General features: G+C 45.0%; 5 protein-coding genes and 3 pseudogenes across 23 annotated transcripts; 4 read left to right on the top strand and 4 right to left on the bottom strand.

The window, feature by feature from the left end:
• Positions 1 to 21,556: 21,556 nt before the first annotated feature.
• LOC309976292 (non-histone chromosomal protein HMG-14-like) lies at positions 21,557 to 22,087 on the top strand (annotated as a pseudogene). The gene has a single exon. The product of its transcript is annotated as a non-histone chromosomal protein HMG-14-like (transcript).
• A 29,920-nt stretch (positions 22,088 to 52,007) lies between these two features.
• NDRG4 (NDRG family member 4) lies at positions 52,008 to 91,487 on the top strand (the record flags this gene model as incomplete). 9 transcript variants are annotated; one of them, XM_082862911.1, is made up of 17 exons in its annotated part: positions 52,008 to 52,044; positions 70,248 to 70,342; positions 76,179 to 76,223; positions 83,846 to 83,951; positions 84,204 to 84,324; positions 84,412 to 84,474; positions 84,637 to 84,697; positions 85,831 to 85,917; positions 86,021 to 86,077; positions 86,518 to 86,621; positions 87,506 to 87,562; positions 87,653 to 87,704; positions 88,694 to 88,741; positions 88,924 to 88,959; positions 89,074 to 89,125; positions 90,502 to 90,540; positions 91,333 to 91,487. In XM_082862911.1, the coding sequence occupies 17 exons, from the start codon at positions 52,008 to 52,010 to the stop codon at positions 91,485 to 91,487; spliced, it is 1,215 nt and encodes a 404-aa protein (XP_082719037.1). The 9 variants fall into 9 exon arrangements, with proteins under 9 accessions (XP_082719037.1, XP_082719038.1, XP_082719040.1 ...); XM_082862912.1 differs by lacking the exon at positions 90,502 to 90,540; XM_082862914.1 differs by lacking the exons at positions 52,008 to 52,044; positions 70,248 to 70,342; positions 76,179 to 76,223 and adding an exon at positions 80,506 to 80,526 and having other exon boundaries at positions 86,521 to 86,621.
• Positions 91,488 to 94,424: 2,937 nt separating this feature from the next.
• On the top strand, positions 94,425 to 99,253 carry SETD6 (SET domain containing 6, protein lysine methyltransferase). Of its 2 annotated transcripts, XM_082862901.1 has the most exons (10): positions 94,425 to 94,485; positions 94,713 to 94,802; positions 94,884 to 95,028; positions 95,108 to 95,249; positions 95,376 to 95,570; positions 95,701 to 95,821; positions 97,458 to 97,638; positions 97,784 to 97,926; positions 98,073 to 98,324; positions 98,400 to 99,253. In XM_082862901.1, exons 1-10 carry the CDS (start codon positions 94,459 to 94,461, stop codon positions 98,448 to 98,450), a joined length of 1,347 nt encoding a protein of 448 aa, XP_082719027.1. In that variant the 5' UTR covers positions 94,425 to 94,458; the 3' UTR covers positions 98,451 to 99,253. The 2 variants fall into 2 exon arrangements, with proteins under 2 accessions (XP_082719027.1, XP_082719026.1); XM_082862900.1 differs by having other exon boundaries at positions 98,073 to 99,253.
• A 133-nt stretch (positions 99,254 to 99,386) lies between these two features.
• CNOT1 (CCR4-NOT transcription complex subunit 1) lies at positions 99,387 to 200,384 on the bottom strand. 7 transcript variants are annotated; one of them, XM_082862892.1, is made up of 49 exons: positions 200,277 to 200,384; positions 173,138 to 173,410; positions 158,488 to 158,595; positions 157,823 to 157,921; positions 157,398 to 157,466; positions 157,255 to 157,309; positions 156,548 to 156,751; positions 155,451 to 155,619; positions 153,499 to 153,625; positions 153,240 to 153,350; positions 149,265 to 149,435; positions 148,713 to 148,840; positions 146,625 to 146,865; positions 143,667 to 143,786; positions 142,783 to 142,905; positions 142,463 to 142,614; positions 135,384 to 135,534; positions 133,958 to 134,159; positions 132,864 to 133,010; positions 131,557 to 131,681; positions 131,030 to 131,316; positions 130,032 to 130,110; positions 127,008 to 127,238; positions 126,541 to 126,681; positions 124,954 to 125,133; positions 123,107 to 123,223; positions 122,678 to 122,788; positions 122,259 to 122,336; positions 121,908 to 122,085; positions 120,951 to 121,081; positions 118,145 to 118,441; positions 117,269 to 117,409; positions 117,071 to 117,175; positions 116,354 to 116,473; positions 114,180 to 114,371; positions 113,478 to 113,620; positions 112,919 to 113,027; positions 112,650 to 112,819; positions 111,742 to 111,994; positions 109,534 to 109,782; positions 108,390 to 108,553; positions 108,056 to 108,173; positions 106,807 to 106,908; positions 105,500 to 105,673; positions 104,406 to 104,555; positions 103,555 to 103,735; positions 101,883 to 102,015; positions 100,608 to 100,742; positions 99,387 to 100,429 (listed from the first exon to the last, which is right to left on the bottom strand). In XM_082862892.1, exons 2-49 carry the CDS (start codon positions 173,237 to 173,239, stop codon positions 100,351 to 100,353), a joined length of 7,152 nt encoding a protein of 2,383 aa, XP_082719018.1. In that variant the 5' UTR covers positions 173,240 to 173,410; positions 200,277 to 200,384; the 3' UTR covers positions 99,387 to 100,350. The 7 variants fall into 7 exon arrangements, with proteins under 7 accessions (XP_082719018.1, XP_082719020.1, XP_082719023.1 ...); XM_082862894.1 differs by having other exon boundaries at positions 132,879 to 133,010; XM_082862897.1 differs by having other exon boundaries at positions 111,763 to 111,994; positions 132,879 to 133,010.
• LOC309977015 (cytochrome c oxidase subunit 6C-like) lies at positions 137,531 to 138,645 on the top strand (annotated as a pseudogene). Its single transcript has one exon. The product of its transcript is annotated as a cytochrome c oxidase subunit 6C-like (transcript).
• An 8,170-nt stretch (positions 200,385 to 208,554) lies between the features above and the next one.
• Positions 208,555 to 219,367, bottom strand: LOC309976291 (lysosomal protective protein-like; annotated as a pseudogene). The gene is made up of 8 exons: positions 219,303 to 219,367; positions 219,074 to 219,196; positions 216,503 to 216,664; positions 215,158 to 215,274; positions 213,073 to 213,103; positions 211,849 to 211,999; positions 209,584 to 209,633; positions 208,555 to 208,636 (listed from the first exon to the last, which is right to left on the bottom strand). The product of its transcript is annotated as a lysosomal protective protein-like (transcript).
• Positions 219,368 to 234,936: 15,569 nt separating this feature from the next.
• Positions 234,937 to 246,072, bottom strand: SLC38A7 (solute carrier family 38 member 7). The gene is made up of 11 exons (XM_082862829.1): positions 245,767 to 246,072; positions 244,245 to 244,666; positions 243,398 to 243,596; positions 243,032 to 243,176; positions 242,042 to 242,140; positions 241,333 to 241,390; positions 241,041 to 241,155; positions 239,561 to 239,708; positions 238,819 to 239,018; positions 237,922 to 237,976; positions 234,937 to 235,713 (listed from the first exon to the last, which is right to left on the bottom strand). Exons 2-11 carry the CDS (start codon positions 244,512 to 244,514, stop codon positions 235,611 to 235,613), a joined length of 1,392 nt encoding a protein of 463 aa, XP_082718955.1. The 5' UTR covers positions 244,515 to 244,666; positions 245,767 to 246,072; the 3' UTR covers positions 234,937 to 235,610.
• Positions 246,073 to 251,147: 5,075 nt separating this feature from the next.
• On the bottom strand, positions 251,148 to 269,557 carry GOT2 (glutamic-oxaloacetic transaminase 2). Its single transcript, XM_082863284.1, has 10 exons — positions 269,334 to 269,557; positions 263,457 to 263,613; positions 261,209 to 261,337; positions 259,027 to 259,086; positions 258,327 to 258,488; positions 257,849 to 257,953; positions 256,580 to 256,730; positions 255,934 to 256,099; positions 253,102 to 253,252; positions 251,148 to 252,520 (listed from the first exon to the last, which is right to left on the bottom strand). The coding sequence occupies exons 1-10, from the start codon at positions 269,420 to 269,422 to the stop codon at positions 252,398 to 252,400; spliced, it is 1,293 nt and encodes a 430-aa protein (XP_082719410.1). The 5' UTR covers positions 269,423 to 269,557; the 3' UTR covers positions 251,148 to 252,397.
• Positions 269,558 to 288,358: the final 18,801 nt, after the last annotated feature.

Here is a 288,358-nt window from a genome sequence, read left to right as displayed (position 1 = left end):
CCCCTTAAAGGCTCTGTTCCCAGGTAACTCTGGTCTTAATTACATACAAAAGACCTCACTGTCTTCAGGCTTTTTCCCTGTGGTACAAGTTGGGCTGCCGAGAGGAAGGGCCAAGGCTTTGCTTTCCCAGGTCATTTCCTCCCGCTCTCCTGACCTCTGCGTTTTGGATGGCTCCATGGTCAGTCCTCGGGTCTCTTCTAGGCATTCTGACTCCCTCCAGTGTCAAGTTTTAAATACCACCATCTATACGTTGATGACTCCCAAATTCCATCTCCAGCCAGACCTCCCTTCAACTCCAGACTTGCAGCCAGCCACCTGCTTGACATTCCACTTCAACATCTGACCCCACAGGGCTGAAACTGAGGCCCTAATCTTACTCTCACAGTCTCCTCCTATCATCTTTCTCATCTCTGTTTTTGACAACTACATCCTTCCCTACTGCTCAGGACAGAAACGTAGGAGTCCTCCTTGGCCGTCTTTCTCATATCTTTTGGGTCAACCTTCAAGTCATTGGCAGAACCTGCCTGCCTCTTGCCCACCTCCACTCCTGTCCGGGATGGTTGAGGTCACCTCCCAACTCCTTCCCTGCATTCATTCACCCTTCCCCGCCTTTAGACTCTTCTCACCAGAGCGGCCACAGTGGTCTTGTTCAAAAATAAATCAGATCTTATTACTTCTTTGCTTAAAACCCTCCCTTGTCAGAAAAAGGCCCCTCTGCCATACCAGCACCATTTGTTAAAAAGTCCATCCTTACTCCAGTGATTTGGCACTGAATTTTCTTACTGCTTCCACAGCAGAAGTAATTTGTTCCTTATTTTAAGCAAAAATTTCACCTTCTGCCTAAGAGATTTCTGAACATTTTATAGAGCTTGTTAATCTCTGAGCACCACTGGACCTGAGAAGTTTCTGGACTACTGTGTCTGAGGTAGTGAAATTGGAATGCAGAATTATTGAGCAGCTCACTCAAGTTCATACAGAAGTCAAGTCCTGTTCTGAGTCTTTCTGTTCCACCAGCCTTCAAGAAATTCCAGGAGAGCTTTTCATCTTTACACCATCTGGGACAATGGTGTTTAAGTGAAAATATAATATTTTACACTGATCTTGGCAAAAGAAAATAATTGCAGAGGCCGTACATACATTTCTGAAAGTAGGTATCTTTGTGTTCAAGAGAAAAATCTATACTTGAAGTAACTTGTGGCACAAAATATAGGATAGATGCTTAAACTGTAAGAATTACTCCAAGAACCTTAATTTCAACAGTCCTTATCTAATATAGGTAAAATGAAAATCTTAATATTGATTACACATAGAAACAGTTATTTATTTATTTATTTTTACATCTTTATTGGAGTATAATTGCTTTACAATGGTGTGTTAGTTTCTGCTTTATAACAAAGTGAATCAGTTATACATATACATATGTTCCCATATCCCGTCCCTCTTGCGTCTCCCTCCCTCCCACCCTCCCTATCCCACCCTTCCAGGTGGTCACAAAGCACCGAGCTGCCCTCCCTGTGCTATGCGGCTGCCTCCCACTAGCTATCTGTCTTACGCTTGGTAGTGTATATATGTCCATGCCACTCTCTCGCCTCGTCACAGCTTACCCTTCCCCCTCCCCATATCCTCAAGTCCATTCTCTAGTAGGTCTGTGTCTTTATTTCTGTCTTACCGTAGAAACAATTTTTAAAAGACAACTAAATGCCCTGAACCTAAAGAAAAGTGCCTAAAATTTGGAATTCTCTTGCTAACTCTTGATAGTGGCATTTTGAATGAACAATAAATCTCCCGTCATTAATGAATAGTGAATAAAATGTATAGTGAATCAAGGGCAAGTCTGAGAAAATACAAAGTTACCCTCCTCCGAGAGCAAATGATTAACACATGTGACAGGCCCAGCGTGCTTTTGTTTGAGATCGTTTTGTTGATTTTTCCAGGCTTCTGCCTTTCTGCCTCGCTAATCAAAGGAGACACAGTACAAGACAGACATGCAGTCAGTACAGTACACAGTCAGACGCGGCTTGCTTTCCAAGCAGCCTTCCTCTAGGACACGAGACAAGCATTCTCCTTCCTGGGTGTGCTCTCCTGTTGCCTGCGTTGTGGTCTAAAGCAGCGGTCCCCAACCTTTTTGGCACCAGGGACCGGTTTCACGGAAGACCATTTTTCCACAGACGGGGTGGGGGTAGGGTTGCAGGCGGTAATGCGAGCGATGGGTAGCAGCTGTAAATACAGATGAAGCTTCGCTCTCTTGCCCGCCGCTCACCTCCTGCTGTGCGGCCCGCTTCCTAACAGGACCAGTACCGGTCTGCCCAGGGGTTGGGGACCCCTGGTCTAAAGCGAGGAGGCCACGCCCAGAAGCCAGAGGCCTCCTATCTGTCAGAGATCAGAGTGAAGTCCACTGAAGGGGCATCATTTCATTAAACTTTTTTATTTGGAAATAATTTCAGATTTATAGAATAGTTGTAAAGATAGTACAGAGTTCCCCTATATCCTTCACCCAGCTTTCCCTGATGTCTTACATAATCATGGTACGTTTATCAAGTATTACTAACTAAGCCACAGGCTTTAGTCAGATTTCACCAGATTTTCCACTAATGTCCTTTTATTGTTCCAGAATCCAATCCAAAGTTCTACGTTGCATTTAGGGAGCAGTAATTTTTTAGAGCAATTTGGGGAAGCAAAACAGTATTAGATTCTTCCCTATATTCATTTCAGAAGGTAGGCTTATTGGAAAGGCGTCGTTGCATTGGGCTGCATAACTGGGGCCAATTAGGGGCCTAGTAGGGCTTGCACAGGAGCAAGCTGCTAGTGAGCTAGTTAAGAAGGGACAGAGTATTTGCTTTTCACCTGAAATTTTCACTTTTTCCCCAGTACTTGCATCTGATGGGAAAAGGCCTCTTTCATTTTACTTAAAACTTCTCCTTTCTCTCCCTGAGGGCGGTAACTTGATATTCTCCCCTTTCACTTCTGGCACATACTAGCTAATTTTCTCTGTATCTAAATGAGTTTAAAATGAGCAGGGCTTTCTACCCTAACATTATGAACAAATGTCAGCGCAGCTCTGAAAATAGTGCCTGGGAACTGCTACTGTTTCAGAATCCTTAAAGGGAGCACAGAGAACCAGCTAATCTTTGCAAACATCTCCCACCTATGGCCAATTAAAAAAAAAGAAAAAAGCCCAGAGGTTTGTATCTTTATGACATTCTCTGCTCCTGTATCACCCTTGAGAGAGAAGTTTCTTGGATTCTCACATGATTTGCGTGGCTCCCTTTTGGCAACTAAAATTCTTCCCTGAAGACAGTTTCTTTGGATGCAGGAAAGCAGATGAGGAGCTAAAAAGTATAGATTCAGGGGCAATGAATAGATTCACGTGTGGTGAGGAGGCATTTTGATGCTTGAAGAAAGACAGAAACCAGTGTTAAAAGCCACCATTGGCGGGGTCACTGGAGGGAGAGATGACAAAGGGTGTTCCCGGAGAGTGGCTTTATCTTAATGGGAACAAGAGGCCTTGGCGCTTGGCTATCTCTTAGGTTCAAGAGGAAAACATTTAAAAAACTTTGCAAAAGACACTGTCATTTTCTAATTTAGCATTTTATGTTCACGCATTTCTTCATCCAAGAGACCAGATAAGAATTAAGTAAAGTACTTCTCTTCCTGTCACTGAGCAGTCCAGGAGGTGTTTTCTCAGGTTTTGAGGCAGCTCAGCCCTTGATCAACATTTCAGAGGATTCTACTGGCTGAATTTCTAGATCATTTTAAAGATTTTTAGGGAGAGCTCACCATATAACATGATACATCATGTTCGTGTGTAGTCAGCAGTGATAATCAAGCTCTCTACTTTTTAAGGCATTTTTAAAAGAAATCAATAAAATTTGAAAAACCTCACTCCATTTCGAAAGACTGTTATATCCATAGACCATTGTGATTTAAAAAGGCTTTTCTGCTGCTGCAAGTAAAACAAAGAAACCATAGGAAAAAAATGTCTTGGCTTATTGTAGATGCACCTGTCGAGAGAATAGCGTTTGCTTAGCTGAGTTACACGGAGGTGGACGGATTGCCTTGCTTAATTACGGCTCAAGCATACCCACCTCCTTCGATGTCATCCACACCATGTGGCAAGTTCCCTTGGGGACCCACACTGTGAAATAAATCTCTCAGGAAAGAGCTTATGTCTTCAGGCCCCCAAGATGGCCTTTAACCCAGGGAAGCCAGACAGAGAAATAGTGTAGGGGTGACTTCTTAGTAATATTCTCTGTGGGACCCCTTTGTTCAGTGATTCCACACCTGTTCCCTTCTAGAAGTGTAATGGACGGTAGGTGTCTGCCTGATGGCCCACTCATTCCCTGTCAGATTTGGGCCACAGTGTCGGAAGGTGGAAGCCAAACAGTTTTCCCAGTTTGAGGATGGCCTGGGAGCCGGGTCAGCCACAGTTCACCCAGCTCGCTCCCTCCTGTCCACAGGATCATTCTTTGTGCCTCTTCTCACAAACCTCCAGCCTCTACTCTGGGTTTTGTGCCCAGAATTTGTTTTGGAGGCCTCAAAGGCAGTGCCACGCCTGCCCCTTCCAAATTCTTCCCAAAATAAACAGATGGTAGAGGAGTGGAGAGTTTCTTATCAAATCTCCCTCAATTGGTAGCTGCTACCCAGTAGCTTAGAGCTGAAAGGGCCCGTAAGAATTAACTGTTTTCCAGGCTGGTAAAATAACTCTTTATCATGTTACATTTAATACATGTAAAAGAATGCCAGTAACATATCTTTAGATTATGAAGTGTTATAATAACAAGAATACCCGGGGAGTTCCACTCACTTCAGTTCTAGAAAATAATCAATACTTCTGGTTCCTTTTGCATGGTTTCCTGCTGCCCCTGCCCCCAGAGTTACCACAGTCCTGGGTTTTATGTTTATTATGCCTTGTTTTATATATCTAATGAATATTATTTTGATTTGGTTTTGAACTCTGTCAAAATAATACCCTGCCACCCACATGCTTCTTTCACTCAATTTTACATTTTAACTTTCAACCATGTTTTTGCAGTTCATTTTTACTGCTGAATGTTACTCGATTCTGGGAACATGCCACGATTTCTATAAGCATCCTCTTATTACTGGACATTTGGTTCGTTTCCAGTCCTTTCTTCTATTACAAACATTGTCACTGTGCACATTCATCCTCACATCTGAATCATTTATTTAAGAGTTGCTCTCGGGTAAGATTCACCTAAAAGTTAAATTGCTGGCTTGTAGGGTCTGTGAGTGCTCAACTGCACAAGATGCTGCCACAATGTACCAATTTACTCTCCCACCTGCTCGGTATGAGTCCTCATTATTAGATTTCTTAATTTTTGCCCAGTTAATGGGTATAAAATAATACCTCATGGTGATGCAGATTTGCATTTTCCTGAGCACTAATGAGGCTGAATATTTTATTATATGTTCACAGGCCATTCATGCTTCCTCTTCTGTGAAATTCCTTTTTGTGTCTTGCTCATTTTTCTCTGAGGACATTTGTCTTTTTCTTACTGACCTATAGGAGTATTCTGGATACTAATCCTTTTTCAGTTATCTGTGTTGTAAAAAATCTCCCAGTTTGTGGCTTGTCTTTTAATTTTCTTTGTAGTATCTTTTGATGAATAGAAAAGTTCTTAACCTACCTTTTTTTTTTTCTTTAAATATTTATTTATTTATTTGGCTGCACCGGGTCTTAGTTGTGGCACATGGGATCTAGTTCCCTGACCAGGGATCGAACCCTGGCCCCCTTCATTGGGAGTGCGGAGCCTTAGCCACTGGACCACCAGGGAAGACCCTACCGTTTTTCAATAAAAGAGAAAATAGGCACAAATAGGTAAGAGGAATTTTCAATATAAAAGTATTACTATAGAAGAATGAAGTTGGACCCTTGCCTAACACCATATACAAAAATTAACTCAAAATGGGTTAAAAACCTAGATGTAAGAGTTTCAGTTTTGTAAGATGAGAAAGTTCTAGAGATCTGTTGCACAACAATGTGACTGTATATAACATTGTTGAACTGTACATTAAAAGTGGTTAAGATGGTAAGTTTTAGGTTATTTTTTTATCACAATTAAAATTTTTTAAGTGTTGTAGCTAATGACATCTATTATTTATTGAGTGTTTACTCTGTGCCAGGCACTACGATACCCACCTTATACACATTATCCTTTTATTTCATTTATTTTTTTTTTTTTTTGGTTTATTCTTTACAACCCTGAGAGAGAAATTACTGTTCCCCTCATTTTCCAGAGACAGAGACAGGCTCAGTGAGGTTAAGCAAATGCCCAAGGTCACACAGCAACAAGCGCTGAGCCCAGGGTTGGAACCCTGATCCAGCTGATCCTGAAGGGAGATCTTAGCTGCTCCACTGTACTGTCCAGTAAGCAGCAGAGCCCGGCCAGGAACCATGGACATCCTCTTCCCACCACACCACTAGGTGTTTTTCTCTTCAGCTTTGGTCCTTCCAACACAGCTTCTCCAGGCATCACCACGCCATCACTCCTAAACATCTCCTTTGGGAAAATTGGCCCAAGTTATGCCTATATCACGTAACCGTTATCTGCAATATAAATAGGACTCCTCTTTCTGTTTCAAAACACTGCTCATGTCATTGACAATTCGTGCTCATTCCTGAGATACAAGTTGCTATTTTTGAAAAGTTATTTTGCATGGCATCTTGCCCCAGGGGCCCTTGGCCTGCTTAATCTGGTATCTCAATTGGCAGAACACAGTGCAGCCCTCTGGATTTGATTATGTGTCTAAGCTGTAACTTTGGCTGTTCCCAAACCTCCGCTGCCTCCCTCCATCCCCACCCCACCCCCTCGCTCAAAACAAAGTGCGAGAGGCTGATTGACCTAATGGCAGGGAGGTCTGCAGAAAGAAGAGCCCACAGGGCAAGCCTGGCAGGTTTTCTGGCCTCTTCCAAAGTGGATTTCACTGAGAGCAGAAACTTATCCCATTCCTTCACTTCTCCAGTGATGCTCTAGCCTGTGCAAGCGCTGGGCACCGGGTCTACAGTGGGGAGTGGAATGGTCACTCCTCCCTGCCCTTGTGGAGTTTACATTCTCAAGGGGGGTTAGATCTGATTAACACAAGATCTGTGATATGAATTAAAGGGCGTGTGAAGGGGAACAGCTCAGGGGACCTTCTTTAAACTGGGTTCATAGGAGGCCTCTCTAAGTTAGGATATGCAGTCGGCCAGGTGAAGAGCCCAGAGAAGAACATTCCAGGCAGTGAGGGTAGCAAGTGCCAAGGTCCTGGGGCAGGAAGAAGTGGGGTGTGTGGCTTGGCCTATTCTGAGGAAGGGAAAGCAGGCCTGGGTGGCAGGAGCATGGAGGGCAAGGATGAGAGTGACAGATAGTGAAGTGGGGGAAGGAAGCAGGGGCCAGGCCATCACAAGCAAGAAGCCATACAAATTGCCTGAGAGCCTATGGCTGAAGCACCATCCCAAGGTTGGCGGAGGGGCTGGAAGGGAGGGCCTCCAGGGGAGTGACATTTAAGCAAAATCTTATAGCAGTGATTCTCAAAGTGTGGTCCCCAGATCAACAGCATAAGCATCACTTGTGAATTTGTTAGAAATGCAGGTTCTCAGGCCCCACCCCAGACCTACTGCATCCCCCAGAGCACAAAGGACCAAGCCTGTACCCAGTAGATGCTCCATGTATTGCATGGTGAGTTGCAAGCTGCCCAGCTCCATAATGTGCCCCAGTGTTAAAATGCAGAGTCCTGTGATGGGGGCACACCGCGGCCAGCGGGTCGCACCCACCCGGGCACGGAAGAAGGACAGGGCCCGGCTCACGTGGGTTTGGCTGATTTCAAGGTGCAAAAGTAGAGACAGAAAGTGAGAGAGCGGCATGGACATACACTACCAAGTGTAAAATAGATAGCTAGTGGGAAGCAGCCACATAGCACAGGGAGATCAGCTCAGTGCTTTGTGACCACCTAGAGGGGTGGGATAGGGAGGGTAGGAGGGAGACGCAAGAGGGAGGGGATATGGGGATATATGTATATGTATAGCTGATTCACTTTGCTATAAAGCAGAAACTAACACACCATTGTGAAGCAATTATACTCCAATAAAGATGTTAAAGAAAAAATAGAGACGGAAATGCATCTCTACAGCTCTGCCAAGTGAAACTTCACACCTGGCCTCCGTGTGCCCTGGGGCAGTGCTTAGACTTTTACAAGGTGTGGAAGGAATGAACATTCATTGGAAGACTTTAAACTGGTTTTGAGTTACAAAAATCAGGCCAAAAACAAACAAAAAAAAACAAAGGAAAAAACACGAAGTAGATGAGAAATTACCTAATCTTCAACCTCAGCTAACTCAAGACCAGCTGCAGAGGATGTTACCATATTATCTGTTAAGAAAACCCACCTTGGGGCTGGGAACCAGCCTGAGACGTCAACCCCCGGGGGTCCTTTTGAAAAGAAAGTTTTCCGCCTGCGATCAGAACAGAACAAACAGAACGCTCACTTTTAAAAAGCCACCTCCTACAGCACTGCAGAGCCTCAGTCCTGGACACTTTAATCGCCCTGAGAGAGCAGGTTAATGGGGTTTTAACGAAAATAGAACCCAAATGGGCACTGAGCCCTATTTTTTTGCAGCCAGGGGCGCTGCCAGAGTTGCATTTCCACAGGTGTTAGGGCTGGCCCCCTTTATGCAGTGAGACCCTGCTGAGAATTACCTAAGGGAAGTGGGCTCATGGAGTCAATAATTTGAAAGTCCACAAAAAGCAGTTGGCGAACTGTCATCTATGGCCTGTTCTATCCAGGAAAAGACAGGTCAAATCATGTCCTCAAATCACCACAGGCGTTAAAAGCTTGGGCCTGGCATGTCCGGTACCGGTGTGGCCAGTGAAGTTCATTGGCTGCTCCTCCAGCCAGTTCCAATCTTCAAAAAGTAAATAGGGTGCCGGTTTTCATCTCATTAGTGGTTTTAGGCAGGATCATTTAGTAATGAAGGACTCAGGTCCTGGGCTGAAGCCACCTGGGTTCGAAGCCCACATTGGCCACTTTAGAGTTGCCCAGCTTGGGGGCAAGTGGGGTACCTCTGCGCCTCACTTTGCTCATCTGTAAAATGGGTGTCATGATTGTACTGGTGTTGTAGGGTCTTGAAAGAACTGGCTGGGTGGTCTGTAAAGTGCTTAGAGCCGTGCCACACCCACGGTAATCCCTAGAATAGTGCCGGCTAGTGGGGGAGATTGGGAATCAAGTAGACATGACGATTTCAGACAAGCATAGGCCCAGGAAGCAGGTACGCAGACTAATGTGATGGAGAAACTGCGAGAGGGCTGGGGGTATAAGGAGTAGCCAGGCTCACAGAGGCAGCGAGAGCAGAGGCCCCGGGCAGGAAAGGCCAGGGCGGCTGGAACACAGTGGAAGGGAAGGAAGCGACAAGTGTTTGTAGCTGCTGGTGAGGGCCAGACCCTACAGGCGCTTGGAGATCAGGGCGAAGGTATTACAAAAGCGACGAGGAAACAGAGAAGCAACTGAGCCCAGTTATCTTTTTAAAAGCTCGGAGACCATTCTGGCTGTTGTGCAGGAACAGACCAGGAACAGACAGGTCCGGGAGGGATGGCCTTTGGGAACAGGGAGACCTCTTGGGAGGCTGCTGCGATCATGCAGGGACAGACGGAGCTGCCTGGACCAGCGAGGGGATGAAAGAAGTGAAGGGAGCAGAGGACACGGTGACGACAGAATGTGGGGGAGGGAGAGAAGTGCAGGTCCAGACGACGTGCAGGTTTGTGGCCTCGGAGCCGTGATGAGAAAGCCCCAGGGAGAAACAGGTTTGGCCAAGATGATAAAATCCCACCTGGCCAACAATGTGGCCCCTCCGCCTTTACCCTGGGCGCGCTGCGTGTAGTTTCCCACTGGGCTTTTGTCACTTAATTTCCAAACTGCTCCAAGATCCTCACGATCGCTGCTCATGCTTAGGGCATAAGAAATGTGCAGTAGGTCTGCGCTCCCGTTTACATAACCACCTGCCCCTGCCCGGTGACTGAGCCTGTTTCCAATCCTGACGGTAACCAGGATCGTGGTCCTTCCTGAGACTTCCTGGCATCTTGGACGTGGAGCCCCTGAGCAGCCCCATGGTGGGGGGAAAGCACTTCGGAGTTTGGAGGCTTTTTTAATCTTAGAACTCTTTCATAGTTTAACTGTGTGTGTTGTATTTGGTTACATAAATAATATGTAAAAGATTCAGACAATCCAGAACAGAACATGAAGTCCCTTCACCATTACCTCCCCTGCCCAGCTCCCAGCGCCTCCCTGCAAGTAACCATCATCAACCAACAGGCGGCTTCCTTCCAGACCCCTTTCAAGGCCTTTACACTCTTACGCTCGTCCTTTGTTTTTACCAAATAATACATCTTGTGGGAGAGTCAGAGATCTAGCTACCGTGTTTTCTTTTTTTAACAGCTGCACAGTTTTTCTAATATGGTGGTATTATATTTTATTGAATATTTTATTTTGTTTATTTTATTTACTCACCTTCTCTGAGGGTTTGGGCCGTTTACTAATTTTCACAACGCTTTCATGAATGTCGCTGGACTTATATTCGGGCTCACAGGCAAGAATTTCTGTCCAGCAGATTCCTGGAAATGGAATTGCTGGATCAAAGGGCAGGTACACTTAAAATTTTCATAGCTTCTTCCAAATTATCCTTCCCAAATGTGCCATTTTCTTAAAAAAAAAAATTCCTTTGGTTACAAAAAGTAATTCATGTTCTTGCAAAACGTGTACAGAATACAAATAAGACCAGAAAAGAAATTTTAACACACTCATAATTCCATCACCCAGGAATAACAGCTATTAACATATAATTTAGTTATTTGAGCTTTTTACTGTATCTCACAAAGATCTTTTCAAGTCATTAAAGCGTCTTCTCTGGTGACTTTCTAGGTTGTTAATGTGGTTTAGGGACAAGACGAGGAAATCTTGTGTGGAAGGAGGGAAACTAAAAAGAAATTTTTTTTTTTTTTTTTTTTTTTTTGCAGTACGCGGGCCTCTCACTGTTGTGGCCTCTCCCGTTGCGGAGCACAGGCTCCGGACGCGCAGGCTCAGCGGCCATGGCTCACGGGCCCAGCCGCTCCGCGGCATGTGGGATCTTCCCGGACCGGGGCACGAACCCGTGTCCTCTGCATTGGCAGGCAGACTCTCAACCACTGCGCCACCAGGGAAGCCCTAAAAAGAAATTTTTTAAAGACTGTGCTAAACAGTTGATAACCCATGTGCAGGATACGTTCACCTGAACTACGTATGTAGAAGAATTATTCTACAACGCTGGTCCTTGGATGTCTCTGAGAATCTGATAAAGCTGCCTCCTTCCCAGCAATGTGTATGATCACACAATTTACATATAATTTCAGGGGTTCATGTCCCTTGTCCCCCACCAGAAAAAATTCATTGTCTACAGCATCATTTTAAATGGTTGCATTGAATGCCTCAGGGTGGCTGAAGTACAGCTCATGTAACCCATAGGGCGTTAAGAATATGGACTCGAGGCAGACACACCCCATCAAATCCTGGCTCGACTGCGTGCTCTTCAGTCCCTCTGCCTGTTCCCTCACTTGTAAAATCCAGACAATAATAGGTGGGTTATAGGGTGGTCGGGAGTTTAAAGCTTTCATGTGCGTAACATGTTTAAAACAGGGTCTGGCACATGGTAAGTGCTCATTAAATGTCAGCTCTTATTATTTCCAGTGTTTGGCTTTTATAACATTTCTAACTCTATTTTTGCACACTTCTGTGATGACTTCCCGGGGATAAATTCCTAGATGTCGAATAGCTGCGTGTAAGCATTAGCGTATTTATAAGATTTTGGATACATAACGCAAAACTCCTCTATAAAGATTCAGATTCAATCATTATCTAGGACTGAGTTTCCAGTGGTGAACAGATGGATGAAAATCCATGCCTTGGTGGAGTTTACATCAGAAAAGGGGTAGACCGTGAACAAAATAACAACGTGACCTATTAGAAGGTGACAAGTGCTGTGGAGAGAAATGAAGCAGGGCTGGGGTGGGAGGGCTGGGATGGGGTGGCGGTTGAGGTTCTGAAGGGACCTGAAGGAGGCAGGGAAACGGGAGGACCATGTTCCAGGCCGAGGGGACAGGTATGAGGGCTTGGGGGCAGGGACGTGCAGGGTGTGCCTGAGGGGAATCCAGGAGGAGAGGAGGACAGAGCCGGGAGGCGGCAGGGACACTTCACGGAGGGCCCGCAGGCTGAATCAAACTACACTTTGGGAGCAGTTTTAATTCTGTCCAACGATCAGTCTAGGAAGGATGAAGTAGGTGTTCAAGGGGACAATTGGAATGAACTGAAATTATGTCTTCCTTGTTTCAGTCTATGCTTAAGGGCACTAAAAGGAAAAGACAGCTCTCAACGTTTCTCCAAGAAAATCAGAGGTTCCTTGTTTTCTGAGTAAAGCATGTGAATGTCTCGCCTACTCAAGTCCAGTCTTTTTTCTTTTTTTTCTTCCTAGAACAGTAAGAACCAAGAACAAAATGAAAGACACAAGCTTGTTTTGTTTGTTCCTGGGCCGTGTTCCCGGGACAGCCTGTTTGCCAGGTGTGTGATTCTCAGATGATGTTTATCAAGGGAACTTAGGTCTACAAGTGTGAGATGACATTGCCCAGGGTCGAGGGTCCCTGGGCCCCAAGCCTCACCCCCTCCTGTCTTCCCTGCACCCCGCAGCCACGAAGCATCAGCCCCAGAGACACATGCAGGGGGCAGAAAGGCCAGCTCAGAGGTTGCAGTTCAGGGCAAAGAAGTAGCAAACCACATGTTCATCTTGGGGACACCATGGCGGAGATAAGTGACCTGGAATTTCTACCCACTTCCTCCAACCGCAGAACCTCTGCTTCAAATAAACCAGGAAGTTCTGGGGGCTTGGGAAGGACCAGACTTTGATCTGAAATGGTTAGAAATGAGGGGAGACGAATGGGTGTGGAAGTGAGGCTGGTGGGTGTGGGTGTTGCCATATGGGGTCAAAGCTGAGCCCTGACAGGACGCTTGCCCCTCCTGTTTGGGTGTCATCTACACCTTTACAGGCGCTCCCATTGGTGACTCGGCTGGTCGACAATATGTCATTGATCGCCTACTGCGTACACTAGGCACAGGGCCGGTGCCACAGGAGAGGTTATAAAGAATCGTACCCGGAGGAGCTGCCAGTTCCCGCCGGGGAGGGAGGGACACTTTGCTCCACTTGTTGGCTAAGTGCCCCGCAAGCCTTGCCTGCTCCAAGTTAACACCAATCAGCTGATGTTTCTTTGTCTCCCCTCTCTCCCTTCCTTCCCTCCCTTCTTTCTGTTTTGCAGGTGGTACAGTTTTGTCATTATGAGATGGGGTTAGACATAAGAGATAACTTCTCCTAATAACGGTACCTCAGTTTAATTTTTTAGCCAACTTCAAGCAAGTTTAAATGCTCATTGAAAAGGTAAAACTATATAAAAACAACCAAAGAAGAAGGGCAAACCTTCACCGCTTTTACTTCCTGCTCTTCCTCTCCCGAGATACCCACTGTTAACATATCAGTATTTATTTTCCAGCTTAGACCCTTTTTTCCCTGTACACACCTATTTCTGCATACAGTTTTTATACAGAAAGAGAGTATAAACTCTTGTTTAATTCACTTCTGTACTTCCAGCTTCAGGAACATGATAGACACTGAAAATATTTGTTAAACAAATGAATTAAGAATTTCCGAAATTTGACCTTCTCATTTAAAAATGCACCATGGACGGCCTTCCATGTCATCCAGTTCATTCTTTCTATGGCTGCGTAGTATTCTATAGAACGTCTGCACGGTTGTTCAACCACAACCCTATTGTCAGACATGGGCTTACCCCTGCTTTCAGTATTGAAGCCCTTGCGCCTACCCCCTCCCACACTCACGTATTTCTCTAGGCAACTGCAGTAAACAGAGTAATGGCTTCCCAAAGATGCCGGCGTCCTAGTCCTCAGAGCCTGTGAATTTGTTTCCTTCCATGGCAAAAGGACTTGCAGGTGTGATTAAGCTGAGGCTCTTGAGACAGAGAAAGCCTTCTGGATTATCAGCTGTGTCCAATATAAGGCACCTTATAAAAAAGGAGGCAGGAGACTCACGGTCGGGTGTGGTGATGTACGGAGGAAGCAGGGGGAAAGCAGGAGCTGTGCTGACAGAGCAGAGTTTGGGGTGACGCCATTGCTGGAAGGCGTCATAAGCCAAAGAACGCGGACAGCCTCCAGGAGCTGGAAAAGGCAAAGAAATGGACTCTCCTCTAGAGCCTCCAGAAGGAATGCAGCCCTGCCGGCCCATTTTGGACTTCTGACCTCCAGAACTGTGAGATAATCAATTTTGGGGGTTTTTTTTCTAATTTTTTTTTATAGTGATAAAAATTTTATAGTGATAAAATTTACTGTCTTAACCATTTTTAAGTATACCGTTCAGTGGCATTAAATATATGCATAATGTTTCATCAACACCATCTATCTCCATAACTTTTCATCTTGTAAAAGAGAAATTCTGTACCTATTAAACAATAACTCGCCATTGCCCCCTCCCCTCTGCCCCGGCAACCAACCTTCTACTTTCTGTCTCTGATTTGGACCACTCTAAATGTCTCATATAGTGGAATCATATGGTATTTGTCTTTTTGTGGCTGGCACATTTCACTTAGTATAATGTTCTTAAGATTCATGCATATTGTAGCATATGTCAGAATTTCCTTCTTTTTAAAGGCTGAATAATACTCCATTTTATGGTGGTGGATTTCTAGGCAGAACTGAGACAGGCATTCTTAGCTGAGACGCCAAGAGGTGGTTAAAACAGTATGAGAACATCAAGGTAGCTGATTCCAAGCAGAAAAAACAGCTGACAGTGTAGCGATGTATTTGAATCTGCTGTAATTCAGATTTTCCACAGGCCGTGGGCTGGGTGAGAGACCTCGTTGACAATTTTATCAAACTTGTGATGTTTAAATTCAACAAAACGTTTACCTAACAGATTTCAGAAGGAAATTAAATCTGTTTTTGTTTCACTTTTCTATTTTTAAAAAATATAAATGGGCTAAATGAAAGCTGATTTGATGTAGAATACTAAAGTGTGTAAATATGTTGGGGTCTAAAGCCCGTGGAGACACAAACAGGTGTGAGAAGTTCCATGCTCTTAATGATCAAAAATGGGTGTGTAAAATCCTAGAGAAGCTTTAATTAAACAGTTCAAAAAAGGTAGCTCCTTTCTACAGGTGTTTTGCAGATTTTGATAGTTGTAGATTCTTTTTTGCTGTGTTGTAAAACAAAAAAGTTAACTTTTAAACCAGAAAATTTTGTTTACCCATTCATTTGTCAGTGACCACTTCGGTTACTTCTACGTTTTAGCCATTGTCAGTAACGCTGCTATAAGCATTGGAGTACTAATACCTCTTTAAGATCCTCCTCTCAGCTCTTTTGGGTATATATCTAGAAGTGGAATTCCTGGATCATATGGTAATTCTATCTTAAATTTTTTGAGGAACCTTTATACTGTTTTCAACAGCAGCTGTATCAGTTTGGTTTTTTTTAATTTATTTTATTTTTGGCTGCGTTGGGTCTTCATTGCTGCACTCAGGCTTTCTCTAGTTGCGGTGAGCGGGGCTATTCTTCCTTGCAGCGCATGGGCTTCTCATTGCGGTGGCTTCTGTTCTGGAGCACGGGCACTAGGCTTCAGTAGTTGTGGCATGCTGGTTCAGCAGTTGTGGCTCGTGGGCTCTAGAGCGCAGGCTCAGTAGTTGTGGCGCACGGGCTTAGTTGCTCCGCGGCATGTGGGATCTTCCCAGACCAGGGCTCGAACCCTTGTCTCCTGCACTGGCAGGCTGATTCTTAACCACTGTGCCACCAGGGAAGTCCCTGTACCAGTTTTTAGTATTCGCATCAGCAGTGCTCAAGGGTTCCAATTTCTCCACATCCTCACCAACACTTGTTTTCTGGGGTTTTTTTGTTGTATGTTTGTTTGTTTTTAGTAGTAGCCATTCTAATGTGTGTGAGGTGATATATCATTGTAGTTTTGATTAGCATTTCCCTAATGATTAGTGATACTGAGCATCTTTTCATGTGCTTATTGGCCATGCGTATATCCTCTTTGGAGAAATACCTATTCAAGTTCCTTTGCCCATTTTTTTTTAATTTTTAAAATTTTTATACAATTTTAAAAGTTACACTAGATTTATTGTTATTATAAAATATTGGCTATATTCCCTGCGTTGTACAATACATCCCTGTAGCCTATCTTACACCCAATAGTTTGTACCTCCCACTCGCCCACCCCTATATTGCCACTTCCCTCTTCTCTCTCCCCACTGGTAAACCACTGGTTTGTTGTATTTTTTAAGATTCCACATATAAGTGATATCATACAGTGTTTGTCTTTCTAACTTATTTCACTTATCATAATGCCCTCCAACTCCATCCATGTTGCTGCAAATGGCAAAATTTCGTTCTTTTTTATGGTTGAGCAGTATTCCATTGTGTGTGTGTGTGTGTATCACATCTTCTTTATCTATTCATCTGTTGATGGACACTTAGGTTGCTTCCATATCTTGCAATTGTAAATAATGCTGCTGTGAACATTGGGGTGCACGTATCTTTCTGAATTAGTGTTTTTGGGTTTTTTTTAATATATATATACCGGGAGTGGAATTGCTGGGTCATATGGTAGTTCTGTTTTTAGTTTTGTGAGAAACAGCCATACTGTCTTCCATAGTGGCTGCACCAATTTACATTCCCCCCAACAGTGTACAGGGGTTCCCTTTTCTCCACACCCTTGCCAACATTTATAGTTCATGTTCTTTTTAATGATAGCCAACCTGACAGGTGTGAGGTGATAACTCATTGTGGTTTTGATTTGCATTTCCCTGATTAGTGATGTTGAGCATCTTTTCATGGGCCTGTTGGTCATATGCATTCCCTCTTTGGAAATATGTCTCTTCAGTTCTTCTGTGCATTTTTAAATTGGGTTGTTTGTTTTATCAATGTTGAGTTGTATGAGCTGTTTATATATATGATGGATATTAATCCTTTATCAGTCATATAACTTGCAAATATTTTCTCCCATTCAGTAGGTTGTCTTGTGGGGTTTTTTGTTGTTGTTGTTGTTGTCTTTGCGGTACGAGGGCCTCTCACTGTTGTGGCCTCTCCTGTTGCAGAGCACAGGCTCCGGATGCGCAGGCTCAGCGGCCATGGCTCACAGGCCCAGCCGCTCCGCGTCATGTGGGATCTTCCCAGACCGGGGCACGAACCCGTGTCCCCTGCATCGGCAGGCAGACTCTCAACCACTGCGCCACCAGGGAGGCCCCAGATTGTCTTGTATTGTTGATGGTTTCCTTTGCTGTGCAAGAGCTTTTAAGTTGAATTAGGTCCCATTTGTTTATTTTTGCTTTTTACTTTAAACCCTTATATATATGATTAGCAAATATTTTCTTCCATTCTGCAGGTTACCTTTTTACCCTGTTGATATTATCTTTTGATGCACGAAATTTTTAATATTCATGAAGTCCAGTCTATCTTTTTTGTTTTGTTGCCTATACCTTTGGTGTCATATTCAAGAAATCATTGCCAAATTCAGTGTCATGAAGCTTTTTTTCCTGTGTTCTTCTACGGGTTGTATAGTTTTGGGTCTTACATTTAGGTCCTGATCCATTTTGAGTTAAGTTTTATACTTGGCACTAGGTAAGGGTCCAGCTTCATTCTTTTCTGTGTGGATATCCAGTTTTCCCAGCACTATTTTTTTTTTTCCCCCCCGGGTACGCGGGCCTCTCACTGTTGTGGCCTCTCCCATTGCGGAGCACAGGCTCCGGACGCGCAGGCTCAGCGGCCATGGGCTCACGGGCGCAGCCGCTCCGCAGTCAGATTCTTAACCACTGCGCCACCAGGGAAGTCCCCTATTCTTTAATCTTTATTTCCTTCCTTCTGCTAGCTTTGGGTTTAGTTTGTTCTTTTTCAAGTTCCTTAACTTGTAAAGTTCTTAATTTGAGATCTGTTTTTTTTAATGTGTTTATAGCTGTGCATTTTCCCCTTAGGACTGCTTTTGCTACATTATAGTTTTGGTATGTTGCATTTTTGTTTTCATTAAAACTAAGGAGTTTCTAATTCACCTTGTGATTTCTTCTTTGATCCATTGGTTGTTTAAGAGTGTGTTGTTCAATTTCAATATATCTGTGGATTTTCCAGTTTGCCTTCTGTCACTGATTGCCCACCTTATCTCATTGTGGTCAGAGAAAATATGATAGTTATCTTTTTAAATCTGTCGACACTTAATTTTTTGGCCTCACATATGGTCTAACCTGGAAAATACCCGTGTGCACATAAGAATGCGTATGCTTTTGGTGGTGGGTAGAGTGTGCCGTGTCTGTTACATATAGTTGGTTTGTTGTATCTATTTCCTTACTTCTGTCTGCTTGCTCTATCCATTATTTCTCTCTTCAATTCTGTCAATTTTTGCTTTATTTATTCAGTTGTGTGTCATTAGAAATGTGTTTATAATATTACAGCAAGAGGATGTATCAAATTTCTATTAATACATAATGTCCTACTTTGTCTCTTGTAAACTTTTTGATTTAAAATCTGTTTTGTCCAGTGTTAGTACAGCCACCCCTGCTCTCTTTCGGTTACTGTTTGCATGGAATATCTTTTTCCATTCTTTCACTTTTGATCTATTTGTGCCTTTTGATCTAAAGTGAGTCTCTTGTGGATAGCATATAGTTGGACTGTGTTTTTTAAACCATTTTGCCAGTCTTTCTTCTGGGGAGTTTAATCCATTTACAGTTAAGAGTAGTTACTGGGAAGGAGAGACTTCTGTCATCTTGTTTTCTATACATTTTACGGCTTTGTTTCTCACTCCTGCCTTACAGTACTGTCTTCCTTAGTGTTTAGTTGACTTTTTTTGTTTTGGTAGTGAAATGTTTAAATTCCTTTCTCATTCCTTTTTGTTTATATTCTATAGCTATTTTCTTTGTGGGTACCATGGGGATTACAGTTAACATACTAAAGTTATAGCACTCTTATTTGAATTTATACCAGCTTAACTTCAGTAATATACAAGAACTCTGCTCCTTTACAGCTCCATCCCCACCCCTTGCTGCTGTTATCACAGAATTACACCTTTATACATTGTGTGCCCCAGAATAATGTAAACTAATAATGATTTTTAATGCATTAGTCTCAAGTCATTTAGAAAACAAAGTGGAATTATAAGGCATTGTTACAATAATGTTAGCTTTTATAATTGCTTGTTTATGTCCCTTTATTGGGGTCTTTGTTTCTTCATACGGCTTTTTCAGTTGAATCTTTTTCTTTCTGTTTCTCAGTCTTGATTATTTCCATTGTCCTATCTTCAAGTTCACTGATTCTTATGCCTGTTCAAATTTGCCTTTGAATCCCTCTAGTTAATTTTTCATTTCAGTTATTATACTTTTCAGCTCCAGAATTTCTCTTTGGCTTCTTTTTAGGTTTTATGTCTCATGATTGATGTTTCCATTTTTGTTCATACATTTTCCTGACTTCTTCCAAATCTTCCTTAAGTTCTTTGAGCGTCTTTAAGACAGTTGTTTTAAAAGTTGTTTTGTCTGCTGTATTTGCCATCAAGTCTTTTTCAGGGATAGTTCCTGTTGGTTTTATTTATTTTTTTCTTTGAATGGGCCATACTTTTCTGTTTATTTGTATGCCTTATGATTTTTTTGGAAAAAATTTGAATATATGGATTAAATAATGTGGTAATTATGGAGACCAGATTCTCCCTCTTACCCAGAGTTTGCTGGGTTTTGTTACTGCTTTGTTTAATAGCGTTTTTTTGTTTGTTTGCTTCCCATTGCTGTAGGCTATCTATGTGACAAGGATCAGCTGAGGTATAGTTTAAAGTCTTGGGTCTTTTCAGAGCCTTTCCTTGGGCATGCACGATCACTTGCTAACTTCCCCCATATATGCAGTTGTTTTGCATGTCTGATGGTTAATTTTGTGTCAGTTTGCCTGGGCTAAGGAATGCCCAGATAGCTGGTAAAAAATTATTTCTGGGTATGTTTGTGAGGGTGTTTTCAGAAGAGATTAGCAAAGAGATTAGAAGACAATCAGTACACTGAGTGAAAAAGATCTGCCTTCACCAATGTGGGCAGGCCTCATCCCATGCATCAAGGGTCTGAATAGAACAAAAAGGCGGAGGAAGGGCAAATTATCTCCCTCTTTTCAAGCTGGGAGGTCCATCTTCTGCTGCCCTCAGAGATATCAGAGCTCCTGTTTCTTGCACTAGCAGCCCCTCACCCCCTGGTTCACAGGCCTTCAGCATTTTACTGAATTATGCCCATGGCCTTCCTGATTCTCCAGACTGCAGATCATGTGACTTCTCAGCCTCTGTAACATGAGCTGACTCCTATAATAAATTTCATATAGATATACATAGAGAGGGAGATATCTATATAGAGATATCAATCTACATATATCATATTGGTTCCCTTTCTCTGGAGAACCCTAATACAGTATCCTTGTCTTTAATGTTTGGCTCTAAAAAGGAGGAAAAAGAGAAAAATGAAGAGGGCAGTAAAGGGCACCCACCCTTTAAATCCCCTGGAAGTCACTTCAGCTGGAGGTGGAGGGGCAGCAACAATCTAATCAGAAGCAGCAATGGGCAGTCAGAGCATAGATCGCCAACATTTGCAGCACAGGGTCCTCTTTTGCCCAACCGGGCTCCCACAAGCTGTATGCAAACAGCTGCCCACCATGGGAATGGGGGGATGGGTAACTGCTATGCTCAGAGCTGAAACTGACCAAAATGAAGCACAGTTTACCTGTCCAAGCCTTCCCCTGGAAGTTGCAATCCTTCAATAGACTCCAGAGTTCCAAAATACTTACATGAGACAGATTCTGCCAGTACAATTGTTGTCTCGGGGGCGGGGGGAGATAGATTGCTGATGCTTCCCATCCAACTATCTTTCCAGAATCCTTTCAATCTGTGTTTTTTGAAACCACCTAGTTCATAGTAATTTGTTATAGCAGCAGTAGAAAATTAATTCAGCAAGAGACCTAGAAATTTCTAGTTCAAAGTATAAACTCATTTTCTCAATTCATTTATTGTCTCTCATATAGACATGGTTGCCATCCTGGTCACTGCCCTCCTGACAATTCCCAATGTGCCCATGTTACTCTCAAAATGTCAATCCCACAATGACCCACTGCTCTAGACCCTGCCCACTGGTACAGAGTAAGCATTTTGTTCGATTTGATCAGCGTGTCTGGGAATCTCGCATTAAGCTGTGCTCATTAAGCTAGAAATGAACCGAACACCTAAATCTACCTCAGTCCCATCTCTTCTGTCCTGTTCTTGTGTCATTGGTTTGTTTTGACCTTGGGGCAGGACTTTATCCTTTCTAAACTTAATGTTGTCTAAACAGTGAAATAATAGCATCTCCAGCATCAAGCTCGACTAGTTGTTGCCATTTCAATTCCTTGTGCTTTCGGAGAATAGAAAGAGCAGGTAGATTTGGCCCCTTAACCTGGGAGGAAGCTAATAGAGACATTATAAATAGAGTAGGTAAAAGCCACCATGTCAAAACTGGCTCAGCTTCAGGGCTTTACATGCCTAAGGTGTTGGGGGTGGGCTCCCAATCCGGTTCCATCCGGTTCTCCCCCCCGCCGCGGGTCCCCCCAGCTCGGGCGGCGAGAGGAGCGGCAGCGGCCAGGCAGCTCGGCTTCGAGAAGGCTCTCGGTGCGCCGCGGCCCGCAGGCACCGGGCACGCGCCCGCCCCGCCGCCGCGATGCCAAGAGGAAGGTCAGCTCCGCCGAGGGGGCGGCGAAAGAGGAGCCCAAGAGGAGATGGGCGAGGTTGTCCGGGCGAGGTTGTCCGCTAAACCGCCTCCTGCAAAAGTGGAAACGAAGCCAAAAAAAGGCGGCAGGAAAGGATAAATCTTCAGACAAAAAAGTGCAAACAAAAGGAGAAAGGGGAGCAAAGGGAAAACAGGCTGAAGTGACTAACCAAGAGACTAAAGAAGACTTAGCTGCAGAAGATGGAGAAACTAAAAACGAGAAGAGCCCAGCTTCTGATGAAGCAGGAGAGAAAGAAGCCAAATCTGATTAATATCACACACCTGGTCCTATCAGTGGTCCCTGTCTCCTTTCTTGTACAATCCAGAGGAATATCAACTATTTCGTAAATGCAAGTTTTTTAGTAGCTCTAGAAACATAAAAAGGAGGGAATCCCACCTCATCCCAGTTTTTAAGTGTAAATGCTTTTTTTAAGAGGTGAAATCATTTGGTGGTTGTTTATTTTTTGGTACAACCAGAAAATAGTGGGATATTGAATATGCGAGGCTTTGTCTTGTGTGTCAGCTTAACATTCCACAGATGGAGGGTAGCTTTTATAGCCTATAATACAAAGCGTACTAAATGGCAGTTTGGAGTCAGTTGTGCATTTAATGTCTTAAACCCTTTACATTACTTCTCTTCCCATGTTACTTTTGGTAGAATTGTTTCCTAAAGCAAACCACTCACCCCTTGATCTTGGCTCTCCTGGGCAGAGTTTTGTGCACTCTGTAACATCTTTGGTCGTGGTAGTCCAGTTCTCGTAACTGTTAATGTGCTGTGAACGACTGACAATTTGAGTATGTAGTGTATATGATATTGTGAATTAGTGGGACTTACGATGTAACAGCCTATCAATATTTGAAGATATTGGTACTTGATATCCTGTGAAGGAAATTTTGCCTTCAAATTTTAAGCTGGAAAGTCCCTGGAATAACTGTTCAGAAAAGAATCACAGCTACGTGACTTTTTAGATTTTTGGAATGTATGTTGAGAATTGTGTACAAATTGAAATGTGTGTGTACTGATCCTCAAAACAATCAGTAAAATCTCAATTATGAAAAAAAATACCTAAGATATGATTTATAGGGGAAAACTTCACCAAAGAGCCCAGCTCAAAGCAGGGACTGAATTTTTTTTTTTTTGGTCGTATATGGCCTTTATTATGTTGAAGTAGGTTCCCTCTGTGCCCACTTTCTGGAGAGTTTTTATCATAAATGGTGTTGAATTTTGTCAAAAGCTTTTTCTGCATCTATTGAGGTGATCATACGGTTTTTATTCTTCGATCTGTTAATATGGTGTATCACATTGATTGATTTGTGTATATTGAAGAATCCTTGCATTCCTGGGATAAACCCCACTTGATCATGGTGTATGATCCTTTTAATGTGCTGTTGGATTCTGTTTGCTAGTATTTTGTTGAGGATTTTTGCATCTATATTCATCAGTGATATTGGTCTGTAATTTTCTCCTTTTGTAGTATCTTTGTCTGGTTTTGGTATCAGGGTGATGGTGGCCTCGTATAATGAGTTTGGGAGTGTTCCTTCCTCTGCAATATTTTGGAAGAGTTTGAGAAGGATGGGTGTTAGCTCTTCTCTAAATGTTTGATAGAATTCACCTGTGAGGCCATCTGGTCCTGGACTTTTGTTTGTTGGAAGATTTTTAATCACAGTTTCAATTTCAGTGCTTGTGATTGGCCTGTTCATATTTTCTATTTCTTCCTGGTTCAGTCTTGGAAGGTTATACCTTTCTAAGAATTTGTCCATTTCTTCCAGGTTGTCCATTTTATTGGCATAGAGTTGGCTTGTAGTAAGTAGTCTCTTAGGATGCTTTGTGTTTCTGCAGTGTCTGTTGTAACTTCTCCTTTTTCATTTCTAATTTTATTGAATTGAGTCCTCTCCCTCTTTTTCTTGATGAGTCTGGCTAATGGTTTATCAATTTTGTTTATCTTCTCAAAGAACCAGCTCTTAGTTTTATTGATCTTTGCTATTGTTTTCTTTGTTTCTATTCCATTTATTTCTGCTCTGATCTTTATGATTTCTTTCCTTCTGCTAACTTTGGGTTTTGTTTGTTTTTCTTTCTCTAGTTCCTTTAGGTGTACGGTTAGATTGTTTATTTGAGATTTTTCTTGTTTCTTGAGGTAGGCTCGTATAGCTATAAACTTCCCTCTTAGAACTGCTTTGGTGCATCCCATAGGTTTTGGATCGTCATGTTTTCATTGTCATTTGTCTCTAGGTATTTTTTGATTTCCTCTTTGATTTCTTCAGTGATCTCTTGGTTATTTAGTAACGTATTGTTTAGCCTCCATGTGTTTGTGTTTTTTATATTTTTTTCCCTGTAATTGATTTCTAATCTCATAGTATTGTGGTCAGAAAAGATGCTTGATATGATTTCAATTTTCTTAAATTTACTGAGGCTTGATTTGTGACCCAAGATGTGATCTCTCCTGGAGAATGTTCCGTGCGCACTTGAGAAGAAAGTGTAATCTATCTGGTTTTGGATGGAATGTCCTATAAATATCAATTAAATCTATCTGGTCTATTGTGTCATTTAAAGCTTCTGTTTCTTTATTTATTTTCATTTTGGATGATCTGTCCATTGGTGTAAGTGAGGTGTTAAAGTCCCCCACTATTATTGTGTTACTGTCGATTTCCTCTTTTAGAGCTGTTAGCAGTTGCCTTATGTATTGAGGTTCTCCTATGTTGGGTGCATATATATTTATAATTGTTATATCTTATTCTCGGATTGATCCCTTGATCATTATGTAGTGTCCTTCCTTGTCTCTTGTAACATTCTTTATTTTAAAGTCTATTTTATCTGATATGAATATTGCTACTCCAGCTTTCTTTTGATTTCATTTGCATGGAATATCTTTTTCCATCCCCTCACTTTCAGTCTGTATGTGTCCCTAGGTCTGAAGTGGGTCTCCTGTAGACAGCATATATATAGGTGTTGTTTTTGTATCCATTCAGCCAGCCTTTGTCTTTTGGTTGGAGCATTTAATCCATTCACGTTTAAGGTAATTATCAATAATGTATGTTCCTATGACCATTTTCTTAATTGTTTTGGGTTTCTTTTTGTAGGTCCTTTTCTTCTCTTGTGTCTTCCACTTAGAGAAGTTCCTTTAGCATTTGTTGTAGAGCTGGTTTGGTGGTGCTGAATTCTCTTAGCTTTTGCTTGTCTGTAAAGCTTTTGTTTTCTCCATCGAATCTGAAGGAGATCCTTGCTGGGTAGAGTAATCTTGGTTGTAGGTTCTTCCCTTTCATCACTTTAAGTATATCACGCCACTCCCTTCTGGCTTGTAGCGTTTCTGTTGAGAAATCAGCTGTTAACCTCATGGGAGTTCCCTTGTATGTTATTTGTCATTTTTCCCTTGCTACTTTCAATAACTTTTCTTTGTCTTTAATTTTTGCCAATTTGATTACTGTGTGTCTCGGCGTGTTTCTCCTTGGGTTTATCCTGTATGGGACTCTCTGTGCTTCCTGGACTTGGGTGGCTATTTCCTTTCCCATGTTAGGGAAGTTTTTGACTGTAGTCTCTTCAAATATTTTCTCGGGTCCTTTCTCTCTTCTCCTTCTGGGACCCCTATAATGTGAATGTTGTTGCGTTTAATGTTGTCCCAGAGGTCTCTTAGGCTGTCTTCATTTCTTTTCATTCTTTTCTCTTTATTCTGTTCCGCAGCAGTGAATCCCACCATTCTGTCTTCCAGGTCACTTTTCCGTTCTTTTGCCTCAGTTATTCTGCTATTGATTCCTTCTAGTGTATTTTTCATTTCAGTTACTGTATTGTTCATCTCTGTTTGTTTGTTCTTTAATTCTTCTAGGTCTTTGTTAAACATTTCTTGCATCTTCTCAATCTTTGCCTCCATTCTTTTTCTGAGGTCCTGGATCATCTTCACTATCATTATTCTGAATTCTTTTACTGGAAGGTTGCCTATCTCCACTTCATTTAGTTGTTTTTTGGGGTGTTATCTTGTTCCTTCATCTGGTACATAGTCCTCTGCCTTTTCATCTTGTCTATCTTTCTGTGAATCCAGGGACTGAATTTATGTTGGGAATTTATTTTGTCATTAGTGCCAGAGTGGCCAGGCCATCCAAATGTTGGCCCCAGATGCTACAGGCCTCCTCCAATGCCAGAAGAGAGGAGATACCCTGGGAGCCCCCAGGCTTCACACCTGTGTGACAGGCACCTCCCTTCAGCCCCCTGGGGCCCCACCCAGCACTTGGCAGAGCGAACTCTCAAGGAGTGATAATTCTTTGGCACTTTGTTGTCTGATGGAGCTGGGTGGTTTTACAAATGCAAAGCAAGTTAGAGTTTGGAGAGAGCCAATTCCATCCTGGTTCCTCTTTTACAGAGAAAGCCAAGGCTAGTTTGTGTAGACTTCAGAGTTCTCTAAGTTATGCTTTGTGGAATAGCCTCATGGGAAGTCTCTGTGGGGGCTTCCCTGGTGGTGCAGTGGTTAAGAATCTGCCTGCCAGTGCAGGGGACACGGGTTCGAGCCCTGGTCTGGGAAGATCCCACATGCCACGGAGCAACTAAGCCCGTGCGTCACAACTACTGAGCCTGCGCTCTAGAGCCCGCGAGCCACAACTGCTGAAGCCCATGTGCCTAGAGCCTGTGCTCTGCAACAAGAGAAGCCCCCACAATGAGAAGCCTGCACACCGCAACAAAGAGTAGCCCCCGCTCGTGGCAACTAGAGGAAGCCTGGGCACAGCAACGAAGATGCAGTGCAGCCAAAAATAAATAACTAAAATAAATAAATTTAAAAAAGGAAGTCTCTGGGCATTTTTCACTCCAGCCAATGGTGGGTGTGCTGGGCCAAACCAGGAAAAATGCCTCCACACAGGGCTCACACATACTTGTATCGGAAGCACTAGATTCGTTTCCTAGGGCTGCTGTAACATAGTACCACAAACTGGGTGGCTTAAAACAATGGAAGTTCTTGTCTCTCAGTTCTGGAGGCAGGTGGTCTGAAGTCAAGGTATCAGCAGGGCCGAGTTCTCTCTGCAAGCTTCAGCGAAGATCCTTCCCTGCCCCTTCCGGCATCCGGTGGCTCCCGGCGACCCCTGGCATTCCCTGGCTTGCAGGTGCATCACTCCAGTCTCTGCCTCTGTCATCACACAGCGTTCTTTCTGTGTCTCTGCATCATCTTCCCTTTGCGTATGTCCATCTCGGTGCCCAAATTTCCCCTCTTGTAAGAGCACCAGTCCTATTGCATCAGAGCCCACTCTACTGGGGGCCCTCTTCTTAACTTGATTACCTCTGCAAAGACCCTGTTGCAAAACAAAGTCACATCCACAGGTACCAAGGGTTAGGACTTCAACATCTCTTCTAGGGACACAATTCAACTATAATAGGAGCCTTCTACCGGGAGACAGAATGAAGCAGGTAAAAAAGGCCTAGGGATGCTGGTTCCGTTAGCCATGTCCTAACTGAGATATGAGGGCACCTGGACAGGCAGCCCTGCAAACTAGTATTCCTGGCTGACCCTGATTATGAATCGTCGAAGGAAGGGCTGATACGGGGCCCAGTCTCTGCACTCTTTTTTTAACTTAAAAAAATTTTTTTTGGCCACACCACAGTGGCATGCGGTACTTCCCCAACCAGGGATTGAACCCAGTGGAAGTGCGGAGTCTTAACCACTGGACCACCAGGGAAGTCCTCTGTACTGTTTTAAGAGCCTTCCTCAGACCCAAACTTGCTTCCCTGACCTGGCAAAGCAAGCCCCGGAGTCCCTTCGTCACCTGCCTCAGGATCCAGTTAGCAGTTGTTATCACTTGTGTCAGTATTACTTATTCCATCCTCACTCCTTCCCAAAGTACTCCTTCTACCCCACACACAGCTTCCCCTGAGAAGAGCTCTGGTTAATTAACACAACCTTCCCTCCGCTTCCTGCATTTCCAATGTGCCATGATGGCCTGTACGCACCGGCATCCCAGGCAGCCCCCCGGCACACCAGCCCCTCAGCCTCACTCTCCTCGCAGCTCTCGACCGTGGAGGGTGAGGCTACCCCATTCCCGGGCCTCCCTTCCAGGGGAGCCTGTGTGCTTGGGTATTTTCTGGTTCCAAAACATTGCCAGTGACCTGCTCTCTCTGATCCTTGATGAGACTTCTCACTTCAGTAAAGATTTGCAGATGCATCTAAATCCACCACCTGGAAGATACCAAAAACCGTCGTGTCCCGTTTGAGTGGAGCCACTCGGGCTAATCGTTTCCGCAGGGGCAGTGGAGGGCCTGCATTGCTTCATCCCAGTGTCTTACATCCTTGACTGGAAGCATTCTCCAAGCCCACTGCAGCCTAGATAGAAAACTGCAGCGAGACTTTCCATTAGGTGGTTCTAGAAATGCCACCTTAGAGAACCATGAACTTGCCCATGAGTGACAGGACTGCAGGTATTAAACTGTGTGTGCCCTGCTGTCCCAGGCCTGCAGGCGAGGGCCCTGGCATCACCCACTCCATTTCCCTCCATACCGTCCCCGGAGGGCACTGCCATTGCCCAACAGGTTCTGGGAGATAGAAAGGAGAAGAACCATCCCGAGGGAACTGAGGTCAGGGGCAGCACATCTGCAGCAAGGGGTACAGGGCTGCTGTGCCAACTCGTCCATTCAATACACTGTGAGCAGTGCCTTCTGGAATTGGGCTCTGGCAGCAGTGCAGAGGCCTGGCAAGTGGAGGGCAGACATCCGTGAGTGAAGGAGAAGTTTTCTGGAAAGGAAAGTGAACATCTCATGGGAGCTGTATGATATCACGGAGAATGGTCACTAGACTGGAAGTGCCTGTGCCGTCCGTACCTGGACCCCCTTTGTGCTCAAAAAGATGGGAACACTTTTTGGAACTTCAGTGGGCTGTGTTTCTTTGAGACGCTGCGCCAGGATTGGATCACATGGGTGTTAGAGCCTCAGTGGGGTTCCATGTGCTTTGCCCTCTATAATCCTCACAACCACCCTGAGATGATGGCGGTGGCATTATTATCCCCATTTTACAGATGAGAAAACCTAGAACCAGGCAGATTAAGTGACTGGTTGAAGATCTCCCATGACTGGTTTGTGCAGAGCTGGGATTTAGAACCCTGGCCTGGACACCTCACCTCTTCCCATCTCCTTGGTGCCGTGTTCCTTGGGTCAGAATGGCCCAGCCCAGACTTGGGAATCCGGTGCTCCAGGGCCTGGAATTGGCCAGAGCTCTCAGAGCCATAAATAGACCCCATTCCCAGTGGGATGTGCTGTGTGGAGACACCGAGTCTCCTTGCAGCCCAGGAAAAGCATCAGCAATGCCCACAGGGAGAGTCTGCAGGGCTGCTCCCCCCCGCCGCTCCCCACCCCCGGGGAGAGCGTGGAGCTGCAGGTCCCACAGGGAAGGAAAGCCGGCCCAGCCTGGCTTTGTGCCTTTCTCCATTTGGCCTAAGAACGGAGGACACCCTTTGGATACCCCAGGACTTCACGGGCCGTGAGGGCCACAGTGGCCAAGGGGAGATAAATCTGAGTGCGTCCTTCTCAGTGGGCTGTCAGCGTGAGATTACAAATAAGTGACAGTTTCCATAATTACTGTGCTGTCTATTCTGAAGCGAGGGTGGATGCGGGTCAGGGCTCTAGAATCAGCGCCGGGTTCAAGTCCTGGTTCTTCTGTGGTGTTGGCCTCATGACCTCAGGCAGGTGAGCCAGCTGGCAAGACGGACCTTGGACTCGGCTCACCCTCACGGCTGCTTTCCCTCCAGACCAGCACCCACCCAACCCCACCCAGCACCCATCCCCACAACCAGCACACGAGTGGTGCCAAGACTCGTAAGTGGTGTGAACCAGACTACCTAGCACCTCCCATGAAGACATGCCCAGAGTTTGGAGCTCAAGCAACCTAAACAGGAAGGGGAGGAAGACATCCTCCAGATCAAGGGAGCCCAGAGCCTTCTCCGGGGTGGCTGGAGAAGGGCCTACACCAACCCACAGGACCCCCCCTGCCATTCCAGTGACCTCTTAGTCACACACTGCCACATCCACTGAACATCCATCACGTGCTAATAGGGAGCCCCCCAGTCTTATGGCATTTTGTTACGTCCTCCTGAGCTAAGACGGTGCAGCTCCAGGCGCAGAGTGTGTTTCTGAAGCCTCTGGTTCATTTCCATCATTAGGTTCAGGGCTGGGCACCAGTCAGCCAGGGAGCTGCACCCACCACCGTCAGGTTCTCCAGGGCTGATGACTGACACCGCATTGCCTGATTGCTTCCAAGGAACTGAGCCCCCCCTTATCAGCCACTTGGTACCACACTCCCCGTGCGCAGCCCTGAGCTGGCAAGGGTTTGTGCCAGGTCACTGTTCCCACATACCTTGCTCCAAGGGAAATCTCTGCATGGCTCCCAGCTCCCCAGAATCTAACATTTTAAAGCCTCCAGCCCCTCCCCAAACCCAGGTTGAAGGGATGCATCAGGAACTCACTGGGTATGCAAATGTATACGTGTGTGTTCATAACACAATAGGCTGGATTCTTTCCTGATGTTTCACTTCAGACTGGAGGTCTGCTGCAAAAGAAGACACTGGGAGGGGCTCACACGTGAGAATAGGATTCAATTTCTGGAGGGTGAGAGGCCAGGCAATGGATGCCTGTCCAGAGAAACAAGGTGTCCCAACAGGCAGGTGTGCAAGTGCAGCAACAAGAAATTCACTCAATGCACAGGAATTAAGTTCCTGTGTTTGCCAGGCTCTGTGAGGGGCTCTGGGATACAGGCAGGACACAGGCCAGGGAGGCTTAGAAGTCAAGCTCTAGAATCAACCACCCCTGGTCCAACCCTGGCTCCATTTAGCATCTCTGTGAAGCCAAGAACATCTTTTTTCTACCAACATCCATTCTCAACCCCTCTGGTAACTATACCCCTATTGTTGTCTGGGGAACCATCCCTGTGGTTCACGTTGTCCCAGAGAAGCTGACGTCAGGCCCAGTTCCTGGGGAAGAGTGAGGGATCCCCTCACCCTGAGCCAATCACTGGCTCCCAGGAGCAGGCAGGCACGTGACCAAGCCGGGGGCCCTGGTCACAACCCTAGACGCCCCTGAGCTCCTGCCAGACCTGAAACCAGAGAGGAGGTAGGGACCACTTCCTGTCTCCATCTGGCCACTAGACAGAGCCCCAAACTGAAGCAAACACAAGGGAAGCAAGAACCAGAGACGGGGGGAAACCGAGGCCTGACAGCATGTGAGTCTTGGGTTAGCCATGCCTGAAATAGCTGCATCCCCACACCTCTCAGTTCAATAAGTAAATTAATTACCTCTTTTCTTTTAAATTGTCTTGTATAAGCCAGATTAAATTAGGTTTCTGCCATGTACAGCTCTTCCAATACACATACGTACCCAAAGCAATTGCAGATTTATGAAAATGGAGAATGAACCAAGACAACAGTGTCTCCAGGTTGTACTTGGTTACACACGGTTGGTGAGGGGTAACTGATAAGGTACCGATTTGTGGTTAGCGTTGGCGAATGTCAGATGTAGGCAGAAGGGCTTCTCATCTAAGTGGCTTTGTGGATACCAGATAAAGTCTGACCTTTCCCCTTCTTTTTTTTTAGGAGTTTATTTATTTATTTATTTATTTTTGCTGTGTTGCGTCTTCGTTTCTGTGCGAGGGCTTTCTCTAGTTGTGGCAAGCGGGGGCCACTCTTCATCGCGGTGCGTGGGCCTCTCACTATGGCGGCCTGTCTTGTTGCAGAGCACAGGCTCCAGACGCGCAGGCTCAGTAGTTGTGGCTCATGGGCCTAGTTGCTCCGCGGCATGTGGGATCCTCCCAGACCAGGGCTCGAACCCGTGTCCCCTGTGTTAGCAGGCAGACTCTCAACCACTGTGCCACCAGGGAAGCCCTCCCCTTCTTTTCTGAGAGTGCCTCACAGGCAGACTGGTTACTCCTTGGGTACCCCAAGGGGCAAGAGCCTCACCTATCACTCTAGGGACCCTGAGGTTAGAGGTTTTCAACTCCCCACCCTGACAGCCTGCAATGGCCATAGCTCCATGCAGATTCACTGACCCCTGAGTGAGCACTTTCAACTCATCCAGGAACGGGATTCTTAGATTAAAAGAGGGGCAGGGAAAGGCACATTTCTGGAGAGAAGGCGACCTGAGCAGGAGATGGAATTCTGCGTGCATGTGGGGAGGGGCAGGGTCTGGCACCCAGAGGTGCTTAATAAACTGGTTCTTCCATAGACATGAATGAGTTAATGAGCAGACCTCACAGAGGGGCGGAGTATAGAGATGGTTATTATATAGGGAATTTACTAAGATCTCAAAAGGCCTTGGGACATCAGTTGGCAAAATGTGCCTCAAATTCGTCAGATTTCTGCCATATTTGCATGCCACCTGACTGTTATCTACTTAACAGTTTTCTTTAAAGTACCCCCCTTTTTTAACTTAAGTATACCACTATGGCAAATACATGTACAATGCAGATGCAGTGATTCTAAGCCTGAGGCTGGGCTCTTTGTTCAAAAGGATTAGCCAGAGCTAGAGAGGCATTAAAGACAGCCAGCACCGAGCAGAGACTTCCTCTTTGCGTACTCAGCACTGAAAGGAAAGACTTGATATTTACTGCTATTTAATTATATGTTAGTTTATTCACTCAAAATCATCATGTATATCTTCTGTATCCCAGGAAATACCGGCATAGCTCGAGGATGTTATGAATTCAGTTCCAAACCACTGCAATGAAGTGAATATCGCAATAAAGCGAGTCACAAGACTTCTTTTGTTTCCTAGTGCATGTAAAAGTTATGTTTACACTATACAGTGGTGTGCTATTTATCGTAATGTTTAATTTAAATGTTTAAATTATTTAATGTTACAATATTGCAAGAATTACTGAAACATGACAGAAGCATGAGGCGAGCAAATGCTGTTAGAAAAATGGAACCTATAGACTTGCTCAATGCAGGGTTGCCACAAACCTTCAATCTGTATAAAATGCGATGTCTGCAAAGTGCAGTAAAACAACACACAATACAACCAGGTATGCCTGTATGTCCTGAGCTGCCGGGACACTCAGTACAAAACTGCAGGACACTGCCAATCAGTGGCCTGTGGTCTCAAGGCTGTGCCTTTGGCTGGTCTAGTGAACCATCCTGCCACCCCTCTGGATTACCTGTGGGGCTGCTCACTTTCTTTAGGTTGAGGTCCTGGGTTTTTCTCCTTGATTCACAGGAGGCCAGCTGGTGCTTGGATCCTAGACTGGGTTGCTCAGGACCCTCCTGTTGAGCTCCCCATCCTGCTACAGGCTTATTAACTATCATAATTTCAAAGTAGTGACGAACAAAAACAGTGTTTCAAGTTATCTGTAACACTTATTGTGATATGAAAATATCTGTGAGGGACTTCCTGGTGGCGCAGTGGTTAAGAATCTGCCTGCCAATGCAGAGGACACGGGTTCAAGCCTTGGTCCGAGAGGATCCTACGTGCTGCGGAGCAGCTAAGCCCGTGCGCCACAATTACAGAGCCTGCACTCCAGAGCCCGCGAGCCATAACTACTGAAGCCCGTGAGCCACAACTACTGAGCCCGTGAGCCAGAACTACTGAAGCCGGCGTGCCTAGAGTCCGTGCTCCACAACAAGAGAAGCCACCGCAATGAGAAGCCCGCGCACAGCAATGAAGAGTAGCCCCCGCTCACCACAACTAGAGAAAGCCCGTGCGCAGCCAAAAATTTAAAAAATAAATAAATTTATAAAAAAATCTGTGATTTCTCGTGCAGCAAAGACACTAATACTGCTGAGATGACTATGGTTTGTTGCCTACAGCTATAATTAAGGGAAATGCTGAGTTGAGTTAGAGGTTAGTGAAAAGAAAGATAGAATCTTTTTTGCTCATTGTTTTAAAATGTAGATTTTATTATCATTCAGATATGGTAAGGCCAACAGATCAAGAGATGATTGCCATTGAAAAGATAATTTGTGACTCCCAGATCCCAAGAGAAGGGGTCACACTGTGCCATGCCACACGGGGCCACACGGGGAAGCACCAGGGAGGGAGAAGGAGCGGGAGGAAAGCGTGGGGAAGAGCCTTTACCGTGGTTTCTATGGGAAAGAGGCAGTGATGCAAGGTAAGCAGGCTTAGGATTGGCTAGTTTGAATCATTTCAACGCGCTCTGGGGTGTAGAGGCTATTCTGGTTGGTACCTGCCCTGGGGAGATTGATGTACAATGGTTCAAACCCACTTAGGAAGAGGGAAGAGTGTTATCTGATAGATCTAGTTATACACCTACCCAATGACCCAGAAAGTCCTCTTAGCTCTTTAGCTAGGAGAAATGAAAGCATAATGCTCACCAAAAAAAAAAAAAAAAAAAAAATTGCAAAAAATGTTCATAGCGGCTTTTTTTCATAATAACCAAAAACTAGAAATGGCCCCAATGTCCATCAACAGGAGAATGGATAAACAAACTGTGGTTTATAATGGAATACTACTTGCCAATAAAAAAGGAACAACTACTTGGCAATAAAAGGAACAAACAACGATACACAAGATAACATGGATGAAAAAAAAGAGTGGATATATGTATATGTATAACTGATTCACTTTGCTGTACACCTGAAGCTAACAAAACATTGTAAGTCAACTATACTCCAATAAAAATAAAAATTAAAAAAAGATCATCGTAAGCCTCAAAAAAAAAGTTAACATGGATGAATCTCATAAACATGTTAAGCAGGAAAAGCCAAACAAAAAAGAGTATATTCCATTTATATGAAATTCTAGGACAGGCTAAGTAATGCACAGGACCGCCCCCAAGAACAAAGAATTATTTGGACCAAAATGTCAATGATGCTGAAAATGGTGGGAAAAAAATCAGAACAGTGGTTGTCTCTTGGAGGATGGAGGCAAGGATTGCCTGAGGATGGCCATGAAGGAATTTTCTAGGGTAATGGTAAGGTCTCATATTTTGATTGTAGTTTGGGTTACACAGGTGTATTCATTTGTCAAAATTCAGCAAATGTGTACTTAGGATTTTTACATTTCTTTGTATATAAATTTGATTAAAAACAAAAAAATTGAACATTAATGAATGACATGTATGCTGAAGTATTTAGGGGAGTGCAGTGATGCCTGTAATTTGCTTTGAAATACATTAAAAAATAAGGTGGATTGATGGATGGATAGAGGGATGGATAGATGGATAAATATATCTAGGTAATTATTTTTTCTTTTTAAAAATTTTATTCATTAAACTGTAGTTGATTTACAGTATTGTATTAGTTTTCAGGTGTGTGGCTTTAGATTCTTTTCCATTATAGGTTATTACAAGATATTGACTATAGTTCCATGTGCTATGCAGTTGTCCTTGTTGTTTATCTGTTTTATATATAGTGGTGTGTATCTATTACTCCTAATTTATCCCTCCCCTTTCCCCTTTGGTAACCATATATATGTTTTCTATGTCTGTGACTCTGTTTCTGTTTTGTAAGTGAGTTGATTTGTATTTTTTTAGATCCACATCTAAATGATATCATATTTGTCTTTCTCTGTCTGACTTACTTCACTTTGTATGATATTCTCTAGGCCCATCCATGTTGCTGCAAATGGCAATATTTCATTCTTTTTAATGGCTGAGTAGTATTCCATTGTGTGTGTGTGTGTGTGTGTGTGTGTGTGTATATATATATATATATATATATATATATATATATATATATATATACACACACACCACATCTTCTTTATCCATTCATCTGTCAATGGACATTTAGGTTGTTTCTATGTCTTGGAGATTGTGAATAGTGCTGCTTTGAACATTGGTGTACGTGAATCTTTTTGAATTAGAGTTTTCATCTTTTCCAGATATATGCCCAGGAGTGGGATTGCTGGATCATATGGTAACTCTATTTTTAGTTTTTTTGAGGAACCTCCATACTGTTCTCCATAGTGGTGGCACCGATGTACATTCCTACCCGCAGTGTAGGAGGGTCCCCTTTTCTCCACACCCTCTCCAGCATTTATTGTGTGTGGACTTTCTGATGATGGCCATTCTGACCTAGGTAATTATTTACATTAAATTTTCTCCATTAATATGGTTAACATGGCTTCTGTTGCCCACGTGGACCTTCCTGGATACATCCGTTGAGCAGCCATTCTAAAAGGCAAATGTGATCATGCCACTTCCCTGTTTAAGACTTTTTAATAACTCCCCATCGCCAACCAGATAAACTGCTTAGCCTATCATTCAAGGCTCTTCAACATACAACAAACACACACATTATATACTCTAAGTTGTAGTCACAGCCAGCAACTTGCTATTTCATGAACACAATTCTAGCCTTTCTACAACCACTACCCCCAGGAGAGTTTGTACCTCCTCTTCTCTTTGCCTGGAGTGTCTTCCTTCTCCTCCTGGAATGTCACCTGCTCCTCCTGGTAAACGTCTATGTGTCAGTTACCTCCTCTGAGAAGCCTTCCTTGATTTTTCTCAGGGAGAGAAAAGAATTGCCTCTTCTGGGCTTCCCTAGTGTCCTCCCAGAGCACTTATCCAGCTGTGTGAGTGCTGGCACCACTGCCTTCTCCCAGAGCAGTGGCTGCTCAAGGCTGGGGATCCATCCCTGCCCCTTACTGAAGCCTGTGAACCTAGAACTGCCTGGCACTGGGCAAAACTCAATTCGTGTCTGTTAAGTGAAAACCTATAGAAACAGATCTACCCTTCAGTCGATTTGCAAATTTAAGTCAAATCATGCCCAAGGGTAAAGAAGAGCAGTATCTAAGATTTAACAAACAATAAAGTTAACGTTTTAAAAACTCAGGTTCCATCCCATTTTTTAAAAATTTATTTATTTATTTACTTATTTTTGGCTGCGTTGGGTCTCCATTGCCACACGTGGGCTTTCTTTAGTTGCGGCGAATGGGGGCTTCCCTTCGTTACGGTGCACAGGCCTATCATTGTGGTGGCTTCTTTTGTTGTGGAGCACGGGCTCTAGGTGCGTGGGCTTCAGCAGTTGTGGCACATGGGCTCAGTAGTTGTGGCTGGCGGGGGCTTCCCTTCGTTGCAGTGCACAGGCCTCTCATTGTGGTGGCTTCTTTTGTTGTGGAGCACGGGCTCTAGGTGTGTGGGCTTCAGCAGTTGTGGCACGTGGGCTCAGTAGTTGTGGCTCATGGGCTCCAGAGCACAGGCTCAGTAGTTGTGGCGCACAGGCCCCGTCGCTCAGTGGCATGTGGGATCCTCCCAGGCCAGGGGTTGAACCCGTGTCCCCTGCATTGGCAGGCGGAAACACAAAAATTATTTTACAAACATAATTGTTAGCCTGGGTCTTGTTTTCCCTCTTTGCACAGAGTTCTACTCATTTTCAGAGAGAGGTCTGCTTCTTGGAGTGGCTTTAATAAATTCATAAAAGGTCATTTGACAAGTTTATAAAAGTTCATTTAACAAATTCATAAAAGCCAGACTTGCCTTGACACTTTGCCAGAAGGGTCAGTTTCCTCTTATTGCATGCATATTATTTTTAATTATATTTTATTATTAGAATTGTACATGCTTTTGTAAATTAAAAACAATGAAAAGTAAAACAGATAAGAGATGGGTAAAGAAGAAACTAGAAACTCCCTTAAAATCCACTACCCAGAAATAACCATTTTAGCATTTGGTGAACAGAATGCGCCAGTAAGAACCCAAGCTGACTCTTTTAAAAATGATCCAGTACTTTAGATTTTTCATGATTTCAGACTGTCTTTCTGCCTGATTGCTGAGCCTGGGCACACAGACAGTCAAGGCCTTACCTGTGGGAAGCAGACACCCCAGTCACAAAACACAGGTCTCGGCTCTGAGATCCACAGGGCTGGTGTGAGCATGGGTTCAAAGAAAAAAACAACAATGGGAAGATATCTCTGGAGGGTAATGAAATGACAGTCCAGTGAACATGTTTCAAAAGCACACTCATTTTTGAAAGAACTATTAAATTAGCAAAAAGGAACACATTAGACCCCACAGAGCTGAGTTTCCAAATGTCTTTTTGAAATAATTAACTCCAGGCATCAGGGATCAAGTATATTCACTGCAAGTGGGAAGTGGCTGCGGGACCTGAAGCTGGAAGGTGGCCCTGGAGAAGGGTGTGTGGAAGAGGGCTTGGGGAGGGGGCTGTGTCAGGAAAATAGGCATTTCCACCAACATGAGGAAGCTCTTGGGAAGAGGCGTGAAGAGGCACAGGCTTGGAGATCTGGGCTAGAGTCTTTGTCCACCACTTACCAGCGGTAAGATTGCTAGTGAATTTCCCCAAGCTTTGATCTTCTCATCTATAAAATGGGGATAATCTCAGTTACTAGTTCACAGGATTATGGTGACAAATATATAGAACATTTCAGATGGATTAGCAGTCTGTGGTCAGCAGTTAATGCTTGCAGGTGATTACTATGGTTGCTTCTAGGATGAATGAGATGGAAGAGGTTCATAGCCAGTTCTGGAGTAGGAGGGGACAAAGCACCACCAGCGTCACCAAAATGACTTGGAACCTTAGAACCAGACTTGCTGATTCACTATAGCAAGGAATCATACAGCAAGATTAAAGCAGGCAAAGTTAGCCTCAAGAGCCTCTGAAAAAAAATAGATTGATCCTGGTGAACTAGTCAGCTATGGCTGCAATAATGCTGTGTAACAAACCATCCGCAAATTCAGGGGCTTACCACCACAAGTGTTTGCTTTCCTTGCTCAGGGGTCTGCATGCTGGCTGGGGCAGTTCTGCTCTAGTCCACAGGGCATTGTCAGGCCTGCTCCCTGCATCTCATTCTGTGGCCCAAGGTCTGTACGTGGCAGCTACCCAGTGTGTGTCCTTTTCAATTCAATAGGCAGGAGTTCAAGGGCAGGCTCTTCAAGTTGGGCTCCCAAGTCTGGGGAAGACTTTGCTGGGATCCAGCTTTGCTCACTCCCCTGTGCTTCCAGGGAGGGGCATCCACAGAACAAACATCAGTTGTCCTGGGTCCAAGAATAGTTATGGTGATTAATTAAGCTACAGAATTAATTAATTAATCAAGCTACAGATACCAACAGTGCTAAACTGGAGGAAGTGGGAGGTGGTGAGGTTTGGGGAAGCCCACTCGTTCCATTCTCAGGGTCCTAGGATGGAGGACAAGGAGACAGGACTCTGAAAGGACTCCTTCCAGGGGCATCTGGAAAAATCCCCAGCCGGTGGATTGGTCTCTAATTTCTCACAGTGGGCCCCTGCTTTGGAATCATTGAGGAAGATTATTAAAGACACAGATTCGTTGGTGCCTCTGGTCCCTCCTAACCAGGGTCCCGGAGTCAAGGCTTAGGGGCTGTGTGGGTCACAGGGTCTCCAGATGATTCTGAGAAACTTCAGCTAATCACTCAGGACCTGGGAGTTTTGAGTTTAAAGTCGAGGAGGAGAAACAAATGCCTGCCCTCTGGTTTTATGTGCTAACATGTACCAAAAGCCTTAAATTCTGAGGAAAAGGGAAACCGTACAAGAAGTAATTTCCTGGGGTTTTCATTCTCATCTTCCAGAATTCCATGGTGCCAGCCATGATGTTAAGCAACTATTAACTTCAGCTATTGAGCATTTTACAGACATGGAAACTGAGCTGAAGGTGACCCAGCTGCTGCCTAGACACCAACCAGTCGGGTCTGCAAGACTTTAGCTTCTGCTTCTCTTTCCCCGTCCCCAGGTGCCCTTCCTCCCAAGAGTTTGTGATCCAAACTAGTCCTTCCTTGCCTAGAGGAAGGCAGGATAGGGTGCCTGGTCAAAAGGTGTGTATCAGCGTTCGCTGTCCCTCAGGCCCTGCGCTAGTTGCTTCACAGGAATTCTCATCTAATCCTCCACTCAGGGAAGTAAACAAGGAGGCAAATAAAGACAGAGAGATTAAGCAACTTGCTCAATGTCTCACAGCTCTAAGGCTGTGGGCTCCAGGGGCCTTGGGGATCCTGCTCCCAGCCTTAGTTCTTTTTTTAAATTTATTAAAAATTAAAAAAAATTTTTTTTGGCTGCGTTGGGTCTTCGTTGCTGCACGTGGGCTTTCTCTAGTTACGGCGAGCAGGGGCTACTCTTCATTGTGCGTGGCTTCTTTTCTTGCAGAGCACAGGCTCTAGGCTCGGGGGCTTCAGTAGTTGTGGCACGCGGGCTCAGTAGTTGTGGCTCGCAGTCTGTAGAGTGCAGGCTCAGTAGTTGTGGCACACAGGCTTAGTTGCTGCGCGGCATGTGGGATCTTCCCGGACCAGGGCTTGAACCCGTGTCCCCTGCATTGGCAGGTGGATTCTTAACCACTTCACCACCAGGGAATCCCCCCAGCCTTAGCTCTTGACCTAAGCACCACTTCCCAGTTGCCACGGTGACTTAGCTTTTGGCTACAAGACCCAGAAGAGGCAACTCAAACGTGTTCAACTGTGAGCTCTTAAATCCATGCCCCTCTCCTGCTCCATATATAACATAAACACATGCCCTCCTCTCATGACACACATGCACACACATGCACATACACACACCATCCTCCCGTGCACACACACACTGGTGACTCGAGCCAGGGCTGTGATAAGGGGATGGTGAGTTTGGACTGTGCAGCTGCCGCTGCTTTTCTCAGGAAGCCGGGAGCTCACTGGATGTGTTGACTGGCTTGGCAAAGAGGAAAGTGCTCACAAGTCAGCAGAGGGGACTGGCTGTGCCACACCCCAGGGGCCTGCCAAGACCCAGAGAGGCTTTGAGGGGGAGGGGAGAGAGGAGAGCGAGGTCCTTGGTCCTCGCCGTGGGTTGCAGCGAGGTCACAGCTCTAGCAGGCAGCATCTGGGTGCCTATAGGAGGTAAGTAATGGGCCATAAATAATGCATCAGGGTGAGGCAGGAGCTGGTGGAACAGAGAGACTCTGGATTTGGAGCCAGGAGACCCAGGAAGGAATCCCACCCTTGCTTTGAATTGAGGAAGGCTGGGACCTCCGTCTCATGAGCTGTTCCCCAAAATGTAAGCCAGGGGTACTAATCATAATGACTGGCCACTGTGAGGATAACAAGAGAAAAGAGGATGCAAATGGGTGTGAACAGAAAGGTCTTACCCAAATGTGAGGTGGTCTTATTGCTCTTACAATCATTATTCCATCTAGAGGCAGTAGAGCGCAGTGGGTAAGAACAGAGACCCTGGAGCCCCCCTGCCTTTGTTCAGGCCCAATTACTGGCAGTAACTTTACCTTTCTAGACCTCAGTTTCCTAATCTGTAAAATGGGAATAACGATGGCACCCATCACATGGAATCATTATGAGGGCCGAACCAGTTAAGGATGCTTGGTATAGTGCCCAGCACAGTGGAGAAAGACACAAGAGCTGGCTATTCTCTCCTCTGGTGGATTGGTATCATCATGGTACTTACACAGTAGGGCTTGTTTTGGACGGAATGTTTGTGTCCCCCAAATTCATATATTGAAGTCCTAATGCCCCCCCCCCGCCAATGTGATGGTATTTGGAGTTGGGGGCCTTTGAGAGGTGATTAGGTTATGAGGGTGGGGTGTTCAGAAATGGGATTAGTGCCCTTATAAAAGGATCCCAGAGGGCTCGCTCTGCTCCATCTCCTCCTGCCCCATGTGAGGACACAGTGAGAAAACAGCTGTCTGCAACCTGGGAGAGGGTCCTCCCCAGGACCTGACCATGCTGGCACCCTGATCTCAGACTTCCAGCCTCTAGAACTGTTTATAAGCCACCCAGTTATGGTATTTTGTTACAGCAGCCTGAGCCGACTAACAGCTGTTAGGACCTGCCAGCAGAGGTACAGACTCAGTGCATGGTGTCCCTTCTGCTTATGGAAGCAGCAGGCGTTCACCCAAAGATGGCATCCTCAGGCCTGAGGCCATGGGCAGTCCAGGATGCTGACTCAACCTGCCCAGCAGCACTGCTCACTCACACCCTGGGGCTCCCTTTCCCTAGAAGGCCCCTCATGTCATCCTCTGTGACCCCACTCAGCCCAGCCTGCCTAGCCAACGGCTAGGATCAAACTCTAACCTATCCTGAGACTTGAGACCTCCCGATTAGGCCTCTGATGTCGTAAATCCAGAATATACAAAAATACTTCTTTCTCGTATGTCTTTCCTGATAGTAAGTGGGGTACATACAGTCATAATCTAATTCGGCTCAACAATCGTTTAATAAGTGACCTAGGTGTGATCCTCAGCGTCAGGCATTAGGCACCGTACTAGTTTTTATTGCTGATGTGAAAAATTACCACATTAGTGGCTTAAAACATACAAATAAATTTCCTTATAGATCTGGAGGCCCAGAGTCTGGAATGGGTCTCCCTGGGGCTAAAATCAGGATGTTGGCAGGGCTGCATTCCTTTTGGAGGTTCTAGAGGAGAATCCATTTCCTTGCTTTTTCCAGCCTCTAGAGACCATCTGCTTTCCCTGGCATATGGCCCTTTCCTCCATCTTCAAAGCTAGCAGTGCCGCCAAGCCAAGTCCTCATGCTGCCGTCTCTCTGGTTCTCTCCTGCCTCCCTCTCCCACTTTGAAGGATCCACGTGATTACATCAGGCCCACCCAGATAATCCAGGATCATCTCCTTCCTTTCAAGTCAGCTGATAAGCAACTTCACTTCATCTGCAGCCTTCATTCCCCTGTGCCCAGTAATGTAACATATTCACGGGTTCCAGGGACGAGGACACTGACGTATGTGACCACAAATCATTCACGGTGAGCCAAGTGCTGCATTGGTACTTTGCAATCACTCACTCACTCACTCATTTACTCAACAGATACTGGTGGAGGGCTCCCACCTACTGAGCTCATCCTAAGGACCAGGCCCAGTGCTGGATGCTGAGGCTTAACAGCCAACAAGACACAGTCCCTGCTCTCAGGAAGCTCATAGTCCAGGGCGGAGACGGACCGGCACACAGACAACCACTGTACAGCTGAGCCAGTTACTTCACTTCTCTGAACCTGTTTCTTCATCTGTAAAATCAGAAAAATATAACTATAGCTCTCTCTCCAAATGTTGGGAGATTCAAATGAGATAACGTATGTAGGTAACGCTCTTAGCACTATGCCTGGCATATAGTAAGGGTTTCTTAAATGGTAGACTATTATTATTGGTATTATTATTGAGAATGTGGTATGATGGAAGCACAGAGGAAGGCAGTCAGGGAATCAGGGAGTCAGGTGAAGTCTAAATTGACACCCCCAGGGATGAGCAGGATTAGCCCAGGGAAGTGTAGGAAGTGGAGGGAAGGGGTCCCTGGGCAGAAAGAATGCACGTGCAAAGGCCCTGTGGTGAACAGGCCTCTCGATCCTCATGATACCCAATAGCCCACCAGGTCTCTTCCTGCTGTGTACATGAGTTGTGCTCCCACTCCCAAAGTCCAGAGGCCAGAAAGACCTCCTGGCTTCTAAACACCCAGCTCCAAGGCAGTACTGCGCCCACTGTACTCATCACGAGGATCCCACCTGCCTCCACACTCTGTACCTGGAACCACAAAATTCATTGTCCTAACAGCCACTCATCAATGGCCCCCAACTAGGTGCTGGGCCCTGAGCTGAGGGCTCTTCAGTTAGCAACTCACTAACTCCTCACAGCTATATAATTAGACCTGTTGGAGAGAGGAGGAAATTCTGCAAGTGTGTGAAACTTATCCCAGGTCACCCAGGTAGTAGATGGTGAAACCCAAGGCTGTTCTGACTCCCCATCTCAAGGCCCGCTCAGGCCAACAGCCCAGGCCTTTGATGGCTTAGCTCCATGCATAGAGGCTGGACCATGAGGAAACGGGATGAAGTGGGACCTTAGAAGAACATCTGGTCTACCCTAGAGTTTGAACTAGGGGTGCCTGGAGGCTGAGGTAAGGGCCAGGGCATTTGTTAAAAAGAACAGGCTTGTCTCTTTCCCAGGATAAGCTGCAACAGCAGCAAGGCGCAAGAAAACAAAGGACAAACTGGCTTGGACACTTAAGGAGGGTCCCAGACTGAGCCCTCCCACCCTCAGCAAAGCCTGGTCCTACCCAAGAGCGGGGACACCCAGCCCAGAGCTAACGCAGGAGCCAGAGGGAGCTTCTCAGCCTATCTGTTCCTTGACTGGGGACAAAGCTGTGTGGACAAACAAGAAAAGCATATATATCAGAGTCCTGGTATACACTGGTGGCTCCTGGCCCCTTCCCTCATCTTCAAAGCTAACAGTGTAGGGCCCCCTGTTTTCTCCTGGGGAGCGCTAACCCCTGTCACATGATGTCCGGACTACCTTCTTGGAGCTAAACTTCCTTTCTTGTATGAAATCATGGTGATAATAGACGACAGTGTGCGTGTGCTTGTGGCAAAATAAATGATTGGTATCTGTGCAGCAAGGGGTTAGCTCAGCAGGCTTGGATTGCTCGAATCCTGGACTTTCCAAAGAAAGGACTAGTCCTTGGTGCTCCTGCTGCCTGACGGGAGTGTTTGTGTGTGTTTCAGGCCTTGGGCCACACTGTATGGGTCTGACCAGATAGTTAACACTCACAGTGTGACCCCTGGGGAAAGCCTGTGTTGGAGGCTCGAGGCCCTGGGCCACACTGTGTCAGTTTGACTTCTGGGCGCCTGGAGACTGAGTAGCTTAGGTCAGTTGCGCAGGTGCTGCATGCCTATGTGACCGACTCTCAGTAAAAACCCTGCACTCCAAGGCTCAGGTGAGCGTTCCGCGGTTGGTACTCTGCTCGTGTTATCACACGTCAGTGCTGGAAGCATTGACTGTGCCCCTGTGCAACTCCACTGGGAGGGGCACTGGAAGCTTGCGCCTGGTGTCTCCTGGACTCCACTCGTGCACCCTTCCTCTTTACTGATTTGATCCGTGTCCTTTCGCTGCAGTAAATGGTAACCATGAAGGAAATGGCTTTTCTGAGTTTTATGAGTCCTTCTAGTAAATCATCAAGCTTGAGGGTGGTCTTGGGGACCCTCAACACAGCGTCCTCTGTCGGTTCCTCAGTTTCTATTGTCTGGAAACTTGGTTGGAACCTCTGATTCAACCCAATCTTGTCATTGTGGTGCTGAGGACACTGCGGCCCCCAGAGAGGGAGGCGTGCCCGGGGCAGCCTACCATAGGGTCCACCCTAGGTCTGGGGCATGGCACCCCAACTCTGGGCATGGCTTTAGCTCAGGCCTGGGGTGGGGCTGGGACAATCACCCTGTAGAAAGGGGACCATTCTCTCCAGAACTGCAGGACAAAGGCTTCTCCAGACACGTGTGTCCGCTTTGGAAGGAGAATGGCTTAGCTCTCCTCCAAAGAGCAAATCTTAGCTTTTCGTCTGCTTTCTACAAATTCACGTCTACGTAAGAGCTCCCTGGGGCCCAGGGAAAGCTGTGCCTCCTCCCTGACCTCTTGGTCCTCCCTTCCCGCTGAAAGTGGGGTTGATCAGGTCCCTCAGGCTCACGACTGGGGCCAGCAGCAGAGTTAGGATCAAGGAAAGCCTGGAGGGCCACCCAGCACCCGCCAGGAGAGCTGTCTTTCCCTGGAACATTTCCTGTCCTTCAGGGGAAACTGAGACAGGGAACTCTTAGCTCTGGACCTTGTGACAAAGTGTGGACTTAAAAACATTCCTGGGCTTCCCTGGTGGCGCAGTGGTTGAGAGTCCACCTGCCGATGCAGGGGACACGGGTTCGTGCCCCGGTCCGGGAAGATTCCACATGCTGTGGAGCGGCTGGGCCCGTGAGCCATGGCCGCTGAGCCTGTGCATCTGGAGCCTGTGCTCCGCAACAGGAGAGGCCACAGCAGTGAGAGGCCCGGTACTGCAAAAGAAAAAAAAAAAAAATTCCTGAATCTGGGGCCAAATAGTTCCCTCCAGGACTGCCTTGGGTGTGTTTGTTTTTTTAGCTTTTTATTTGAAATAATTATAGATTTACAGGAAGTTGCAAAATAATAGAGAGAGGTCCTGTGTACCCTTAACTAAGTTTCCTCCAGTGGTAACACCTTACACATACAAGATCCAAAAAACTCAGGCTTTAAAGTGAAATTAGCACAATTGGGAAGGTGGGGCTGGCAACCACTCCACTCCTTCTCCAAGATTCCCCCAAGAACCTGCATAGGTGCGAAGCCAATCGGGACACCACACACAGGTCTCCTTTCAAGGATGGATGGGCTGGCATTGGCCGAGATCAGAGACCAAGCACCCAGGCAAAGGAGGCTGCAGAATGGCCTTAGGAGGTCATCCAAGAGATGTGGGCAAAGCAGCATCTTGGGGTAAATTGCTAGCAACACTGTTTCCAACAATGCAAAATAGGAAACATCCTAAATGCCCAACACTATGGGATCGGCTAAGAAAATAATGAAGCATCCACACAGTACAGTGCAGCTATTATCATTACACTGCGGAAGAATAGTTTTTATCAGGGTAAATGTTCACGATGTACTGGCAAGTGAAAAAAGATTGAGTGGCAAAAATATGTGCAGTATGATTCCTTGGGGGGAAACACACACACACACACACACACACACACACACACACACACACACACACACACACACACAGTGCTGAAGGACATACCCCTCCCCTCTGTCCCAATGTTAACATGTTAACACTGGTTATCTTTAGGCAATGGAATTATGAGTGATTTTAATTTTTCCTCTGCATTGAGTTTTCTGCATTGAGCATATATGACTATTGGAATTTTAAAAATATATTGTCAGACCTACCCCTTGCCTGGACTCAGCACATACTGGGACTCCATGTGTCCGGTAGAGCTTCCAGGGGAGGTGGAAGGGCACTCTCAAAGGGACCTGGAGGAGGTTCTGCTGTCCTCTTGGATCGGGGAGGACAGATTGGGGTGTCTGGAGTCTCCTGGAGAGCAAAGGGCAGGCACTGAAGGGGGAGGGTCTTAACATGTTATGGGAGAAAGGGGGTGGCAACATAGCCACTGCGTGGTCCAGGGTGGCCCAGGAGCGGGGAGCAGATAATCTGGTGGCTGGTGAAATTCCAGAGGCAGCCTGAGACCAGACACTCACCGCTGCCTACTTGCTCATTCCAGCTTCCTCACCATCTGCTCACACACACCCAGCCTTCACCTAAAGGCACGAGCTCCTGTCAGAGGGCAGGGCTGCAACATGCGCAGCTCTGTGCCGCCCTGAGCCTAGCATGGGGCCTAGCTGACCCACTGTAGGATGGACGGATGGATGGATGGATGCTCTCCCCCAAACACCCTCTCTTCTATCTCCATCTGCTGACCTTCTACCTCTCTGCAGGCTCAGATGCCCCTACCTCCATGAAGCCCTTGCTGACCGCTCCAGGCCCCCCGTGTACTGCACGGTAACCTCAATTGCACATGTTAGCAGAGTCCGCCCAGTACCCAGATTATGGCACTCTGAGGTGGTTTCCTCCTTTGGGGCACAAACCTGAAAGGCAAGGTCAGTGCCTGGTCTGCTCTGGTTCTCCAGTGCACTCAGCACAGGGCTTGGCACCAAAGAGGCACTCAACCAAGCCTATAAAAGAAGAGAAAGGATCCTCTCTTCTCTCCCTGAGGCCATCTTACTCATCATTAGTGAGGGGAGTGTTAGTGGGGACAGGGGGACAGTTCCTGCTCAACCTCCCCCTGCTAACAGAGGGAGATTCGATGGCCCCAGGCTCCTTTGCACCCCTGACCCCACCTGCTGCTTCTTTTCACTTGCTCCCAGTCACGGTCACAAGGGGACTGGAGAGGAACGGTGACTCAGCCCAATTCATCACCACAGTGGAAAAACCCAGTCACCTGTCCTCCTGGCAAAGGGACCGGAGCTGCCTCTGCATCTGGAAGGGCAACAAGCCGTACTTTTCTCAAGGTCCTTTTGTCTTTCACCTGCTGAAAAATCAAAGAGTAAAGGATGTAGGAATATTATCACTTGACACTGTAGACTTGCAGTGTGATATGACTCTCAGTGACCCGGGATGGTGTGTTTCCTCCATGCCAGACTCCGAGTTAAGTGCCCATGTGTGTCATCTCACAGCAGTTTCACAACAAGTCCATTATTATCTGAAGTGGGCACTGGCCACTCTTTTGGCCATCAGCATCTGACATGCCCTTCCTATGAGGCAGAGTCCACCTGCTACGAGAGGAACTGAAAACACATTTTTCCCAGCCTCCCTTGAAGCTTTGACAGAGTACCTTTTACAGGCATCTCCAATCAGACATCACATTCCTGACTGTGAATTAGAAACTGGTGACACGAACAAGCCGAGACCATACCAAGTCCATTCTGGTGACAGTGTGGCAGTGGCAGCAGCAGCCCCTCTGGCTTCAGAGGCAGCCATGGTCCTGATGCCAGCACCCCGTGTCCCTGCCCAGGGGCGGTGCTGGCTGCAGCATCTGTTCCCGGGGATGGCAGCAGTGGTTTTGACCCCAGACCAATGCTACAGGGTTGGGCCTGGCTCCTGAGGTCCTGAGGGCTGCCTGTCATCCTTTTAACAAAGCCCTGTTTTGCTTAAATCAGACAGTAGGTTTCTATTTCCTGCAGTCACCCAGACTGATTCGGTAGCCTGAGTTTCCGGATGGGGAAATGAAGGCCCAAAGAGATGTTCAGACAGGCTGGGTCTCGTCTCTAGCTGAGGTACAGGCCAGTCTCCTCCCTGGTTTACAAATGGGAAAAGGGAAGTCCAGAGAGGGCCACAACTTTAGCAGCATCTTTCAGGTAATGAGGAGCAAGGCTTGAGGGATGTGACTTGGAGCCCCCCCGTCCCAGCCAACAGCTTGGCCATCTGCCACGCTTGGCTTTCCTCTGTTAAAAACCCTGCCACCCAGCCTGCCCCCAAACACCCTGCCTCCCTCAAAGGGATGAAGAAGAGCCCCGGAGCAGAAGGAACTGAGAGCTTGTGCTTCTGCTCACTCAGCTGGGACTCTTCTGCCCAGCATGACTGACTCCTCCAGAAGGGGTCAGGGCCTCCCTCCCTGCCTATCCCATGAGCACCTTTTCTTTCTTTTTTTTTTTTAAATAAATTTATTTATTTTATTTATTTTTGGCTGTGTTGGGTCTTCGTTGCTGCATGCAGGCTTTCTCTAGTTGTGGCGAGCAGGGGCTACTCTTCGTTGCGGTGCGTGGGCTTGTCATTGCGGTGGCTTCTCTTGTTGCGGAGCATGGGCTCTAGGCATGCGGGCTTCAGTAGTTGTGGCACGCGGGCTCTAGAGTGCAGGCTGAGTAGTTGTGGCGCACAGGCTTAGTTGCTCCACAGCATGTGGGATCTTCCCGGGCCAGGGATCAAACCCGTGTCCCCTGCATTGGCAGGTGGATTCTTAACCACTGCGTCACCAGGGAAGTCCTAAGCACCATTTTTTTAAAAAATAAATTTATTTATTTATTTATGGCCATGTCGGGTCTTGTTACTGCATGCGGGCTTTCTCTAGTTGCAGTGAGCGGGGCCTACTCTTCGTTGCGGTGCGAGGGCTTCTCATTGTGGTGGCTTCTCTTGTTGCGGAGCACGGGCTGTAGGCACAAGGGCTTCAGTAGTTGTGGCACATGGGCTTAGTTGCTCCGCGGCATGTGGGATATTCCTAGACCAGGGCTCGAACCCGTGTCCCCTGCATTGGCAGGCGGATTCTTAACCACTGCGCCATCAGGGAATGTCCCCTAAGCACCTTTTCTTGATGCAATAGCTCCCTGGTAGGAGTGCTCCCTGGTAGTGTTCTCAGAATCACATTGCTTCATCATCTATTAAAGCTTTATTTTTTAGGGGTTTAAATCCTCAACCTAACCCCACACACACAAATGCCCACTTGGGGTTCATGAATTATCTAAACCAGATGGATTTGTCTGCATTAGTTCAAGTCTATGGCAGACACCATTCCACACACAGATCTGTCTGTGTGCAGATGTGTCACAGTGTCAAAGCGCTTATTAGGCAGCCTTTTACATCCTCCTGGGGCCTGTATTCCAATTCAGAACAGGCTAGGCCTCATGAATTACGTTACTAGAACATCAACAGTTAGTTTTATTCAATAACCAGGCCTGAAATTATTGGAAAGGATAGAATTCAGAAAAGCCTGAAAGAATCTATAATGCAATAATAACAGTTTTATCCTCAGTAATCACAAGGACTATTTATTGAGCACTTCATCCATGTGTCTGGCACTATGCTAAGCATTTTATGCCATCATTTAATTCTTAGGAGCCCTCTGAGGTCAGCATTATCCCAGTTTTACAGAGTATAACATGAAGCCTCAGAGAGAATAAGTCACACAGCCGGGAAATTATAGAACCAGCCTGTACTCTTAAGGACCGGTTCCAGGCTTGCATATGTAGAACCAGTTTCCTGGACGTTTTGGATGTAGAGGTTTACTCTGTCACCACCTCCCCTCATCATCCCTTTACAAAGGAGGAAACTGAGAGGCAAGAATTTCCCCAAGGTGAGCCCCAGAGTTGTAAGGAGGACCCAAGCTTGCTGCCTTCTGTGCAGTTTATATACTGCACCCCAAGCAGGAATGTGCACCCCATCTGGGGCCACCAAATCTTACCAGCTTCCTAAACGTTGCAGAGTCGGTTAATTCAAAGTCATAGTAGCTTTCACGGAAGCCTGGAGCCGAAGGAAAGCTGGGACCTCATTACAAACCAGCCCACTTAAAGGTTCAGTGAAGGGGGAGACGCACTGAAGGATCCTTTGACGTCTCAGCCCGCACCATCCCGGACCTCCCAGATGACCTGGTCCAACACAGTCACTCTGCACCGGAAAGGCCGGAATCGGGAGGGGCAGAGCCCCGCCCAAGGTCAGTGGCAGAGCCTGAATAGAACCCCTGTCTCCAGGAGCCCTCCTCTTGAGCTGTCTTGCCCAAGTAAATTTTTTCAGGTCATCACATTTCCATTCACCCTACAGTAGGACTCCATCCAGGGACTTTGGTGTTCCCTCTTTTGGGGTAACAGGTGTGAGAGCAACGTCACTGGGCCTGACCAGAGCGAGCCTGAGCACAAAAGGGGTCCCCAGTTCCCTTTCCTGCTCGCTCAGATAATGGAGGGTGAATGGGGGAGAGCAGGGACCTCGCCACATTCGGGGGGAGGGGGCGGGGCAAGGGCCCAGAACACCTCTGGCTGGAGTCACTCCCGCATGAGTTCCCCAAGGAAACCCTAGGGCTCTGAAAACGTGGGACGACGACCCAAATCCCCCTCAGCGCCTGGCTCTTCCCAACCCCCCAGGGCTTTTCCCCAGCAGCTCCCAGCCGGCGACAGGGACGGGGGAGGGGGTGCTGTCTCCTCCAGGCTCCTGGGGAATCTAAACAAAGACTGGGGCAGAGACCGCTCCCTCCCGCGGGAGCCCGACGCCACGCGGCTACCAGGGGACTGGCGGCGCGGGCGGGGCCTCCCACCGCCCCCGGCGCACTCCGAGCAGCGGGGGACCCTTCCTCCGGGCGCCTGCAGGAGGTGAGGAGCAGGCCGATCAACCCGGGGTCTCCGCTAGGTTCGGGTGTCCGGGGGTCTAGCTCGCCAGCCCACTGGGCACTCCAGCCGCAGCGGGAGGCGGAAGCCGAGCGCGCAGAACCGCCTCCCGGGTCCAGACCCCAGGCCCGGCCCAGCACCCGGGCCAAGCGCCCACGCTCCCCACGCCCTCGTGGGCGCGCCCTCCTGGGCACGCCCCCCGCGGCGCACCACCCCCGGCCCGGCCCCCGCCCCCAGCAGCGGCGGCTCTGCAGAGGGGCCGGGCGCTGCCTGCACCTGCACCCGCGCGTTGGCTGCAGCAGCGCAGAGGCCCGGCTCCCCGCCTGCGCGTCTGTCTTGCTCGCCTCACCCTAGGTGAGTCGGCGGCGCCCCGAGACCCATCTCCCCCCATTCCCCAGCCACTGCGGCCGCGGCCGGCCCCCCGCCCCGGCGCAGCCCCCGCGAGCGGGCCGCCTTGTCGCCGGGCCACACTTCGCCTACGAGGGCGGCAACGCCCCTCAGCCCACTCCGCCCCGCTCGGGCTCTTCCTCCTCGCCTTCCCGGCCAGAGGCGCGGACCCCCAGGGCCACGGCCCCGCGGCCGCCCGCGCCTCCCTAATCGCGACCTCGGGGGCGGCCGGGCCTCTTTGTTCGGGCGGCGGCACAGGGGCCCACTCCCGCCGCCTCCCAGAGTGTCACCCGCACCCACCCCGCGCGCTCTCTCAGCCTCCCGGAGTTCAGCCGGACCAGGTGGCGGCGGGCGCCTTTGAGGGGTGCGCGGCCGTGCAATTGGTGGATTTTTTTAAACCTGTTTGGAGGGGGGAGCGCGGCGTGGGGGGCGGTGAGAGCTCTCCCGGCTCCCGGCTGCTCTTCCTGCTTCACTTCTCGCTCTCCTGCTGTTTCCCTCCTCGCCTCCCGCGCTCCTCTCCCCTGCTCGGCTGAGCGCGGGGCGCAGACATGAAGGTGCTGGGACACAAGATAGAGCTGCTGACAGGTACCGCCGGCCTCTCCCCGCCGCTGCCCCTCTGCGCGGCCCTCGCTGCCCGCTACTTGCCGAGTTGGAGCGGGGCTTGGTGGCTGTGGCCGCGGGTTTGGGGTGGCTCGGGTTCGAGCAGTAGGAGGGGGTGCAGATACCAGCTAAGTCCTAGCTTGTGCGCTGCGGGTTCCTGTGCGGAGCCTGGCCCCGGGAGAGGACTTGGGGCGGTGCCCTGCTCGGCTTTGCTCTCTGAGGGGCCCGGCGTTTGGGTGGGTAGAGCGCTTGCCGCAGGGGCGCGCGTTTGAGGACTGGCCCCCGGAGTCTCCGACTAGTCAAGCTCTAGGCAGGTCCCCAAAAAGGGAAAGAGAGCTTAGAGCCCCTGCCCTTCAATCAGTGTCACTCAGTCCCCTCAAGAAAGGAGCTTCCTGGGCTCCCAACAGGACCTCTGCCGTGGGCCTCTGAGTTCCTGCTCCCCGTGAGAATCTGAGCACCTCTCCCTGGGAGGAGAAGTTACTTGCCCGGAGTAGAGGCCAAGTGGCCAGGAAAGTGGGAAGCCAGATTGGGCCCTGGTGACTGGGGAACTTCAGCCTTGGGGCCCCTGTGAAGAAATGGCCAGACACCCCACTGGAAACCATATCCTGGGTGCTGTGGCTGGAGATAACAGAGGACACTGGGTCTGCCCAGAAGAGTAGGCGGGACAGGGGCCAGGGGTCTGAAGGGTGGAGACGCTCTCCCAGGCATGAAGGGCAAAGAGTACAGGTGACTTCTGTGGTCTCCCCAAGGGAGAGGTGGGGAGAGACCTAGACGGGAGGACGGGGGCTGAGAAAGGGAAACAGTTGGGAAGTCCAGATCCCAGCAGGTCCTGGGCTGTAGAAGTGCTCGATCAATGTGTACTGGATGGACATGTGGATTCCAGAAATCGTCCCCTGGCGCCTGGGAGGTTTGATCCCTGACTTGGAGGACCTTACCATCTAGTGCAAGGGAACAGCACAGGAGCCCTGTTACAAGAAAGGGAAGGGGGCAACAGTGTGAGGACACACTCAGGAAACAGGTTGGAGTCTGAGGGGGGGGGGCAGGAGGAGAGCAGATAGATTTGAGCATGTGGCAGCGTTTGAACTGGACCCTAAACGACAGAACTTCTATTAACCGAGTGGGAGGTGGCATTACAGGCTGAAGGATGGATGGACCAGCATACGCAGAGGCCCTGGGATGTGAGAGAGGCTTGAACTGGGAGTGATGTGACGTGAAGCAGAGGCCGGAGGGCCTGGAGTGTGTGGGATGGGGTGGGCTGGGGGTTGGGTGAAGTTTCGGGCTGTGAGTACGTGTTCAAGTAACAGTGGCCACTCCTTAGCTCATGCCAAGCTCAGAGGGAAGAGAAGGTGGGCGCTGTTCTTGGAGCGCTAGAAACACCGGCCAGGTGCTCAGAAGCGCGAGATCTGAGCCCAGTTAGCTGTGCGGCTGGCACCCCCCCACCCCAATCCCTTGCCAGCTTGCTTTGTAGAGCTCACCTGAGGCAGGCCAGTCCTCCTGACTTCAAAGGGAACCACAGCAGCGGCTGAACTTGTTAATCCTCCCCCCCACCCCGGTGAGGGAAAGTTTGCACCACCCTGTGGGTTTTTAGAGCCCTGCATGCAGGACAGAACTCCTAGATCCTTCCCCTTCTCCTCTTCCAGCCCCAGAAGGGCCTGGAGGAGGAGTGTTCGTGGGAGACATGCGTGAGGGCTGCAACGGGGGTCCAGGCTTTGGGGTCCCAATACAGTGTACCCTAGTCTTCTGGGTTCATGGGTCAGGGCCCCTCCTCCCTCATCAGACAGACGTGCCCGGTTCTCACAGGCTCTCTAGACCCCTGGCCGGTCTGGAACAGGACTCCGTCGGTCACTATCATCAGTCTTGGACTCCCATTGCACCTCTCACCAGGCCTTGGGAAACAGGGCATCCCTGCCAGCCGCACCACAGTGGTTTTTCTAGCCTTCCCTCTTTCTCCAGCTGCCTCCCATCCTCTTCCTCGTCCCACTGATCTGGGTTCAAATCCCAGCCCCGGTTCTGGCCAGCCGTGTGATTTCAGATAAGCTGCTTAACCTCCCTGACTTCAGTTTTCTCATCTTAGAGATGGAAATGTTGACCCCTCCCTCTGAGAGCTGGCATGAGGCTCACTGAGATAGTACAGGTGGCACACCCGGATGGGGCCTGGCCCTGGTGGGCACCTCGTGGGCTTCATCTCCCCTCAGCTTCCTGGTCTTGGCCGTCCCTGTGATGGAGGGGTCCAGCTGCGCTGGCCGGTTGGCCACAAGGAAGTTTGGGTCTATCTCCACCCACTTTACCCGTGTCACGTGCATCTGTGAGATTTTGAGCCGTCTCCTCTGTTGGATGGTGGGCAGGTCACAAGGTGGTGGCCGGTCTATTGTGGTGGCATACAGCAAGTGCTCAGTAGTTGTTGACTGAGTCCAGGCTCAGCAGCGTCTCCAGGATGATTTCTTAGAGATCTCCAACTCCTTGCCCCACACCAGCATTAGGAAATTATTTCACTGAACCTTTTGTTAAACTCATGTTTATTTCGCTGTTTATAGTTTTCACATTCTCCCATTTTATCATCATGATCATTTACCAATGAGGTCAGTCTCTGCCTCACGTCCTGCGGCTGAGAAGAGGTGGAGCTGGGTTTCAAACCTGAGTCCTGAGCCCTGAGCCATCCCATGCATTTCTTTTTTATTTTTTTTTAATCTTTCGTGTTCGCCTTCCCGCCTGCCTTCCTTCCTTCTCCACACAGCACGTGGGATTTTAGTTCCCTGACCCACACCCTGTGCACTGGAAGCACGGAGTCTTAACCACTGGACCACCAGGAAAGTCCCCCCATGCGTTTCTAATTGCCTGGCTCCGGGCCAGTCTCATAGCTGCTCTACATTTCACTTTCCTCATCTGTGAAATAGGTTTGTTGTGGTACCTCCCATACAGGTGTGAGACCGTATGCGTGTAAAACGTTGAGAGCAACCTCTGGCAGGCAGGCAGCAAATGGCAGGTGTAGGGCTGTTGTCCCCGAGCTGCCTTCTCTGGGTCCTGGAGTCTCCTCCCCTTTCCCCTGTGCTCCAGTCATCAAATTCCCTTCCTCAGGGAAGTTCCAGTTCCTCCTCTGGGTTCTCCACACAATGCAGGCCTCCCTGAGATGTTCCTCTGGGGGACCCTGCTTTGGCCTCAGGTTCCCGTCACCTGGGACAAGGTGAGGCACGACATCTGGGGTTGGGCCCTGCTGGCCGGACATCCACAGCTCTGACACCAGGTGGGCAAAGCCAGGTACCCCTCACTTGGCTGGAAGGATGCCCATGAGTTGTCACACGCAGCCCGAACATGTCTTTTTGTTCCAGAGGGAAGAAGGGGCTGTTCCTTCACAGGTGAGCGATGCTTAGGCGGCCGGCACTTAGAATTCCAGACACCTTTACAGAGTTTTCCGGTGTAGGGAGGGCAGGGATTTGGGAATCAGAGGATGTGAATTTCAGGGTTTCCTCTCCACTTGTCAGCTCCCGAGCAAATTATTAATTTCTCTCAGCCTCAGTCTCCTTATCAATAAATGGGAATAAAGGCCCTTCCTCGTTAGCGTGGTGAGAAGGAGCCCGGAACTCTGTCCTGCCCACGCACAAGCTCCCTGTAGAGTCCCCAGAGGGCAGACTCTCGGTGCCTTTTTTTATTTCTTCGTGAGATGGGGAAAAGTGGGACATTCGTCTGTTTGCAAGTAGAAAGGTGATGGTTTCTGTGCATTTATACTCCAATGGTCTGTCTCCAAGATGGTTCAGAGTCAGAGATCTAAAATGGCAGATTGAGGGCTCTGAAATAGTACCTCAGTATTAGATGTTGGAAATTTTAAAAAATATACTTGATGTGTGATTAGAAAGCAAGCCTTTTGCCAGTTCAGTCTGGAATTTTGGTATCATTTTAATGCATGGAATGTGTATTTAAATAGTGTTTGATTGTTGGCAGGTGTATTGACCCATATATTTATATGTGGGGGAAACGGAGGCATTGATTTACCCCAGGAGGCTGAAAATAGGACCCTGAATCCTCATGTCCCGTTCATCCATTTTAGTAAACTTCGCTGGGGCACTGCGAGAGATAGGTGTGAGGGGACACGTGGCCTGCAGGAAGAGGGGACAAGGGAGCAGTTCATTAAGCGGGGCGTGGGGAGATGGGCAAGCTGTTCCGCTGGTGTAACTTCTATGAAGGGCAAGTTGGCAATGATGTATCAGAAGCTTAAAAATATGTATCATCTGTGACTCAGCAGTTGAATTTTTAGGAAAAAATAAAGATGTGTTCAGAGGTGTTTGTTCAAGGATGTTATCCCATAGTTGTTTATAGAAGAGAAGAAAAAAACGGGAAACAACCTAAATGCCCAACAGTAGGGGAGGTTAAATAAATAGGAATGCATTCAAACCAGGGAACCCCAGGCAGCTGTGAATTATGCTACCAAAAGTTATTTACCCACCTGAACAGATGTCTCCTTATATACATGTAATAACGTGATGACAGCTCACAACATGGCATTTGTCATGTGCAGGGCACAGCCCTAAGCACTTTCTGTATGTTAACTCATCATCATAACAACCCTATGAGGTATGTGCTGTTATTTCCTCCTTTTAACAGATGAGGAAACTGAAGCACAGGTTAAGTAACTTGCTTAAGGTCACACAGATGGCAAGTAACTGGCTGAAATGTGCACCAGGTTATCTGGCTCCAGAGTCCAAAATACGTTTCAGTTTAAAAAAGCAAAAACCTTTTTTTCAGTGTATAGATTATTAGCACTGAAAATGAAAGGAGACAAGCAAAAATGTTAACAGTGTTTTCCTCTGGTTACTAGGATTGTATGCGATTTATTTCTTTTTGCTCTTTTGCTTCTCTGACTTTTCTCAGTGAATGTGTATTGCGTGAAATTCAAGTTCTATTTTTAAAAATGAAAAATGAACAAATGTACAGGGGAGAGTGCTAAGTGCTGGGGTTCGGATGAAACCAGAATTCCTACAGGAATTCTGAAGGAGAGCTGAATTCCGGGGTTGTTGGGAGGGTGTGTTCTTGGAAAACTCGAGAGAGGAAGAGTCATTCACCATGGGTATTGAGGTTGGCTTTCCATGTTTATAGGGAAGAGGATACAGACAAAGTGAGTAACGCAGATGGGGCTGCAGGGTCGTGGGGTGTGCGTGTGCGTGTGTACAGGCGTGCTAGGCTGAATTATGGCCCCCAAACGTACTCAGATCCTAATTCCTAGAACCTGTGAACGTTACTTTATATGACAACAGAGACTTTGCAGTTGTCCTTAAGTTAAGGATCTGGAGATGCGGAGATTACTGTGGCTTATCCAGGTGAGCCCTAAATGCAACCACATGTGTTCCTGTAATGGGAGCCAGAGGGAGATGCAGCCACAGGCCACAGAAGAAGAAGGTAATGTGACGTCTGCAGCAAGACGCTTCACTTGCTCCCACTGCTGGCCTTGTAGATGGAGGAAGGGGGCACGAGTCAAGGAATGCAAGGAACACAGCTCTAGAAGCTGGAAAAGGTGGGAGAACACATCCTCCCCCAGAACCTCCAGAGGGAGAGTGGTCCTGCCAATGCCTTGATTTCAGCTCAGGGCCACTGATTTGGGCTCCTGACCTCCGGAAGTGTAAGACATTAGACACGTCTTGTTTGAAGCCACCAAGGCTGTGGTGATTGGTTAGAGCAGCGCCAGGAAGCCAGTGCTGGGGTGCCTGCAGATCTGACCCGGTGCCTCAGCCACCGTAGAGGCTGGCCCCGTGGCCGTAGGCTTGGGGTCTGGCAACCTGCTTCTGATCAGGCCCTGGCTGTTTGACCTTGGGCTGAGCCCACAGAATAGTTCCGAGGATCAGCCGGGGAGATCATCATGACACGGTTTTGTAAGCACGAGAGCATCACCCACCCAAGCCTTGGTAGGATGTGAGCTTCTGCTCGCCTCCCACAAACCTAGTCTCTGTGTCATAACAGAAAAGCTTTCATGGCACGCCCTTCCCCTTTCCTTAATCCTCAGGTAGTTTAAACTCCAAACCATAGATGAAAGGTGTACTCCAACCAGAATGGCCATACGTCTTAAGCCCCGTAACCAATACCTTTGAGGACTGAGATGTTTTTTCAGTTCACGTGTTGGGGGCAGTGCATGGCAGGCACTGTGTGCCTGGAGATGCTCCAGTCCTGGGCAAGTGAGAATCCTGGCCTGTCCCACCTGAGCATACCCCTGTTCCTCGTCCATCAAGTGAGTGTTCTAAGCCCACTGCGCCCAAAGCCCTTGCCAGCTCCAAAGTGTTTGCTTTGGAGACAGACATCATATGTGAACCCAGCATACTGGGACAGGGCAGAGAGGGACAGTGGTCAGCAGTGGCCTGGAGGTCTCCTGCAATCTGAAGTGGTCACCCAGGAGGACCACAGGCCGCAGAATGTTCTGGGGCTCCTTTTTACCATTGCATCTTCGGATTCACCTGATGGAAGTGCCTGGGTTGGAAAAGGCCTGAACTGCCAGGGTGGACCGTGGTGTTGCCATTCAAGTGTGGTAGGGAAGCCCTGCCTCCAAGCCCATGAGCCCTCTGACCCCACGCCCAGGCCTGGCTACCCTGTGTGACTGCCAGACAGGTGGGTGGGTGCTGGGCTTTGCTTGGCCCCTCTGGACCATGCAGGTGAAAAGACCTTAGATGTTGTGTTAGGTCTGGTGAAAAGACCTTGCAAGTGACAGGAACTGAACTTAGTCTGACACAAAGAAGGGAGACTAGGGTGTCTATGCAGCACAGTGGACCTACGGCCACTGAAGGCCATCAGGCTCTGTTTCTCTCTCTCCCCCACTCCTATCAGTTCCATTCTTTGGGTTGGTTCGGCCCCAAGTCAGTCCCTTCCTCGTGGTGGCAAAATGGCTGCTGACTCACATACCATCCTCCTGATAACCCCAGCAAAGAGCTTCTCAAATATTCCAGCAAAGGCCTTGCCCTGATTGGAACCCACACCTCTCCCTGAACTGTCTCTGAAACCAAATGTAGTGTGTCCACTTGGTTGCCGCACCCCGCTCCTACCTCTCCAGCTGTTCCTGCACACTCTCTACTGCTTTCTCCTCATCTCCTTTCTCTAGGGCTCATCCTGGGACCGCTTCTCTGTCCTCACTCACTCCCTAACTGACCTCATCTAGTCTTATGTGTTCAGACATCGTCTGTGTGGTGACGTCTCCAGTCCCAGACTCTCCCCTGAAGTGCAGACTCTTATAACCACCTGCCATTTGCAGCCCCACCTGACTCAGGTCTAAGCCAACCGCCTGGGCTTTCCCCCCACCTCTTTTTACCAAGGTCTTCCGGACTCATAAATGGCAGCTCTCTCCCTCCAGTGGCCCAGGACAAAACCAAATCACCCTTGACTCTTCTCTCTCTCATACCCCACAGCTGATCCATCCGCAGCTCCCCCCTGGAGCTACCCTCAGAACATACCCAGAACCTGAGGACTTCTCAACACCTCCACAACGGCCGTCAGCATCTCTCTCCCGGATTAATACAGTGACTGGTCTCCCTGTTTCCACCCTCACCCCCTAGGTCTGTTCTACACATAGAACATGGAAGGAAATCCTATCACATCATCCCACTGCTCAAAACCCTCCAAGGCATCTCACGCAGGAAAAGCCGGAGTTTTTCTAACAACCTTTTAGACGAAACGTGATCTGATGCCTCTGCTCTTCCCTCTTGGGCCTCATTCCTCCTTGTCTCCCCCAACTCACTCTGCTCCAGCCACGCTGGCTTCCTCACATCCACCTGAACACGCCAGGCAAACCCCTGCCTCACAGCCTTAGCGCTTGCTATTCCCTCTGCCCTGAGCGCTCTTCCAGGCATCCACAAGGGCCCCTCCCTCACCTCCTCCACGTCCTTGCTCTGGTCACCTTCTCAGTGAGGCCTGCTCTCACACCCTGTTTCAGATCGCAGCCCCCAGCCCCATGCTCTTTCCCCTTCTGTGACATTGCTTCCTTGTGCAGCTGGCATGTCTGACACACTGTATGTTTACTTAGATTTGTTGATTGTTTGCCTACCCCTTCCCCTGAAAGTTCCACAAAGGTAGGACTTTTTGTCTGTAATGATCAACCTTTTATCTCTGGTGCCTAGAATAGTGCTTGACACATAGTAGCTGCTCAATATCTGGTGAGTGAATGAAGGAAGGAAGGAAGGAAGGAAGGAAGGACTGACTTAGGCCTGGGGCACTTGGCCGCCCCTGGGGGTGTGGTCATCCCTGTACCGCATGGACTGAGGATGGGGCAGGGGTGCCATTTCCACAACCAGGTGCTGTTATGAGAAGAAATGGCCTGGGGTTGAGCAGGGCCCCCCTTCTGCAGACATCATATGTGAGGCAGGAAGACCCTGGGAGTTGCTTGGAGTGGGCGCTCCTCTGCCAGGTGAGTGTGCCGTTCTTCAGAACACGAGTGCGTGAGGCAATTCAGAGGGAAAGGGGGCTTTCCAGGAGAGAAATAGCCAGGAGAAAGCTGCCCCTTCGGCCTCGCTCTCTCCTGCCGACCACGTTGCAGACCTCCGAGCTGGAGGAGGCTTGTTGCCTCGGCTTACCCCTTTGAATCTGGCGCAAAGATCCAGGACAAGCGTATCTTTGTTTCTGGAACATTTGCCAAATTAGGCAAAGATACAGGACTGAACTGAGGCACCTGTGTTAAAGAAACTTGAGAATTTGTGGCCAGAAGTGCCAAACTGAGCTTTTTAACTTTTGGATGTGGGTCCTAGTTACGCGTGTTGATGCAGTTACTGGTGCTGGAAGGGGTTGGCGCACTCCCTGAAGCGAGGATGCTGTTCAATGCAGAGAGGAGGCTGTAGGCTCTGGATCAGCCCTAGAATTTCCCTGTGTCCCCTTGGGCAAGCCCCGTCCTGTTCCTTTTCTTTGAGTTTCTTTAGCGTGTTAGGCTGGGTCTCCAAGAAAATTGTCCCAAGTTTAGATTAGCTTCAATGACATGTGACAGAAAACCCACGATAATAATAGATTCAACAACAAAACAGAAACAGACTCACAGACATAGAAAACAAACTTATGGTTACCAAAGGGGGAAGTGGGGGGAGGGATAAAATAGGAGTTTGGGATACACAAAGTATAGATACGTGCTACTATATATAAAATAGATAAACAAGGACCTACTGTATAGCACAGGGTATTCTACTCAATACTCTGTAATGACCTATATGGCAAAAGAATCTGAAATATATATATATATATATATATAACTGAATCACTTTGCTCAACACCTAAAACTAACACAATATTATAAAACAACTATACCTCAATTACAAAATAGATTAAACAAGATAAAAGTGTGTTTCCCTCTTTCATAAGCAGAGTCTAGAGATAGGCCATCCAGAATTATGACTTCATGATTCTCAGGAACCTAGACTTCTATATTGCCACTCTGCCACCTTTAGTATCCAGCCTCAGGGTCCAAAATGGCTGTCAAGCTCCCACCATCACATCTATATTCCAGCCAGCAGGAGGAAGGAAAGGTTGAAGAATGACATGTCTCCTCCCTTTAAGAGCACTACCCCAAAGTCACATGCTTCCACTTACACCTAACTGGCTGATTGCTGTCACATGGTCATAAATAGGCTTTGTTCCCATTGTCTACCTGCTTGTCTAAAATTTGGGAATCTATTAAGAAGAAGAGAACAGGTATTGGGGGACAATTAACAGTCTCTGCCCCAGTAGGACTTTTTACTGGCTCCGTACAGAAGCTGCTCACATGGAGTGTGTTGTTGGGATTCCAGTTCTGTCTGCCCTTGCCCTTGGTCTGGGGATTGGAGGCTGCTTATGTCTGCATTTATAGCAATTTTTTTTTTTTTTTTTTGCGGTGCGCGGGCCTCTCACTGTTGTGGCCTCTCCCATTGCGGAGCACAGGCTCCGGACGCGCAGGCTCAGCGGCCATGGCCCACGGGCCCAGCCGCTCCGCGGCATGTGGGATCTTCCCAGACCGGGGCACGAACCCGTGTCCCCTGCATCAGCAGGCGGACTCTCAACCACTGTGCCACCAGGGAAGCCCCTATGTCTGCATTTAATACCTGGAACCACGTGTGTACAGAAACAGAGTTCACACATTGCTGCTGTACCTCAACAGAAGAAAGTTTTATAAAAGAGCTATGTTGGGCTTCCCTGGTGGCGCAGTGTTTGAGAGTCCGCCTGCCGATGGGAAGATCCTACGTGCTGCGGAGCGGCTGGGCCTGTGGGCCATGGCCGCTGAACCTGTGCGTCCGGAGCCTGTGCTCCGCAACGGGAAGGGCCACAAGAGTGAGAGGCCAGCGTACCGCAAAAAAAAAAAAAAAAAAAAAAAAAAAGAGCTATGTTATGGCAACTCTAAGATGCACCTTTTTTTTCATAACATCTCTAAAATACAGTCTCTGTTGGTAAGTTGGGCACCAGGACTACTGTCCTTGCCATCACATGTACACCAAAATTTGCTGCTTGGAGAGAAATCCTGGAATCAGTAGTGGAGCACTCTTGGGAAATGCTGCACCACAGATGATCTTAATGTCAGAGGAGCTGGGACTTCATGGAAAAGCATAGCTAGCAACAACTTCAAGACGGAGTGGTTCGGAGGCACTGGACCCTGAATGTGAAGAAGTTTTAGGAAGACCCGACACAGTTTATTTCACTTGTATTTTCCTTTTTAAGAATTTACAAGTGTTGTAAGCAACTATACTTCAATTAAAAAAAAAAAAGAATTCACAAGAGTGCTAGATGCTTTTAAAAATTTGGGTCTGGGACTTCCCTGGTGGTCCAGTGGCTAAGACTCCGCACTCCCAATGCAGGGGGCCCAGGTTCGATCCCTGGTCAGGAAACTAGATCCCACATGCCGCAACTAAAGACCCCACATGCTGCAACTAAAGACCCCGCATGCCGCAGCTAAAAGATGCCACATGCTGCAACTAAAAGATCCTGCACAGAGAGACGAAGATCCCGCGTGCCGCAACTAAGACCCAGCACAGCTAAATAAATATTTTTTGAAAATTTTGGGCCTAAGTCTAAAAGAATAAAATATTAAAAAAATAAAGTAAGTCCCTAAAGTTCTGAATAGTAAGAACTCATTATGTGAGTAGCAGTTCTGAAATTACTTTGTGTGTATACTAGGAGTGAACAAATAAAAATATTGGGGATAATGAGAACCAGGTTTCTCATTGTGGAAGAAAAACAATTACAAATAAAGAAAGGGGGGAAGTTAGAATAAACTGAGAGGTGTTGAATTGGAATTAGAGGTATCAGTATAAATTCCAGACTTTTAATAGATATACAGATACATAGATATAGAATGTGTGTGTGTGTGTGTGTGTGAGTGATTGAGGCAGAAAAAATGCAAGGTGAGTTTGGAACATCATATAGGGCTAGAAAATTAGAAACGACTCAAAAAAATGATGGGCGCATGGTGAAAGGGCCCAAGAGCCAGCTTAAAGGAACTCCCAATGGCCAAATGTGGCACAATCAGAGCAATAAAGTAATAATAGAGATTGATTATAACCCATAGAATAAAATAAGTAATTGAATAAATAAGTAGATGGAGAAGAAAAGACAGCTCTTTTTCTTCGAGGAGAATTCCAGTTAATGTAGAAGAGATGATGGAAATAGAAAATTATCGTTAAGCAAATACCACAGTAATAACTGTAGGCAAGCATCATCCATGGTTGCTAAAATTAGTGCGCGAAAGTATGATGAGAAACAGGATGTCTGCACAGTCTCAGAGTATCTTCCCACAAGATACGTATTAATTACAAAGGGAAAAATAGTAACTTTATACTGGAGAAGCGTGGCAGACACCACCTGAATCAGGTGATCAAGCTTAACATCCCCAATAATAAAACAGGTTGACATCTTGTAACCCATAAAACGGTACAATGACAAGGGCACATCTCTTCTGCTGTATTCTTACTAAAAATGCATCACCTTGGTCTAATCATCAGAAAACAACAGACAAACCCAAACTGAGGGACATTCTACAGATTTAACTAATCAGTATTTTTCAAGTGTCAACATCATAAAAGACAGACTGAGGCACTGTCCCTGATTGGAAGAGACTGCATGACAACTCTGTGCAATGTGGCATCCTGGACTGGGAGACTATTGGGAAAACTGGTGAAATTCATCTCAGGTCTGCAGATTACTTCACCATATTGTATCAGTATTTTCTTTCCTGGTTTCTCTTAATTGTATTAAGGTTCCGTAGCATGGTGACATTAGGGGAAGCTGAGTGAAAGGTATATGGGAAGTTTCTGTGCTTTGTTTTTTCTTTGATTTTTCTAAATTTGTAATTATTTCAAAATAAAAAGTTAAAAGGTAGGGGACAGTATTATGCCTTAATTTAATTGGCAGTGTTTTTTCTCTTCTTTTGCTACATAAAATGTTAGTGTCAGCTATAATCGATGGTATCTTAGATTTGATAATACCTGCTGTGTAGAATAAAGTCTCCTTTTAGACCCTCCCAAACCCATATCCTTCTCCAGAGGTGAGCATTACTGTTACCCTGATTCATTTGAGGATTTAATTTGCAAAAATATGTACCTGTTTGATGCATGTATTTTTTACATAAATGGGGCTTATTTATTTATACTTATTATTCTGTGACATTCCTTTTTCTCTTAACTGCATATTTTAGAATGCTTTCCCTATCTGTTTGAGTGGAGCTGCCTTAATTTTTAAATAGCTGCATGGTGCTCTGGGGTGTAGATGTGCCATGGTTTATTTAACCATTCTCCTGACATTTGTTTGGGTTGTTTTCAGCTTTTTCCTATTCCAAAGAGTGCTGCAGTGAGCATCCCTGTGCACAGCCTCTTAGTGTTTTTCTTTAGGATAAATATCTAGAGATATCATTGCAAAGTTGATAGATGTTTGCATTTTTACAAACTACCAACTCGCCCTCCAGATGAAGGTGAACCCACTGCAGTTGAGCCAACAGTGTAGGAGAGTATGTGCTGTTTCCCCACAAGCTCACCAACGCTGAATGTTACCAGTCGTTTAATACTTTGCAGTCTGGGTGAAGAAGCATTCCTTCACTCCATCTCATTCAACAAAAACATATCAAGTGTCAGAAAATATTAACAATCGTTTTCGTCATTATTGTTGTTGTTGTAGGGATGTGATAGGGAAAGGTATTTCAGGCAGAAGGAACGGCATGAACAAAGGCACGTGCTTCCTGTGGGTAGAATGGACCTACTGTGCTGTCCCAACCCTCTGAGGTAAGGGTCGGGACAGAGAGAATGATATGAGGGGCCAGCTACCCGGAGGCTCGAAACCCCCTACATAGCACAGTTGGAAGTTGAGTTTCTGATTTCTGGGGTCCCTGAGTTCTGGGGCTTCTTTTCAAACCACAGGGCTGGCGTGGTGTGGGTGGAAGGACCTCAGGTGCTCAGGCTTGAACGTCAGTCGTCTGCCTGCCCTTAGCGACATGGTTCTTAATCTGTGGCGCAGACCCCTCCCCCAGGGCAGAGCTGGCCAAGCCAGATTGGCTCTGCTCCCTGTTCCATTTGCTTGCGGCTTTTCTTGTAATAACGGGACCTTATAATCAGGACTTTCAGGAGTGCACCATCCACAGGGCATCTTGGACCAAGACCTTGACCATGACCTGCCAAGAGACCCCCTCACTCCTGTGGTTAAAAACAAAAAAGCCATTCCACAGCCCTTCCGCTTTTACAGTTTGGTTTCTCCCTGTCCCACAAGGTCTGGTTCGCCTGCATGTGCTAACTTTACCCTGTTGATGTCTGGCCTTCCTTCACCTTCAGCTCTTGCATTTCTTGGTGGGACAGGTCTGGGTGTTTTGGGGTGGGGAGCAATGCTTGGCTGGGCAGCACTGTCCTCACACAACCTTCCACGCCTCTGGCTCCCGGGTACTAAATGCTGTAGGAGCCCCCAGTGGCTGAGACAACCCAAAATCCCCACGTGTGTTTCCAGACGCCCCCTACTACTGCTGAGCCGCGCTCCCACTCAGCAGTTGCTTTATTCCATAGGTTGTGTAACTGCCACTGATCAATTGAATTGAAGCACTTATGGACAAGGCTCAGGAATGATCATAGTAATTGTTTATATTTTTAACCCTAATAAGTGTGAGGGTTCACGTGGCCCAGGATAGAATCACATTTAAAGAAGCACGAATCAGCAACCAAAAGTAATTGAAAAGCAATGCAGTTCCCCATAAAGAATCCACCCACATTCACGCTGCTCGGGAGCTCCTTTCTGTCCCCCAGCCAAAGAGCCCGGGCTTTCTCTCCCTCTTCCCTTTCCCGTCCATTTATTGAAATATCAGCGGAGCCTCCCTGCCAGCAGGTATGAACCCTTCCTTAAATAGGAGACAAGAGAAAAAGAAACTGCAGAGTTGTCTTAAGGAGGCAAAGGAAGGTTAGGAGGACCCCAGTCACTTACGTTATTTTTGTCCCGTCCAAATGGGTCCAGGAATCTTCCATTTAAAAAGCTTGTTTCTATCTGTTGTCTCTGTTGTACCTCAAAGCTCTCTGAGGTGGGCAGAGGAAGGCTACTGCTCCCATTTTGCAGGTAAGCAATCCTCTTAGTGATCTGCCCAAAATAAAGCTAGGCAGTGAGTGATACAGAAGAGATTCCAGGGACTCTAGGCCGGACCACCGAGAAGCTGAGGGCTGGAATTCACCCCAGGCCCATTTGGTTCTAACACTGTGTTGCCTTTAGAGAATCTGGGATCAAGAGGGGAAAAAAGGCAAAGTGAAAAGGTCCCTTGCTGTTGCTTCACAGACCCCTGGGATCTCGCACCCCATTTGCCTTTTGCTCCCTGATTCCTGACAGACCTGACTCAGGCTTCCTTGTGGGCGGTTGATAGGAATCTCACGCTCTCTTTTATTTATTATTTTTGATTTTTCTGAACTTTATTTTATAGCAATTGTCATGATTAGAGAAGTAAATAACACATTTAAAAACCTTCTCAGGGGGCTTCCCTGGTGGCGCAGTGGTTGAGAGTCCGCCTGCCGATGCAGGGGACACAGTGTCGTGCCCCGGTCCAGGAAGATCCCACATGCCGCGGAGCGGCTGGGCCTGTGAGCCATGGCCGCTGAGCCTGTGCGTCCGGAGCCTGCGCTCTGCAACGGGAGAGGCCACAGCAGTGAGAGGCCCATGTACCGAAAAAAAAAAAAAAAAAAAAAAACCCTTCTCAGGGCCAAGGGATGCCAGAATATTTACAAACACATTCACGCTCTTTTTCTGAAAATCTTTTTCCGGCTTTATTGAGATACAGTTGACATATAACATTGTATAAGTTTCAGGCATACAATATACTGATCTGATGGGAATCTCATTTTCTTGTAACATCATCTAGCTGCTTTTTTTAAAATCATAACTTTCTTAGGAAGAAACTCGTCTGCCACCACCCTGTGGGAATGTCCCCTCCGGCCTCTGTTCCCGAGCCCCACATCACCTGCTGGGCCCTGGGCTGTCCCTGTTTTCCACAGGCTGACACATCCCCAGTTCTCTGGATTATGAGGTTTCTCTCTGCAGCCCCCTTCCCCGCCACCCCCTCATCACAGCCCATCTGTCCCTGCGCTGCCCACTCTCAGCCCTTTTAATAGAACCGTCCTTGGGGAGGATGGTCTCCACTGTGGTTTCATAACAGGCCTGGGAGAGGGCGGGGACACCCCAGTGCTGCCAAAGCTTTTAATTGAATTCAGTATTCAGGGGGGTTGGCGACTAAAAAGGCCCTAATGGGAGAAGAGTTTTCCAGGGTGGCCCTTCTTTCAGCTCCCCACCCGGATGGACGGATGAGTGTGCACATGTCAGAAAGGGTGGAAGAGAAAATGGGCGAGAGGGGAGAGGACGCCTTTCTAAAAATACAGCCCGTCTGCGTTGTGTTAGCTGGTTTCCCCAGAAGCCGCTGGGAACCAAGAGCTCCAGCATGGCACTAAGGTGCAGGGACCTGGGTATCTGGGTGGGCAGGGGCCTCCCTGCCTGGCCTTTTCATGCTGGAGACAAGGCTCTCCCAGGGGGGCTGCACCGCTCTGGATTAACCTTCCAGGAGGCCTGAGTGGCCAGCGGCTCCCAGCCCAGCCCCAGCACGTCTCAACCCAGACTAGACTCAGGAGGGGAACCCCATGCGATTACAAGGCGCCGTCTATGTTAGCATTCTGGAGGACTGGTGCTTCCTGCTTCTGACAGGATGGAAGGAAGCCCAGGCAGGGTCTGGAGCTACGACCTGGTCTCAGGACCTCCCTGCCACAGCAATAGGTTCCATCCAAGGCCATGTGCCCTTGGGTCCCAGGAAACCACTGCGCTGACTCCCCAGTCACTAGGGCTTCCACGGGGAGAAGCCAAAGGAGCAGGGGTGGGCAGGGCGGGGGGGGCACCTTCTGACCAACCAGCTAGTGGGACTGTCAGCCTTTCAGGGCAGAAGGGAAAGCCTGAGGGCTTCACTCTTGAGAAAGACTAAATAGAATTGGGAAGTAAGGGAAGAGGGGTGGGAGGGAGGATGGGAGGAAGGATAGGAAGTCATCCTTCCATCCTTCCAGGTCAGGCCGCACTTCCCATCAGGGTGAAATCTAATAGTACAGGAAAGTGTACCTTGGGAGATGTGAAGTGCTTTGCAAGAATAAAGAATTGTTAATCTACAAACAGTCTTTCCTAAATATTGTTTTTTCCTGATTTCAGACTGTAGACCCTAATTTTCAGTCCTTCACCCAGGGATAACGCCTGTTAACTTTGCGAAAAGCCTCCCAGGCTTTTTTATGGAACTATTCATATTTCTCATAATTTGGATAATACTGTATGTTTTATAACTGCTTTTTTAAAAAATCTATTACAACACAAGCATTTTACCATGTTATTAAATAATCTTTTACAAGTTATTTACCCATAGTTTGTCTAGTGCCCTACTTATGGACATTTCGCTTTTTTAGCTTGTTTTGGGTTTTTTTTTTTTTGGATTATAAATGGCACTGTGGTGAACATTCTTACAGATAAATCATTAGGTGCCGTCTCTGGTTTCCTTAGGAAATTTCTCCCAGGGAGAAGATTGCTGAGTCCAAGAGTAAGAACCTTTTAAATGATCTTAATTCATTCTGTAAAACTGCCGTCCAGAAAGACGTACCGATTTATACGCTCACAAGCAGTGTGAGAAAAGTGCCAGTTGGGGTGCATCTTTGCCAGCACTGCAAATGTTGCCAATTCCACTGGCAAAAAAAAAAAGAAAGGATATCTTTGACTTCTAGTGAGCTTGAACATTTTCCCATGTATTTACTGGCCAGTCGTAATTCTTCTATGAATTTCCAGCTCATATCCTTGCCTGGCGTTTCTCTTCGTGCACTATGATTTGTGCCATCCTGAAATCCAGGTGAGGAATGGCAGTGCCAGGCTAGACAGACAGATTGTGGGGTCCTGGCACCCTCTGTCTGCCTTCCCCCACCACTGGATCCTCCAAGCACACACGTGCACATATGACCCCTTCCTCTCCTGAGGTTCAGAGGCCCGGAGTCTCTCACGAACATGCAGCCATTAGGGTCTGGGCCCCTCTGCCTGGAGGCTGTGGGTTGAGTGGTCACTGTGTCACTCCCTGCTGGTGGTACATCATGACCAGCACCTTCAATGTCACTCTGCCTGCCACACTGCCAGGCCCGCCCTTCTGCCCTCTCAGAGCCATCCTCACCCAGGCCTGTCCTTCTAGGCACTCAGGACAGCCCTCAGCTCTCTTCCTCTGTGTCCTCCCAGAGCCCACTGTCCACTTCTGACCACAGGGTGCTTCCGACCCTGTGTTTGGCTTCCCCACACTTGTCCCTCTGTTTCTTAATAAATGCAGTTTACTTGAACTTATTCAAGGGTCATCCTGTATTGTGTCACCTTGCTTTTCTTTTCTTCTTTTTCTTTCTTCCTTCCCTCCATCCTTCCTCCCTCCCTCCCTTCCTTTCTTCCTCCCCCCCCTTCCTTCTTTCTTCCTTTTCTTTTGGGGGTGGCAGGGAACATGTTTTAACTTTTAAGACCAAATAATACAATGACCTTCCCTGAGCCAAGCAGGCGAGTCTTGCAGACGGAGCCTTGCTGCCCGGGTGAAGCGCCGCGCTGGGCCTGCGCTTCGGAACGGGGGGTCCGGGGATGGAGGGGTCGGTGTGGTCCCCGGTGCCCCTGCCCCAGCCCGGGCTTGCGCTGTCCCCTCCGCCCGCCGAGAGAGTCCGAGCAGGGCCCAGGCGTGCCTGTCGCAGCAGGGCCCAACCCTTGTCCTCGCCTTCCCTCGCTAGGGCTCCTGCTCCACGACGGGACCATGGCCGGTCTGCAGGAGCTGCGATTCCCCGAGGAGAAGCCACTGCTCCGGGGCCAGGACGCCACTGAGCTGGTGAGTCGCCCCTTCGCGGTCCTGAGGGCGGAGGGCGCCACCTCGTGACCGAGAAGGAAACCGCGCGCCTTCCCTTTAGTCTATTTTCTTTTAATTTATTTTTTTTAACATCTTTATTGGAGTATAATTGCTTTACAATGGTGTGTTAGTTTCTTCTTTATAACAAAGTGAATCAGTTATACATATGTTCCCATATCTCTTTCCTCTTGCGTCTCCCTCCCTCACACCCTCCCTATCCCAACCCTCTAGGTGGTCACAAAGCACCGAGCTGATCTCCCTGTGCTATGCGGCTGCTTCCCACTAGCTATCTGTTTTACGTTTGGTAGTGTATATATGTCCATGCCACTCTCTCACTTTGTCCCAGCTTACCCTTCCCCCTCCCTGTGTCCTCAAGTCCATTCTCTAGTAGGTCTGTGTCTTTATTCCCGTCTTACCCCTAGGTTCTTCATGATCTTTTTTTTTTTTTCCTTAGACTCCATATATATGTGTTAGCATACGGTGTTTTTCTCTTTCTGACTTACTTGACTCTGTATGACAGACTCTAGGTCCATGCACCTCACTACAAATAATCTTGCTGATGGCTAGGAGATGGCCCTCCATCCCGTGAGCCACCCTGAGAAGCCTTGTCCCCGCCTTGGGAGAGTTCCCGGTGGGCTGAACGCCCACGCAGCTAAAACCCAGCCAACCTCGCTGTGGCTTTGGCTGTCTTTGAGGCTGGGAGGCTCTGTAGAAGAGTTATTCCCATTTTAGTGATGAGAAAACCGAGGCACAGAAAGGTTAACTCACTTGGCCAGGGTCACACAGCTCTCGGGGAATGAGGCCCGTATTCAACCCCTGGTTGTGGGCGGCTGTTGAGCCCCAAGAGGGTCCCCGCTGGGCAGTGCTGCCTCCAGTGGGGTCACGATGCTTCCCCAACTACCTGGGCCTTTCATGTCTGCAGCCTCTCTTTTTTCCTCATAAGCCCCTGAGGTATGAGGGAAAGTATTACCAGCAGTGTTTCCAGGAGCAGTGGCATCAAGGCATCTGAGGTGGTTATTTTATCCCAAAGGGCCCTCGTCTGAACACCAGGCGTTAGATTTCAGAATTAGCTCCACCCACGTTTTCTTTTATTTTAATAGCATTTTTTAAAAATGTTCTTAATTTTATTTATTTGGCTCCGTTGGGTTTTCGTTAATGTGAGCAGGCTTTCTCTAGTTGCGGTGAGCAGGGGCTGCTCTTCATTGCGGTGCTCGGGCTTCTCATTGCGGTGGCCTCTCTTGTTGCGGAGCATGGGCTCTAGGCGCGAGAGCTTCAGTAGTTGTGGCTCGCGGGCTCTAGAGCGCAGGCTCAGTAGTTGCGGCGCACAGGCTTGGTTTCTCCGCAGCATGTGGGATCTTCCTGGACCAGGGCTCGAACCTGTGTCCCCTGAGTTGGCAGGCGGATTCTTACGTTTTCTTGTTGTGGTGACACCCAGCACAGCTTCCCTTTCCCTCCTGCAAGGAAAAGCTATGGGTCCATTGCTCATAGAATTCTGGGGCATCACGGCTGTAGGTCCCTGCTGGTTGTGCCGCCCAGCCCCCCTCACTTTACAGGTGGGGAAGCCAGGGGCCCAGTCCCTGGATCCTCGGCACACCTTTCTTTGCTCTGCCCCAGCCTCCCAGATCCTCCCTCCAGAAGGAGATAAGCCCAAGAGCTGCTGAGTTCCACATGTTGGGACAGAGTGGCTGTCCAGGTGCCAGGGGCCCAACCACATGAGGCCAGCAGTCTTGTCCCCAAGAAGGGTACAGTCTTCTTTTTTTTTCTTTTGCCCCGCCACTTGCAGGATCGTAGTTCCGCCCGCCCCCCCCCCCCGCCCCCGACCAGGGATTGAACCTGGGCCCTCAGCAGTGTGAGCGCGGGGTCCTAACCACTGGACCACCAGGGAATTCCTCGGGTGCAGTTTTACTTTTAAAACAGAACCTCAAGTTAACTTATGAGACCTGATTACCTGAGGGCAACCCCCAGGAATGGTCGGGGAGCAGCTGGTGAGCTGGACACTTGGTAGACTTTTGGTTCTAATTCTACTTCCTCCCTGTTCCAGGCCCCCATCATCTCTTGCCCAGGTGCTCCCTGCTGGTACGGGTGTGCATCTGTGGGCGGCACAGAAAGCTGAGGGCACCTTGGCCTCGCACGTTCTCTTCCACTCTTCGCCTCGGCACGGCAGCCCCACCCGCCTTCCTTCTGCTTGAAGGAGCCTCCCCACTGGTCTCCTTGCTCTGTACAACCTTGTAAACTACATCGTGTCATTCCTGGCTTTCTGATGTGTTCCGTTCACTTGTTCCAGCCCTTCCTGAGTCCTGCCCTTGGTTTGGTAAGGCACCCTTGTATCCTAATTATAGATTTCCCTTTTTTGCTTAGACTGACCAGATTTGATTTCTATTACTGGCCACCATCCCTCCTGAGGCCTGTTTTTAACTATTGTTCTTGGCTTTGGTAAGGTACCCCCGTAATTTTATCCTTTTTGCGTAAACTAAAAATTCCACACATCATGTCACTTTTCTGCTTCCAGCTGGCCAGTGGCTGCCGTAGCACTCGGAGTTGCAGCCACAGTCCTTCCCGGGGCCCAGGGTGTGCTCTGCACCCCCTCCCCCTGCTGGCTCCTATCCTGTCTCCCAGGCTCACTGCTCTTCCTTGAGCAGGCTGATCATATTCCCGGCTGTTTCCTCTGCCTGGGACACGCTAGCCGCAGAACTCCTCAGGGCTGGCCCTTCATTTTGTTCAGGCTCTGCTCAGATGCCCCCTCCTCAGGAAGGCCTTCTCCGACCACCGGCTCTAATATTGACACCCGCACACCCTCCGGGCCTGGCACTTAGGGCTCTCGGGCTCTGCCCCACAGGCTCCTGGAGCAGAGACCCTGTCCGTTTGGTTCCCCGATCTCCCCAGTTCCTAGCACAGTGCCTGGTACACAGTAGGCTCTCAGTAAAGACTTGGGTCGGGTGGAAGCTATAGATTGTGATGCAGCTCAGAAGAAAGAAGTTTTTCAGAACTCTCTGAAAAGTCCCTCCTCCCCACAAACAGCCCATCTTTGGAGGCATGCGAGCAGACACCAGCCTTCTTGTGAGGGCGTGGTGGGCCGGATGGTGGCTCTCAGGGACCCCTGCACTCATCACCAGGGCTCAGGGGTAGGGGGCTGCCTGCCGGTACGGGGTGCGCAGCTGTGGGTGGCACAGAGCGCGCAGGGCACCTTGGCCTCACACGTTCCATGCCTGTCTCTTCCACCCCCCACCTTGGCAGGGCCCCTCGCTCCCCTTCTCTGCCCAGCCTGGCCCAGCACCTCGCTGCCCCTCCCTCCCTGAGCCCCTTTGACCAGCCAGCCCCCGGGCTCTGCCTTCTTCCTGCTGCATTTGGTGTCTCTCCCCTCATCCCACCTGGACCAGAGTTGGCTCCCCTGCACGATGGTCTGCGTCTCAGTCCTCCACGGAGGCTGCGAATCCCCAGCTGAGTTGCTCTCCTTTCTCGGGTCAGCACAAGCCCTGTAGACCTGGTCACTGGTCACATCTGCTTTTCCCAAGGCGGACTAATGGCCCCATCCTCAACCCCCCAGAATCCTCCTAGGTGCTCCCAGTGTGGCCTTTGCAGATTTCAGTGACAACTGGTGCAGTCCTGTCTTGAAGCTCTGCCTCGCTCTCTGCCTCTCTCTCCCAGGCGGTTACACCCACGGACAGATTCCCCTGTCCAGCTGCACGGGACAGAAGCGCCAGTCCTTTTCACTTTTTAAATCTTCCTCAACCTCCCAGGTGCAAATTCCCTGAATGCACTGAGGAGCAAATACTTCCACACGGTTACCCACCGTCCCTCCGCCATTGCAGACTCGCTTGCTTCTGAAGTCTTTGCCTGGTGTGTCCAGGGCTCCGTGGAAGAATTGTTGATTCTCCCCATGCCTGCATCCCCACCTGGGTCTCCTTAGGCCGCTCCTGGGCCTGCTCCCCTCCTCTCAGCTGGGCCCTCTCGCCCACCAGTTTTCCTTGGAATGTTCATGTGGTTCCTCCCAGGCCTCCAGTGTCTCTGGATTGGCTTGTGTTATGCCTGCTGTTTCTTGGTTTGGGGTCCTGCCCATCTGAAGCTTCCCATCCCCTTGAAAATCTGCTGCATCTCTTTCCCTGGCCCCCCCTCGGGCAAGGTCTTCCAAGGTAAGAGGATTCATTGATAACCAGCCTCGACCCTTTCCCCCAGACCCCTGCCCCCTTCCTTGGAGGGTCCAGGAGTGGCCACCATGCTCTCCTCCCCTCCCCAGGCCCTGGAGGAACCAGGAGGGGAGGAGAGCCATTGTTGATCTCATCTGAGAGCTGGCTTTCCTTTTTCGTGCGAGAGCCTCTAGTGCTGTCTGATTTTTTCCATCACCCCTCCCACTCCAACTGCCAGAATGCAGGTGGGTGAAAACATCAGGTTCGCTGCTTTTCAATGTTTTCCTCCCTGCTCCTGTGACTTGGGTTCATTTTCCTCCTTGTTGCACCTAGTAGCCCTGCCCTTCGCTCGCTGTCCTCCCATAATATCCTGGTTCTCGTCTGTCTCATTTATCCACATATGTAGTCAGTAGCATCTGTAGCACACAGAGTCCAGTGCAGCAGTGCCAAGGAGAGAGTGACTGCTCTCTGTGCCCCTTGTTTAATCCTCACAGACACTGAGGCTTGGAAGCTAAGTAATCTGCCCACAGTGAGCAGAGGAGAGCAGAGAGGGTTCTAGACAGACACAGTAGAAGGCAGGGCAGAGGCCCCAGATCTCTGCTCTTCCTGGATATGTGGGATCCCCCCACGAGGTTCCTTCCCCAGACAGAGACCCAGGGCGGGTGTAGAGCGTCTGAGGGCCGCCGGGCTGCATCGGGGAGAGCCTGGCAACACAGACACATGGGGTTCAGGCCCCCATTCCTCCACTCTCCATTTCTGCCACCTTATAAACAGTGGGTATATGTAAGCCATGCTCCCCTCACTCATGAAGTTAGACTTGTTCATCCAGATATGTTTGTGTTTGAGGAGCCTGGTCCATGCCAGGCTTTATGCTGAGAGCTGAGCCAAACGTGGTCCATACCCTCTCGGTGCCTGCAGTCCAGTGGGAGGGATGGGCACCAATCAGAGACTCACACCAGTCACCATAAATGAGCCTAAAAGCAGGGGATTTTGGTGCTTTGAGAGCATGAAGCAGGCAGGTGTGGAAAGGTGAGAGCAGCTACTGCAGAGGCCCAGACAGCGCCTTTGTGCAGGTCAGAAAAGCCCCCTTCTCCCTCAGCTTCTCCATCCCTAAAGTGGGTGTGATAGGCCCGCCTCTGCGCTTGTGCCCTGATGGGCGACCTCAAAAGTCATCTGTGGGGACAGCGGGCAAAGTGCTGAACAGCAAGAATTTGGGGTCAGAGATTATTCCATCACTTTCTAGCCATGTGCTTCCATCTCTCTGAGCCTCACCCTTCTCACCTGCAAAGTGGAAATCTTCACGTTTTCAATTAATAGGTAAAAAAAAATTAACAGGTAAAATCAATGTGTGTAGCTGCTCGTAGCCTCATCTGTCAGGTACTAAATGGCCTGATGCCCGGCGCTTGGGAAGCCCTCTGTCACTTTTGTTAACATTAAGATAGACTGGGGAGGGAATTCCCCGGCGGTCCAGTGGTTAAGACTCCGTGCTTCCACTGCAGGGGGCCGGCTTTGATCCCTCTTCTGGGAACTAAGATCCCACATGTCGCATGGTGTGGCCAAAAAAAAAAAAAAAAAGATAGCCTGGGGAACAGCAAGCGAGTCTGCTCAAGGCAGAGCCCCTGTGGCCGCCTGCCTTCCCTGCCTGGCCCAGCCTGGGGCCTAACGAGCCACCCCCTCTGTTTGCCTTGCTTTAGGAGAATTCCGACACCTTCCTCTTGGCTGTGGACACAGACTGGAAGGTAGGTCTCTGCTCAGCCTCCCCAGATGGGGACCAGCTGCTGGCTGGCCCCTCCCCCACCCAGCCTGTTTCAGAGGAGGCTCACAGCCCTTCCACGTGCCCCCAGCCTGAAGCCACAGGGACTGGGCACTTGGAAGCCTCCAGGACCACCCCCACTGCTCACAGTGGCTTTGCCTCCCCTCTGTCCCGTGGAGAAATGCCCCCTCTCTCCTTGAACAGGACAGGGAAAGGAGGAGAGGTCTGGGGGAGTGAGGATGCTGTCATCTGAATCAGCACTTTCCTCCTATGAAAGCCAGGTTGATGCTCCGAAATAGCTCCTGTTTCCATGGCAACAGTTGCCCAGGACAACCATGTCCTCTTTAGTTTGATGCCAGATTCCCTGTGAAACTGAAATCATTCTTTGTTTTTATTTCTCTGCATGATGATTTCTGATTTTGCTCACTTGGCCAACCATTCCTCCCCTGTGAGTCCCATAGTGGCCGTTTATTTCCGGGTCTCAGAAAAGGCATGACAGCAGACACAATGGGAGCCTCACAGGGCTCCAGGGCCCCGCTGGCCATCATAACCTACTGAACAAAGTCAGACTTTTCTGGGACCTTCCTCCTGGCTGGCAGGAGCTAGCCCCCAGGCCACCATCCAATTTGGGTCAGTCTCCCAGCCCCGTGACAGCCTCAGCCTTGTGGTCTGGACGCAGGGGTGACGTGGAAGGAGGGGTGGCCCGCCGGCTCCTCTCCCAGGCGCACGGAGCTGCAGCCAGGATCTGAGGATCTGGATACGAACTGTGCTTTTGACCCTGGGTCACCTGTCCTTCAAGGACGCAAGCAGAGGCATCAGAGTGGCCCTTGGGCACATGCTCTGGTCTCCTGGGAGCACCAGCTCCAAACACAAAGGCCTCTGGAGCTCGAGAAGACAGGATGAGGCCTGGGGGAGTGGGGAACTAGAGGCCGGGGAGGTGTCCACAAGGTGGCCCAGGCCCAGCCAGAGTTCCCTTTGTCCTCCCTGCTCCAAATGAGGGCTGGAATGTGTGAACAAACAGACCCTCCTCCACAGGAGGGGGCTGCTGAAATAAAGTCCAGAGCAATCAGCCCCTGCCCGACATTGAGTGGGACTCACTGGACGCCAACGGTGCTGACTGCCAGCCCCCAAAACACACGCACCCTGGGAGGCAGATTGGAGGGTGAAATAGGTGATGAGAATCCTGGGGTCCTCTGCACCCATCTGCCGGGCCCAGACTAGGGTAGTCACCCCATGTGTGTGGGACCTTGGTTCTCAAGATCCTTTGCTTGGTAAAGTGCAGCATGTGTTGAAAGGTGCCTTACTGTGTACTCTGGGTGCAGCACACAGCGGCTGCTTTTTCTTTTAATTGTTTTTTCAGTAAAGCAGCTGCCAGGATGGCCCTTGTCTGGGCCAAGGCCTGGCAGGGATTTTATCCTGCTCAGTCCCTTGCCTCAGTGGGCCCAGCCAGTGGGGGAGGCAGAAGGACAAACTAGAACTAGGAAGACCTGGGTCCAGGTCCTGGCCCTGCCACCTGACCTCCAGTACAGGTCCCTACCTCATTTGTAGAGTGAGGCAGGTAGCTCAGCCCTCCCTGGGTGTCTGTAGGGTCGGGGTTGGTGCCCTTGGGCTGGGCACTCAGACCCTGGGCTGTGACTAGTGGCCACTAGAGCCAGACTGCCTGCGTGTGGTTCCTGGCTCTGTACCCACTGGCTGTGTGATGTTGGGCAGGTTACAGAACCTCTCTGTGCTTCATTTTCCTTGTTTGTAAAGTGGGTGTTCAGAGGATAAAATAAAGTAACATGTGCAAAGCATTTGGATGGAGTATGGCACATGGGAGATATGGTACTAAGCATTTACTACTCTTAATGTGACCTCAGGCCTGGGGTGCTGAGCTCCACTGCTTACTAGCTGAGTGGGAGACTTTACTTCTCTGTGCTTCAGCACTTCATCCTGTCTCATAGGTTTGTGAAGATGATGTGTTACCCTTGCCCCCTAAGGCTACCTGTGCAAGCAGCTACACTGCTTTTCTACCATTTACAGATGTGGAGGCTCAGAGTTGTTGACTGACTTGCCTGAGGTCACACAGCAAAGACTAGCAGGGTTTGGCTAGCAGGACCTGAACCTGCCTTATTCAGCCACAACTGTACAACCTCCAGGGAGGAGGCCAACAGGTTGGAGAGACACACAGATTATCCCATCTCTCCCCTGGGCAGGCCTGGGAGAGGCCTACATATAGGCCTGCATACAGGCCGCTACATGTAGTGATGTATGAGGCTTTTCTTCATCCTAGCAGCTCTGCGAGGAAGGCACAATTCCTATTTGACAGTTGAGACTAAGGCACAGAGGAGTTTAAAAATCTTGTCCAAGGTCACCCAGCTAGTGGGTGGGGAAGCTGGAATTTAAACTCAGGTCTGTGGATTTGAAACCACTGAGCTGAGCAGAATTGGGAGGCCGTGGCTTGGGGTGGGCAGTGTCTGAGATCTCCCAGGTCCAAGGGTGGGAAAGGCTACTCAGAGGTTCAGGTGGGCATAAGGTTGGATGGGGACCATGAAGGGGCAGGGTTTTAGTGGCAGAAAGGGTGGGAGGCCACCCCACCCTGCCCCTCTTCCAGAAGCATATGGGAGGATTTTGTGGGCCTGTCTGCAGACAGGGCTGTGCTTTTGCACACCACCTCAATTGCCAGAGCCTCTGCCTGTGCCGAAGTGGCTGCAGGGAACAGGAAACATGGACAGAACAGGAGGGGCTGGGGGATAGCGCATTCCACACCCCAGCTTCCCTGGGAGACCACAGGCCCCCAGCACTCTGCACTAGGCCCGCAGTGCGAGAGGTCAGAGAGGGGCAAGGAAAGTTATTGATGCCCCCCAGGCAGAGGACATGGCCAGGAATAGCATACGTGGCAGGTGCTGGCCAGGTCACTAGGCACCCAGAGATGGGGAGGTGACCACCTTCCCCCAGGGCAGCCAGCCAGTGTGCAGGGCTGTCGGCACAGGCTGGGACGAGTGGCGTGTTCCCTCACCAAAGAGACAGAATGGGGGCACAGGGGCCCACACCCCTCCCTCTCTCTGTTGCTCTTGCTTCTCTCAGCCCTTGGGCTCCCTCCTCTGCTCCCCTCCCTGGCCTATTTCCTCTCCTTCTCTGCTCTCCTTTCCCTGCCCCTTCTAATCTCTTTACTCTGCCTGCATGTCTCTGGCCAGCTCCACCCCCAAATCTTGAGCCACGTGACCTCCAGCACCTGTCCTGCTGCTCAGGACAGCGGGAGGCGGGAGGCGGCTTGAGCATCCTGCTCCCCAGAGACTCGAGAGCCAAGCCCCAGGCTGGGTGGCCCCAGGAAAGAGGGCTGGGTGTGTCTGCGGCAGGTGGGCATGCCCACATGGACAAGCTGCCTCCCGTCCCTCCTCCTGTCTCTAGTGGCGTCCAGCCCCTTTTGCAGGGTGGGGGTGGGGGAGGGCAGAGCTGGTGTGTGCCCACCATCTCCCTGGTCCTGCAATCTGCCCAGGCCCCCTGGCCCCAGAACCCCCATTTCCCCAGCATGAGCAGGCGCTGGGTATACATGTGGGCAAAGTGGGGGCTGCCCAAGCGGAGACCCTGGGGGTGGAGGAGCAGTCCCCTGGAGTAGGGTCATGACCCAGGTTGCCCCAGGCAGCAGTCACTCCCCGTATCCCCTCAAGGTTAAGGGATCTAGGCCTTTCTGACGTGGAGGCTGGGCTTGGGGCGCTCTCGGGCCCTCCCTGCTCCCAGGGTATGGGTCAAGGGCTCTGCTGTCTAGGGCATACCTGTGTGGTCCACCCTGCCCCGCTTCGGTGTGCTCGTCTTTGAGAGGCTCCTGTGTGCCTGTCACAGGGCACATCTGTACACGTGGCCTCTTGTCTTCCTAGGACCCGTGTGCAGCTGCTGCTGTGAGCCTCTGTGCTGGGGGTGGGCCGGCTGCAGGGGCTGGGGACCATCAAGACTGATGTCTTGCTGGGGGTGGGAGGAGCAGGAGATGGGGTGAATGAGAACCTTGGAAGCCAATCAGAGCCAAGTTTGTCTCCTGAAAGCCAATCTGGGAGCAGGGGCTCCGGGTGAGCGAGTGGCTGCTCAGAAACCCCGCAGGGAGGAGGGGCCAGCCCAGGCCCCCCCCCCCCCCCCCCCCGCCACCCCCTGGCTCTACATATAAATGGCCCGGGAGCTGTGCCCCGTCATAGAGCCGCTGGTCTCCTACTTGCGTTGCCCCCTCTCTCTGGACTCTGGTGACTCAGGCCTTTGTTCGCCCTTCCTAGTCGAGGCGCGTCGCCTCCCTCAGCAAGATGCCGGAGTGCTGGGATGGGGTGAGTGCGGAGTCTGGCGGTGGCGAGGCGGGCGGGGAGGGAGGGGATCCCTCTACCTCTGTCTGGTGGTGGTTCTGCCTTCAGTCGCCTCACCTTGGGGGTCACTGGGCAAGGCCAGCAGGTTCCAGGCACGCTGGTCTGCTGCAGCGGTTGTGGGTAGCTGCTGGTCAGGGTCCGCAGGGGAGGGCGGGGAAGGCTGAAATCTCTGCACAAACTGGAACGGGCTGTGACTTGTTTGTAAGCCTGTCTGGATCGGTGTGTAGGCATGTGTATACCCCACTGACGGTGTGCCCTCCGCCTGGCATGTGCCCACCTGGCTCTGCCTGGCGCCTGTGACCACCTCAGCCCTGTGGAAGCTGTTCCCTGCGTGTCTGTGCCTGCAGACACCTCCTGACCCTGCGCGGGTTGTCTTGGTTGTTTGGGGGACTGCAGGGTGCCAGTCAGGCAGAAGTAGGGAAGTCTGGGTTATGGTGTTAACTGGTCCGTCAGGCTGGGGTCCCTGAAGGGAGAAGGGGGTCGCTGCGCCTTATTTTCTGGGCGTAGGAAGGCAATGCTGGAGGGTTGAACCTGCAGGGCTAGGGGCCCCGGGGGGACCAGGGTGCCTCCTTCTTCTGCCTGGGGCAGCAGGTGCCCAGGCTCGGTGCTGTTCTAACTCCAGGAGGGAGAGGCAGGGGCACACATACCCCTCTACCCCGTAGCCTGCCCTGCCGGGTCCGGAGGCCATGGGGCCGACCTCTACCCAGACAACGACGTCAGCGCCTACCCGCAGCTGCAGACCCGGTCCTTGAATTATTGATGCGGTTGATGGGAGGAATCCAAGCAGCCCTGCACGCACTCGGAAGGCCCCCCCGCCCCCCCCCCCCCGCAGCGCTCAAGGTCACAGATGAGGGGAGCCGGACAGGCAGAGAGAGAGGACATTACAGCCCCCTCCCTTGCTGCCGCAGTGCCTCGCGCTGGCGCCCACCTGGAGGCGGGGACGGGCTCTGACGTCACCAAGAGCCAATGAGAGCCCTCGGCCCTGGGGATCGGGGGACTCAAAGCGCGTCTGGCTGCGGCCTTTGGGGCGCCCCTCTTGGGGACCTTTGGCCTCTATCAGGATTACCTGGATCTGCACTCCTGGGTCGAGAGGGTGCAGGGAGGTCGGTGGAGGGTTGAGCCAAGGTCAGTGGGCAACCGGGCTGGTGCTCCCGATGGCCTGTCCCGGCCCAGCCCAGCCCAGCCCATCCCCGGGGGCCTGAGCCTTAGTGGTGCAAGCACTGCGACTTAGTCCCGCTGCCCCTGGTGGGGCATGGGGACCTGGGCGGCCACACCGGGACTGGGAGGGGCAGACACTGCCCTCACACACACACCCACGGGGCGGTGGAGATCTGGGAGGACCACGCCCTGGGCCCTGACTTGCGCTCTGCTGGCTAGAGCTGACCCCGCTCCGAGAACTATGCCGCAGGAAGCGCACTGCAGCTCTTGTGCTGTGGACGCCCTCTCCTGCCCCCAGCCCACCCTCCATAACACCGTGTGCCCCTCCTGCCCCATCCCACCTTCCTTAGCACTGTGCACTCTTCCTGCCCCAGGCCCTGCCCTCCAGCGCCAACAGAGCCTGGGGCGGGGATGAGGCAGGGGCCCGGCAGGGACACGCGCCCTGTAGAGAGGCTGCTTGCTCAGAAGTCTCTTGCATGGAGCTTGAGGTCTTCCTCAGAAAAAAGCAGCCTGAGGCTCGCCCCTGGCAAGGTCCCCCTCTGCCTTCTCGGAACTTGGCCTTGGGCAAGTCAGTTCTTTCCTAGCCTCAGTTTCCTCCTCTGTGAGGATAAATAAGAAGATACATGAAAAGCATCTGGTCAGTGGTCAGTGAGCAGGAATTGTTCCTTATTTTGATAGCCCTGAGGGAGGACAGGCCTGGGCCGTGGGGAGGCTGTGGCGGGCTCGGGCCTGCCTGGAGGACTCCCAGAAGTGTGGCTCCCGGGGTGCAGCCTCGAGCCACAGGGTTGGCACTGCCTTGTCTCTCCCCACTGGAGACAGGCCTCGACAGTGGTCCTCTGAGCCCAGACCCAAGAAGGCCAGTCTCCAAGAAGATGTTCCCTGCCTGAGTCTCCACTTTCCTGTCGGAGGCAAGAACTTAGGTTGTCTCTGAATCTGAGCATCCTAGTGTCCTCCCCTTGAAAGATGGGGAAACGAGCTCCTTCTCTCTTGCATAACACCTGGCACACAGTAGGTGCTCAGTCACATCTGACTGTCCTTGACCGTAGCCCCACCTCCAACTCCCTGGGGCCACCCCCCTGTAGTTCCCAGGACTCCCCCTGGTGCCAGCAGGGCTGTTTATTCAGCTTTGACAGACCCTCTTGGAGCCTCCCCATGAGTGGCCAAGAGGGAATAGTTTGCAGAAGGACCAGCCAGCAGGGCGCCTCCCCAGGGCTTAGAGATGCCCACCCACGGCAGCCCCCTTTCTGGGCCCCTTTCCAAGTGCTAAACACTCGGCAGATATCAGCTTGTTTAGTTCTCACAGAGTCCTGATGAGGTGGCTTAGGCAGCGGTGGCTGGGGCACAGAGAAGTGCATGCCCTGCTCAGAGTTACACAGTAGGGGCCGGAGCGGGTCTTGAACCTGCGGCATCCAGCTCCTGCTTCCTGGAGAACTGACGGCCCTGAGCAGCGAAAGCAAAGGCGTGAACACGAGAGGACCTCAGAGCGGCCGCTGCAGAAGGCCTTTGGGGAGGGGGTGGGAGTCTAGCCTGAGGGAGGCCTTGGGGATCACGGAGAGGCAGGAGCAAGAGCCTGGAGGTGGAACCAGGGGCAGGTGTCGGGGTGGGAGGCTGGGCTGGCTAGCAAGGGGTCTTTGCCGTGGATTCTAGGTGAGCTGTTGAGGCCAGTCCCCTTCAGGAGCTGCGGCCCTTTTGAAGGCTTCTGAGTTGAGGGGGAACATGGTGGGGGCGGGACTCAGTGGGGATGGCAGAGCTGTCCTGGAGGGACTGCAATGAGATGGGGAAAATGGGCTTCACTGGACCCTGCAGGCCTGAGTGCAGCAGGGCCTGAGCCTGGGCCTGGGCAGTGGCAGCTCGTCCCACTGGCTGGTTTGCAGAGGAGACCAGAACTTTCACATGCAGACCAGTTCACGTTGCCCCTGTGCTGAACAGCCTTGGGAAGGGGTGCTCCCTCTGGTCTGTCCTCTCTGGGGGTGGCTGGGGGTGGTGAGAAGGGGACGCCCCACCCTATGGGGGTGAAAGTCCCGCCAGAGGCCCAGCAGCCCCCAGGCTGCCCCACAGCATCATATCCTGGAAGAGCCAGGACTGGGGGCTGCCCGGAGTGTCCAGCGCTGTCTCTTCCCTCCAGGAGCACGACATCGAGACGCCTTACGGCCTTCTGCACGTGGTGATCCGGGGCTCCCCCAAGGGGAACCGCCCGGCCATCCTCACCTACCATGACGTGGGTCTCAACCGTAAGTGCGCCTCAGCGTCCTTTGGCCCTCCACTGCCTCGAATCTCCCGGAACAGAGAGGCCCCCCTCCCTCCCCACAGAGCCCCATAGATCCCCACTCACACTTGGCTCTGTGCCCCTAGCCATTTGGGTCTCGGTTTCCCCGCTGAACCATGAGGCTGATCACCTCTGCCTCGACCTCCCTTTCAGCATCCATGGGCCTCCCTGCCCGCCTCTCCCGGCTCAGCCACAGCTGAGAGCTTTGTCTTTGCAGACAAGCTGTGCTTCAATACCTTCTTCAACTTCGAGGACATGCAGGAGATCACCAAGCACTTCGTGGTGTGCCACGTGGATGCCCCCGGTCAGCAGGTGGGGGCCTCGCAGTTTCCTCAGGGGTAGGTACCCGGAGCGACCCACTCCCCAGCTTTCCCCAGCCCTGTACCCCCGGCTGCACTGGGCCTGACCTGGTGCTCTGCCTGCAGGTACCAGTTCCCCTCCATGGAGCAGCTAGCCGCCATGCTCCCCAGTGTGGTGCAGCACTTTGGGTGAGTCCTCGCCCTGCCCTGGCCCTGTGCTGGGGGCCAGGGGGCGCCCACCATCTCCGCAGAGCCAGCAGGCTCCAGCTGAGCGCTGAGGGCTATGGGTGGGTCTGCTGTGGATGGCAATCATGGGAAACCCCTAGAGTGACCAGCCGTGCTCTCTATCAGGTTCAAGTACGTGATTGGCATTGGCGTGGGAGCTGGAGCCTACGTGCTGGCCAAGTTTGCAGTGAGTCTCTCCACCCGCCCCTGTAACTAATCCCAGGACTGGTCTCTCCCAGGGGCAACCTCACAGGAACTTTCCTTCCTGTCTTCCTTTCCTCCTCCCCCTACTTCCTCTTCACTTAGGAAAAGTCCTTTTTTCTTTTTTTCCTCCAAGGAAATTAACTTTAAAAAAAAAACAAGGTTACTTTTTCTATACAATTCCTTAAAACACTATGAGCCATAAGTTGCTTCAACCATTATCCAAAAGCAAACTTTCTCTTAGCAACAAACTATACAACTAATTACTCCAGCCACTAAATAAGGATTATCCTAATCACTCATTCACTAATTAGGGTAATACTTAAAGATGAATCATTTTTTAATCTAAAATTACACTTATGATAAGTTTGCGAGATTTAAAGAAATTCAGGTTTCAGAAACATCGTGTCGGGTAGGAGCTCACAAGCTTTCCATCTCTAAAAGCAAAAACTTAGTTTTTAGGATTCAAAGTATTTCTTTCTTCAAAAAAAAAAAAAAAAAGAATAAAACAAAAAAACTGACTAAGAATTTTCAACTCCAATTTCCACTGCAGTACTTAACCACTTTGTTAACTGTCAACTATTCCCAGCCACCCCCAGACAACCTTGACATGACCTCAGTATTGTATATATATCACCATTTTCCCCTAACACAGGCAGACAGTCGAACAGAAAACTCGAATCTCTTTTACAATGTCTAACACAAAACAGGCTTTGGGAAGGTCAGTTTCTTAATATCACTAGGGTTTTTTCTGTGAAAGCAAAGAAACAAAATATTGCATTGAAGATGTTTAATCCTTAGTGTTGCAATAGTAGCCTCTTCAAAGGTATATTAAAGGGGCTGAAAAACAGCGAAATAGGCATAGATAGATTCCAAATAAAAGGGTTTTGAAAGGTTCCAGTTGGGGAGGAGGATGGGCAGGGGCCCTCAGGCAAGTTCCCAGCTGAAGGCACTTGGTTATCAGTGGTACCTTGAAGCCCTTACAGAGCACGGCCTTCTCTTCAGATCCTAGCAACCGCCTGTGAGACGGGCAGAGCCAGAATTTTACAGTCCGTTTTCCAGGTGGGAAGACTGGGCTCCCTGCCCCGCCCCCCAAGCCCTGTCTCCCTGTCCCGGCAGCTCATCTTCCCCGACCTGGTGGAGGGGCTGGTGCTGATAAACATCGACCCCAACGGCAAAGGCTGGATCGACTGGGCGGCCACCAAGGTGAGCGCGGTCCGCCTGGAAGGGGTGGGGTGGGGCGGGGCGGGGCGGGGCGGGGCGTGGCGTCGCGTCCCGTCCCTCACGCTGGCTCCGCCTCGGCCCGCAGCTCTCCAGCCTGACCAGCACTTTACCCGACACGGTGCTCTCCCACCTCTTCAGGCAGGTAAGGGGGCGGAGCCGTCCTCACGCGGGAGCCGGAGCGGCGGGTTGGGACTCTCCCGAGGGCCTGGTTCTGCCCCCCACCCCGGCCGGGCAGGAGGAAGAGGGTGGCGGGGTGATGGGGCATCAGACATGCCTCACCCCTACCCCGGGATCAGCCGCGAGACTGCAGCACCCGTGACGGACTGGGGAGACAGATGGGGCGGGGTCCCCTCCCCTCCCGTCCCCTCCCCTCCCGTCCCCTCCCCTCCCCAGGCCGTGGGCTCCCGCCACACACCCTCCCCCCTCCCCCCCCACACCCTTCCCCCTCCCCCCCTCCCTCCACACCTCTGGGGCTGGGGCAGGGGCCGCTCCGGCCAGAGATGCCCCCTCTGAGCCGGTCCCGGTCTGTGGCTCCACACTGCCCTGCCGCCCGTGCGCTCATCCCCCGTCCCCGGGGCCCAGGAGGAGCTGGTGAGCAACACAGAGTTGGTGCAGAGCTACCGGCAGCAGATCGGGAATGTGGTGAACCAGGCCAACCTGCAGCTCTTCTGGAACATGTACAACAGGTGTGGGCGGCTCGGGTCCCAGCTGGCGGCACCAGGACGGGAGCGCTCACGCAGTTGGGGGACGCCCCCCTCCCCGGTACAGCTGCCCACGGCTGGCAACACACTCTCCCAGTTCGTAGATGAGTGGACCGATGAGCCTCCGAGAGGGGTGACCTCTTGCCCAGGGTCACACCCCGCGAGGGGCAGAGGGGGAGCAGAGCTCTTCCGCTCCTCCCCCTCCCTTGCGCGTTGCCAGTGGGAGCAGTGGGGGCTGTGGGCGCCACCCGCTGCCCCCACTGCCCTGAGCCTCAGTGCTGGCCTCCCTAAGTTGAGAGGAGGTTGGATTAAGTGCTCCTTGGAGCCCCTTAGGGGTTGCCCTGCAGGGGAGTGGCCGCCGCCGCCCCCCCCCCCCCCCCCCCCCCGCTGGCCTGCCCCTCCTTCTCTTTCTCCTACAAATATTTATTGAACGCCTGCTGTGTGCATGGTGCTGGAGAAACACTGGAGAAGGAGGGAAGCCCTGGCCTGCCTGCCTCTAAGGCACGGGACTCCCAGCGCAGGTGGTGGTGCACAGCCCGTGATGAGAGCCAAATGTGAGGGCCCACCTGGCATGGCTTGGGGGTCCCGGAAGAAGTCACGTGAGGGGAGCCCTCAGGTCCCTACTTGTGCAGAACAGCTCTCTGTCTCCCCATTTTACCAATGGCACGTGTGAGGCTTTGTCTCACCGTTGAGACGCTAGAGCGTAAGCCCCCAATCTGGGGCCAGCCCAGCACCTCCAGGGCTGTTGGGCCATAATTGCCATGTGGAGGGACGGGGTTGAAATACGGCAGTGTCAGGCTTGGGGACATTCCCCAAAGCCCCGCCCCGGGATCCAGTCCTGGGATGCTCACCTCCGCCTCTCCCTGCAGCCGCAGAGACCTGGACATTAACCGGCCTGGAACAGTGCCCAACGCCAAGACGCTCCGGTAAGTGCCCTGCCCCCTCCAGCCTGCCAGGCCTATGTAACCCCCTCTCCGGTGCCCAGGCCAGACAGCCCTTCTCCTCTGTGTCTGCAGCTGCCCTGTGATGCTGGTGGTCGGGGATAACGCACCTGCCGAGGAGGGGGTGGTGAGTGAGGGATTGTGCCCTGGTGCCAGTGGGTGGCAGGGGCAAAGGGGTCACTGGCTCCTGGCCAATAGGGCCAATTCCTGACCCTGCCCCGGGAAGCCTCGGGGGGACGCCGGATGGTGGGCTTCTCATCCCACTTCCCCACCATCTTGCCAGGTACCAGTGCCTGAGACAGCCCCCATCCTTCAGATGAGGGAGGCCTGGAGACCGGAGGGGCCTGGGGCCAGGACCGGGCCACCTGATTGCCCCACCCTACCCCTCCCTGCAGCACGGCAGCCTCTCCACACTCTCCACCCATTTTAGGCCCAGAGACTAAGATCTCTCTTTTCTCTAAAATTGGATTCACTTGTTATGAAATAAGCAATTCATGAGCACAGCAATGGTCCCTCTTTGACCATCACATGCATCCATTATGTTTGGGGATCATGTGTCACCTCTCCTGTTGGAACTCTGAGGGCAGGCAGCCCGGGGTGTTCATGTCCCCCCAGAGGGTCAGGGGTCCAGGAGTGCCCAGAGAAGACCCCAGTGTGCACCCAAACTACGACACCCTCCGTGTGCCTCAGGGCTTCGGGGAGCAGGGCTGTGGGCTGCGCCTGCCATCTCGACCCAGGCAGGGTCAGGGCTTCAGAGTCTCCTGCTGACCCTCGGCCCTCCTTCACCTCTGACGCCCGACTTCTGGGGTGCCTTGCGCTTTCCCAGCCTCCCCCGCCAAGGTGGCCCTGGCTCGCTGTGAGGCCGCTGCCCAGCCCCTGCCCCCAGCCCAGCAGCAGTTGTGAGTGCAGTAGAGGGTCTCAGGCCCTCGGGGGGCTGCTTCCTGATCCCCAGGGCCTTGGCCTTGCCAAGGTGCCTGTGTCTGCCCCCTGCACTCCCTCCCTCACCTGTAGAGCCTCGCAACTCTGGGGATAGACCCTCCCTTAGCACCTGGGGCAGAGGGACGCCTGATAGCCCTCGGGCGCCTCACTCTGTTGAAGCCTGTTCCTCGTCCCCAGGTTGAGTGCAACTCCAAACTGGATCCAACCACCACGACCTTCCTGAAGGTGAGGCCCTCCTCCCCACCCTGCGCCCAGCCACAGGGAGGGGCCTCCCTGGGGGCCCAGCCAAGGCGGGAGCAGAGCAGGACGGTGTGTCTGGTCAGGGGAGCCTGTCCGGGTGTGCCAGGGACAGGCAGGGTGTGGTGTGAGGGGCCCCTGCTCAGCTCACCCCCTTCTCTCCCCTGCAGATGGCAGATTCAGGGGGGCTCCCCCAGGTCACACAGGTGAGACTCTTGGCCCTCTCTCTGTCCCTTACCTGGCCAGGGGTTGGGGAAGCCTCCCCTCCCCCTGAATCCCAGGCAGGCAAACAAAGCACGTACCTGTCCCTCGCCCTGCAGCCCGGGAAGCTGACTGAAGCCTTCAAGTACTTCCTGCAAGGCATGGGCTACAGTAAGTATACCTCCACCCCACCCTGCCCTAGAGACTGGGGGGCAGGCAGCAAGTTGGGGCTGACGCTGTGCCTGGGGGCCTCTAGGGCATCTCCACCTAGGTTGTAATTTGATTGTCCCAGGCCAGGCCCTGCCCTATGGGGAGGCTTTGGGGCACTGTTCTCCTGACAGGGCTGGGCCTTTTGGGGTGGGGGACTCTTCTCCCAGCTCTGGGGAGGAGGGCCCGGGGCTGAGTCCTGCCGGGGAAGCCTGCCTAGGGGTGAGTCACCCACCCCACCCAGTGCCTGCTGGGCCTACAGCACCTGAGAAGGGCTGAGAAGATGCCGGATGGTACCAGGGGCATCAGAGGAGTGGACTTGGAGTCTGGGGACTGGGGAAGGCATGTGAGGCCATCTGGGTGTTAGGAGAGCTGAAGGCAGCCAAACTGGGGGTGGCATATCTGAAGACCCCGAGGAAAGAGGGGTGGAACTGGCTCCCTGCCCGCCCCCGACTTCCCCTCGTGCGGGGGTGAGACACTGCTCATGAGCGCCACCAGCGCACATGCCCCCTTGTTGACACACGTGCATCTCCTCAGTTCCTTCCGTCTCCCCCTTGCGCCTGGCTCTCCTCCTGGAAGCAAACTTCCTCTGCCCGAATTTTTCTTCGCCCCAGACCTCAGCCTCTGGAGCTTGGGCCTTCTGGGGAGCACAGGCCTGTGGGGGAAGGCTGGGGGGCCAGCCAGGAACAGACCTCCACCCCCCACCCCCAGGGGACCGGGGCCCCCTGCCAGCTTGTCTGTGGAGAAGTAGGGCAGCAAGAGGCCAAGACCCACAGTGAGACCCAGCAGGGGCTCTGAGGCTGGGCGCTGAGCCCAGGAAGTGCCTGGCGGACGCTGCTGGGACGGGTGGGTGAGCGGTACTTGTCACGGGGCTGGGACCCATTCTCAGGGCCCCAGGACAAATACCACCAGGCAGCCCAAGAGCTGGGAAGGATTTGGGAGGTCATACGGGCCTCCCGCGTTCTGTCCACGGGGAGAGTGAGCCCCAGCAGAATGGAGAGGGTGCTGGCACTAGGTTATAGGCCTTAAAGGCTTTGTGGGCGTGAGCCCCCAGTGCTGCAGCCCAGGCTGGAGAATCGGGGGGTGAGACGAGCACCCCACCCTGCTCTCCCGACTCCTAGGGCCAGACTGACATCAGTCAGTGCTGTGGTTCCTTCTGTGGCCGCTGCTTCGGTGGGTGGGCAGGAGGGGGCTTCCTGAGGCTCTGGCCCTGCCCCCAGCCTGCTCTGTGCCTTCCTCTCCTCTCTGACCCATCTCGCCGCCCTCATCTCGCCGGACCTCCTCTTCACCCGTGTTCTGTCTCCCCAACCCTGCCCCTCTGGCTCTGTCTTCTCTCTTAGTTGCATACTTGAAGGACCGAAGGCTGAGTGGAGGAGCAGGTAGCCCCGCACCCCCTCCCCTAATGCATGGACCGCCCCCCAGCTCCCCGCCCCCGCCACCCCAGGAGCCCCAGCTCCTTCCTCTGTGCAGTGCTGCAGCCAGGCCGCATCTTGCCATGGGAACTTCTTGTGTCCTGCTCTTCCGTGGGCTCTGTCCCATTTAGGGCTCCAGATTGGCTGGGTTTTAGATCAGCCTTGCTTCTAGGTTGCCATGGGCCCCGTGGCTTCCAGCACTCTGGCAGTTGGAACCAGAACTTCTCAGAGGTGTCGGCCCTGGGGTCAGGGGCAAGCCATGCCTGAGCTGGACAGGTGGCTAGTTGAGGTCAGGAAGGTAGAATTTGCTTCCTGCAAGTCTCGCTTGTAAAACTCTGAATAAGGGCAGAAACAGGATTTAGGGCAGTCTGGGGCCATCACACCTTGCCCTTCTTTACAGAACTGGTCTCATTCCCCCTGCCCCATCATCCTCTTGAGGGAGGCAGAGTTGGAAATAATGTCCCATCCTTGCTCCAGCTTACGGACACCCCATTTTGGCCACAGCTCTGGCCAGCTCTTGTGAGGAGGGTCCTGCCGGCCTCCGTGGCCCCCCGCCCCTTTGGCTCACTCCCTGTCGCTGGCGTTGCATGCCTGGGGCTTGACAGAGCAAGTGTAGAGCCCTGGCTTGGGATGAGCCTCCATGCCTTCGTCGGAAGAACCGGTCTCGCTGGCCGCTTTGCTTGCGTAAATCCTTCTCCCACCTGCCTGCGCCCGGCCCCGCCTGCTGGTCCTCACCCCCGGTGCCCTCTCTGTCTGCAGTGCCCTCGGCCAGCATGACCCGTCTCGCCCGCTCTCGAACCTCGTCCCTCACCAGCGCCAGCTCGGTGGACGGCAGCCGCCCGCAGGCCTGCACCCACTCAGAGAGCAGTGAGGGGCTGGGCCAGGTCAACCACACCATGGAGGTGTCCTGTTGAAGCCCTTGGTCCCACGAAGATGCTCACCTGCCCCCCAACCTGCGTCGACGTCCCACTGCCATCCTTGTGCAGCTCATTTCCCCTTTAGTTTATTTTTGCGAGGGCGAAGGGGAGGAAATGGGGTTACTTTTCTTTTGTTTAAAAAGATGAGGGGATCCGTCCTAGATGCTGCAGTGGAACAGTCTCCAGATGGTTTGAGGGGCTCACTCCTCCCCTACTCCCCTCCCCCCTCACCTCATTAACTTGGCTGACTTAGACCCTCTCTTCCAGTTTTCCAAGGCCCAGGCACAGTCAGGGCAGGGCTCCAGGGAAGGAGATTAGCTAAGGGAAGACTTTGAGTCCTTCTCTGGCCAGGATCCAGGATAATATGCTGGATTAAAGAAAGCATGGGTTGACCCCCTCAAGCAGGCAGGTTTGAAGGTGGGATGGGGTTTTGAGACGGTAGGTGCTGGGACAGCAGGAACAGGGTCCAGCTCAGGCACTGGCATGAGAACCAGGAGACAGCAGCAGGGAGCATTCAGAGGCAGGAGCCCTGGAGCTCTGCTGGCCCCTTTCCCACCCCCCGGCCCCACCATCAAGCACATCTGTTTCTGATTTTAGCACCCGTGACAATCATCTGAACAGTAGCCACAAGGGGGCGCTTCAACCAAACAGCAGTTTTCCTGGTGCTCTGTGGGTGGGCCTGGTGCTGTAGGGCCAGGCAGGTAGGGGCTGAAAGGGGTTTCTCCGCCCAAGGAAGACAGAACACAGAGAACCTTGAGGGCAGGAACCCCACAGACTGTCCCAGCCCACAGTCTGCCGCCTCCTGGCCCTGTCCCGTTTCTGAGCCAAGGCCCTGAGGCAGAAAGTCACCTGGTCCTCTGCCTCTAGGGAGCTGACTAGGGCTGAGGTTAAAGGCTGGGATAGTCTTTGAGTGTTGGGTACGCCTCTGGGAACTTCGTGGTGACTGCCTTTGGAAGCCAGCAGGCAGTGGTGGCTCAGAGTTCCTATAGAGTTCCCCCAGAGACCCCCTTTTCACCCCTAGGTTCCATGGAGGACAACTTAATCAGCAGCAGCATGGCCAAGGCCACTGGAAACATTTCTAGGGAGAGTTCTAGTCAAGCTATGCCAATGTTTCACGTAGGCATCACTGAGAGAGTTCATTTGGAGAAAACTGGCCCAAGATAGCAGGACTTGGCAGTCCCAAATCACCATCCTAGCCATTTGGAGTAGGCTCAGGCTGGGGCTTGCTGGGTCCTGGGGTGGGAGGTAACGTTTCCTGAAATGAACAAGGGCCAGGCAGAGGAGAAAGGCTCCCCACACACCCCAGCCCCTTCCAGCCAGCTGAAGCCCAGGGCTGTGCCATATACTTCCTGTTCATCTACCTTACTGGGTAGAATCTCCTGACCTAGGAACCAGAAGCCATTTGTCTCTGAGCCTAAATCAGTTGCCACAAGCCCTCAAATGAGTAAAAAAGAGAAGAGGGGAGAGCAATGAAAAATGCAGGGCTGTGGAGGGTGAGTGGGTGTGTGTGGGGCTGAGGGGACACCTGCATCCACATTTCCTTGGCACACATCACCCCCTTCTGTCATCTTAAGCCATTATAGAGCCCAGTGGAGTGTCTGTTAGTTCTATTCACTCACGTGCTTCCTTTGAATATAGAATGTGACTGTTTGAAAAGCTGGTAGAATTAATCCCTTTTACTGTAGATAGCGCTGTGAATCTTGGATTTTTTTCCCCGTGTTCTTTCAGATGAGATCTATAAATATCTATACATTATATATATATGTATATTGGGTACTCCGGCGTGTGACTTTCCATCGGAGGTTGTCTTCTTTGGTCAAAGTGAACTATTAATGGAATTTGTTATTTTCTTCTCTGTACAAAGTGAAGAGCCTACTTTTGTGTATTCTGGTGTCTGATGTCATGAGACTTTGAGATGACAAAATGTAAAACAAAAACCCTTGTCAACGTAGAAAGAGTTAACTGTGCTGAAAAACTAATAAAGAAACTAAGAAGAATTTGAGTATGGTGATGCCATGCCCATCATGAGAAGCTTTGGAAGAGACTATGTTTAAACTGGTGAGGCTGGTGCTTCTTGGGTTTAGGTGGGGTTGACCGTTCAGAGTGAAGACAGGCATTTCCATCTATCTCTGTATTTCCATATCTTGTCACATCATCTTACCAATCCTTACATTAATTCCATAGGGTAGATACTAATTATCTTAGTTTCACAGTTGAGGAAACTGAATTTGCCTTAATAAGAGGCCAAGCTGGGAGGTGGCCTTGACAGTATTTGACTTCAAAACCCAGACCTGTAACTTTTATATTCGTTGCCTCATTTTCTTAAATTTAACGGCATGCTATTTCCCCATGTTTAACCACCATTTCTGATTCATTTACTCAGCCATTTATCCAATAAATAGATATTGAGTTCCTGCTGTGTGTCAGCAACTAAAGCAGCAAGTAAATAAAAATAAGCCCCTCCATGTGCTACCAGACGATGAAAAACTGAGCGGGTGTATTCTATCAATAGTTCTGGGAGCCCCGACCACACAACTCCGAAACACCTGCACAAACTGCTCTAATTGCGCACCCAGCCGGCCTCCAGCGAGGCCTTCCCTTCTCATCCAGAAATGGGATTTTGCACTTCAACCGGACTTCTACCCCCAGGGGTTTCAGCTGTCACAGACCAAGACTGGGAAGGGTTGTGCCTGGCTCAGACCAGGCTCAAGGCGGCAAGGGGACACATCTTCCTGCACCCGGCGGCACGTTTTCTTAACCCAAGTGGGGACACCCGGCCTCAAGGATGTTTTCAGCAGGGGTTGTACGACCAGGTGCAAACCCTCACTCTTCTTCCGCGTGGAAGTCGAAACGAACATCACGTGGTTCCGGGGCGGGAACATAGGCCCCGCCCCTGAGAGTCCTGCCCTCGGACGCCGGAAGCGCCTGCGCCGGGCTGCGGAGTCGCGGGGCTGCGCGTCCTTGGACCATGGCGACCCAGGCGAAGCGCCGGCGGGTGAGTTGTGGCGGCAGACGCAGGAGCACCCCTCTCTGCCGCGCCTCGCCGCTTCCCCGTCCGCAGCGCCGTCCCGCACGCGGCTGCGCGGCCTGCCGCGGGTCATTTGCCGCACTCCACATCCCCTCCCCCAACCCCGGCCCTTCCTCCGCGCGCGCGCCGCCGTCTTCTCCGCCCCCAGCGAGCTCTTCCGGGCGGGGCAACGCCACTGCGCTTGCTTATCTCAGGTGGCAGGGCTTGCGGGCAGCGAGGATCCGGCCCCGGTGGCCAGCTTCCTGAGCTGGTGCCGGCGGGTAGGACTGGAGCTGAGTCCCAAGGTGAGTGGGGGGCGGGGTGGAGGCGGGCGCGGCGGGGAAGTGGGCGCGGTCTAGCTCTGACCGGCCGCTCTCCCTGCTCAGGTGGCGGTGAGCCGGCAGGGCACGGTGGCCGGCTACGGCATGGTGGCCCGGGAGAGCGTGCAGCCCGGGGAGCTGCTGTTCGCGGTGCCGCGGGCCGCACTCCTGTCGCAGTACACCTGCTCAATCAGCGGCCTGCTGGAGCGAGGTGGTTACGCCGGCGGGGGTGGGACGCCGAGGCGGGCCTGCGGGGCCGGCCGGGGCCCTAACCTCTTCGTCTCCCTCAGAGCGAGGCGCGCTGCAGAGCCAGTCGGGATGGGTGCCGCTGCTGCTGGCGCTGCTGCACGAGCTGCAGGCCCCGGCCTCGCCCTGGAGCCCCTACTTTGCGCTGTGGCCCGAGCTGGGCCGCTTGGAGCACCCCATGTTCTGGTGAGAGCCGTAGGAGGGGCAGCACCGTAGGTAGCCTGGCTCGAACCGCCCTGCCCTTGGGACACGGGTTCCAAGCGCTAGTCTCGGTAGGTGGTGTGAAGAACCTGGGTGGGGGTGTCACTGCAGGCCAGAGGAGGAGCGCCGGCGATTGCTGCAGGGCACCGGCGTACCCGAGGCTGTGGAGAAGGATTTGGCCAACATCCGCAGCGAGTATTATTCCATCGTGCTGCCCTTCATGGAAGCCCACCCCGATCTTTTCAGCCCCAGGGTTCGCTCTCTGGAGCTCTACCGCCAGCTCGTGGCTCTTGTGATGGCCTACAGGTCAGTGAGCGGAGCCTTAAAAAGGACCCTTTTTTTTAGAACTCTATTGAGGGACTAGAAGGGAAAGAACAGTGAACTCCACTCGTCTCTCACCCTGCACTGGGCTTTAGCAAAGTTCTCTCTGTGGCAGCTTTCAGGAACCACTGGAGGAAGAGGATGATGAAAAGGAGCCAAACTCCCCTTTGATGGTGCCTGCTGCAGACGTACTAAACCACTTAGCCAATCACAATGCCAATCTAGAATACTCTCCAGTGAGTGGATCTGTCCCAGTTCTTGTTCTTATGTGCTTGATTGGGCATGTGATTCAAACCGGTGTGTTATTTATGCTGGCCTGGCAGTTGAGCTAAACACTCCATTCTCCTCATACTAAAAATGTGTAGGTGGAATTATCTCCTCCTCTGTGTACTTTGCGTATTCCACTGAAATCGCCTGAACTGAAAACATCTCAAAACCTTACAAGAAAGCTGGGGTTAATCCTCTGATAAACCTTGCACCCTCACTGATTTGGTTCTATAGGTTGGTTGTTCTGTGCAGTGCTAGTGAGCCAAGATTGTTTCCGGGCCCTGTGGACAGCAATCTGGAACAGCCATAGTGTCAATACTTTTCACAAGAGGGGATGTTCGTAAGACCGGTTTAAGATGATACCAAGGCTGTGTTTGTATCAATTCTATTTGCTAAGTGGAAAGTTGCAAAAAAAGATCTAAGTTTATGGGATTAAAAATTAGGAAGTGGCTGTTTAAAATAAATTTATTTTTGGCTGTGTTGAGTCTGTTGCTGCATGCAGGCTTTCTCTAGTTGCAGCATGCAGGAGGCTACTGTTCCTTGTGGTGTGTGGGCGTCTCATTGCGGAAGACAGGGCTCTAGGCACACGGGCTCAGTAGTTGTGGTGCACGGGCTTAGTTGCTCCGTGGCATGTAGGATCTTCCTGGACCAGGGATCGAACCCGCGTCCCCTGCATTGGCAGGCAGATTCTTAACCACTGTGCCACCAGGGGAGTCCCTGGCTATTACTTTTAAAAGCTTGTGTCCATTTGCTGTTCCTACTTTGATCTTGGGTTTTTGGGTTTTGTTTTTGATTTTTTGCCACACTGCACAGAGCCTAGTTCCCCCTGCCCAGGGATTGAACCTGGGCCCCAGCAGTCTTAACCACTGGACTGCAAGGGAAGTGCCTAATTCTTCATTTTTGTAAAGCTAGCAACTTTTTGGGGGGGCTGTGTCGGGTCTTAGTTGTGTCACGCGCGCTCTTTGTTGCTATGCACAGGCTTCTCTCTAGTTGTGGTGTGCGGGCTTTGTTGCCCCGTGGCATGTGGGATCTTAGTTCCCTCACCAGGGATTGAACCTGCGTCCCCTGCATTGGAAGGCGGATTCTTAACCACTGGACCACCAGAGAAGTCTCCAAAGCTAGCAACTTTTTTTTCTTTTTTGCGGTACGCGGGCCTCTCACTGCTGTGGCCTCTCCCGCCGCGGAGCACAGGCTCCGGACGCGCAGGCTCAGCGGCCATGGCTCACGAGCCCAGCCGCTCCGCGGCACGCGGGATCCTCCCGGACCAGGGCACGGAACCCGTGTCCCGTGCATTGGCAGGCAGACTCTCAACCACTGTGCCACCAGGGAAGCCAGCTAGCAACTTTTTAAGTGTTTGTGAGATGACTGAGCAAAGATTACCTACTAAACCATGGGGATGACCTTTGACCTTTAAGTTTCACCACTTTTATTCTACAGTACAGGATCTTAACAAGAACTAAAGGTAGAATGTTGGTAGGTATAGTGTCAGTCCCACCATCACTGAACTATACCTGCTGGAGGGAACTGTACCCTCCTAGGAGGGAAGTAATCTTCATGAGGCTGGCCTGGGAAGGGCCTGGCCCCAGCTTCTCCCTTCCACCCCAGAATTGTCTTCGGATGGTGGCCACTCAGCCCATTCCTAAAGGCCATGAGATTTTCAACACTTATGGGCAAATGGCTAACTGGCAGTTGATTCACATGTATGGCTTTACTGAACCGTATCCTGACAACACGGATGACACGGCTGACATTCAGATGGTGACGGTTCGTGAAGCAGCGTTACAGGGTGAGTGATTAAACCTTGGACACTGGTGTATGTCTCCATCCCTGCCCCAGGTGCTCTGCCAATAGTAGTTGCTCCCTTTTTGTAGACTAAGGAGAAATGAGCTCTTGGGTATACTGACGTTCACACCAGTACTTTCTGTCTACAGGAACAAAAGTTGAAGCTGAAAGGCTCCTACTGTATGAACGCTGGGATTTCTTATGCAAACTGGAGATGGTAGGGGAAGAGGGAGCCTTTGTGATTGGGCGGGAAGAAGTGCTGACAGAAGAGGAACTGGCCATGACACTCAAGGTAAATGCTCAAAATAAGTATTTTAGATCTAGGTGCGAGGAAAGGTGGCATGGATGGAGAGGACACTTAAATGCTGTCACGGCAGGTTGGCTTCTCTAAATCAATTTCGGAAATACCCAAGTAAAGGGCCCCATGGTTGCTTCTAGGTACTGTGCATGCCTGCTGAGGAGTTCAGAGAATTTAAAGACCAGGATGGATGGGGAGATGATAAAAGGGAAGAGGACAGCCTGACAATCACAAATATCCCCAAACTCAAAGCATCATGGAGACAGCTTCTTCGGGACAGTGTTTTATTGACCCTGCAAACCTATGCCACAGACTTAAAAACTGAGCAAGATTTACTCAGTAGTAGGGAGGTCTACGCCACACTCAGCTGGAGGGAACAGCAAGCCTTACAGGTTCGTTATGGTCAGAAGATGATCTTACACCAATTGTTGGAACTGACTAACTAGCAGGTTCCCTTTTTCCTGAAGGAATGTCCAGGAGAAGAACTTTCTGCTAAGCTGGTACACATTGATGCTTGAAAAGGAGGATAATTTGGACCTTTTGTTTTGCATTTCATACTAAATACCAAAAGGAAAAGTAGCAAAACTGTTGTCTAGGATGAATTCCAAGGTAAGAGTGACATGCTGAAGGATTTGGGAACAGTAGATGTGGGAACTGCTGCTTATTGTTATGAACACTAATAAATTTTGTAGCTGTTTGGTTCTCAGCTTGATCCAAAGTTAGCAGAAATGTGATAGTGATAACATTTTGTTGTAGTCTGGCATTTAATAACATGGACTTTGAAAGTAGACCTGGTTCAAATCCAGGTCTATTTTGAACAAGTCACTTTCCCTTAGTTAACAACTGTTTCCTGTTGGAAGATTTAATAAGCTGTGTCACTGGGACTCTGAGCAATTGTTTAAATTCCTTAAGCAGCCTAGATGGCACAACTCACCCTTAAGACACCAATGACATTCAAGTCCCCATGTAAGATTTCTATTTAATCTTGAACCTTTTTGTCCTCTCTGGCCATAAAACTTGACAGTCATGAAAGGTAAGGTATATGTTAGGTAAGTTTTAAATACATACCTACTCCTTTTTTTTAGAAATTATATCTAACGTTGTAAAGCAATTATACTCCAATAAAGATGTTACTATTGAAACACCATGAGGGTAAAGGACGTTTTTAAATGGGCATTTTGAAACTGTTTAATCATAGAAACCTGCTCCAATAATTTTTCACTGTTGGAAAGGAAAAGGCAAACAACACTACACAAAAATCACTTCCTTGTTTAAAGATGCCAGATTGGTAGTGGGAAAACCTACCATTCAGCAAAAGTTGGTGTTCCCCAGTGGCCCCAATGGGAAGGCTGCGTGGTCCACTTTCCTCCTCACCACCAGCACTGGCCGCTACTGAGAAAGGCACAGTGGACTCGTGTGTGTGTCATGACTTTAATGTTCGACTACAGTATGCATACACATACAAGAAGTAGGGAAGCTAAAGCCCAGGAACTAGGAAGGCTACAAAATACAACACATGGACCAATACATTTACAAAACATTCAAAATCCTTACAAAAGGGGCTGTATTGGTCCTTTTGACTTTGTTGTTCAGCTTAGTCTGTATGGCCATTCATTGGGATAATGGGGAAGGGCAATTCATAATATTTGGTTCCTTTCCGCACAGTTTACAAGTTACCAGGAGAGAGATGGGGGAACTTTAGGCCTGGTTTGGCTTCCCTTTATAAAAAGAAGTGTCTCACAGGGCCCAAGGGGATGTGTTCTCCAGCAGAAAAGAGAAAATGGTGCTCTCCCAGCGGCCAGCTTTAGCTTTGGGGAAGAGGCAAAATAAAAATCCACGGGATCTCAATTGTGAACTCTTCCCATGTGGCCTGGCATACCAAATTCTACGCATCCACATTTTTTAACAACTTTGTGATTTTCAAGGTCCCCATCCGTATTTTAAAAAAATAAGTCACATAGTATTTAAACTGGCTTTCCTGCTATTCTTTGGGACACCAGGAATGTCAGATGACATGGAGCTATGACCAACCCCCGCCCCAACAAGTGCACGGCATCAGCAGCCTCTTCAATTTATAAGCTGGGAAGTAGGTACCACCAGTTTATCTACTTGCCTTGGACACATTTTGCACAAACCCAAGAAGTTCCAGACAAAGGTTTTCTCTTTCATATATTTACACAAGTTCAAAATGATATTCACAGCATCTTCTAAATGTTGGCCAGGAGTCCAAAAAATGCATTTAAATTTGGAACGTGTCCAAGTAGACAGGAAGCTGACCCAAACAGTAATTGGGGCAGATAACCCGAGACCAAAGGGCCGGAAAAGTCAGGAAAAGCTGAAAGGATCTTCAGCCAGTTTATGAACTTGGTACAGTGGGACCTCCAGGCTGACAAATTTACAACAGAGATGTGGTTCCATCTAACTGGCACCTGTCCCTTCCATTACTTGCTGAGCCTGCTTTTGTCCCATGCAGCACTGTGCGACAGACTGGAATAACCTGAAGAATGGAGACAGTTAACAAGTTTGTGAGAAAACTTCAGGCCTGACTAAAACCTTGTGTCTTATTAATTTTGGTTACTATGACCTTCTTAATCACCCACCCAAGCTGGAGCCATCAAATGATTCTCATTCTTCTGTCTTAAGAATGTAACAATTTAAAAATTACTTTAACTCACTTTTCAATTTCTGGGGCACAGTGTACAAACTCGTGGTTCCAGAACTTGAACGCTGGATTTTTAATCAGCTCAATGAAGGTAATAAGAAGACCCCAAGGATGTGGCCTATTTACAATCAACCGTTCCAAAAGAACCCTGGAGAAGGGAAGAAAAAGTTAGTCAATGCACAGAAACATACAAATTCACGACCACTTCTCCATTTGTCTTTTTTCCTAACACTTTTTCCCTGATTATTACACTACATGCAAAAATGGTTAGCTTTACAAAAGGCAGGTGGATTAAGTCTTTTCTATAGAATGGTTAAATGGATTCTAGAATTACATAACAAACGTGGGTTTGAATCCCTCCTCTTCCCACTACTGAGCCTACAAGACTAAGTTAAGGTAAAGGATAGATAATAGATTACGTGACACAGAGAAGATAATCGCTTAAAGAATACATACTCAATGAAAGTAAATAGGAAATAAGAATTTTACTACTAGTAGTACATATGTAAATTGGGTGGGATAATTCTTCACATCCCCTGATCTAACCAATTTTACTTCTAAATTTACCCTAAGGATGTAATAAAGCACAAGAACAAGGATTTAAGTTCGAGGAAGTTCACTAAAGCTTTATATAGTCCACAAAATAGGACTTTTACCGTCTAAACGTCTAATAATAAAACGCTAGTTAATTTTTAGTATATAAACCTAAGGAATACAAATGCTCAGAAACTACTGTTAGGTGAAGGGGCAAGTTTAACAAGTCTGGTCCAGTTTTTTAAGTTTGTGTATATCTCACTCACTAGGATGTACCCATTTCCTGATCTCCAATGCTGTACACAGTCCAAGCAATCTGCAACAGATTCCTAACTATTGTTAGTAGAACACACGTATGATCCTGTTATTTCTCCTGCTTAAAACCTTCCAACCCAGAGGTAATGACAAGTCTAAGTTCTTTAACATGGCCTTTAAAAGGCCTGGGTGTTTCAGGACTGGTTAAATATGCTGACCCCACCACCTGAGAAAAACTCCTGATCTATCAAAATGCTGTGCCTTTTGTCGAAAACTTTTTGTTTCAGCAGTGATTAATAATTCTCTACTTGTGATTTTTTTTGCATCCATCAGACTAATTATCAGGAGGGTAGAACCATGCCCATTTCGTTCACAACTATTTAACACATTTAAGATGCTCAGTGAACATGGAATGCATAGGGAAAAAAACACTCAGAATTCGTAATAAAGGGGAAGAGGCTCCATTTAGAACCCTCTGAAAAACAGACCTCTCTCTTACCTTGTGATCTGTTCTTGGATAGCTTCAGTGTTGGCCTCCGCAAAAAGGTAGAGCATGGTGCAGCTGAAGTAGTGAGTGTGGCTATTTGGGTACCGCAGCTGATTTGCAATTGCATTCAAGAAGAGATACCGACCTAGATATTAAGAAAACCCAGCTTAGCGAGAATTTGCTCTGAAAGGCCAATGTGAGAAGACAAATCACATTCTGACTGGATGGATTTGCATTTCTGATATAGGTTCTCAAATTATCCTTTGGTTTCAACCAGCGGTGCTCAGGGCCCTAGAGTTCATTTCTGTGGGTTTTATTTCACTATTTTTCACATTTAAAAAACTGTAGTTAAAAAAATTAGTCTATTTAAAAATAAGAGACCTACTGCATATTAATATAACCTGTTAATAAAAAATTTAAGTATTTCCCCCCAAGAAACTTAGAGAAGAATGTCACTGTTCCACATTCTGCTGGATTCTCATTTCTGCCCTTATGTTCAGTCTGTTCCAGTATGGTTATTTCATGTGGCCTCTGGAAACAGTCACTGTACACTTGTGACAACATGAGTGTGAAAAAAAGCAAATGTCTTTTTATTATTAAAATAGTTTTAACCACACAGCCCTTTTTCTTTTTTAAAAAATATTTATTATATATTTATTTTGGCTGCACTGGGCCTTAGTTGCGGCATGCATGCGGGATCTAGTTCCCCAACCCAGGATCAAACCAGGGCCCCCTGCATTGGAAGCGTGGAGTCTTACCCACTGGACCACCAAGGAAGTCCCTCACGACCCTTCTATAAGGGTCTTGGGGATAATCCACTAAGGGTTCCCAGACTATACTTGGAGAAATGCTAGTTTAAACTTTATTGGAATAAGTATTAATTGGATTTGGTTGTCTCCCTCTGCTTGATATTACTGAGGTTTGTAAGGCCATCACAGTGAGCTTTAACACTTAAAGGCTATCCACTTTTTTTGTTGGGCTCTGGACGTAATGGTATTCATTTGTGTTAAATCTTGATTTTAAGCTGCCTCAAACCCCCTCCTACAAATAGGCAAGTAGTATATACTCAAAATTAGCCTCTCAAAAATCCATAGTGAAGTTAAAAAAAAGTAGGCATCCTCCTAAAGTGTATGCGTGTTAGGCTGAGCAGCACTATATCGTTGGTCACCATCTACTATACAGAACACCAAAACTGGTAGTTCAACCAAGCAAGATGCAAACCTACAATAGGATTATAGTGTGAACTTTTTTGCAGAGCAGGTAGGGGAAGTTCTATTCATTAATCTTTACACATTTAATATTTAACATATTGCCTGCCAAAGAGGCATCAGTAAATGTTGGGATAAAAGGCAGGCTAACAAAAAAATTAACATGAGCCTATTTTTAAAGAGAGGCTAGTAAAAAGAACATGTTTATTTTCACACTAAAAAAGAAAAATGCTACTACAATCATACATACTGAAATATTAACTGATGTGGTAAGGATTCTGGATGATTTTTTTCCTTTATGCTTTGCTGTGTCTTCTGCATTGAGCAAATACTATCGAATTCAAGATAAAATAACCAGCCAGACCCATAACCATATTGACAGAACATTCTCTATTGTGGCTTAAAGTATTTTTGGGACCAGACTGTGACAAAAAGTGCACAAATCTTGACTCTGAGAACTAGCTGGCTTCACTCACCTTCAGTGTCCAAGTCCACAGCCAGGTTCTGGAAGATGTCCATGTGAGCAGAGTGGGTGATCGTGCTCATTGAAGGTGTGCTGCCCTTGTTGTGGATGTGTGCAATTGCCTGAGTCCCTACATAGAGCACCAGTGCATTAATGAGCTGGAGGTTGTAGCGATTACCAGGCTCATTGGATACCTAAATGAACAAAACAGAAAGCTCCTGACTTACTGTCACAGAGGACTTAGGCATCGGATTTAGGCACCAATATTTCTAAGAACCCTTTTTATGCCTTTCATAGAAAAGCTGAACTGTTCCCAATATCCTCTGTGACTTAAATTTTAGAAATCTGCTTGAATTTGTGAGGTTATTTAACAAATACACACTTGCACAAGGGTAGTTGTGTCAACAGAAATGGGATTTCCCTTGGGAAACCAAAGCTTTGACAGTTACCAGCACAAAAATAAAGTTTATAAAGTCAAAATTTGCACTATCTCACTTATAAAAAAGATTTGGAGAGGGGAAAAACGTGGTTTCTTGGTATGGAAAGATAATACAGCCTCAATCAATTTGTATACAGCAAATTGAACCAGAATCCATTTACTTAGAAGAGTCTTGGAGCAGGGGATGGTTATCAGCAATCTTTTCTTACAGAAAACCAGTCCATTCCCTGGCTGCCTCTTCCAAGGCTATATAGCTTGTCACTGGTAAAATGTATAATCCAGTTAATCTCATCCAACCATTAAAAATGACAATGTGCTTTAAAACCTTTAAAGCAGGTTGAAAAGACTAACTTACAAGAGACCATGCATAGGACTGTGTGTACAAAGTGAAAGACACAACCAAGAGTTTAAGTCAAACCACTAACCTGTAGGTTGCTCCGCAGATCAGACAGAAAAGTGACAGGTGATCGAGTTTTAAGATAGGAATCCAAATCCTTTTTGAACTGGGGTGGCATCACCCCAGTAAAATTGGTGAGAATCCGGGGTGCAATGTTAATTTCACTCAACATATCCACCTGCCACAAACAAATACAAGAATCATAATCAGAAGCATCTGTAGGCCTTAACAGCAAACTGTATCTATGCTAGAAAGTAGTTGGATTGTTTTTCTAAAGTTATACACTTTACATCTTGAAGAGTAATCAATATTTTAAGAAATTTTTATTGAAGTACAGCACAATGTTGTGTTAATTTCTGCTGTACAGCAAAGTGTTATTACTCATCTTTAATTAGAAGAAACAGATTCTTCTAATTAAAGGTACCCATATATAAAATGATAGTAATCTCTCATTCTATACTATTTTCTCATTCTTAAAATAAGGCATGATAGGTACTTTTTGTAGAGAAGTCTAGTTGATACCACTAATTGTGTTTTTCCTGGAATTCGATTTCAAAACAAGAGTACAGAATGAGATTCCTTGCTCACCAAGAGCCCTAGTCTTTGAAAAGATGCCCCAAGCTGAACAAGACATTGTACTTGCTACTTTAAAAAAAAATGCATGTGAAAAGATTTAAAAAAATACATAAAAATTACAATAGCCATGTCAGGGTGGTATGATTTTTAAAACAGTCCCTTCTCTCCTGATAATTTAAACAAAACACAAGTACACAAATCCAAAACACCTGTGAAATATGACATTACAAGTGTCTATTCTGCAGTTCTGTGCCACTGGGGCCACCCAGCAAATGACTGGCCCAATACCTAGGTTGAGGTTCTGTAAATATAGCTAAATTTAATATCAAAACTGAAAACAGCAACTAGATGAATACTGTGAATCAATATTCAGCAGCAGTATCATACTTTATCAGGCTTAATAACATGACAGCTTCCCCCAAAGAGCACCCTTACCCAACAACTTGTAGGTGTGTGTGCTGGGGACAGCAAATACCCCACTTACTAGAGAAAGGACTAAAATACTAAGATGTAACTTGCTTTTCCTTGAACTGTTTAGAACTTTACCTTCAGATTAGGAGTGAATGGGTCTGGGAGCCTCATGTTTCTTGGAAAGGCACTCAGGATCAGATTTCTTAGCTGGATACAATTAGGTGGGATCACGTCACAGAATCCATAATGGTAATCACAAAGGAACTCAGGGAAATCATGCAAAAGAACCAGCAGCACTCTTAAAGTGCCCTATATTTTAAAAACAAGAAAAACATTGGCTGTTTCTACATTAAGTAAGAAAATGGGAGTAGCATTTTTACTATTATGAATTTGAAGTAAAAAAAAAAGTTTTCTTTTTAAGTGTAAATGTAAAAGCCAGAATTAATGGCTTCTTGGGCAGGAGGCAGGCACGTGCAAAACAGAATGCAATTTGAGATGGGCAAAGATTTCTTACCCAAGACACAAAAAGCAACATATAATAAAAGAAGAAAACTGGTAATTTTGACTACATTAAATTTAAAGCTTCTATCCCTCAAAAGACACATTACTTTTAAAGGAGTGAAAAGGCAAGCCACAAGAGTAGATGTTTGAATATACATCAACAAAGGGCTTACATCCAGAATACATAAAGAATCCCTGTTAAAATAAATAAGAAAAACCCAGATAATCCAATAGGAATATGAGCACAAGGCTGGAAGAACATCACAAAAGGAGGATACCCAAATGGCCACAAAAATCTCATTAAGAACTGAAGGAAATGCAAATTAAATCCACAATGAGATCCTACTGCACAACTGACAAAATGACTAAAACGGAAAACAATTTCAAGTATGGCAAGGATGGGAAGAAATAGTAATTCTAATGTGCTTCTGGAAGAGTTAACTGGTATACACATATATGAACGTATGAATGCCTTATGATCAAGTACTGGTTATGCAAATATGTTTGATTTTTGTACTTTTCTGAATATATGTTATACTTTAAAAGCTTAATGATAGAGACATCCCTGGTGGTGCAGTGGTTAAGAATCTGCCTGCCGATGCAGGGGACCCGGGTTTGAACCCTGGTCTGGGAAGATCCCACATGCCGCAGATCAACTAAGCCCATGCGCCATAACCATGGAGCCTGCGCTCTACAGCCCACAAGCCACAACTACTGAAGCCCGTGCACTGCAACGAAGAGTAGCCCCTGCTTGACACAACTAGGGAAAGCCCATGCAGCAACGGAGATCCAACACAGCCAAAAATAAACAAATATATATATATATAGCTTAATGATAAAAACAAACGTTAGACCTCATATTCCCAGCTGAAGTGTTTGTTTTTAACTGCTTTAAGTGTTAAGTTTTAATTATTTTAATTTTAGAACTCCAAATTACTTACCTTGTAGAGGATTTGCATAGGTTTGGTGAGTTCCACATTTCTAAGGAAAGGCGCTAAATATTTGAATAAATCAATCAGTAGCTGTGCATACATAGGCCATCCCTGAAAGAAAGAAATGTATGAGTCATAATTATCCTCAGTCAGCTGTCGTGCTGCCACCAAAACCGTTGCCCAAGCAGCTACACTGTGACTTTATTATCTTTTCATATAGCTAGAGAATATGGACATTAGCACCTCTCTTAAAGACTGACTGGCCCGAGAAAGGAATAAGCAAAATTATGGAGATAATGGGAAATGATATTTGAAACAAACTGGCTCCAGAAACTCCAGGATATATAGGTCCTTGCGCCTGTAGCAACATTTTAAATAGGGGGAGGAACTTTCAGACAGAACACAAAACACGTAGCCAACTGAGAAACTTGGGTCTGTTTTCTTAATTTCTTTTAAGTCCTGGATCTCAATCATTTATTTTCCCACTCCCAATTCCTCAACTCCTGGCAAATAACCTCATCCAATTTACATGAATCCTCTATTTTCACCCAAACTTGGCCTCCTCACCATATCCCAATTATAACAATTATGTTCATTTTGAAGTAGTTTTTATTCAATATATTTTCCCTCCTCCTGGAATGCACTTATTTGTCAAACAAAATGAAATCCGTTCAAGGATTATTTCACTTTCTTTTTTACTAAACACACAGTATAGTTACAGTCTCCTGATCTGAAGGGTCAATCAAGGGTACTTCCTGGAGTACTCATTTGCCATTTAATTGCAAGATGGGAGAGAAACTTCTCATCACAGTTAAGACTAAAAACTCTTTACTCAAATTTGATCTGAATTTTTCAGATACAGTAGAGACGAGTGGTCCTCAACCCTGAATGTGAGAGCCTTTAGTATTTAGAGAACCTGTAAAACTGGCAGGTTTCTGAGTTCCATTACTCGGAGTTTTACATAGCTGTCTACAGAGGTGCTCTAAGGTTTCAACTTTTTTTGAAAATCCCTTAAGAGATTGACATAAGGAGACTCACAACAACTTGGAGAAGCAGTACCCTAATCATTGAGGAATGGCTTTCAGGCAGAGGCAGTCAAGTACTTGTTAGAGCCTTTCTCCACGACTTGACTCCACATTAAATGTAAGAACTCCCAACTAAGCCTGAAAGAAGTACAATGACTACTGAATGACTAAGAGTGCTAATAAGTCCCAGGTAGTTACAGTCGTCATCTGTAGGAGATAAACTGCAGCCACACCTTCTGCTGTGGCGTATGTGCCAGCATTCTTGCAATAAATATCCGATGGGAGATCAGTTCAAGCCAAGCATACACAAAGCCAGGAGCTTTGGTAGGCCTCAAGATGTGGAATGTGTTGCTGAAAGAAGAAAACCTTAGTCAGAAGCACAAGCTTAGATATGGTTAAAACAAAACAAAACAAAACACATGAATATAATTAAGTAGATAACATGTAAGCTGCATTATGAATCAACATGCCTCAAATCCACGAAGTTCTACTTCTCAAATTTTACTACACTACAACAGCAATCCTTAACAGGAAATCCTTAACAGTATTATATTCAACAATACTCACCAGAAAGCTGTAAGTGTCTGGAAATTAATGGTTTCCAATACATGCTCAGGTGCATTGAGTTCCAAGAGCAGCATGATAAAAATTCGATGGTAGGGAAGCTGCTGAAATTCACTTTGCCGAACATCATGATCCTGCAGGAGAACTCCCACTACTATACCAAGGACCTATAGAGCACACAGATTATAGAGCTTGTAAATCACGAAGATAATTCATTTACCACTGTCTAGCCATGCTTTTTTACCTTGCATCGTTATGCCCCACATGAAAGGAAATATAAAATTACATACTGGTAGCCAAAGGGACCATGCATTGGGGTTTGATTTGCCCTACAGAATTTTGCATGGTTTCTTTGAATCTCCATACCCCTGTACATGGAAGTATGCTAGACATATATACTTTCCACAAGTTTTTCTAAAGCTCTAGAAATCAGCATGGTACATCATATTTTATCATGTTAACACAATCAACCTAATTTTTCTGGTCTGACATAAAGGTGACAAGAGGCAAATGATTTATCCTTCTCTTGGCATTTAGTAGATGGAAGGTCAGGTATGCTATTAGGTTGCAGAAATATTTAAGAACTATCCTGCATTCCACTTGATTTTATCACTGAACAGTGGGGGATGTATGTGAACCCATTTGTAATTATCCGAGACCAAGCTCTAAGTTCATTTTTGCACTATCTTAACATTCAAATTTCCAGCAATTCCACTGCATAAATCAAACAGAAATTCTGCTTTGTTCCTTTTCAGAAAAATCAAGAAAACTGCAATGTCACTCATGGTATTTGAGTTACCAATTTTTGTTTATCAATGGACATGTCTAGCCATCTCACTCACAGTGATTCTGTACATGGGGGCAAATCTCATACTACCTAAATACTTTCTAGTGTACACATTACTAAACATTAACATACTGAAAATACGTTATATGTTTTTGTTTTGTTTTAGGGGAGGGGTGTCTTTCAGTTAAGGCACCATACTCTTCCTCTAAAATTCGGTGATTATATTTACATATTATCTATGAATTTAATATCTGGACAGAAAAGGGGATATTACAAAATGTTTTGAGGGCCCTGTAGGGTTAAGAGCCACTGATACAGACTTCAAGTGTGCAAAGACTAAGGCAAGAAAGGATTTCAGACCTTATTCAGCAGATTAATCTTTGTGACAGTGTTGGTGGCCTCCCCTGAGTGCTTTACTAGCAGTGCAATGAGTCGGACAAAGGCATCCAGGTTGTGATAGCACTTGGCTCGGATCATGGTGGGATTAGCAGCAGGATTGTGCTGCTGCTCTGCCTGAGCACGGTAACTGATTTCAACACACATTTCAGTACACAGACGAAAGAACCTTGTTATGAGGTCATCAGTCTTCAGGATTCCTTGCTGGTGCATCTACCAAGGGAACAAAAACATTACAAGGCACAATGAAATAATACACATGAATAAAATTTTAATTTTCATGTCAGAAGTATTCTTTCATTCAATCCTATTGTCACATTTCTGATTCTTACTTTGTAAAAAAAAAGAAGGGGGGGGGTCATGAAAATGACTTTTACATTAAGGATCCATGACACATTTCCTTCAGTTTTAAGTTTGATGGGAGTTGAGAGATAATAACATGGCAATTTTTAACAGCAGTCCATAGCCAATAATTTCAAAAGTTAATTATGCAAATTAAACCAACTTTTAATAAACCATTAAGTCATATTAAGACTTTCTGGTCAATGTGTATTTCTCCCAAGTAAGAGATTAAGTTACATATATTTTAGTTTCTCACATAATTTCTTCTAATAACAACAAAGTTCTTGAAACTCCAACTAGCTGCACTAGGAAAATCAAATAATTTATACAGTAAGTAAGTACCAAAGCAAAATGCTCACAGATCATACCTGGCTATTTTAATGTAAATTAAGATAAAGTAGAAAGGGCAAGTTTACTTAAAAGAAAGGATAAAATACAAATTTTATGACATATGATTTGGAAGTGGAGCAGAGAAGTTATTTCGCTAGTATGAAAGAAGAAAAAGAAAGACAGTGTAACAAGCGTTAAGGCTGCAGAGGGAGGAGGTCAGTGCTGAAACCAAGCCCAGAATGAAAACTTGACCATTATCTTGGAAACTTTAAAACAATTTAAATGTCCCTTGATAAGCAATAAATAACACAGCTGAATTGACAATAATATACCCTAGGAAAAACAGAAGGCCAGCAAAGGGACTTTTGTACAATGAAATCTGAAAAACTAAGCAGGGGGAGAAGAAATGAGGATGGACTGCTATGATCAAGAAGGAGCAGAAAAGGAAAAAAGGAATTCTCAAAAGGATTCAAAAGAGAATAGAAAAGTATAATACATTATCTTTTTCAAATGGAGAGAACAAGAGCAAATAAGCCAACAAGAGAGCTGAGACAGGTGCCACATCCATACCCATGAAATATCAATGACCACAAAAACCAATTGATTTGAAATTCCTCTATCCAAATCAGAAATCAAACTGTAAGTATACAGTAACAGCTTTTCAATAGGGTATGTTTTTATAATTCCCTCGATTCTTTTAAGGGAGAAACTTACTTAGTATGATTTACTAAGAAATTAGTCATCTTGAAAAGTAAATCCAATTCCTGACAACTTCTAAAATTCAAATCAGCTCTTCCACATTCAATTGTCATTTATCTGATAATCTAATTTGCATCTTTCTTTGGTGGCACACCTAAGCTTTGGTCTCAGTTTGAAGAAATACAATGGTCGAACTGCAGAAATAAGCTATTTTAGGTAGATAAGGTACTTAATTTAGAAAATAAAATAAAAATCTCCACCATTTAAATACTTAAGGTTTTTTGGTTGTGTTTTATTTTACTTTTAAACTTAAAAAAAAATTTTTTTTTTGGCTATATCTCAGGGCTTGCAGGATTCTTAGTTCCCTCAACCAGGGACTGATCCCAGGCCACTGCAGTGAAAGCACCAAATCCTAACCACTAGACCACCAGGGTACTCATTATTTTACTTTTTAAACATGGGCTATTATAAGAACTGTACAGATTAGCCCGTATCCCATCACTGCTGATTATCAAACTGGTAAAATTACTATATACATTTGGCAGTTTCATTATTCATTACCTGACCCATTGTACTTTGTAGCTGTGACAACTGAAATCGGACAAAAAGAACTAAAGGGGATGGGAAATGTTGACTTTACTGCTTAGTGACCAATGATGGGAAAATAAATAGTATCAATTTAACAGTAATGATGGTGACATTTTTGGTTTACATGAGTATGGAGGTAACTGACCACAGGTACATAATACTGAGCTTTAATATTGGAGGCATCACACCCTACTTATGTTGAATAAAAAGCACCTTTCTTTCCAAAAGCTCTACCTGTCCAACAAACGCAGAGAAAGCTTTGGTACTGTCACGACCAGCTGCTGCTGAATGGTAGAGATTCACCCATTCCCTCAGAAGATACTCTGCCTTCTCCCTCAGGCCTGGAGGATCATCATACTCTGAGGCTTGAGAGATCCCAGAATGCATCATAAAGTTAGGGCCTCCATGAGCACGATCAATCATTGCTTCATAGTTGGATCGCACTACTTCCATCAGCTGGGGCAATCTAGTACAATAAATCCAGAATGAAAATCAGTCTATTCATGGCTGTGATTTCACAGACATACAAGTTGGACAATTTGTTTATTTAAGAGAGACCACAAGAGTGATGATAATTTTACCATTCCCATATTTAAACAAAACTATCCTCGGTTTCTTCATATCTGTTTACTCATGAGGACATAATGTGCAAATGACTGACTTAAGTCACTTCTTGACAACAAAACGATGCCCAGTGAAATGGAGCTGATGTTCGTGGTCAAAAAATTATTCACTGCATGCTCACTATGTGCCATGCTTTGTGTTATTCATCTTAATTCTCAACAGTTCTTCAAGATATTATTTCCATTTTATACAAGAAACAGGCTTAGGGAGGGTAAGTCGACTTGCCTAAAATCAGATTTTAAGCAGCAGAGCCAGGCCTTAAACAGAGGACTCTTGACACCAAATCTAGTGCTGTATGTACTGCTCTACAGCAAGAAGGCTTGGCAGCTAGTCAAGCTTTCATATCTCAAGGGACAATATTAGGCCTCACCAAAGCTTACCATATGTGGTAGGTAAAGCAGTTATATAACAGGTAACGTTACTAACTCTATACAGTCATTTCTCAAGCTCTTAAAGACTGCTGAATACACAAGAATCCCAAAGCATTTCCTTCTCACCCTTCAGGAGCATTGCCTCTGGAGTGAGCATTAATCCTCATGAGGGTTTCAATGGTGTGGAACAGATCTGCCTCAGTAACATGGGCAACACTCCTTTCATCCACCAGCAGGATTTTTACCAATTGCATAGCAAATGCCACAGCCATGTAGTTTAAACCATTCTCCATTGACTGGAAACACAGAAAGCACAACGTAAGAAAGACAGCACTTACAGCAAACACACTTCCGAACTACCAGAGGTCACTTTTCCTGTTTAATTCCTTCCATACCTGAGCTAGGTGAAGATCATACTGTTGCATATTGACCAAATGATTGCGAATTAGCAACTCCACTGCCTCCACATTATATTTATATTCATCCCGACACTCAATTAGGCACCTAGAAAAGTCAGTATTTCTTTATTCATAAAGTCTTAACCATACTATATATCAGGTAAAATAAAGAGCCCATTTTATTAAATGGTAACTTGTTCCAAATTAAGGATGCCTTGAGAACCAACTAAAAATCAGTTTTCAAGATTCAAAATAACCAGTAAAGAAGTAGAACAGACGACCCAGTGTTAAAACACAAGTTTTGTTCTCGAAGTCTAGAAAACAAAGCATTCCATTTAAAACATTATTTATTTATGAACATCACTTCTATGAAATCACTGAAACCTTTTAAAATCCATGATCTATCATTTATTCCCCAAAACAAGGTACTGGTTTTCTGTATCCATCATGGGCACCAGACAGAAAAAGAACAAACATTCAACAATTCTCAGTATTTAGGGTCATGTATGTGAGAAAGCAGTTCACTAAATATTACTCTTCTAAGATGGCTACTGACCTTGTGATCTGTTTGTTACACCATGGAGACCCATACGCCCGGCCATCTTGAAGAGCTTTTAAGACCAAGAGGTGGCACTCTCTGTAGCGAAGCAGGAGGTCAGCATCAGCACCACTGGTGGCATCTAGTAAGCCCTCTACAGCCTATGGAAGAAAAAAAGTGTTCAGATCCATGGAAAGTACAGTATTCAGCCCAATTATCAAAGTCAATAACCAAACCTTAATGCAAAGTACAACATACCTTCTAAAGCCACAAGTTAACAATCTCTCCATTCACTAAAATCCCTTTCACTTGCCTAACACACACACTCTCTGAGTTCTTTGTAGTCCATGCTTAGTGCTCTTCCCTGTCAAGAAAGGTGACACTGTCCCTACACAGTAATAACCTAATGCTGCCCCATACCCCACCCGTTACCCAAGTACTTGGATCAACTGTCCCTCAAAATCTAAAGGGCTATCTTCCAAAGTTTCTTAAATAATAATTCCAGAAAATCTTACCTTTATGGAAAAAAGAGATTTCACACTTTACTGTTGTAACTATTTACAACACTCTACTCTGGAGAAAATCATCTGCTTATTACAGAACACAACTTGCTTTATATTAATTTTTAAAATTTTAAGCATAACTTAAGTAGATAATGGTGCAGGTCACTAGATATTTACAAACCTAGTTTCTTCTAAAATTAACAGTTTAAGAACTAACCTTCTGGAGCAATCCAAGAGCAGCTATGGCATCCCGAGAGTTTCGAGATAATACTACAACCTCCAAAAGACTTCTAAGAGCCTGAGCTTGGGGGTTCATGGCCAAAGTTGGTGGGATGGCGTGAAGGTGCTGCTCCAGTTCTGTAATGCACTTATCATAAATCTGAGCTACGTCATCCGTTGCCCAAGCTTGCTGTTTTGGAGGAGGAAATAACCAAAAAAGGAGAGGGGAGAAAGAAAGAAAAAAAAAGAGTGGAAAAAAATTAAAGATTTTCCACTGGCACAGGTAGCAATTTAAATGTCTATTGGGGGGCTTCCCTGGTGGTGCAGTGGTTAAGAATCCGTCTGCCAACGCAGGGGATACACGTTCCAGCCCTGGCCCGGGAAGATCCCACATGCCGCGGAGCAACTAAGCCCATGCGCCACAACTACTGAAGCCCGTGTGCCTAAAGCCCATGCTCTGCAACGAGAAGCCACTGCAATGAGAAGCCCGCACACCGCAACGAAGAGCAGCCCCCGCTCGCCGCAACCAGAGAAAAGCGCACGTGCAGCAACGAAGACCCAACGCAGCCAAAAATAAAATAAATAAAAATTAAAAAAAAAAAAGTCTACTGGGGGACTTCCCTGGTGGTCCAGTGATAAAGAATCTGCCTTCCAATGCAGGGGGAAAGGGTTCGATCCCTGGTCAGGGAAATAAGATCCCTCATGCCATGGGGCAACTAAGCCTGCATGCCACAACTACTGAGCCCGCGAGCCTTAACGAGAGAGCCCGTGTGCTGCAACTACAGAGCCCACGTGCCCTGGAGCATGTGCACCACAACTAGAGAGAGTATCCACACGCCACAACGAAGAGCCCGTGCCGTAATTAAAGATCCCGCGTGCCACAACTAAGACCTGACGCAGCCAAAAAAAATAAATATATTTTTTAAAAAGTCTATTGGTATATTAACTACCCTTATTTTTTTTTCTCTCTTTTTCATCAAAACATGGAGGGGCTCTTCCATTCCCCTTCCTGAACTGTTTGGTCTTGATGCCACTAAGTGGTGCAGTGCAAAGCAAGCACTGGTGGGGGTGTGTTTTGTTTACTTGATAGTGGAAAGCCTTGCAGACACCAATACAATCAAGTGATGAAAGAGCATGATAAATAATGGGAAAGGCTGAGAGCAGCACCACTTGTAGCATCTAATCTGCAGCCTATGAAAGTATATAATCCAAACCATGGAAAATATAGTATTCGGGCCAACTGTCAAAACCTAATAGGACAGAATAAGAACACAGCATCATTTCTGTGGTATTACTATCAAAGATGTACTACCTGAATCTATTCCTGAGAACATATTGTACAAACCCAAATCAGGTTATTCTATAAAATCATTGGCCTGTAATCAAAGTGGAAGGCCATGGGAAGATGAGAAATGGAGCTGGAGTAGACTGACCTGTGGGAAAAATTTTAAATATAACAACTAAATGAAATGTGTGGTTCTTTTTTTTTTGGGGGGGGGGGGTTCGCCACACAGCTTTCGGGATCTTAGTTCCCTGACCAGGGATTGAACCCAGGCCCCCGCAGTACAAGCACAGAGTCCTATCCACTGGACCGCCAGGGAATTCCCTGAAATGCGTGATTCTGATTTAGGTCCTTTTACTACAAAAAAAGAATACTGGGACACTTGGTAAAACTTGAATTAGGTCTAAGGATTAGATGATACTAAGGTATCAGTGTTAACTTCCTGATTTCAATGGTTATACAATGGTCACACAGAAGAACGTCTTTGTAGGAAACACAGACCAAAGAATTCAAGAGACTGGGCCATCAAGATCAGCACCTATGTTCAAATGGTTCAAAAGGAAAATGTTTCCCCTTACATTTTCAACTTTTGTTTAAATACCATTTCAAATTTTTAGGAAACGTTTTTACAAAGAACAGGGGAAGCCATGAGGTCACCACGTAAATTCCTTTAGTTAGGCCAAACATGAAAGTTAAATCAACTTCATGGATTTAAAAAAATTCCCGAATGCCATGCTGATGTGATACAAAGAATATCTATACAACTCAACAACCGTGGGTAATTTTCTTCCCTATAACTTAAGCTCCCGGGAACCAGTGATAGATTAACTGACAAAAAACATTCAAATTAAACTGTAAATTACTCAATTTAATCCAAGACGAGTATTTACCTTCATGGGCTGAGCTAAAAATCCTGTGGGCTGACTTAAATCATTTGTAGGCAAGAAGCCAGGCACATTGCGTGCAAACTCTTCATAAACAGCCAGCTGCTTTGGGTCCACACCACCAACCTTGGAAGAAGAAAACTTACTTTAACAAGATCCTCTTCACAACCAAGGGAAACCTTTTTATCAAAGTAGAAATTTTGCATGGGAGTAAGCACAGGGGTTCTGAGAAGGGACACAAGAGTCATTACAACATTTAATAGCATGACTGAATATGCATGCATGTGCGTGCACACAGTTCAGTGTTTCCTATTTCCCTGAGACCTGTTAGAGTCACCCTTATTTATAGATTAAGAGCTTTTCCACGGGGAAATGACTCAAGTAGGACCATGCTGCCAGTGCAATTCTCCAGTGCAGCTGGTAAAAATGATAAAATTTCTCAACATCGTCTTCTCACCAACAACCAACTAGCAATAAAAACTCAAGTATCAGAAGGGAAGACCAAGTTGGGAAACAAAAACTAAAAGGCACTTCAATAATAGGGGGAGGGGGCACATCTAAGCTATTTCTATGTCTTTTCCACAGGTAACCTTTAAGTGAAGTGAAATGCTTTCTCAGAAACAGCATTTAAACCCCCTATCCTAGTCCTGGTGAGGAGTTAAGCAACAAGAACAGAAAGAAAACAAAGATGGCGCAGGGAGAGACAGAGCCCCCAATTCTCACTTTCAGCCTGATTTGCTCTGGCATCCGCTCAGCTTGGTATGTTAACACAACAGGATCACAGTACCTGCGTCCTTCTTGCCTAGCATGTTTTCTCAGCTCAAATTCCTGCAAACAAAAAAAGTCACTGAGGTTCTTGTTATGAGGCACTTTCTTAAATGGAAAAACAAAATACTTAAAAGGCAAATGCTAAACACTTACAGTTGCTAATCTCTTGTCCATCTCAGGGCCTGCTTTTTCTACTGCAGTCTTCTGAATAAAACAGCAAGCTAATTCACAATTGTCCTGAGCTAACTGAGCAGCTGCCTGATCCATCATTTCCCTTTGTTGTGGGGATGCAGTCTATTGGGAGGGGGAGAGACAGAAAAAAATTTAAAGTTTTCTGTGAGTAGATGAAACAGATAGATGAGATAATAGAAAATGCAGTGCTTAGACAAATTAATTTTAGAAGTTTCAACTCTACGTATGACTCATTAGCTGTGACCATGAAATAGTCTAACAATCTTCATCTACAAGATGAAAATACTACTCAACTGGAACATCTTACCAGGTTTCTGTGAAGATGGTGAACACTATGAAAGCAGTAAAGCAGTAAACAAAGGCATTATTAACCATGACATATGAGACCCCAAATTAATAACTGAGTTACCTGAAGAGTGTGTGTGTGTGTGTGTGTGTGTGTCTGTGTGGTGTGTGTGCTCACACAGACATACAGAGTCACTTTAAGGTGTTTTGTACTGTTCTACTCCAAAGTACTTTAAATCTAAATTCTTCATGGTAAACAGAATCAAGACTGTTAACTTAGGCAGTTTTTAAAAAAAAATCCTTAGTTTCTTTAAACCAGTAAATATCTGGAGTATCTACTATCTGCCAAACACTATTAAGGATATAATAGTGAGCAAAAACAGACACAATGCTTCATCTCACAGAACTTACAGTCTAAAGGGGAGGACATCAAACACATATGGTAACTATTATAATAAGTGGAAATGCTCACTGTTACTAGCAAAGGAAAAGAAACATTTTCAGATAAGCAATAATGAGTTTTATACAACAACAAGAAAATAATCAACTTACACGAAGGGCTGAGGCAAAACTGTTTTTCAGGTTGGTGGATATGCTCATGAGTAAAGGTTCCCTGCAAGTAATCATAGCCATTCCAGCTGTCAAGTTCCTCATCATGTGATGAGCTGCTATTCGCATTCGAGATTCCTCAGAATCCAGGGCAAAATCTTTCCTGACTATTTGCTCACAAGTAGTCATGGCAATCTTAATTGATCGATCCACTACAGGATGGACCAGCTCCTGGACGGCCCGTTCAATTGCTTGGCGCACACACTGCTTCAACTGTGGATGGGCCTGAAACAAGGGAATCTAGGGAGGAAAAAACAAGTCAACAGCTTGTTTAACTAAGACAACCCAATTTCTATCAGTAATCACACCCATGTTTTTGTCATTATTTCAAGGTTAACCATGAACTACCAATTTCTACTTTAAATTAACCAATGAAAAGCTAAGGAAACAACCTGGGCTCCAAAGAAGGCGTAGTAGTCGGTATATCTTGTGATAGATACATGATTATAGATAAAATTTAATGGGCAAACTGTTCATTACAAGATGCTTAAAGACACTACCTGCTTAGTCAAAATTTGTGGCCCAAGTACTCCTAAAGAAAGTAACTTCTTGGGACTTCCCTGGTGGTCCAGTGGTTAAAAATCCACCTTCCAATGCAGAGGACGCGGGTTCGATCCCTGTTTGGGGGACTAAGATACCACATGCCATGCCAAGGGGCAGCTAAGCCCGTGTGATGCCAACTACTGATCCCATGTGCTCTGGAGCCCGCATGCCACAACTAGAAAGAAGCCTGTGTGTGACAACTAAGACCCGACGCAGCCATAAATAAATGTTTAAGAAAGAAAAGAAACTTCTTTAGTAGCATGCGGAAATGCAAGAAGAATCAAGTTTACAGAGAAAAGGCTTTAAAAGAAATATCACATATTCAGTTTTAATAGGTTATGCCATATTTTTTTCCCCAAAATGATTATATTATACCCCCCACCAGCAATGCATAACCGTTTCTATTGTACCAACAGCTGGTATGATCATACTTTCAATTTTTGCCTAGTTGGGGGATTTTAAATTTTATATTGTGGTTTTAATTTGCACTTTCCTGACAGCTAATGAGGTTTAGCATTTTCCATATGCTGGATGACTTTTAATATTTCTTCTTCTACAAAATATATCTTTAGTTTTTCTGTTGGGTTCTTTTCTTGGTTTGCAGGTTTATTTATATGCATTAAATACTAATCCTTTGTGGTTATATCTATTGGGACTATCATTTCTCTGTGGCTTGTCTGCTCACTTTCTGCATGGTACTTTTGTCTTTTAAATTAAAAAAACTTTATTGAAGTATAGTTGACTTAAAATATTACATTAGTTTCAGGTGTACAGCGTAGTAATCAGTATTTTTATAGATTACATTCCATTAAGTTATTACAAGATAATGGCTATACAAGAAAAGGCTTTCTACAAAAACTATTATTTTCAAGATAGCAAGCGTTTTATAAAAATTTACCATACACTGAAACCTGCTTCATTGAAAGACTGCTTCCAGGTATTCACTGAATTTTTAAGAAACTTAAAAAAATATTCATGATGAACTTACAAAAATATTCAATTATTGGGAGTATTGTAAAAGAGAATCATAATTTCTAGACCTAGTTTTCCCCCAAAAAACCAAGTGCCACATCTACAGAAGCAAAAACAAACAAAAAACAGGTTAAAAATGATCTCTTTAAAACCCTTTCAAAGTCCTTTAAATACAAAACTTCAATGTATTTACGTTACGACTGTTTCAATTTCTAAAAAGCAAAGACCATGAAATCTGATTTTGAACTAAACAACTGTGTTAAGCAGAATAAGAGAATGAGGATAAACAAGCAATCATCACCCTCAATATACAGAGTAGAATACTACCTTTAAGTATAGGAAAAAGGGACTGATGGGAAGTTAAGAACAGACAATCTCACAGAATCAGGCCACAGAAACATAACTGAGCGTACTAAGTCCACTTCCAGACCTTGGCCTGGAGACTTTACACACACACACATGCACACACCAGCTCAGTTCCAGCTATCTTCCAAAAGATATGGCTTAATGCAAGACTAAGGTGACACGATAATAAAGAAGAAAAACCTGGAGATTTCCCTGGTGGCACAGTGGTTAAGAATCCGCCTGCCAATGCAGGGGACATGGGTTCAAGCCCTGGTCCGGGAAGATCCCACATGCCGCGGAGCAACTAAGCCCGTGTGCCACGACTACTGAGCCTGCCCTCTAGAGTCCGCAAGCCGTAACTCCTGAGCCCACGTGCTGCAACTACTGAAGCTTACGCACCTAGAGCCTGTGCTCCACAACAAGAGAAGCCACCGCAATGAGAAACCCGTGCACAGCAGCGAAGAGTAGCCCCCGCTCGCCACAACTAGAGAAAGCCTGTGCACAGCAATGAAGACCCAACACAGCCAAAAATAAATAAATAATAATGATAAAATACAATAATAATAAAAAGAAAGAACAAAAACCTATGGTATACACTAAGCATCTTCTGACTATATAAGGAATGCTTGGAGACTTTGATTATATTGGCAGCTTACTCAATTATCATGGGTTTGGACATGAGGGGCCAATATAAGTGATGTCTGATCACGACTTACTTTCAGAGTAGAAAAAAGATCTCAGCTATACTACACAGCAACTCCTGATCCCTACTCTCTGCCACAAAAGCCTACAACCTAGGAATCCAGAAGGAAGGGGAAGAGGGATGGGAAAGTAACCAGTTTACCTTGTCACGAAGTAGGAATTTAGGAATAGGGTGGTGTTTACTTACTGTTGGGTTTAGAGTAATGTGTGGTGCCAGGCCCGCAAGGGAATAGACATTGATGTCATGGTAACTGTACTGTGGCTGTGGTGGAACCGTGGCTGTACAGGTGGTACTGGTAGCTGGTGTTGTAGAAGTTGCTAAATGTAGAGAGATAAAATAAGAACTAATAAAAGGAGCACACTTCTTGACTTTACTATAAAATTAGCAGGGCATCATGTGGTCTTTATCTAATTAAACTAACTGAATGGCGGGGAGGGGTGGCACAGGTCACATTCTTCCACCTTGAATTATTATAAGGGAAATTGTTATTTTAATAGAGATTTGAACAAAGCATGTAAAACTGTATCGGTGCATGGTGGGCACAGAAAGCAATCGAGGGGTCATGCCACATTAGCAGGCCCAAGCCTTGTTCGATTATTCTATATTATAGATGTCAGTTTTCAACCTAGGCTGTTCCCTTGATTTACCTGGGGATTCTTAAACTGAGAGCTGAGAAAAAGAAGAAAAGCTGGTTCATTCTAACCACAACTCCCAATCATTCTACACTCCTACAGCCCCCGCACTTCCAGTCCTCCTGGACCCAGGTCAAATAATCCAGTCCTCTAACAGGTCGAGCTGGTCTGGCCACCCCCAGATTTGAGGAATAACACAGGTCATCATGCCAATGCAATTCTTTCTCGGAGACCTCAAACAATGTAAAAGATAACCTGGCTTAGTTGGGATATGAGAAATAACTGATTAATAATATTAGTTATGAATACCACATGAACTACCCAGATAGATTCTAATATAGCAAGACAATGCCTAAACATAACTAACTTTTCCTTAATAATTTAGAAGGCTCACCAGAAAGTACACAGTTTCAGCACCCCATTACACAGAATAATTATAATTTGTTATATGCATGGGAATGTACCATTAAAGAGAACATCTGATAAACAGAGGGCTAATTATCACACTTACTTGTGGTTGTGATTGGAGGGAGCTCTTCTGGCTGCTTGACATCTTTCTTTGGAGCAGAGAGTTGCTCATCTAAGTTCTTTAGGCGATCTTTATCCTTTAGGAGGTTTCCAGGTTTCAGCTCATTTATGTCTAATGCAAGGTTCTTGCAGAGGACCTCAATCTCAAACTTCAAGTTTAACTGCATAATTCCAGTATTCAATTAGAATATTAAAAATGAAAATTTAGCTTCATAATATACAGTATTCTCACCCATTTGTCATAGTGCTTCCCCCCAAATACCCTCTTTTTCCTGTAAATCTTAATAATGTAAAGCCAGAGAGTGTTCTTAGGGATAAGGAGCAACAAATTTACCTTTAAGTCATGTTCCTGATGTAGCTCAGCTAATACATTCATAATTGCCATTGTCCAGGGGTTGGGTGGCCTAAAAACCTAAAGAAAACCGTTATGTTAAATAAGCTTGCCCCAAAATTACTCTTTAATTTGTATTATCTAAAAGTTAAGCACTTACACCTATGTGGCCATAATAAAACCCCTAGCCTTCCCATTTACAATACTGTATTTCAGAAAAACACCAGAACCCAAAACCACCCATTAAAATCAGTCCTATAATACTACTTGGCCTCTCAATTTGGAAACCCGAGTTTCCCTGAGGAAAATTAACTGAACTAGCTCTATGTCCATAAGAACTAAGGTTATAGCCTCTAAACCTTGTGCTAAAACAAACTAACTCTTACAAATTAGCCATCAATAAAATATTAAAATTTACTCACCACACTACGAATGCTAGATTCTAAGACTTTGGCAACGAAGGGGACTACATAAAGCAACTCTTGCTGTCCTTTAACATAAGCCTCTAGCAGCAAAGATTTTACATCCAAGTCCTAGAATAAAAAACGTATTTTTAAAAGCTAGTAATATACTAGAAAATCCCTCACAAACACCCCCAATTATACCTTGCCAAACTCACCCCTGAAACTGGAATCAATAACCTGACCCTCGCCTTATGAAAAGGAAGGGGTAGCAATCATACCTTATTGGTTTTTGTTTATCCTGCTAAACAATGTAAGGCCATGAGCATGCAATTAGGGATTCAAAACATGGGCCAAACTTTTACAGCCCCAAATAAAGTCAAGACTTTTAAACAGAATATGCTGTATGAACATTCTCAAGTTTTACATGAGCTTTTGGTTGAAACTCACAGTGTGTAAGATGGGTTTATTTTTAGCTAGTGTGATCATTCCTAGCCAATGTCCCAAATTCTTCAGCAAAGAACGATCAGAGAAATTGGCTGCAGCTTTATCAGAGGTCAGGAGCACCTGAAATAGTGCAGGATTAAGGAAGGTATGACAATGAGCTTATAAAAAAATATTCTCAACTAAATGTTTAAGAATTCCATTATTCTACATTAAAAACAAGCTGTCAATAGAGAACATGCCCCCAAAGTAGATCTTGTCCATGTATCATTGTGATACTTTGTGTGTTCAGTGACATTTTTACCTTCAAATGCCTTTCCATTTAAAACAAACAAAAAAAAGGTAATACAAGTATATTGTATAAAGTAACACAAGGTTAAAAGTATCATGTATGGTCTCACAACTAAAAATTTTAGCTAGGTTTGAAGCAGAGACCCAACTGCAAATCTATCTGGAAGAGCTAAATTCAATTCAAATGAAGACTATAGCTATACTTTTTAAGTCCTTCCCAGACAGCAGGCATACTGAGGAACATAACAAGATTGCAGTAAATGTTGTGATCTTTAGCATTATCTGTGGAGACAACTAAGATAACTTTCTAGAATACAGTGTAATATTGCTTACACACTTATCACATTTCTAGGATACCTAATCCATTTCTTCAATTCTTTACTTCTTTCTTAAGGGGGACAGAACCAACACATGAGAGTGCCTTGGGTACACATGAAGAGTGTCTTGGGTACACACATATCCACTTACTATATGATACCTTTTAATTTATGACTTTAAGTTTAAATCTGTAATTTAAACTTTTGTTTAAAAGAAAGGATCTTGAAATTCTGCTCCAGATTATGTGGAAATTTTTATATATCCCAATCATCCTTGCTATCAAATAACAAAGGCTGAATATAGTTATGTTCCTTAACTCCATACAGCAACAGCAGAATGGCACAAAGTCAGCTGTGCAACAGAAAGGAGACAGGAATTCTTTTGCACTACAGCGTAACCAAGAATAGGGAAAATTCCTATCCACAGGTTTAAATATAGTGCTGGTTCCTAAGCCAATATTCCAAGTTATTCAGCAAAGAATGTTTTCAGCTACATGCTGGTTCACACTGTTTTCTTGAAAAGTTATTCCTCCTAAGAAAAATACTTGGATTTTATAGAACAAGCATTAGCTCATTAGGAAGAGTTTGAACTTAAACTTCTGAGAGTGCTAAACAACAGCTATTTCACAATAGGTCTAGAGTCTTGAGATACCTGGCACTTAAGACATAAGGGAAAATACTCACTGCAGCACTGTTTCTGTAATAGTGAAAGATATTATCAACCAATATAATGGATTTCTATAAGACTATTAAAAAGAGAGGGATTAAAGCTAAGAGTATATAATCAAATAATATGCGGAGGGAGAAAAAAGAACTGAAACATCTACTGTCACTTTAAACTTTAAAATTACAAAATATGTAGTCCCTCAACCCCATCTTACTTACTCTCCACTTGACCAAAAGATAAATTACTAATCTACAACCTGCTATTAACAGACCTGACACCAGAACTATTGTTTTCCTAAAAACATGCACAAAGGGTAAAGATTTCAAAACCATGCATAGAATGATGAAAACAAATTCACGAGTGGTTACTTTCAAAGTAAATAGCGCATAGAATATGTCTGTGAGACTAAATTCTTCAGGAAAATTTAGTTCTATAAACCCTAGAGCAACTTTCATAAATACTTTAACATATACACATACAGGGGAAAACAGCAATACCCCTCCCCCTCCAATTACACCTGTACAATCAAGTATTCCCAAACTCAAAACATTAATAAAAAGAAATACAAGAACACTTACTTTGATGTTTCTATAGGTCTCATTCAGAACCATCTTATTAAATTCAGGATTCTTCAGTGTGTCAAGGAAGTTTGAATATAGGCTGTGAAAGTTTGGCTCAATACTGACTCTCTTCATAACCAGGTATTGTGAAACCCAAGGCATAAATTCTTCCTTCACAGTTTCCTTTAGTTCTTCAACCTAGAAAACCATTATGACATGGGAAGTATACAATTAAAAGATGATAAAATAAGTTTTGTGTTTTCTTTCTGTGAACAATACTACAGCACGTGCTCCTTGCAAAATTAGAAGCTAAAGTACATGCTAGGGCTTCCCTGGTGGCTCAGTGGTTAAGAATCCGCTTGCCAATGCAGGGGACATGGGTTCTGAGCCCTGGTCGGGAAAGATCCCACATGCCACGGAGCAACTAAGCCCATGCGCCACAACTACTGAGGCCACGTGCCACAACTACTGAAGCCCATGCGCCTAGAGCCCATGCTCCATAACGAGGCCACTGCATTGAGAAGCTCGCGCACCACACAAGGAAGAATAGCCCCTGCTCGCCACAACTAGAGAAAGCCTGCGCACAGCAACGAAGATCCAACACAGACAAAAATAAATTAATTAATAAAAATAAATAAAGTACCATGCTACATCTCTCCCAATTTCAGACAGATGCTATCCAAGTACAGTATGTTCAATTCCATCTAAGTACAGAGTCAATCATCTCTAACTGGGTGATTAAAACTGAAACATCTACTGTCACTTTAAACTTTAAAATTACAAAATATGTAGTCCCTCAACCCCATCTTACTTACTCTCCATTTGACCAAAAGAGGATATATTACTAATCTACAAACCTGCTATTAACAGACCTGACACCAGAACTATTGTTTTCCTAAATTTATATCTCCAGAAATTATCTGTAAAGTTTGAAACTTCTCTTCCAAAAGGGATGCTGAGTGCTTCAAAATTCTCCCCCAATCAATTATGGTGGGATTTTCAAAGGCAGCACTTGCATTATAAATTACATCTCAAAACCCACTTGTTCAGGCTAATCTTGTTGACTAAAACGGACATTTCCAAGTATTGTCTTAGCACATAATCTTGTGCATCATTACCTTTCAGAAGCTCTACCTCACTTATTAGGTGCCTAATGGTTTCTGGGAGGGCATGAATTGTGATTAGAAAGACAAATGAAATTTCCATCATCATGAAATCATTTTCAAGTTTACTTCAAAAAGGCTATAACTCACTGCAAAACAATGTTATTTGGGACTTCCCTGGAGGTCCAGTGGTTAAGACACCGCACTTCCACTGCAGGGGGTGTGGGTTCAATACCTGGTAGGGGACCTAAGATCCCACACGCCACAAGGTGCAGCCAAAATAGAAAAAAATAAAAAATAAAAAATAATACCAGTGCTATTTAATGTCTACAAAATCCACAACCAGTAGTTGTATATCCATGTTCCCTTCATTTTCATTCTATTATCTCTACCTTTAAAAGTATTAAAAGGGTGCAGAATGTCATATATAAATCCCCCAACCCATCAAGGAAAAGAATAGAGAGCATTTGTAGTGATATATAAACTATTATTTCAGACTCACCTTTTGTGTCATATTTGACTGGGAGAGGTTGTTGAAGATAAAAGCAATTTTCTCTTGGATATTTTCTGGGGGCTCTACGATTCTCTCTGTTTGATCTGTGGCCACAAGTAATGTATCTATATTTGTAGTATTAATAGAAGGCTAAAGAAATAAAATACATAAAATAAACAAACTGAAATCCTTCCTAGACAAATCCCGGGGCGGGAATGTATACAGATTTCTTTAGTATACAAAATATACATGGTGTGTATGACTGTGTACTGGAAGTGCTGGAAAGACTATGTATTGAACTATTATTAATAGTGGCTGTGTGTGGGAAATCGGGGTGGGAAGGCAGAGAGACAACGGGAGAAATGCTTTTTTTTTAGTAGGCATGTGTTATTTATAATAAAATTAAAATACATGTTCACTACTGGATATATTACAACATATCAAATCCAACAAAGAAAAAAGACAGACCTACTTACTGGCACATCTTTCTTAAAGCTGACTCCAGTTGGCCTGGTGACTGTAACTGTTTTAGCAACAGTGGTGGTTGTTGAGGTGGTTACCATAGTGCTAACCTGACCAGCAAGGGGAGCTTTCGCTGGAACCTGGGCCTGGGCCTGGGCTTGAGCCAGTGCAATACTTCCAGGGGTTGTGATAGAGCCCTGCATTTTCACAGGAGGATCTCTAGATTGCTGTCCATACTCGATATACTATGGGGGTAGGGAGAGAGAAACACATTAAAAGAGTTCTTAACAGAAACTGAATTTTTTGAATTACACCTCGCTCACTACTGAGAGAATAGAAATTATTTCAGAGCATTCTTTTGGTTCATCTATCTCCCTTACGTCTCACCCCATTCTGGTCCATATTCCTATATCTATAACATATAATTAAATATAATATATATATAATATATATATAATATATAGTGGATACCATGAACTCCTTAAGGAGTAAAGGTAAAATATTAATATGTTTCTAAAGTATTTATCAGAGAACTAGTCTAACAAAACAAGTTCCAAAAGAGTAGCCACAAATGCCTGCATATAAATTTCCTTAAATCCCTTAATACATGTAAAGTTTTAAAAATTATATAGTAAACTGATTTCTTTTTCTTAAATTTTATTTATTTATTTTTGGCTGTGTTGGGTCTTTGTTGCTGCATGCGGGCTTTCTCTAGTTGCCGCAAGTAGGGGCTACTCTTCCTTGTGGTGTGTGGGCTTCTCGTTGCGGTGGCTTCTCTTGTTGCAGAGCACAGGATCTAGGCGCGCGGGCTTCAGTAGTTGTGGCACGCAGGCTCAGTAGTTGTGGCTTAGTTGCTCTGCGGCATGTGGGATCTTCCTGGACCAGGGCTTGAACCCGTGCCCCCTGCATTGGCAGGCGGATTCTTAACCACTGCGCCACCAGGGAAGCCCAAACTAATTTCTTTTCTATTGGATGCTGATGAGAAAACCGTGGCCTAAAAAACACACTGCAATATGAGTCCGCTCTCAATAAAGCTATTACCACAAAACAGTGTATACCACACCACCTAGCCAACTGGAGGTAAGCATTATACTGGATGTTCTAGGACAAGTTTTTCTTTCCATTTCACAGACCAATAAGTCCTTTTCACACACAAATCAGAAGACTGACACACCCTTTGTGATACTATTTCCCACAGCTTGTACCTATAACAAAACAAACTATTATCTATATATACAATAACTTTATTCAAAAAAGGGGACGGGGCTTCCCTGCTGGCACAGTGGTTGAGAGTCTGCCTGCCGGTGCAGGGGACACGGGTTCGTGCCCCGGTCCGGAAAGATCCCACATGCCGCGGAGCGGCTGGGCCCGTGAGCCATGGCCGCTGAGCCTGCGCATCCGGAGCCTGTGCTCCGCAACGGGAGAGGCCACAACAGTGAGAGGCCCGCGTACAGGAAAAAAAAAAGGGGGGGGGGGACATTTTCAAGGAAGGACAATCTCTGAAGAAAGTACAGCCCTTTAAATTGACTATAGAAATATAAACAGTGACCTCCCTTCTCTTCTCTGGGTATCTTGTTACAGTGGGAACTAGGATCACTGCTTTGTGTGATCACTTTCATACCACCTCCCTTGTTCCCTCTAGTCTTCCAAGGCCCATATTTCCAGCTCTCAATTCCAAAAACACTTGATTGTAGTAAGCCTCTGACCTCCCATCCTAGCTTTTCAAACTCTGCTTTCCTGTCTAGTTTTCAGTGCTATAGTTTTGGCACAGTCCTCCACCCCCTCAAGAGGCACGAATACACTCCTGCCCCCCATGCTATGGTTTCCTACGCTAAACCATCATAATGACCCTACCCTCCTACAAACAAACCCAGTGGGATGAGGTAGAAAGCGCTGGACTAAATTATAATAGAATTAAAAGTAGGTTCAAATTCTGATCTTTCTGATTTCTTAAAAATATGATCTTATAAAGCAGTTCATCTTTTATTTTAATAAAGTAAAATAAAGTCAATAGAGATTAATCAACTTTCTTTGTTTTCTATAAGCTGACTTTGACCAAAGGTAAGGCAAAAGTGTGAATGTTTAGTAATCACCTAAAAATCAATCATTAAAGTAATAGTTTACAAGTTTCAAGAATAATCACAAAATGTGGCTTAAAATATATATTCTCTAGGTCCATTTCCTCAGGGACTGTCTCCTTTTTAACCTCAAAGGAATCTAAGCAGGTAGTTTAAGAAGGCTGTATTTTGGGCTTCCCTGGTGGCGCAGTGGTTGGGAGTCCCCCTGCCGATGCAGGGGACACGGGTTCATGCCCCAGAGCGGCTAGGCCGGTGAGCCATGGCCACTGAGCCTGCGCACCCAGAGACTGTGCTCCGCAATGGGAGAGGCCACAACAGTGAGAGGCCCGCGTACCGCAAAAAAAAAAAAAAAAAAAAGGCTGTATTTTTAAGAAACAGCTGGTCTGAAAGTTTTATATGAAACAGCTCTGGGAATTCCCTGGTGGTCCAGTGGTTAGGACTCGGCGCTTTCACTGCCGTGGCCCTGGTTCAATCCATGGTTGGGGAACTAAGATTCTACAAGCCGCGTGGAGCAGCACACCCCCCGCCCAAAACCACAGGAACAAAAAAACAAACCAAACCACCACCACCACCGAAACAACAAAAAGAAACAGCTCTGATTCATGTTAACATTTAAATCAGAGGGACAACTTTACTTATTTTAATCAAAGAGTCCCACTCCAAATCCTTTTTAGACTCAGGCAAGGGATTCTTGGTAACAGCGAAAGATGTCTACCTCAATAGCATTATTAGGCTAAAAGAACTAGCAAAAACCTTTTATTAAATCAAGCAAAACCACTGCTTACAAAAGGTAACCCAAAATCTGTATTTTTTCATGATTAACCTGCAAAACAAGCAACAAATAATATGTATACTTGTATCATGCCAATCATTAAGAAATCTTAATGCCATTGCCAGTAAATCCAAATTCAAATTAAAATAGATAAACCATCCAACTACGTAGGTACTGAAGACACTTACCTCCTGTAAATGATGTGGAAATTGCATAAAGTGACTAATAGAAGCCAAGTGCTGACAATACTGGGGATAGTCCTTCAATCTGCCAACAAAAACATTCATTCTTTACCATTTCATGTAAGAACAGAGGCAGCACAATTTAAAATTTTTCAAAAGCTAGTCTAGGCCATTTCCCCCCTTTCTCCCTTTGAAATACCTTATTTGAAGAGAATGCCAAAAGGAAGAACAAAGAAGTAAGGGGGTGGATATTTATGAACTTCACCCCTTTTACATCAAAAAAGTTATTACTGATTGTTTTTTAAAGGTCTTATTCCACTTAATATTAGATTACAATGAGCCACTAAAACTACTGTCTGGAAACGACTCCAAATGTTCATCAACAGGTGAATAGAAAAACAATTTGCTAATGAACCCACAGAATGGAATACTACTCAGCAGTAAAAAGAAACAGACTACTGAAACATGCAGTAACATGGATAAATCTCAAAAGCATCATGCTATGTGCAAGTCAGACTCATACACATTGTGTATGATTCCATTTAAATAATACTCTGGAAAAACTAGACAAATCAGATCAGTGATTGCCAGGGGTTAGATGTGAGGGGAAGTTAACTACAAAGGGGGAATAAGAAAACTTCTTGGGGGTGACGAAAATATTCTGTATCTTGATTGTGGTGTTGGTGGCAGTGGTTATACAACTGTTAGAATTTGTCAAACTTCAAAGAGCTGTTCACCTGAAATACTGACTTTTACGTATATAAAGTATACCTCAATAAACAAACCAAAAAAATTGCTATTTCATTTTATACTTTTCCTACCACATATTTGTCAATTGTAACGAATTTAATTGTCTTCACTTCTTCCTCTTTTACTTCATACAGTCATGAAGATTAGTTAATATACATATAATGATAAGGCATGGCAAGAATTAGTTGAAAAGTAAGCTACTGTTTCTCCTTATATTAAAAAAGAGAAGCTTCACAGGAAACCTATCCACTCACCTATTTTTAAATCTATCTAGTGCAGCAATCCCAAAATAATACATTTTGGATCCAAAAGGCTTGCGTAAGGCTTCAAGAACATATCGTAGGGCCAAACCTAATGCCATGTAAGTGACCAGTCCTTTTTCGATTATACCACCGAACAGGCAGGCTGTTATATGTAACTCTTTATCAGGGTACTGGGGGAAGAACCGATATTCTTCGAACAAGTTCCTTAGCATACAGTTAAATACTTCTCGTTCTCTCTTTATGGTAGAATCTTTAAACCTCTGTAGCATTTCTAATACCTGGAGAAAGCAAGACAAAAATAATATACACATAAAGGAAACCATTATTAAGAGCATTCCTCAAATATTCTTTATGTTTAAGCAGAATATTTAAGAATAAACTGAGCTTGAGACAAATATTAAGGTTTCCAAAGATGCACAAACATATCAAAACACTTTGTGTTGGGATTTCACTTTGAAAAGGGCATTTATTTAAGATTTACCTAAACCATAAAGAATTAGATCGTCCTAGACACTCACCTCATCAACAGACATGGTTGGATGTGGTGGGTGATTATATATTCTCTGGAAATAGCTGTTTGCTTCATCATCTATCTCTTTACTAAAGTGCTGATTTGCCTCTGGCCACACCTGAGACAAGTCCGCTGTTAGAAACAGAAAAGCAACCAGTGGGCATTTAGGCTCTTCCTTCACTCCCCCACATAAAGCATCACTCCCCCACATAAAGCAGAGCCAGAGAGACCAATACAGTTTGAATTTTAAGGAAAAAATAAAGTGTTTTAAGTGGTCAAGTTTCAATATTCAAGTGCTCTAGGGACACAAAAGATTCTCACAAAACTGCCTTACAACCATAGTCCTACCCTAGTACTTTCTTCATAAGGATTTATCACACCATGAAAGTTCACTAGGTTCAAATTCATAATGCACTTACCCTCAATACAACCTCACTTGAGGTTAACAAATCTTTACTACTTTATTAAAAAAAAAAAAAATCACCTTTTACATGTAAGAATTCTCAATGCATGTGCATGACACTTGATATAAACACAACGCATGCTACAAAACATAACATTCAGACAAGTCTTTCACACTAACATTTTAAAGTCACTGTCACTTGGTATACTTTCAAACCTTGTATGATAAATGTTTAGACCCAATGACAAGGATATTTATAAGCCAATGATACCTATGTATTTACAAAGAGGACGTCTCTGATTTTGAAATAACCTACTAAAGGAGATTAAAACTTAAAAAATTGGTTTTTGTAGCATCATATATATGGCAATACTTATGTGTACTATAAGGCTATATATATCATAAAGCTATTATATTAAAATAAACATTAAAGTAAATATAGTTATTTACTTTATAAACTGCCAAGCTGAAACAGAAATCTGAAATTCTCCTGGCTGCTCCTGATTTGTTAAAAAAAAAAGGAAAGAAAAGGAAAGAAAAGAAAAAAAAACACTAAAAAATCTTTAGGATAAGTATAAGACTTACATACATAGACTTAAACTGATGAAAGTCTTTTCTCTTTACTTCTTACTTTTAGGATAACACCTCAAAGGATGCTACCTCTTATTAACAGTCACCTTGTTCTGGCAATCCAGGATCAAAGGCAGAATGATACCTCAAATTTTTGTTTTAATAATTTAAATGTATGAATTTACTCCCACTGATCTAGGAGGCGTATCAACGGCCCTACTAACAATATATTAAGATAAGTCAATGTCTTTGTCCATGTATCTCTAGGGACAACAAATTGGACATGCAAGTTTTATATGCATCAGTCACACTTCACAATCACAGACAACACTACCACTTACAAGGTTTCATCTTACTCTGCTGGAATGTAGGCTGGTTCAGTCCAGAGGTGCCCAGTTTCCTCTGCACAAAAGGATCGTTATTCACTGCAGGGAGTCCAAGAGCCCCAGTTCCTATACCAGTCAGGCTGCCTGTGCCAAGACCACCTACTAGAAAGAACGAAGGCAGCCAGAAGTTTTATCGTTACTCATATTCTTGACTTTATTCACATCAAAAAATAAGTTTTTAATTAAAAACTTATATTAATTAAAAAATTAGGGTCTTTTGTTAACTCAGTGGTAACTAGGTTACAGAGTTATTACAACATTTCACTCCTTAGGTTTTAGTACTCTAAACTTATACTCTGGCAATAAAAGGTTCAGATAGCTTAGGAGAAACATGTGGTTACTAGAGGGGGAAAAAATGTAACCTTTACTTCAACATTAAGTTAAAAGCCAAAATATGTGGGGCTTCCCTGGTGGCGCAGTGGTTGAGAGTCCGCCTGCCGATGCAGGGGACACAGGTTCGTGTCCCGGTCCGGGAGGATCCCACATGGCGCGGAGCGGCTGGGCCCGTGAACCATGGCCGCTGAGCCTGTGTGTCCGGAGCCTGTGCTCCGCAACGGGAGAGGCCAAAACAGTGAGAGGCCCATGTACCGCAAAAAAAAAAAAAGAAAGCCAAAATATGTGGAAAAGTTTTAGGGATTTACTATCATTTCCAAGGTAGGTGCAAAAAGGCAGAACATATACCTGAATCTGGTGTGTGAAATATTCTACCTTTATTATACCAACCTTGAGTAATTCATAAAGCTATGAGTTTTGATCTAAGCCTAAGTTCTTCAGAATGTGGTTAACACACTTTTAATATTTGTACTATCATCTGATAATACAATCCTTACTGAATAATTCAACTAACTTTACAAGTACAAATATCCTCACTGCAATTTGACTAAATTAATGTAATGTTTTTCTCTTCCCAACTTTGGATATGAGCGCAATTTTTCACGATTTAGTTCAAGCAGCTTTCCTTTATCATAGTGACTCCAAAACACCTTATATACACTAAGGCACGATGAGGCTTACAAATAATCTGCACCCCTACCCACCAACCCCCTTACCTGGAAGCTGTGATGAAAGTCCTCCAATACCACTGAATGCAGTTGTCTGATTTGGGGTTGAAAGGGGTGGAAATGCTTTTGCTGGTGACTGTGGGGTACTGAATGCAGAACCCAAATTTGGAGGAAAGCCCTGCATACTCTGGGTGTGAGGGGCAGCTGAACCACCTATACTAAGAGATGCCATTCCAGCAAGAGGGTCAATCTAAAGAAAAACATTATAAAAACGTATTAAACATACTTCAAGCAAAGGCAGACAAACGACACAGGTAAAGCAATCTTTAGCAACAGCTCTTCAAATGCTTTATATAAACTGCAAAACCACACACAATCTTGATGATGCTTAAATCCCCAAATCAAGAGTACCAGTCATTTTTCTTATTATATCATAGATGGACTAGGTTTAAAGAGTTAGCCCCTGCCAAAGAACCAGAGCCACAATATGAGGGCTATAAAACTTCAAGAATAACATTTCATACGAATTTCTCTGAAGCTGTACTACTAAACATTTAGTAGTGACATGGGGCAGTCCGTAAAATTTCCCGTAAGCCCCTTTAAAAGAATTCTCTCAATGCAAGTTATTTAACTTTCAACACAATAAAAGCATTAGAAATTAGAAATCTAGTCAAAACAAATATATCTAGTCAAAATTTGAGAATCTTGGGGTTGGAGGAGATCAGCTCTGATTTAAAAAAAAAAAAAAATCAAAACCAAAAAAAACCCCAAAACAGAAACAAAAAACAAGGTATACTATTCACCAAAAGATTTTATAAAATATCTAATAACTGCACTTCTAAGCTTCTTAGTTTGTGGCATTATTTCAGACCTTTGTGACTATAGAAAATAATACACAAAATGCCTTTTATAAAGTGGTCACTGAAGAATCACTAAATGCTCTTTCTTTTCTTAAAATAAACCCCAATCTGCCATTCAATGCAGCTGAAAATAGAAGCGGAATATGTTGCTCCCAGAGAGAAGGGGGTGGTTGGTGTCAGGGAGTAACTTAAATGTACCTTGTTTTTAAAAGAGCAGTTCAGTTGAGAGCTGAAGAGCCCCAGTTATAACAAGTCCTTATGCTCTAGCACTGTTGCTTGGCCCGTGAAGCTACAAACAAGACACATCAGGTTCAAAGGCAGTGCTTATTTCTCAAGTCTAAGTTATTCTTATCTTAAAAAGAAGCCCTAAATAAGTTGTTTTGTATCTTTCCTCTCATAGTCATGTTCTTTCTACTTAATGATTAAAATCTGTTCTCAACCACAATGCCTATTTACGGATCTCCTTTAAGTGGATACTAGACATGCAGTTATCTAAAATATAATAAATTCAGACAAAAATTTCCTTTGAGTAGATTATTAATGATGATGTACAAGTTTATTCTATTCCAAGTCTATGAACAAATGGAGATGTACCAAGTGTAGTGTTCATTTACCTGAACAGGAGAAATGGCATCTAAGCTGCTAGCACTAGGAGGGCGTCCTTTTGGCATAACTCCAGGTGGTGGCTGTCTGGCCTTGTTCATAACATTACTGCAGTTGGCTACCATGGTGAGGATGGTTTCTGATAACTCCTGAGAAACACTCCTTAAGAGAAATGAAAAGTGAAAAACGTCACTTATTATTTCCTAGAACACCTAAATAAACAAATCTAGGTTTCTAATAAAGAAAACTTGCTAGAACCTATGGCCAAATTTCCACCATATCCCATGTTTTTGCACCTGTCATTAATCACCAGGATTTTCTGAGCACTGGCTTTCTCTTGAAAATATTTTTTACACCTCTGAAATTAAGCCTTGTGTATAGTGTTGCCTATGTATTTTGAAATACTATGCTGTAAGAAACATTCCAAATCCTCAACTACTTCATCAAAAATTATGCCCAAATCTGGACATATCAAAGTAAACAGGTAAGCATTTTTTAGACTAGGTTCTCATAGTCAAAAATAAGACTTTTATTTAAGTATAGATAAAAATGCCATACCCATAGTCACTAACTGTATTTGGCAAGCACATACAGAATTGACTGACTTCTAAAATGTCAAATAGGATGCACGGGTTCGATCCTTGGTCGGAGAACTAAGATCCTGCATGCTGTGCAGCGTGGCCAACAAAAACAGCACTACATCAAAATCTACAGTTTTTTTATTTTTGCCAACATGAAAAAAATGAGTGGTTCAAATACGGACTAGAGGGAGGGGGCAATGTAGGGGCAGGGGATTAAGAGGTACAAACTATTATGTATAAAATAAGCTACAAGGTTATATTGTACAATACAAGAAATACAGCCAGTATTTTATAATAACCATAAATGAAGTATAACCTTTAAAAATTATGAATTAGTACACCTGTGACATATAATATTGTAAATCAAGGATATTCAATAAAAATTAAAAATATGGGCTACAAATGAAAATGAACAATGAGTTACTTTTACATCCACTGAAGCAAGGGAGAAAAACATTACAGACCATGGAAAAGAAAAGAGAGATGTCAACTCCTAACGGTGTGGACCTACTTATTTAAGTTAGTAGTAAGTAGTAAAACCATTAATTTCCAAAAGATATTTCAAATAGAAGAACATGAGTAGCTGTCTCTAGCCTCTATGTATCTGGGTTAAAAATACCCACCTCCCCTGCAATTAAAACTTCATGTTAAAAAAACTTCATGGAGATAGCCATATTTCAACTTTCAGATTAGCTACAAGACAACGGGGAAATAGACCAACTGCCTCTGGTTATACTAAAAGGAGAACTTGCTATAGAGAAAACTTTTGCACCTAACAAAATTACACATGCATTTCCCTTTAACGTAACAATTACTTCTGGTGGGCCCAAATATACACTGGCAAAAATGATGTATGCAAAATGCTATTCGTTGCAACATTATTTGTGACACAGAGTGGAATAAACAGAATATCTACCAATGGGTACTGATTTACTAAGGCACAAAACATCTATTCAGTGGAGTACAACAGATTAATTACAAGGAATAAGGAAACTATAATTTCATGGCATGGACTCTGGGATATATGATCAAATGAAAGAAGCATAGTGCAATAAGTATATAATATACTACCTTTTCTACCGGAAAGAGGAAAATATATACTTTTCTAACACAGAGATAACCCACAAAAAAACAAAAATGGTTAACTACAGGCGAATAAAAGAACAAGGTGTTAAAGTTCAGTGGGTTTAACAGTATTAAAGTTAGTGTTAAAGATGTGCCTAAAAATGCATACAGAATCACAGGGTAAAGAATAGCTTATTGATTCTTATTGATAAGAAAATCTCCAATCTTAGCTGAACACAAGGCTTACCCAAACAGAGATTTCAGGGACCAAAGATGACAAAGAATACAGACATTACTGAATTCGTTCAGAAAAGAGCAATAACAAAACAAAAAACGCTTGTGTGGGGGTAAAATCTGATTTCAAGAATTGCTGCATTATTTAAACTTTCCAGTTTTTGACCACAAATTATAAGACATGCAACACATGCGCACACACACACACACACACACACACACACACACACACACACACACACACACACACACACACACACAAAGAAGGCATGGCCCGTACGTAGGGAAAAAATGCTATCAAGAGAAACTGTCCCTCAGGAAGAACGGATGTTGGACTTAACCAGACAAAGACTTTAAATCAGCCATTTTAACTATGTTCAAAGAAAAAAAAAGTCAAAAGAACTACAGGGCCATTTCTCCACCTGTCTGGAAGGACATCGTTGTTGAGCTGTCAAGGAGAAAAACTACCATGGCTTCCAGTTCTTTGACAAAACCTCAGATGCGTGGCCTTCTGGCCAAGCGTCTGTGATTTCATATTGCTGGAGCATTCATTATCTCCTTGGGAATTGCAGCTTTCTGTAAGTTTGCTGTGGCTGAAACAAGAAAGAAGGCCTATGCAGACTTCTACAGAAATTATGATTCCGTACAAGATTTTGACGAGATGAGGAAGGCTGGTATCTTTCAGAGTGTGAAGTGATTTTGGAATATAAAGAATTTCTTTCCATTTAGTTCCATGCAAGTTTGTCACTTACCTGTGTTCCTGAACTATGAAACTATGAACTACTAATATCTGGGCTAAGGAACAGCTTCTCTTGATAAATAAACGATTAACAAAAACAACAAAAAAAGAACTACAGGAAGTTTGAAAAAGATATCTCAAAAAACAGAGTGTATCAATACAAATTTAAAAAGAAGAAAGTAAAATAACTGAAATGAGAACTTCACTACGGGTTCCCAACAGCAGATTCAAGCACGTAAAAAGCATCCAAGAACTTGAATATAGTCCAATAAAGATTGAAAAACTGAAAGGGAAAAAAATAAACACAGACTGAGACATGTGCAACACTACCAAAGGTACCAACAAAACATAATGAGAGGAGATAGAAAGGGGTAGAAAGAGTATTTGTTGATAAAATGGCTGAAAACTTTCCGAATTTGATGAAAATTAATTTACACATCCAAGAAGCTCAACGAATTCCAAGTAATATAAGCTCAAAGAAATCCATGCCTAGAAACAACATAATCAAGCTGTTGAAAGAAATAAATCTTAGCAGCAGCAAGAGGGGCAACTTATATACAAGGGAGCCTTTAAAAAAATTAATAGCTATGGAAGCCAGAAAGTAGTGGGACGGCATATTCAAAGTGTTGAAGAAAAAGTAATGTCAATCAGAAATCCTTTATTTGACAAAACTATCCTTCAAATATAAAGGAAAAATTAAGATATTCTCAGATAAACAAAAGCTGAGGTAATTCATCGGTAACAGACCTGCCCTAATAGGAAATAATAGAGTGACTTTCCTGGTGGCACAGTGGTGAAGACTCTGCCGCGCTACCAATGCAGGGGACCTGGGTTTGATCCCTGGTCAGGGAACTAGATCCCACATGCATGCTGCAACTAAGAGTTTGCATGCCACAACTAAGGAGACCACGAGCCGCAACTAATACCCAGCACAACCAAATAAACAAATACATAAATACTTTTAAAAAAAGGGGAAAGAAATAATAGAAACCCTTTGGGCTGAAATGAAGACACTATACAGTAACTTGAATCTGTATGAAAAAACAGAGCACCCGTAAAGGGACATAAGGAAATATAAAACACATTATGACTGTATTTCTCGCTTATATATAATCTTTTTATCTCCTACTTGGCTTAAAGGACAATGATTACATTAAACAATAACATCAAATCTTTTGATGGGCACACAACGTATAAAGATACTATTTGACAATAGCAGCACTTTGTTTTTGTTTTTTTATTCTTTGCGGTACGCGGGCCCCTCATCGCTGTGGCCGTGGAGCACAGGCTCCGGATGGCCAGGCTCAGCAGCCACGGCTCACGGGCCCAGCCGCTCCATGGCACGTGGGACCCTCCTGGACTGGGGCACGAACCCACGTCCCCTGCATCGGCAGGCGGACTCCCAACCACTGCGCCACCAGGGAAGCCCAATAGCACCACTTTGAAGGAGGAAAGGAACAGAACCATTTAGAGGAAATTTTTGCATCTTATTGAAATTCAGTTGGTGTTAATTGGAACTACATTGTTTTGAGTTAAAAATGTTAATTTTAATACCCAAAGGAAAAAAGAAACTCAAAAACATGTCAACGTTAACAGCAAGGAAATTAAGGTGATACGCTAGAAAGATCTATTTAATATTAAAGGAAGAGACTTCCCTGGTGGTCCAGTGGTTAAGAATCCACCTGCCAATGCAGGGGACATGGGTTCGAGCCCTGGTCCGGGAAGATCACACATGCTGCAGAGCAACTAAGCCCGTGCGCCACAACTACTGAGCCTGCGCTCTAGAGCCCGCGAGCCACAACTACTAAGCCCACACGCCACAACTACCAAAGCCTGCGTGCCTAGAGCCCATGCTCCGCAACAAGAGAAGCCACCGCAATGAGAAGCCCACGCACCACAACGAAGAGCAGCCCCCTGCTTGCCGCAACTAGAGAAAGCCTGCACACAGCAACAAAGATCCAAGGCAGCCAAAAATAAATAAATAAATTAATTAATTAAAGACAAAACAAAACAAAAAAAAACACTAAAGGAGGCAGTAATGGAGGAATGGAGATGCAAAACAGACATACGACATATAGAAAAACTAAGCAAAAGAGCATGGGTAAATCCTACCTTAGCAGTAATTATGTCAAATGTAAATAAATTAAATACTCCAATTAAAAGGCAGAAATGGTCAAAATGGATTTTTAAAAAATAATCCAATTATATGCTGTCTAAAGGAGACACTTTAGATTTTTAAAAAACACATATAACTTGAAAGTAAAAAATGAAAAAAGGTATGCCTTGCAAACCTTAACCAAAAGAGAACTACAATGACTATACTAATTTCAGACAAGATCGCCTTTAAGAAAAAAATTAATAGACAAAGATACTTTATAATAATAAAAAGGCCAATCCAACAGAAAGACATACATACTTACAGAGTCCCAAAACATATGAAGGGAGAATTAAAGGGAGAAATAGATAATTCAAAAATATAGCTGGAGGCTTCTATACCTCACTTTCAGTAATGTGTAGAGTCAACACTACTTTATTATAAACTTCAAAGTTGCTGAGAGCCTAGATCTTAATTGTTCTCACCACAAAACATAAATGATAATTATATAACATGACAGAGATGTTAGCATAAAAAAGCCTAACCTTCCAATTAATAAATTTTTTAAAAGTTCAAACTAAACCCAAAATAAGCAGAAGGAAGGAAATAATAAAGTTTAGAGCTGCAATAAACTAAATGGAAGACCTGAATTACTAAAACCAGAAATTCAAAGAGAGGACATTACTACCAACATTACAGAACCAAGAAAGATTATGGGGTATCGTATAAAATAATCGTATGCTAACAAATTAAATAAGCTAGATGAAATAGACAAATTCCTAGAAAGACACAAACTACTGAATCTAACTCCAGAAGAAACAGAAAGTCTCAACACAGCAATAACAAGTAGATACTGAATTAGTAAACAACATCCACCCACAAGAAAAAACCCAAGACCAGAGGGATTCACTGAATTCTATGGAACATTTAAAGAATTAACACCAAACCTTCTCACAACAATTAGAAGACTGGACACTTATCAACTCATTTTATGAGGCCAATATTATCCTGATACCAAAACCAAAGACAACACAAGAAAACTACAGAACAATATCCCTTAGGAATACAGACACAAAAATGCTCACCAAATACTAGCAAAATGAATTCAGCAGCATATAAAAAGGAAGTGTATACAAAGACCAAGTGAGATTTATCCCAGGAAGGCAAGGTTTTTTAACATCCAAAAAATCAATTAACATAACATACCACACCAACAGAATAAAAAACAAAAACTACATGATCATCTCAATAGATGCAGACAGAAACATTTGACAAAATGCTTTAATGAAAAAACACCAAACAGGGACTTCCCTGGCAGTCCAGTGGTTAAGACTCTGAACTTCCACTGCAGGGGGCATAGGTTCCATCCCTGGGTCAGGGATCTAGGATCCCGTGTGCCTTGAGGCGCAACCAAAGCCAAACCAAACCAAACTCATCACTCACACACACACACACACACACACACACACACACACAAACTAACTAGGAAACCCCCCTCAATGTGAAATATAACTATAAAAAACCCACAGCTAACATCAAAGTTAATTCTGAAACACTGGATACTTTTCTCCTAAATCAGGAACAAGATAAGGCTGTCTGCTCTCACCACTTCTATCCAACTTCAGACTGGAGGTTCATGACTTGTACAAAATACCTATCAATAAGCATAACAAAAGAAGTGCAAACACACTGAAAGAAATCAGAGCCCTAAAGAAATGGGTAAATATCTCAGATTCATGAATTGGAAGGCTTAATACTGTTAAAATGGCACTATCCCCCCAAATGATCTAAAGATTCTACATAATCCTTATCAAAATCTCACTGGGCTATGTAATTTATTTGCAGAAATTGACAAGATGACCCTAAAACTCTTATGAAAATTCAAGGGACGCGGAATGACCAAAACAATCTTGAAAAAGTAGAGCAAAGTTGGAGAACTCACACTTCCCAATTTTAAAAGTTACTAAAAAGCGACAGTAATCAAGACAGTGTGGTACTGGCATAAGGATAGACAAGATCAATGGAATAGAACTAAGAGCCCCAAAATAAACTCATGTATTATGTGTAACTGATCTTTTAGAAGACAATTCCACAGGGACAGACCAGTCTCTTCAACAAATGGTGTTAGGACAAATGAATATTCACATGCAAAACTATGCATCTGGGACCCTGTCTCACACCACATACAAAAAAATTAACTCAAACAGATCTCATACATATTTTATGTAGTATATATAGTACTTTGGACTTAAAAACCACTGGATTACCTTAGATGTTGTCACTTTTAATCATTCAACCCCTTTTCCTCAAATCAACAGTTATCCATTCAATCCAATTCCAATATTAAACAGTCATTTTCAAGCATGCTATTCTTACCCTGCACAAGCTTGTAAACAGGCCAACATTGTCGCCAGAGTTTCTGGAGGAAGTTGAGCACTTTTGGGCTGATCTTTCTCTGGTGCAAGTCCACCCAAAATAGAAGGACACCGTCTCTTTAAAAAAGTCATACAAGCCTGGATAAAAGGTTCCTGGAAAAGAGAAAGTCTCTCTGTATTTGAAATTCATCATTAATTGCTTTCAGATAAGACTAAGCACTATGACTAAAATCCAGAATACAATAACATCTTCATGGCCACTTTCTTAAGCTATCTTGACCATCAAAAATTAAAAGCAGTAATAAACAGACAAATCCTTACTCCATGCTCTCGAATTTTATCTGTGAGCCACTTGTCAAGTTTGAGGTATTCACGACGTGAAGCAAGTGCAGCAAGGTCAATAACAAAGGCAAATGGAGTACCATTTAGCAGCATTGACAAGGCCTAAAGAAAAAGGATATTAGAAACTACGAGTCAAGCAACTGAGTGACTTTTCTGTCCTATTTTCTGTTTCCAGTTTTTATTTTCACAAACAAGTCTAAATAAAACATACTGCTAATATTTTCTTAGTCATAATTTTTTAAACAGCTTAGTAGAAATCAATGGTAACACTTGTCCCTACTTAAAATAAGATCACATTTCAAAGACAAACACATGACTTTACCTTCAAAATAAACTTTACCCTGTGTTTTTTCAAATAATTTAACCTAAAGCAAAGCAAAACACAAAAGCGTGAAAAATTATCCTTACCCATTTAAAAAAATCTAAACTCAGGCTTACTCTAACCTAAGTACAACTACAACACCATTACCAGTGATCAAAGACATCAAGAATCACACTATTTATCAAAAGACCCTGTTAATGCTAATGAAATCTGCAAAAGGGGTGAAAGCCAACCAGTTTCTCCAAAAATTGTATCTCACAGATTACATCTGAGGTCAATTATCACTTGCTTTAAAACAGCCTTACAAATATCACAGAAGACCAAACAAAATTCAGTGAAATGTAAATGAAAACATTTTTACATTTCTAAAACCACTCTTCTTCCAATCTCTTTCTACAATACAAGGAAAAATTCTAAATCTCAACCATTCTAGCTAAGAGCTAGTTACATGTGAATTATTCCTAAAACACCTATGTTACATAAAAATGTTATTTTTTATCATTAATAAAGAAAAACCGTTAATCTGTCCCTCCAAGCTCACCTTCAAGTCCTGGGCCACATCAAGTATTCGAGACAATTTGGCCTGGTCATACTGTTCCCCTCGCATGTACCATTCTGCCATCGCATGCATGATAAGTTGGCGGATTGAGGGAGACTGTCCCTAAGAAAAGAAAAAGGAGGGTTAAATAGCAATACTACTGACCATTTTGATAGGCTGTTGCAAATGCTGATTTTACTTGTATTTATGTAAAACTGAGGTGTATCAGTGCAGACAACAAAGCTCAAGCCTCAAGCATTGATTACAGTGACGTTTATTTTGTGGGAAAGCAGTTTTGTCCATATTTCCCAAATGAGGCCTACCCCAAAACCCTGGGGTCATGTAGTCACATACAACAAATTTATTTGTCCTATAAAAGTCTGCCTATACATTTTCAAAGCCGAAGTATGATGAGAATATGACGATGCATCAAGTTTATATGATCCCTTAAATTAAATCACAAATCACTGGCCTATAAAAACAAAACAGTTTACGGTAATCATCTCTCATGCTGCACAGGGTAGTGTTTTATCAGTACTTCTGGGACTAGAGTTTGTACATTCTAAATCTAGCTATTTTCACAAATGATCATGCTCATTTTTTGTAATTATTCAATTTCTTTTTTTTGCGGAAAACAGCCTGTCTTTGAAGACTGATCTAAAGGTGTACAGTTGAATGGTAATTTAGAAAATGTTTCTCACAGAAGCAACAGCAAGGCAATTACTATCACTGTCTAAATCACTTTCCAGTAACTGTCTCAGACTGACAGAAAGTCCTAGCAAAACAAGTATCTAAACAGGAGTGGAGATATAAGTCCTTCCACTCTGCCCTTTCCACCTCACAGATGTGGTGAGAAAAGCCTAAGAATGTCTGGGCTACAAACTTTTGGTTAAATGTCTGATAAACATTACTGTCATGTGATTTGAGTCTCTAGAAATGGAGTTGGTCTGACTGAAAGGCATGCAACCAAGGCTAATGTTTTTCATTTATAAAGTCTTAGCTGAATTTTTAAAAGCACTTGTTTACAACAAACTACAGCAAGAATATCTTAAAAAGGGAAGGGGCACATTGATATAAAGGGGAAGATGACTGCTTTTTCTTAAAGCTTCTACATATATCTTTATTTAAAATGTAGGCTATGCGGGGGGGAAATCAATGGACAAGAGAGTATTTGTCAAATATATTCTACAAAATTGGCAAGGGGTGGGGGGTGCAGGAGCACAAGGGCTTGAAATCTCAGCAGGAACCAAAATAAAATTTAAATGCTGGATCTGGATAAAACAAAATTATGTCAATTAAACTGTTTTTGTTTTTGTTTTCTGCGGTACATGGGCCTCTCCCGCTGCGGAGCACAGGCTCCGGACGCGCAGGCTCAGCGGCCATGGCTCACGGCCCCAGCCGCTCCACAGCATGTGGGATCTTCCCGGACTGGGGCACGAACCCATGTCCCCTGCATCGGCAGGCGGACTCTCAACCACTGAGCCACCAGGGAAGCCCTCAATTAAACTGTTTTATGATCTTCTTCCATTTACTGTTAAAAAGTGAAATGAGAACCTTCTAGTTCTATGATAAATGATTAAGCTCTTTACTGCTATCGAAAGGATACTGGTACACTAGCAATACAGACCTTTCATAATACTGATTTTTTTTAAAATTGTCTTGACTCCTTGCTCTTTCAAGTTTTATACTTTAATGCCCACATGATGCTAAAAGATAAAATAAGTTTTATAGAAGTGTGACTTTTTCAGTGTCAAAATTCCATGATTAACAATTTCTCTAGGTAAACATCATCAAAAGAATGTCAATTATGCAGAAATAGAATCACAGATGTAGAAAACAAACTTGCAGTTACCAAGGGGGGAAGGGGAGGGTGGGCTGGGATGAACTGGGAGATTGGGATTCACATATACACACTACTAGTATAAAACAGATAACTAATGAGAACCTACTGTACAAAAACTCTACTCAATGCTCTGTGGTGACCTAAATGGGAAGGAAATCTAAAAAAGAGTGGATAGGGCTTCCCTTGTGGCGCAGTGGTTGAGAATCCGCCTGCCAATGCAGGGGACACGGGTTCGAGCCTTGGTCCAGGAAGATCCCACATGCCGCGGAGCAACTAAGCCTGTGTGCCACAACTACTGAGCCTGTGCTCTGGAGCCCGTGAGCCACAACTACTGAGCCCGCGTGCTGCAACTAATGAAGCCCGCGCACCTAGAGCCCGTGCTCCGCAGGAAGAGAAGCCACAGCAATGAGAAGCCAACGCACCGCAACGAAGAGTAGCCGCCTCTCACCACAACTAGAGAAAGCCCACGCGCAGCAACGAAGACCCAATGCAGCCAAAAATTAAAATAAATTTTAAAAAATAAAAAAGTGGATATATGTATACATATAACTGAATGACTTTGCTGCACAACAGAAACTAACACAACATTGTAAAGCAGCTATACTCCAATAAAAATTAATAAAAAAAGAAATGTCAGGACTTCCCTGGTGGTCCAGTGGTTAGGACTCCATGCTCCCAATGTAGGGAGCCTGGGTTTGATCCCTGGTCAGGGAACTAGATCCCCCAATGCCACAACCAAGACCCTGCATGTCACAACTAAAGATCCCACGTGCCGCAACTTAAACCCGGCACAGCCAAATTAAAAAAAAGAAAGAATGTCCATTATGGGGTGGGGGGAGATAAACTGGAAGATTGGGATTCACATATACACACTACTATATATAAAACAGATAACTAATAAGGACCTAATGTATAGCACAGGAAACTCTACTCAATACTCTGTAACGGCCTATATGGAAAATGAATCTGAAAAAGAGTGGATACATGTATATGTAATAACAGATTCACTTTGCTATACACCTGAAACTAACACAACATTGTAAATCAACTATATTTCAATAAAAATTAAAAAAAAAAGAATGTCCGTTTATTAAGACAAAGAAATGGTCATATCTTACCTGTCCATGCCATGCATAGTGCAAAATTATAGCTGAGTTAGGGTGGTTTCCAAGGAAAATTGGCATCAGAGTGGAGATGAGTTCATGGCGCAAGGTGTGCCAGGAGGTGTTGATTTGTAGTAAGGCCAATACCAGCATGTCTGGACAGTGTTTGATAGGGAAGCTGAAGAGTTGTTTGACTTGCTCATATTGCCCTACCTCTGCGAGCCTCAGCAGAGATTCAATCAAATCCAAGCTCTTCCTAACAAGAATGGAAGTAAGATACTCTATCAATGAAAATCTAAGTACACAAAATTCATTTTCCAAATAAGTGATACCAGCTATCAAGACAAAACCAAGTTGTCATCTTTTAATATTTGAAAAATATTTAAATTGGTTTTCATCTGAAATATATAATGCTGGTATGCTTTCAAACTAATTTCAAAGGCAGTCCAAATTAAGAGAATACATGATGAAGGACAGCAGACATGACTGACCATGTGCATAACCATGGATCGCCTTACCAAAGAGTTACCATCAAAAACTTTTGTGATTAGAGTGCAAAATAAAAACAAATAGTAGTTTAGAAACAGTCAAAAATCCAACACAAATATAGATATAATTATACACAAGAAAAATTCTACATAAAAATACAGCCTGACACAACACTGTAAATCAACTATACTTCCATTTAAAAAAAAAAAAAAAAGCCCAAACACTTAGTTCGGTAACACCAAGTTTTTACTTAGGTGCACAATGCCCCCTATGAATTATTCTTGCCCCAAGAAGCTAAATGTGGTTGACTTCAATCTAGCCTCAAGGTTTTGCTACCCTTAGTCCATGAAAACTATGGGGATAAGGATCAAATTAAACACCATGAGGAAACAGATACCCCATACCACAGGGTAGACTATAGGATAACTGATCCTACTTCTCCATTAAATCAATGGCCAAGAATTATATTTAAGAAAAAAAAAAAAGGGAGAAGAAAGACTTACAGCATAAAAGAAACTATGTGGACCTTGTTTGGACTCTCAATCATACAAACTGTTAAAAAGTATTCTTGAGACAATTAGGGAAATCTGAATATATAGCTACATTAAGGAATTATTAAATGTATATGACATTTCAATTTTATAAAATGGAAAGAGGCCTTTATCTGTTAAAATAAAATGAAGACATACTGCCATACACATTAGACTTAACAGGAGAAAAAAAAAAACTATCCTGTACATCCAATGTTGGCTAGCACCTGGGGAAAGGACACACTTCAGAAAAAACCACTGCTTTGGTCAATCTTTCAGAACAAGGATCAGCAAACTACATCCACAAGCCAAATCTCACCCACTGCCTATTTTTGTAAATACTGTTTTGTTGGAACAGAGCCACACCCATATTTACATTGTGCTACAATTAAAGAGTTAAGTAGTTGCTACAGAGACCATCTGGCTTGTAAAGCCCTTTACAGGAAGTTTACCATCCTTTGTTTATAAGATGTGTCCCAGGGGAGTATGGTTGGAAAAAATGGAAGAAACATTATAAAGTAGATGTCTTTGGGGACCAATCCAGTCCATGCCCACTCTGCACAGCTGTGGGTTTATTGTAACAGTGATGGAAGTACTTTTACCATCTTTATCTCACATCCCCAGAGAGGAGTTAGTTCCAGAAGAAACCAACTGAGCCAGTCAGATTCTCCAGCAGAAATTTTGAATTGAAACTCAGAGAAATAGATAATTCAGCTTAAAGTTTTAGATTTCATCCACTGGCCATTTTGAGCCACTTAAAAAGAAAGCAAGCAAGCAAATCTACAGAGAGAAGAAAGGGATTTAACATTAAGGGAGAAGTAAAAACCTCCTTCTAACATTTGATTGTTACAGAAAATATACAATGGCAGACATTACAAGAGGAAAGATGTATCTAGTGATAAGGAGACTAAATATAGATTTTCATCCACCAACACCCTACTTTATAAAAATTTAGGGTAAGTAGGCTTACTAAAAATACTGTTTCGTTTAAACCTTTTAACTACGTAGTTGGCTCACTATTAATCCTGTAATTCAAAAAAGTATAAGTGACCCTTTCAAGAAAAGCTAGATGAAGAGTGTTTACCATGTGGCAATTTCTCGATTGTCATCCTCTGGTGGTGCTTTCAGAATATCAGTGGCAACAGTATGACATGGGTAGTCGGCAAAACAGAAGATCTCTGGATTTATAAGGGAATGCTGAATGAAGGAGAGCTGGAACAAGAGAAAAAAGTCCTTACTACCATAAATGAGTGTGAATGTTATAAAAATGTGAAACATTTTCACTAGGCTAATCTCAATCTTAATTCTCATTCATCAGAATGAAATTTCCCTTTAAAATCTTAATTATGCGATCTTTCAAAACCACAGACAAGTCAGACAAATGAAAGGTGCATGGTGAGGTGACCCTGGAGACAAACATCATTAAACTATTGGGAAAACAGTTTGATTGCTACACTTCAGCTGAGTCTGACTGGTACTAAACTATAATAATGTTCCTTCAAAATTTATCAGTCTCTGCTTTTCTGAGCAATGCCAAACAAATTCTACATTAAAAGAATATTTTAATCAATGGATAGACGGCACTATCTAAGCCATGATTCTTTGCCTCTTCTATAGCTAAACATCATTCACTTACCTGGCCTTCTGCATGTTTCCAAGGTCTGTATATGAGGTCTACAGGGAACACTTCCATACCCAGACCCCTCTGAATGCCATACACTACATTATGAAGTCCTTTACTGTCACGAATTTGAAATCCAGGATGGTCCAGTTCGTAAGTTACTTCCTTGAAATTCAAACTTGGGTTCTAAAAAAGAAAAGCATTTCAAAGTTTAATGAAAAGGGACTTCCCTGGTGATGCAGTGGTTAAGAACCCGCCTGCCAATGCAGGTGACACAGGTTCGATCTCTGGTCCAGGAGGATCCCACATGCTGTGGAGCAACTAAGCCCATACACCACAATTACTGAGCCCACGTGCAGCAACTACTGAAGCCTGCGCGGCTAGAGCCTGTGCTCCGCAACAAGAGAAGCCACCGTGAACGAGAAGCCCGCGCACCGCAACAAAGAGTAGCCCCCACTCTCTGAAACTAGAGAAAGCCCACGCACAGCAACGAAGAACCAACGTAGCCAAAAAAAAGTTTAATGAACAAAAGTGTTTGATTGCTTTATCCAAAGAGCCATATTAAATCTGAAGTTCAATCAAGATGGTCTAATTATAGACTCAAAGTCATCTAAATCTTTCCGGCATTTCCAAAGAGACTTGGAAAGGTAAATTCTTAATATTCAAAATAAACTGGCTCTACCAGCAAGCTACTCCAAGTTACCTTTCAGTTCACAACATACTCGTGAATACGTGAGTACATAAAGGGGAAATCTCTTCCCCTACTTTAGTCCAACGAACACTCCCATCCCAATATGGCAAACAGATAACACTTCACTTAGTGCCTCATCTTTATAGTAAGATTCCACTACCTTGGAACAAAGCTGCAAAGATAAATCAATTATCCCAAATATCAATCTTAATTAACAAGGACTTCCCAGGTGGTGCAGTGGTTAAGAATCCTCCGGCCAATGCAGGGGACATGGGGGTTTGATCCCTGGTCCGGGGATCCCACATGCCGCGGAGCAACTAAGCCCGTGCGCCACAACTACTGAGCCTGTGCTCTAGAGCCCACGAGCCACAACTACTGAGCCCACGTGCCACAACTACTGAAGCCCGCGCCTAGAGCCTGTGCTCCACAACAAGAGAAGACACCGCAATGAGAAGCCCGTGCACCGCAATGAAGGTAGCCCCTGCTCGCCGCAACTAGAGAAAGCCCGTGCGCAGCAATGAAGACTCAATGCAGCCAAAAATAAATAAATAAATTTATTTTTAAAAAAAAATCTTAATTAACTAAAGATCTCCCCTAAAAGCATCCCAATGTATGCATCAGGAAAAGTGGTCTAGATTCTTTATGTCAAAATGACTAAAAATTCCATTCAAAAATGTTTTATGAAAAGGTATTCATAAAAGCAGTATGAGATTCCTTAAAGAAACACAAAGCAAAGGAAACACATTTAGAGAAGATAATTTACCAAACACTCTGCACCAAGCAATAAGAATATTTTGTGCTTGGGACTTCCCGGGCGGTCCAGTGGTTAAGACTCTGTGCTCCCGATGCCGGGGGCACAAGTTCGATCCCTGGTCGGGGAACTAAAACCCCGCATGCTGCACAGCGTGGCCAAAAAGAAAAGGGAGAAATAAAAAACAGAAGAATATTTTGTGCTTGAAAGAAGAAAAGGCTGCGCACACTTCGTAATTAAATCTCCAACCAAAGCGTTATGTCCAGTTTAGTTTTGCTCTAAGGTGACACCTTTCAATCCATAAAGACTTTAATGCTTGCTTTGTATATGGTACAAAGAATAAACGTCAGTTGGGGTATTCACTCTAAGACAACAATGGCATTCAGAGGTAACATTTTTTTCTTTCTAAAATTTGTTTCAAGGACTGGCTGTGACAGAATAAAACCATAAATATACTATTAAACAGCATTATCCTAGAGAGAGTTAAGTTTGGTAAATCCACAGGCGTGCCCCTATGGTTTCCTCCTCCCATCCTTGGAAGTAAATCAGAAAAATTATTAACCCAATGTGTATCTGAAATTGTCCTCTGTTCCCTTTCTACAAAAAATTGTACAGAAACTCAAATATACAAGAAAAAGGAAGAAGAAAAGAGATTACTAATTCAACTATTCAAATCCACAGTGAAGGCGTTCAATTTATAGCCTTTGCACTCTCTGAAATCAAAACATAGGTTCAGATAACATGGAAAACTGTCCTTGTCTGCAATTTTTTTAAAAAAGAGTTTTTCAATAGTGCAATAAAGTACAAAGATGAAACTGAGGGAAAAGCATGTTTTCGTATTTGCAAGACAACCACAGGTTAAAAACAAATCAGTAGGGCTTCCCTGGTGGTGCAGTGGTTGACAGTCCACCTGCCGATGCAGGGGACACAGGTTCGCGCCCCTGTCCGGGAAGATCCCACGTGCCGCGGAGTGGCTGGGCCCGTGAGCCATGGCCACTGAGCCTGCGCTCCGCAACAGGAGAGGCCACAACAGTGAGAGGCCCACGTACCGCAAAAAAAAAAAAGAGTCCGCCTGCCAATGCAGGGGACACGGGTTTGAGCCCTGGTCTGGGAAGATCCCACATGCCACAGAGCAACTAAGCCCATGCGCCACAACTACTGAAGCCCGCACGCCTAGAGTTCGTGCTCTGCAACAAGAGAAGCCACAGCAGTGTGAAGCCTGTGCACCGCAACGAAGAGTAGCCCCTGCTTGCTGCAACTAGAGAAAGCCCGTGCGAAGCAACGAAGACAAAAATAAATTAATTACTTTTTTAAAAATTAAAAAAGAAAAAAACCAAACCAATTAGTAACTGGTTATCCTTAAGTGCTAAAACTGTGGTTTTATTTTGCTTTTCTTCCTTTTCACTCTCTAAGTTTTCTGCCATGATCACGTGTTATTTCTTCCCCTCCTCTATTACTAAAGAGTAGGCCTGAACACCATAAACCCATCTACTATTAAGAAAAATAAAAAGAAAACCCACTGATGCTGTTAGTAATAAGGTCACACAGAGAACAGTATGATTCCCTGTTACTCAATTTTACTTATAAGTTACAAATGTAGGAAACTAAAAATGAGAAATAGGATAGACAAATGACCTGACACCTTATCAAGAATGTTAGGGAAGTATTTATTTGTAGTCTTTAGTGTTACATTTTGTTCCTTGACATTTTATGAACAAGACTGAAAACATTACATCTTGATCTTGACTCCACTGTTCTCTCACTGACTAAATTTCATCACTCCCTTTTAATAACTAGAAGTTTCACTTTTTTATATTTTATTTTAACAGTTCAATATTTTAGGAGAGGTACGTTGTTTATTTGGGGACCAATTATTTAGTCTGTGGATATTTCAGAAGTGGAAGTAGTAAGATAAGTATGGCTTTTTTTATCCCTATAATAATATCCCATAAAGAAGGTTGGCAGGGTTTTTGTTGCACCTTCCAGAAAAATTTCAGAAGACTTTCTTTCTCCTCAGTAATTCCTCATACAATCATTACTTTGTAACAAATTCATCCTCCCCAAAAAACCACACACTAACAACCTACCAAACCACCTCAGCAGTGCTACTCAGAATTGCATAGCAACAATTCATTATGAACAAAGCTAGAGTTTGATTGCATACTATTTCCAGTACATAATTATCTTGGACCCTTCATTACTTTTTTTTTTTTTTTCCCCCGGTACGCAGGCCTGTCACTGTTGTGGCCTCTCCCGCTGCGGAGCACAGGCTCCGGACGCGCAGGCTCAGTGGCCATGGCTCACAGGCCCAGCCGCTCCGCGGCATGTGGGATCTTCCCGGACCGGGGCACGAACCCGTGTCCCCTGCATCGGCAGGCGGACTCTCAACCACTGCGCCACCAGGGAAGCCTGCTTCATTACTTTTGAAGTCAGAAATTATAAAACACTGCAGTTCTCATTCAGCTAGGCATTTTATTCATTAAAATTTTCTTTCTTTGGGCTATATCATACTAACATCATAAATATATAACATTACATGTGTACTCACCAGTTCTTTGAGAACATCAATCAAGACTTCTACATTCCATGTGTGTGCCTGTGCTCCATCACTTTTATCTTTTCCATCACTCCAGATCCCACTGCCAGGAGCAGAGATACTCTGTAGAATTAAAATCTGAATTAAACAAAGCCAACTACTCAATGTGTTCAGCTCTGGTTGGTAGAACAATCATACTGTAATTTAATAAATAAAATAAAGAGGGCAGGACATTAATTCACTTTGTAAAATAGTTTATTTCCACACCTACCTGTAATGGAATTCCATCTGTTAATCCTGAATGAGTTCGAGCCATCATTCCCAAAACCCTTGCAACCTGGGCAGCTGTGACCTCCCGAACACCAAACTGCATGATTATATTGCGACATTCTTCAATACTGAAACAGAAATTTAACTTCAAAAAATGGTACCCTCACTCTTGCACTGCTGGTGGGAATGTGAATTGGTTCAGCCACTACGGAGAACAGTATGGAGGTTCCTTTAAAAACTACAAATAGAACTACCATATGACCCAGCAATCCCACTACTGGGCATATACCCTGAGAAAACCGAAATTCAAAAAGAGTCATGTACCAAAATGTTCATTGCAGCTCTATTTACAATAGCCCGGAGATGGAAACAACCTAAGTGCCCATCATCGGATGAATGGATAAAGAAGATGTGGCACATATATACAATGGAATATTACTCAGCCATAAAAAGAAACGAAATTGAGCTATTTGTAATGAGGTGGATAGACCTAGAGTCTGTCATACAGAGTGAAGTAAGTCAGAAAGAAAAAGACAAATACCGTATGCTAACACATATATATGGAATTTAAGAAAAAAAAATGTCATGAAGAACCTAGGGGTAAGGCAGGAATAAAGACGCAGACCTCCTAGAGAACGGACTTGAGGTTATGGGGAGGGGGAAGGGTGAGCTGTGACAGGGCGAGAGAGAGTCATGGACATATACACACTAACAAACGTAGTAAGGTAGATAGCTAGTGGGAAGCAGCCGCATGGCACAGGGATATTGGCTCAGTGCTTTGTGACAGCCTGGAGGGGTGGGATAGGGAGGGTGGGAGGGAGGGAGACGCAAGAGGGAAGACATATGGGAACATAAGTTTATGTATGACTGATTCACTTTGTTATAAAGCAGAAACTAACACACCATTGTAAAGCAATTATACCCCAATAAAGATGTTAAAAAAAAAAATGGTACCCTCAATACCAAGGTTAAGAAACACTCATATAAAACACTCATATAAAACGAGTGAAGTCGCTAGAGTTTTACTAACATAGAGTAATAAGCTTCATTTCTTGTTACTTTCACATAGCTAGGAGTGTAAAATCCACCTACTTAAGGAAACAGAAAACGTTTAAAATGCCGATGGAAGAAGGAAATATGAGTTAACAGTAGTATCTACAAAGAGACATAAAATTATGTCAATATTCGGTATAAATCAAGTTATTCTTTAAAATACTGATAACTCAAGAGTTATTCTGATATGTACAAAGTCCTGAAAATGTATTTTAACTTTTTCACTTTGCATCAACAAAAGTTTTATGCCAGGCACATTTATACACACACAAGAAATACACTTTCAAACATAAGCGGAAATGTGGTTTGTATGAGTTTTAAAAACATTAAATGTTACACTTAAAGTCAAAGCAAAGCACATTAATGCCCTTAATAACATATTCTCAGAAAAATATTAACAATCCACTATATCACAGTCCTATGTGCTACCATTAGGGTGAAACAATTTCCTTTTATGCCCCTGGCAGGTGAGGAAAATAAGTGAGAGGCAGGGTATGAAAAAGGCAGAAAAGGAAGACTGTAGAAATCAAGGTACAGCAAGGAAATTGAGGGTGCGGGCAGGGAAGAGCATATTAGACATGATGGATGGGAAATGATGCAAGTTCCATGAACACTTGCCTCAATGCCCTCCCTCTCAAAAGCTAAAACTGCCTACCATGGCGACTAGGCTAGGAACCTCTGATCCTTAAATTTGAGAAACTAGGGAGGATGGAGAGATGGAAATTTAGCCATGAGAACATTTACAGCTGCCACCAAAACTAATATGTGGAAGATTAAATTTAGAAGCAAAATTCTTGAGGCAAAGATAGTACATTAAGGAATCTTTAGGAACTTGCTTTAAAGAATTACATTGTGCTTTTCACAAGAGTAATCAGAAGTTTAAAATGTCTGACTACCAACCTTGCACAAAAGCCATAGCCCACTTCTTGCATGAAGTCAGCCAAAGAGCTCTCCATCATGGTTTTAGCTACCCCTCCAGAATCAGGCAGGATTCTGTCCATTAGGATGTCCCGTTTTTCAGGGTATAAAAGTGGTGCAAGCACCACGGGACAGCGTTCCTGGGGAAAATCTGAAGAAGGAAAAAGATAATTATAACTGCTATATTGATTAATAACAAACTATCCTCTTTTACTCTTTAAAAGCCTCTCAAACCTGAGTTTTCACAAGTCCATATTCAAACCAAAGTTATTCAGTTTTTCCAATCCAGCTAGCCTAGCCCAAGTTATGACTTCAACCCCAATTCTAAAATTTGAATGTTCTTATGTCACAAAAAATGGTCATAAGTATATTTTTAATTTTTTTTATTAGGATCCCATTATCTATTACACCCTAAATATTACTTTAAAATTTCACAAAAGGGCTATCAATTCCCATGCAAGGAAGACATCAGAAATAATTGGTACATCAGTCTCTATTTCACTGACAAGTGGAAAATGTCCTATTACTGAGAAAGTTAATGAAGTTTAAATTAAACTATATCAATGTTAAGAAGTAAACAATAATAAGAGTGAAACTGGACAGTGGTTAGTCCACTATAAAAGATTTGTTTTAAACACTATCTCTAAAAATAGGATCAGAGGAAGGAGGATGGCAACAACAGAACCAGGAGTTATCTTAGCATAACAATGCCAACAGCCAAGAGGTAAAGTGGATATATGATAGTGATTGACATTTTAAACTAAAGAGAGCATGTCACAAATACTGTAGTCTCTGTCTCCCTAAAAGGGAAAAATCTGACCACGTGGAAATATACCAAGTCTGAAATGAGATTGTACTTAGATAACAATATTGCTGGTAAGTGCTCTTCATTTTATACCTTGTCTATAATGAAGCTTTTATCATTTTCATATTTTAAATTATAAAATACTCTCTTCCTTGAAAGATTACGAAGTTAACAGAAAAGTAAATCACTGCCTTCATTTGTATTCTACAATCCTTTGTAATGTGTGTTCATCCAAAGAAATTATCTTTTGTAGGCTACAGACACTCCTTTTTACCTCTGCGCAGCGTCTTAAGAAAAGCGTCTATCTGTTCCTGTCCAACTCCAAAGGCTCCCTTCTGCCCAAAGAGGAGATGGGAGAGGAGGAGGTGTAGGACTTCTATTGCTATATCCTGGAAGCCACCTTCTTGATTTCCACTGACGTCTGCGTCAATGTAAGAACGCAGAAGATCTGGAAGCTTCTGTTTGATAAACTGGGCAGCTAGAAATGAGATAAATAAAAAACCACAAGTTATTTTTGCACCACGATGGGTAAGAAGTCACATATCATCAAAATACAGGTGATCATCATTCTCATTCACCAACTCACCCTTCACCCTCTAATGTTTTTACAGCTCTAGCTGGTAGGCATAAAAATAAAAGACCAATTACCAGGGACTTGGCGGTGGGGGGCAGGGGCAGGAGGAGGAGAGGGAATGGAGAATTTTTGGATGGGTACAGAGTTTCAGTTTTGCAAGACAAAGAAGTTCCAGACATCCATTATACAACAATGTGAATATAGTTAACACTACTGAATTATACACTTGAAAATGGTTACGAAGGTAAATTTTATGTTTTTACCATACGTACATATACATACATACATAAAAGAGACCAAAAGAAAATAATCTTACTCTCTAAACTATGGAGGCTCAAGACTCAGAAGCCCACGGGTTTTAAAGACTCTAACTTCACTATAGGATCTTTAGGGAAAAGGAAACTTACCAAAACCTCTGAGATCTGAGCTGGAAGAATTCAAGAGGGCAAGGCCAAAAATTACCTGAAACAAGAAGGGTTAGATTGACCAAAGAGTCAAATAGTTATTTTATTTCTAATTTTGCCTACATCTCTTTTCTTAAATCACTTACCTCTTGTACTTTGCTTAACTTGAGAACTTTACTCAGCTGGGCAAATAAGTGGGGTGCAGGCTTTAAACTCTGAAACAAACCAAACTTTATTTTAAAATAAGAACATACAATTTTCAAAAAGTTTATAAAAGCATCTGTTTACCCAATTATGGTGCTACATAGGAGTGACAATTCTGTAGTGCTGCTACCAACAGCTGTGGAACTGTGTTCTGACAAGCTTAAGCCTTCACATGATCTGGTTTTATTAAGATTCTAATTATTATCAAACCACCTTGATTTTGTTAGAAAGCTACAAAAACTCCAAAGAAAGTATCTGAAATTTTTATTTACAATATGATATTATGAGGCCAAGGATTAAGGCCTTTTTAGAAAACCTAATAAAAGATCACATTCTTAGGACCACTAAAGATAAAAGGAATACCAACCTTCTGATAGTGCAATGGATTATCAATGGCATAGGACAGCGTGGAGATAAAATTTGGCTTCGTAATCAGTGACGCACACTCCTGAATCAGAAACTGAGTCTTTAAAAATAACAAATGAATTTTCATTAGCACTAACAGTCATCTTCTTGCACAAATAGAAGCAGCATTGCTCAGAACATTAAAGGGTAATCTGATACTGTTTCTACATCAGCTCTTTAAAAATCCTATTGAAACTACCAAAGTCTATTAGCAACAGGTGTTAAACCAAAACCTCTACAGAAGAAAGTCCACTGACAAGATAACTATAAGGAGTAATATCATGACAAACTGTTCCCAGATTGAGAATCAAACCATAGAAACTCAAACTAGGTGAAGAGATCCTCTCTCTGCCTTACTTACTTGTCAAGCTGGACTTCCCCACAGTCCTGCTTCCTTCAGGCAGGTCTGATTCCCAGCTCTCTAAACCTGAACTAAGTAGCTGTAATGGTCTGCAGTCAGGCAGGAGAAGAGAAGGACAAGAAAAGGAAAAGTCCCACTGCCTTTTAGCCATTCAGCTAAGATTATTTTTGGATCCTTTATGTGTTTGCTACACAGCTATGCCCAAAATGCAATTCATGGAACAATTAGATCTAAGTGAATATATATACTATGTAAGCCCCAAATACCTGATGAAAATCTTTGCCACTGCTTTTACCATCGCCACTGAAATCCACATGCGAAAATAGGCAGCGTAATAAATGCCTGTCTGCCTCAGGACCGTGCCGATTCACAATCTAAAAAGACCAAAAATATGAGTTTGCTAAGAGTGACTTTTCTTTTTTAAAAAAAATTCATCTCTAGGACAACATCCCAAATTACATTAATTGTTCATTTTGGAACAAGAGTTCTAGGAATTATTGAGATGGAGGTGCCAACATTTTATAATTAAATATTTTTTAAGTGTTTCCTACAGGCACTAGCAGGAAAGAGAGAAGAAGAAAAACTACCAGTAATTAGCCCCATGTAACAGTGTGCTCTGACCAACCTCTACACCAAAAACACCAAACAACAGCACAAATGACATGTTTAAGTTGTAAGGCGACAATTTTATAACTGGACTCATGAGAGCATCACTTTTCTATCCATTGTTGTTTTTAACCCCTAAAAAGTATAACCTGAAATCTAACATAACTGTGACTCTCTGTAATAGCCTATAGGGCAAGGCCCTAAAGGAACTGGTCTGATATCAGTACTGGCCCTGAGCTTCTTGCTGTTCCTCAAATTTACCAATGTTTGTACTTGCTATTCCCTCTAACTAGAAAACTCTAGATATCTACATGCGGTTTGTTCTCTCACTTCCTTTAGGTTTCTGCTCTAAAGCCACCTCATCAGTCAGAGGTTTCCTAACTACCATCCCTAAAATAGCAACATGAACTGCCCCACCATCACCGCTCATCCTGCTTTACTTTTCTCCACAGTACTTAGCACCACCCGATAATTTCTGTTTATTGTCTATGTCTCACTCGACTGTAACCTGCATGAGAAAAGGAAATTTATGTAGTTGTGTTCACTTCACATTTAGGTCAGGAAAAGAGCTTATTTAGCACAATGTATGTGCAGAGTAATCATTTACTTATTAAATGCCACATTAAAATTTTATAATAGTAAATATTTAACTACCTACTTTGGCCTAAAAATGTGACTGGGCTTCCTTGGTTTAATCTTTAACAACTCTGCCAAAAATTACTCCCATTTTATAGATGAGAAAGTGGACACTTCAAACAAACTCCATGAGCCTAAAATCCAATAGTCTATGAGTTAGGAGTCTGGTATTCATAGTCCAACTCCAAAGTCTATACTCTTTCTACTGTATCATAATTATGTCACAGCCAGCTAAGTTAACTTATTTCAGTTTCAGTTTTCCCCATCGAGAACATGTGAGAGTTAAGTAAGACCAAGCTTTACACTGCCTCAGACATCTTAAAGTTAAAATCTATATAATCATAGGTTATTTTTTCCTATCCCCTGGAACCCTGAAGACATTATCTTAAAGCGCCAATTCAAATTAAGAAGAATTACCTATGCTCCAACCAACCAGACCTCTCCCTTGAAAGAACAAGAATAACTGGCTTAACAAACATTTGTTGAGTACATGCTAGATACCATTCAAGGTATAGCAAATATAACAGCAGAGGAGACCAATGTGTTCCACAGCTCTCATGAAGTAGAAAAGTACAGGCAAACAATTTCTGATAATATTAACTCATGAAGAAAACAGGGTTATATGATATTGACAGGACGGTGGGGGAGGGGTATACCTCAGAGAGGCCATCCCTAAAGATGTAACATGTAAACTGAGACTTAAAATATTTAGGCAACAACCAAAGATACAATGAAGGAAGAGCATTTGAGACAGAAGGTAAACAATACATAAAGGATTTTAGTAACAGAAAAAAGGCCAGCAGGAGTCAGGGAACCAGATCATGGTTAATTAGCGTACTGACGTAATTGGTACTTTTTATTTTTTTAAAGAAGATGTTGGGGGTAGGAGTTTATTAATTAATTTATTTATTTTTGCTGTGTTGGGTCTTCGTTTCTGTGCGAGGGCTTTCTCTAGTTGTGGCAAGCGGGGGCCACTCGTCATCACGGTGCACGGGCCTCTCACTATCGCAGCCTCTCTTTTTGCGGAGCACAGGCTCCAGACGTGCAGGCTCAGTAGTTGTGGCTCACGGGCCTAGTTGCTCTGCAGCATGTGGGATCCTCCCAGACCAGGGCTCGAACCCGTGTCCCCTGCATTAGCAGGCAGATTCTCAACCACTGCACCACCAGGGAAGCCCTTAACTGGTACTCTTACACCAACCTAAAAGATGGAAAGACAGGGCTTTCCTGGTGGCGCAGTGTTTGAGAGTCCGCCTGCCAATGCAGGGGACATGAGTTCGTGCCCCGGTCCGGGAAGATCCCACATGCCACAGAGCGGCTGGGCCCGAGCCATGGCCGCTGAGACTGCGCTCCGCAATGGGAGAGGCCACAGCAGTGAGAGGCCCACGTACCACAAAAAAAAAAAAAAAAAAAAAAAAGGAAAGACATTCCAAGAGACTGTCAATGGCCACTGAAACCCCAGAAATTTTTGTTTTAATTAGGATCACCGAATTTAATGAATATCCCTTATCCTTAGCATTTATTTCTGTAACATTTTATAATTTTAAAATTGCTTTTACAACAACTCAATCTTCACAACAACCCTAAGAAGTATATACATATAATACACCATGTTATTACAGACAAGGTTTGTTTTGTTTTCTTTTTTTAATCAAGATTGCAAAGACTAAAGACAAATGTCATATAATTTGCTGGATAAGTGGTAGAATCAGAAAGTGTGTTTTATGGCTGCTAAGTGAATGAAATATTCCTCCTGTGATACCATGCTACCCTTCTCTAGGAGCAACTGTTTTCTTTTAAAACTAAAGTGGTATTTTAAAAACATGATCTTGGGTTGCAAAGATGCTGAAATAAGATTTCATTGATCCCATAAGATTAAGCCTTATACATTTTCCCTTAGGTTCAAACCATTACACCCACTGGGCAGGGGAGACTAGCAAAATCAACAACCTTTTAGTGAAGTTAACTACACCTTACAATTTGATAGCAAAATCTTTGGCTATTAAAAATAAAGTAACTTTATCAAAGGCATTCATTCTACAATACTTTTGTAATAATCTGATTTGTGGCTAGAGTAACATATTCTCATCTAAGAGTCACATATTAAGAGGAACACTAAAAAATAGTGCATCCACAATGGATGGTAGAGATTCAGAAAATCATGCAGAATGGTTGGGGAAATGGGGCACTATTTGGCCTAGAGAGCACACATAAGGGAAGAATAAAGACTTAATTATGTGAAGGGTACTTGAATATTAAATCCTCACAAAAAGAGTCCCAAACAGTTTATTTTAGCTTGTTATAAAGATACTCCTAATAAGGTTGTCCACATATGGTAATGAGTAAATGAAGTAGTCAACTAACTTCCACAGTCAGAAACATCAAAAATCCCTACCTCTATTAATACTTTAAAAGTCATTCTTTGGGTAGAATACTGATAAAGCAGCAATTATCTGAGGAATTGTAATATCAACCCCAGCTCCTAAAAACAGCTTAGAAAAAAACCCACATTGGGACTTCCCTGGTGGTGCAGTAGTTAAGACTTGGCTTCCAGTTCAGGCGGCACGGGTTCAATCCCTGGTTGGGGAACTAAGATCCTGGTGCAGCCAAAAAAACCCCGAACAAACAGGAGAAAACAAACCACATCTATAGAGATTTTCACATAAAAACAAGATTTATATAAAGAAAACTACTAAATCTAGCCTAACAGATGACCTCAGAGGCCCAAGATTCTATATAATTACAAAGTACCAGATTTTTAAAATTTAAATTGAAGACAGTAACTCACTACATTACAATGATTATAGGAATTGGAATAATTGGAATAATAGGAATTGGAATAATTGGATATCCAATAATAATTGGATAATATATATGTAAACATACATATACTCCACCACACAAATAATGTAGGATCTTCATATTTCTTAAACTTGTTATACATATTCTAACCATTAAAAATAGTCATTCCAGGGCTTCCCTGTTGGCGCAGTGGTTGAGAGTCTGCCTGCCGATGCAGGGGACACGGGTTCGTGCCCTGGTCCGGGAAGATCCCACATGCCGCGGAGCGGCTGGGCCCATGAGCCATGGCTGTTGAGCCTGTGCGTCCGGAGCTCCGCAACGGGAGAGGCCACAACAGTGAGAGGCCCGCGTACCGCAAAAGAAAAAAAAAAAAAAAAGGCATTCCAGGTTTTTACTGTATTATCTGTATGAATGCTTTGGGTTACTTTATAAAAAATAGTGTACCTATTCAAAACAGTTTAACATACTGAAAAGACCATGAAAAATTTTTGCAGTAAACATAAAGGGTTACTTTTAACACAAAAGGCACAGAACTGTCAAACTCCTAAGTAAAAGCTGGTGGAACTAAGAGCCCTTTTTTCCTATTCTAGCCTCTCATATGAAAAAACAAAAATCCATTTTCAACAAAACATTCACATAAGAAGTGGTCCAGAGAGATATGTCAGATAGCTTATTCTCAGTACCTCAAATGACGGGCTAAATGCAGCTTTCTATTTGGGACTGATAAATCCAGAAATAAAAATGTTTAGGACTGATGAATGTCCCAAAACACACATAGTTATCCTTTGTTCAAGTGATGAATCTGGAGCACAGATGCGCCATGAAAGAAGACTGTCCATTTAGAGACCCAGATCTATATATGGAAATTAGAAAATGGCAAAGGAGACAGAGCTGAGGGAACCAAGCTCAAGATGCTACTTTTAATGTCTGTAAGCAAACCATCGAGTTAAAGGAGAATCCTGGAGAAGCAGAATAACAAAGAAGAAGAGGTAACCATTACCAAACCTGGATACAGAACATGGCAGACTACCCCAACACACTTCCCCACCCTCAAGCATCCCCAAGATGGTTTATATGTGAGTAAATAATGTGTTGATTCAAAGACAAGCAAAAATTCAAAGACTCAGCCTGGAACCTATTTGAAGAAACTGTAAAACAGAGCAAAGAAACAAACAAGACAGGTGAAGAACATACTTTCAAAAGACTTACCCCCCACCCGGAAAAAAAAAAAATTTAATTTAAAAGAAACAAAAGACTTAAACAAACAGAAGAGTTCAAACAAATAGTATTCCATATCCTTAAAGAGATTATAGGAGCTGTTTTTGTTTTTTAAAAGGAAAGTCCTCAAAAAGGTAAAACAAAACATTAGGTTCAAGTACAACATAACAGAAGGAAATGAAAGCAAACTTTTGGCACTTAAGAAAGCAAAACTCTTACAGAAAAGATAACTTAATAATCAATATATAATATCTCAATCCACAAGAAATGAAAAGAAAAACATTCAAAGAAAACAACAAAAATATCCCTGAAATAAACATTTGAGTTGGAAGAATGAAAGGTATACCATAGCACAAGAAAGGCTGATGCAGAATAATCAATACTACAGCATACACTCGAAGTTAATAAACTCTAATGAAAAGGAAATTCAGGGACTTCCCTGGTGGCGCAGTGGTTAAGAATCCGCCTGCCAATGCAGGGGACACAGGTTCGAGCCCTGGTCCAGGAAGATCGCACATGCCACGGAGCAACTAAGCCCATGCGCCACAACTACTGAAGCTCGCGCGCCTAGAGCCCGTGCTCCACAACAAGAGAAGCCACCGCAATGAAAAGCCTGTGCACCGTAATGAAGAGTAGCCCCCACTCTCCACAACTAGAGAAAGCCCGTGCGCAGCAACAAAGACCCAACACAGCCAAATAAATAATTTTTTTTTTTAAAAAGGAAATTCATAGGGATATTGAGGTTAGGAATAGATGCTGGCAGGAAAAGTTAGTCACCTAAAATGCATGAGGGAGGAGAGAGACAAAGGAAGATAGGCAGCTTTTGGTAACTGATGCTGTTGAAAGAATAATGGGGAACAATATTTGCAAAACTAGGGGGAATATATATATCTACTGATAACTGGACTTCCAATAAAAACAAGAAAGATATTCTCAAGCATGAAAGAACTCAGGTAACGGCACCTGAGTTCCAAATCTTCTGACAATGATCTATGGTCAAAAAAATGTATGAAAATAAAAGATATTTTCAGGAAGATAAAAACTGCAGTAAAAGAACAGGCTGCAAGTACTCAATCCATTTCAATATATAATACATTTTTAACAAGACTAAGCAACTCTTTAAAAAATTTTTTTTAAACTGAAGTATAGTTAATTTACAATGTTGTGTTAGTTTCAAGTGTACAGCAAAGTGATTCAGTTACATATGTTTATCTTTTTCAGATTCTTTTTTATTATAGGTTATTATAAGATATTGAGTATATAGTTCCCTGTGCTATACAGGTCCTTGTTATTTACCTATTTTATATAATAGTAGGGTGTATTTATTAATCCCGAACTCCTAATTTATCTCCCCCTTCCCTCCACTATCCCCTTTGGTAACCGTGAGTTTGTTTTCGATCTCTGTGAGTCTCTTTCTGTTTCGTAAATTAGTTCATTTGTATCATTTTTGTAGATTCCACAAATAAGTGATTTCATATATTTGTCTTTCTCTTATTAATATATCTCTAAGTCCATCCATGTTCCTGCAAATGTCATTTTTTCATTCTTTCATTCTTTTTTATGGCTAATATTCCACTGTGTGTGCACACACACACACACACACACACACACACACATACATCTTCTTTATCCATTCATCTCTCAATGGACATTTAGGTTGCTTCCATGTCTTGGGTATTGTAATAGTGCTGCTATGAACACTGGGCGTGCATGTATCTTTTCTTATTAAGAGTTTTCTGCCAATATATGCCCTGGAGTGGGATTGCAGGATCATATGGTAACTCTATTTTTAGCTTTTCAAGTAACCTCCATAGTGTTCTCCATAGTGGCTGCACCAATTTACCTTCCCACCAGCAGTGTAGGAGGGTTCCTTTTTCTCCACACCCTCTCCAGCATTTAGTATTTGTAGACTTATTTTTAATAATGGCCATTCTGACTGGTGTGAGGTGATACCTCATTGCATAAACTACTCTTTTAATAAAAGTCATTTTATAGATTTGACTTGGGAAATAAACGTTTTACATGGTATCAAGCAAAATTAGATTACTGTTAAAAGTACTTTGTAAATATTGACAATAATATGAAAACAATGAACCCAAACTCCATATCCAGTTGGTGGTGTGGCATAACTATTCCAAGAAGAACCATTTTAAATGACTTTAAAACAGTAACTTGATTTTACATCTCTAGTGAGATATACCTTAAAAGCTCCCCCACCAACCCCACCAAAAAATGGTAAACTACTTTCCATAATCACAGTGCTGTTAAGTAGAGTCACAGATAATCTGAGACTCTTGACTGTGGAGTGTGGAATAAAACAAATGACTTTTCATTACTGAAAACAGGAATTTTCTGCACTGGAAGTAAGGAGAGACAGATTTTAGGTAATGAATTGAAATAAAAATCCCTTGGTCCTGAAATTAAACTGGAAGTATTAGTATGAAATCATGGTGTATTTTCTCCTTAGCTTTGTCCACTGAAAGGCCTAATAATGGCCAACTGAGTATCAGTAAACAATATAAGTGTTGAAATAACTTTCTAGGCCCAAAATGGAGTGTTCCTGCCCTTGGTGTAACATCAGCAAACCAAAACTTAGATAACTCTGGAGCCCCCGTAAATGTTTCGCTTGACCAGAAACACAGTATATTCAGTCAGCCAATTCCCAAACACCAAGCCGATTCTGGGTGTTCTAACCGCTATCTAACCCCTAACAAGGTTGACTATGTGGTCCCAGCCAATCATATATTTTCTATTTGTCTTTTCTTTATTCTTTTTTTTTTTGGCCGTGCCAGGCAGCATGTGGAATCTTAGTTTCCTGACCAGGGCTCGAACTCGTGCCCCTTGCGTTGGGAGCATGGAGTTTTAACTACCGGACCACCAGCAAAGTCTCTGTTCTTTATTCTTTACCCTATAAAAGGTTCTTGTCTTCTGCCCATTTTGCAGTTCTCTGAAGTAAGACTGTCCATTTCATGAAATGTTAAATAAAGTTTGTTTGTATCACCTAAATGGTCTTAATCATTTATTTACACAAGAGTCGGTAATCTCTAAATACCATTTCCCAGTAAAATAAAACCAAGACCTCTTAGAGAAATTGCTAATTTTCCAGGTCTGAAGCAAGAAACATACGAGTCTGGAATATTTCAGTTTCCAAGTTTCTGGAATCACAACAAAGACAACAAATAAGAATACAGTCAAAAGGACTCAGAAGCCAACATGAATAAGTTTACACTGGCCAAAGAGGATAATGGATGAATATCAATAATACTTTCAGTGAATTCAAACACATCAAATATGTTAAAAATACATGAGTTCCTAATATTAAAAAACTCATTTATTGGTCATATTTGGAGGATGCTAGGAAACAAGTCATTTTGAAAACTGGCAAATAGAGAGAGAGAATCAAGCCCTTCCTATATAAACTGTACTTCGGGCAACCAGATAGTTACAGTTGGTAAGGGCAAGTTTCCCTTTACAGAACTATTTCAACTAATAAAAAACGTCTAACAACTAGAATGTCACCACTTTCCAATCCCTAACAAATCAATGAATCCAGGCAATGAACAAAGCCTGCTAAAAATAACAAAAATAGAGATGACTAGACATTATGAACCTCCTAATAAAAGTATACACCACCACCTGTAAAACTGTCCTAAGGGAGAAAAAACCTTAATCTGATTAAGCTCCCAAATTTAACTACCAATTTACAGGAAATACAACAGTCAGAAGAACATGTAAAATACCATGCTGGGAATGTAATCAGCAATAATTCAGACTGTGGGTAACTACAGGACAACCTGATTTCTTTAACAAAATAACTGCAAGAAAAATAGAGGGAGAGAAAACCCAGATTTTAAAAGAGATTTAGTAAGGGCCAATGCAACAAACAGACTGGGGAAAGGGGTGGGGGGGTGGTTCTAACTCAAGTTAACTTTAAAATTTTTTTTATGAAGCAAACTGAGGAAATGTGAATGTTAACTAGATATTTGATGTTTAAGAATTATTTTGCTGGGGGATGGGGTGTGGGGGAGGATTGGGAGTTTGGGATTAGCAGGTGCAAACTATTATACAGAATGGATAAACAGCAACATCCTCCTATATAGTACAGGGAACTATATTCAGTGTCCTGTAATAAACCATAATGGAAAAGAATATGAAAAATATACATATGTATAACTGAATCACTCTGCTGTACACCAGAAACACATTGTAAATCAAATATACTTCAATACAATTTTTTTTAAAAGAATTACTGTGCTTTTTTTACAAAAAGATGTGACAGGGCTTCCCTGGCGGCGCAGTGGTTGAGAGTCTGCCTGCTAATGCAGGGGACACGGGTTCAAGCCCTGGTCTGGGAGGATCCCACATGCCGCGGAGCGGCTGGGCCTGTGAGCCACGACTGCTGAGCCTGCGCGTCTGGAGCCTGTGCTCCGTGGCAGGAGAGGCCCGCGCACCGCGATGAAGAGTGGCCCCCCGCTTGCCACAACTAGGGAAAGCCCTCGCACAGAAATGAAGACCCAACACAGCCAAAAGTAAATAAATAAATTAAAAAAAAAAAGATGTGATAACAGTATTGAGGTTAGGTTTATATAAATAGATGAAATTATAACTGGGATCTGCTTTAAAACAACCGAGGACAATGGGTTAGATGAAACAAGATTGGTCATGACTTCAAATGAAGGTAGATGATAGATTCATGGGGGCTATATTATACTACTCGTGTGAGTAGCATAAATAAATTTTACTTACTTAATTTTAATATAAATTTTACTTATTTAATTAATTTTTAACTTTTACATATGAAATAAATTTGAAATTTTAATAAAATGTTTTAACATTATATTTACAGAGACTATCATTTAAAGAACAGTATAAAATATTTTTATAAGCTACTTTTTTTTTTTTTTTTGGTACACGGGCCTCTCACTGTTGTGGCCTCTCCCATTGCGGAGCACAGGCTCCGGACGTGCAGGCTCAGCGGCCATGGCTCATGGGCCCACCCGCTCCGCGGCATGTGGGATCTTCCCAGACCGGGGCACGAACCTGTGTCCCCTGCATCGGCAGGCGGACTCTCAACCACTGCGCCACCAGGGAAGCCCTATAAGCTACTTTTAATGCAAAGACAAAAAATACTCAGAAGTGTTAAAAAGCTGAGTAGAAAAACCAGAGTTGATTTTATTTTTTCTATATTTTACTTACATAATTTCTGTAATAATGACAACAAATATTTTTAAAGAAAAGAACAACTATAGGAGTTACTCTCTAAAGCAGGGGTCCCCAAGCCCTGGGCCTCAAACAAGCAGCCGCACAGCGGGAGGTGAGCGGTGGTGAGCAGTGGGCAAGGAGCAAAGCTTCATCTGCACTCCCCATCGCTCGCATTACAAGCCTGAACCATCACCATCTCCCTCCCGCATCCCCGCCCATTTTTTCCAGGAAACTGATCACTGATGCTAAAAAGGTTGGGGACGCTGCTCTAAAGAACATCATAAAATCCTGACTGAGGGGGCAAATTAAATTTTAAACTTGTTTTTTCACCTATAAAATGGTAATATTAACTAGCTCATTGTTCATGTTTAGGGAACTCATACATCTAATAAATAAACATTCCTTCTTCCTACTAGTCAGTAGGAGAAATAACAAAGGGAACACAATCCTAGCCAACCTATTAGTCTAAGCCCCAAAAAGTATGGCACTAAAATATATCAGGCATCTAAGAAGTGCAATAAGCCTTTACATATCACCAAAGGAAATCAAGACAGAGTCAAGAACTAGAACCCTGCTCCCATCCCAGTTCTAAATTCCTAATCATTCTAAAAGTAAAAGAGAGGCGACTATCTGCAAGGGTAGCACTGAGGACACACTTGTCTAAAGAATATCTGTAACACTGAAAACCTCAGCCATAGGCTGAAACCAAGCATTGTAACATTTACCTTCAAAATTAATTACTTACTCATTTATTCCTTCTTTCATTCCAATTGCATTTGAACACTTACTAAATGTTAGGTTTAAGAGACATAAACTAAAGGATAGTCCCACACCATGAGGTCTTGGGAGTAGTCTTGGGATCAAACCGATTAAAATATAGTATTAAATTGACCAGATCACGCAGAGCCTTGCTGGGGTAAATTCAGACAGTGCCACCATATTTCCCACTTCAAGTTAAAGTTGCAGGTGCCCCAGCAATCAGCTCCTTCAGTGTCTGTCTAAGCTGCAATCATACTACCCAAGGGAACAAGCCCTCCTGAGGGAGCCCTCACACAATAACAACAGGGATATATGAAGGCCTAGCCATTTGGGCCCCCTATGGGACAACTCTGATACCCATCCCAGAATTCCCCATGGAGTTGATGAAGATTTCCACTGTAGTTCTCCTCCTGTCCAATTCTGTTTCCAACCAGTCCTCCTTCTCCTACAGGTGTTGAAACCTTATAAATAACCTGCATTCCAAAATGTTTCATATCTGCTTCCAAAAGAACAGCAATAGAGGCCCAGCTTAGGAGTATGAGCTTTAAATTGAGTGGGACAGAGACACACAAAAGATTTTAAAGTGGCAAAGAGACTATTAGATATACATTTTAGAAAGGCCACTCTGACAAAAAGTGGAAGACGTTTTAGAGTAGGGGCTGTCAGGGCATCAAACTTGGGACTAGATGACCTTCCAATCCAGAGTCTCTAATTTCCTTCTACTTCTTTGTCTTCCGTGAACAATTACAAAGAGATTCAACATAGGAATGTTGTGGGTTCCAATCTCACATCTGCCACTTTCAGGCAGAGTACCAGTGGGCAAAAATATTTAATGTCTTTGAACCTTAGTGTAAAATGGAACAATACTACCCACTATCCATCCTGCATGACTGCGACAACAATGTGAGAACTGACATAACATCACATTAACAATACTGGAACACTGTAAATGCTTGAATGGTTGCTATGACGAGAGAACTGACCGTACACAGAATTACTGAACTGACAGAATGTTTAGCATTTTTCACTCAACACTGTAAGATCAATCCATGTTGTTCCACAAAATAGTCTCACTGCTTCTTAGTATACCTTGTTGATGGACACTCAGTTGTTTCCAACTTTGGGCTATCACAATACATGTTTTTTTGATCAATGTATATATGCATTTCTGTTCGTTACACACAGAGAAACAGAACTGCTGGGTCATAAGTGATATGTTCAACAACTAAAACAGCTTCTGAGATGCTAGTATCAATTTTCTTAATCTGCATGGTTATTAATAGCTATGTTCACTTTATGAAAATTCATCTGCACACTTACGATTTATGAATTGTTTGGTATATACATTTTAATTCAATAAAAAGTTGATTAGGAGTTACTCAGTTTTCCTCAGTCTCTCCCATGTATACGTTATTAAATCTTTGAAAAAAAAGCTCACACACACACAAAAAGAGTATGTGACACACAGCAGATGTTTAAATAGTAGCTGCACGAAACTGTTAGGTCACATTCAGACCAACACAGCTTTCAGAATGAGCCTAAGGAATTAATCCAAATAAAGGAAAAGGAGGGTAAGTCTTCACTGGCAAGGTGGTATTGGATTTGGTTCTTGAAAGAACAGAATTCCAAGAAAAGCATTTAAAACTGGACTTACAGTAGGGCCCTGAAACTTTTTACTGAGGAGCTTTGACTTTGTTCGGTAGTAAGAGGACCACTGAAGGTATTAGAACAATGAACTTAAGCACTATAATTTGTTAAAGCAGCATCAAATGTAATAAACTCCATAAGCATACACACCTGCTTTTTCAATGTACCAGAGAAACAGTGCTACATGTAAAGAAAAAAATCAAACAGAAATATATAATTCTAAGAATTGAGCTTTTCCATTAGAGAGAAGAGTTGCCCAAGCTTGAGTTTCTAGGAATCTATCCTACAAACATACTGACAGATATATGCATGCAAGAAATAACCTTGTAACAACACTGTCAATAGCAAAAAAAAAAAAAAAATTTTACATAACCTAAATGTGCATCAATAGTGAAGTAAATTCTATATGATTCACCCATACCATGGTTTACTATGCACCCTTAAAAGAATGAAGCTTTTTGTGTACGGATAAGGAATCATTTCCAGGATAAACTAGTTAACTAAACAAATTAAATAAATCAAGATGCAGAACAGTTTATACTGTATGTCACCATATGAAAAGGGATGGGAAATATTTCCCTATTTTCTATATGCAAATATCTTTGTAAGGACAGTTAAGAAATAGCTAGTATCAGTTGCCTATGGGTAGGAGAAATGGGTAGCTAGAGTAATCAGGTTAATATATTATCTAGTTTTTTAAATTTATTTATTTTTGGCTGCACTGGGTCTTTGTTGCTGCACGCAGGCTTTCTCTAGTTGCGGCGAGCGGGGGCTACTCTTCATTGTAGTGTGCGGGCTTCTCATTGTGGTGGCTTCTCTTGTTGTGGACCACGGGCTCTAGGCTCACAGGCTTCAGCAGTTGTGGCATGAGGGCTCAGTAGTTGTGGCTCGTGGGCTTAGTTGTTCTGCGGCATGTGGGATCTTCCTGGACCAGGGCTCAAACCCATGTCCCCTGCACTGGTCAGGGAAGTCCCACTATATTATCTATTTTAAAAATAAAATTAGGGCTTCTCTGGTGGCAGGGGGGTACTTCCCTGGTGGTCCAGTAGGTAAGAATCCACCTTCCAATGCAGGGGATGCGGGTTCAATCCATGGTCGGGGAACTAAGATCCCACATGCCCTGGGGCAATTAAGCCCACGTGCCACAACTAGAGAGCCCAAGTGCCGCAACTACTGAGCCCATGTGCTCTGGAGCCGCAACTAAGACCTGACGCAGCCAAATAAACAATAGAAAATTTAAAAAAGATTGTGGGGGTACAAACTGAAATTTCTCCAAAGATATACAAATAAGCACATGAAAAGGTGCTCAGCATCATTAAATCTAAATCAAAACTACAATGGGATACCAGTTCACACCCACTAGAATGGCTAAAAGCAAAGACACACAGTAACAAGTATTAGTGAGGATCAAGAAAAACTAGAGCCTTCATACACTGCTCCTAGAAGTGAAAAGTGATACAGTGTTCTGGAAAACAGTCTAGCAGTTCTTTAGAAAGTCAGAGTTACCATGTGACCCAGCAATTCCATTTTTTGGTAAATATCCTCAAACTTTAAAATAAACATCCACCCAAAACTTGTAAATGAATGTTGACAGCCACAATATTCACAACAGCCAAAAGGTGGAACCAAACCTAAATATCTAAATGCATGCTCCAACATGGATCAACCTTGAAAACTTATGCTAGTGAAAGAAGGCAGAAACAAAAGGCCTCATATGGTATGATTCCATTTATATGAAATGTCCAGAAAGGCAAATCCATGGAAGCACAAAGTAGGTTAGTGGTTACCAGGGGCTGGAGGGAAGAAGAAATGGAAAGCAACTGCTAATGGATTCAGGTGTTTCTTTTAGGGGTGATGAAAACATTCTGGAGTTAGATGGTGACAGCTGAACAACCTTGTGAAAGCTCTCTTTTATATATTAAACTGAAATCACCTGAAATAAGGAGCAAAGGTTACTTTTCATGCAACATACCCACAAAAATTTCCAATTTTCTTTTCACTGCATACTCATTCCTTTAATGGTGCTTGTTTTCTCACTAGTTTACTTACATGCTGTATTTCCTGCTGGCTGGCTCGGTAGTTTTTCTTGGTTAAATTGTCCACCAGGTAGCTGATTTGAGACAAGGCCAGCGAGAGCGAGTCAAGATTCATTGCTGGTTGGGGCGGAAGCAGGCGGCCGAGCCCGGCGCAAAATCACCATTATTCCCCTTTAGTCACCTCAGAGGCAGGTTAATGCTTTCTTTGTAATTAGCCTATATCTGATGTCTGTACAGTGTCTTCAGTTCTTTACCAGGGGTCTTACTCTGTTCTGAAACATGGCACCTGTTAAAAAAAAAAAAAGATATTTTAATTAGTTAATGTTTTATTAGGGTTAAAAAGGGTTAAATAACCATCTTTCCATCTTAATACCTGAAATATCACTAAGCATTTTTTTTAAAAAAGTAAGATGTCTCAACCACTATTGATAAAAGATGCCAAGTTTTAAAAATTAGGTAGGGCTGGTATAAAAAAGAGAAATCACACCCACCCACCCACAAAAAAGTTGTCGTTTTAGCAAGACGTCCTATAATATTTGAGGCTTCTACTCTATCAATTTCAATGATAATTTATACTATTCCCTTTAGAAGCCACAGAAAACTGATTAAGTAAAATTAGGGTCTGTGGAAAGAAACACTCATCTGACATTTTCAATCCCTCTTCTCACACTATCTACAACTTATTTATAAGATCCCATTTATTCACCTTACAACTTATGTATTGCTTCAGAATCAGACAATAGTTTGGTCTTTAAGTTTTATCTTAGGATATATGTTTTCGGTATTTGAACGGCTAGCTTAAAAGTAAGTTAAGGGCCTCAGAACCCAAATTCCTTCCTGCACTAGGAAAATTTAGAAAGGGAAGCTCGAAGCAGCAATATAGCTAAAATGACAGGATGCTTATCATTTTAATTCCAACAACCTGGTGAGTCAGAGGAACATTCTGTATCACAACACAAAAAAACAAACAAAGAACACAAGTGTTTTTAAGAATTCACCAAGTACCACTGCTGAAACAAAAATCTTTGAATCCAAGGAGCTAAGCTTGTCCACAGCTTCATGATCTGAAATCTGCTCATACTTTCATTACCATCAGAACTTACTATGTAAGGTAAAGAAAATTCATGAAGATTAAAAGCCCCTTGGTAAGGGCATTTAAGCCTTTATCTTTAATAACTTATTAACAATGTAGAAAGACTACACTGTCCCTACATTTTTGTTCTGTTTTGTTCATACAAAGCAAAGATTCTACCTATGCTATCCTTTTCCACATCCTCCCTAAAAAAAAAAGAGAGAGAGAATCCTGGGAATGTGGCAAGGTATTTTTGTTTATTCTAAAGTAATAACATATGAGAAGTTAAAGATAAATTGTGTTTATATCTATCCATTGTATGTAACTAAACTTGCTTGCTATAAATTCTTAGAGCAAGCTGTTCCTTCATATTACGATGACAGCATATTTTCTGTATCAGACAATCAAAAATCCAAGTCTGAGAACACACCATAAAACAGAGGACTTATCAGATTGTTAACAACATTATTAACTGGTACCATCTTTTCTGAAACTCAAAGTGGCAATATTGTAAATAAAGAGTTTCTTACACTACCCCTGAACCTAAATTCCACAATTAAGACTGTATCCCTCCATGTATATTGCCTCAACAACTCAAGGAAACAGAGGTTTTGACTGAAATACTGTGTATCATAGCAAAAAGAAAGTGCAGCAAAAAGTAACTGCTTAAATAAATTATGGTATATCCAAACAAGGCAGTTGTTAAAAAGAATGAAGCAAAACTGTGCAGGAAAGATACTCATTAAGACAAAAAAAAAAAGGACACAGATAAGAATTCCCTGGTGGTCCAGTGGTTAGGACTTGGCATTCTCACTGAGTGGCCCCAGGTTCAATCCCTGGCCAGGAAACTAAAGATCCTGCAAGCTGCACGGTGCGGCCAAAAAACTAAACTAAAACTAAAACAATAAAATAAAATGTTCATTCTTAGTACCAAATATAATTCAAAGTATTTTTAATTTTTACAAGTTGCGTTCAGCTAAAACTGTATTATTCAAAGTATATTATTCACAGGAACAGTAGTTACTTTACACTATATTACACACATCTAATAATTATTATTCACAATTACATACAAAAAGGCAATAGATGATAAGAGTTTGCAAGACATAAAGTTTCTCCTTGCTCAGAATTTGTATCACAAATGCTGACACAGAGGGACAACAGAATCACTTTATCATGAAATAGATGTGATCATAGCCTATTTTAATTATTTTTTTACCTATGGTACAGCACAAATCCAGCAAAACAAGTGTTGAACGACCTTCCAAGAAAATGAATTCCTGATACTTTGGCACTTCAACTTTATCTTCTGATATGAGCCCCATGACAAGGGTTACAACTTCTCCATGTTAACATCTAAAGGCTGTGAAGGAGGGAATTCCCTGGCGGTCCAGTGGTTAGGATGTGGCGCTTTCGCTGCCAGGACCTGGGTTCAATCCCTGGTTGGGCAGCTAAGATCCCACAAGCCTCGAGGCATGGACAAAACAAACAAACAAACAAGACTGCGAAGGATAAAAATACTAGTGTAACACAAATTTCAACAAGCCAATCGTCATTACATGAGCAAGTTAATGCATTAAACTAATGACCAATTTTGAACCATCACCTTACGAGATCTATTAGTAGGATGACAACATAATTTATTAACCAAACTACGACGCTTCTGAAAATAAAGAGGGTACCATTAACAATTTACACCAAGACAACAGGTATAAACTAGGACACGTGATCACCTTAACCATCCAGAAGCCTTAGACAAGCTGATCCCTCCCTCCAAGATACACCTTTGTTACTTTGTTTCTAAAATGCCATTTCACTGGTCTCTTGTTCTCAGTCTCCTTTACTGGCCCTTCCTTTTTTGACCTCGCAGTATTGGAGTCCTTGGACTTCTCTATATTCACTTTCTTGATATACTTCAGTCTTATGGCTTTCAAAACCACCTATAGCAATAACTCCTATAAGTTCTATCTCCAACCCAAATTTCTCACGATGTCTAGAAATATATTATTTAATTTCCTAATGACATCTCAAATATTGTACAACATGTTCAAAACTGAACTCCTGGGACTTCCCTGGTGGTCCAGTGGTTAAGACTCTGCACTTCCAATGCAGGGGGCTCGGGTTCGATCCCTGGTCAGGGAACCAAGATCCCACATGCCGCGTGGCACAGCCCAAAAGAAAAAGAGCTCCTGATCTTCACACCCTGCCCCCATAATGTTCCACCCCATATGTGTTTACCCCATCTCAGTTGATACCAACTCTGTCCTTAAAGTTACTCAGGCCAAATTCTTAGACTTCCCACTCCCCATAATCAATCTGTCAAAAAATTCTTTTGGCTCTACCTATAAAATATACACAGAATCCAGTCATTTCTCACCATAGCTATGATAACAAAGCACCATCATTTCTCACTTGGATTACTATGTTAACTTCCTAACTAGTCTTCCTGCTTCCACCCTTGCTCCCTACAAGTCTATTCTCAACACAACAGCCAAAGAAAAAGACTTTTCAAATATTAAAAACTCAGGGCTTCCCTGGTGATGAAGTGGTTGAGAAACCGCCTGTCAGTGCAGGGGACACAGGTTCGATCCCTGGTCCAGGGAAGATCCCGTATGCCGCAGAGCAACTAAGCCTCTGTGCGACAACTACGGAGCCTGCGCTCTAGAGCCCGCGAGCCACAACTACTGAGCCCACATGCCACAACTACTGAAGCCCGAGCGCCTAGAGCCCGTGCTCCGCAACAAGAGAAGCCACCAGAATGAGAAGCCTGCGAACTGCAACGAAGAGTAGGCCCTGCTCGCTGCAACCAGAGAAAAACCCACGCGCAGCAATGAAGACCCAACGCAGCCAGAAACAATAAATAAATAAAATAAATAAATTTATATATATAAAAAAAACCTCAGATAGGTCATCCTGTGCTCAAAACCCTCCACTGACTCAGAATGGAAGCCTGAGCCCTTATAATGGCCTATGAACGAACGCAACTTGATGGAACCTAGCCACCGGTACTCTTCTGGCCTTCCTCTTCTTCACTCCCCCTTGCTCAATCCCCTTTAGCTACAATGGCCTCCTTGCTGCTTCTCCAGCACACTCTCACCTTAGATGCCTCTGCCTGGAATCCTCTTCTTCCAGATACCCAGATGGCTAACTACCTCACTTCTTCAAGTCTACACAAATGTCACCTTCTCAGTGAGGATCACCCTGACCACAAAATTGCAACCCCCACCCTTTTTTCCACATTACATCACCAAACATGGGTAACATTTATATTTGCCCATCTCCTCATATGTAAATTCCATGAAGGCAGTGATCATAATTGTCTATTGTTCACCAACTTATTACAAGCACTACATAGTAGGAGCTCACTACATATTTGAAGAGCTGTAAACTGAAGCTTAGGATTTTGCAACCTATATTTTGACTCTACCAAAAGGCATGGAAACCCACTGAAATTTTCCTCGTCAGAAATAACAATCACACGAGAGGAAATAACAATCACATGAGAGTAAATAACAGATGATTTTTAATTTAATTGCCTCAGTAGCATACACTATCAAGTTGTTAAGACCCTTCTAAGTAACCTTTAGCATCATAATGTGTATATATAAATTGAGTCACAATGTTTTATAGAACATGTTTCTTGAAATATGTTAAATGCAAAGCTATAAAGTGACTATTCAACAGCTTTCCACTAAAATGTTTAGATGTTAAATTCTTTCAAGATCACTAAATTTGAGATTCCAAGATATTCCTTAACTGTAAGGAATTTGTGGCCCAGGAGCATTCTATTTGTATATGCAGTGCCTAGTATTGGTCTCCATAATACACCAGGGACTCAGAGACTTTAAATAATTAATTTCCTATCAAGGCAAAGTCTTAAAGAACAGTTCAAAAACAGCTACCACTTCAATAGGCCTCCTTATCTTCATTATTAAAAATGTACACAGGCATAGTCTTCCAAAACCCCAAAGGACTTGTTATCAGAGCTGGGATTTCAACAGTGGAAACAATAATAGCAACAATCTTGCAACAAAAACACTAAATCCTTCCAAGCAGTAATTCTACTACTGTTATTCCCCCCAGCATTTCTCAATTTAACACTATGAATGAAAGGGCACTGACATTTGACAGCAATATACTATAAGACAGCTGTTACCTGAACAGTGATAACAAAAAATCTCCCAAAGATATGGTTGTATAAAAAGTAAAACAGCAATTCTGGAAGACTGTTTAAATGTGTTCTCAGTATTTTTCCTAATATTTAAAATTTTAGAAACAATCTATATATCCGTCAGTGAAGGATTATCTACCTACATGCAATGGAATCCCACCCAACATGTGAAAGACATTTAAAACGCAGTTTTGCTGTAAACATTCACTACACACTGGAAAATGAAAGAAAGCTTATAAAATGGTATGTAGACGTCCAACTTATGTAAAATTACTTCACATTTTAACTGGAGAACACTACACAGTATTACAAATTGTTTCCTAAACACCCAATCTAAGGAATACAGAAGCAGTTGTGGTTTATAGCTAATCCTCTAAGTGTTATGTAAAAGAATACCCATGACACTGACTGAAAAGCTGCAGTACTCTGAACAGCATGATCCCATCCCATAAACACATCCATGTTAACATGTGCAAAAAAATAAGCTCTAGATTAACAGAGATTACAGAGAGGATTTCACTTAAAATTCCATTTTTACAGAAGTCCAAGAAATCTATACACTTCATACATGTAACATATGCACAATGTTATTCACTGCAGCAATATTTATCACAGCAAAGGAATGGCTGTGAGTTAGTGACTGGTGAATAAACATCTTGGACTATGTACAAAGTAGTCTACTCTTTGTTTAAGCTTTAATTTCTATATATATGCTACTTTTTGTTTTGTATATATGCATACATATATGTAGTTGCTTTTTTGCAAAAAATACACAGGAAAGATCAGACATAAACTAATAAAAAGTTACCTATACTGGAGTGGGTGAGAACTGGGTAGATGACATAGAAATCAGAACAAAAATTCACAGATTGTATCTTTTATATGGTTTTGACTTTTGAACCATATTTACGTTTGAAATTTAATTAAATAAGATAAAAACTAATATCAAGCACAAAGAATGAACTGGAATATCAAGCTGATAACAAAGAACACAGTGAAAACAAATATCTCAAGTAACTACTGAACACAGTGTCTGAACAACCCTTGATGTACAGTGGGATATATTTTTAAGGACAGAGAAAATTCAAAGAAATTTGACTCAATAAGCTTACTGTTAGCAATAATATTTCATTGCAATTTTAAGCTACTTTTATATATTACTGGATACAGCAAATAAATTAATAGGAATCCAGATTCAGTGCAGATCAATGTAGTAAAGATGAAACTTTTAAAAACCTGAAATATTTTATTCAAAATAGAAGTATCAACAGGAACTCATTTTTAAAATTTCCTAATTGAGTCTAATAAAACATACTAGATTGTACAATAAAAACTACAAAACTGTTTAAAGAAATCAATAGAAAGATGACAGGAACAGGGGACATTCCCTGGTGGTGCAGTGGTTAAGAATCCGCCTGCCAGTGCAGGGGCCACGGGTTCAAGCCCTGGTCCAGGAAGATCCCACATGCCGTGGAGCAACTAAGCCCTTGTGCCACAACTACTGAGCCCATGTGCCACAATTACTGAAGCCCGCACACCTAGAGCCTGTGCTCTGCAACAGGAGAAGCCACCGCAATGAGAAGCCTGCGCACCACAACGAAGAGTAGCCCCCACTCGCTACAACTAGAGAAAGCCCGTGCGCAGCAACCAAGATCCAATGCAGCCAAAAATAAATAAATAAATAAACTTTAAAAAAAGACAGGAACAAATGGAAGGACATTCCATGTTCATGCATTGAAAGAGTTAATATTGTTAAAATGTCCCGGCTACCCAAAGCCATCTACAGATTCAACACAATCCTTATCAAAATTCCAATGGCATTTTCCATAGGGGGAAAAAAAAATCCTAATTTTTTTTTTGGCGGTACGCAGGCCTCTCACTGTTGTGGCCTCTCCCGTTGCGGAGCACGCTCAGCGGCCATGGCTCATGGGCCTAGACGCTCCGTGGCATGTGGGATCTTCCCGGACCGGGGCACGAACCCGTATCCCCTGCATCAGCAGGCAGACTCTCAACCACTGCGCCACCAGGGAAGCCCAAAAAATCCTAAAATTTTTATGAAACCACAAAAGATCCTGAATACCCAAAGCAATCATAAAAAAGAAAAAAACCAGGGACTTCCCTGGTGGCACAGTGGTTAAGAATCTGCCTGCCAATGCAGGGGACACGGGTTCAAGCCCTGGTCTGGGAAGATTCCACATGCCGTGGAGCAACTAAGTCCATGCGCCACAACTACTGAGCCTGAGCCTGCGCTCTAGAGCCCACAAGCCACAACTACTGAGCCCACGTGCCTAGGGCCTGTGCTCTGCAACAAGAGAAGCCACAATGAGAAGCCCACGCGAACCACAACGAAGAGTAGCCCCTGCTCGGTGCAATTAGAGAAAGCACTCACGCAGCAATGAAGACCCAACGTGGCCAAAAATAAATAAAATAAATAAATTTATTTATTAAAAAAAAGAGAACCTACAGAAAGGGAGAGAATATTTGCAAATATTCATGTATCAAATAAGGGGTTAATATTCGAAGTTCATAAAGAACTCATTCAACTCAATAACACAAAAACAAAACACATGTGATTTAAAAATGGGCAGAGGAACTAAGTAGACAAAGATGACATCACAATAGCCAACAGGTACATTAAAACTCTAATCCTCAGGGAAATGCAAATCAAAACCACGGTATCACCTCACACCTGTAAGAATGGCTATCAATAGGAAGACAAGAGGTTAAGTGTTGGCGAGGATGTGTAGGAAAGGGAACCCCTATGCACTGTTGGTGGGATTATAAACTGGTTCAGTCACTATGGAGAACAATGTGGAGGTTCCTCAAAAAATTAAAAACTACCATACAATCCAACAATCCCACTTCTGCATATACATCCAAAGATGAAAATAGGTTATCAAAGAGATATCTGTACTCCCATGTTTATTGCAGTATTATTCACAATAGCCAACATATGGAAACAACCTAAGTGTCCATCAATGGATGAACGTATAAAGATGCAGGATATACAGCGGACCCTTGAATGACACAGGTTTGAACTACGTGGGTCCACCTATACGCAGGTTTTGTCAGTAAATATGTACTATGGCACTACACAATCTGTGGTTAGATGTGGAACTGCACATGACACCAACTGTAAAGTTATATGTGGGAACTGATGCCCCTAATTCCACATTGTTCAAGAGTCAACTCTGTATACAATGGAATTCTATTCAGCCATGAGGGGGAAAAAACATCCTGCCATATGCTGTAACATGGTTGGGTCCTGAGGACATTATGCTAAGTGAGATGAGTCAGACAAAGACCATGACTTCCCTTCTATTCCACAAAGAAACCCCCCCCCCCCACCTAACTTATAGATACAGAGAGGTGATAACTGATTGATGGTTTCCAGAGGTATGCATGTATTAAATTTTTATGTGGAGGTGGTCAAAAGGTACAAGATTCCAGTTATAAAGTAAATAAGTCCTGGGGATGTAATGTACAACATCTAGAATGTACAACTTTTAGAATAAATCTTGAAAGTCAGGAAAAAAGGAAAAAACAGATTTTTTCATAACTCTGTGTGGTGATGTTGAGATTTATTGTGATCATTTTGAAATATATGCAAATTTCAAATCATTACGTTGTACACCTGAAACTAATATAGTATGTTGAGCATCTTAATAAAAAATAAATTAAGGGACTTCCCTGGTGGCGCAGTGGTTAAGAATCCACCTGCCAGCCAATGCAGGGGACACGGGTTCGAGTCCTGGTCCGGGAAGATCCCACATGCCGTGGAGCAACTAAGCCCACGTGCCAAAACTACTGAGCCTGTGTTCTAGAGCCTACAAGCCACAACTACTGAGCCCATGCGCCGCAACTACTGAAGCCTGTGTGCCTAGAGCCCATGCTCCACAACAAGAGAAGCCAACGCAATGAAAAGCCTGCGCGCTGCAATGAAGACCCAGAGCAGCCAAAAATAAATAAATAAAATAAATTTATTTAAAAATTAATTAATTAAAATGTAAAAAAAATTGAACTTGAAAAAACCAAGTGGAATGGTGGTTACCAGGGGTGGGGGACTGGGTGTTTAAAGGTACACACTTGCAACTAGTAGATAAATAAGTCCTGGAGATCTAATACATAGTACAGTGATTACACACAACAAAACTGTATTATAAACATTAAATCTGCTAAGATCTTAACTGTCCCCACCACTAGAAGAAAGGATGATAATTATACATTGATAGAGGTGTTAGCTAACAGTACAATGGCAATCATATTGCAATATAAATGTATCAAATCAATGTGTTATACACCTTAAATGATACCCCAAAAGCAATGAGCCCATCTAACTTCTGGATCATGGTTTCTAAATACTAAAAAGAACCAAGGTTCCTTGGAGATATGACTAACAAGGAAGATGCAAGGTGAGTTTGGCTCATCCTATGACAAAAATAGGAAACACTTAAAAATTTCGTCAGAGAGAAATGAGCCAATTAAAAGGATTCTTCTAATTTTGGGTCTATCTGAGCACCAAAAGGAACTTATAACCAATGTTTCTATAATCTTCCCTAAATGCAGCATCATTTAGAAATGCTTGAGGGAACATAGAAATAATCTGGTGATTTTACTATTGCCAATCTGTATACTCTAAATTGTTAATTTATCTCAAACATATATATTTTTGAATCCACACACACTGGTGATCAAGTTTACTTTTTGCAGCCACAAATTTCTTTCTACGAATTCTAAGTTGTTCATATGTGTGCAGATGAAGAAAATTCCAAACAGTTAAGCATCCTGACATAAACAGAAGATTAAATGAAAATGTGTTACCTAAATCTGAAATTTCAGTAAGCCACTATGGATAAAAGTTCCTTCCAATAAATCATAGGGTAAAAAAATTGACTACAACTATAATACAGTGAATAAGAATCCCTAAATCCATGATTATACTTAAAGAGGAAGGACAAGATGCACCAGAAAGGTGCTGGCTAACAAATTTAGAAAGTATAAAAGAAAAATAAAGTTACCATTGTGTAATACCCCTGACCAGTATAAAAACTGATTCAGGCAAGAATCACCAATGCCTAAAAATTCTCAGGTGGGACATTTGTACAGTATTACCCACTAATTACAAAGGGAAAGAAATGTTCCTTTACCATAGAGATATGACTGTCACTACCTTAAGTAAATGATCAAGTTACTAATGGTGAGACTACCCAACAAATGTGCCTACTGATGTGTTGCAATGTGAAGTGTCACTTTGGAGTATTCTTGCCAAAGATGGCTAACATAAACCTAACCACACCTCTACACCTATCAATTCACAGGAAATAAAGGGTTTAAGGAACAAGTTTAACTATACATGAGAACCTAATCAGACAAATCCAAGTGTTGGATTATTCTACCAGACCACTGGCCTACACTCGCGAGCCAGAAAGTCAGGAAGAGAGAGGAGAAGGTGGGGTCTGTTCTAGATTACAAAACCAAAATGAAAAGGTTTAACGTGAACAGTAATCTGAGCTTGATTCAAAAAAGCTATAAAAGGGTGGTCCAGTGATTAAGACTCCACGCTCCCAATGCAAGGGGCCCAGCCAGGTTCGATCCCTGGTCAGGGAACTAGATCCCACATGCCGCAACTAAGAGACCACGTGCCCTCAACTAAGACCTGCCGCAGCCAAATAAATAAATAAATATTTTTTTAAAAAGCTACAAAAGATATTCTTGAGGCATCTGGGGAAGTTTTTAAACTGACTGGATATTATAAAAGTATTTAATATTCTGGGAGGGATAAATTGGGAGACCGGGATTGACATATACACACTACTATATACAAAAAAGGTCACTAATAAGGACTTACTGTATAGCACAGGGAACTCTACTCAACATTCTGTAATGGCCTATATGGGAAAGGAATAAGTGGATATATGTATGTGTATAACTGATTCACTTTGATGTATACCTGAAACTAACACAACATTGTAAATCAACTATACTCTAATATAAGGTTTTTTAAGTATTTAATATTCTTAGATGTAGTATGACTATGCGAGAAAGTCTTAACTTGTAGGAGATACATGCCGAAACATCTGGGATCAAATACTTCAGTAAAAATATAAAAATATAGAGAAAATAAACATGGCAAAACGTTAACTGTTTAATCTAGGAAGAAGTTATGGGATTGTTCACTGTATTATTCTTTGCATTTTTCTGTACGTGTGAAATTTTTCTTAACAAAACTGAGGATGGGGGCATGTATTACCTTTATAATTTAAAGCAGGAATTACAAGCACGTGATAGGATTTCCAAAAATTCACTTTGTACTCAAGTGTATTTTAATTTTTACAAGTATAAGGTAATTTTTACAAAATGAAAATTTAAGCTAAGTTTAACCAATTTTTAAAATAATTCAAAATTTAAAGCCATAATACCAGTAACTACACATAACACAAGGGTAAATGACCTTGAATAAGTGATGAACCTCTATGCTTCCCCCTCCCCATTGGTAAAATTAGGCCTCAACTATATCACAGCTTTCCCAAAGGGTTTATCTTTAAGAGGCAGGAGGTGTAGCAGGGATAAGGATCTCCTAAGCCCTCAAGGCAACAACAGGAGGTATCCATTACAAGCACAGTGGATGATGCTCTATCACCTCAACATCAGCTTTAACAGCTAGCTAAAAAGTAAGCAACTATCAAATCTTTTCAGTGGAGCTGATGGAGAAGTTTACAAACCACATGCTAAAGGAGTATAGCCAGGCAGACCAAATTGGTACTGACTGGTCCAGAGTGATGATATGGTAAAGCTGAGTGGTTGGCTTCTGACAGGAGCAATTAATACCCTTAAATCTCTTGTCTTCTCTGTTAAAGTGGCATCCAAGACAGCTGCAATGCTGCTATGCACACAAACTCTCAAATTAAAGCTTCATCTTTACTTTCACATCATTTTTAATGTTGGGCTCAAAATACATTCACATTTTTCTAAAGGTATTACATTTTGTCAATAAAAAAGGATGAGCCTTGGGCTTCCCTGGTGGCGCAGTAGTTGACAGTCTGCCTGCCGATGCAGAGGACACGGGTTCATGCCCCGGTCCGGGAAGATCCCACGTGCCGCAGAGCGGCTGGGCCTGTGAGCCATGACCGCTGAGCCTGCGCGTGCTCCGCAACGGGAGAGGCCCAACAGTGACAGGCCCGCGTACTGCAAAAAGGCTCGGGGGGGAAAAAAAAAGCTCGAAAAAATGTTTTAAATGTATCACATATTTATTTATGCAAATGAGGCTTCTCTTTGATGATGACTGTCAACAATTTGGAGATTGTTAAAATGTATGTAGCCTTTTCAAGCATAAAACCGACATAAACCTGATTACAGAAACAAGCTCAAATTCATTAAACTTTGAAAATATTTTTAATTGAAAAAGTTTACTATTATCATCCCTTATTTTATCAGGATTATGCAAAATGTCAAATGCTCCTTTTCCATTTCGCTCCAGTGTACCATAAAAATCATCTGCTAGAGGTGGCCCTCCTATTAATTCAAACATTTGAGCCTAACCATATACCATGTACATAACTTTAGATGCTATAGAAAACACAAAAGTAAACACTGATCTCAAGGGGCTTAACAGAATACAGAATTTACTGTAATGCTTGCAACTAAGGCAACTGTATATAAGAACTGGGAGAAGAAAGAGAGGTATTTAAAATGCTGATTCCTGGGAATTCCCTGGCTATCCAGTGTTTAGGACTCTGAGCTTTCACTGCCGTGGGCAGGGGTTCAATCCTTGGTCAGGGAACTAAGATCCTGCAAGCTGCGCAGCATGGCCAAAAAATAATAATTAAAAAATTAAAAGTAAATAAAATGCTGATTCCTAAGCATTACCCTACACCAAAAGAGTCAAAATCTTTAGGGAAAGACAACAGGACACTGCATTTTAAACTCTGGAGGTGGGCTTCCCTGGTGGCGCAGTGGTTGAGAGTCCGCCTGCCGATGCAGATGACACGGGTTCGTGCCTGGGTCCGGGAAGATCCCACATGCCGCAGAGTGGCTGGGCCCGGGAGCCATGGCCGCTGACCCTACGCAGGCTGAGCCTCTGCAACTGAGCCTCCGCAACGCGAGAGGCCACAACAGTGAGAGGCCTGCAGAACCGCAAACAAAACAAAACAAAAAACTCTGGAGGTGATTCTTATGCATTTTAAAGTTAGAAAACCACTGACTTTACAAATAGCTCTGGGATTAGTTTAAGAAAAGTATAGCTTGAGGCAACCTCTTGCTACTAAGATAAGGAAAGCCCCTCCCACTGATTCCTTTTTCTCCCCTTTATTTCTTTCAGCTGGACCAAAGACATGTCTAAAGACACTTTGGTTTCCCATAGCAACCTTAATAGTTACCACCTAACTTGCTCTAGGTTTAAGTACCAATAGGTACTTTAAGAAGCCAAATAGACCAGACCAAAGGCTATCAGTTTACTGAACCCCCAACTTCCAGTATTAAAAATACATAGAATTCTGAGGTCTACTAATACCAAAGTCTGACTTTGAAAATTCCCAAGTCTTAAAAGTAGCATCCTGATTAGAAGAAGCTGAGTTGAGCCGCCTTCTCTCATTCATTTTCTCCAATTATGGAAATGTTCCACAACAGCACTGTTCAATGTGGCAGCTACTAACCACATGTGGCTACTTGAAATGTGGCTAGGGTGACTGAATTTTTAATATTTTACTTAATTTTAACTAATCTTAGTATAAAATTAGGGACTTCCCTGGCGGTCCAGTGGTTAAGACTCCACGCTTCCAATGCAGGGGGCTCAGGTTCGATCCTGGTTGGGGAATTAAAATACCACATGCGTTGTGGTGTGGCCAAAAAAAAAAAAAGGCCACATGTGGGTACTGTTACCATAATTGACAAAGTTGCAAAGTACTAATGGCCCATATAAATCAGGGAAAAGTATGTACTCTCGCATCCAGAAGCAACCATTACTAATTTTCCCAGATGTCCCACTTCTTCCTTTGGTTTTAAGAGAGCTCACTACTTTCTACAGAACTTCATGACCAACTAAGCACTAACTTAAAACAGAATACATACCCTGATATTTAATATTCCTCCAGGAGGCAGGGACTCTAGATTTACACTGCACAGTTCCAAGCCATTCATCCAAAATGTTGGCTCACTTATTAAAATTTCAGTTATAATTACTGTGTACATAATAGGATAACTTATAGGAGCATAATCACAACAAACACTTAAATACTAGAATTGTTCTAAGCATTTTACATACAGTTGACCCTTAAACAGGGGTTTGAAATGAGAGGATCCACTTATTCGTGGATTTTTTCAATACAGTACTATATCCAAAGTTGTTTGAATCTATGGATAAAAAGAGCCAACTGTAAAGTTACCCGTGAATTTTTGACTTCAAAGCTGTTGGTGCTCCACCTCTCATGCTATTCAAGGGTCAACTATATTAGTTTATTTAAACCTGATAACTCGTTGAGGAAGATATTATCTCAACTTTAAAGTTTACCTTGCAGCTACTAATACAGTTGTGAAGACATGATAATAATAGAGCAACAGATGTATGATTTTTAAAACTTGTATTATAACTTCAAAATCAATATTTTAAAGAGTCTAATTGTTTTGGGGTTCTTTTTTGTGTTTTTTTTGGGCTGTGTTAAGTCTTCGTTGCTGTGCGCGGGCTTTCTCTAGTTGCTTCATTGCGGTGCGCAGGCTTCTCACTGCAGTGGCTTCTGTTGCGGAGCATGGGCTCTAGGCACGTGGGCTTAGTAGTTGTGGCACACTGGCTTAGGCCGGCTTAGCTGCTCCACAGCATGTGGGATCTTCCCAGACCAGAGATTGAACCTGTGTCCTCCTGCATTGGCAGGCAAATTCTTAACCACTGTGCCACCAGGGAAGTCCCTAACTTTTAATGCCATTTCCTGATATAAATATCTCCAACCTTACAGAAAGTGATGAATAGTAAGAGCTTTAGGTCCCTAAACCCCCATCTCTGCACTTTGTCTTTTAACTCATTTCTTTTTCATCCAGGAGATGACCAACTCTTTATTTTTTTAAGATTTACTTTATTATTTATTTATTTTATTTTTTGGCTGCTTAGAGTCTTAGTTGCGGCACGTGGGATATTCCGTTGAGGCATGCAGGATCTTTTGTTGCGGCGCGCGGGCTTCTCTTCCGTGGCGTGTGGGTTTTCTCTCTAGTTGTGGCGGGCAGGATCCAAGGTGCATGGGCTCTATAGTTGTGGTGCGCAGGTTCCAGAGCATGTGGTCCCTGTAGTTTGCGGCACACAGACTCCCTAGTTGAGGCCTGCGAGCTCAGTGGCCCCGAGGCATGTGGGATCTTAGTTCCCTGACCAGGGATCCAACCCACGTCCCCTGCTTTGCAAGGTGGGTTCTTTACCACTGGACCACCAGGGAAGTCCCAGACCAACTGTTTAAAATGTATCAACTGAGAACTGCCTAGGTATCCATCAAAAGGGCACTGGTTAAGTAAATCATAAAATGGAATATCATTTAACGCTAATAAAAAGAAGCTAGAAAGGTTGGAAATATCTATTAGGGTTTTTAAAAGCAAGTGACATGTTGTATGTATGTCCTTATATGCAGAGTATCTAGAAGGATACAAACAGTAACCATAAATGAAAAGTTAGATGAAAGAAGCTGAAAAGGAAATTGAACTTTTTTCCCCCACTGATAGAAAAGTAATTTTAGGGCTTCCCTGGTGGTGCAGTGGTTAAGAATCTGCCTGCCAATGCAGGGAACATGGGTTCGAGCCCTAGTCCGGGAAGATCTCACATGCCACGGAGCACCTAAGCTCGTGTGCCACAACTACTGAACCTGCGCTCTAGAGCCCGCAAGCCACAACTACTGAGCCCACTCACAACTACTGAAGCCCATGCACCTAGAGCCCGTGCTCCACAACAAGAGAAGCCACCGCAATGAGAAGCCCGCACACTGCAACAAAGAGTAGCCCCAGCTCGCCGCAACTAGAGAAAGCCCGCGCGCAGCAACCAAGACCCAACGCAGCCAAAAAAAAAAAAAAGAGAGAGAGAGAAAAGAAAACTTAGGTCAATAAAGTTTGTTTGTTTGCATATTCTAAGGTTCTCTATACAGAATCCCAATCTATAGAGGTCTGAACCTCAGTCACTGTGCAGAAGAGTTAATTCAACATAGAAGGCCTGAGGCTGCTATACTTAGAAAGGCTTGCCAGGTTGGCTCTTGGCCGGTGTCAGAATTTGGATTTTGAGAGAACGAATTCCCACTCCCAGAACTAATAAGAGTGGCTCACTGTGCCTAAACTGTACCCAAAAACGTGGTTTATGTTGAACACCTGCTTTCCCTCTGGGAACCTGGAATTTTGCTATGTGGTAGGCAGAAGGTGCCTACATGACCAACCTAGGCACTGAGTTTCTAATAAGCTTCCCTGCCAGGAGGCATTTCATACACATATGCTGTCACAATTGCTGGAGGAATTAAGTAGGTCCTGTGTGACTCCACTGGGAGAGGCACTAGAAGAGGCTCATGCTTGGGAGAATGAGCCTAGTTTTCTCTGGACTCCACCCCACATGCATTTTCCCTTTCCTGATTTTGCTTTGTATCCTTTTGCTGTAATAAATCATAACCCTGAGTACAACCATATGCCAAGTCCTGTGAGTCCTTCTAGTGACTGAACCTGAACCTGGGGATGGTAGTCCTGGGGGACGCCCCCACACACTCATCCTGTTACTAGCCAAGAGGAAAAGCCTTCTGAAGGTAACTGGGACTCATTTTGTGGGTTTCTTCTCTAGTATGTGCAGAATCCATTTCAGAATTTTGCATTTTATCATAAAGACAATCCTGGAAGCTATTTGGATTGCCTTAGATATGTTTTAGGGAATAGGGAAGTGGCAGAGTCTGATTAGATAATCATCAAATCTGTTTCCTCTTCCTGGATAAACAGCTAGACTATATTGCTCAGCCTCTTGCACAGGTGTGGCCAACAAACTAAGTTATACCCAATGAAATGTAGGCCAAATATGATACCAGCCACTGGTCCATAAAACCTCCTACTCACGACCCTCTGGTTCTTTCACCAAGCACCAGCTATGAACAGAACTCCTAACACCTAGAGGAGGGTGGCACCAAAAGATGGAAGGAGCCTCGGTTCTTGAATTACTGCATAGAAGGTAACCTAAATGAACACTCTCAATGAAAGTTATCTGAGTATAAACGTCTACTTTGCTAAGCCACTGATACCTTGGGGTTGTTTGTTACAACCCTAGCCTGCTTTTGCCTACCAAAAGAAGACATGATTGGGTGAAAACTTTTAGAAGTTACTCTTGACAATGTGAAACACTGAGAAAGAAGAGTAGGTCACAGAGAAATTAAGACTATCAGTGGGAAAAAGAAGTGAATGCACTCAAGAGGGAACTGCAAGGATTCTAAAACTGTGAAGAATAAGGAAAGAAGTGAATAAAGAGAAGGAATCAAACACACCTTTCCAGACTAAGCAGCTGGGTTCCACTCACTCCTGACATGAAACAACTGAGGAAGACAGTGTGAAGGGCAAGAAAGATAATGAGGCATGCCTTGAGTAAAGCATACAGATGAAATCCACTGGGCAGTTAGATTTACAGTCTGGAGCATGGAAAGTGTGGGCTGCTAATAACACATCTCAGTGTCATCAACATATAGATGATAGCATGGGAGAACTATAGAAATGAGAATAAGAGAGGGCCTATAGAGTAGCAGTTCCCCAACCTTTTTTGGCACCAGGGACCAGTTTTATGGAAGACAATTTTTCTACTGGGGGGCGGGGGGGATGGTTCGGGCAGTAATTTTGAGCAAAGGTTCAGGTGGTAATGCGAGCTATGATGGGGAGAAGCAGATGAAGCTTCTCTCACTTGCCCACCACTCAACTCCTGCTGTGTGGTGGGGAGGGGTTGGGGACCCCTGCTATAGAGAGTCCTAAGGAAGCTTAGCACTTAAGGGAAGGTGAAAAAAACAACCCAAAACAGAGGAACTCAAAAACTAAAAACAGGGACTTCCCTGGTGTGCAGTGGTTAAGACTCTGAGCTCCCAAATGCCGGGCACCCGGTTCGACCCCTGGTCAGGGAACTAGATTCCACATGCATGCTGCAACTAAGGAGCCCACGTGCCTGCCTGGGTGCCACAACTAAGGAGCCCAGGAGCTGCAACTAAGACCTGGCACAACCAAATAAATAAATATTACCAAAAAAAAAAAAAAAACCCTAAATACAGAACTACTATATGATCCAGCAATTCCACTCCCAGGTATATGTCAGAAGAAAATTAAAACACTAGTTCGAAAAGATACATGCACCTCAATGCACATAGCAGCATTATTTATAACAGCCAAGATATGGAAGCAACGTAAGTGTCCATCAACGGAGGAATATATAAAGTAGATGTGCCCATTTATATACACACATATATAAAATAGACTATTACTCAGGCATAAAAAAAATGAGGGACTTCCCTGGTGGTCCAGTGGTTAAGACTCCATGCTCCCACTGCTGGGGGTGTGGGTTCAATCCCTGGTCAGGGAGCTAAGATCCCACATGTCATGTGGCTCAACCAAAAAAAAAAAAAAAAAAAAGAAATTCTGCCATTTGCAACAACGTGGATGGACCTACAGGGTATTATGCTTAGAGCAGTCAAAGACAAATACTGTATGCTATCTTATATGTGAAATCTTAAAAAAAACACAAACGAATATAACAAAACAGAAACAGATTCACAGACAGAACAAACTAGTGGTTAAAGGTTGGAGACGGATGGGAGAAGGGGCAAGACAGGGGCAAGAGATTAAAAGGTACAAGCTACTATGTATAAAATAAATAAGCTCTAAGGATATATTGTACAGCACAGGGAATACAGCCAATATTTTACAGTAATTTTAAATAGAGTATAACCTCTAAAAACATTGAATCACTACGTTGTACACCTGAAACTCATATAACATTGTAAATCAACTATACTTCAATAAGAAAAAAACAAAGGAAGTCAAAAAGGGAAATAAAGAGTGGACAGAGAGGTGGAAGAAACAGTGATTAATATCAGAAACCAAGGAGAGTCCTCTTCTTAATGGTAATAAGTAAAACCTAGAAACAGATAGCATCCCTAAGAGAGCTCCAAGGAAGAATCTTTGTCCACTGTGGTAGGCAGCCTCTAAAATAACCCCAATGATCCCTGCCTAATATTTACTTACACCTTTAAGTAATCTGCTCCCCTTAAGTGTGGGCTGGACCTTAAACGTGGCTTCAAAATAAGAGAACAGAAAGCCATTTCCAAGATTAAGTTACAAGAAGACTGACTTCTGTCTGGTTTACCTCTCTCCGAGCCTGTGCTCTGACAGAAAGAAGCAAGCAGTCATGTTGTGAGTAACCCTGTGGAGAGGGCAATGTGGCACAGAACTGATGTCCCAAACAATAGCCGGCAAGGATCTGAGACCTGCCAACTGCTACATGAGTAAGCTTGTACCCTTCAGACCCTTCTCACTACCCTTCAGACATGAGATGAGTATGGCCTGTGAATACTTGCACTGCAACTTTGTGAGAGACACTGAGTCAGAAGCATCTAGCCAGGTTGTGCCTGTGAAATAATAAAAAGCAAAGAAGCTTTAAACAGCTAAATTTGGAGGTCATTTGTTGTACAGCAACTGATAACTAATACATCCATAATAGTCTATGAAAACCATGGGGGAGAGATCTTATGACATACATTTGGCAGTATAAAAAAAAAAAGAAACTATTATAAATTATCAGAATTACCAACTAGGAGATCCCTAATACCTTCAAGACAGGGACGTTAGTGGTCACCAGAAGGCAAGCAAATAAAGAGGACAAAACCATCAGGTAATAAGACCAGGGCCTAGCTCAAGCCCCAGCCCCTCTGAAACCTTCCAAACACATCAGATTGTCTACAGGTTGATGTGCTGATCTACCTTCCCTTCCCTTCAGTATGCATGACACATACTGTTAAAATTTAATCACACTGTTCTCTATTGTTTCATGTGTATTATCCTTTTCATCAGTGCCTGGGGACATATTTTGGGTTTATTCCCTATCTCTTCTTTGCCACCACTCCCAACCAAACAACCAGCTTTGAGGGCATCAAAAATTTTCCATAACCCTGCTAAATAAGTCCAATACCATATTCAGTTTCTAGGTCCCTAAAATACAATTTGACTAGACTTAACAGAAAACAAAATGTAGTTGAAGTTTGGTAAATTTCTTCTACCTTCATCACCCATCAAAGGCGGAGATAATTTTCCATAATCTCATTTCAGGTTGGTTTGTCTTTAATTGTGATAGCATCACTATCTTATGTATCACTTACAAACTTTATTTGGCAGTTTTTTTTCTGACATGATACATCCCAATTTCAGAGGTGTTAAAATGTTAAAAATTTCTTTTAGAATCAGTGAAATATGGTATTCCTTTTCCATATGTAGTGTTTTCACATATGCTGTTGTAAAATTAAAATAATTTTAAGTAAACTTGTGACTTACCCCAACAATAGTTGGATAAAAGTTAAGTAAAATAACCCTGACAACAAATATGAACCCCAAAAGGGTATTTATACTGGTATTTATAAACTAGAGGGCAATATCATCTCCAAAAGCATTTTGAAAGGGAGAGCCACTGGTATTCAATGAGAATTAGAGATGCAATAAACATCTTGCAAGGAAGGAGGACAGCACCACCAATAAACTATTCTGCCCAAACATCAATAGTGTCCTTACTGAGAAAACAGCTTTTGCATCCACTTTCTGCAGGTGGGCCCTACATGCGAACACCTCAAGTTTGGCTTCCCCCAAAGTTAATACAAAGCCAAGCACAACTTAAATCCACCAAATGGTAGGAAATAGTATATGGCTAATGTGAAGTGGCTACCAAAACTTATCAGAGAAACAGTTTACACACTACTATTATGTATATTAACCTAGTCAAATACTTGTTGAGTACTTACTATGTGTCAGGTATTTGAGATACATCAGTGAACAGCCATGCATACATCCCTGCATTCCCAATGGGGGAAAGAAACAGTAATCATAAAAAATTATCAAGCATTTCAAGAGACACTAAGTACTATGGAAAAATAGCAAGGGTAAAGGTGAACCACACTGGGGGTGAGGAGGGCGGGAGGAGATTGCAAAGTAGGGTGGTCAGAGTAAGCCTTACGGAGAAAGTAGTATTTGAAATTTTAAGGAGCTGAGGGGTTTAGCCATGCACATATCTGAGAGAAGAATGTTCCAGACAGAGGGACTGTCAGTTAATGCAAAGGCTTTCTCAGAGAGTACATGGCATATGTGAGAAAAAGCATGGAGGCCAAGTGTAGGTGAAGTACTTAGTGAGGGGGAGAGTAAAGAGAGTAAGTTGGGGAGAAGGGGGAACATATGAAGAGGTATAGGGCAGGGCTAAATCCTGTAGGTGATAAAAGGACTTTCTTTGGCTTTTAATAAAGACAAATGGAGAATCAATGGGTGGTTTTGAGCAGAAGACACAATATAATTTTTAAAAATATAAGAATCACTCCAGATGATGAACTGAGAATAAACTACAGGGGAGCAAGGGTAGAAAGCAAGGTAGATAATAGCACATTAAGAGGAAATTAGTGACTAAAACCCAAACACAGAAGAACCCTACAAAGCTATACACAAATATCCCAAAACAAGGTTACTATATTAAAGTAAGTTACCATACCAACGTTTTGCAGTTGCCAGAATCCTTTGAGGGCTTACTGATTGAAGAAGACAAAAATCAAAATGAAATACTTTCAAGTAATTTTTACATTTTACCTTTGGACAGACAACCTCAACTTCTGTAATCTTTGGTGTAACTGTCTGTTTGAAAAGGGAACAGGAATATTCCTAAAATATCCATGCCATAACAGTGGATATATATACATGGTACACTTACCTCTTCATTACCTAAAGAACAAAAAGCACTAATATGAGTAATCCAAATCAAGGACATCCCCAAATTATGTATTACTGGGCTTAGAAAGGTCTAGTGTAAAACTTTTTTTTAGAACCCAGCTGGCAAGGGATAAGGAAATATTCAAGAACATTATGGTCAACAGGTAATAAATCGGTTTGAAATGAAAGCTTTGCCAAGGATAAAAACAAATGGATCAAGAGTTGACTGGGACTTCCCTGGTGGTCCAGTGGTTAAGACTCTGCACTTCCAGTGCAGGGGGCACGGGTTCGATCCCTGGGGTCAGGGAACTAAGACCCACATGCTGGGCGCTGTGGCCAAAAAAAAGGCAACAGAACCTTAATAGTAACTTTTAAAGCACATTTAATAGCCTTGTGTGGATAGCTTCACAATTTTATTTCACCTTATTTTACTTATTTACTTATTTTTTGGCCACTCAGCATGTGGGATCTTAGTTCCCCAACCAGGGATTGAACCCGCAACCCCTGAAGTAGAAGCACAGAGTCTTAACCACTGGATCGCCAGGGAAGGCACTTCACAATTCTAGAAGAATTACTACAATCTGTACATCAGCATAGTTTAAACAACTGTTAGTATTAGCAAATAACCATCCATTTTTAAAAACTGAAAAAGTGAAAAGAGCCCAAAAAGCATGTTTACTCCAAAATCAGAAAAGAACCAAGTTCTTGATCTGAAATCAACTGAATATTCAGAAGCATCTTCCCAGTAGCATGTGTAAAATTATAAAGCTATACACTATGTATTTAAGATAACTAAAAAATAATAACAGAGAGTACCCTTCTTAGAACTACTTTATCTTAAAACTGTAACTACACCAGAAGAAAACTTACTCAAATTATCTGTCACAATTCAATTTACAGTGCTGAAGAACATTTTAAAACTTAAGTCGCTCCATCCTTTGAAGGCCTCAATGGAAATGCAAGTTTATTACACTGAGGTTAAGTAACGACCATTCCCAAAAATTGCAAAAGACTATCTTTTTGTCAGACTAGAGTTTTATATTTTCACACTGAAGAGATGAAAAACTCAAATCTTGTGTCTTGTCCTCCAAAAATAAGTGGTTGATCATAGATTATTCTCACCTTTATGATGAATGATCAGATTCACAGAACTTTTCCTTGTACTGAATAGCAGCACGGAAAGACAGAATCACCATTAGGCTAGAGTAGGAAAACCTGGTCTAACATTAAACTTAAGGAAGTCACCTCACTTTCCTGGGCTTCAATTTCCTACAGATGACACCATAATTCTGTATGACTAGATTTCAAAGTTTAACCTTCTAAAAGATGTCAACAGAATTATAAGTATATAGCTCCAAGAAAAACAGTCTGTATCCTCAAAAGAAAACCAGAGTGTACTGTTTTCCAAGAACACCATGTTCTATAAATCTACCCAACTGTAACAAATGAAGTATTATTCAATTACCATTCAGGGCAACTGTATGTATATGTTTGGAGGATGGGAGACTTCTTACCTACTATAAAATGAGACAACTTATAAGGCAATACATGGTAAAGATAAGTGAAACTAGCCAAGAGGAATGTAAGAAATCAATTTTGCTTAGGGAAGTCAGGGAAAAGATTATAGACAGTACATCTGAGTATGAACTGGAATGATGGATAATGTTTTTGTAGATACAGACGATGATATTCCAGATAAAAGGGGCAAAAATGTATTTGGGAACCACTGTGCAACAGTCTTAAATTTAACTAAAGTGTAAGTTGTAATATACTGCTATAAGTAGGGAGGGATCAATACTTACACAATAAGCTCCAGGCCAAGGTACTTGAAACACTTTGGCGTATAGGATGCCTAGTTTCAAACCAATGATTTAGTAGACAATTTGGCATTAATGTAAAGAATTAACTGTATTCCCAGAATCATTTACAATTAGAACATATTCACATATTACTTATGTAATAAAGAAATCCAATAAACAAATGATGGGGAAAAGATACTGGAGATTAGTTAGAAAGCTACTGCAGAAAAGACAGGGTCTGAAACAAAGGAGTAACTATTCTCATGAGTCTACCAAAAAATTTAAAAGTAACACTGCATTTCAAAACTAAGAGCTCTAAATCCAAGGTGACAAAATTTCAAACTAATTATCTGAAAGGGAAAATGCTGAGCTCTTAATATGAAGTTTAAGAGCAATAAAATGGTGTCTTTCACAATATGCTTTCATTCCATGTTACATTTCATATAATTAGTCCAAAAAACAAAAAAAACCCAAAAAGCACAACAATAAAACCAACACCTCTCCTGCAGACAGTTTAACATCTCATTCAACATTTTAATTTAGCCTAGAGGTATATCCTGAGCCTTCCAGCATTAAAGACAGAAATGCATTTTTTCCCCCAGAAATGCATTTCTTAAACCTATGCTCCACACTCCCAAAGGCTGCATTTCCTTCAAATCTCAACACAGGATTTCAGATTAAGTCTACACCTCTAATTAGTGACTTCTCAAACAATGCTTTCCAACGAATAATTTGTTTTATTTGCTTTGCTACATTCTTGCAAATGTATGAATGAAAAGTACGGTAAAATTAACTACTGTGTACATATAGGGTGCAAAAGGTTTTGAGCCCATTTTAGCTTTGAAACATGCTTCTGAAAAATTGTGAGCAAACAGAAGAGGAACTGCTGGATCTTTCTTTATATAAGGTCTTAAAATAAGACTCAGTAGGATGCCATTTTGAAACTTCCCAGCAGGAAGTTCAGTTTGATCAGAGGGCTGGTTAAGAAATGCTTCAACTAATAATATGAACTGACTTGAAAGTCAGCTTTGTTCTTTTACAAAAGAATATACCAAATTCATAGCAGGTACTACTTTTGTTAATTCAAGAATCATAAACTTCTCATGAAAAATAAGTGTCTTGAAATATCTGAGCATTCAATTAAAATTATTGTGATAAATTCTCTTCCAAGGTATTGAGTACCAGAGATCTGTTACGTGGTAGAATGAAATAAAGACTCAAGTTCATAAATTTAAATTGGCTAAAAAGAAAGCTTTTCATAACTAGATCAGAATCTAACCAAAAACATACTTGGAAAAAGCAAGGATAATTTGAGATTAGTCTTAAAACATGCTGTCAAGAAATAGGAAGCATTTCCTCTTCTGTCCTCACAATTGTTTTTGCTTTTTTTTTTTAATGACTTAACCCAAAGTTAGGAGAACATCACAGTACTTAGCCTGAAAAGATCCATATTAAAGAGATTGGGATTTAAAACCCCAGTAGAAATTTAAGAGACCATAAAGAAAGAAGCTAAGCCAGAGATCCATTCGAGTGAGTTAGGAACCAAAAGTGTTTCAGTTCTGTTCCACCATAATGCCACAAAAGGCTGCCTTAAAACTTCTACGATTACAATCTTAGGCAAGAAAGGGTAATACTTTCAGTTATTGATGGTCAAATCTTGGTGCCTTGATTCTAGACTTAAGTTTCCACGGAAGGACTTGGGCCCCCACTTGTTGAAAAGAGACCAACTCTCTAAACAAGTTTTATCATCATGGGACCTTTTCAGTCAAAGCACAACTATATGTCTAAAACTTTATGTATCATCAGCTCATTTTCTCCTCAGACAAGGTAACAATCTGCAGTGTCCTACAACAAGATTATTTCAACTGATACCATATATCTTATTAATAGCTAAAATACTACACTGCCAATCTTTGGATGTGTAGGAATGTCAACCTGAGCACATTAAACCCAAATACTTCTACACAAACAAGTTTGTTCTTATTCTGTTTGACCTATTTCCTGATTTTGTACGTGTCCAACCATTTTTTCATCCGTGTATCCCTAACTCCTATCAAACGGATTGTCATGAGGCAAATGTTCATGATTTTTTTCGCAAACGGTAATAACCTACACTCACTCAATTATTAACTGGTCAAATAAACTCCCCAAGGCAATCGAATTTTAGAGAAAGAGGGAGACTAAGTGCTATTACTCACTTTCAGGAAAAAAATACTTTTTATTAGAGCCCTAAAAACTGTGATATTTGAATGACTTCAAGCAGCAAAGTTTCTACTCGAAGTTTACTTTAAACACAACATTTCCAAACCATCCTAGTGAGGGTACTCCTCTGTGGGAGCCCGGTGGTGTGAAATCTGCAGAGGGGGTGGTACTGAAAAAGAACACCTGTGCGTTTGGCCTCACGGAACCCTCTAGTAAGACCTGTAGTAAGTCTCTCTGCCACCAGCGCTAAGGCCTACAAGTGCTCGGCTAGGAAGCGGGCACTGCCTACGGATGAGCGGAACCGCCACTACAGCACAGACACTGGGCCCGGTGGATGGGGGCCGACTTTGGAGACAGAGTGAGCGCCCGGGCGCGCGATTGGAACAAAACCTGTGGCAAGAAGTAATGAGGAAGTGCTCTCTCCCGCCCGCCCCTCCCACCTGCGGACACCCGAAACACCCGGGATTTGACAACGTGCTGGGGGCGGGGGAGGGGACTGGCAGTTCCAGGTCCGCCCAGAGAAACTGGGAGCCTGTACTCCAAACACGGGCCCCTCGCCCCCGGAGCTAGGCCTCCGGGGCCGATGCCCGCTGCACCCATCCGGCAGTTGAGGAGCTCGTGGGGGTCTGAGAAGGGTGCAGTCCGCGCGAACCGAGGCCCAGCCGCCCCAGCTGCCGCCACCGCCGCCCTGAGAGCCTCCAGGCCCGGGCCGGGGGCCATCCCGGGTCTCATCCCGCGCTCTGCCCTCCGCTTTATGGAGCCTTCGCCTCGGCCTCTTCTCTTCAGAGCCCAAAAACTCTACAGCCGAGGGGAGAGAGTCCGCCCTCTCTCGCCTCTCCACTTCCCCGTCCCGACTGCCCCTCACACAGCGGAGCGCCGGGAAACGCTCCCAGTGGCCCCGGGACCACCCCCGGTCCTTCCCGCACCGGCACCCGCTTTCCGTAGCTGACACCGCCCGCCGGCCCCAGCACCCGACCCCAGCCCACCTCACCTCAGGCGGCTCCGGCGGCGCTGGACACAGGAAACTCCTGGGTCCCCGACTCCGGCTCTCCTCGACCCCTCTTCGGTTAACTCCGCTTGTTTCTCTACAAAATGGCGCCGGAGGTCGCGCGCTCACGTCGCGGCCTTTCCCCTCCCCGTTCCCATTTCATCATTCGCTGCCCGCCCGAGGAGGGAGGGCCCCAGCACCAGCCAATGATCGTACCCCGCCCGTGGCTCCTGCCCAATCACCGACGGGTGCCCGCGGATTTAAACCAATCACACACTATCACTTGCAGAAGTCAAGGAAGAAACCAGGCTCTTGGTAGCAACTACCAATCCAGACTCCTACTTCGCGGGCTTTGGCCAATTGCCGCTCACCAGTCCCCAGGGACGGGAGTAGGAGCCCTTGCGCCTGCGCTCGAGGCGAGGGCCAATGGAGAGACGCAGATAACTTCGATTTGGGGTTTTACGGACTTCCCACCTGCCCTCGAGGTCGTCGACCAATGGGGGCCTGGCATTGCCTCTGAGAAACAATAAATAAAGGAGAGGGCCCTTAAATCCTCGCCACCTTGCGCGGGCACTACTCTAGAGAGGGAAAAACAGGCTTCCGATACTCTCCTTCCTCTTTCGAAGTGTCAAGTCTGGTAGACCACCGGGCTTCCCAATCTTAAACATTTCCCCACCCCCACCCCCCACCCCCACCCCCACCCTTCTTGTCCATTTGGCGGGGAACGCCAGCTCCCAGAAAGCAAGCCAGCCTGTAACTAGAGTGGTGGCGCTTTTGCATCCTGGGATATGTAGTTCCCCCCTCCCCGTTCCTGTCGCAAACGTAGTGCGAGTTCTTCCGTCACTGACTGCGCCCTAGGAGGAGTAATGCGTGCTGGAGAACGTAGTCCCCCAGGTTCCCGTTTGGTCCTAGCCTGCCTCACTTTCGTCAAGAGAACTTTCCCATCTAGTTCTGCCTGTTGAAGAAGGGACTCTTTACAGAGAGGTAGGAAGCTCAGTCTCTCTTTGGCTTAGTCCCTGCAATTGGTATCAGAAAGAATACTTACGCCCTTTGCTCTCGGGAGAAAGAATAGAGAAACATTTTTTAAAAGATTTTGTGGTCACGTGTTCCTAGCTGAGTGTGGGAGGAGTGGAAGGACGTGTTGACTGGTGGCTCTTTTAAGTTTTGAATAAAATGTATCCTCATCACCCCGTTCTGAGGCTATGCTGGGTTGCTTGTCTCCTAGCCATCTCTCTCATACTACCTTTTGTGCCTAAAAATGCTTTAAAAAAAATTATGGTAAAAACACATAGCATAAAAATTACCATCTTAGCTGTTTTTAAGTGTACCGCATAGTAGTGTTAAAACTATATGCATATTATTGTGCAACTGATCTCTAGAACTTTTTCATCTTGCAAAACTGAAACTGTATGCCCATCAAACAACTCCCCATCTCCTCCTCCCAATCCTTGACAACCACCCTTCTATTTTTTAAGAGTTTGACTACTTTACATACCTCATATAGGTGGAATCATGAAGAATTTGTCTTTTTGTGACTGGCTTATTTCACTAACGTCCTAGAAATATTTACTGACACCTGCTCATTCCTTGGTTAGAGGCAAACTCTTTCACCAGACATTTACTGAGTGGTGATTTCAAACAACTGTAGGATACCCAGGGACCCCACATACAGCAAGGGCAAGGGTTGCTTCAGTCCTGTTCATGGCTGTATCCCAGCACCTAGCACAGTGCCTGGCACATGGTAGACATGTGAGCAAATAAATGTTGAAAAATCAGGAAATGGAGAAATGGACTTAAAACATTATGATATTAGTGATAGAAGGCCCCCTAAACAGACCAAGGATGAGGAATAAGTCCCTTCTATACCTTGTTGCTGTATAAAATTGCTAAAACCTCTATGGATAGCAGAATTTTGGCCAAATTTATCAAAACTGAAAATGCACAGACCCATTGACCCAGTGTCTAGGAATTTATTCCACAGGTGAATATTGCAGATTTGTACAGAGATGAATATATAAAGATATTCACTGATGCATTGTTAATGGAGTCCCAAAAGATTGGACACAGTAGGGAAGAGGATAAATAAGTGTATGGTACTGTTATACAATGGAATACTACAGAGTTTTTCAAACCCGTGAGGTAGTCTATGGGTACTGATATGGAATAATTCAAAGATTTATTGTTAAATTTAAAAGTTAAGTGCAGAAAAAGAAAAAACGAAACAAAAAAACTGATGGTATAATCAGTATGTTACCATTTGTGTAGGAGAAAATAACTATATTTGTATTTACATATAAATAAATGCATAAAAAGATTTGAAAAGATACACCCTTTCCCCAAACTGACACCAGTTGTTATCCCTAGGGAGGGGAGTGGAATGAGGAAGGGTAAAGGGAGCTTTTGCTTTTTGTTTTGTGTATTACTATATTATTTGAACTTTTTGCAAAGAGGATGTATTCATGTTTTATTTGTATAATTTAAAATAAAAAATTTTTAAAAGGAGACAGATAATGACACCCATAGAGGTCAACTATCTAAGATCAATTCTGTAATTCTACAACTAAATCAGGTCTCAGACATAAATCTCCTAAAGTCAGTTGAATGAAATAAAGCTGAGTTGCCTTTCCCCACTTCCGCCTGTCTTTATACTGAGGCTGCTCTGGGAGACCCTTCTGCCCACTGCCAGTGCCGCCCTCCCACGCCCCATCCTCACCCCCAGCTACACCAACACCACTGCTAGGATTTGACGTGCCTTGGGGACTTAGCCTAGTACTTGCAGGATTCGCACAATAAATAGCCTGGAGATCAAAGTCCTTCAACTGTGTGTTGTCAAGAATTCTGGGTGTCTTCTATCCCTGCTAGAAAAGAGAGAGACTCATAGAATGTTTACAAATTGGAAGGGTTAATGGAGATAACTTAGTGTACTTTTTTCACTTTACTGAAAGACATAGTTGGAAATCATGCCCAGACAAACTAGTTTACTAGAGACCATCACAAAGGGCTCACTGCATCACCTTGTAACTTAGCAATTATGTGTTCTGGGGTTCAAAGATATTTAGAAATAGGATATTTTTACCAGCTGTTAATTACTCACCTGGCCTCTTTCCTCAGCCTTCTTCCAATCCTTCACCCCCAATTAACTGTGCTTCCCATGCTCTGGAAGAAGTATACAAACTCTTTTGTTTCCCAAAATAGCATGGAGAGGGAAATCTAAGTGTTAGGAAACAAAAGGCTTATTGAATTGGCTTGGGGTGGAGGCAAAAATACCTAGAACACAAAGGACTTTGAGAGGTTGAGATCTGTGCAAACTGTGTTATAAAATGTTTGGTGCTTGAATGAAGAAGAGATACAAGGCCTTTTTATTCAGTGTTCTTGTTTTTCAGTCCCATTTATCAGAGAGTCAGTAACTTCAATTTACAGTAGTTTTGTTTTGTTTTGTTGTGTTTTGGCTGCATTGGACAGCATGCGGGATCTTAGTTCCCTGACAAGGGATCGAACCCATTCCCCCTGCATTGGAAGCATGGAGTCCTAACCACTGGACCACCAGGGAGTTCCCAATTTATAGTAGTTTTGACTGTCTTATCCAAAGCAACTCACTGACAGCCTAAAGCTAAATTCTGATCTCCTTCCAGACCATCAGCAATGCCTAAGCTCCAAACCTTCTGGCTCCCTGGGCACCCAGGCTTTGGTATGACTTTGGTGGCTCTACCCTGATGGGAGGATGACCAGGGAGGCACATTGCAAAAAGCCCATTGAGGAATTCAGAAACCCAGGCCCTGAACCAGGCTGTGCCCCTAACTTTCTGTGTAACCTTGGGAAAGTCATTTCCCCTCCCTGCACTTCTTTTTCCCTCTTTACTATTCTGAGGATATTGGATTTGGCTCCCAAAGTGTGTTCTGTGGACTCCTAGGAAGCCAAAGACTTACTGTGTGGTCCTGGAATTCTTATGTGCACATAGGTTTATTAATCAACTAATATACTCTAAAAGTAAAACTTTACATGCTTTATCTCATCCACACCTCAAGACCCTGTAGGGTAGGGACCCCATTTTACAGATCATAAAACTGAAGCTTAGAGAGGTGAGTCACTTGCCCAAGGTCACATACCTAGTCAATGGCAAAGCAAGCCTTGAAACCCAAGCTCTCTGACTTCAGGGCTTACATTCCCAGCCACTGTCCTCTAAGCCTTTGTTTGGAAACCCCCGTGCCTAGGTGATCTCCCAACTGTCATGTTCAGTGGTCCGGTAGTGATCAGATACTTTCCAAGCCAAAAAATGTGATGCATCGTCTGATAGGGTGTTATAAATGAGTGAGACAGATTCTGAAAATACTGCTGTGAGTTTGGTGTTTTCCAGTTGAGTTTACATTTGAATTTTTAGATTCTCTCTTTTTTAAAAAATTTTATTTATTTTTGGATGCGTTGGGTCTTCGTTGCTGCGTGCGGGCTCGCTCTAGTTGCGGCGAGGGGGGCTACTCTTCGTAGTCGTGCGCAGGCTTCTCATTGCGGTGGCTTCTCTTGTTGCTGAACACAGGCTCTAGGCGCGTGGGCTTCAGTAGTTGTGGCACGTAGGCTCAGTAATTGTGGCTCACGGGCTCTAGAGCGCAGGCTTAGTAGTTGTGGTGCACAGGCTTAGTTGCTCCACGGCATGTGGTATCTTCCTGGACTGGGGATCGAACCTGTGTCCCCTGCATTGGCAGGTGGATTCTTATCTACTGTGCCACCAGGGAAGTCCCTAGATTCTCTCTTTAATACGGGATTTTGTCCCAAGACTGTGTAGGAAACTCCTGACTTTTTTTTAAGGTTATTTATCCCTCTCTCTCTTTTCATGAGAGAACAGGGAAGAAGCTAAGAGGAAAAAGGAAAAGCCACAAAGCATCTCCTCTGGTTCATGGTTAGTTTAGCACTGAGTGGATGCTTGCAAACAAGTTAGAGCAGGTCTGAGAATCCTACCTGGGCTTTAGACAGATTCGTGGACTTTAGGATTATTGATGGAATTCTTCTGAGCTGGACAGAGTCTGTATGACTCTGCCGTAACTTTCTGTGTCCTCCCTGATTACTCTTCATTCTCCGCCCATCTGGGCCCCTGCCTTGGCAGATAGCTCTCGTTTAGTACTACAGACTTCTCTGGGCACTGTCTCAGCTCCTCAGCCCCCAACTTACACTTAACATCGTTTACCTAAAACCCGTCTCTACTGTCATCTTAGAGGGGTAAACTTACAAGATATCCTCAACTGAAGGTGGGAGGGGGCAATGAGTTGAGCATTGTCTTCCAAATTCCTTTTTTTAGGGTGGAGGGCCACACCTCCCGGCTTGCAGGATCTTAGTTCCCCAACCAGGGACTGAACCAGGGCCTCAGCAGTGAAAACCCAGAATTCTAACCACTGGACCAACCAGGGAACTCCCCTTCCAAATTCCTCTTGACCATTCCATACTTCCTTCTCTAGGTTATTAAGTCCATCAGACATTTAATCTCTTCCAAATACAGTATAGAGTCTTGGAAGTCTGAGAAAAAGAGGCCTCTGTCTTTAATATGTTTACAGTCACTCTTTGGAGGAGCAAAAGACAGACCAGGTAATCATTAGTGAACAATTCAAGCCTGTATGTTACCTATAGAATGAATAGGTCAATAATCTAAATGCTGGAAGCTGATCCAGGAGAAATACTTTTGCTGGAATTCTTTCAGGATATGTAGCTTAAAACAGTACCCCCTCCCTGAACCCCAAAAGGTAAGCTTACCAGCCACCCACACTGGCCTGAAAAGGACTTTTCATGACCAAGAATCCCTGAATTCAAATATATTGGGGGCCTCTTAGGCTTCCCTGGTGGCACAGTGGTTGAGAGTCCGCCTGCTGATGCAGGGGGCATGGGTTCGTGCCCCGGTCCAGGAAGATCCCACATGCCGCGGAGCGGCTGGGCCCGTGAGCCATGGTCGCTGAGCCTGCGTGTCCGGAGCCTGTGCTCTGCAACGGGAGAGGCCACAACAGTGAGAGGCCCGCGTACCAAGAAAAAAAAAAGAAAATCAAATATTTGTCCTTCCCCACACTACCCCCCCAGAAGCTACAGCAGCTATCATTAATTAGCTCATCACATTTGGTAGGCAAAAATCTTCCAAAATTCAGAACCCGTAGGGAAAATAATAAGCAAACATCTTTGGAATAAAATATTGGGGAATCTCTACGGAGGCCCATTTCAACCCCAAAAATCTGAGGCTAATTAGCCTCATTCACTGACCTGAGGATGCGGCTAGGCCCATATTTGTCATTGTAGCCCTGTGGTTTTAGAGTAGTCACAGATGGTGAAAGAAAGGACAGACTCCACGTTCAAGTAAAAAAGAAAGCGTTTGGAATAATGTCATTCAAGCTGCTATAACAAAATACTATAGACCCAGTAGCTTATAAAAACAGAAATTTATTCCTCACAGTTCTGGAGGCTGGGAAGCCCAAGATAAAGGCACCAGCAGATTCAGTGTCTGGGGAGAGCCCACTTCCTCGTTCATAGATGTACATCTTGCTGTAACCTCACATGGTAGAAGAAGCAAGGGAGTTCTCTGGCATCCCTTTTATAAAAGCATTAATCTCATTCATGAGGGTTCCACCCTTATGACCTAATCACCGCCCAAAGGCCTTACCTCCCAATACATCACACACACCCCTCCACCACCAGGGCAGAACCCTCATTTCTTTAACAGATAATCCTTGATTAAACAACAGCTGTGTCCTGGAACATAGCTCAGAGCAGAATAGGCACTTCAGGTGTCTGTGCAGGTTGACGTTGCTCATGATCATCTGCTCAGACTAGCAGAGCAGCCAACTGTCAAAGAATCACAGATGTGATAAATGTTAACAAAGGGGGAACATAGGGAGTTTTGGGGAGCCTGCAACCCAGTCCGGGGATTCAAGGACTCTCTAACGATGTGAAAGGGAGTAGGAGTTCTCTAAACAGAGTGGCAGAAAGGGAGTACATTCCAGCAAAGAGCCAAGCCTCACAGAGATGATACTGGCATCTTTGAAGAATTAAAAGACCAGGAAGGTTGGAGCCTAGAGAGGCAGCCAGAGGACCATTTAAGCCTCTGCTCAGCCCTTTATCCTAAGGGCTCTGGGAGCCTTTGAAGGGTTGGATGGAACAGCTGTTGTGCTCATATTTGCACTGTTTGAAGGTCACACTGGCTGTTGCGTGAAGAAAGTACTGGTGTCCAGCCAGAGAAGTTGCTGGGAGACTAGCCAGGAGGCTACCGCAGGAGTCCAGGGGAGGTGGTGGCCATGGGAATGGGGCAAAGTGGGCTTTGGCATCCGATGGAGTGTGAAAGGTGAGGGAGAAAAAGTGAAGGATTGTCTGCCCTTGGGCACCTCCTTCCCCCCACCCTCAACTCCGCCTCTTGATGCAGGGAGACTGGAGGAGCAGGTGTGGAGGCAGAGACAGTGAGTTCAATTTGAAGGTGAATGCGTTTCACACATTCAGGCCGTGGGCTAAAGCTCTGGGCGGCTGAGAGCCAGAACTGCTGATGGAGGCACTGACAAGCCGGCTTGGTTGCCCTGGGGAAGCCTTCAGAGTGCAGAGGCCTCGGGGCCCTGAGAAGAGCTGTGCTCAGGCTCCTGGTTGAGGAGGGAAGAGTCTCCAGCATGCTGGGAAACAGCCCAACCCAGGAGGCCTGAGGACTGCTGGAGGCTGAGTGAAGTCACAGAAGCCAGAGGACTGAGGGACCCAATGTGTTTGAGCAGTCAAGCAGGGAGGAGGTTGACAAGGCCTTGGGCTGTGGGACCTTTTCTGTGGCTGAGAGGGGGTTTGAGCCAGATGGGATCAGGCTGCAGAGGAGAGCTGTAGCTGGAGGGCAAAGGAGGGTTTGTACTTTTTAAGATAGAGGGATTGGGGCACATTTAAATGCTAATAAATTTCTTTTGGAAAGAAGTTATCTCTCCTCCCTGTGATGTCTCCTCCCAGGAGTTCAGGTTTAGACAGCTGGAGGGCCAAGGTCTTCTTTGTTTTTGAAATACTTGGGCTTTGATCTTCTTCCGTCCTCCTCCTTCTCCTGAGGGTTCTTCTCCCAGGCAGAAGGTATCCAGCAACAGCACCCACTTAGAGCTGCCTGGGAAGTGACTCTTCCTCTGACTGTTGACTTCTGGGAGAAGAAAGGGCTGCAGCCATCCCGCCCCCACCCTGGCCACCCGGAGTCCACCCTTCCCCTGGGGCATCACGTCCTCACTGGCTGCTTCAGGGCCTCCACAGACCTCTCCCCACCCACGAAGTTGTAAGCCAGGTCACTGCCCCCTTTATAGACAAGGGCTCAGAGGTCATTCTGCAGCAGCTCCCAGGGGAAAGGGACCATGTCCATATACTGCATCTGGTACTGAGGGCAAACCTGGGCGCTGCAGGCAGAAGCAGCTGAGGATGTCCAGACATCCGGCGTCGACTCCAGGAAACTGGGATTCCTGGAGCCCCTTTTCAGCCTTGCCTCTTAATCAGCGAAAAGTTGCCTGTAGATATGGGCCTGTCCACTCTCGCAGGATAACGATGGTTTCCCTAGTGCCTAGGCTCTAGGACCCCCACCTCCATCCCATCTTCTTCCAATTGCAACAGGTGCCTCTCCCTCATCCATTTCCTCTTTCAACAAATATTTGAGTGTTTACTGTATTCTGTCGTGGTCCGAAAGCGGGTTGGAAAAGAATTTCCAGACACAAAGCAGAATGTAAAGAGGTTAGAATTTATTAGAGGGAATGGTCGCTGCCAGGACAGCAGGCCGACTTCCTAGTAGTCTGGGAGAGCCAACCCCGAACACGTGCTATTAGTCAGTTTTTATAGCCCTAGAACAAGGAAACGGTCCGAGGTGAAATTTTTGTTTTCTGATTGGTCGAGGCACATATACCTTCCTTCTTTAGAGTGGGAGTGTGATGGGGCAGATGCCTTTCCTTATTTGGGATGAGAGAGGAACAGGTCTCGTAGCCCAGGTGGGCTCAGGAATTTCGTACCCATCGCAACATGGTGATTAGAGTCCAGTAGGATGTGTAACGCTGAAACTTTTTCAGGCAGGGTTGTCCTTTGTCCTTGAAACACCATTGTCCTTGGAGCACCACACGTCCCAGGCACTGTTACAGGTGCTGGGATCATAGTAGTGAACCAACAGCCTGCCCTACCCTACATCTTAGTGTCAGCTATCTCTGCCCTACCTCTTCCCAAGAAGGCCCCCCAATCTTGGGAGGTCATATCCACGCTCTCGTGCCTCTGCCAGTGGCTGCTAGATCTCCTCGGGCTTACCTGCACAGTTCCTAGGCAGGGAGGGAGTTGAGGGTGTGGCTCAGCTACAGGTATGTGGTACGGCCTGGCCTGGATACATTCAGGCACCCCAGAAATGGGGCCATCAGGAGGCTGGAAGCAGAGAGTATGGAAGGGGTTATGGGGTTGAAAGCCTCAGATATTCCCTCCCACCATCCCATTTTCCATGCCAGTCCCCCAATACTTGGTGAACCTCATAGAGCTGCTATTTTGGGATCCCACAAGCTCGTCCCATGCTCTACAGCCCTGAGCCCCTTCTGTAATTCTGCTCATCCCCTTCCCATGCAGACTAAGTCCTTCTCTCTCTCTAGAATCCTCCTCTGTAAAACAGAAGAGTTGGCCTAGATGACCTCAAAGTCCTTTCTGTCTGGAAATGTTCTGACTTCCACAGCAGCCCCTGGTCCACCCTGTACTCCAAATGGGAGTTGTCAGGGTGAGTTACCTGGAGAAGGCAGGACAGAGAGAGGAGGGGCAGCCAGGCCACTTTGCACGTCTTCCTCTCTTACCATCACCACGTGGTAGTTCCAAGAAGTAAGGATCCCAAGGACGCACCTGTCCTGGTCAGGGGACCCTGGGGAAGTGCTGCCTGTCCCCCCATTCCCACCATCCTGAGCACCTCACATTCTGATCTCTTTCCGGCTCAGACCATGCTGTCCACAGTCCAAGGCTGCCCTAGGTAAGCTTTTTAAATATTTATCTATTTATTTGGTTGCACCAGGTCTTACTTGCAGCAGGCAGGCTCCTTAGTTGTGGCTCCAGGGCTCCTTAGTTGTGGCATGTGAACTCTTAGTTGCAGCATGCATGTGGGATCTAGTTCCCTGACCAGGGATCGAACCCAAGCCCCCTGCATTGAGAGCGTGGAGTTTTATCCACTGCGCCACCAGGGAAGTCCCCAACAAATTGTTTTGTTTTGTTTTTTAAAGAATCAATTTTATTTTATCATTTTTGGTTGCGTTCGTCTTCGTTTGTACACACGGGCTTTCTGTAGTTGTGGTGAGCAGGGGCTACTCTTTGTTGCGGTGCACAGGCTTATTGTGGTGGCTTCTCTTGTTGCAGAGCACGGGCTCTAGGCGCGCAGGCTTCAGTAGTTGTGGCTCATGGGCTCTAGAGTGCAGGCTCAGTAGTTGTGGCACACGGGCTTAGTTGCAGGGATTGAACTCGTGTCCCCTGAATTGGCAGGCAGATTCTTAACCACTGTGCCACCAGGGAAGTCCCCCCAACAAATAGTTTTTAAGTGCCTCCTATGTGCCAGGTGTTGGGAATATAGCAGCAAAAAAGCAAAGTTCCTGCAGTCATTGATCTTGCATTTAAACAGGGGGTTGTGATAAACAATAATACTAAGGAAATAATGTTGAGCAGTCTAAGTGCTATGAAAAGAAATGGAGCAGAATAAGGTGCTGGAGTGACAGAGGTGGGAAGGTTGGGGAGGTGGTAGCAGCTCTTTTTGTTTGGGGACACCTCTCTGATAAAGGGTCTGAGCAGAGACCTGAAAGAAGTGAGGGAGGAAACCACACAGACATCTGGTGGCTGAGGGTTCCAGGCAGGAGACCAGAAAGTACAAAGTCCCTGAGTCTGTAGCTGAGGCTGAGCAGTGGGAGAGGAGGAGTAACAGAAAAAGAGGTCAGAGAGGAGCCAGAATTGTGGGGCCCTGTCAGCCATGGTAGATGAGGACTTTGGCTTTCATCCTAGTAAGAAGAGAAGCCATAGAAGATTTTGAGCTGAGGATGTGAGCTGACCTTAGTTTTAAAAGGTTACTGCAAGAAGAAGACTACAGGAGAGCAAAGGGGTGGGGGGCAGCAGGAATCTTCAAAGTAGAAGGATGTAATAGTCCAGGCAAGAGATGATGGTGGCGCTCGCTTCAGCAGCACGTATACTAAAATTGGAATGATACAGAGAAGATTAGCATGGTCCCTGCACAAGGATGACACGCAAATTCGTGAAGCGTTCCATAACTTTATGTGTATAACTGATTCACCTTGTTATAAAACAGAAAGTAACACACCATTGTAAAGCAATTATCTCCAATAAAGATGTTAAAAAATAATAATAATAATCAGCCCAAGTTCTTCATTCTGTTCTTGGATTTTGTTAAAAAAGATCCAAGGGGGAAAAACATTCTTCTGGAGCAAGATTCTTTTCAAAACTCTGTCAGAAAGAATAAAATAAGAAAGAACATGAAAAAAAAAAAAGAGATGATGGTGTATTGGACTAGTTGCAAAGGTGGAGAAAAGCATTACCTCTAATAGTTATCTCCAGACTACAGGGCACAGCACTCACTGTCTCCCATCCCACCTCACCAACCAGTTCCTGGGGTGGCCACGTTGGCCTGGTATCTTCAGAAGAGTTTGCTCATGCCAGCAGCGTTAAGGCCCCTGGTAGCCATGTGCCCCTCAGCAGAGTGAGTAGAGGTTGCAGATGTTGAGGGCAATGCCCTGAATCATACCATAAGCTTCCAGGACCTGCAGAGAGGAATCAGTCCAAGGACTTTCCAGGGTTGAGGGTAAAAACACAATTTGCTACTCTTTCAGGCACAGGGTCTGTTGACTGGGACACCTAACATGGTGAAAACGGCCAGCAAAGCATGAGGGACTGAGCCTGTGCCCTCTGGCCTCTTGGGTCAGGAGGCAGTCTTGGAGCTGACCCCCGGGGACACATCCATGCCATACCACGGGGAGCTGAGGGCACTGCTGCTCCCCTCCTCGTGGGAGAGAGCTACCAATTGTAAGCCAGCTCCACAAAGTTGGGGGGCTGGATTATGCTCTAGAGGCCAGGATTCACAATTTTTTTTTTTTTTTTAAGTTTTGACCCCATTTAGATAGGCCCAAGGCTCTGTGGTCCTCTTATCTCACCCCTTTCTACTCCTCGTGGTATTCCACTATCTCCACGTGGCCATGCACAGCAGGAACTTTGCAAGGCTGCATGGCAGGCAAACCCTTGGCAGAAATCTGGAGTGAGATTGCGCATTAATCTAATGTGAAAATCAGAATTTGGTGAGCCGTGATGGCTCCCTGTGCACAATAACCCAAGGGTCAAAGGAAAATGCGAGGCATTTGTCATTTTGGATTCTGGCAATGGCTAATCAGAGCCTTGAGGGCCCAGCACCAGCCCCGGGAGCAGAGGCAGAAAACACTGCTCTGGGAAGCTCATTCCCTCAGAGTTGTCATCATTCCCTGTGAGACCTCCTGCTGTTTATTTGGTTTAAAAAAATCATAGAGTGCTGAAGTTTGCATTCAGATTTGAATCACTTGCATTCAGATATGCACACCCTCTTGGGAGGAAGAGACAGGAGTGGTGTGACAGCAAATACTGTGGGCGGAATTGGGGACAGTCCTATCTCCTGTGTCAGAGAAAATGTTATCTCTGATGTGGATCAGGGCCTGTCTGCTAAGTGTTTTGCCAAGGCCTTTGTACGTTTCTTCTGGATTAGGGCAGGGTAGGGGGCAGAGTTGGAGGCCCTATGGGGAGACCAGGGGAGAAACCCTGTCCTTGGACACAAAAAAACCTGAATTCTAGTCCACAGTCTGCCCCTTACTGCCTGGAAGGCGTTGGGGTAGTTTGTTTTCCTGTAAAATAGGGAGGAAATATTACCTGAATTTTTAAATGAGGACAGTATATTGTATTTGCAATTTAAAAGCAATGAGAAACAAGAAAAAAAATGTTTTAAATTTTATTTTTTATGTATTTACATTTTTTTCTAGTTTTATTGAGATATAATCGACACATAACATTGTATTAGTTTAAGGTATACACCATAATGATTTGACATATGTATATGTTACAAAATGATTACCACAGTAAGTTTAGTTAATATCCATCACCTCACATAGTTACAGTTTTTCTTCTTGTGATGAGAACTTTTTTTTTTAATTATTTTTTTTTTATTTATTTATTTTTGGCTGCACTGGGTCTTCGCTGCTGCTTGCGGTCTTTCTGTAGTTGCAGAGAGCGGGGGCTACTCTTCGTTGTGGTACGCAGGCTTCTCATTGCAGTGGCTTCTCTTGTTGCGGAGCGTGACCTCTAGTTGCGTGGGCTCTAGTAGTTGTGGCCCACGGGCTTAGTTGCTCCACGGCATGTCGGATCTTCCCGGACCAGGGCTCGAACCCGTGTCCCCTGCATTGGCAGGCAGATTCTTAACCACTGCGCCACCAGGGAAGCCTGTGATGAGAACTTTTTTATTTTTTGCGGTACGCGGGCCTCTCACTGCTGTGGCCTCTCGTTGTGGAGCACAGGCTCCAGATGTGCAGGCTCAGCGGCCATGGCTCATGGGCCCAGCCGCTCCATGGCATGTGGGATCTTCCCGGACCGGGGCACGAACCTGTATCCCCTGCATTGGCAGGCGGACTCTCAACTACTGCGCCACCAGGGAAGCCCGTGATGAGAACTTTTAAGATTATTCTCCTAGCAACTTGCAAATATACAGAACACTATTATTAATTATAGTCACCATGCTGTACATTACATCCCCAGGACTTATTTATCTTTTTTTTAATATATATAAATTTTTTTATTTTATTTTTGGCTGCCTTGGATCTTTGTTGCTGTGCACAGGCTTTCTCTAGTTGCTGTGAGCGGGGGCTACTCTTCCTTGTGGTGCATGTGCTCCTCATTGCATTAGCTTCTCTTGTTGCGTAGCACAGGCTCTAGACGTGCAGGCTTCAGTAGTTGTGGCATGAGGGCTCAATAGTTGTGGCTCGCGGGCTCTAGAGTGCAGGCTCAGTAGTTGTGTTGTACGAGCTTAGTTGCTCCATGGCATGTGGGATCTTCCCGGACCAGGGCTCAAACCCATGTCCCCTGCATTGGCATGCGGATTCTTAACCACTGCGCCACCAGGGACATGCCCTTATTTATCTTATAACTGGAAGTTTGTACCTTTTGACCATCTTCAGAAATTTCCCCAGCCTCTAGAAATAAGAATTTTTAAATCCCCATGTGAGTCCCACCAATCTGCCTTCCTCACAGGGTTGCTGTAAACTGATTGGGGGGTGTGCTCTGTGTGTGTAAGAACAGCTCTGTGCACTGGGGTTCTGAGCTCTTTTCCTTTGCTCTCCCACCAGCTGAGGAGGAGAGAGGTGCCCTCTTTCCAACCCTCACCGAGGAGAGGGGTGACTCACCCCATTGAAACAGTTGTCCTCTGTGGTATAAAAGCAGAGCAGTAGTAGGTGTTGAGGGAAGTCCAGAGGCTGTGGACTGAGACCTGGAATCAGGCAGTGAGAGTGTGGCCACCTGGGCTCACCTCCACTCCCAGGGCAGTTACTCCATTTCCTGCCATATTAATTACCCCTGATCAATCTAAACTGGCCTGCCTGGTGGCATCATCTGCCTCTGGCCTAAGGATTACAGAGAGCCAGCTATCTCAAAAGTAGACATGCCGGGCTTCCCTGGTGGTGCAGTGGTTGAGAGTCCGCCTGCCGATGCAGGGGACACGGGTTCGTGCCCCGGTCCGGGAAGATCCCACATGCCGCGGAGCGGCTGGGCCCGTGAGCCATGGCCGCTGAGCCTGCGCGTCCGGAGCCTGTGCTCCGCAGCGGGAGAGGCCACAACAGTGAGAGTCCCGCGTACCGCAAAAAAAAAAAAAAAAAAGTTGACATGCCAAGGACTAGAAGGATACAGGACTTACTCATTGCCAATGAGGCCATGGTAGTAACCATAGTCTATCAGAGGATCATCACCCAGCTGATAGTTGCTCATTTCCTTCCCATTCCAAAGCCCTGATACCAGAAGATACAAATAAGTGCTGAGAAGCCCCTCCTTTTGGTAACAGTGATAATGGCTAAGCTTGAGTGCTAGGCCCTGCTCTGAGCCCTGCATATTCATTGTCTCCTTTATTCACCCTAATCCTGTGAAGCAGGTACTATTGTGTGCATCCCCTTTTTTTGGGGGGGGGGTCACACCAAGTGGCTTGCGAGGATTTTAGTTCCCCGACCAGGGATTGAAGCCACGCCCTTGGCAGTTAAAGTGCAGAGTCCTAACCACTGGACCACCAGGGAATTCATTTCCTTTTCTTTCTTTCTTGTTCTTTGTGCATTCCCATTTTCCAGATGAGCAAACTGAGACACAGAGAGGCTAAAGAGCTTGCTCAAGGCCACACAGCCAATCAGTGGCAGAGCCAGGTTTCAAACCCAGGTTAGTGCCATTTCCAGGTCTACACTTAGTGTCTTGGCTATACTGCCTCGTGCAGCATTAACAGAGAACCATACTCAGCATCTCAGAGCAGCTGATGTCTCAGATTAGCCTTATGTACAGATGGGGAAACAGGCCAGAGGGGATAGAGATCAAGGTCAGAGGTTGATCCCTGGTTCCAGATGTATCCTGAATCTTTCCATTGATCTCCACCTCCAGTGCTCTCATTCTAGTCCATGTGTCACCATCATCTCTGCCTGGACCACTAGAACAGGCCCTACTGGTTTCCTTCCTTCTACTCTCCCCCGACCCCCGCAATCCATCCTCCTGTTAAAACCCCTCTAATGGCTTCCTAGAGAATCCTTGCCATGGCTTACAAGGCCCCCAGGATCCCGTTCATCTGTCCAGTGGCACTCCACCACGTGCCCCTGCTCACTCTGCTCCAGCCACAGAGGCCTTCTTTCCACCTGGGTTATTCTGCCTCAGGTTTGCACTTATTTTTCTCTCTTCCTGGACTGCTTTTCTTGAGGCTCTTCTCGTGCCTTCTTCTTGTCATTCAGCTCACTTGTCTCCTACTCAGGAAGGTGTCCCAACTATGATGTCTAAAGCAGTCCGTCATAGTTCGTAGCATTCTCTGAAACGACCTTGTTTATATGTGTGTGTACACTTATTGCCTATTTTCCCCCCACCTAGAAGGCAGAGACTGCCTTGGTCACTACCGTATTCCAGTCTGTGCCAGGCTGGGTGCTCAAAGAATATTTGAAGAGTGAAGGACAGGATAAAGATTACTGGGCAGTGCTGGCCTTTTACACCTGTTCAGGAGCCAAGGACCTGAGACTTACTTGAAGTTGATAGAAAATGGACCCTTGACAATTTGTGCGCTCGGGGTGGCGGGGCACATATATACTCTCATAACTTTCTCCAAAGACGCAGAAGTCATGGCTGGCAAAAGCGGGGAGCTTTTCAAAGAAATTCAGCAGTGCTTGGCAGTTGTCAGAAGCCCCCTGAACGGAGAGGAAGTGGGGCCCAAGGTGGGGGTCAAAGTGGGAAAGAATCACAGACAGGCTCCCCTGCCCCAGCCAAAGGGTGAGAAGAGATCATATACTCATTGGCACATTTTGCTGAGCTCCCCTCTTACCCGCTCTGGTCCATTCTCCCTTTCTCTTTAACATGGCAGAGCTGGTCTGACCCAGGCAGTCCAGGGCTTCACACTCTGCAGAGCTTCCTATCACCCTTAACCCTAATGGGGCTTATGAGACTTTTGGTAGTCAGGCCCTGTACAGCTCACCAGCCCGATTCTCCCGCTTTTTTTTTTTTTTTTTTTATTTTGGTCACACCATGCGACATGCTTAGTTCCCTGACCAGGGATCGAACCTGCGCCCCCTGCATTGGAAGCATGGAGTCTTAACCACTGGACCACCAGGGAAGTTCCTGTCACCCTCCCTCTTAAACGTAATGCTCCAGCCTCTCAGGCATCAGCTTTCCCTATCTCCAAGCCTTTGGTCCCTGCTTACACTCTGTGAGTAGACTCTTTTCCTCCACAATCACTGGGCTTTGTTCCCTGAGGCCAAGGGTGATGTACATCTCCCTGCTCTGTGCTTCCCAATCCCCTCTAGCTCCTCTTTTGCCATATTCCTCACACTTGTAATGACTACTTTGATGTCTGCTTCTGCCCTAGACTGTAAGCTCCATGAGGAGGGACTGGACCACTTCCTTCACTGCTGTTTCCCCCATGTGTAGCACTGTACCTGGCACACAGTAAATTACTAAGAAGAAGATTGTTGCATTCAATTTCAGATTAGAAAATGAAGGTCCAGGGAATTCCCTGGAGATCCAGTGGTTAGGACTCCGCACTTTCACTGCCAGAGCGCAGGTTCAATCCCCGGTTGGGGAACTAAGATCCCACAAGCTGTGTGTACGGCCGAAAAAAAAAAAAGAAAGAAAGAAAGAAAAAAAAAGAAAATGAGGGTCCAGGGACTTCCCTGTTGGCTCACTGCTTAAGAATCCACCTGTCAATGCAGGGGACACGGGTTCAAGCCCTGGTACGGGAAGATCCCACATGCCGCGGAGCAACTAAGCCCGTGCGCCACAACTACTGAGCCTGCACTCTAGAGCCCGCAAGCCACAACTACTGAGCCCACGTGCCACAACTACTGAAGCCCGTACGCTTAGAGCCCGTGCTCTGCAACAAGAGAAGCCACCAAAATGAGAAGCCTGCGTACCACAATGAAGAGTAGCCCCCGCTCGCCGCAACCTGAGAAAGCCTGCGCGCAGCGACAAAGATCCAACACAGCCAAAAATAAATTAATTAAGTAAAAAAAAAAAAAGAAAATGAGGATCCAGAGATCATTTTGTCTGGCTCCTTAAACTCATAGGTGGGGAAACTCAGGTTCAGGAAAGGTGAGTGACTTGCCCACGGTCACACAAAGAGTAGCTTGCAGAGTCAGCTGCCTGGTCACCACCTGCTTCAAAGCTGGCTCAGGCTTCCTCTGGCCCAGCTGATAAATCCCTCATCTTCGTTCAGTTCCCAGAGGCTCACAAAGTATCTCTTCATATACAGTCTGATCTCTGCGACAGCCTTGGGGATGATGATCATGATAGCTGACACTGAGTGTTTTCAATATTCTAGTCATTTGTGTGTATGCACTTCCTTAATCTTTTGCATGACCCTGTGGGATAGGTACTGTTATTAGCATCCCATGTCACAGATGAGGAAACTGAGGCGCAGGATATTTAAAGGAACTTGCCCAAGGTCAGATAGCCGGGAAATGGCAGAACTGGGATTTGAAGCTGGCAGTCTGACTCTTAACCATGACACTGTCCAGCTTGCCTTGTATGTAGGAGGGAGGCATTATTATCCTTTCTCTATCAGCCCCCAGGGTGAGGTTTGGCATTCTTTGATTCAAAAGCAGGGGCCACAAACCTACTGCCTGCAGGAACTAGGCAGAAAACATGAATGGGTGAAGCAGACAGGTGTCAGGCAACAGGGCCTGGTGGGGACAGTGGTAAACTGGAGAGCACAGGGTCTTCTACAGCCACTACCCTTGCTGCACCTCCGCTCCAGAAGGGTGTTACTAAGAGCAAATGCAGGCTCAGAGTTGACTTTTTAACAGAAGTCACAAGTGTGAATTTTTAAGTGAAATCTCTCAATTGTGTAAACGGTGGCAACCAAAATTCAAGTTTTCTTCGCTCTAATAGGCAGGGCAAGGAAAACATATCCACGGGCTGAATGGCTACAGCTCACAGGCCACAGTTTGCAGCCTCTTGTCTGAGACAGAAGGCATTTCCTTTCTTCCTCCAGCTCCCGTCCTCTTGTCCTCCCTCTACCTCCATCTAGCCTTCTTGCCCTTCTTCCTTTCCTTCCCCTTCCTTCCGTCTTCCCTGTCCCCACCTTGAGTGGTGCAGCCACCCACCTGTTGGTCATTGGTCTGGTAGTTCTGGCTGAGAGAGTAGGAGGAACCCACACCAGCGGGGACTCCAGGTCCAGAACACGGGCCACCAGGTTCCAGCTGTGTGGGTTCGTGTCGGCGTTCCCTCTGTAGGGAGGAGGGAAATGTGTGGGTGTCCTTTGGGCTGCAGGGGCCAAGGGCACCCATAGGGCTGAACGCAGTGGTCGTGGGGCTCTTGCCCATGCCTCCTAACAAGATGGCAGCCAGAGAGGGGCATAGGTGGATGCTCCAGTCCAGGAGTGGGCGGCTCCAGGGCATCCCCTAGGTTGGCATTCCACAGGGGAGGCTAGGGAAGCCCTCTTTCTTCTAGCCTCTCCAAACCCTCCCTAGAGAGAATCCTTTCACCACCTGAGTAACAGAGGGTATTCCCGTTTAAGGCCAAACTTTGCCATGGAGCTTCCTCCTGAGCCCCAAATCTGCTCCTTGCTGGCCCTGTTCTCTGTTCCCTTTTGTCGAGAGACAACTTGTCTGCCAGCTACTGTGCTAAGTACTCTATGGGAATTGCTCCTATTCCTCACAGCAACCTTTGAAGTAGGTTCTTTTTTTTTTTTTTTTTTTAGGCCACACTGCGCAGCTTGCAGGATTCTAGTTCCCTGACCGGGGACTGATCCCAGGCCTTCGGCAGTGAAAGCATGGAGTCCTAACCACAGGACCGCCAGGGAATTCCCATGAAGTAGGTTCTATTATTATTCCCATTTCTCAGATGAGAAAACTGAGGCCCAACCAGGTTTATTTACCTTAAGCCATATAGCTAGTATATGGCAGAGCCCACATTTGAACGAGTCAGTCAGTTTCCAAGGCACATATTATGCTAAACTTCTCCTAAATCTTCACAATACTAATATTATTGGCATCCCCTTCACTGAGGCCTGCAGAGAGAGGTTAAGTAATGCGTCCAAGTTCACACAGCTGGGAGGTGTTGGAGATGGGGCTTGAACCCCCTCTGTCTTATCGCAGCATGTGAACTGACCCTGCACCTGAGTCATGCTCAGGACAGTTTGCTTTCCATGGAATTTTACTCACCTGATGCTAAAAAGTCCGTAAGGCAATTGATCGGTGAAAATACTGGGACTCAGAGAGGGGGAGTGACCGGCCCAAGGTGACACCAACTACAGTTCATGCCTCCTGAATCTAAGTCCAGCGTTCTTTCCACCACATTGAGCTGCTGGCTGTTCTGTTGCTCTCCCAGAATTTCTGGCTCTGAAGACCTGAGTCTAATTCTCCAACCCTCACCACCTGGCACTAGATCGAGCAGGGCTCCTTAGGGAACTTCACGATAGCTCCATATGTGATGGCTTGGGGTTTGGGAGGGGTTTGCAGGACAGTTAGTGGCAAACTCCAGCTGGAACCACAGGGTTCCCGAGTCAGAAGGACCTCAGCAGTCATGTGCTGCAACCCTCCCACTATAAAGGAAGGAAACCTGAGGCCCTGAGAGGGAAAGAAACCTGCATGGGGATGCACAGCAAGTCGTTGTTTGGACTAACAGTGACTTTCCTTACAGCCTGTGCCCTGTTGAGGGCAGGCAAGCAGTGAAGAGATGGAGCAGTCATTTAGCACTGGGTTCGGCCTTGGAAGATTTCTTTTTTTTTCTTTTTGATTTAATTTAATTTTATTATTATTATTTTTTGGCCACGCCGAGTGGTCTGTGGGATCTTATTTACCAGACCAGGGATGGAACCTGTGCCCTCTGCAGTGGAAACGTGGAGCCCTAACCCCTGGACCACCAGGGAATTTCCAGTCTTCTCTCATCTTAATTAAACTGTGTGAAGTTAGGTTTTAGCTCCTGGCAGGCAAGATCCTCGTAGGCTGGGAGCAGCTGTGTCTGGGATTCAATAAAAGCAGTGAAGCCCAGCCAAACTGGAGCGTAAAGTCCCTTTAAAATGACAAAAAAAAAAAAAAAAAAAAAAAAAGAAGAAGAAGAAGAAGAAGGAGGACAAGATTTTAATAAAGAAAGAAAGAATCAAAACCCAAACCTGACTACCCAGCAGAGCACCTTGACAGGATGCATTCGGAGTGGCCTGTCCTGGCTGCCACACCTGCTGTGCACACACCCCGGCCCAGGCCCAGTGCTGAGGACTTTCCAACACTGAGCTCACTTAATCCACTCAACAAACCTGTCAGATGCTATTTTTGTTTCCATTTTGCAGATGTAGAAATTCAGGCTCAGGGAGGTAAAGTGCCTCTCCTGTGATTTCTTAGGCAGTGACTTTAGAGTTCACTTATCAAGTAAGATAATGCATGGGATGTGTTGAACACAGTGCCAAGTGCATAGTAAATGCTCAATAAAGTTTGGGACTATAAGATCCTACCAACTGAATATGGTAAAACCAGGACTCAAATTCAGACCTCTCCAATTCCAGCCCTGTGCTCTATTTTGATTATCTGGGGTCTCCCCATGCCCCAACCCTGCTCAGTTAAACCTTGATTGATTTGAACTTGGCTACCCAGAGCTCACAATTAGGTTGATTTTTTTTTTTTTTTCCTGAGCTTTCTACTCAGAATAGTAAAAAAAAAAAAAAAAATCCACAGGAAACAGACTAGGATTCAGAATTTAGTCTATGAAGACAATTTCTCAGGAATATTCTTTTTTTTTTTTTAATATTTATTCGGTTGCACCGGGTCTTAGTTGTGGCACGCGGGACCTTCTTTGCAGTGTGCAGATCTTTAGTTGCCGCATGCGGGATCTAGTTCCCTGACCAGGGATTGAACCGGAGCCCCGTTTATTGGGAGCATGGAGTCTTAACCACTGGGCCACCAGTGGTGGCCTCTCAGGAATATTCTTTAGTTAATACCCACTCCAGCCAGCTATCTGCACCTCTCTGTCCTCAAGCCTAAACAGGGAGTGACACATCATAGATGCTTAAAAACAACTTGTGGAGGAAAGAAAGGAAGAAGAGAAGGAAGTAAAGAAGCTCTCTGGCAGGACCTTAAGTCCCCAAAGAAAGATTCAGATACATTGTATTTATGAGATGTTCTTTGCTAAAGAAGAAAGGATTCCTAACACATTTTGGAATTTTTAATTTTAAACATCAAGGATATACAGGTTAGGGATATACATGTTAATCAGGAATTCAGTTAGCAGAGTGGTTGGTTGCTGGTTCTGGTTACTTGAGGTCCAGCATAATAGCATAGCACCCAGAAGTGCATGGTGCCCCAGGGGCTTGGCTCAAAAGAAGGCAGAGTCAGCGTCTCCCTGGCCTTCTGTTAACCATAAGCAGCCAGACAAGCAGGGAGGATGTTGGGGTCCGAGAACAGCCAACGTTTATGGTATAGCTGAGAGGCTACATCTTTCTCACTTCATTCCCTACACAGCCCTGGCTAGTGTTCCTGGCCAGTCCCATTCCCTTGGTCAGCCTGAGCTTCTGGGCAGAGGCTGGTAGGACAGCTGGTTCTGGTGCTGACAGGACAGCTGGCTCTGAGGCTGGCACCTGCTCAGTCGCTGGCATTTCAGAACCTCAGGGCAGATGCTGGCTTGCAGGGTAGCACCTGGGTGGGCTGGGATTGGCTGATTTGGTTCAAGGTTAATTGCAGGGCTCCAAAACCCAGATATCCCCAGGTGCCAGGCAGGGAACATATATGAAAGAAGCTGCCAGGTTGGAACTATACTGAAATCCAGCTCTAGCTGGTGGTTTCTAAACAGGATTGAGGACAGTGTTGCTAGACATGCCAGTTTCTCAGAGAAGCGGGACATCCAGATTTCTGTCATTGTTCTTAATTTAAAAATTCTTTTTTTTTTTTTTCTTTTTTGCCTGTGTACTGGTCTTCGTTGCTGCAAGCGCACTTTCTCTAGTTGTGGCGAGCAGGGGCTACTCTTCGTTGCGGTGCGTGGGCTTTTCATTGCAGTGGCTTCTCGTTGCAGAGCACTGGCTCTAGGCGCACGGGCTTCAGTAGTTGTGGCTCGCAGGCTCTAGAGCACAGGCTCAGTGGTTGTGGTGCACGGGCTTAGTTGCTCCGTGGCATGTGGGATCTTCCTGGACCAGGGGTCGAACCCGTGTCCCCTGCATTGGCAGGCAGAGTCTTAACCACTGCGCCACCAGGGAAGTCCCTCTTCTTCTTCTTTTTTTTTTTTTTTTTTTTAACTAGATGACTAGTTTATTGTAAAAGGATGTAACACAAGAACAGCCAGATGGAAGAGATGCACAGGGCAGGGTATGGGGAAGGGGCATGGAGTGTCCATGCTCACCAACCACAGCACTCTCCCAGCACCTCCACCTTTTCACCGACCTGGAATCTCTGAACTGCATCCTCTGGGTTTTTATAGAGGCTTTTTTTCATTGGCATGGTTGAGTAAGGCATTGGCCATTAGGCTGCAGATTTAACCTCCAGTCCCTCTCCCCTTCCTGGAGGTCAGGGGGTGGGACTGAAAGTTCCAACCCTCTAATAACACAGTTGGTTTCCTGGCAACCAGCCCTCAACCTTAGGGCAGTGGGAACATCATCTCATTAACATAACAAAAGACTTTAAATCACTTAGGAAATTCCAAGGGTTTTAGGAGCTCCAAAGTAATTTAAAAATTCTTCTTCCTTTTTTTCTTTCCTTTTTTCTCCTCTCTCTCTCTCTCTCTCTCTCCTTCCTTTCTTTCCTTTCTTCCTCTTCTTTCTTCTCCTTCTCCTCCTCCTTCTTTTTAAAAGATAAGCACACAATGAGTTCTATTTACAACCCCTGGATAAGGAATTGAGGAGAAAAAGGCTGAGGACAATAGAATCTGCCAGGGCTGGGAGGGACCACAGAATCTATCTCACTGAGAATAAACTAACAAGTGGCCCGTGGACACACCTTCTCATTCCCCCAATCTCATTTTTGGACATTCAGAGCCAAGCCCAGGGGAGGTCATCTCGTCTTAGTTGGCCCCTGCTCCAACCACTGCCGCTCCAGGAGATGGAGCTGGTAACGTTCCCAGCAAGAGCCTCTTTCTCCACGTTGGGCCTTCAAAAGACACCTCAGTGAGTATGAATGGTGCAGTTCTAGCTAGTAGGATGTCAGTGAAATGACACATGACCCAAGTCCTCTTTTCCAGGAAGAGTTTGCTATTTAGAGAGACTTGAGGTGAACTCTTCTAAGTGAAGAATTCTATCTTTATTAATTTAAAGTACCCTCTGGGAGTTCCCTGGTGGCCTAGTGGTTAGGATTCCAGGCTTTCACTGCCATTGCCTGGGTTCAATCCCTGGTCAGGGAACTGAGATCCTGTAAGCTATGGGGCCAAAAAGGAAAAAAAAGACACCCTCTAATGCTAAATATGACCTTTTTAAAAGAATTACGATAATAAAACATTTATTTGTTTATTCCTCAGTATAGACAAGGCATTTTTTATAAATCCAATATAATTTTTGTAACAACACTTTGAGCTAAGTATTTATGTATATTTTCCAGATTGTGTGGTAGATAAAGGTGGCCACAAATTCTTTGTCACCTCTCTCTTGGATGGTTGGGTCTAGCTCCCCCCAACTTGAATCTGGTGACCAGCTATAAATTGGGGTTCCCACGACTCCCATCTCAGAGGTGTTTGCTAGAGTGACTTACAGAACTCAGGGAAACATTTACTTACGTTTACTGGTTTATTGTAAAAGGTATTATAAAAGGTACAGATGAATGGCCAGGATGAAGAGGTACATAGGATGAGGTCCAGAAGGGTCCCACGTGCAGGAGCGTCTGTCCCTGTGGAGTCAGGATGTACCACCCTACTGGCATGTGGATGTGTCCACCAACTCGGAACCCCTTCCAACCATGTAGTGCTAGGATTTCTATGGGGGCTTCATCACATAGGCATGATTGATTATTAACTCAATCTCCAGCTCCTCTCCCCTTCCCAGAGGTTGGGGGGCTGGGGCTGAAAGTTCCGAGCTTCTGATCGTGGCGTGTGGTCTTTCTGGTGACCTGCACCAATCCTGAAGTTATCCAGGAGCCCCCCAATCATTGCCTCATTAGAACAAAAGACACTCCTATTGCCCAGGAAATTCCAAGGGATTTAGGAGCTCTGTGTCAGGAAACAGGGTCCAAGACCAAATATTAGAACAAAAAATGCTCCTAAGTACCCTTATCATTTAGGAAATTACAGAAGTTTTAGGAGCTCTATGCCAGAAATGGGGCAGAGACCAATATATTTATTTTTTATTATTTCACAAGTTGTATTGTTTATTGAAGAATGGAGAAGGCTGCCAAGGGTCTTCACTCCAACAAGTATTGTAACGTACGGATAAGGAAATCAAGGCCCATAAAGTTTAACTAACTGCCTAAGTCCTCATGAGAAGCAGCAAAGCTAGAATTCAAACATGGCCTATAGGAGACATTCAATTTTTACTTCTCCTATTTAAAAAAATATCAGGGACTTCCCTGGTGGCCCTGTGGTTAGGACTCCACACTCCCACTGCAGGGGGCATGGGTTCAACCCCTGGTTGGGGAACTAGGATCCTGCATGCTGCATGGTGTGGCAAAAAAAAAAAATTGTTTTATGATCACTTTTTTAAACTTTTTTTTTGGACCACACCCTGCGGCATATGGGATCTTAGTTCCCGGACCAGGGATTGAACCCTCACCCACTGCAGTGGAAGTACAGAGTCTTAACCACTGGACAGCCAGGGAAGTCCCTCTAACAACTTTCATAGATAGACATGCAACAGTGTTAATCATATTTATCATATTATACATTATATCCCTGGTACTGATTTATCTTATAACTAGAAGTTTGTACCTTTTGACTACTTTCATCCAACTCCCTCTCCCCTGATCCCCTGCCTCTGGTAACGATCTCTTTTTCTATGGTTTAGTTTGTTTTTTGAAGTATAATTGACCTAAAACACTGTGTTACTTCCTGATGCACAATATAGTGATTTGATATTTCTACACATTTCAAAATGATCACCGTGATAAATCTAGTTACCATCTTTCACCATATAAAGATATTACATAATTATTGACAGTATTCCTCACACTGTACATTTCATACCTCTGATTCATTTATTTTGTAACTGGAAGTTTGTACCTTTTAATCTCCCCCACCTGTTTTTCTTATCTCCCCACCCTATTCCTCTGGCAACCACCTGTTTGTTCTCTGTATCTATGATGCTGTTTCTGTTTTGTTGTGTTTGTTTGTTTGTTTTTAAGATTCCACAAATAATTGAAATCATATATTGTCTTTCTCTGTCTGACTTACTTCACTTAGCATAATATCCTCTAGGTCCATCCATGTTGTCGCAAATGGCAAGATTTCATTCTTTTTTATGGACCACATCTTCTTTATCCATTCATCTATCACTGGGCCCTTAGGTTGCCTCCATATCTTGGCTATTGTAAGTATAAACATAATTTTAAGTTAAAAAAACCCCAACTAGTCATGCATTTTGTTTTATAAATCCAGTGGTAATAAAAAGCTCATATCCGGGACTTCCCTGATGGTCCAGTGGTTAAGAATCTGCCTTCCAATTCAGGGGACATGGGTTCAATCCCTGATCGGGGAGCTAAGATCCCACAGGCCACGGAGCAACTAAGCCCACGCGCCACAACTAGAGAGAAGACCGCGTGCCACAACTAAGACCCAACACAGCCAAAAATAAATAAATAAATATATATTTTTAAAAAGCTCATATCAAATGCCAGCAGTCCTTTGTCCCAGCTTTGCCCACCTCTAGCTCGTTGTGTTGTCTACATGCATCTCTTTTAACCTGTTTCTTTTGGCATTATCTCACTATTTTAAGATAATGTGCTTACACTGCTATTTTGTGATTTAAAAATTAAAAGCAGTAATTATTGATTAAAGATTTAGCTTTCTTACACCTGCACCCTAAAGTCTCTTCCTCCCCTTTTAAAATGAGGTTCTGTCACAATACAGCCCTTAGGGTTAAATAATCAGTATGTACATTATTATGAGTATGTAAATATTTTTCACTGCTGTGCTGCGTATTGATAGTTTAGGTACTTCCCTGGTGGTCCATTGGGTAAGACTCTGCTCTCAATGCAGGGGGCCCGGGTTAGATCCCTGGTTGGGGAACCAGATCCCTCATGCATGCTGCAACTAAGAGTTCACATGCCACAACTAAAGATCCCTCATGCCACAACTAAGACCCAGTGCAGCCTAAATAAATAAATAATAAAATAAATTTTAAAAAAAGTATTGATAGTTTACTACGATTACCTTTCCTTCTTTGTAAAACTTGTTTGTTTTTCCTGTGATTAATAATGGCCATATTTTCCCATTTGCTTTGTTATATACATACTTATCCAAATGCTCCAACAGATCTGTCAGTAATTATTCCAAATGCTTAGACAAGTCAGATAAGCTCTTAGTTTTATTTTTTCCCTGGAGACCTTCCTTTGATTGCTCTCCGTATTCCTGCTTCAACTGAACTGGCCCCGTTTTGGTCAGCTGCCCAGCTGCCATTTGGAAACCATCATTTGGTTCTTCTGAGGTAGATTCTTGGTTTCCTGGATGCTTTGCCTTACACTTTCTTGCTTTACAACTCTGTTTTGCTGAAGCATGTTCTCCAGTGACTTTCTGAGAGAGGCTACACAGGATGTAAATTTATGTACCCTTTACTTACCTGGAAATGTTTTTGTTTCAGTCTCACACTTGATTGAAGGTTTGGTTGTGCGCTGAAATCTAGGTTGAAAAGTTTCACTCAAAAATTATGAAGGCATTGATGTGTTATCTTCTAGCTTGCAGTGATGCCAAGAAGCTTGCCCTCCCTGCCCACCACTATCTCAGAAAATCTTTAAGATTTTCTCTTTATTTCCAGTGTGCAGCTCTTAAAATTCAATTTACTGGCTCAAATATGGAGACTCATATCTTTCAGTTCTGCAAAATTTTCTTGAGTTATTTTTTTGGTAATATCTGTCTTTCTCTGCTCTCCCACGTCCTGCCCCTGTCCATTTTCTTTCTTCTCTATTTCTGGAACTCCTGTTAGTCAGATGTTGGATCTGAGTTGAAACTCTAATTTTCTTATCTCTTCTTTCCCATCTCTTTGTCAGTGAAAGCGCTGAGTCCTAACCACGGGACAGCCAGGGAATTCCCTCCATCTCTGTCTTTTTGTTCTGCTTTCCAGGGGATTTTCTTAATTATCTTTAACTCTTCTTTGATTTATTTTTAAATTTGGCAGTCATACTTTTAATTTTTAGGTGCTAGTTTTCATTTTGTTCATTTTTCAAAGCATTCTCGTCTTGCTTTATAATTGTGATATCTACTTCATTTAATTTCCCTTCCCTTAGGAATTCCCTGGTGGTCCAGTGGTTAGGATTCTGTGCTCCACTGCAGGGGGCCCTGGTTGGGGAACTAAGATCCCGAGAGTAGGGTGGCGTGGCCAAAAAAAAAAAAAAAATTCCCTTCTCTCTAAAGAACTCCTTTTAACACTTCTTTCAAGGCAAGTCTACTGACAACAAATTCCCTCAATTTTTGTTTGTCTGAGAGAGTATTTCTCCTTCACTGTTGAAGGATAATTTTACAGGATATAGAATTCTAGGTTTCTGTTAACATTTAAAATATTTCACTCAACTCTCTTCGTGCTTGCATAGTTTCTGAGAAGTCAGATGTCCAGTTGACCCTGGAACAACATGGGTTTGAACTGCAAGGGTCTATATATAGTGGATTTTTTTCAATAGTAAATATTGCAATACTACACGATCCGCAGTTGGTTGAATCTTTAGATGCAGAACCGCGGATATGGAGGAACCTCGGATACAGAGGGCTGACTATAAATTATATGGAGATTTTCAAGTATGTAGAGGGTTGGGGCCCCTAACCCTCATATTGTTCAAGGGTCAACAGTAATTCCTTTTTTTTTTTTTTTTTGGCCACACTGTGAGGCTTGTGAGATCTTAGTTCCCCAACCAGGGATTGAACCCGGCCCCTGGCAGTGAAAGTGCCGAGTCCTAACCACTGTACTGCCAAGGAATTCCCTTGTAATTCTTAACCTTTGCTTCTCTATAGGCGTTTTTTCCCTCTGGCTTCTTTCAGGACTTTATCTTTGATTTTTTGTATTTTTTGAAAATGATATGACTTGGTGTCATATATTTTGGCATTTATCCTGCTGGGTGTTCTCTGAGCTTCCTGGTCTGTCATTAATTAATCAGGTGCCTGAAATTAATTTGGGGGAAATTCTCAGTCATTATTGTCTCAAATATTTTTCTGTTCCTTTCTCTCTTTTCCTTCTGATATTCCCATTCTGTGTACATTATTCCTTTTGTTTTTCCACAGACTATTTTTTTTTTCTATTTGCTTTTCAGTTTTGGAGGTTTCTATTGAGATATCCTGAAGCTCAGAGATTCTTTCCTAAGTTGTATCCAGCCTGTACAGTATAGGCACTCTTCATCTCTCCTACAGTGTTTTTTATCTCTAGGATTTCTTTTTGGTTCTTTCTTAGAATTTCCATCTCTCTGCTTACATTGCACATCTATTGTTCTTGCAGGCTGTCTGCTTCATCCATGAGAGCCCTTAGCATCTTAACCATAGTCGTTAAAATTCCTGGTCTGATAATTCTAACACTCCTGCCATATCTGAGTCTAGCTCTGATGCTTGCTCTGTCTCTTAAAACTATGTCTTTAGGGGCTTCCCTGGTGGCGCAGTGGTTGAGAGTCCGCCTGCCGATGCAGGGGACACGGGTTCGTGCCCCGGTCCGGGAAGATCCCACATGGCCCGTGAGCCATGGCCGCTGAGCCTGCACGTCCGGAGCCTGTGCTCCGCAACGGGAGAGGCCACAACAGTGAGAGGCTCACGTACCGCAAAAAAAAAAAACAAAAAAACTATGTTTTTTGCCTTTTAGTATATCTTGTAATTTTTTATTGATAGCCAGGCATAATGTACTAGGTAAAAGGAACTGCTGTAGATTGGCCTTTAGTAATAAGGTTGGAAGGTGTAAGGGAAGGGGAAGTGTTCTGTAGTCCTATGACTGGATCACAGTCTCTTAGTGAGCCTGTGATGGACTGGCTCACTAAGAGAAGGACTATGGACTTCACTTATCTTCTCCCTTCAGTCCCCCCAGGGTGGCTAGAGTGGGATGGAGTTGTGTGTTTCCCTTCCCTGAGGTCTGTTAGGCTCTGATAAAATCCCAGTAGGTTAGGCTCTGGTTAAATTTGAAGTGTCTCCTGAGGGTATATCTTATTAACAACAACAGAATGCTCTAGCACATTTCAAAATGGTTCCTTTTACCCTCCTCTGCTGGAAACATGAGGGATTTTTTTCTGATGTTTACTATGAGAACCTGGTAGAACTTCAGGTAAAACCCACAAAGTCACAAAGTATGCTCCCTTCCCCCAGTAGGACTGGATTCCTTGGTGGGTTTTTTTTGGCTGCACTGGGTCTTCATTGCTGCACGCGGGCTTTCTCTAGTTGCGGCGAGCGGGAGCTACTCTTCATTGCGGTGTGCGGGCCTCTCACTGTGGTGGCTTCTTTTGTTGCGGAGCACCGGCTCTAGGCACATGGGTTTCAGTAGTTGTGGCACACAGGCTCAGTAGTTGTGGATCATGGGCTTAGTTGCTTCGTGGCATGTGGGATCTTCCCAGACCAGGGATTGAACCCATGTCCCCTGCATTGGCAGGTGGATTCTTAACCACTGTGCCACCAGGGAAGCCCTTCCTTGGTGTTTTTATTTCTCAGATTTGTCCACACTGAGCCTCCAGCAATTCATCAATTACAGTTCAGGTTTCCTTACCCTGGCACTGACTCCCACAGAGGTTTCTGCTTGTGGGTTTCTGCTCTGTATTTGTCTGTCTTTCTCTCCAATTCTGGGGGCAGTGGTGTGCCTTATAATCTGACTTATTGTACATATCTAAGAAGAGTTGACTTTCCAGTTTGTTCAACTTTTTACTTGTTGTTAGGATGGAGTGGCCACTTCCAAGCTTCTTACATGTTGGACTGGAAACACATCAATTTCATTTTTAATGGAAGAATATCCAAATAGGCATCTTGTGCCTATTCCTTCCCCCCTCCCCACCCCACTGCCCCCTCAGGAAACACAAAGTATTTGTAGGACAGGGTGTCTGCCGTCTTCCTTCTTCCTGACGACAATGTCTCTGGCCTTCCTCCACACCTATGGAAAAATTTTTCATTGTATCATAGCAATGAATTACCAAATCTGGATTTGCAATACTGAATCTACATCTAGCACATGTACCTACATAATTAGTTTCTGTGATTATTTGATTGGTCTGATTCCCCCACCAGATTGGAGGCCATGATCTAGAAGTGGCCCTGCCCCAGTATAGGGACATCATTCAGAAGTGCTAGGCAGCAGTTCACCAGGAACCTAATGACTCAGGACTGGACTGTCCTCTGAGGCCATAAGCTCCTCACTTTCGTAAGCCGAAATTATTCAGAGGCGACCTCTATTGACTAAAGGAAGAAATTGCAGTTACCCTCCCACCCCACCCCCCTTCTTTCCAGTACAGGGAAATGACCAACATAATCCCTGCTATCTGCCAGGCATTTCACGTATATTATGCCATTTGTGCTTGGATTTATAATATTTGCATCTATAAGATGGGCACCATCACTCCTACTTCATAGTCGAGGAGAGTGGGGTTCAGAGAAGTGAACTAATTTCTGAGTTCCCACTGTAAAGAGGCACTGCTGAGATCCACCCCAGGTCTGTCTGAAGCCAAAGCCTTTGGACTGTCCACCAGTCCCCTGCTATTCAAAGTGCAGTCCAAGGACCAAAGCATGGGCGAAGCTGGGAGCGTTAACAATGCAGACTGCAGGCCCCACTCCAGATCTACTGAATCAGAATTTGTATGCTAAGGAGATAAAAATTTTGTATGCACATTAAAGATTGAGAAGTACCCTGACTCCCAGGAAGTGCTAGGGGAACCTCTGCCTGTGTCCTGCTGAGGAGAAACTGAGTTTTCGCATTTCTTCTGCAAACGCGGATTTCTGGTTATAAAGCACTTCTGTCATTTTTCTCATGTACTTTCTTGACATTGGCTCTCCTTTATCCTGGGAGGTAAGTAAGGTCAGTGATGATCAGTCCCATGTTAGAGATTCTGGAAACAGAAGCCCAGAGCGGGGAAGCGACTTGCCCAGAGCCACCAGCCAGCAGGCATCCCACAACTTGACACGGTTTGGATGGGACAGTAAGTCAAAGGTTTTAGGGTCTGATGTTGGTGCCAGCATGAGGGCTGGAGGTTCCTGAGCTTGCCTTCCGGGGTCAGAAATCACCAGATTGAGAGAGCCTTCTGCTCACTTGTTTATTCATGCACGGCAAGAGGGCTCCAATTTTACTCCCTGGGCACACTATGTAACATCTCTCAGCTTTCACTTTTGCATAGAGTTGTCATGAAGACCAAATGTGAATGATGCAAGTTAAGTGCTGGCACAAAGTAAGAAATCAACAAGTGTTAGTTGCTATTCATTCAATCATTTGTTCAACAACTACTGAACACTTGCTATGTGCCAGGCACTCGCTAAGATACCTGATGGACAAGGGAGATGTGACCCTGCTCCCGTGGAACTTACAGTCTAACAGGGAGACAGACACTGATTAAATGCTTACAAGTCTTGACTTGAATGAATTTGGCTGGGCATTTGCCTGTGGCCTAGATGTAACCTTTCCTTCCCTCTGTTCACTCAGAGAAAGTGAAACCAAACCTCAAGCTCTTGGTCCACTAGGCAGGTGTGAACCATGGCCCAAAGCTGTCCCACCTGTCTAGTCTTGCAACATGTTTCCTCCTTGGAGAGGGTCCCCACCTCCACCAGGAGGGAGGGATCTTTGCAAAATACCCGAACAGGGATGGGGAGTGTGGTAGAAGGTGGGCGGGTTCGACTTTATTCTGAGGACCAGGGGGAGCCGTTGCAGACCATCTCAGAATGCTCTGCTCTCACCTCTGCTGCTCTCCCACACCCAGGTAATGCTCCACTGACAATGGCCACTTTCCAGTTCCTCAAATGACCATGTTCCTCCCATCACAGGGCATTTGCACATGCATTTCCCACAGCCTGGAAAGGTCTCCCCACCTCTCTTCACTTAGTTCATTCTACTCATCACTCAGGGGCCAGTTCATATGTCAATTCCTCCAGGAAACCTTCCTTGACTCCCCAGGGAAGCTTCAGACCCCCAAATATAACATTCTGTATTTTCCCTTCTTGGCATTTATCACAACTTGCATGTTTATATTTGTGATGATTTGCTAAGCATCAGTCTTCCCCAGTAGACTGACAGCAGAGCTGGTGTGTTTTGCTGAATATCTTCTCCCCAGCACTGAGCACAGTGAGGGGCTCCATAACCAGGACAACAGCGCCTGCTCTCAACACCTGCCTCTGAAAGGACAAAGCGGGAGGGATGCTCAGGGGTTTGAAGCTCACCCCAAAACTTGAGGTCAGGGAGGGACATACAACACAGAAGCTAATCTGAGGCTGCAGTGGTACAGGGAAGACACAGGAAGGACTTGAACCAAGGTAGAGGCAGCAGGACAGACCAAGGTGGAGTCCCAAGTCAGTGGGGAAAGTCTGATGGGATGTGGAAGGAGAGAGAAGTGTTAAGAACCACTTGCAGGTTTCCGGCTTGGGAAAGGGAGCGTGATGGGCCCATTCTCGAGTAAGGGGTCACAGACGGTGAGGCCAAACGGCCTTATCGCACCCCAACCCCTACTCCCACTCCAGCCCGTCTTCCTCCTGTCAGTGGCCTGGACTGTCCCTGGCACCAGACACAGGCCACGCAGCTCAGCAGCACAAGTCCCTTTTTATTAACCATCCTCCCTGGTCTGAATGTGCAGAAGTAGAAAAGAAACAGTAAAATGCCCTGGCAGAGAGGGCAGGGGAAGGTGCTCCTGAGGTTAGGCCAGATTCCAGCTCATTTTCCCCGTACATGCCCCCAGCCCTCACTGAAATCCAACGTTAGGAGGCAGTGCAGCCCTGCTGATGACGGGCCATCCTCCTGACTGTATCTGGGGTGGGCACTGGCAGGGCCTGGTGCTGTGCAGCAGGCGGAGAGAAAACGGCCACGTGGGTCTGGCCCCCAGGGAACGTGAGGAAAGGCAGGTCACCCAGTCCGGGGGTCTGAGCAGAAGCCTGTTTGGCCCCAGCAAGGCTCTGCTTCTTCTGTCTCACTGTCCTGAGGGCAGGGATCCCTCTCACCCCACCACTGCATTCAGAGGTTTTAGGCAGGAGGGGCCACGGAGAACGCTAGGTGTTCCAGGCAGAGGAAGCCTGATTCGTGCCTAGGCTTGGCCTAAATGAGTGGCCAAGGTGTTCAAGATATGAAAGGGGAAAATATCCTTCCTCACCCGCCCTGGGGCACAACGTAGGTGTGACCTCAGTGTGATCGACAGGCCACCGAGGCCAGGCCTGGTAGACCTGTGGAGCTGAGGAAGTGGACGAGAGAGGGTTTGGTCCACCCCCACCCCCATACTTATGTGAACAGGAGAGACTGAGCTACATAGAAAAATGGGGTGGTGGCGAAGAGGTGATGGGGGACAGGAGCAGACAAGATCCAGACTGGAAGGGAAACTTGTAGGCTGGCGTGACTACACTCAGATGTTGCCTAGTCAGTGGCCAGCTGCCTTTCTTGTCTCCAAGGTACCAGGCTGGGTTGGCAGGGAAGGGGGGACGTGCAGGGCAGGGAGAAGAGAAGCAGCCATTCAAAGTGAAGATGCCAGACAGGTTCACCTTGATCCTCACCAGCCCAGCCTGCATGGGGTTCCCAGCTTGCTCCCTCACCCCCCCTTGTGCCTCTGAAAAGAGGGACCCATCAGGAATCTGAGAGAGAAAAGCACACTCCGGCCTTGGGGAAAGTTAAGGGAGGAGTACTCACAGCACCGTGGCACGGGACGGCCCCTGGCCCCTGGCTCAGAGCCGGGCTGGCACCGTTTGTAAACATTAGACTTGGTGATGTCTGGGGATGGAGGAGCAGAGGGATGCCTGGACCGTCAGGTCTGGGTAAGAAGACAGGGTGAGGCCCCAGAAGGCTTGGGAAATGTCAACCAGCCATGGGCAAGAGGGCTCTCAGGCTCAGCGCAGGCCCAGGAGGCAGTGGACAAGGCATCCATCTGCCTGCCTCGGCGCACCTGTATGATTTCAGTGCTACCTTTGGAACTTGCCGGAGGAAGCCACTGCTGGCTGGGCTGCCGACAGACTGGAGCAGGCACTGAGCCCCGGGGTAATGAGCACAGCCCCTACCCAGGGCAGGCTTCTCTGTGGAGGATGGCAGCCCTTGGTCCACATTCTTTCTCCAGAGGGAAGTCAGGCTGAGTTGTTCCTTCGGAGACCTACCGACTCTCTTCACCCGTGGCTTCCAGGCATGGAGAAATTGAGAGGTGGAAGAGGGGGGAAGGTTCTTCTGTGACACGAGACCTCCTCCTACCATCCATGGCACTGCCAGGATGCGGGGGCAGGAAGGGAGCTGGGTTTGAGCTGTCCAGGGTTGTGGGGCCTGATTTCACCCCAGAACTGTCCCTGGAAAAGGATGTCCAGATGTCATCCCACCAGTAGAGGGGAATGATGCCGGACTCAGGGTGGTCCTGAAGCTCTACGAGATGGGTTCCAGGGTCCAATGGCAAAGGCCAAGAATTCCCTGGGAGGCACTGGTTATGCCAAGAGATCCACAAAAATGGCGTTGGCTGTGGTCTGGCCGAAGATGAAGGCTCCCAGGGTCACCAAGAGGACTCCGTAACTGACCATCACCCACCAGCTGTAGAGCAGAGGGTGAGAGAGGGCCTGCTCAGTCGATCCACTTGTGAATTTGCCAACTTCCATATATATATATATATATATATATATATCAGTTAATTACTCTAATTACTTGTACCACTTCTCCTATGGGAAGAGCACTTCCTACTTCTCAACGACTTTCATACAACAGTTTATGGGGCTGGGTGTATGATCCCTAGACCATGGGTAAAGAGGCCAAGACCTAATGGGATTAATTGACTGGTCACAGCACACCAAGGGCAGGACCAGAATTAGAATCATGTCTCCTGGGACTTCCCTGGTGGTCCAGTGGCTAAGACTCCGAGCTCCCAATGCAGGGGGCCCGGATTCCATCCCTGATCAGGGAACTAGATCCCACATGCTGCAACTAAGAGTTCGCATGCTGCAACTAAAGACCCCCGTGTGCCACAACTAAAGATCCTGCATGCCACAACTAAAAGATCCCACATGCCATAATGGAAGATCCCACGTGCTGCAACTAAGACCTGGGACAGCCAAATAAATAAATATTAAAAAAAAAAAAAGAATGCATATCTCCTGATGGAAAGATGGTCAGAAAAAAGCAGGTCACATGGAGTGATCCATTTCATTAAAAAAATAAATAAAAAAAAAGGAGACATCTGCAAAAGATATGTATCAAAAATAGCTACAGGGTTACAACTGGAATTTTTTCTTTTTTTTTTTTTTCCTTTTTTTGCCCGCCTGGCTTGTGGGATCTTAATTCCCTGACCAGGGATTGAACCCATGCCCTCAGCAGTGAAAGCACAGAGTCCTAACCACTGGACCGCCAAGAAATTTCCTGGTTATATCTGGATATTAAAGGTGATTATTATTTTCTTCTTTAGACTTGTCTGTATTTTTAAAGTTTTCTATAATCAATGAGTATTACTTGCACAATATTTTTTTTAAAAGCATGCAACCTGGTCATAACTTCTCTACCATTCAGGGACATGCACGTATTAAAAGAATGCAGTGTTTTGCAAAATGTGGCCTATACACACAATAGAATATTATTCAGCCTTAAAAAGGCTGCTACAACATAGATGGACCTTGAGGACATTATGCTAAGTGAAAGAAGCCAGGTACAAAAAGATAAATACTGTATAATTCCAGTTACATGAGGTACCTAGAAGAGTCAAATTCACACAGACAAAAAGTAGAATGGTGGCGGCGAGGGGAGAGGGAATGGGGAATTACTGTTTAATGGGTACAGAATTTCAGTTTAGGATGATGAAAAAGTTCTGGAGGTAGATGGTGGGGATGGTTACACAAAAATATGAGTGAACTTAATATCACTGAACTGAACACTTTAAAATGGTAAAAATGGTTAATTTTTTAAACATGTAGTGTTTTGTATCCATTAGACTAACAAATATTGAAAAGGCTGCTATATACAGTCCTGGCAGGGGTGTGGGGAACAGGGCACTTTCATTCACTGCTTCTGGGACTCTGACTGGTACTGCCTTTTTGGAGGGTAATTTGAACCCGTGTGCCAGAGTAAAAATGAGCGTGCCTTATGATGGAGCAATTTCCTTCTAAGAATCAATGCTACTGAGATCCTCGAACAGCTGTGCCAAGGTGTACATGCAGAAGTGTGTTCACATTCAGGACACATTCAAACAGCAAAATATTCTACAGCCATGGAAAAAGGAAGCAGTAGATCTTCTTGTGTGGACATAGAATGATCTCCAAAATACGTGGTTAAGCGAAAAAGGCAAGTAGCAGAAAAGTGTGTCTGGCATGAAAGCATTTTTGAAAAAACCTAACCAGACACAAAACCCCATGTGTTTGTGTATACGCGTGCATAGCTTTGTGTACACAGACACATGTGCACACACAGAAACAGTCTACAAGGGCACAGGCTGTGCTGATCTCATGGAGCTCTCTCAGGAGAAGGGAGCGGTGGGGAGCGGGCTGTGGGGTAAGAGGGACTTCCATTTTTTTCTCTAAAATCCTCAGTAGTTGATGACTACTAAGAACCTGCTGTATAAAAAAATAAAATTAAATTAAAAAATTAAAAACAAATCCTCAGTAGTATTTGAACTGTTACAACTAACATGTTACACATTTTAAAAGAAGTATTTAAAAAGTTTTTCAAAGTACACAAGTCTCCTGACTCCTATCCATTTAAAGGCCACCCCCCATCCAGTACCTCCCTGAGAGGACCACGGGCCGGGCCCTGCTTTACCTGGCTGGCTTGACTTCCTCCATCTCAGACAGTTTGGCTTGAATGAGGCACAGCCCTAGAAGAGAAGAGGTGGCCCTGGGAGCTTGGGTGGGCACCCCCCCCCCCCCCACCCAGCAGTCCAGCCTCCCCCTTTGCCAGGAGGCAGTGATGGTGGGTGGAGAAAGGCCTGTGTTTACTCCTCCGCACATTCCGCCTCTGTCTCCACTCTGCACCCAGCTGGAGACCTGGCATCTGGTCTCCCAGGAGGAGCCAGCACCTGCCAGGCACCCCTTGGGCTGCATGCAAGCCCCAGAACTAAAGGGGCAGCACAGGGAGGTGACTCAGTGGTGTCTACATTGCAGGGCCCTTCCCAGTGCACTTCTGAGCAGATGTGTCCCCCCTGCTCCAAGCAAAGTGGCAAGGGATTTCCAGGTGGCCTCCTAGAGAGAAGTAAGCTGGGTACAGGCAGAACTCATGACTGGGCAGATAGGACAGTTGCCCAGGGATCTGGTGGCAGATCGTGTCTGAAACTCAGGTCTCCCGACCCGTGTCAGGGTGCCACCACCAGACCCTAATCACCCCGTCATGGGCTGACCCACCCAGATCCCTGATAGTCGGGGAGTAACAGGTACCTGAATGAAGCGTTAAGAGTATAGGCTGTGGACCTAGACAGACTTGGGTTTGAAAAGCTTCTATTAGTCTTTAGCTGAGTTTGTTAACCTCTAGGCAAGCTTGTTACCCTCTCTGATCCTCACACCTCCTCACCAGTGAAATGGAGATGACAACTACATCTTCTTTGCAGGAGATAACGTTTAAACACACCAGAGCCTGAAGTGGGTGATCAATAACCCGGGAGGTGACGCGCTCAGGCCAGGAGGCCCTGGGAGAGAGTGCTGCGGGGATGCCAGGGGTCCACACCTGGGAAGATGAAGATGAAGCAGGCGGCCAGCCCTCCAATGACCGAGATGACCTTGCCGATGTCAGGGATGAAGAGCGCCAGCAGCAGGGTAAGCAGGAACCAGACGAGCGTCTGCAGTACTCGCCGCCGCCGCTCCCGCCCCACGTCCTCCTCCACCGGCATCCCCTGGTAGCGCAGCCACAGGCCTTCGACCACCGCCCTGCCCACACAGAGAGCAGCTCAGAGGCGCCCCTGCTAACAGCTCCCCACCTCCAGCCATGGAGCCAGACCCCCGACTGGGTGGATTGTAGGTAAGCCTCTAACCCCTGGGCCTCAGTTTCCTCTTCTTTGAAATGGGCCTAGCAGCACTCTTCTCAGGGTTGCCGTGGGGACCGGACAGGATGGTGAATGGGAACGGCTTAGTGCCTTGCCTGGCCCAGGACTAGCACACCCCATGGGAACATATGCTACTAGTCTCCTGAAAAGGAAGGGTCTGGGGTACCCAGAAAGCAGGGTGTTCAGGAAAGGATCTGGACTAGAGGTTCTCAGAGGACTCACAGAATGTTTTGGTGACTCTGGGACAAAGGGGACCCCCAAAGACCCGGCTGGGAGTACTTGCAGGGCCATGCGAGGCACTGACTCTTTCCTCTGGGCTTCCGGTTCTCCTTCTATAAAATGGATTCTACACAAGGCCCATGTTCAAAGGGCTTTCAGAGGCCCTGGTGAAAGGGAGCACCCCGGTGGGGTGGAGAGGGGACTCACCGCCCACAGAAGTGCAGGATGGGGTAGGAGGTTAGCACGCTCAGGATGATGAAGGCACGGGCGACGGCCACAGCCATGTCCTCCGACGGGTAGGACAGGAGCACGTCGGGGTCCACAGCAGCTCCAAAGGTCAGGAAGCCACAGATGCCTGAGGGCAGGGACAAGAGGGCTGGGTCCAGGCGACCCTCGTAGGGTTAGGGCCATGGACCGTTCACCGCTGGGTCTAGCAGCAGGTGGGGAGATGACGGAGCAGCTCTGGAGGCTAAGACTGAAGCTCAGAGGGGTGTCGAGGCTGGGATCAGAAGCCTCCCTCCCTGACTTCTCACATCTCCCGCCCCCACACCGTCACCTTTCTGATCTTGAACTCACCCAGCAGTTCCTGTCTCAGAGCTTCCGCATTAACGTTGTCTGCCCATCTCCTCATCATTCAGGTCTCAGCTCCGTTGTCCCCTCCTCAGAATGCTTCCCCACCCAGCCCGTCCACAATAACCCCTGCCCCCAGGCACTCCCTCACACCACCCTGTTCTGTGTTCTTCAGAGCACTCCTCTCTCTTGTAACTTTTTTTTTTTTAACTCGTTTATTGTCTGTCGCCCCAGGAGAACGGGACTCTGCCTATTTGCCACCCTTGTTCCTGCTGTGTCTTCAGAAACTAGAACAGTGCTGGTCCTGAGAACCATCTGTGGAAGGAATTACAGGGCCATTCTTTGTGGTCTCCCAGCACTGCTCCCTCACCCAAACCATTTTCTACACAACACCCAGAGCCGGGTGTCCCCAAGCCACGCCCCTGCTGAAGCGCTTCCTCTCTGCCTCCCAACAGTCCTCAGGGATCTGGCTGTGTTCCCTGTCTGGCCGTGCTGCCCGCCACCCACCCTCAACTCGCTCCACTCCAGCTATGCAGACCTTCTTCTGTCCCGGCCTCAGGTACTTGGCGTTTTCTGGTTCGTCTGTCTGGAATGCTTTTCCCCCAGCTCTTCAGATTCTAGCTCCTTCTCATGATTTGGCCTTCCCCAATTGCCACCTCCTCAGAGAGGAGCCACCTGTGACGTACCCACCAAAGCCAACCCCACTCAGTCCCACTCACAGCTTCCTGTTTCCCTGTTACCATGGCACTCACCACTGTCTGGATTTCCTTACTGATTCCTGACTGACTTGCTCCTGTAAGACTCTCTCTCCGACTAGATTGTCAATTCCATGAGGGCAGGACCGGGTCTATCTATCTCCATGCCATCCCCCACGCTGAGAAAGTTCCTGGGACTTACTAGGCACCCACTGAGAGCTGCTGAATGCATGCATGCGTACATCTTTCTGATTTGGGCAGGAGGAGGCCCAGGGTGGCCCAAGTTCAAGCCAGTGCCTACAGAAGTGTTTGACGTGTTGGGAGTGCAGGGCTGTCCCCAGGAAATCCTGGGCCAGACGACTTGGGGACAAAGAGGGAAAGTGGGAGCCCTCTAAGCCCTGCCCTTGGAGGGGAGCACTCACCTGTGCCCATGTAGACAGCGAGGGCTATGACCATGGCGGCCGTCACCACCCCACCCCAGGTCTTCACCTCAGGCCGCCGCATGCTGTTGAAGACGGGAACACTGCTCACGTGGCACTGTCAGGGTGAGGGGCAGGGTCATGGTGGGCAAGTGACCTCACCCCCAAGGATAAGGGGCAAGTCCTGGGGCCCCCACTCTGTCCTTCCAGGACTCCCCCATCCTGCCTGTAACGTGGATTCCATCCCAGGATGGGGAGTGAGCTAAGGGGACAAAAGGGACCTTGCAACTAGCACCTGAAATCCGAAGCAGATGGTGGGCATGGCATTGAACACGGCTATCCAGGAAGCTGGCCTGCGGACAAACACACAAGATGCTGCTGCCCGGGAGCCCCTCAGAGTCACCAACCGCCACCATGCTCTTACTCTTCATTCAGCCCCCCACGGCCTCCACCAGCCAGCATGCACACATTCAACCCACAGAAGTCTGGGGACTGGGAGAGGACACATCTCCATTTACAGGTCAGTAAACTGAGGCTCTGGAAGGCCCTCCTGGGACCAAAATCCAGAACTTTTGGCTCTTGCACTTGGGCTTTTGCTTCTCTGATTTGTTCCTTTCAAGAAAAAGGAAACTTTTTTTTTTAAAAAATTAAGAAAATGGATTCAACCTCACGTGGAAGATACAGATATTACAGATAAGCACATGTTGAAACAGATGTGCAATTCCACCTTGGCAGCTTCCATAACCTGAGGCCTAGTCTCACATTGGCTCATCTGTTGGACATTAGTGGCAAAGTCTCCCTCATCTCCGGCTGTCACTCTTCTCTCCAGCAAAAAGAGATCAGGACCTCTTGCCTCCTTCCTAAAATGACCAATGAGTCAAGCCCCAGTGAGCTAATGAGCCTTGGGAAGAGTACCTGTGTGGCTTTTTGATGCCTGACCCAGCACCTCCTGGTGCCCGAGTGGCAGCTTCTACCCCATGTGTCTCCCGGGGGCCCTCACCCACCTGTTCAGGATGTCCGCTGGGGTCATCTCTTTATCAGGCCAGATGTATTTGATGATAACGATGGCAGTGACATACCAGGTGCCCACGACGCTCAGGAAGCTGCCAGGAAGGATAGATTAAGCTTCTTCCCCCCTATCCCCAGCTGCCTTTTCTCTCATTCCATCCCCAGGGACATCCACCCTTAACTTTAGTGACCACAAGTGTCTAATGAACCAACTGGGAGACTATCCCAAACAAAGACTCAAGAAACGCATGAGACATAAGTTTCAGAGAAACAAGCCACATTTAGGAAGCCAGGAGGGGACCAGACTGACACTTGTGGCCACTGGGAAATGAGGTGGTTCAGCTCCATGGCTCAGAGACCACAGCAGGGGGCTGGGCTTCAAAGCACATCTGCTACTTCAATCAGAGCAGCCCAGACTTGGCGAGAGGTGCAAGCAGGGCCTTTGAGAAGTAGGAGATGCTGGAGGGTTGAAGGCACAAATACTGGGAAGTCAACATTAAAGGAAACCTTGGAGACACTGAGTGTGACCCCTTCGATAAAGGATCACAGGAAACAGCTTAGAATCCCACAGCTTTTCAGACTCTGAGCCAGGAAGCTAGTCCCTTCCCTTCATACCAAGCTGCATGGAAAATGCTGCCAGGCTGACAATCCCAAATGATCAAGAGTCCCATCCTCCGTGGGAAAGACAAGGCCCAGGCTAGGAGACAGCCTTCACACATGATTATCATGCATCCCTTCTTCGACAAGGACATTTGGAACTGAATCTCTCACTGATACAAAGAGCCACTGTCTCCCTTGCTGCTGACACAAAAGGAAGGTCTTATGCCGGAACCCCTGCAAGCCCCGGTCTACCCTGCCTTGCCCACTCTTGCTGCCCCAGGAGATGAGGTGGCATGGAGCAGAGGGGTTCCCCTGCAGCCCTTGGGTCTCCAGCTGCCTGTGATCAGAGCTGCTGTCCAGCGCAGGCTGGGGTGGGGCCTCCGAACCTGGCATATTTCTGGAAGCCGATCTCCCTGGGGATGGAAAGGGGCAGGATGAAGAGGAAGGCAGTGAGGCTGATGGTGAACTTGCGGTCTGTGTACCAGGGGCTGCCGCCGGCCCCCTCAGGCTCCTTTGCCATCACAGCTATAACTGCACAGGGAGGAAGGAGGGAATGTGATGCCAGGCTACTGCAGGGTGTGGTCCTCCACCTCTGCTGGGACCTCCATCTGTCTAATGGGCCCAGCAGCCAGGAGGGAGGACTCCCAGATGAAAGCCGGGCCCAGGCCAGGCCTTGGGCAGGTGTTCCATGCTCTTTCCCACCCGCTGCATGACCCCCAGGGCTGGGGGGGGGTACTGAGGGGGGACCTCACTCTTGTCCTGCTGGTCCCCGATGATGATGAGGAAGGCGATGCAGGTCCCGAAGGTGTAGGTGGCAATGGCCACCTCACACAGCACGCCTGTCAGCTTGCCACACACAGCCCACACCACCTCCTGGTAGGTCCTCTCATTGCTGGCCTGGGAGCAGTAGGCCAGGATGACGAGGCCACTGATGATGAAAACCAGCATGGCCTGCGGGTAGGGGCATAGCAAGAGGGTGTGGGAAAGGCCTGGCAGCAAAGAGCAGCCTGGTCTTGCTCAGCATTTACTGGCCCGGTGCCCAATGCCCATCTGGCAAATTAGCCTTATCTTGCAGGGCAATTTTAATGGATTACTGGAGTTGAGATTTTCTTTAAAAACAAGAAGTTTTGAGGAAAATTTCAAACATACACAACGGTAGACAGAATGGTATAATGGACCCCTATGTACCCATCACTCAAATTCAAAAATCATCAATTTACAGCCAATCTTGTTTCATCTATTCCCTCTCCCACTCTGGATTATTTTGAAGAAAATACGAGCTATCATATCATTTCATCAGTAAATATTTCAGCACGGCTCTAAGGTATGGGCCTGCTTTTTAAATGTAACCATGAAATTATTAAATATGCAGTCGACGTCCAGACTTCCCTGATAGCTGGGAAGGCTTTTGAAGCCTCATCTGGGCTCAAAGGAAAGAATGCTGGAATAGATTAGTAATGTCTGCCATGTGTGATGGAGGGGAGAGTGGTAGCATGTGTCTCCAACTGACTACTCCTGATCCAGAGCCTCCCTTTTGAGGTGAAGAGCCCAGACCCACCACTAGAACTGCACCTTTGCCCACCAGGCATGCTCACTCACCATCTGCAGCGTGATGCCAGCTGCCACTCCCCCGGCAGTGCTGAAGGCTGCTGGGAAGTTGAGCAGCCCTGCGCCCAGGCAGGCATTGACAACGATGAAGATGGCTCCAAGTGTGGAAGTGGTGCCTCTGCCCAGACCCCCAGGAGGGGCCTCCCCCTCACTCTTGGGGGCTATGTCCACAGAGGGACTCTGCAGCAGACGGGCACGCTCCCCGGAGTCTGTGCTTAAGCCCCACTCGCCAAGGTCACTGTTGATGCTGACCTGGGCCATGGCCCTGGGAGTCCTGTTCCTGCAGGGTCTGTGGGTTCTGTCTCACAACCACATGCCCTGGGGAGCTGAGAGAACACCTTCAGCTGGAGGGTGCCACCAGCCTGTTTGGGGCTGTTATCCTAGGAGGCCTGTGGGCTCTGGCTCTCCTCAACCTAGATGGGAAAGGCAGATACTACTGTTATCCCAAGAGACACAGAAAGGTGAAACAACTTTCCCAAGATCAGATGGCTGAGATCCAAGCCCAGGTGTGCCGCTGTGCAGAACACTGCGTTGGGTGCCACAGTGTGATGGCAGAGACAGAAATGTGTCAGATGTAATTCCTGCCTGCTTCAGGCCTACAGACCTATCAGGTAAATAAGACATAAACACAGAAGAGAGGGGTACTGATATGTCAGCACTAGAGGCCATGCATCGGGCAGGAATGTCATGGACATATCTTATCTCATTCATTCCTTATGACAGTGGTCATAAGGTTCAGAGAGATCAGATCACTCATCCAGGGTCACAAAGTAGCAAGTTGCAAAGCAGGATTTAGATCCAGATCTGTCTGGCTTCCTCATTTGTTTCTACACCACAGGGTCGCAAGAACAATCCTCACCTGTGGGTATTTCAATTTCTTACAGCCCAGCATACCTCCCTCCAGAGTCTAAATTCTGTGGAGCTTTCAAAGCCCTTCAAAATTGAGGCCAATTCTTACTTTTCTCCCCACATGCCTGACCTAACCACTGCCCATCACAGGGACATCCCCTCCAATGCCCCCAGCACACTGGGGGGTTTAGAATGGCTAGCAAGGCCTCTTGGGTAGTCAGATGCTTGCCATTGCTCCTCCTGTGATGGCTGAACAAAGTTGGGAGCCTTAAACTCATTAGAGAGAAAAGGGGGAGTTTGGGTGCTCTCAGACATCTGTCACCAAGCCTGCAACCAAGGGACACAGCTCCAGGGGAAATGTCTCCCTGCTGGCTCCAAGTCCAGAAAGATCAGTCAGCTGCCACAGGGCTTCCTCTTGTGCAACCTGCCACCCACCCAGCCAGCAACTCGGCAAAAAATCAAAGCGGTGAGCAGTGGAGGCAGTTTTGGTCTCCCAAGTTTCCAGCGTAGCTCCAGAGACAGCCCTGCAAAGTTAGCGCTGCTTGAGCGGTGAGACCTTGTCCTCCACCCTGCTCACATTCCAGACACAGAGGTCTCTGCACTGGTCTGAAATCGCTCAGCCCCGCTCCCCTCAAACTACTCTGCTCCATGGTCCCCAGCTTACCTGCTCTTTCCACCCCTCCGGCTTTGGTGGAGGGACAGCTGCTCCTTACAGCTCCTTCTCCCCAAAGATCTGGGATCTGATTCTCCTCACTTCCCTCTCTGCCCTCAGTTTCTTCTTTCTCAAACTCTACGTAAAATGTGTCAGCAGAGAAAGAGTCAGCTGTTTCTGTGCGGGCCAGCAGAGTGAAGGGAACTGAGGCGCTCTAACTCACGGAGTGGAGCAGCAGCTCAGTTAGGGAAACAGGCCCACGGACGGAAAGAGGCTAGACTAATGTCTCAGCGGCTCGTCGGCAGAGCCACAACTAGAACCCTGATGCCCACACGCTCAGGCCGGAGCTGTAACCACTGCAGTAGGCCCCTCAGATCCCAACGGAGCAGGTTCCCAGGCCAGCCTGGGGCTGGATCCCAGAAATACAAGGGGTGAGCTGCATTGGAAGGTGGGCCAGGGCGCACCCAGGGCGGGGGGTGGGGGCGATCCTCAGGCCTGAAGCGAGGAGAGTGGGCTGCTGTGAGGTAAACTGGGGACGGGCTCCGGCGCTCGATCCGGGCCTAGGACTGATTAGGTGGAGACTAGGTGGGGACAGGCCGGGCTAAGGCGCGGCAAGGGCCGGCCGACCGAAGGCGGGTGTGGGGCGGAGGACGCCGGGCTACAGAGTCCTGCAGGGAGTGGGTAGGGCTCTGCCGCGGTGGCGGCCCTGGGGACCCAGGGACCTAACGTTTCCACCTCCACCAACCTGTACCTCCTTTCACTTACCTGCGGTGCTTTGAGCCCGGGCCGGCTGCGGAGACACGTGAGCAGCGGTCACATGACCGCTGGGGCGGACCGCGGGGCACACTGGGAGCTGTAGTTTTCGGCAGGCGTTAGTCTTGGACACCAGCTCTCTAATCCTCAACCCAACCGCATTGCCCCAAACCAGCCTCGGCCCCCAGCCCGCCCGTGTTTATCCTGTTACTGTAGTCCTGGCCTGTTGGCCAAGCCGCACCTCCTGCCTCCTAGCAAGAGCATTAGGAGGTTTGGTGTCTTTGCCAGTACGGATGCTGTGGGCCAGAGCTATTTGGCCTTATTATCCTCCTTTGTCTCCCTTCTTACGTTCACACCCACAGCCAGTGACCCTGGACTTTTTCACTAGGGACAGCGAGGGGTCATTTGTACCTCCTTGAGCTGTGGCTGTCCTGAGGGTTGTTCATGGCTATAACCCTAGGGCCTAGATTCTACAACTGGGGATCTGAGGCATTGGTGTCACTCATATAAATGTTGAATGAAAGAATGGGTGTCCAGAGCCCTGGCTTCTGTTTGTGGCTGTGTGCCACTTGCAGGCTGTCACATAATCTTTGGCATTCCAATGTCTTCATCTATGTTATATCCTCTCCGTGCATCAAAGGTCCTTGCTGGTGAGGTCCTGCGTACTGTTTACCCAGTTTCCCTCAATGGTGACATTTTGCAAAACTGTCGTACAATATCACAACGAGGATACTGACATTGACACAATCCACAGATCATGTTCAGATTTCCTCAGTTATATTTATAGTCATTTTTTAGTTTGTATTTAGTTCTGTACAACTTAATCATGTGTAGGGTTTACACCACATTCAAGATTCTGAACATTTCCATCACCACAAGGATCCCTCCTGTTACCTTTTTTTTTTTTTTTTTGGCGGTACGCGTGCCTCTCACTGTTGTGGCCTCTCCCGTTGTGGAGCACAGGCTCCGGACGCGCAGGCTCAGCGGCCATGGCTCATGGGCCCAGCCGCTCCGCGTTATGTGGGATCTTCCCGGACCGGGGCACGAACCCGTGTCCCCTGCATTGGCAGGGGGACTCTCAACCACTGCGCCACCAGGGAAGCCCCCTCCTGTTACCCTTTTATAACCACACTCACCTCCCTCCAGCAAGGCCCCCCTTCTGTAACTCCTCGCAATCACTAATCTGTTCTCCATTTCTAAAAGTTTGTCATTCCAAAGCATGTTATATAAAAGGAATCATACAGTCTGCAACTTTTTAGGATTGGCTATTTTTACTCAGCAGAAGCATAATTTCCCAGAGGCTCATGCCGTGTGTGTATGTTTTATTTATTACTGAGTAACAATATTCCATGGTATCTGCAGTTTGTGCAACTAATCACTTTTGAAGGACATCTGAGCTGTTGCAGGTTTTTTAAAACAAATAACAGCTTTATTGAGATTTATGAATTTGACCAAAAAATTTATACTTTCAGTGCCCAATACAGTGGTTTTTAGTATATTCAGAGTTTTGCAATCATTGCCACTATCTAATATCATAACATTGTTATCACTCCCCCCCAAACCGTGTAACCATTAGCAGGCACTCTCCATTCATCCCTCCCCCAGGTCCCTGGCAACCACTAATCTACTTTGTGCTCTGGATGAGCTGTTTTCGAGGTTCATCCATGTTGAAACATATATTAGTACTTTATTCCTTTTTATTGCAGAGTAATATTACAAGTGTGTATGTGTATGGCTATATCACATCTTGTTTATTCATTCATCAGTTGTTTGGACATTTGTGGTTTCCATTTTTTGGCTATTATGAATAATGCCACAATGAATGTTCAGGTACACTTTTTGTGCACACGTTTTCATTTATTTTAGGTATATATGTAGAAGTAGAATTGCTGGGTCAAACGTTAACTCTATGTTTAACCTTTTGAGAAATTGCCAGACTTTTATTTTTTTAAATAAATATATTTATTTTTGGCTGCGTTGGGTCTTATTGCTCTGTGCGGGCTTTCTCCAGTTGCGGTGAACGGGGGCTAGTCTTCGTTGCGGTGCATGGACTTCTCATTGCGGTGGCTTCTCTTGCTGCGGAGCACAGGCTCTAGGTGCGGGCTTCAGTATTTGTGGCGCATGGGCTTAGTTGCTCCGCGGCATGTGGGATCTTCGCGGACCAGGGCTGGAACCTGTGTCTCCTGCATTGGCAGGCGGATTCTTAACCACTGCGCCACCAGGGAAGCCCTGCCAGACTGTTTTCTAAAGCAACTGCACCATTTTACATTCTGACCAACTGTGTAAGGGTTCTAGTTTCCCCATATCCCTGATAACCCTTGTTATTGTCTGATTATAGCCATCCTAGTGGGTATGAAGTGATTCTCATTGTCGTTTTGAGTTGCATTTCCCTGATGACTCATGTTAGCATCTTTTCATGTGCTTATTGGCCATTAGTATGTTTTCTATGAAGAAGTGTCTATTCAGACCCCCTTTTTATTATTGAGTTGTAAGAGTTCTTTATATATTCTGGATACAAATCCCTTATCAGTTATGTGATTTGCAATACTATTCTCAACATTTTTATAAGATTATCATTTAAAAAAAAGAAAAAGTTGGTCTTTCAGTTATTAGATATAAATAAACCAATAATTTCTATTAAAATTGTTTTCCAATCAACTATACTCCAATAAAATTAATTTTAAAAATTTCCACAGGGCTTCCCTGGTGGTGCAGTGGTTGAGAGTCTGCCTGCCAATGCAGGGGACGCGGGTTCGTGCCCCAGTCCGGGAGGATCCTGCGTGCCCGCGGCTGGGCCCATGAGCCATGGCTGCTGAGCCTGTGCATCTGGAGCCTGTGCTCCGCAACGGGAGAGGCCACAGTGGTGATAGGCCCGCGTACCGCAAAAAAAAAAAAAAAAAAAAAAAAAAAAATTCCACAGCCTACACGTAAGGAAAAAAGTTTCAAACAAAATTCTCAAGTTGGTCGAGTGAGCTGGACTTTGTCTGTTTAGATGTAAGCCTAAGGCAGTTGTTCTAATAGCACCCAATGGCTGGCCCATGCATCAGCTGTATCTGCACCACCTAGAAAGTTTTGTTTTTCTCATTTAAAAAAATAGATTTGCAAGCCTTACCTGAGACATATTGAGTCAGAGTGCCTAGAGGTAAGGCCAGGGAACTAATAACAATAATAAAAAAAATCCAGATTTGGGAACTATCCTACCTCAACTGATGGTAAACAAGGCATGACTACTCTTTCTGGGCAGGCAAGCTACCTCCTCCATCAAGTGGAAGAACATCTTAGACCCTAGTAGGAAATGAGGAAAAGGTTGATGGCCAACAGACTGAACTGTGAGGAAAACATCAGGTTCACACCCTACATGACTTTTCAGTGAGGAATAGGACTTGGTCCAGAGTGAGCTGGAAATACATGTGTTTGAAAATAACAAGGTCAGTCAGGTGGTCAAGTTCCTTTTCCAGCTGAGGTCTTGGCATCCAACTTTGAATCATTTTGGCTCCAGACAGGGAGACTTAAAGCAGTTTCTTCTAAGCTAGGCAGTCATCTCCTTTACAGAGCAGCTGACTAATATGTTTACTGTTTCCCCACTTAAGATAGTTTCCCAAAGACATTCGGGGAATCAGTCCATTCACTTGACCTTTTACCACCTTGGTGTATCCATTAGCAATAGGAACACAGAAAGCCAAGAAGGAGTGAGCCCATCATATACTGTGTCTCTCAGAGAGCGAGGAGAAGCAAGGGGGAACGAACAAGTTGAGCCTGCTTTCCCCTCCCAACAATAATCAGAATGCTGTGGTTGGGCCCTGGGCCTGACTCCTGCTCCACTGCCTGTCTGCCCAGTAGCTGTCCTATCCTGAATGGCTCCTGGCATTAAGCAGAAGGTGATAGAATTACCTTGGGATGTCTGCTGACAGAGCATATAACTTTATAGTAGAGGCTGCACACTGGCGATCCACTGTTTGCATCTTGCTTGCAAATCATTAAAAAAAGAAAAAAAAAGAGTTGCCAGCTTTTAAGCATCAATAGACCTCCCATAAAAATCAGGATTTCGGGGCTTCCCTGGTGGCGCAGTGGTTGAGAGTCCGCCTGCCGATGCAGGGGACGCGGGTTCGGGCCCCGGTTCGGGAAGATCCCACATGCTGCGGAGCAGCTGGGCCCGTGAGCCATGGCCGCTGAGCCTGTGCATCTGGAGCCCGTGCTCCGCAACGGGAGAGGCCACAACAGTGAGAGGCCCACATACCGCAAAAAAAAAAAAAAAAAAAAAAAAAAAAAAAAAAAATCAGGATTTCCATTTTACTTGAAAAATTTAAGACCTGCAGCCCTGGGCTTTCATTTTCACAGTGCCTGTCACTTACTTCCCTACTATGCCTCATCTCTGAGGATGTGGGCTGGTCACTGACAATCATCTCACACCCAGTTCACATCGCTTTTTTACTTTATATGCACTGTTTGTTTATATTACCTACTTGACTCCTCTAGACACCCAAAGTTGCCACCTCCCCTCCCCATCTCCTCATCACTGCCTCTATCCACAGGATCCTTTGAGGCACTCCATTTACTTGTCTACCAAGGTCCAAAGGATTGTACCAACATTTTCAGCGTTGTTGGACTGGACATGAGGAATGACACGACAAAGATGTGGCTTTGGTTTACATTCGAAACAGCTATAATATCTCTTGGCTTATGGTCATCTGGACACAATTCCAGATTCCAGGGATATATACCCACTCCTAACCTTTCATCCCATTAAAGAAAAAAGATAACATGGTAAATGGCAGTTGGGTCTACAGTAACTTTATTGTAACAGAGAGACCAGGCTGCAATAAGTCTACATGATTAGAGCAAATGGTGGTTATCCTTCCAAAGGGTGAAGCCTGAGCCCAGCTGGCAGCACACAAAAGTTGAAATCAAAGCCCAGAACATCCTCTTTCCCGATTCTACCCTGCATTGCCTGACTCATGATATGAAATGAGTGACTGCACAACCATACTGAACAAAGCTACGAGGTCCAACTGGGCAGAGGCAACATCCCTACAGGAGATGACAATCATTGAAGGGGATGCTGAAATAAAGTGCAGTTACCTACTCTCCGCTATTCTTTGCCAAGAAAAGCGAGGGTATGGGATGAGCAGTAAATAATGTTCTTCATTCTTTAAATAAGTAAATCCTATGGGATGGGACTGATGGTCAATCAAGGAGTAGAACAGGATGAAAATCTAGGCTAGTTATAGATCTTTGTGCCTAAGGAAAAGAACAGCAGTGAGTAAGAAGAGGAACATTAAAATGCCTGCAAGTACTAAAAAGGAGAGCCTTCTTTCTTTTTTTCTTAAATAAGACGGGAAATTGCATCTTTTCTTTGCTGCAGTGGTAGCAGACTCGCTGTAAAACATGATTTCTGTCATATGGTTTGTTGATAAGGTTGCTCAATCATGGGAGGACAAACATGAGGTTGACTGTTAATGTTAGAACTAGGTCTTTTCACAAAGCCTCTAATAGGTGCTATTTTCACGCTGGTTTTACAGAGGAACCCGCAACACCAAAAGGTGCTTCTGTTAAAGCTTCTGAAATATTGCAATGGTGTGATTGACAGGTATTTTTTGGGTTTATATCTTTCTTGTACATGTAAACTCTGTTGGAAAAACTGGAGATAAAAGGATGAGTGAGAGTTTGGTTTACAGCCACAAAGTTCCCAACACCAGCCAGAGGTGCCTCCGCCCTATTTCACTGCACATTCTTTTCTGAGAAACACATTCAATCGCTGAGTTTTAAAGTACTGTGGTTGAAAAAAATGATCCGCTCACCACCATCCACTCTCCCTCTTCCTCCATGTGAATCTCACAATAGCAGAGGCTGAAGACAGGAAGGTTGTCTCTGTTCCCTCTGACCAGGGGAATTACTTGGTGACCTGGTGAATGGCATGAGCAAGGTAGCCCACGTTGCCCGAGGTGACCCCTGCCACAGAGATACGGCCATCCTTTGTCATGTAGATGGAGAACTCCTTGGTCAGCCGCTCCACCTGCAGAGAGAAGAGTGTGTGGGCACTTCCTGGTCAGGGGGGTCTCCCCAGCCCTGGCATGGCACAATTAGCCAACAGTTAGGACAGGAAAATAACAGGTCTGTTTTCTCACTTAAACCCTGTTCCCAGAATTTGGTATGCTAGCTTAGAATGAAAGAAGAATAAAAAGCTATTTTAAAGTAGGATGTTGAATTCTGAAGTGTGACCAGGTGAAAAAAATCTTATATATATTCAGCCTTTGTAGAAAAATTGATCCAGAATCCAGCTATGGAACAGCTACTCTTCCTATCAATATTCAGGCTCCTGCTTGTTCTGGAATCTTTCTGAGAAACAGCAGTGTTTATAAAAATGATCAAAACAAGCTCTGTTTTTCAGAAGTTTGCAACCTCATAGAGGATACAGACAGGTAAACGACCAACAAAGAATAAAATGAAATGAAAGCTTCATATTTCTTTTACCTATGAATGAAGCTTCAAAATGACTGTTTTTAGAGTAATCCTAAATGGGTAGGTGACCTGAGGAATTTTTGTTTGCAAGGACTGACCAACTGGTCTGCTGCGGAGAAATCGGAGTCCACTCACCTGTTCAGGCTTTAGGCCTGTGAAACAAAACATGCCAATCTGGTCAACGATGTGCTGCCAGTTGTGGGAGGAGCCCTCCTTCTTGAGGTTGGAGACCAGCTGAGTCCGCATGCTAATGATGCGGTCGGCCATGCCCTTTACTTCTTGTAACCTGGAAAAAACCCCCAAGATGGAGCTCAATTCTGGCCAAGCACTTAACAGATAAGCCAGTTCCCGGCATTTTTACCTCCCTTGAGTACTGCTCTAGCTTGCCTCAATTCTCCATTTTTGACCGAGTCCTGTGCTGTCACTGGTCTCGGAAGAAAGCTATTTTACAGCATCCTGCTTTCTATCAGAACACCATTTTGATCAGGCAACTAAAATAGCTGACGTAATTGAGTTATTAAGAAAAATGAATGCGGAGTGCCTTTCTATTTACTAGATGGATACTGCCCAATTCATGAATTATTTAATAAAGCCAATTAGATATTCAATTTAAAAAAAAAGAAAAATGAATGACTAAATCACTCTAAAACATAGGAGGACTAAGGCTCTCCATCCCTTACTCAAGGGGCAAAAGCTGCAAATTAAACAGTAAAATATAACCTTATTCTTTAACATGGATGGAAGAAACATTGCTGCCTTCACAATTAAAGACAGTGTGCTGTGAACCTACCATGTTCCCAGCCATGTGCTAGGTGCTGAGGAGAAAGGGAGGACTGAGACCCGGCCCCTCCCTTTAAAAGCTTACCATTGTGGCTGGCAGCAAACCTGCAAACAACTGACTATGGAACAAGGTGGGATAAGAATCGACAGAACTGTGCTGTGTTAAGAGAGGCCCTGAGAAGAGAGGGTGAATTCTATCTGGGGGAGCACAGAAGGCAGTCCTCTGACTGTGCATGCTCGCTGGATTCAGGACACAGTCTTCCCCTTCCTCAGAATCTACCCATTCATTCATTCTGTTCCTATGGAGCTATGGGAAATTCTTGTTGGCTCTCACTAACTAGATGACTGTAAATAATTTATCTCATTGTTCTTATGTGTTCACTTTTCAAACCATCTCTCCACCATGATGTCATGCATAGGTAGAACAGAGGTTACATACTGCCAATGAAAGGCCAAATAAGAGTCTTCATCATGTCTTATTTGACCCAGTTAAACATTCTTAGATTTGGTACATGCACATAAAGACGTGGATTTGTAGCCTCTCTTGAAAAACAAGAAGCTGGCAACACTGCACCAGCCTTGTGATTACTGGCTGGAGCCCCCAGGCCCACTAAGGATGGCATATGATTTTATATTTCCTGTAGTCCTATCCATCCAGCTTCATTCACTTTGAGGCCTGGGCCCTAAAGGCACTGAGTACATGACCATGGCTAGATCCAGGGCCACCTTAGCAACCACTGCCCCCGCCCCGCCCCTCCCACCCCCATGCTCCTTGTTGTCCACAGAATGAAGTTCTAACTTCTCACAATATCAAGGTGCTACACGACCCGCTCCCACCTTCCCAGCTTTGCTGCCTTCTCCACCCTCCTTACACTCAGTGTTTCTGCTACAAAACCCACTTGGTTTGAAGCACACCCTGCACGATGCACATCACGTGCCTGTGCTGATCCTCACGCACATCTTTCCCCTTCCTTCCTTTCCTTTCCTTTCCTCTGCCTTCTCTCTTCAAGGCAGAGCTCAAATGCTGCTGTCTGCATCACTTCCTCCCGCATTCCCCACTAATCAATAGTTCTTCCTTTACGCAGCATTTATTCCATCTGTCTTGTAGCAATGCTATACGTGTATCTCTCTCACTAGATTATAAACTCCCCAAGGGAAGAGATGTCTTAGTCACCTAGCACAGTATCTCTGTCATCTCTGTACACTACAGACTTCAAATAAGTATTGAAATGAACACATTAAAAAAATAAACATCTTGATAACCATTAAGGACCATGGAAATATTTTTAAAAACCACTTAAAAATATTAAGAAAAAAAGCTTAGAATAATTCTTAGTGACAAAAACAAAACCAACCCTACACACACATATATAACATATTTACACATACATATGATACATGGACATACTATTCATGTTACAACTATCAATAATAACAGGCAAAGAAGAAAAATCTGGCTTATAGCGACTTGCCCAAACTTTCTGAAATGTACTCACACATTAATTTTATAACAGATATAATTTAAAAAGTAGTTGATTTTTTGGTAAGCCTTGCATAGATCTGTTGTACTGAAAAGAAATATCCTGAACCAGACTCTATTTACTTCAATGTTCAGAGGATTAATCTAAGGTAGAAAAAACAGTTGTTCCATGATGACCAGGTGAGCTGTGGAAGAAGTTTCTCACAGACTTAGCTTTTCTATCCAATGAGCTGCTTAGGGATCTACACCCTCGGTTAATCAGCTACACAGGATAAACTCTTATGTAACAAATCACACCTTCCATGACTCCGAATTATATATAGCAGGGGTTGGCAAGCTTTCTCTAAAGGGCTAAATCGTACATATGTTAGGTTTTGTGAGCTGCAGACTCTGTCACAACTGCTGAACTCTGCTGTTGTGACATGAAAGCATCCATACACAATTCATCAAGAAATGGGGGCAGCCTAGATTTGACCTGCAGAACATAGTGTGCCAACCCCTAATCTAGACCAATGTTTTCTCTTACAGGGAACAACCAACTTATTTGTTCGAAAGTGCTGACAAAATGTACACTCCTCTCTCCTTCCTCCCCTTCCACATATGGAAGCTGAGTGACACTGCATGTCCCTATAAGCCAAGTATAAAGGAGCTCTGAAGGATCAGTGGTGGGAAGGGCAGACGGCTGGGGAATGGCAAAGCGCCTTTACCATTGTTTCCGCAAATCCGGGCTGGTCAGAATGGTGGAGGCAATCCGGGCACCATTGAGAGGAGGGTTGGAATACATGGGACGGATCAGGATCTTCAACTGTGATTCTACCCTCTTGGCTTCATCAGCATCTTTGCAGACCACAGTGAAGGCTCCAACACGCTCACCTGAAAAGAAAAAATGGATCTTGTCTTCTGGTTCTCCTATCTAAAATACTAAAGGCAGTCATGATTCCATTCGCTATGTGTTATCTGTTTCCATGAGAAGCACAAAATAACGCTTTGTTATAAACAAGAAGTTTTCAACAACCAGCATGGTGAATCTACAACAGAAAGTTGGAGTACTACAGAGTGGTCACAGGTCTCTCTTCATTGTATCTATCTTCCTGGCTCACAGAGCAGTCGCTTTTTGTTTAGAGAAGCTGTGATAGGTTTCTTTGCTGGAGGAATTCAGGGACACTGAATAAGATATGGCTTAGAGCAGTAAAATCCACTTTACCCGTCTTTCCTCTCTGGGTAAGAGGGACATGGACAACACACGCACACGCACAACCCACCCCTTCCAAGACTCTACACCTTTGTGGCACCCTCTCCCAACACTTCTTCAGTCTCAACAGAACACATATCACCCTAGGTCCTTTAGCTTACCGTATAAGCCCATGTTCTTGGCATAGGACTGGCAGAGACAGACATTAATGCCCTGTTCGATGAAATAGCGCACAGCCCAAGCATCCTTGTTACCATCGCCACTGGCAAACCCTTGGTAGGCCATGTCAAAGAATGCAAAAAGATTGTTTTTCTGGAAAGGAAAGAAAAGATGACCAAAGCTTTAGGCAGTTCTTCTCAAGATGCCCCAGATGGTTACCTGTGCTTATTGGGACCATGCCTGCTTCACTCAGACAAAGTCAACAGTTTTCTCCCCAGGTGGCAGTTTGGAGATGTTTAATTTTCCTAGAGTTAATATATCAACATATATAGTTTTTTGTTCAATACTTTGGTGGATATGGGCCTTCAAGAAGACATTAAGAAAAGATAATCTTAATCCAACCTGGACAGAATGCTGTCTGGTCAGACAGGAAGCATGGCATGTGTGATCTTAGTTCCCTGACCAGGGATCGAACCCACGCCCCCTGTATTGGAAGCATGGAGTCTTAACCAGTGGACCACCAGCGAAGTCCAAACAGGAAGCTCTTCTAAGGCCCACAGTGGTCTGGGTAGTTATTTTGGTCCAGCCAACACAGGACGAGCCTCAGCCTTTCCTGGGGCTAATGAGACTCTGGCAGGCCATCTTATTTCCAGGGTTCAGGGGACAGCCTCACTATAACCATCTCATTTTGAAAGTGCTCTCTGAATGCTGTTTCTCTGTCCCACTCTGTTCGCAGCTTAGGTTTGACAGAACGTAAAGAAAGGGAAACCGAAAGGAATGAGAATGGGGACACGAGCCAACAGGAATATCTTCCTCCTTGGGAATTTTGACTAGTGCCTTCTCTCACAGAAGAATAAGAATCACTGTGAATAATTAACGGCAATGCCAAGGAGAGTGGAAAAGACAGGAGGGGATGTGAAAAAGAGGATAAAAGGATGAACAAGGAGCCACTGACCAGGGCAAGTGTAGGCACTAACAGCAGATATCCTGGGGCCAGGGGATACCGACTGTGCAGACTAGCCAGTGACAAGTTTTATCAGAATTCTATACATCCTAGCTGAGGAGCAAAAATTATTTTCAAACTGCTCATGTATCATCAATTACAGAACTGCTAATTATGCAAACAAGGAGTTCTTTCTTGGCAACTACACAATGCGTGGAAATTTCATGCAGTCTCGAGGTTAATTCTCACTGTTAAGACTTCGCCAAGCGAAGCATCCAAGGCTAGTTACTAAACACAGAACAGTCACCGGTCAGTTCACCTGCCTCACCTTCACCACTGCAGCCATCTCCTTCCACTGTTCAGGACGAGGGTCCACTCCCGTGGGGTTGTGGGCACAGGCGTGCAGGAGAATAACACTCTCTGCTGGTATTTTCTGAAGAGAACAACAACCAAGAGATTACTTTGCAGCTTTAAAGGAGATCATTTACCTGAAATGCCATAGGGTCACCATTATTTGATAAGTAACGAAAATAACATGAGGTCTGGGAATTAGCTCATCCTGGTATTTTTGGTTTTTTTTTTTGGCCGCTCTGTGAGGCATGCAGGATCATAGTTCCCCGACCAGGGATTGAACCCGTGTCCCCTGCAGTGGAAGCATGGAGTCTTAACCACTGGACCACCACCAGGGAAGTCCCTCATCCCAGTGTTTTAAGTTGGATATTGAGACCTAAGTGGGAGACATCAAATCTCCACAGGGAGGTTTATTCCTTGTTCCTTCCCTGTCCTGCCCTGAAAGCCACACTTACTGAAATGTCCTCAATAGCGCCTGTGAAGTCAAAGCCACACGTCTTGGGGTCGTAGTATCGATAACTATGTAGCTGCATGCCAGCGTCCCTGAAGATGGGCGTATGATTTCCCCAGGTTGGTTTGGGCAGAAAGACATCTCGGCTGAACTTAAAAAATCTTTGCTAAAAGATGGAATGAAAGGGAATGGAAAAATGAAGAAAGGAGAGGCAAAGACAACAACAAAAAAGTTGATATATTTAACTGAGAAGACATTTTTCTCTACTGAAAGTTGGCTTCTCTCTAAGATTGAGAGACAGTGATGACTCAGCAGCGAGACTGCCTGGGTTGGAATCAGGCTGCAACAATTACACTGGCTATGTAGCCAAGGACCTGTCTGGGCCTCACTTTCTTCCTCTGTAAAATGGCATTAACTAAATCTCCCTCAGAAAGATTAAACAAGTTAAGATATAAAAGCTCCTAGTTACAGTAGGTGCTCAATAAATTGTACTTATTATTATAATTATCTCTTCCTTATAATTTCTTCTAAGTACTTCCATTCCCCCCTCTCCTCCCAACTCCATTTATTAAAGAACCGGAAATCTTCCAGCTTTGTGGAAAGAGGAAATCTACTTCTGGGTCAGAAGTCAAACACATATGCAAGAGGGAACCCCATCATCCCCAGCTTACAGACCGTCTTACAGAAGGAGTTTCCAGACTCACCAGAAAATTGGCTCCAATCCTTAAGGCCCCGGTTCCAGAAATGGTCTGCACGGTGATATACTGAAGGAGACACACCCCTGGTCAGTGAGGTGCAGCACTCTCTCTATGGGCCCACGACTTAACAAACCTGAGCTCAAGCCCACAGGGAGGCACCGTATGGTCAATACCCTTCTTTCTTCAGAAGATGAAGACACCCTTCCAAATGAATATTTAGAAACAAGAGAACAGTACTACTGTTTCATTCCATTTTCTAAGAGAGAACAACTCTCCTTACAGGTTCTCAAAAGAGTTGGCTCTTCAGTTTCTAACACCTGTGCTGATGTGGAAGCTAATTCCTTACAGCCTGCCCTGAAAGTTGTTAGTATCATACTGTGTTATATGAGAAACTTTCAGGACACAGCCCCCAACGAGATATGAAAAAGGAGTGATTTATACAGAGAAAAAAAGACACGATGAACAGTCACTACATTAAAATATTATTCTAGACTTATATGAAATTGAATGACTCTCTGAACATCAAAAAGCAAGTCATCTTAAAAAGTCAACAAGTGGGCTTCCCTGGTGGCACAGTGGTTAGGAGTCTGCCTGCCAAGGCAGAGGACACGGGTTCATGCCCCAGTCCAGGAAGATCCCACATGCCGCGGAGCGGCTTGGCCCGTGAGCCATGGCCGCTGAGCCTGCACGTCTGGAGCCTGTGCTCCGCAACAGGAGAGGCCACAACAGTGAGAGGCCCGCGTACCACAAAAAAAAAAAAAAAAGTCAACAAGTATATTAGAACAACATTATTACATGAGTAATATTCTATGAGTTTTCATAATCTGAAAATACTTTTTGGGTAACAGGAAGATGGCATGAGGTAAATCTTCAAATTGGTCAACTTTAGGTGATGAGTAAGAAGCTACAGTAGGGTTTTTTTGTTTTTGTTTTTAGGCACCATAGAAGTACAAGGCTCTACAAAACATAAATCTACTTTCTGGACTGGGAGGCAATGGATTAAATGGCGGGAGGGGGAACTCTACTAACAAACTCTTTAGTAAACAAAGTTTGCCTGTGCAAACTTTGGCATGTTAGAAATAAAAACCTAACTGTAAATCTGATAATAAGAATCAGAAAGGCATAGCAATTTATAAAAGAGAAGCTGATGTGATTTTAAGATAGGCCAGTCTTACACTTAGGTTACAATTCGCTAGATGATACACAGACTAAGCAAAAATTATAGAAAAATACAGACGTTTTAATGAGAGGTTAACAGGTGGTTGATTATATGGATAGCAATCAAACCATATTTTGTCCATGACTTAGGATCATTACTACATTACCCTGGGGTCGAGGTTTACCCAGAAAAATAAATATTTAAACACACAAATCTATTAAAAAACCACATTTGTTTCAAAAGCAAGGAAACTATAATGCACATGAGACCACATGTCAGGCTGTCTGGCTGCATCCCACCTGCATGATGTGAGTCTTCTACTACAAGTGCTGGGCCTGTGTTTACTCTGTGGGTGCATACAAGAATCTGTTTGTAAAAAGCTTATGTTCAGTGACCTTTAGGGACCTCTTTCTTCCACAGTAAGAGGGCCCCCAGGGAGCTGGAGGGAGGAGACACCTGGGAACCACTTGTGCTTCACCTCTTGGCTGCAGTGATGCTCTCTGCCCTCTGAGAGGGAGATAGCACGGAGGGAGCATGGTCTGCTCTTTCAACATCCACGCTGGCTGTGAAGGGGTGGCAGAGGAGTGCCAGGCTTGTCCTGGCCCTGACAGTCACTCCGTGGCTTGTTTTCTGCCTGTTTCCTCTACTTAAGCTGGCAGCTTGGGACATGAGGGTGGGGCCTAATTATAGGCCTTAAAACTTGACATAGTTTGGCATTCCTCAAAGCCATTCAGTGTAAAATGAACATAAGCACACACAGAGACTAACAGCAAAAACTGTCAAATCTTAAGTCAAATCACTACATTTTTAGGATTACTACTACATTTTTGGAATTGGTATTATATGAAATCTTTTATTGAATTAGTGGCAATTTACTACCTAAAGAAGAGATATTAGTCATCGTGTGGCTACCTCAAAACAATCATCACACACAAAGTGGTGTATCTTTTCTTATTTAAATTATTTCATATTTGTTTAAACTGCTAGATTTAAAGAGACCCGTATGATGCCAGAGTCTGTTCTCCTTACCCGGCCACTTTTCAACACTTCGTTGCTCTCACCCAGGGCTAGTTCTGCAGATGCCTTACAAAATTCAGCCAGTCCCCCAATGGGCAGGTATTCTTTGTCCAAATTTCTTGCAGCAATCTGGGCCTCTGCCTAGACAAGAGAAAATGCATTCATTTAGTTTCTTCTCCTTACCTAGAATTACCATGAATAATATCTAATGTTTTATAAGTTAAATTTTGGAAGTAAAGTCTTTTAAAAAAATTTGGAGATATTGTTCAAGAAGGGTAAGTAGAATATATCTTATATTACAGAACAGGAATATTAAATTTTTATCATATTTTACTTTATTTTTAGAAGTTAGGCTTTTAAAAAAATTTTATTTATTTATTTTTGGCTGCATTGGGTCTTCATTGCTGTGCACGGGCTTTCTCTAGTTGCAGAGAGCAGGGAGCGCAGGCTCAGTAGTTGTGGTGCACGGGCTTAGTCGCTCTGTGGCATGTGGGATCTTCCCGGACCAGGGCTTGAACCTGTGTCCCCTGTACTGGCAGGCAGATTCTCAACCACTGCGCCACCAGGGAAGCCCATTAAGTCAGGTTTTATGTGAATGGGTAGGTATATGGTGTCTCTTGGTTTAAAAAAAATGGCATTCTTGGGATGCACAAGAACAAGGTTTAAGAGCAACACTTAAAATAGATATAAGATGATAAAACCAAAACAAATACATAAAGAAGTATTTCAATGTATATACCAGTCTAAGAACTTCAAAAGGTTAATAGTAATAGTCACATATCTTCATGCTTTGGAGTCAGAGGCCTGCCTGTACCTTACTAGCTGTGTGACCCTGGGTGATTTATTAACCTCCCTGAACCTCAGTTTGCTCACCTGTTGAATGGGGGAACAGCTGTTTCTACACCTCATACGACTGAGGTGAAGAGTTAAGAGGTAATGTACAAAAGTGTGTGGTGGTGTTTCAGCTTGTATCAATAGCTAACACATGCTGAATACTTTAAACTGATTTACTGAGAACAAAAGCAATCCCTGCATGACCTGAGACCCAGTAGCCAGCAGTTTTTTGTGAGTCTTCTCATCACAACCATTTCTTGAGTCCTTTTTTCTACTCAGAGAATGAGAGAGAGGACACCTAATCCACACTCCCATACACTCAGAAATTTCTTCTTTCAGTGGTTCATTCAGCCCATGCTCTGTTACTACAGCAGCTCGAGAGGGCCTGAGCCAGCCTACTGCAGCTCAGATGATCACAGGGTTCTTTATTCCCACCCCAAAGTATGCTTCTGTAACTTCCACTCAGGATGCCTAGTTCTGCTATATGTAGGAACAACACATCACTACCCCATGTTTGGAAGTGACAAAGCAGCACATATTTCGTCAGAGGAGGTGCAGATGGAAAGGAAACACATACTTTCTTTTAAAAAATTGTTCTGGGACTTCCCTGGTGGCGCAGTGGTTAAGAATACGCCTGCCAGTGCAGGAGACACGGATTCAAGCCCTGGTCCTGAAAGATCCCACATGCTGCAGGATGTGCAACTAAGCCCGTGCACCACAACTACTGAGCCTGTGCTCTAGAGCCCGCGAGCCACAGCTGCTGAGCCCATGCACCCTAGAGCCTGAGCTCCGCAACAAGAGAAGCCACTGCAATGAGAAGCTCATGCACCGCAACAAAGAGTAGCCCCTGCTTGCTGCAACTAAAGAAAAGCCCACGCGCAAAGAAATTAAGACCCAACGCAACCAAATCAAAACAAAACACTGTTCTAAGGAAATTAGTTACGTTATTTAAGTTGTGATAACCAATAGAAAGACTACTAATAAAAATACGACAAAATAAAGAAAATTATTCTATAGTTCAATAGGAAGAAAGGACAGAACACGCCTGGGTAGGAGGGTTTTATTAAGGCAATCAAAATGAGAGAAATGGAAAATAACAATGGTAACCCTCATCCACAAAGGGCTATTCCTATCACCAAGAGACAATGTTTAAATGCTTGGTCCTTTTGTGCATCCTCAGGATAAAACATGACACTCTGCCTGTTTTACAGATAATCATAGAAGTTCAATCTTGGAAAAGACCATATAGTTCCAACCTCTCACTTTTATAGCCAAGGAGACTACAGCCCAGACAACCTATGTGATTCAAGCAGTTTCAGAACTAGAACCCAGGTCTCCTGACTCCCAGTCCAGGAGTCTTTCTGTCTCTCTTCAGGACTGCCCTTCAGTTATTCATCCCCATCAAACAGATGTCTGGCAAGCTTACCTTCCGGACACTGGGGAGCACGTAAGGCTTTCCGTTATCATCCCGGTAGGCACCAACTCCCAGATTCATCTTTTTGCTGTTGGTGTCTCTCTTAAAGGCTTCTGTGACTCCCAGGATGGGATCTGGGGGCCCCATCTCCACATGAGCCCACCAGGAGCTGAAATGGGAAATATAAGACATCAGTCACAGCAACTAGATTTCCATGGCCAAAGACATCTTGGATCTGCCAAAAATCCATTTCAACAAATGTTTGCCTGTCTACCATGCACATGATATAGCAATAGACACCAATAATCCAACAATGCATGACTTCAAAGCACCTTGCAGAAGAGGGGAGGCCAATAATATTAATACAAATGCTGTGAAAAGCAAAAGGTAGGGGCACCTGAATCATCCTGGGGAGGACAGGGTGCATGTGTACACTTTCAAAGCAGTCCAAACCTGACCTGGATTCCCAGATAAAGGATATTTCAAGTAATTTGGCAGTGAGAAGCTGTGAGTGGTAAAAGATGAGACTAGAGAAGTAAGCAAGGACCAATGTAAGGGTGTTCTGTGACATCCAACCAAAGGGATTGCGTTTTATCCTGTTCCCAAACTTGTTAAGGGCATCATTTGGAAAGCTTATTAAAATACAGGTTCCTGGGCTCTACTTTGGATGTAGTGAAAATATACAGAATCATTTAAGGTTTTTTTTGGAGGGGGGATGGTGATCAGGTAAGAACAGTGACACGAGGAGACTTGCATTTTTAGAGCTCATCTGGTCACAAGGTGGGGTACTGAATGCAGAGAAGGAGGGGAAACGCAGAAGGATCACTGAAAAATCTGGTTCAGCACCCAGCGAGAGAGAAAAAGATGAGGGCTTGAACCAGGATGGGGGGAGTAGAGGTGGAGAGGATGACAGAGAATTGCCAGGTATTTAGAACTGGTTGTAACATCTTACTGATTTCCTCATTACTTATTGAGTTAAAATGCTTAACAATATTCGTTATTTTATATTTGTATGAGTCATGATTTTACATTAAAAAAAAATCCTTTAAACGAAATCTTGCCATTTGCAGCAATATGGATAGACTTGGAGGGCATTATGCTAAGTGAAATTAAGTCAGAAAGACAAATATTGTATGATATTACTTATATGTGGAATCTAAAATATACAACAAGCTAATGAATAAAGAAGCAGACCCACAGATACGGGGAACAAACCAGTGGTTACCAGTGGGGATGGGGGAGGGGTGATATAGGGGTGGGGAGTGGCAGGTACAAACTACTGGGTGTGAGATAGGCTCAAACATGTATCGCACAACACAGGGAATACAGCCAATATTTTGTAATAACTGTAAATGGAAAGTAACCTTTAAAAAATGTACAAAAAATAGGGACTTCCCTGGTGGTCCAGTGGCTACGACTCCACACCCGCAACGCAGGGGGCCCGGGTCTGATCCCTGGTCAGGGAACTAGATCCCACATACTGCAACTAAGAGTTCGCATGCCACAGCTAAAGATCCCGCGTGCAGCAATGAGCACGCAGCAACAAAGATCCCGTGTGCCGCAACTAAGACCCGGCATAGACAAATTAAATATTTTAAAAATGTATAAAAAATGAGAACTAAAAAATAACTTTAAGCTCTCCTGACAAGCTGAAAATTGTCTCAGTCTCAGTAGCTGTAATTGGTATGTACAGCTAATTCTCTCTTAACAAAGGGTGGATTATTCCATTTTCAGATGTCCCAGGCTTTTACTTCTTTTAATAGCTTGCCCTGTGCAATGTCAGTAGGGCAAACTGCATGGATTCAAATGCTCAGCCACCTACCAGCTGTGTGAGCACAGGCGAATCAATTAACTTCTCTTAAGTCTCAATTTTTCTTACCTGTAAAATGGGGGCACAACAGTACCTATCTCTCAGGGCTGTTACAAGGATGAAAGGAGCTATTAAATATAAAATAGTCAAAAACAGAGCCTGATACACAGTGCTTGATGTTAGCTGGTATCACTGTTACTAAATTATTACTACTACACCTTTATTTATAACCACCTTGCCCCTAGTATGAAGACTGGTGAGGCCAAGTATGTAAAAAATTCAAGGAGCATAAGTCATAACTTTATGACCAAATGCAGGTCTTTCCTGCTTTTCAATTATTACTATTTAGTTTTCTCTGGAGTCTCTGAGATGTTATCATTCTTCCTCTTCACTAGCACTACTGCCAGGACTCAAAATCCTTCTCATTCTTTTTTCAGTGTTCTAGGCTGCTTGGTTGTCCCAGTATCTAAGCAATAGTAAGAAACAGATACTACCTCGAAGCAACTTCTGAACTGGGCCTGACAAGAGCTTTCATTATGTCCTACCCATGATTCAGACCCTGAAAACATGTAGCCACCTGCCCACCTATATCACTGTCATTAACTGATGAGTACAAGGAACACCTTGAATGCCCAATGACATACAGAGAACTTTTAATAAACAATTTTCAATTTTAAAAATATGGTTGTTTCCAGGGCCTTCCATCAACAATGACAGAGCCACTGCTCCTAAACCACAAGGAGAAGGCACCATTCTTATTAAAGGGTGTGAAAAGCACTTATTTGTCAAGTTCTTTAAAAAGTTTATCTAGTAGAGAAATTCTCTCATAAATCATAGCCTTAAGTCTTCTAGCAGAGAACTGATTGAGAGTGGTATCTTTTAAGAAGGATTCTAAAAAAATTTCAAAACATTAAATCTGAAACAATCTAAATAAAGGAGCAGGAATACTTAATTTGATTAGTCAGTCCTATATCAGTAATGATGTTTCAGTCCTCTATGCCCTTTATTATTCCATTCCTTCTAAGGATAAAGATCACGCCCACATTGTAAGAACTCTAATGATTTTAAGGGACAGTACTAGAGGAAACCAAGAGTGTTCCAGGGACAAAATTGATACTGATAACTTGCGGCCTACAAAGCATTCCTATCTATGTACTTTGGACAAAAGTGCAAAGCTTCAGCCATTGAGCAATATTGACCAGCCAGCCAAAAGATGTTAGGTGCAAAGTATTCAAATAAGCATTTCCAACTCAAATACCTTGCAATTTTTCTGGGAGTCTACCTAGTGCTTTATAGTTTTTAGAATGTTTTCCCTCACATTCTTATTTTAAAATAAGAAGAGAAGTTAATTAACTTGCTCATGATCATAGAGCTAAAAAACGGCAAAGACAATACTACAATTACGATCTTCTTACTGGTTATTGTACCACTACCGAGCACTGCCTTTCTAAAGGGTCTCATGATACTCCTTCAGTTATTTAACTACAAATTAAATAATGAGAATTAAATAATTAAGAATAGGTATTTATAATAAAAATACATTAGCATATTTTCCTTTCTTCACTGACCTGTGACTATGTCTGATTTCATGTTACTATGCTTTTACAGCACAGGTCAGGAAGAAAAGGTTAAAGGTTAGTTCCTTCTGTATAAAAAATGCAGCTATAGGAACACTTGAACTTAGAGAGTTCCATTTAAATGACCCAAGTATGAAAATTAAGTATGTCATAGGATAAATCCTCAGTCCTTCAGAATACCAACTGCCAAGGTTTCATTGTATTAGATGAGCTGTTTTTTTAAAAAAAATAAAAACAAAAAAAACTTCAATTAGTTGTTTAAATGTTTTCCAATTTTACCATTTGGCTTTAGGTAAAGATCATATCCACCGTGGCAGGAGTGGAGATTCTTAACTTCCTTGTTGTCTGAACAGTTAACAATCATAGTTAGATATGGCATCTGGTTCTATCACTGAATCATGCATCATTGTTAAACCTGAACAGCACCTCCTCAACTGCAGGGGCTCAAATATTTTAAGAGTTTTTTGGTACACATTCTGAACCACTCTGGTTCCCCTATGTTTAGACTTTGAACTAAGGTACAATGCTAAAATGTCATATGTTTCCATTGCATTAATTTAAAAATCAAGGTTTAAAATTAAAATACTCAATTTGTTCTACGTCCTGAAATACTATATTATAACAGTGAACAAAATAGATACAGTCTCTGCTCTCATGGAATTCACATTCTAATGTGGAAAAGACACAAAAGAAAAACAAGTTAGGCTGTCAAAGTGAGAGAGAGACTAAAAGGTAACACCCATAGGGATTTCACCAAGCACTTTGTAAGCAGAGCTGTAGGCCACTCAACCAAATCCATAAAACAAGAGATTATTTTAAGATTACTATTTAAGATTTTAAGATTACTACAATGGTGAAACAGACTTTCACTTGCCCATAATTTTAGGCACTATTTTCTGTTCTCCAAATCTGCTGCATAAATGATAACCCCTCCCTAATTCTAGTCCAGGTAGGCTGCCTTAAAGAGCACACCTTGGGGCTTCCCTGGTGGCGCAGTGGTTGAGAGTCCGCCTGCCGATGCAGGGGACACGGGTTCGTGCCCCGGTCCGGGGGGTCCGGGAGGATCCCACATGCCGCGGAGCGGCTGGGCCTGTGAGCCACGGCCGCTAAGCCTGCGCGTCCGGAGCCTGTGCTCCACAACGGGAGGGGCCACAACAGTGAGAGGCCCGTGTACGGCAAAAAAAAAAAAAAAAAAAAAAAAAAAAGTCACACCTTGACAGTGGGCCAAGAAGGAACCAAATTAGGTAAAGAAGAAAGTGTGAAAGCCTGGGCAAAACTGTACTGCCAAGAGTGTGGGGCTTTGGTAAGGACAAACTGTTCTGCCGCCTTAAAGACACCGTGCATACATTCAAACGAAAGGCCAAGGCAGGTGTGAGAGGTCAAGGCTTTGCTCTTTGGAGTTAAGGTCTGATTGGGGTGGTTTGGAGACTCGGTTCCTGATTAAGTAGTCATTAAGGGCACTCTCCCAAATCGGCTTCTTGTGTGAATTATATAGCCTGGCTTGGCTCTCTCCACTAGGAAGGGATTACTAACTCGTTTAATGCTCTGTAACCTTTTCTCTGCAACACATCACACAGTTTGAAATTACATATTTGTAATTTTTTGAGTGACACCGGTCCCTCCGTCAGGCTTGTTCACCGCTGCATCTAGCACGAGCATCTGGCTCGATTAGGAAATACTAAACGAAGAGCAGAGCAAGAGGGAGGGGAAGAAAGGCAACTTCCCTACAGCCAGACCTCCTAAGGGATAAAACGGGGGGAAAAAGTCACTACACCCCGACTCTTAACATCCAAGGGTCAAAGGGCCAGGGAGAGAGGATCACCGGTGACTCAGGAGGCGACACAGGCGGGAGAATGCCGCGCGCCAAGGTCACAGGACGCGGGGAGGAACGCCAAGCCCGAAAGCCAGGGCCCTGAGAACCTTCCTCCCTTGAGCTTTCTTCCCCCGGCACACAAACGGGAGCCAGCCGCCGCCCCTCCAGCCCTGCCACGGCCCAGGGAGACCCCAACAGGTGAGCCCCGCCACCCCCCAGAGCAGCGGGTCAAGGGCTCACGCCCCCCATCCCCCATCCCCGCCCGGCGCCGCAGCCAACTAGCGCGAGGTATTCCCGGCGCCGCAGCCAATCCGCGCGAGGCCGGCTCGGCGCCACAGCCCGGGGGCTCTCCCCTTGCCCCCACCCGCACTGCGCCGAATCTGCGTGTCGTGACCTCTCTCCACCTTGAATGGGAGTCCGGGTGCCGTAGAGGGCCACACTTCCTAAGCCAGGGGAACGCGTTGGCAGGCTCTCTGACAGTCCTAGGGGCATGGGAGGGGTGGGAGGTAGGACCCGAAGGGTCATTGTGAGGCGCGGACGCTCAATCCTCAGCCCCCTGTGAAGCCGAGGGAGTAGCAGAGAAAGTTGGTGTGTGAGGGTGCACGCGTGTGCTTTCAAGGCGGGTTAGATGTTCTGAGGCGTCGGCAGCTCGCAGGCCCGTCGCCCTGGCTCCTTTTCCCCCCGCTTACCTGGCTCTGGCAGAAGCCGCGGCAGCGACGCCTGGGTGGAAGGCGGCGGCGATTCCGGACAGGACGCGGCCGGAGTGCAGCAGGGCCATGGTGGGCGGCGACAGGGCAGTGGGTAGCTGGAGGACGGAGCGGAGATGCCAGCGGGCACGGACACGGAGGCGCAGGGTCCTGCTGAAGGTAAGGACAGCGACTTCCCCGGGCGAGGCTAGAGCGGCCTCCCGCCAGGCCCCGAGCCGCGTCACAGCGCACTCTGGCGGCCGGAGCGGAGCGGCTTGGCTTCCCTGAGGCCTTGGGCCCCGCTGCAGGGGTGTCTGCACCGCCGGCGCCACGTGGTCCCGGAAAACAGTGACAACACAGTTTATTGCCGTTCACAGCGCTCGACACGCTTCCTTCATTTAATGACGACGGACCTGACCGAAGAGGTAGCTGTTACTACTGACATGAATGAGCTCAGTTTATAGGTCTCAACACGTATAGACCTCAAAAACGTAAAAAAGCAAGTCGCAGAACTATAGGTATAATATGGCGCCGTTTAGATAAAATTTTAAAATACACAAAAGCATACGATACATTCATTCACAAATGTATGTAAAAGTTTGAAAGAATACACCAAGGAGACTTCAGTTCAGGATCAGGAGGGCACAAGAGGATATTTGCTCTTATGGAGGGAGTAAGACAACTTCGTCATATTTGCTTCATAAAAAATCACAGATAATATTAACGATTATCACCATTCTGGGTGTGGGTCTCTGTCACATATACATTTAACTTTCTCATTAGAAAGCTAATTTGAGTCGCTGGTATGAAAGGTGGATTGGAAAGGACACTCCTAAGAGGTAGGGAGACAAGGTCAAAAGAAGGCTCACACAATAATCCAGGCAAGAAATTCTTGGTTGTCTGAATTCAGGTAGAAGTAGCAGTGATGGAGAAAAGGTTACAGATCTGGGACATATCATGGAGTAAGAATCAAAAGTGTTTGGTGATTAAATGCAGGGAGAAGTAGAAAAGGAATCTGAAATAATTCCCAGTGTATCAGTTAAAATTGGGGTTGTCTGCAGATAACAGAGACCCAAAATAATCGGCTTAATCAAGATAAAATGTATTTCTCTAGCATAAAAATATGGAGATGGGTAGTCAAGGGCTGGCGTGGCATTTCTGCCCCACAAAGTCCATTTCCTGGTCACCCTCTGTTAGACCCAGAGGAAGTGTTTCTGGGATGAGCTCAGAAAAGTCAGCCCCCAGGGCTCCAGGTAGATCCAGATGTTCATTGGATTCTCCTGGGTGAAAGGGGGCAGGAATGTCTAATAGTGAGGAGGTCCTGAGTCACAGAGAAGTCCGTTCTTCACCGTCCTCAACCCTCATCATCGTTTGTATTATTATTTTTAAAATTACTCTTACCACAGCTGGGAATTCTGCTGGAGTCATGAAAGCTGACTGGTCACCAGGGATCAATAAAGACAAAACTTCGCTGGCAAATCAGTAACCCCTCTCAACCCAAAGGCCCACACCCTCCATCCCAATCCTGGTGAAGTAGTGTATCATAGAACTCTAGAAACAGAAAGGGCTTTCCGAGCTTATTCAGGACGGTGCTTCTCACACTGTAATGTGCATCGGAACCACCCAGGGGTCTTGTGAAAATGCAGATTATGATTCAACAGGTCTTGAGTTGGGCTTACGATTCTGCTTTTCTAATAAGTTCCCAGATGAGGCCAGTGCTGCTGACCAGTGGACCACACTGGAGCAGCGTAGATCTAAACCATGCCTTGCAGCCCTTTATAGATGTCACAGGAAGCCTGTGTCCCAAACTCCAGACTTCCCACTATATATATGGAGAATCTGAGGCCAAAGGAGGGAAGTATTCCCTAAGGTCACATAGCCAACTATGGTTTGAGACTAGGAACAAAAGCACAGATTGAGGCTAGATTCCTTTTGCCAATTTCAGTACCAAATGCAGATAGCTAGGAGGATTCCCTGATCTATTCCCAGCCTGGAGTCAGCTCTTTGGTGGCCTGTCCAGGAATCATCTTGGGGCTTTTGCCCAGGCCCAGGCTGTGGATTTGGTGCTGCAGGTCAACCTCAGGCAGCAGGTAGAAAAGATGTAGTCTCTTCCAGGCCAGGGGACTGAAGACCCTTAAGGAAAGAGAGCTCAGCACAGACTCATACTTTTTTGGGGAGCACTCTGGCCATCACCACCTGGGGGAATGACTGAAGCAGGACTGGATAGAGGGAGGAGCTGTGTTGCAGCAAGAACAAAGGCTCTGACGCTATAACGGCCCTGAAGAGTGGTCCTGAACCAGGGCGAGGGGGCCTGGCTTTTGTACCTGTGCATTGACTTTCTGTCCTGCTGCGTGACCTTGCCTGGCAAGTGAATGGGTTCAGTGGAAAGAGGGCAGGGGATCTAAGTAGCAGCCCCCAGCAGCTACTATGTAGATATTTATATAAATTATATAAGGAGAGAGTACTTAATGAGGGGCCCGCGTGTACATGGTGTGTGTGTGTGTGTGTGTGTGTGTGTGTGTGTGCACATGTGTGTATGAGTAGCTGTATGCCTATCTTTGGAGTCTATGGAGAATGTTCATGTGCACTTGGGGTGACTGTTTGAATGTGACCTTGTCGTGTCTTGCATTTGTGTGCATATGTGGAAGTCAGTGAGTGGGGTGTGACTCTGTGCAAGTGTCTAGGTGTGCCCTGTTTGCATGCATCCTGAAGAGGACAGAAGAGGCCACCTGAGCCCAGGGTAGGGGATGCTGGGCTGCCTTAGTGGCCTTGGGTGGGGAGGGGATGGTGCTGGCTGAGGGCCACCTCATCTGAAGAAGCAGCCCTTTCTTTGGACTGATTGGGGCCTTTTATATCCCCTCAACCCTAGTCCTCCATGCCCAGCCTGCCCTCGGGAAATGCACAGCCTTGGAAAAAGAGCTTGGGGGAGGCCTGAGTGCAGGCACTCCTGCTAGCAGGAGACGGGGTGTGTGTGGGGGTAGTTTCTGGTGTCTCTGCCCCTCCTTATGGTCAGAGAGCATCTTCAGAGCCGCCACAGAATGTACTGGTCTTTGGCTGGTGGACCCTCTGGAAACCTCTCCCACTGGCTCACAGAATGTCTCCAAACACTTATCTGTGTGTGTAAAATTACTCTGGAAAAGCCACCCACCTCCACCTGATAACTGAGGATTTTAATAAATGATTTTTTAAAATCCTTTGTTAATGTTGTCCATCTGTGGCTCCCCGTGTGCAACCCCTGGGTGTGTCTTGATTCCCCTGTGTTCCCTGTGGTGTGCTTCACATTCAGACGCCTCACCTGAAGGACGCTAATTCCCCTGTCAGCTGGGATCATGGGTTCTGGACCAGCCCTGGGCTTATGCTGGCCACTTGCAGGGAGGATGTGCAGCAGACATGGCAGCGCGCGGCCTGTGTATGCCATTTTGTGCGGGAGCTGTGAGGTGGGTATAAGGAAGTAAGTGCCCATAGTGTGGAGGTTCTAGGAGCCCAGAGTGGAGAGGGGTTGCTTCTGGCTGGGGAACCAGGAGAGGTGACAAGGAGGAGGTGACACGTGAGTGGATCTTGAAGGAAGAGGAGGTGTTTCAACATCACTGTCGTCTGTACTTCATGGCTCGGTGTCTGGGAGGCCAGGGCTGGGCCCAGTTGTCTCCCTCATTCACATATGTGTGAGCTCAGGCCCCAGCCAGTAAGGTGAATTACCCAGGGCCACACAGAGCACCTTTGATAGGGTCTAGCCTTTCAGATAGTTGGCCCGTTGTTTTTTCTAATCAGTTCTGTCCCTCTGGCTGCCTATGCTGGATCCACCCTGCCCTGCCCATGGGGGTGAAGACCAGGATTCAGAGCGAGCCAGGGCTGAGATGTGAAGGCCTGAACTTATTCCACCCACAGATCCCAAATATGCCCTCCCATCATGACCTGACATGCTCAGCGTTGAGTCATGTCTGACTTGCCTACCCATTTCCAGAAATCCAAGAGTCATCCTTGATCCAGCTCTCCATCACCTCCCACATTCCCCAGTTGACCTCGAGAATATGTCTGGAATACTACTACTACTACTACTACTAAACATTTATTCCCTCATTTATTCCTCACAATGATGCCAAGAAGTTGGTGCCCAAAGTCTATAGCCAGGGAGAGGCTGAGCTGGGATTCAGGCCCAGCTCTCGTTACCACAGGAAGTAGAAGCCACCTGCCTCTCATCCAAGTGGTCACATCATCACAGTCCTCTCTTGGGTCACACCAGAAACCCCTCCTCTCATTGGACTGTTGGACTCTGTCTTGCCCCTCAAGAAATTCCCCATACAGCAGCTAGCAGGATCCTTCTAAAACATATCACCACCCTAGGAGGACATTGCAAAAAAGGGCAATTATAAAAGAATATGCAGCATCTGCCATAAGACTGTGAGCATCTTGAAGGGCAGAACTGTGAATTGGGGTTCTCTAAGTATAAATGTAAATGCAGATGCCACTGCCAGAGGAGTGCAAAACAGAGACACCCAACCTGGGATGTCAAGAAAAACCGCCTGGGTTTTCCAAAGAAGATATGCAGATGGCCAATAGGCACATGAGAAAATACTCAACATCACTAATCATTAGATAAATGGAAACCAAAACCACAATGAGGTATCATCTCATACCTGTCAGAATGGCTATCATCAAAAAGTCTACAAATAACAAATGGAGAGGATGTGGAGAAAAGGGAGCCCTAGTGCACTGTTGGTAGGATTGTAAATTGGTGCAGCCATTATGGAAAACAGTATGGAGGTTCCTTAAAAAACTAAAAATAGAACTACCATATGATCCAGCAATTCCACTGCTGGAATTGAAAGAAAACGAAGAAACGAAAACAAATGTGAAAAGTTACATGCACCTCAGTGTTCATAGAAACATTATTTACAATAGCCAAAATATGGAAGCAACCTAAGCGTCCATCAAGCGATGAATGGATAAACAAGATGCAGTATTTATATACTAGAATATTATTCAGCCATAAAAAGAATGAAATTCTGCCATTTGCAACAATGTTGATGGACCTAGGGGGTATTAAGGTTAGTGAAATAAGTCAGAATGACAAATACTCTATATTATCACTTATATGTGGAATCTAAGAAAATAAAACAAATGAATGTATATAACAAAACAGAAACAGACTCACAGATATAGAGAACAAACTAATGGTTACAAGTGGGAAGAGTGAAGGGAGAGGGGAAAGATAGCAGTGGGGATTAAGAAGTATAAACTATTATGTATAAAATAAATAAGCAATAAGGATATGTTGTACAGCACAGGGAAATATATCCATTGTTTTGTAATTTAAATGGAGTATAAAAATATTGTATCACAGTGTTGTACACCTGAATCTAATATTAATATTGTAAACCAACTATACTTAAATTTTAAAAATGTATGTAAAAAAAAACACCTGGAGGAGGAAACACTTGACTTGATCCTAGAAGAATGAGTACAAGTTTATTAAGCAAAAAAGGAAGGATGTTACCAGGATGAAAGAGCAGCACTTGTCAAGACCGGAAGACATCAGAGAACGAGGTGCAGATAGTCAGACATAGTCAAGGTGGTCTCAGATATTACAGCACAAACTGGGGAGGGGCAAGAGATGTCCCACCAGCAGCCTGATGTTTTCATGGCAGGGTTATCAGACCTTTTGTACAGAATAAGAAAGTATCTGAGACCCATAGAGTCACATGCCTGGCTCAAGGTCACAGATTGGTAAAGTCAGAGCCAACGAAGTCTTCAGTGTTCCTCTTCCTGCAACCGTGTGGTTCTGACCAGGTGAGGAGATTCAGACAAGCCCCAGACCTCACTCAGCGGACAACAGGAAGGGCAGGGAGAGGGGTGCAGTCAGCAACCTCAAAGCCAAGGCTAGCGGCTGCACTGGGGAGATGTTCCCTCTGCTCAATAGTTAACAGGATTTGAGCTTCTGCTAAGCACGGTTTGGAAAAATAGAAGACAGTGTGTGCATTCACAGCACTTAGTTCTCCCAGCTAAATTATGCTTGAATCATGACAGACAGATACACACACACACACACACACACACACACACACACACACACACACACACACACACACACACACACACACAAGAACAAACTTTAACTTCACACTTGAAGCTGTTCTCCTGCCTTAATCTAAGCTGTTGTGTCTGGCTCCACTTCCAGGCCCAGGTATAGCTCTCATAGATTTTGTGGGTTGAAGTAAACCCCTTAGCATAACTTAAATGAGAGTTCTTGTTGATTTTTTAATTATTAAAAAAGAAAGAAAATATGAGGATGGCAATAGTCCAAGCCACTGATTCAGTGGACACAGATTGTCCCCAAAGCTGGAGAGAGCATGTCCCAAAGAGTGAGGGTAACCTCAGTGTGGGCACTGACCATGAGGGGTGTGGTGTCGCCTCCTTGAAAAGACCCAGATGGGCTTGAGATGCTCCCATCTCCAGCTATTGCTTGTTGGAGGGTAGAGAGGTTGCTGCTACACACTCCATTGCACCAGATGGACACTACCGAAGGCTATACGGCCAAACCATGGAGTTGCTGGATCAAAACTGCCTTTAGATGCCATTTACTCAGAATGAAGCAACATTCTCAAACTGGGTGAGAACACAGGGACCACCTCACTTAACTCCCTCACTTCCAGATGGAAGATGCAGGATTCGATATGGAAGATGACTTGCTTCAAATCAAAAGTGAGTTCATGGGTTGGCAGAATTAGAATCCAAATCTTCCAGGTTCTAGACCATTACTCTTATTGGGTTTAGCTGTTTAGAAGGCAGAAAAAAAAAAAAAAAGCCTTCTGGTTCCAAGCTTTTCTTTCCATCTGATTATTAAAGAAAAGGCTTCCTGGGAACAGTGGAAAACAAGGTGTTGGTGGCAATAAGTATGTTGGGAAGCTCATTTACAAACTTCCAATATCATTGTTTTTGTGCACTTGCTGATGGGTGTATATTTTACTGGTGTGGCTCTGTGTAAACACCTGTCAGTTGCTTATGCCCTGTGACTTAGAAGTGACAGATGTGGCCCCTGTCAACAAGAAGACCATCCCCACTCACACCTGAGTCTGAAATTACAGAAAGAAACATTAGATGTAGGTAATGATGGCAGAGAGACAGAAGATTGTTAACATTGGAGAAACTTAGATCACCTAGTTCAGTATTTCCTACGATATGATCCATGGGATGCTGATTTGCTGTCATGAGGAAAAAGGGTCCTGTGGTCAAATGACTTTTGGAAACTGTGGCTTCATTCAAATTAAACAGGTTTCCTTTCTGAGGGCTTCTCAGAGTTTTTACTATATGCATTATAGATTTCTAGGGGAGATATATAAGATGCAAAGTTTCCCTGACTTTTGTGTCCATGGAACACTTTTTTTCCCCCAAGAATAATCTCATGAGTCTAATGTTCCTTGGAATAGATCATTTACATGTTGACCTCTTCCAATATTCTACTTTTACAAATGAGAATACAAAGGCTCTGGTGACTGTCCTAGGTCACAAAACTGGTTAATGCATAACCAGAACTCGAACTCAGGTTTTCAGACAGAAATCTAAGAAGCAAATCCCTTTATTGCTTCCTACTGTGTCCCTAGTACTTAATTTTGTGTCTCCAGTAGAGTAATTAATAAATATAGTAAGGCACAGTGACTGACTGATAATAGCTAAGTGTTTACATGCATTATTTCATATGGTCTTGATGAAAACTCTAAAGTGTTGGTTCTGGTATTATCCATTTTACAAAATTTTAAGTCAGAAATTGAGAAAAGTCTGGGATTTTACCTTGCTTGTAAGCTTATGAGTTAGCCTGTTACGGTTTTTATGTACTTAGAGCAGACATGAGACCCCTGGGTCAGAGACACAGATGATTTAGTACTCACAGCCAAACCAGCTGCCAGGGCAGCGTTTCCCCTTGCCCCACGCTCCATGGGGAAAGGTGATGAAGGCTGGAGGTTACCTGCTCATGCAGAGGGGTGCCCCATAGGAGAGGAACCCTGAAATTAGGAAACTGGCGATCTGTCCATCTTCCCCTGTGGAGAGAGAGATTACTTATGAAATGTAAGCAAGTTTCCACTGGGGGAGAGGGAAGGAAAAGTCTTATCTTTATTACCTTGTGATATCTCCAGAGAGATAATCTCCAAATGTCTCATGAGATACATGTCTCTAGCTTCCAAAGCTGTTTGCCATTCAAACATATCTTGCTTAGAAGGCCCAGACCTCGCAGAAAGTGAGAAATCTGAGGAGACTTGTCTCCTAACAAGGATAAGGAAATTGAAGCTTAATATGCAAATTATTTGACCTTGGGCTATTGAAAGCACTAGGAAAATTAATAAATGAATGGATGAATGAATGACCTAGGTGAAGGTTAAGATATAAATGACCACCTTTATATACTTTCCTGAAAATAGATAATGATAGGGAAAAAGGGAGGGATCAAGGTATATGAGTGCCTTGTGATCATGGCAGAAAACCCTCTATCAAAACTGAGTTGAAAATGATTCCTGCCATACTCAACCAGCTGCAATAGCTCTGTGACTCAGTCACGTGACCAACACAGCTTTTGCACAACTATCCTGCACAAAATAGACTGCATTGGTCTTGTAACATAGCTCTATTGTAAACCTGGTCAAAGCCTGAGAGCTCCCATTCTAGCTGTAAGGAAGCCCTCCCACGCTGGCCTTATGTTTTCTTTTAAGAGTTTTATGATCTTGGCTCTTCCATTTAGGCCTTTGACCCATTTTGAGTTAATTTTTGTATATGGTATGTGGTAGGGGTCCAGCTTTATTCTTCAGCATGTGGCTATCCAGATGTTCCAGCATCGTTTGCTGAAAAGACTATTCTTTCCCCAGTGAATGGTCTTGGCATCCTTGTTGAAAGAACAGTTGACCATAGATGTATGGATTTATTTCTGGACTCTTAATTCTATTCCGTTAATCTATATGTCTATCTTTATGTCAGTACCTCACTGAAACCATGCAACTCAGGTTGGGACTTGAACCCACAGTCTTTTTAAAAAAATTTTATTTATTTTTGGCTGCATTGGGTCTTTGTTGCTATGCGCAGTCTTTCTCTAGTTGCAGTGAGCTGGGGCTACTCTTCATTGCAGTGCACGGGCTTCTCATTGTGGTGGCTTCTCTTGTTGCAGAGCACAGGCTTCAGTAGTTGCAGCACATGGGCTCAGTAGTTGTGGCTCGTGGGCTCTAGAGCGCAGGCTCAGTAGTTGTGGCACACAGGCTTAGTTGCTCCGCGACATGTGGGATCTTCCTGGACCAGGGCTCGAACCCGTGTCCCCTGCATTGGCAGGCAGATTCGTTTTTAAAAAAAATTTAATTTATTTTTTTATACAGCAGGTTCTTATTAGTCATCCATTTTATACACATTTATACATGTCAATCCCAATCTCCCAATTCATCACACCACGCCCGCCACACCTCTTTCCCCCCTTGGTGTCCATATGTCTTTTCTCTACTTCTGTGTCTCAATTTCTGCCCTGCAAACCAGTTCATCTGTACCATTTTTCTAGGTTCCACATATATGCGTTAATATGCGATATTTGTTTTTCTCTTTCTGACTTACTTCACTCTGTATGACAGTCTCTAGATTCATCCACGTCTCTACAAATGACCCAATTTCATTCCTTTTTATGGCTGAGTACTATTCCATTGTATATATGTACCACATCTTCTTTATGCATTCATCTGTCGATGGGCATTTAGGTTGCTTCCATGACCTGGCTATTGTAAATAGTGCTGCAGTGAACATTGGGGTGCATGTGTCTTTTTGAATTATGGTTTTCTCTGGTTATATGCCCACTAGTAGGATTGCTGGGTCATATGGTAATTCTATTTTTAGTTTTTTAAGGAACCTCCATACTATTCTCCATAGTGGCTAGCAGGCAGATTCTTAACCACTGAGCCACCAGGGAAGTCCCTGATCCCACAGTCTTTTCACTGAGATCACACACCTGGTCTCAGGACTTAATGAAGCTCAGGTTCTTGATGTCTCATCACAGAAAGAATTCAGTAAGAGACAAAGTGATAGGTAAGAAGTGGATTTATTTAGAGAGAAACACTCTCCACAGACAGAGTGTGGGCCATCACAGAAGGCCAGTGCGGCCCCAGGGTATGGGGTTGTCAGTTTTTTTTTTTAATTAATTAATTTATTTATTTTTGGCTGCATTGGGTCTTCGTTGCTGCACGCGGGCTTTCTCTAGTTGCAGCGAGCAGGGGCTACTCTTCATTGCGGTGCGTGGGTTTCTCACTGTGGTGACTTCTCTTGTTGCAGAGCATGGGCTCTAGGTGCGCGGGCTCAGTAGTTGTGGCTTGTGGGCTCTAGAGTGCAGGCTCAGTAGTTGTGGCGCACCGGCTTAGTTGCTCCGCGACATGTGGGATCTTCCCGGATCAGGGCTCGAACCTGTGTCCCCTGCATTGAAAGGCGGATTCTTAAGCACTGCGCCACCAGGGAAGTCTGGGTTGTCAGTTTTTATAGGGGTGAGTAATTTCATAGGCTAATGAGTGGGAAGAGTATTCCAGCTATGTTGGGGAAGGGGTGGAAATTTCCAGAAATTGGGCCACCACCCACTTTTTGACCTTTATGGTAGGTCTTGGAACTGTCATGGCACCTGTGTATGTGTCATTTAGCTTGCTGATGTGTTACAATGAGCTAGTAACACATCAGCAAGCTAAATGAGACTCAAGGTCTAGTGGAAGTCGACTGGTCCACCATTTTGGACCTGTTGGTCTAATCGGTTTATATCGTGTCCTTGGGCTATGTCATTCTTTTAAAGGTTGTGCCCTGCCCCCTTCCCTCCTGTTTCATTACTGTCTCTATTATTGTGGTTTAGAAGTAAGTTTTGAAACTAAGTGTGAGTCCCTAAAAAGTCCAACTTTGTTCTCTTTCAAGATTGTTTTGGGGATTCTGGGTACCTTAAATTTCCGTATGAATTTTAGGATCAGCTTGTTAGTTGCTGCAAAGAAGCCAGCTGAATTTTGGTAGGGCTTGTGTTGAACAACAGGTAGATCAGTTTGGGGAATATTGCTCTCTGAACAATATTGAGTCTCCTAATCCAGGAACATGTGATTTCTTTCTGTTTATTTAGATCTTAAATTTCAACAGTGTTTTGCAGTTTTCAGTGTATAGGTGTTGCACTTATTCAGTTAAATTTATTTCTAAGTATTTTATTCTTTTGGATGCTATTACAAGTAGAATTTTTTTCTTAATTTTATTTTTGGATTGTTTACTGCTAGTGTATAGAAATACAACTACTTTTTATATCTTGATCTTGTTTCCTTCAACTTGATGAACTTGTTTATTAGCTCATAGTTTTTAAGCAGATTCTTTGGGGTTTTCTATATGTAAGATCATGTCATCTGCAAACAGAGATAATTTTACTTCTTCCTTTCTGATCTGGATGTCTTTATTCCTTTTCCTTGCCTAATTGCCCTGGTACGATGTTGTACCTCCAGTACAATGTTGGATATAAGTGGACATTCTTGTCTTGTTCTTGACCTTAGGGGGAAAGCATTCAGTCTTTCAACATTAAGTATGATATTGGCTATGGGTTTTTCACAGATGTCCTTTATCACGTTGAAGAAGTATGTTCCCTTCTATTCCTGGTTTGTTGAATGTTTTTATCATGAAAGGGTGTTGGATTTTTCAGATGCTTTTTATGTATCTATTGAGATGTTCATGTGGTTTTTGTTTTTATTCTATATATGGTATATAATTTTGACTGGTTTTTGTATCCTAAACTGATCTTATATTCCTGGGATAAATCTCACTTGGTTATAGCATATACAATTATTTTTATATGCTGTTGGATTCACTTTGCTAGTATTTTGTTGAGGATTTTGTGTCCATATTCATAAAAGAGATTGGTCTGTAGTTTTCTTTTTCTGTCATGTCTTTATCTAGCTTTGGAATCACTGCAACAATATTGGTCTTATCCAGTGAGTTAGGAAGTGTTCCCTTCTATTCTGTTTTTTAAGAAGAGTTTATTGTTTCTTGAATGTTGCTGACGTCCTTTCTGCCACCGAAGACCCTTTGGGATTTGAAAATATTTCACACCCTTTCTCTTGACTTTGTGGTCTTCTCTAGTAATGGAAAAATATCAGTATTTAAAGTCAGAAGACCTAGAATTGGAGCCCACTTTCACCTTACCTGTTATGTGACCCTGAACAAACTGTTTCAGAGTTAAGATAATCATTATCCTCTTTGTCTCCATCATTTATTGACTATTTATTATGGACTTCCTATGCTTTTTATCATCTTAAAATTTTACAACAAACTTGTGGGTCAGCTGCTATTAGTGTCCCCATTTTACAGATAAGAAAATGTGGCACAGAGAAGCCAAGCTTCTTGCATTTGTTAGCTTTGGCAAATAGCAGGCCTGGCATTTTAACCCAAGTGGTTAGACTCCAGAGGTCACAGTTTAATAACCACTTGCTAGACTCTTTAGAAGCGCCAGACATTCTGTGTGTATGTATGTGTGTGCATGTGCGTGTATGTGTATATGTGCATATGTGTGTATGTGCTTGTGTGAATAAATTCTCCTGTAGTTCTTACAAGCCTATGAGAGGGCATTATCATCATCACTATAAAGATGAGGCGACTGAAACTCAGGTGTAAAAACTTTCCAAAAGTCATTGGGCTAATACGTTGTATTTAAGGCATTTGAACAAAGAGCTCTATGTCTACAACAGCTAAGCCCTGTCCACTATATGATTCTGATGTTTCTGAACATCAGTTTCCTCACATGCAGATAAATGTAATTAAAATCATTCCTGGCAATGACTGAGAAGAGTATCACATAAGACCCTGGTGTGTGAAAGCCCTCCCGAGGGGTACCTGTGATCACGGTTGCCGACGCTCACCTTTTGTCTGTGTAGACCACTCAAGAGTCTCCTCTGGCAGGTGCTATCCTGCTGACTCTCAGCTCAAGTCTTGGCTGGACATTAGATTCATTCGTCTAATGTCTTCGGGGTCTTGTACAACATAGGAGGTAATTTGCCTTCGTTAGAAAGATAATTTAGTGATGAATCCACCCTGCAGCACAAATAGCCCCAGACCTGTGTGTCCCTGAGGGATCCCTTCCTATTTTAGCAAAATATAGTCAACCTGAGGCCCGGGAACGTGTCATCACTGTCTTGCAAACCTAACACAAAATGCATTGAATCAACAGGTCTTAATTCTTCCCACCTCCAAGAGATTCTACTTCTCCCCACAAAACAAAACAAGATAGTAGTTTTTGCCAGCATTGAGATTAATTGGATGATGTAAATTCCAGCTGATAGCTATCAAGTTCTTGGATTCTTGACCTGCGTTTATATAGATGCTCCCTTTGGGCTAAACAAACAAAGGGCACCATTAGGAAGCAGAAGATATTTATTATACTCATTTTTGCCTTGAGAATATATCTCCCCTTGTTTTTTGCTTTTTTTTTGGCTACACCATGCAGCATGTGGGATCCTAGTTCCCCAGCCAGGGATCGAACCTGTGCCCCCTGCAGTGGAAGTGCAGAGTCTTAACCACTTTACCGCCAGGGAGGTCCCATATCTCCCCTTGATTTTGAAAAGACTTACTGAGCATAAAGGTTAGATTAGAGGATGGTTGCCAGCCAGCCTCCAAATGACAGGATTTGCATGAAAAGAGAGTTTATTCTTTAATTTAACTTAGTTTTTTGGAACAGCGTTATTGATATATCATTCACATACCATATATTCACCCACTTAAAGTGTACAGTTTGACGATTTTTAATGTATTCACAGAGTTTTATAACCATCACCACAATTGTTACCAAACCAAACTTGGGTGTGCTCAGCTGCACACAGTAAAGCCCATCTACTGACACCGAGTTGTGGTGAAGGAAAGTGCAGCATTTATTGCAGGGCCAACCAAGCAAGGGGTCCAGGCACCTAATGCTCAGAAGGCCCGAAGTCCCCAAAGGCTTTCCGGGAAAGATTTTTAAAGATAGAGTGTGGGAGAGGGTTGCAGGGTATGTGATCAGTTCATGGACATTCTTCTGGTTGGTTGATGGTGAGGTAACAGGGAGTCAACATCATCAACCTTCTGGTTCCAGCTGGTCTGGGGTCTACGTGCTTGTGGGCAGCACGCAGATAACTTCTCCCACCTGGTGGGGGTTTCAGTATCTGCAAAACAGCTCAAAGGATTTGGCTCAGAAGATTATCTATAGCCCTTGAAGAGGAACGGAAGGGCCTTGACTTTGTTTAACGGCTAAACTATTATTATTTTGTCTTGCTTGACTGCTTTCCTTTGTTCCTGCATTTTCTCACTTCTCTGATTAAATTTATTCTTTGGAACTAGGGGAAGCCCTAGGAGGCTAAAGTTTTTCTACAAACAGGAGGCAGGCAGGGGACTTCCCTGGTGGTCCAGTGGCTAAGACTCCACGGTCCCAATGCAGGGGGCCTGGGTTCGATCCCTGGTCAGGGAACTAGATCCCACATGCCGCAACTAAAGATCCTGCGTGCCGCAACTAAGACCGTGCCGCAACTAAGATCGAGGGCAGCCAAATAAATAAATATTAAAAAAAAAAAAAAGAGGCAGGCAGAGCACGTGCTGGGGAGTGGGGGGGAGGGTCTGTCCCAGGAAGGCCCCATAGGGTCCTGCTCCATTACACAATCAAAGTTTGAACATTTTATCGTCCCCCAGAGAAACCCTGTGTCCATTAGCAGCTACCCTCCATTTCTCCTCACTCCTCACAGTAATAGGCAACCATTAATTTACTTCCTGTTTTTATAGATTTGCCTCCTCGGGGCCTTTCATGTAAAAGGAATCATACAATAATAATACGTGGTCTTTTATGACTACACTTTCATCGTGCGTCATGTAAGGTCCTGCTCACAGAGCAACCACAGATATGAGAAAATGTTTATTCTGTGTTCTTAGTGGCTTAAAGCATTTGATCCATGTGACCCTGGGCAATCTACCACTGTAGTCGCAAGTTACCACTATTAGGGCTTTGCCAGAGTTGATTAGTTCCAGAATTTCAATCTCACTTCTCTCTCTCTCCAGCCTCTTAGCAATAAAATATCTCCTTTCTACTGATTGAGGCAAAAAAAAAAAAAAATCTTGTGTGAATCCAACTGGAGGGAGATAATGTGTGTTGGATTAGATGTTAGCCCTATGCCTTCATACCTGCTCTCATCATGGTCCTCTTGTTCCAGTGTCCATTTTCATGTCAGATGGGGTCTCTGCAACTTGCTGAGGACATTGCATCTCTCCTCTACTCTGAGTGAATTGATGTGATCAAAAGAAAGATCCAGAATTCACACAGATAATCAAGTCAGGGGCCACAGAAAGTCCAGATGATGAAAGGTCTTGACCAGATCCACAGGAACAAAATAGTTTGGCTGCTAATTTATGCAGTGTCTATGAAACGACATCTCGGATACGCAAGGAAAATTCTCATTGCCTAACTCCCCTGATTAAAAATTTTCTCTTGGGGGCTTCCCTGGTGGCGCAGTGGTTGGGAGTCCACCTGCCGATGCAGGGGACGCGGGTTCGTGACCCGGTCTGGGAAGATCCCACATGCCGCGGAACGGCTGGGCCCACGAGCCATGGCCGCTGAGCCTGCACGTCCGGAGCCTGTGCTCCGCAACGGGAGAGGCCGCAACAGTGAGAGGCCCGCGTACTGCCAAAAAAAAAAAAAAAATTTTCTCTTGGCAAACTCCTGTATCTACCATAGAGGCCTTCATGATCTTGTCCTTGATGGGACACAGTCGGTATTTATTAACCGTATCATGAGCAGCCACATGCACGTGGGACGGTGCTAGGTGTGATGATGCTCTTCTCCTGATGGGTCTTTCCCCACAATTTTGTCCCCTGAGCCAATCCCTGTGTTCTTTTTCAAACAGGTCACCTGTGTTCTCTGACACCTCCACGTCATTGTAATGCTGTGCACTCCTTCTGCTCTCCTCGACAAAATCTTACTCATCCTTTAAGACTGAGCTCAAGCTCCATCTCTTCTCTGGAATCTTCCCTAGTTCCTTCCACTTTGGGTTTTCTCACCATACTTATGGTGGATTGACAAACAGAGCCACAGTATTTTGTAGCTCCTCCTGTCAAAAGGAAGAGTCTGTTTCCCTATTGCTTGAATCCAAATTGGCCTTATGACATTCTCTGACCAATAGAATGTGGCAGAAATGATGCTATGTGAGTTCCAGAGCCTGGGCCCCTAGATGCCTTAAGACGTCCTCCTTTGCCCTCTCGGAATGCAGCCCTGAGACCACCGTGTAAGGAAGTTCTTTCTAGCCTTCCAGAGGGTGAGAGGCTGTGGAGGAGAACCAAGGTGCCCCTGCCGAGGCCATCTGGCCAGTCCATCCCAGTGGAGCTATAGGATGATTATAGCCACAGGAGTGAGCCCAGGCGAGCCAGGAGACGTTCCTGTGTGAATTCAGCCAAGATGCAGTATCATGAGCATATAAATGGTGGTTGTTTTAAGCCACAAAGCATTGAGGTGGCTTGTTATGCAGCAATAGATAACATAACAACAGGCTATTTTCCTTGGTGTTTATAAAGGTCACATATGTGAAGGAGGTCACAGAGAACTGTATTTGGGAAGGAGCATTGTTCTCAGGGGAGAATCTTCTCTTTCTCCTATTTTCTTTATTCAGTTAATTCTCATTCACTATTTAAGTCTCATATTCTCATTCTCTGGGAATCCTTCTCTGTACTCAGAGACAGGGGCAGGGGCCCCTTGGATGGGCTCCTTTGCACTCTTGTTCTTATTATAGTACATTTCATACTTTATAGTTAAAACTAGATATGTTTTTTTTTTTTTTTTTTCTGGTCTGTCTTGTCTGTGAAGCCCCTGTGAGGGCAGAGACAAAGCCTACCTGAAACACCACTGTGCGTCTAGAGTTTGTCACAGTACATCACGTATATGGAATGATTTTCTGCTTATGGGTATCACTGGTTCATCAGATATTGATGCCCTTCCCAAGCCACCTATTCCACTGTGGGACAGCACTTGGTGAGACAGTACTCTTCCTTATCATGAGATAAACTCTATCTGTGTGCCTTCTGTTCCGAGGCCTGCATTGATCACCGGAGCCAGAAAACAAATGCCCTGCATATTTGAGTACAGGTGCTATGTCCCCCTTATTAAATCATTTCTTCCTCAGTTCATGGCAGGAGAAACAGCTGAGGACCCCCGGGGATGTCTGGCCTGGAGCCCCTGACCATCCTGCTCTCTCTTCTCTTATTAACAAAATCAATCCTAAAATGTCATAATAACTTTTGGCATCAAAACCCATTCTTTTTTTTTTTGCGGTACACGGGCCTCTCACTGTTGTGGCCTCTCCCATTGCGGAGCACAGGCTCCGCACGCGCAGGCTCAGCGGCCATGGCTCACAGGCCCAGCCGTTCCACGGCATGTGGGATCTTCCTGGACCGGGGCATGAACCCGTGTCCCCTGCATTGGCAGGCGGACTCTCAACCACTGCGCCACCAGGGAAGCCCCAAAACCCATTCTTTAGGTTGACAAAACCTATCATAAAATGTCATAACAAGAACTTGGCACCATTGGGAGAGGTCTGACCAAGGCAGAGAAGAGTGTGATAATTACTTTATTCTTTTATTAATATGACTTACGCTTATATCAATTTGCTGATTATAATGGCCCTGTGGCCAGCAGTAGCATAGAAAAGTCTTCTGGGTCAGAGTTACATAACATCTAACCTCAAACTAAGAATGCACAGTTTATGAACATTTTGAGAACAAGTGTGGCATTCTTCATAGAACTTAAATTTTATGTGGTGATAAGGCATTTCAGGTGCTATCGTGGTCACAGAAAACTTTTTCTGCAATACCTGTGAGAATTCTTGTTGACTAGAATTCCCCATTCCATTCCATTTAACTACCATTTAACTTCCATTCAGCATTTGGCAAAATTCTTTAATTCTATTGGATTCTATTTGTAAAAAGAAAAAATACCCAAGTGACACTAAATCTTTTCAGAGAGCCAGATATTCTTGTTTTCTTTTCCCCCCACCCAGTATTGTAGGAAAAGTTCCAATAAAGTAGATAAACACTACAGTAAAGTGATAGTAGAAAAAAAGGGGGTTTGAAATCAGACAAATGTGGGTTTGAATCTCTCTTCTACCACTAGGTGGTACACGAACACAGAGACGTGACTAAACCACACTGAAAATCAGTTACCTGAAGTGAAAAAAGGGAGTGAAGGTACTTCCCGGTACCAGGGAGTGCTCATCAGACGTCAGAGATTCCCTAGTTTGTGGTTTCCTGCGGGTCCTGGCTCTGCAGAGTGCAACCCACACCGAGGGTGACCTGGTTGACACTGGGGGCTGGTGCATCCTGACACTGAAATTGTTATTTAATGTGCTGCATCTCCAGTGATGTCTATGTTTAAAATAGAAAGGAAGGAACAGATGCAAGAGCCCTCTGAACGTTGAGATTTGGTGGGTCAGGGGCCTTTTCTGGGCTTGGACATCTTGGGTGGGGTGTGTGTGTGTGTGTGTGTGTGTGTGTGTGTGTGTGTGTTTAAAATGGCCACAACTGTATAGAATTGTGACAGGACCTTCTGAGTGAATGAGGGCAGGAGTGTGTGTGTACCCGTAGAGGCGTGGAGAGGACTGCCCCCTACCAGATGTTTTCTGAGCCAGCATCCTCTGCTTCCCCCTAAACAGATGGTGAGGCCTCAGGCCCTCTAGGGTTCCTCAAACACGTGTAGTTCCTTGTTGCAGAGACGGTCTAAGCTGGTTACAACATCTGTGGGCGGATGCTGCCATCTAGTGGTAGCTTCCTAGAATACTCCCTGCAGGACGCTGCGAAGTCTGAGCAGTCCCCATTTTACTTTTGGAAGAGAATTAAGCAATTTTACCAGGAAATAATTTTAAAAAATTATAAAGTGGAATAAAAATGGCTGTATTCTGGTGTAAAATATATGTCATATTTATTTATTTAAGACCATTTTAGAGTAGTTTTAGGTTCACAGCAACATTGAGTAGCAGGTACATTTTCCCATATCACCCCTGCACCCCCACACA

Source organism: Leucopleurus acutus (genome assembly GCF_964270905.1).
Source record: "Leucopleurus acutus genome assembly, chromosome: 20".
Classification (NCBI taxonomy): domain Eukaryota; kingdom Metazoa; phylum Chordata; class Mammalia; order Artiodactyla; family Delphinidae; genus Leucopleurus; species Leucopleurus acutus.
This window is presented reverse-complemented; position numbering and strand designations above follow the sequence as displayed.

Excerpts from the sequence above, each read along its gene's own strand:
- SETD6 (XM_082862900.1), top strand. The coding sequence starts at position 94,459 with ATGGCGACCCAGGCGAAGCGCCGGCGG. Across the intron at positions 94,486-94,712 it reads CCCAGGCGAAGCGCCGGCGG|GTGGCAGGGCTTGCGGGCAG; the intron begins GTGAGTTGTGGC and ends TGCTTATCTCAG. Across the intron at positions 95,029-95,107 it reads CAGCGGCCTGCTGGAGCGAG|AGCGAGGCGCGCTGCAGAGC; the intron begins GTGGTTACGCCG and ends CGTCTCCCTCAG.
- CNOT1 (XM_082862892.1), bottom strand. The coding sequence starts at position 173,239 with ATGAATCTTGACTCGCTCTCGCTGGCCTTGTCTCAAATCAGCTACCTG. Across the intron at positions 126,682-127,007 it reads GCTTTAAGAAAGATGTGCCA|CCTTCTATTAATACTACAAA; the intron begins GTAAGTAGGTCT and ends TTATTTCTTTAG. Across the intron at positions 102,016-103,554 it reads TGTGGACTTGGACACTGAAG|GTCGGTATCTCTTCTTGAAT; the intron begins GTGAGTGAAGCC and ends CTTAATATCTAG.
- SLC38A7 (XM_082862829.1), bottom strand. The coding sequence starts at position 244,514 with ATGGCCCAGGTCAGCATCAACAGTGACCTTGGCGAGTGGGGCTTAAGC. Across the intron at positions 241,156-241,332 it reads CCATCTGCTTCGGATTTCAG|TGCCACGTGAGCAGTGTTCC; the intron begins GTGCTAGTTGCA and ends TCACCCTGACAG. Across the intron at positions 239,019-239,560 it reads ATCCTGCACTTCTGTGGGCG|GGCGGTGGTCGAAGGCCTGT; the intron begins GTGAGTCCCCTC and ends CTGTGTGGGCAG.
- GOT2 (XM_082863284.1), bottom strand. The coding sequence starts at position 269,422 with ATGGCCCTGCTGCACTCCGGCCGCGTCCTGTCCGGAATCGCCGCCGCC. Across the intron at positions 259,087-261,208 it reads AAGTGTTGAAAAGTGGCCGG|TATATCACCGTGCAGACCAT; the intron begins GTAAGGAGAACA and ends TGTCTCCTTCAG. Across the intron at positions 256,100-256,579 it reads CAAGAACATGGGCTTATACG|GTGAGCGTGTTGGAGCCTTC; the intron begins GTAAGCTAAAGG and ends TTTTCTTTTCAG.